Genomic DNA, 288,358 nt, shown 5'->3' with positions numbered 1-288,358 from the left:
TTGGTGCCATGGTTTAGTAGTCATGAGGTGTTGGGTGACAGGTTGGACTTGGTGATCTCTGAGGTCTTTTCCAACCTTATTGATTCTATGCTTCTATGAATAGCCAAGAGAAAAAACGACCCAAAGTATAGTTTATCACATCTTATATATTTATATAGTTTCTCACTTAAGAGTGAGTGAAATGCCTTTAAATCTGAAGTATCTCAGTTTAAACACATATTTTTGGAAGGCAGCTGGCTGCTTGTTATTTAATATTTCAAATAAACAAATGTATGCAGGATTTCAGTGAGCCCCTCTGCATGCCAAGCAACACCCATTACAACACTGCATTTTGAACACTGGCCTCTGCAGCAGGCCATCTGCAAGCCAGAAATAATTAACAGGTTGAAGAAACATCCACTGGTTGAAGTGGGTAATGTTCTTGGTTAGAAAATCCAACAGGAGAGAAGACAAAACTAGATCACAGAATCACCAAGGTTGGAAGAGATCTTAAAGATCATCAAGTCCAACCTGTCGCCACAGACCTCATGACTAAACCATGGCACCAAGTGCCACATCCAATCACTTCTTGAACACCTCCAGGGATGGTGACTTCACCATCTCCCTCAGCAGCACATTCCAATGGCCAACAACTCTCTCTCTGGAGCCTCAACTTCCCTGGCACAGCTTGAGACTGTGTCCTCTTGTTCTGGTGCTGGTTGCCTGGGAGAAGAGACCAACCCCCTCCTGGCTACAACCAGGTTGTTGTAGAGAGCAATAAGGTCTCCCCAGAGCCTCCTCTTCTCCAGGCTAAACAATCCCAGCTCCCTCAGCCTCTCCTTGTAGGTCTTGTGCTTGAGGCCTCTCCCCAGTCTCATTGCCCTTCTCTGGACACATTCAAGTGTCTCAATGTCCTTCTTAAACTGGGGAGCCCAGAACTTGACACAGGACTGAAGGTGTGTCCTAACCAGTGCTGAGTAGAGGGCAGAATGACTTCCCTGCTCCTGCTGGCCACACTATTCTTGATGCGTGCCAGGATGTGACAGATGAAGTGTTTGCACCACAAATAGGAGGGGCAATTCTAGCACTTGGGGAAGCAGGGAGCACACAGAAGAGGAATATTCTTTGCTTTTTGTGAGAATTGTCCCACCAGTTCATTCCTTTTGGATTCACTTGATCAGTATAAAATCACAGAATGGCTCAGGTTGGAAAGGACCTCAGAACTTCTCTTCCAATCTCTCCACCATGGGCAGGGATGCCTCTCAAGTAGACTTGGCTGTTTAAAGCCTCATCCAACCCGGCCTTCAACACTCCCAGGGAGGAGGCAGCCACAACCTCCCTGGGCAGCTTCATCCCCTTCCACCACAGGTGACACAGTGCTCAGCTGGGAATATCCACTGCATTTGCACAATACAAGTGCCTGGTAACTGGGTGGGTTGACTATTATTTGGGTGTTTTTTAAAGGATTCTGAGCTAGTTTGGGGGAATTGTTTTATTGTCCTCACCTTTGTAAACTGAACAGCTGAGTACTGAAAGAACTGATGCTGATAGGGAGTACTCAAAGAAACAATCTCCCTCTTTTTTTCCCATAGCCTGTTCAATTTAAATGCTAAATACTATAGGTTTTTATTTTAATTGGAATGTGATGATGTACTTAAGCTCAAACTAATCTCTTCAATCTTTTTTTCTCCCTGTGAACAAAACACTTCAGCCCCAAATTCATTTTTGGCAGCTGCAAAAATGCTTATGTTGTCTGTTCTCCATGCCAAGCCTGACATGTGAAAAGAGAGCTTTCCAGTAACGTTCTTTCCACAAAGAGAAGCTTCTGCTTCCCATGTTGGTTAGCACTTTATTTCTCAAATCCCCTGGGAGGTCTTGGCATTTCCTTGTCCTCTGTAGTAAAAAGACATTTAAAACCACCTATAGAACATTATTATTGTTATTAATTTGGGGGGGATGGAAAATATCCCTCCTCAGATCCCAGCCTCAATCCTGTGACAAATGCTAGAGGTTGCTTAGCAGCCTTAATAGGCTTTTGCAATCAAGCCGCCAACAAAGAAACAAATCTCGTTTGTGTGAGCTTCCTGCAGCATGAGGACAGCACAAAAGTATAAATTTGCTTGTGTTCAGTGAGCTAATGAGCTTTAAGGAGCTGGAAGTGACTTTACTTCTTCTTCTTCTTCAGTTCTTCAAGTATCTCTGCCTGCTGCTTATATTTAGCCTCCCAAGCGGTGTCTGAATCCGGCTCCTTCTGAATCAAAGTATTTTTACATCTTGTGAGATCACAGAAGTTGATTTGGTGGAGGGGAAGAGTTGTCATGTTCCCTCTTCTGTCTAAGCCCCTAATTCGAATTTTTTCTTCTCTGAGTGCTCATTTTATTTTAGGGGAAAAATTTATCATCTGAGATGATGAAAGCCACAATTTTCTCAGCAAGCTGTCAAGCAACACTTCTATTATCCTGTCATTTACACATGAATAAAATGTCTGTTAGAACTAATAACAAATTTGCCTTCATTTTAATGAGACTGGTGATTCTTTTTTTTTCCCTTTCTATCTGAAGGAAGGCCTCATCATACCATAGGAAACACAAACTGAGACAGCACTGAGTGTCATTCGAACCCATCTCCTCTTTACACGGGAAACCCATGGCTATCTGGCCCTCTTTATTGATACGTAGAAATTAGAGGAAATGGAGATCACAGAATGGCTCAGGTTGGAAGGGCCCTCAGAGGTCATCTACCTCCAACCTCCCCACCACAGGCAGGGACACCTCTCCACTAGACTCAGCTGTTCAAAGCCTCATCCATCTTGGCCTTGAACATCCCTGGGGAAGAGCCTCCCTGGGCAAGCCTATTCCAGAGTCTCACCAGCCTCATATAGAAGAACTTCTTAAGCTAGTGAAGAGACAATAGCAGAACCTCAACTCAGCATGTGGTCCTGCCACCAAAAGGATTGGGAATCCTCACTGTCATAGAATCTTAGAATGGCACAGGTTGGAAGGGGCCTCAGAGATCAGATGTCTACTCCAACCCCCCTGCTATGGCCAGTGGTCCCTCTCAACTAGACTCATCCAACCTGGCCTTGAACACCTCCAGGGACAAGGCAGCCACAACCTCTCTGGGCATCCTGTCCCAGAGTCTCACCACCCTCACACTGCAGAACTTCTTCCTAAGATGCAGTCTAACCCTGCTCTCCCTCAGCTTCAAACCATTCCCCCTTATCCTGTCTCTAGACATCCTCATGAAAAGTCCCTTTGCAGCCTTCCTGTGGGTTCCCTTCAGATATTGGAAGGCAGCTCTAAGACCCCCCAGAGTCTTCTGTTCTCCAGGCTGAACACTCCCAGCTCCCTCATCCTATCCTCATAGCAGAGATGCTCCAGCCCTTGACTCATCTTTGTGCCTCCTCTGGACTCACTCCAACAGCTCTGCAAAGAATTTCTTTGTCATCTCCCATCTAAATCTGCCCTCTTCCAGCTTCAATCCACTTCTTCGCATCCTAACACAACAAGCCCTTGTAAAAAGTATTGGTTTGGTGTGTTTTTTTCCTGAACTATTAATTGATTAAATGATCTAATTATGATGATTTAAGGGTGAGTGAGCCTGCTAACTCCTGTGGATTGCTGGGTGAACAAACAAGTTATATCTTAGGAGCTTCACTGGAAATGTATCATTTCTATTTGTTGGGTTTGCATTCTTGCTTGCTGTGAATATTCTTAATACAGGAGGGGGTTTGGGGTAATGTTTCCTTAAATGCTTGAGGGAGGGAGCCATGTGAGTGTGTTCAGTGTAAATACAGAAATACTTCTATTTCAGATTCTCATTTGGGAATGAGGTTAGTCAAAGGGAGCAGGGGGAGAGGGAGAGCGTGCAGCCATCTGGAGAAAAGATTAAGTGCTCTTTGATCACGAGCAGCAGGACTGAACTTCCCTCACTGTGTCCTGCAGCTCTGTCTTTAAAGTCCTAGAGATGAGAAACACACAGCTTCCTTTTTTGATCTTTTTTTTTTACTCTAGTAGCAACTTCATAGAATCAACCAGCTTGGAAAAGACCTCAGAGATCATCAAGTCCAACCTACACCTAACACCTCCTGATAACTAAACCGTGGCTCCAAGTGCCACATCCAACCTCTTTTGAACACCTCCAGGGATGGTGACTCCACCACCTCCCTGGGCAGCACATTCTACTGGGCAATAACTCTTTCTGTGAAGTACTTTCTCCTCACCTTGAACTTCTATCTGAAAGGTGGAGGACTAGGTTTGCAGGAAGGTCTAAAGCAGGGCTGCCTTGCTGAGGGTGCAGACCCCACAGCTGTGGGGATGTCTGGGGTTCATGGGCCCACAGCTGAAAGCATACCTGGGGAAACAGTGGTCCTAAGATATCCTGCTTCATCATGGAGTGTATGTAGAATAGAATCATAGAATGGATTGGATTGAAGGGACCTTCAAAAGTCACTTGCTTGTGTGTCTTTTTTTCTTTGCTAGAGACTGGGAGTCACCAGTAAGTAAGGCAGGAATTCTGTTTCTTGGCTGGGAGTCGTTTGTCGTCTTCTGCCAGGTCTTTGCTCTCTCCACCTCCTTTCTGGTCCTTTGTCTAGGCTGTAACTTTATCAGTAGCTCTTGCCTTGAAGAGCTATTTGGAGAGCAGCTTCTTGGGTTAGCTCTGGGCTGTAAATTGCGTGTTAATGATCCTCCTAACCTCTGCGACTCTGCACAACAATTCACCTGCACTTCTGACCTGCCACTGAAGGGGTTTTTGACCAGGAAAACTCCTGCTTTGTGGGGATGCATCTGTGGGGTTGCTTTGGATTTCTTTGGGGGGGGGGTGTGTGTTTCTTTTTTGTGTGTGGTGTTTTGTTGTTGTGTTTCTCTTTTGTGTTTGCTTTATTTTATCATCTGTGTAGTCTTTGTGGGGGTTTTTCTGGTGCTTTAGTGCAGCTTTTTTGTGTGTTTGTGGTTTTGGTTTGAATTTGTTTTGGTCTTGGCTTTTTTTGTGTGGCTTTTTTGGTGGGTTTTGGGGTTGGTTTTTGGCTTTTTGTGTGTTTTGAGGTTTTTTTTGTGTTTTTTTTTGTGTGTGTTTTGTTTAACCTCTGTGTTTTTGTGTGGGATGGGATTGGGGTGGTTTTCACCTGGCTTTTGTGTGTGGTGGTATTTTGGGTGCTTGGGTGTTTTGTTGGTCTGTTTGGGGTTGGGTTTGTGTGTGATATTTTCTTCTGTGTGTGCTTTTTAATCTTTTTTCTTTATAAACAGCCCTGGGGTGTGGTTTTTTTTTCCCCCCAGCTCCTGTCTTCTGTAGAGAAACAAATTCAAGCAGTCTGAGTTAAGCTTTATTACTAATTGGCTGAACTGCTTCTCATTCGTAGCTCAACAATGTGGAGCAAGTAGCACATCCTAGAATATAGACACCAATCCTTTCCCCCCCGCCCCCCCATTCAAGGACTGTTAATGCTACTCAATGTCTGTTTGCTCCTTGTGTTTAATTCGTGGTGCAAATACAGTTAGCAGCTAACATCCAAGACATAATTGCCCTAATCTTTGCTGTGTTGGTTGGTTTTTTTCCCTAAGATCTCAGATTTACAAATTCCCTTCAGATTTTGGCAGCAGTTTTGAGCTCTAGAAGCTCAAATAAACACTCAACATTATTCCAGAAGGGGGGAAAAAAAACAAGGCCACAGGGTGCTTTGCATTCCTCTGCTCTCTCCATCCTTGAGCCATTGCTGGTATCACAATTGTGTGTGCTTGTGTGTAGCAGGGAGGATAAATCTTATCCACCCCATATCTGGTGCAAAAGAACTTCTGCTGCTACTGAAAAGACTGGATTACCTTTTTTAATCCCTCATTTATACAGGCATGCTTGGATGGTCTTTGCTGGCTTGGAAAACATAAAACCTGCCACAGCTCTGCTTTAACAAGAAGAAATAAAAGTGTTATGTTGGATTGTGGAGGTGGAAAGATTTCCTATCTTAAACCTTCAGAAGTGAGAGAGCATTTCTTGGTTCCACGTAGTCAGCTCTTTCTTCTTGAGGGGCCATTCTTGGCTGACCATGAGATAAATACACCTAAACTGCTCCCTACCTGCAAAGAAGCTCCCAAAGTTAAGCTGCACAGATGACTGCTGATGGAGGCCTGAAGAAAAGTTGTCTGCTTGCTGGTTTGTCTTCTTTATTTACTTTTTTGTCACCCCTGGCAGCGTTGGTCAGCCTAACAATAATTCTGGGCCCCTCAGTTGAGGAAAGATGTGGACTTGCTGGAATGTGTCCAGAGAAGGGCAACAAAGCTGGGGAGGGGTTTGGAGCACAGCCCTGTGAGGAGAGGCTGAGGGAACTGGGGTTGCTTAGCCTGGAGAAGAGAAGGCTCAGGGGAGACCTTCTTGCTCTCTACAGCTACCTGAAGGGAGGTTGTAGCCAGGTGGGGGTTGGTCTCTTCTCCCAGGCAGCCAGCACCAGAACAGGACAGACTGAAGGACAGACTGAAGGACAGACTGAAGGACTGAAGGACAGACTGAAGGAGTTGGGGCTGTTCAGTCTGCAGAAGAGAAGGCTCCGAGGTGACCTAATTGTCGCCTTCCAGTATCTGAAAGGGGCCTACAGGAAGGCTGGGGAAGGACTTCTCAGGATCTCAGGTAGTGATAGGACTAGGGGGAATGGAATGAAGCTGGAGGTGGGGAGATTCAGGCTAGATGTGAGGAGGAGGTTCTTCACCATGAGAGTGGTGAAGCCCTGGAATGGGTTGTCCAGGGAGGTGGTTGAGGCCCCGTCCCTGGGGGTGTTTAAGAGCAGGCTGGATGAGGCTCTGTCCAGCCTGATCTAGTGTGGGGTGTCCCTGCCCATGGCAGGGGGGTTGGAACTAGATGATCCTTGTGGTCCCTTCCAACCCTGAATGAAACTATGAAACTATGAAACTAAGAACAAGAGGACACAGTCTCAAGCTGTGCCAGGGGAGGTTTAGGCTGGATGTTAGGAAGAAAATCTTCATAGAGAGAGTGATTGCCCATTGGAATGTGCTGCCTGGGAGGTGATGGAGTCACCATCACTGGAGGTGTTTAGGAAGAGACTGGATGGGGTGCTTGGTGCCAAGGTTTAGTTGATTAGATGGTGTTGGATGATGGGTTGGAAGTGATGATCTTGAAGGTCTCTTCCAATCTGGTTTATTCTAATATAGAATTTTCTAGTTATTATTGGTTTTTCCCTCCTGTGAGGTTCATCTTTTTTTTTTAATGGCCTTAGGTTATTACAGCCGAATCAGTGGTTTATTGCCTCCTGGTCCTGGTAAGTATCAGGATTAGCTCCAGAGTTTTCAGCAGCTTTGGGAACAGAATGGATGGGCAGATGATGCTCCCTGTGGTAGGACAAGGAGCAATGGATGTAAGCTGCAGCACAGGAGGTTCCACCTCAACACAAGGGGGAACTTCTTTACTGTGAGGGTCACAGAGCACTGGAACAGGCTCCCCAGAGAGGTTGTGGAGTCTCCTTCTCTGGAGACTTTCAAGGCCTGTCTGGATGTGTTCATCTGCGACTTGAGCTAGATTGTATGGTCCTGCTCTGGCAGGGAGTTTGGACTTGATCTCTTTGGGTCCCTTCCAACCCCTGACACCCTGTGATGATGCAGCAGGCAGGAATGTTGTGCTTCAGAGAAATACCTGAAACCAACACCCTTCCTACATAGATGCAAAGTATTTGCAGGACTTAAAGACCTTTTAATGAAACTCAGTGCTCTTTGTAAGGAAGTAAAGGCTGTTCCCTGCAATCCACAGTGTCTCACTATCTGATTTTTTAGTATCATTCAGGGTTGGAAGGGACCACAAGGATCATCTAGTTCCAACCCCCCTTTTGCAGAGGGCAAGACTCAAACTTTACATGAAATATAAAACTGTTCCATGCCTCACTTTTCTCTTTCTGTAGAGCACACTGGGAAACAAGCATGCCATCTGAGGCCCTTTTGGAAAGGTTACTAAGAAGTACAAACTGATCCAGTCCCTGGTGTACTGTCCTGGCTAGAAACAGAACAAAAATACCCTTCTTTCCCCCCCCACAACAACTGGCTGTGTAAACACAGGAGGTAATGGTCTGGTGTGGGCAAACAGAGAAATGAACCCAAACAACACTGCTGCACTTGGCAGCAGATGTGAAACAGTTTCTTACCTACCAAGTACCAGCCACAGTGCTCCACAATTGGTACAGAACCTCAAAGGCTATTCTGCTCCATCCTGTGGGGAATGTTGTGCTTGAAGGAGCTGCCTTAGCTGCTCCCTTTGTAAGGGTTGCCTGCCCTTTGCCAGACCTCTGTGCTGCTCTGGTCTGAGTCATTCTAAGAGGGGGCTGAGGGGAGACCTCATTGCTCTCTACAACTCCCTGAAAGGAGGCTGGAGCAAGGTGTGTGGTGATCTCTTCTACCTGGTCTCAAGTGGTAGAATGAGAAATGGCACCAAGGGAGCTTTAGGTTGTGCATTAGGAAAAGTTTCTTTCCTACAGGAGTGGCTGGGGATTGGAACAGGCTGCCCAAGGAGGTGGTGGGGTCACAATCTCTGAAGCTGTGGAAAAAAAACCATATAGACATGGCACTTTGGGACATGGTGGTGTGGGGCTGATGGTTGGACTTGCTGACCTTAGAGGTTTTTTCCAGCTTTAATGATTTTGATAGATGGAATTTTGAGTTCCTTGTTATTGAGCCTGGGAGCAGCTGTGCTGCTGGTGGGTTACTCTTCCAGCTTATCTTCTTCACTCAGCATGGTTAAAGCCCAGTACCAGGCTCTACTTAAAGGAGTCCTCCCCTGCTTCCAGCATGCTCTGATTTCCCAGTGCATTTGTATACATCATCTCTAGTTTTGAGTCCCTCTTTGTTAGGCTCATTTGATCATTCTCTTATCAGTTCTGTTCAGCTGACTTTTTTCTTTTTGAGGGAACCCTCTCCCCCATTCTTAGATAATTTGGGGAGCTGGTTTTTGACTTTCAAAGCATGTAGAAAACTTAGGGAGAAATTCAGTAGTTTGAAGGCCAGTCAGGGCCCTTGCAAGCCCTGCAGCTGGTTTGCAACCTCCTGAGAGTGCCTAACAAGCTTTGTAGGATATCATGGCACAGCAAAGTCAGGAGTGCACCTTGTTATGTTTAAGTAGAATAGAATTAACCAGGTTGGAAAAGACCTTTGATATTGAGTCCAACCCATCATCCAACACTATCTAATCAACTAAACCATGGCACCAAGCACCCCATCCAGTCTCCTCCTAAACACCTCCAGTGATGGTGACTCCACCACCTCCCTGGGCAGCACATCCCAATGGCCAATCTCTCTTTCTGTGACTAACTTCTTCCTAACATCCAGCCTAAACTTCCCCTGTGTCCTCTTGTTCTTCTGCTGGTTACCTGGGGGAAGAGACCAATCCCCACCTGTCTACAACCTCCCTTCAGGTAGTTGGAGAGAGCAATAAGGTCTCCTCTGAGCCTCCTCTTCTCCAGGCTAAGCAACCCCAACTCCCTCAACCTCTCCTCACAGGGCTGTGCTCCAAACCCCTCCCAGCTTTGTTGCCCTAAATGGCCTCAGGTCTTGGTGAGCCACTATGAGTTAAAACAGATGTCAAAATGGGTTAGAGAAAGTAAGAATTCTTTTTGCCTAGTTCAAATGGTTGCTTATTAGGTAGTAGTAGTAGATAAATTATCTGTGTTTAGCAGCAAGAATGAGCAAAGCTGTTGGAGCCAGGGCCTCAGTCTGTGCTGAGGCTTTTGGCTGAGGCAAATACTGCAAGTTGGAGATGCTTTCATGCCTTTTTCCAAGAAATCGCTAGCATATTTTCTAGGTCAGGTTAGTGGTGCCAAAGCCAGCAGAGAAACACTACAGTGTGGTGTGGTTAAAAAAAAACCTCAAACCCCTCACAAATCAACACATAGCTGCAACGCACTCATGAGGTCCTTTTCTCCCCAGCTAATGCTCCTGATTTCTTTTTAACTGACTGTGTGTGTCAGCATCACATAACTGATCTGACCTCCTGCTTTATGGTGTTTTGTGGTAGACAAGAGGAGTGTCTCAGATCTGTTCTTGACACCCCCCCCCCCCTTGTTTGGAGCACAGCCCTATGAGGAGAGGCTGAGGGAGCTGGGGTTGCTTATCCTGGAGAAGAGGAGGCTCAGGGCAGACCTTATTGCTGTCTACAACTACCTGAAGGGAGGTTGTAGCCAGGTGGGGGTTGGTCTCTTCTCCCAGGCAACCAGCACCAGAACTAGAGGACACAGTCTCAAGCTGCACCAGGGGAAGTTTAGGCTATATGTTAGGAAGAAATTCTTCATATATAGAGAGATTGCCCTTTGGAATGTGCTGCCCAGGAAGGTGATGGAGTCACCATCACTGGAGGTGTTTAGGAGGAGACTTGGAGTGCTTAGTGCCATGGTTTGGTTGATTAGATGGTGTTGGATGGTGGGTTGGACATGATGATCTTGAAGGTCTCTTCCAACTTGGTCTATTCTCTTCAGTAAGCTTTTCTTATTACAGAACCACGATGGTGGAGGTTGCAAGGGACCTGTGACCGTTTGAGGCTGTGCCTTGAGGCTGGAAATCATCTAGTTCAACCCGTCCTGCCTGTTCACACCCAAAGAGTTGAGAAAATGAAGTTTTCCCAAGTGTTTTGGTGGTGTTTGCACCTTCTCCTTGAAGCACTTAGTGGGTCAGGCAGTGAAAAGGTGAGTTTGATTTAGGAAAGAAAGGGTTAGTAGGAGAGGTGGAATTTAAACTGGGAAGCATGCTGTGGTAAGGAAGCACACTGACAGGTGAACATGTGAGCTACACTGAGATTCAAACCATGAAAAACCTCCTGCTATAGAACCACAGCATGGTAGGGGTTGGAAGGGACCTCTGGAGATCCTAAAGCAGCTTCACCTAGATCAGGTTGCCCAGGATCACAGTGTCCAACAGACTTGGAATCTTTCCAGAAGAGGACTAACTCCACAACCTCTCTGGGCAGCCTGGTCTAGTGCTCCGTCCTCCTTTGTGTTTCTCTTTTCCCCCTGCATAGCCTTCACCCTTTGGTGGTGTGGAGCATGGATGAAATGTGTTACAGATCTGCTCAGAGACAGGAGTGCCACAGTTTTTCTGTACAGGAGCACATGTTTATTTTCCAGGAGGGTAAACCCGAAGCCCTTTCTGTGTTTTGCTGATCCTGCCTCTTCCTCCTGCCCTTTCTCCAGCACAACTTACAACTTCCAGAGAGGCACAGCATGGGTGTGAGTCATTGCCAGGCAAGGACATGGCTTGCTTAGCCCTGGCTTGTCACACAAATATTTAGGGCATGCATTTCTGTATATTTTGTGGAGCTGAAATAATTCAGTGTTTATAGCTCCCAAAGCCATGCTTCAGTTCAGTGAAGTCTTGTGAACTGCGAGTTGAGAGGATGGAGAACATTTTAAGGGAGTCCTTTAAATGTCCTTTTGGTCAACAGCAAATATGGATTTACTCTTGTTCTTCCCCGCCCCCCCCACACCATTGGATACAACAAATAAAATTACTTTGTAAAGGGAGGTAAAGAATGAATCCCAAAGCAGTATGCAGCTTAGCAGCTGAGATAGAATAAAATAGAATTAACCAGGTTGGAAGAGACCTTTGAGATCATCAAGTCCAACCTATCATCCAACCCACCTAATTAAATAAACCATGGCACCAAGCACCCCATCCAGTCTCCTCCTGAACACCTCCAGTGATGGTGACTCCACCACCTCCCTGGGCAGCACATTCCAATGGGCAATCACTCCCTCTGTGTAGAATTTCTTTTTAACCTCCAGCCTAAGTCTCCCCTGGTGCAGCTGGAGACTGTGTCCTCTTGTTCTGGTGCTGGTTGCCTGGGAGAAGAGACCAACCCCACCTGGCTACAACCTCCCTTCACGTAGTTGTAGAGAGCAATAAGGTCTGCCCTGAGCCTCCTCTTCTCCATGCTAAGCACCCCCAGCACCCTCAGCCTCTCCTCATAGGGTTTGTGTTCCAAACCCCTCACCAACTTTGTTGCCCTTCTCTGGACACGCTCCAGCAACTCAACATCCTTCCTAAACTGAAGGATGAAGAGCCTGGAATTAGAAGCTGAGGCCCAGAACTAGGAACAGATTGTGTGTGCCCACATGGATGGGAACTTTTGCCTGTTTTCAGGTGATCTCCAAGGAATGAAGTCCAAACAGCTTCCATAGAGCTTCACAGCCTGCTTCTTCGTTCTTACTCCTCTTCTTCAGAGGCTGTTGCAGCTCTGCTGAATCCAGCAAGAATCTTTGCTACCAGGATGATTCTCACTTGATTGTTGCAAAAGAAAATGTCATTGTAAAAAAAAATGAAGCCAAAGAAAAACAGCCTTTCTTCCCCAGTGAAAAACAGAGTTCAGGAGTTATTTATTTTGGGGTTCATGGTTTTTTGCTCCTAGTCACCTGTTTTCTTCAAGTGAAGGAGGGGAGCATGGGCTGGCTGGGAAGAAATCCTGTGAATTAAGAGTTAGTCATAGGGATGAGTGAAATTTAAATAAGAAAAAGGCTTGCCTAGCAGCTAGTGAGGTCTCCTTAGAAGCAATGCCATTGAAACAGGAACATAATTATAGGTTAAGCACCTTGAAATAAGATTCATAGCCCTTTTCTTCTCTTGGTTGAGCAAATGTGATGTGAGGATTGTGAAGAGGAGTTAAAGTTAAATACCTTCTGAAAAAGCTTCAGTGAGCTGTTTCCTTCCTGGATGTTATACTTTAATAACAGTGTGCCTGCCATCTAGGAAGATGATATTCAGTGATGCTCCTCATACAGGCAGGAATGATGAATATTTGTGTTCCAATCATGAGCACCAAGGCAGAGATCTGAGATGTTTTGCAATATGCTACCTGAACTTGTCATTTTGGAAATGAGATGTCAGGTGGAGGACAAAAGCAAAAGCAAACCTAGTCATGTGTCTGTTGTGTGTGGAGGCACTCTTCTAAATCACAGAATCAATAAGGTTGGAAAAGACCTCAAAGATCATCAAGTCCAACCTGTCACCCAGATCTCTTGACTACTAAACCATGGCACCAAGTGCCACGTCCAATCCCCTCTTGAACACCTCCAGGGATGGTGACTCCACCACCTCCCTGGGCAGCACATCCCAATGGCTAGCAGCTCTCTCTGTGAAGAACTTCCCCTGGCATAGCTTATGACTGTGTCCTCTTGTTCTGTTGGTGGTTGCCTGGGAGAAGAGACCAATCCCCCCCTGGCTACAATCCCCCTTCAGGTAGTTGTAGACAGCAATAAGGTCTCCCAAAAGCCTCCTCTTCTCCAGGCTAAGCAATCCCAGTTCCCTTAGCCTCTCCTCATAGGGCTTGTGCTTGAGGCCCCTCACCAGCCTCATTGCCCTTCTCTGGACATGGTCAAGAGTCTCTTCCTTCTCTGAAGGAGTAGGAGCATGTAGCCTCAAGTCAGTGGTCATGGTGGTCTCGGAACTCATCCCCTTGTACTTGGAGATGGGAAGCAAATGCCGTCTGAAACTAAATTACTCCAGGAAGAGAGAAATCCTCTTCAGTCCTTGCAAGTGGTTAAACTCCTGCCACCAAAGAGCATTCAAGATAAATTTGTACTCAATTCTTAAATCTCTCTGCCTGCCCCTTTAAAGGAAAAGTAGCACCCAGACTCCTCTCTTCAACCTTTAGCCATGGCACATCAGGATGTGGTGTGAATCAGACTGGCACACTGCTCTATCACCTTGGATTCAAACGGGGCTGGAAAAAGCTTTCAGGGTTTGGAGACTTCTGTGAAGCTCTTTCAAATTTTCTCAGAAGTCAGCTTTTCTATCTGAAAAGAAAAGGCACTCACACTCCTTCAGATCCAGCTGCAGTTTGATGTGGCAGTGGAAATACCTTTTGTTCTCTCACTTCAAGTACCAGTGCTCCAGTCAGATCTGTGTGGCTGCCTGTCCGTGTGTGAGAGGAGAATGATGCCAACCACAGCCAAACGTTTCATGGAACTACAGTTAAGCTGATTTTGTTTTCACAGCTGAGCCCTGGCTCCAGAAGGGATATCAAGCACGAGAAGCTGGGAGTGTCACTGGGTTCCTTACTAGTAACAACTTTCTCATCATCACCTCAAATGCTCTGGGAGGGTGGTGGGAGGAAGCTTGCACTCTGCATCTGGTTTGGGAGAAAAAGAAGTCATTTCAGTTACTGTTGTTCTGGCACTAGTTCCAAACATTGATTAATTGGAAAGGAGCTCTCCCAAAACAACAAAATCCAGATACTTTTTGTATCTGGATCCAGGCTGAGGCATGTGGCAGATTTGTAATTGCTTGGCATCACAACTAGCTAGGAGCTCCCATTTTCATTCTCTCTTCCTAAAAACTAAATGGGAAAAAAAGGCAAAACCACCCCCCTACATTTCTGCCCTCTCCCCCCAAAAAACCCCTCACCAAACCCACAAAAGCAAACAAAAACCCCCAACAAACAACACAAACCCCAAACAAATAAACCCAACTACAAAACCCCACTCAAATAAAAACCCCAACAACAATAAACCCAAACAAAATCTACAAGAAACCCAAACCAAAACCCACACCAAAACAGAAAACCCAAGCCCCACAAGACATCAAACCTCTCCCCCCCCTCCTTAAACCCTGTCTTTTCTCAAGCAGTCTGCTCTGGTAAGTCACATCACAGATTCATATCCATGTTTGTAAAACTCAGCCTCTTCTATTCCCAGGAGCAAAAGGTAGGGTTAGTCACTTGCTCATCTTGTTTTTCCATACCCAGGCTGACTTTCTACATGTTTGTTTCCCCCCACCCATGTGGAGCTGTGCACTGTCTTCTTCATGTAATAGGATATTGAAGTCTCACAGAAGAGGTTAGGTGTTACTTGATCAGATCTTGGCTTTAAATGAAAAAGTGATGTCCACAGAATAGAATAGAATAGAATAGACCAGGTTGGAAAAGACCTTTGAGATCATTGAGTCCAACCTATCACCCAACAGCATCTAATCAACTCAACCATGGCACCAAGTGCCTCATCCAGGGATGGTGACTCCACCACCTCCCTGGGCAGCACATTCCAATGGTCAATCTCTCTTTCTACAAAGAACTTCTTCCTCACATCCAGCCTAAACCTCCCCTGGCACAGCTTGAGACTGTTTCCTCTTGTTCTGGTGCTGGTTGCCTGGGAGGAGAGACCAACCCCCACCTGGCTACAACCTCCCTTCAGGTAGTTGTAGAGAGCAAAAAGGTCTCCTTTTCTCCAGGCTAAGCAACCCCAGCTCCCTCAGCCTCTCCTCACAGGGCTGTGCTCCAAAACCCTCCCCAGCTTTGTTGCCCTTCTCTGGACACATTCCAGCAACTCAACATCTTTCCTAAACTGAGGGGCCCAGAACTGGACACAGGACTCAAGGTGTGGCCTAACCAGTGCTGAGTACAGGGGCACAACTTCCAAGGTAGCTGGTCAGTATCTAAAGGGTGGATGGCAAGAGGATGCAGCCACTCTCTTTTCAGGGGTTCCCAGCAATGGAACCAGGGGAAATGGGCACAAACTAGAATACAAAAAATTCCATCTGAACATGAGGAGGAACTTTACTTAGAGAGTGGCAGAGCACAGGAGCAGGCTGCCCAGAAAGGTTGTGGAATCTACTTCACTGGAGACCTTCAACAGCCTCCTCGAAACATTCCCATGCCACCTGATGTAGGAGAAGCTGTTTCAGCAGGGAGGTTGGACTGGAGGATCTCCAGAGGTCTCCTTGCAATTCCCTCCCTCATTCTGTGACTTTTTGAGCTGTTTCTAAGTGCACATCGCTGTGAGATAGGGCAGAATCCCAGGGAGGGAGGGTAGCAGAGTTGCTTTACCAGGCTGAGAAATTACTTCTCTTTGCTTCATGTACTTGTAGGCACAATAAAAACCGAGTCCTGCCTTTTTAACTAAGACAACTTGCACTTTGAAGTAGAGCATCTCTTTAGATGTTACACTCTCTTATTTACTGATTTCCCTCCTGCAAAGTCCCATTCACACACACATCCTTTGGGTATTTTGTGTGTGTTTTTATAGTGAGGTGAGCAAACCAGAATTGTCTGCTCAGCATCCTCAGCCATTATGATAAAAGGCCAGCGAGGACATTGTGCTTCTCTGCTCATAAACTTAAAAAGAAACATTTGCTTGACTGATTTTATTATTTCCTCCAACTTCTTCCAACTCCATTCTAAGTATGGATAAGTAACAACATAATTGTATCAAAGCTCAAGTAATCAAATGTGTAAGAACAATCTGAGACCCATATGCTCAATCTCAGTAATGCTTGCCATTAGAACTAACAATTTCCTTAACTCTGTGGCTCCCCTTCCTCTCTCCTCAGCCCAGATCTTATTATCTTTGCATCTATCACAGTCCAGATCTTATTTCACTTTTCTCTCTCTCTCAATAGTTACTCAAAATCCATTTCAGAAAGGAAGCTTTGCAGATTACTCTGGAGATTAACAACAAAAGTGTTATGGGAAGAACATTCTTCCTGCACACCTTTGTGAGGATGCAGGCTTGCAGGCAGCTGTTTTCAGCTGGGATACAGCAACATCATTGCCCCAAAGGTGTTTGGCTTGGGAAACATGCAGCACTTCCATGTTTAGCTTTGAAACCCTGAACTTCTAAAGACTTCTGTTGGATTGAGGAGGCTTCTGAGCAAGCAGAGATTGATTCTGACCCTGTGTGCAGCTCCTTGGTATGGGCTTTGTGCCACTCTCAGATGGTTTCTCTGCACAGGAAGGCAAAGGTCCCAGGCTCCCCAGGTATGCCACTTCTGATGCATGTAGGAAAGAAAATGTCCCTTGGCTGTCTTGGTTTTTTTCCTTCACTACTTGCTACACAAGAGAACTGGAGACTCTCATCTTGGGGAGCAACACATAGCCTCTAACACTGAGGATGAGAAAGAGAGAATGAAAGCTAAAGCTGCTCTGTGGTGCTTAGTGCTCTGCTTATCTTAACCCACGGTATGGGAAGAATGTGTATATGTTTGGGCATGAACATCTGATTAGATTAAGTGTCTAAAAACAGTCCACATGTTCAGCCTGACAATGGCTGTGAATTGTATCTGTGGCTGTAGTTCTTCAAGCTGTGCTTTTGTCTTGAAGATGATTTTTATCCAAGACTTAACTGCACTAGAGTGCATCTCTGACAGCTCTTGGCACGTGATGGAACCTATGAGGGAGTGAAAAATGACATACTCTTGATAGTAGCTCGAAAAAGAATAACCTTGCACCCTTAATCAGGGACTTTACAGCTTGTGTTGTGCAGAGACTGGCTGGCAAGGTCAGCCTCTAACCTTGGCTGAGGAAGGGGGGTTTCAGGGGTGTAGAAGGTGCAGAAGCAGCAGAAGAGACACAGAATATGTGACTACCAGGCAATCAAGTAAAGAGATGGTGATGATGAGGTGGAGAAAAGGGCCCAGTCCTGTGTGCTCTGCAATAAGAAGCAGTCTTGCCAGTGACAGCCTGAGACTCTGTTGAAGGAGGTCTTGTCAAGGCAAAGATAGGCAGAAAAAATGAAAGCAAGGAAGGGAAGGAAAGAAAAGGCAAGGCAGAGGAAAAATCCACATAGCAAAATTAATGCATGAAGTGTTTAAGAGGAGAGGAGTAAACAGAAGGGAGTGGGAGGAAGAGAAAAAGAAGGCAACATTCAAAATTTACAAGCAGCAGAACTATCGACGGTAATGATGCCTGGCTTGTGAGCAGCCACCATCCGGGGAAGGTACTGCAGCAGAGCAGAGATTGTGCAGCTGCAAACTGACTGAAGGGCTGGGAGGAAGGGATTCAGAAGGAATTCAGGAGGAAGGAAAGAATTCAGAAGGGATTAGGAAGGAAGGAAGGGATTCAGAAGGAAAGAAGGAATTCAGAAGGAATGAAGATTGTCTTTTATCTTTAGTTGTAAGGCTTGGATAGATGAGGAGATCTTCTCCTAGAAAAGTAATATAGACAGAAAATATGGAGACAAAGTAATCAAAGATTGGAATGGGCTGCCCAGGGAGGTGGTGGAGTCACCATCACTGGAGGTGTTTAGGAAGAAACTGGATGGGGTGCTTGGTGCCATGGTTTAGTCGATTAGAAGGTGTTGGGTGATAGGTTGGACTTGATGATCTCAAAGGTCTTTTCCAACCTAGTTAATCCTATCCTATCCTATCCTATCCTATCCTATCCTATCCTATCCTATCCTATCCTATCCTATCCTATCCTATCCTATCCTATCCTATCCTATCCTATCCTATCCTATCCTATCCTATATGAAGAACTTATTCAAGGCCATCTCAGAGACAACAGGCAAAGCTGAGAAGCTTGTTGTGCTGCACAGTGACTGAACTCCCAAAGCTGACAGAGGGCTGACATGCTTTCACCCAGTTTTGTGTTTTCTTTCTCTTCAAATTAATTCCAAATATCAGAAATGTTTTTTTCTGTCTTTAGTAACTGCATCTGCATGTCAACTTACTCAAGAAAGACATCAAGGTGCTGGAGTGGGTCCAGAGAAGGACAATGAAGCTGGTGAAGGGTCTGAAGAACAGGTCTGGTGAAGAGCAGCTGAGGGAACTGGGGGTGCTTAGTCTGGAAAGAGGAGGCTGAGAAGAGACCTTCTGGCTCTGTACAGCTTCTTAAATGAGGTTGGAGTGAGATGGGGGCTGGTCCCTTCTCCCAGGTAACAAGTATGAGAGGAAATGTCTCCAAGTTGCAGCAGGCAAGGTTTAGGTTGGTTATTAGAAGGAACTTCTTCATTGAAAGGGTTCTCAAAGACTGGAACAGGCTGCCCGTGGTTCAGTCCCCATACCTGGAGGTGTTTAAAAGAGGCAGAGATGTGGTTCTGAGGGACATGGCTTAGCACCAGCCTTAGCTGAATTGGAGAATGGTTGGACTCAATGGTCTTTTCAAGTTAAAACAATTCTATGGTTCTATGCTTCTACTTACTTACTTTGCTTCTGTTAATTAGTAGGCCATCTAAAATCATAGGAACATAAGTGTCAGGGTGGCCAAGTGGAGTGTCAGGATGGCCGAGTGGTCTAAGGCGCCAGACTCAAACCCACTCCTGACAGTGGCTTTTTGGCCTTCCAGTATCTGAAGGGGGCCTACAGGAAGGCTGGGGAAGGACTTCTCAGCACCTCAGGTAGTGATAGGACTAGGGGGAATGGAATGAAGCTGGAGGTGGGGAGGTTCAGGCTGGAGGTGAGGAGGAAGTTCTTCACCATGAGAGTGGTGAAACCCTGGAATGGGTTGTCCAGGGAGGTGGTCGAGGCCCCATCCCTGGGGGTGTTTAAGAGCAGGCTGGATGAGGCTCTGTCCAGCCTGATCTAGTGTGGGGTGTCCCTGCCCATGGCAGGGGGGTTGGAACTAGATGATCCTTGTGGTCCCTTCCAACCCTGAAGGAAACTATGAAACTATAAGCCTGGGAGGGTTCTGGAATGTTTAAGAAGCTTCTTCTACTTGCAGCAGTAATATAACCAATGTCTGTCCTAACTCACAGAAAATGTTCTTCACCACTCCTGCTCAAAGACCTAGCCTAAAAGAGCAGGCTGAAGCTGAAGCACACTTGGAAAGGAATGAAGAAAGACCAAATGCTTTCCCAGTGCTCTGTGTCTCCGCAATAACAGCAATTTGTTAAATGCAGCTCTCCAGAGGAAAGCTCCTCTGGGCTCAACTGCTCTGACTTAAGGGAATGGAAAAAACAAATATTCCTCCTGCCTGTAAATCTGATGGTGGGCTTTTCACCCATTGCATCGGGCTTTGTGCTGTGCTAATGAAATGCTGGTTGCCAGCCAGCAAAATGGATGCATCCCACTAATGCCAGATCAATTGGGCCTCCTCATTACCACAAAGGTAGCATTCATTCCTCTTAATTAATCAGCCACACCATCAGCACATCTTGGCTGTAGTCAGCTAGTGATTACAAATTGACTCTAGGGCTGCTGATCTCTCCCTTGGAGAAGAAACATTTTAAATCATCTTCTCGTTTGCTTGGGCAGTAGCTGAAATCATGCTCAGGCACTTATAAGCAGAGAGGAGACTTCATTTTCTTTGCAGTTTAGCCAAGATCTGGAGCTTCTCCAACAGCAATTAAGTAATTCCATCTTCTTTAGACTTGGAGGGGGGGAGGGAGGGGGGAGGGCAATTTTATCCCATTGTGAAAGGAAATGTTTCTGTGTCATTAGGAGGAGGCTCAGGGGAGACCTTTTTGCTGTCTACGACTACCTGAAGGGAGGATGTAGCCAGGTGGGGGTTGGTCTCTTCTCCCAGGCAACCAGCACCAGAACATGAGGACACAGTCTCAAGCTGCACCAGGGGAGGTTTAGGCTGGATGTTAGGAAGAAATTCTTCACAGAAAGAGAGATTGGCCATTGGAATGTGCTGCCCAGGGAGGTGGTGGAGTCACCATCACTGAAGGTGTTTAGGAGGAGACTTGGTGAGGTGCTTGGTGCCATGGTTTAGTTGATTAGATGCTGTTGGATGATAAGTTGGACTTGATGACCTTGAAGGTCTCTTCCAACCTGGTCTGGTCTATTCTACTCTATTCTATTCTATTCTATTCTATTCTATTCTATTCTATTCCATTCCATTCCATTCCATTCCATTCCATTCCATTCTTTGAGGGAGAGTTGCTGAAGCTCTCCAACTAAAGGTCTGCTGAAGGTCTCCAGCTAAAGTTGCTAAAAATCTTCAGGCCTGGGGTGGTTTTCACATGTTATGAAGCTGAAATAACAGATGAAGTTGGAAGTGAATCTCCTACCAGTTTGGTATCCTTCACTCTTTGCAGTGCCCTTTGAAGGGCTTTCCTGTGCTCACATTTCCTGACTGTTCATCACAGATATGGAGGTCCCACTTTCTCTTCCACTGCTTGCAGACAGCATTAGCAAGGTTGTTTAACTCAGTCTCTGCTCCCTGCTATGGGAAAAACCTCACAATACTGAATCTGCTGATAGTTTTCCCCTCTCTGTTGTCTCTTGTTGCTGCCACAGTTCAATTATCCCCTCCCAGAACTCCTGACCAATTTAAGAAACCTGATGCCAATGTGGAGATTTCCAAGTCCATAGCATCATAAAGATAAGCACTGATATTGCCAAGAGGAGCATCTCTGCCTCTCACTTATGCTTTTTGTGAAGTAGACAAAGTGGGATAATGATATTATGCTGAATGTGATTAATATGGTAATCACATTTGTCATCTCAGAAATGTTCTATCAGCTCTCCTGCTTCAGACAAGGGAACTCTCTTCTCACTTTGTTCAGTGCTTGATCTTTTTTGAGAAGAAAAAGGGCAATAAGTGTTGAAGGGGCTGGGTGTCCTGATTCAGTTTCAGTCTGGTGTAAATAAATATTATATTATATAGACTCATAGAATGCACTAGATTGGAAGGGACCTTGATAGTCCAACCTCCCTGCAGTCAGCAGGGCCATCCCCACCCAGATCAGGTTGCTCAGAGCCCCATCAAGCCTCAACTTGGATGTCTCCAGGGATGGGACCTCCACCACCTCCCCGGGGCAGGCTGTTAGAGTGTTCCACCACCCTCACAGTGAAGAACTTCTTCCTGATGTCCCACTGCCCTTCTCTAGTTTAAAACCGTTGTCCCTTGTCCCAGTGCTAGAAACCTTTGTAAAAAGTCCTTCCCCAGCTCTCCTGGAGGTCCCATTCAGGTACTGAAAGGCCATTATACAGGCTCCCTAGAGCCTTCTCTTCTCTGGGCTGAACAACCCCAACTCAGGCTGTCTTCACTGGGGATGTGCTCCAGCCCTCTGATCGTTTTTGTGGTCTCATCTGAACCCACTCCATCAGGTCCATCTTGTTCTTGTGTTGAAGGCTTCAGAGCTAGACACAGCACTCTGGGCAAGGTCTCATCAGAGCCAAGTAGAGGAGCAGAATCATCTCTCAATGTGCTGGCCAAACCTCATAGGACAGAACCTGTCATGCAGGGTGCACCACTGTGTTTTGTGCTGAGTCTGCTCACATAATCAGTGTGAGACTGCCCCAAACCTGTCTCCACGTTAACAAAATTAAGCCTGATTACAGCTAAATGCACAGGAAACTCCATGTTTCTTGGTGCTTAGACTGTGGTCAGTCAACCCAATATTTATAGGGCCCATCTTCCCCTTGATTTGAAGGGGCTGTTGGTGGCCCAGATCCAGCAAAGCACTTAAGCACATGCTTATGGTTTAATGGGCTCTGATGTCGTGCTGGATTAAAGGAGTATTGGAGCTATACAGTGCCATTGGTTTTTGGACAGCTGTCTTTATTAATGCCAGGACAGGCTTCTGCAGCAGTTAGAATAGAATAGAATTAACCAGGTTGGAAAAGACCTTTGAGATCATCAAGTCCAACCTATCACCCAACACCATCTAATCACCTAAACCATGGCACCAAGCACCCCATCCAAACAACCCCCACCTGGCTACAACCTCCCTTCAGGTAGTTGTAGAGAGCAAAAAGGTCTCCCCTGAGCCTCCTCTTCTCCAGGCTAAGTAACCCCAGTTCCCTCAGCCTCTCCTCATAGGGCTGTGCTCCAAAACCCTCCCCAGCTTTGTTGCCCTTCTCTGGACACATTCCAGCAACTCAACATCTTTCCTAAACTGAGGGGCCCAGAACTGGACACAGGACTCGAGGTGTGGCCTAACCAGTGCAGTATACAGGGGCAGAATGACCTCCCTGCTCCTGCTGACCACACTGTTCCTGATGCAGGCCAGGATGCCATTGGCCTTCTTGGCCACCTGGGCACACTGCTGGCTCATGTTCAGCCTATTATTGGCCAGTACCCGCAGGTCCCTTTCTGCCTGGCTGCTCTCCAGCCACTCTGACCCCAGCCTGTAGCACTGCATGGGGTTGTTGTGGCCAGTGTGTAGAACCTGGCACTTAGATGTGTTCAATCTCCTGCCCTTGCACTCTGCCCATCTGTCCAGCCTGTCAAGGTCCCTCTGCAGAGCTCTTCTATGCTCTAACAAATCCACACCTGCCCCCAGCTTGGTGTCATCTGCAAACTTACTGACACTAGGTGTTGACCATTGCCAGCACACAGACTCCAAAAGACAGCTCAATCTCATGGTGGAAGGATGTTTGGAGGATATAATTTCTGAGAGCTGCATGTGATGTGTTTAACTCCCCTGTTATGGATCACAGCAGGGAACTTCTTTGGGTGTATCTTTTTTCCTTCTTATACCCCGGTTCAATCTCCTAGCAGTTTAATTACTAAGGGAATAGCTTGTTCTGTGTCCCCTTGTGTGTGCTCAAATGCCTGGTGCAGCTCAGGGAGAGCTTCATGCAAAGAGAACCATCAGACAAACCCTTTGGAATCTGGAGCAAAGAGGCAGCAGTTTGCAGGCTGCCTGTACTTACTGTACCCCTGTGAAGAGGAAAAAAATGGGTGAGGAGCAGTAGTGAGAGATGGCTGCAGCTGAAAGCATCTGAGGTGGATCAAGCCAAGGCCAGGTGCTCTTCAAACAACTTGTCAGCAGCAGTGCTGTGCAAGGGCACAGCCATGCAGGTGCTTCACAGCCATGAACTTCAGAAAAGGGTTTTGTGAAACAAAGGCACAAGAGACTTTTGCCTACAGGCTTTAACTCACTTAACTTTTTAACTGGGCTCTAACCATGGCAACTCCAGGAGTAGAAAAAGAGTAACAGTTTTCTGGCATTCAGTTACACTGAAGGCTTAGGCTCTTATCTCCTGAGAGCAAAAAGCCTTCTGACCTTCCCATTACGAGACCAAATCTGAAAGGTACTGAGCAGGTATTTGTTTTCACTACAATCAACCTCTGAAAGCTGTGTACCATCAAGGACTTCTCAGAAAGGCTTCCTTCAGTAGAAGGTGTTAGAAGGACTGGCTTTTGACATCCCAATCAGGAGGAGTAGGAGTTTTGAGGTGAGAGACCAACTGATTAGAAAACAACAACACACCACTTTTGATGGCTTCAGTCTTGAATGTTACCACTGTCTAGAGACCAGTCTGTCCCTGATTTATTTGCCTTGTGATGGCAAAGGAAGTGTCATGTCCTGTGAGGAACCTGACCAGCAAATGAATGAGTGGGAACAGACTCTGGAAAGAGCTGTCCCCCATTCCCCTTTGGCTGGGAGAGTCTTGTCTGTGTCAGGTAGCCTGGGCATTGTGGAAACAGAAAGATAGGGAAAAAAATGATCCAAAGCACAGCAAATGCCAGCATGATGTCAGATTAGAACAGGACTAAGTCCTGTTGACAAGCCTGTAGGTGACATTCTGAGCCCTCAGCAATGACACATGAGAGGGGAAAGAAGGATGTTTGTCATAGAATCAATAAGGTTGGGAAAGACCTCAGAGATCATCAAGTCCAACCTACCACCCAACACCTCATGACAACTAAACCATGGCTTCAACTGCCACATCCAATCCCTTTTTGAACACCTCCAGGGATGGTGACTCCACCACCTCCCTGGGCAGCACATTTCAATGGCCAGTTACTCTTTGTGGGAAGAACTTTCTCTTCACCTAGAGCCTAAACTTCCCCTGGCACAGCTTGAGACTGTGTCCTCTTGTTCTGGTGCTGGTTTCCTGGGAGAAGAGATCAATGCCCACCTGGCTACATCCTCCCTTCAGGTAGTTGTAGACAGCAATAAAGTCTCCCCTGAGCCTCCTCTTCTCCAGGTTAAACACCCCCAGCTTCTTCAGCCTCTCCTCATAGGGCTGTGCTCAAGGCCTCTCCCCAGCCTTGCTGCCCCTCTATGGACACATTCAAGTGTCTCAATGTCCTTCTTAAATTGAGGAGCCCAGAACTGGACACAGTAATCAAGGTGTGGCCTAATAGAATCATAGAATCAATAAGGTTGGAAAAGACCTCAGAGATCATCAAGTCCAACCTAGGAGACAAGGAAAAGTGCAGGGGTAGCCTAACATAGGAACACTATGATTTTGTCCTGCCAGGGGCTGAAGAAAGTACATCTTGAATTTGCAGAGGGTTTTGAGTATTGATGGGTTTGAAGCTTCTGCAAGACAGAAGGGCAAGGAGGGAGAGGAGTGGTTGTAGCCAGGAGGGGGTTGGTCTCTTCTCCCAAGCAACCAGCTCCAGAACAAGAGGACACAGTCTCAAGCTGCACCAATGGATGTTTAGGCTGGAGGTGAGGAGAAAGTTCTTCACAGAGAGAGTTGTTGGCCCTTGGAATGTGCTGCCCAGGGAGGTGGTGGAGTCCCCATCCCTGGAGGTGCTCAAGAGGGGATTGAACGTGGCACTTGGTGCCATGATTTAGTCATGAGGTCTGTGGTGACAGGTTGGACTTGATGATCTTTGAGGTCTCTTCCAGCCTTGGTGATTCTGTGAGTGTGGGAGAGTGGTCCTTGGGGTTTAATTTGGGAAAAAACAGTTTAAATGCAGTAGACTGAGGAGAGAGAAAAAAAGGTTAAATATATATGGTCTTTCCAAGTTCCAAGCAAGGAGATGACAGACAAAGGCAAAACCTGAGGAGCAGGAGTTCAAAACTCAGAAGGAATTTTCCTCTCTTTTACATCCTGCTTTACAAGTGTGTATAAACATTTCCCTTTGACCAACTGGCTGCACCATGCTGCTGGATTGTTTTTCAGCATGTAGCCTTTAATTAAAAACAAGTTAGAAAGGTGTAAAGCTTCCAAGTTTCTGGAATGGAAACCATGCCAATATGAGTATAGGACTCTCTTAATTGAATTCTATTTTTTTGGGGGTGAGGAGCTTACTGAACTAGCTGATATAGTTTCAGCAGAGGATTGTGTTTCTTTTTGAAAGAGGATTTAATTCTTGAGCAGAGATCTGTGGATTGCCTCCGAAAAAAATGGAGCTTATTAAGATTTTTCTCATTAGGGAAAATCCTATAAAGGGAACTGTAAATGTATTCATGTTTGGTTTGCAATGAAAACAAAAGAGGGAAAGCTTTTTGTTGCAGCCAAAGGTTTTAATAAATGAGATGAAACTGATTGGCCAAAAAAAACAACAAGAGAGAAGAGAGAGAATTTCATGCAACAGCTGTTAGATGTTTTGTGTTTTCTAAGAGGTACTAAACTTTATCACAGGATCACCAAGGTTGGAAGCGATCTACAAAAATCATCAAGTCCAAGCTGTCACCACAGACCTCATGACTAAACCATGGCACCAAGTGCCACGTGCAATCCCCCCTTGAACACCTCCAGGGATGGTGACTCCACCACCTCCCCAGGCAGCACATTCCAATGGCCAGTTACTCTTTGCCCACAAAGAACTTTCTCCTCACCTTGAGCCTAAACTTCCCCTGGTGCAGCTTGAGACTTTGTCCTCTGGTTCTGGTGCTGGTTGCCTGAGAGAAGAGACCAACCTCCACCTGGCTACAACCTCCCTTCAGGTAGTTGTAGAGAGCAATGAGGTCTCCCCTGCGCCTCCTCTTCTCCAGGATAAGCAACCCCAGCTCCCTCAGCCTCTCCTCATAGGGCTTGTGTGCAAGGCCTCTCCCCAGCTTTGTTGCCCTTCTCTGGACACATTCAAGTCCTTCTCAATATCCTTCTTAAACTGAGGGGCTTCTTGCAGTGGTAGATATTATCCCTCCTGTGCCTCTTTGACATCTATCACCTCTCAAATGCCAATTTCACTTGGGAGGACAGGGTTAGTGAATTTCTCTAGTGCTAAAGACCAATGTTAAATAAAATTGCTGTGTGTTAGAAATTCCCTGCTGAAGGCACTGGGAGGGCAGTGCTCTGGCAGTCACCCTGCCTTGACTCCTTGAGAAGAGCCAGCTGCAGACTAGGAGACAATGTGTGTGGACAGAACTTATTTGCCAGGACTGCTAGTGAGCATTGATGGTCCTGGCTGCTGTGCCCTTGCTTTCCAAAGACAATGGGGAAAGTGGCCTTTTAACTCTTGTGCTTCTTACACACTCTTAATTTAAGCAGAGAACAAACATCCGCAAGAGCAACACTTCTCCTAAAAGGTGCACATTTTAGTGATGTGTAAATCACTAAAATAAAGATGAAGAGCAATAAAAAAGTTTATTTGAGTGCTGTAAGCCATCCTTAAGCAAATGTGAATGTGCATATGTCTGGGGCTAAACTCCTGGAGTTTACCTGTTACCTGACCATAGAATCAATAAGGTTGGGAAAGACCTCAAAGATCATCAAGTCCAACCTGTCACCCAACACCTCATGACTACTAAACCATGGCTTCAAGTGCCACATCCAATCCCTTTTTGAATGCCTCCAGGGACAGTGACTCCACCACCTCCCTGGGCAGCCCATTGTAATGGCCAACAGCTCTCTCTGTGAAGAACTTTCTCCTCACCTTGAGCCTAAACTTGCCCTGGCACAGTTTGAGACTGATGACTCCTCTCAATCAAGAAGAGGGATTAGGAAAAGGAGAGGATACCTTTGGGGGTAAAATGAAAATGGATTTAATGAAACACAACCTGATAGCAATGCAAACACAAAGTAGACAAAGTTTACTTTGGTCCAGCAAAGGTCCAGCAGTCACAATAAATAGGAAGAGGGTCCTTGGAAGCAGAAGGAAGAGGAGCAGGGTCAGAAGCAGCCCAGGGATGAAGCCATCCATCCTCAGCAAACTTTGCCCTGTGTAACGAGCACAACCTTCACGGTTTGTGATCAACCTGTGGCCAACTCAGGTTGGCTGCCCTGGCTGACTGGAAACTGCTAATGGCCAGCAGACTGTGGCTGGCCTAGGATTCTGTCCCAGGAAAGCAGAACAGCTGTCACTTGGTTTTTCTCATCACAGTCTTTCCTATCTTTACCCTGCAACAGGGAGCCTCCCCAAGGGCTGTGAACATGAAATAGTTGCATCTGTGGGTTAAATGGCAAAATATTCAGTGTTTGGTTGCAGAGCCTGCTTATACCTGAAGAACAGGTTCCATGGAAATAGGAGGGTAACAGAACAGGCTGACCAGGGGGGTTGTGGAGTCTCCCTCTCTGGAGATATTTAAGATCTGCCTGAAGGAGTTCCTGTGTAATCTGCTCTAGGTGATCCTGCTCTGGCAGGGGGGGGTTGGACTGGATGATCTCTCAAGGTCCCTTGCAGCCCCTAACATTCTGTGATCCTGTGAAGAGCTTTGTGTAGTATGAGCTACAGACTAACACGCAGTACCTGTTAATGAAGTCTCAGTGTGGTTGGTTTGTAGCTGGAAAAATCTGACCCTTTGCCATGGGCTGTAATAAAGTCCCTAAGATAGGACACTCAGTTTGCTGTGATAAGGCTGTTGAAGAGCTGATGAGAATCGTGTATGGAGCTGCTCTTTGAATGCAACCATGGAGCATTTCCACATAAACAAGCGCAGAAAGTTGAGTGCTGGTGGCTGCATTAGATCCCTCAGCTGGAGTGTGCTAATTGATGCCATTTTATCTGTTTTGAGAGAGCTCCTGAAAGTAAAGGCATTTTTTTCCTGGCTTCTTTCAGCCATGTCTCCAGCCACATCACACACTTGGCTCTTTCTGCTCATCTATCCAAGCTACAGGCTCTGAGATGAAGAAGTGGGAAAGCGTGCATCCTTCTCCAGTCATTCTTTGCCTGCTCTCAGGAAGAGCTGCTGTGGCTTTGTTCTTTCTCTCCAAGATCCATTCCCTGACAAAGATACTTCCAGTTAAGTTCCTTCCACCCATCCTGCTTCCTTCTTGCTGCCTGGCCTGCCCTTCCATTTAACCCCATGACCTTGTGTGTATCCTGCTCAAGTGTAATACTTCACTTTTTTGCCCATGTTTTTGTTCACTTCTAATACCTTTGGAGGTATAGCAAATCCTTTCTTTCCCTTTTCATCACAGACCAGAGCGATATTTTTAGTTTCCAAGGACTTTTATTCTTTTCTTACAACTTCCAGAGTTGAAAAGGCAGTTTTTCACCCTAGCTCGCATTGCCCTTGCTTGCTGGAAGGATCCTTGAGCTCAGGATTGAATTTCTGGCTTTGCTGTGGGTACTTTTGATAACCTCTGCTAGTAAACTTCTTTGCTGCTAGGTAGGGTTGAAGTCATCTTCCTGACAGGCAAAGAGAAGAGAGCAGCTGCTCTGTGGTGGTCCTAACAGGCTCCCATTGTATACTTCATGTGACAAATGGTGACACAAGCTGGATTAGGTCCCTTCCTCTTTTCCTCAATATTCCTCCTAAAAATACATGAATAAACAGAAATGGAGGCTTCTGGCCTCAGGTAGCACCAGGGGAGGTGTAGGTGGGACATTAGAAGAAAATTGGTGACTGAAAGGGTTCTCAAACACTGGAACAGGTTGCCCAAGGAGGTGATTGAATCCCCATCCTTAAAGGTGTTTAAAAGACACAGAGATGTGGTGCTAAGGGACATGGTTTACCACCAGCTTTGGTGTAGAGGTAGAGAATGGTTGGACTTGGTGACCTTGGAGGTCTTTCCCAACTGAAACTTTGATCCTGTGAAAAATGGGCCATTAACTTCCTCTCTTCTCAGCTTTGCTGGTTTGTTTTTTATATTTTGAGATGACTGGCGACTCTGGGCAGGGAGATTTTCCTTCATTGTGCTCATAAAGGACCTCACGTAGAATGAGATGCCAGTAAATCAATGCTGAGGAGCACAGCAGAGAAGATGTTCCTAAGGTTTCTTTCAGTTTACTACCTGTACCCTCCTGCATTCCTTCCACTTTGGTGTAACTGCTGAATTTCACAGTATCACCAAGGTTGGAAGAGAACTCAAAGATCATCGAGTCCAAACTGTCACCACAGACCTCATGACTAAACCATGGCACCAAGTGCCACTTCCAATCCCCTCTTGAACACCTCCAGGGATGGTGAGTCCACCACCTCCCTGGGCAGCACATTCCAATAGCTAATGACTCTCTCTGTGAAGAACTTTCTCCTCACCTCCAGCCTAAACTTCCCCTGGCACAGCTTGAGACTGTGTCCTCTTGTTCTGTTGCTGGTTGCCTGGGAGAAGAGACCAACCCCCTCCTGGCTACAGCCTCCCTTCAGGTAGTTGTAGACAGCAACTACCAATAGTGCTTCAATAGTGCTTCCTGCTCCCTGATCCACTAAAGGCAACATTTTGACAAAGAGACAGGTCTGTAGTGCAGGAAGAACTTCCACATTCATTTGAGATGGTTCCAAGAGCTGCAGCATGCTCTGCAGGATTACCTTTTGAACCACAATGCTGTCAGGTCAGAGATGGTGCTTTCAGTAAACCACTGGGAGTCAATGAAAAATTTCAGGTCTTCTGATCTGTTTGAGCAGTGACAATTCCTGAGTTCAGGTCAGGTTAGGCTTGCTCCAACCACTCTGCGCTTTTTCTGTACAAGATTCATGCAAGTATTCACAGGCCATTGCATCAACCTTTGGCAGTAAAATTCTCTCACTGTTTACAAGCCATTGTAAAACTGAGAGAAGCAAAGCTTGTGAGGATATGTTGACCTCTGATGTGATCATGTTGTTCCTACTGCAAGAAAAGTGTGGCTGTGGCACTTTGGGATATGGTCACCATCCCTGGAGGTGTTCAAAGAGGGACTGGATGTGGTGCTTGGAGCCATGGTTTAGTTGTCAGGAGGTGTTAGGTATTAGAAATAGGTTGGACTTTATGATCTTCATTGATGATCTGGATGAGGGCATTGAGTCTATCAGCAGTAAATTTGCTGATGACACCAAGCTGGGGACAGGAGTTGATCTGCTGGAGGGTAGAGAGGCTCTGCAGAGGGACCTCGACAGGCTGGACAGATGGGCAGAGTCCAACGGCATGAGATTTAACGCATCCAAGTGCCGGGTTCTGCACATTGGCCACAACAACCCCATGCAGTGCTACAGGCTGGGGTCAGAGTGGCTGGAGAGCAGCCAGGCAGAGAGGGACCTGGGGGTGCTGGTTGATGGTAGGCTGAACATGAGCCTGCAGTGTGCCCAGGCAGCCAAGAGGGCCAATGGCATCCTGGCCTGCATTAAGAACAGTGTGGCCAGCAGGAGCAGGGAGGTCATTCTGCCCCTGTACACTGCACTGGTTAGGCCACACCTCGAGTACTGTGTCCAGTTCTGGGCTCCTCAGTTTAGGAAGGATGTTGACTTGCTGGAACGAGTCCAGAGAAGGGCAACGAAGTTAGTGAGGGGCTTGGAACACAGCCCTGGGAGGAGAGACTGAGGGAGCTGGGGCTGCTTAGCCTGGAGAGGAGGAGACTCAGGGGTGACCTTATTGCTCTCTACAACTACCTGAAGGGGGGTTGTAAACAGGCAGAGGTTGGTCTCTTCTCCCAGGCAGCCAGCACCAGAACAAGAGGACACAGTCTCAGGCTGCACCAGGGGAAGTTCAGGCTGGAGGTCAGGAGGAAGTTTTACACGGAGAGAGTGATTGCCCACTGGAATGGGCTGCCTGGGGAGGTGGTGGAGTCGCCGTCACTGGAGGTGTTCAGGAGGAGACTTGACAGGGTGCTTGGTTACATGGGTTAGTTGATTGGGTGGTGTTGGGTGATAGGTTGGACGTGATGATCTTGAAGGTCTCTTCCAACCTGGTTTATTCTATTCTATCTCTGAGGCCTTACCAACCTGGTTGATTCTATGATTCTATGCTTCTATGGTTTAGTGGACATGGTGGTCTTAGTTTGATGGTTGGACTCAATGATCTTAGAGGTCTTTTCCAACAAAAACATGATTCTATGAATGCATTGAGTTGGAAGGGACCTCTAGCTAGTCCAATCCCCCTGCAGTCAGCAGGGCCATCCCCAGCTAGATCAGGTTGCTCAGGGACTCATCAAGCCTCACCTTGAATGTCTCCAGGGAAGGGGCTTTCATCACCTCCCTGAACCGTTCATGAGAATGACAATTACAGAGGAGAAGGCAACGTCTTCAGCTGTGTTGAAGTGTCTCAATCTGGGATTCTCAAGCAGTTAAAAAACTTCCAATGTTGTGTAAAATCCAACCCAGGTCTGCTGGCTTTGGCTCTTGCAGTGCTGCCATAGTCAGTCTTGGCCCACATGGTTAACTATAACAAAAAGGGGGCTGTGGAGTTAGAATGAAATGATAATGGATAGAGCAAACTTAGTTTTGGGAGCCAGTGCATAATTTCAGATCGTGACTGACTCATCTTGGTGTGGATTACTCATGTTTCTGTTAATGTAATTGGGGGTGGTTTGCAATTGAGACTGTTTGGCTGCTGTCAGCTTGGATGGAGGTGCTTATGAACCCTGTGTTAAGGGTGAGTGGGTGTCTGCCCCTGTTTCAGAAACATCTTAGTCTTGGAACTGAATTTGGAGCCGCACACCTAGAGAATCTTGCACTTACTGGTTTCAGCTGGACTCTTTCCAGTCATTTTCTCTTATTGTTATGGTCATCCATCACAATTATCTCAGTTCTAATAAACCTATTGCAACAAGCCCCTCAGTATTCAAGACCAGCCCTCAAAATCATTGTCATAGAGCATGTCATAAACGTGTATCCGAAGCGCTCCTGTTAACTGCTGGGGATATAATCAGATCCTGAGCACATGGGGGGAAAAAGTAATCGATCATGCTGCTAGGGAATAGTTTTAAGATACCTTCAAGATGATTGATCTCTTCCTTTGTTATTGCTAAAAAAAAAAAAAGAAAAGAGGGTTTCAAACCAAAAACCATCACAGCATGTAGCACAAAGAGACTGTCAAAGAAAATGTGTCCACATCTATAAAAGTTGCAACAGCAAGGCTCTCAAATTGAATATTGATCAGGAATTACTTCCATCAATGGCTCTTTTACAAGCTGCCTTGGTTGAGGAGAATGATTCTGGGGTGGGCTATTCATAACTTCAGACTGTGACCTAACTTCCTTGTGCTGGAGTCACTGCATGCTTGTGAAAACTCTCCTGATTCATTGCGGATGAGCAGAGCAGGCAGGGTGAGCTGCAGGACTCCCCACAGCTCTCTGCAGTAGGTGTTTGCATTTGCATGGGAGTATGGAACAGCATGGGAGGACTTGGTGAGTCCTGGGAGGTGATGAGCACACGGAAAGTGTTGAAGCAGAGGGCAAGGACTGTGTTTTACCCTAAGGCCAAACAGCAACTTGGAAAGAGACTTAGCCTGAAAATCTTTGTGTCATGTTTGTCGTGGTTAATCTCTTTTTGACCAGGTGTGTTGACAGAAAAGACTTAGCTGTGAAACTGCATTCAAAGGGATAGAGTTTTTCTTTTCCTCCCTCAAAATAAAACCTCAGAAAGATGTTACAAAACTTTATTGTCCCTCATTTATACCCAGGAAGCTTTAACACCTGTGCCAGTGACCATTTAATGTGAAAACTTAGACAATATGCTGCCATGTATATATATATATTTAACCGAAAGGAAGACTTGCTCCATTTCCTTATTTAGCTTTGCATTAACTGAATTCCTTCTCCAAGCTTGATCCATTCAGCATTGTCTGAGTGGTGAAGCCTTTTGAGAATCCTCAGTGTCAAGGTACTTTCCAAGACAATACAGGTTTAATTCCTTCCTTGTATTTCGGGCTTAGTGGAGCTGCTAGAATTTGTCTTTGTCTACCCAGTGAAGACAACCCCTAATTTCTTTACTCCAAAATAGATCTTGACTTCTCCTGGCATTTGGCACATGGGAACATCTCCCTACTATTACTGTCTGGTATTAACTTGTACGAGCTTCTCCCAGGAAGGGCTCATTGGGAACACTGAAACTTTCCGAACACGCACGACTTTCTCTCCTCAGTGTTGAAGTCCACCCACTCAGAGAGTGGGAGCCTCATAACACAGGTAATTGGAGCAGCAAGTGCTGCAAAACCAGGAGGAGGAATGCTTGGATGAAGGTTCTGGGACGTGCCAAAGTCTTTGAAAGCCTGAAGGAGACATGAGGATATAGAGTCATGGAATGAATCATAGACTGGTAGGGATTAGAAGGGACCTCCGGAGATCATCAGGTCCAACCCCCCTGCCGAAGCAGGATCACGCAGGGCAGGCCAAATGGGAACACATCTAGTCTTGAAAGTCCCCAGAGAAGACGACTCCACAACCTCTCTTGGCAGCCTGCTCCAGGGCTCCAGCACCATCACAAGAAAGAAGTTTCTCCTCATGTTGAGGTGGAACCTCCTGGGTTCCGGTTTGTCTCCATTGTCCCTCATCCTGTCACAGGATGCCACTTAAAAGAGACTGGCTCCTTCTTCTTGATACTAACTCTCCTGATGTCAACAGCATGAAGAACACATGGGTTCATCTTATGTTCACAGTATCCCTGTGTGGTCAGACTTCTCACATTAGTTAGGTGGATCTGGAGTGGATCTGAGCTAGGTGTATTTTGCCTTACCTTTCCTTAATGGAGGAATAGAAAAAGTGGCTGATTGGTGACCTGTCAAGTCCCACTTTTCATAGAATCTCAGAATGCCTTGAGTTGGAAGGGAGCTTAAAGAGCATTTAGTTCCAAATCCTGTGCCATGGGAAGGGATGCCTTCCACTAGACCAGGCTGCTCAAAGCCTCATCCAGCTTGGTCTTAAACACTTACATATAATATATCCAAATAATTCCACATTTCAAGCAGATCCCACTTGCTTGCTTTAAGCTCTCTGAGTTGCTGTGGCAGCCTTCTCTCTTTTCTTGTTTTCACTTCAGTAAGCGAAGAGCAGCTCTCGCAGCCCTCTCTTCCACAGCGTGTTTGTCAACATTCACAAACAACAAACTGCAACAAGGTTCTTCAGCAGACTTCACTATGATGCAAACACCACTTAGATATAATTTCATTTAATAGAATCGTAGAATCATAGAATCCATAAAGTTGGAAAAGACCTCAGAGATCATCAAGTCCAACCTGTCACCCAACAACATCTAATCAACTAAATCATGGCTCCAAGTGCCTCTTTTTAAACACTTCCAGTGATGGTGACTCCACCACCTCCTTGGGCAGCACATTCCAATGGACAATCTCTCTTTCTAGAAAGAACTTCCTAACATCCAGCCTAAACCTCCCCTGGTGCAGCTTCAGACTGTGTGCTCTTGTTCTGGTGCTGGTTGCCTGGGAGAAGAGACCAATTCCCTCCTGGCTACAACCTCTCTCCAGGGAGTTGTAGAGAGCAATAAGGTCTCCTCTGAGCCTCCTCTTCTCCAGGCTAAGCAACCCCAGCTCCCTCAGCCTCTCCTCACAGGGCTGTGCTCTAAACCCCTCCCCAGCTTTGTTGCCCTTCTCTGGACACCTTCCAGCAACTCAACATCCTTTCTAAACTGAGGGGCCCAGAACTGGACACAGGACTCAAGGTGTGGCCTAACCAGTGCTGAGTACAGGGGCACAATGACTTCCCTGCTCCTGCTGGCCACACTATTCCTGATGCAGGCCAGGATGTCATTTGCTTTCTTGGCCATCTGGGCACACTGTTCAGTCCAAATATTCCCAAGATGCTCAGTCCAAATACTCCCAAGATGTTAAGGAATCGTTGAAGTACCAGACAGACCTTGTATTTATATCGACTTGTGTTTATATCAGATCTTGCTATGAGAGCAATGCATAAATACATCTAAATAAGATGTATTTATGCATTTATGCTTGTCATCCTCCAAGCATTCTTCTGGAAGGAGTGAAAGGAACAAGAACAGGAAGAGTTTTTACTGTTTGTTGCATCAGTGCCCGTCAGAAGTGAAGAGCAAAGCAAGATAAAGTGCAGCTTCTCAATATTGCAGAGGCTGTTTTCCCATTTAGGCAATTTGAAGGTGCTGGCTAAATGATTGAGAGAAGGTGTCACTGAGCTTTGTTTTAAATGCTCTTGCTTTGCTCTGGACTAATCCACATCTTTGCTTTCTGATGGCTTTGGCTTTTTATCACAGAGGCAACAATCCTGAGCACAGGAGTTTCAGAACCTCTGTGTATTCCGTGCAGTGAGTCAGTTGGTGGGTTTAAATGTGGCAATACCCAGAAGATGAGATTCTGAGGACTGCCATTTAACAGTCTGGGAAGCACACTGCTCCAGTCAACCCATTAAAGATGCTCCCAGCCTATACTGGTTTGAGCAAGACTTTTCTATCCACTACTGCTTCAGCTTTCTCTTTGCACAACACTCAGACCTCTTATGAGTCTTTAAGACTTTCTGGCATATGCTCAGGTGGTTCAGCTTTTGCTACAAGACCAAATATTGTTTGAAGTGTTACCTTCAGTGGTTCACACCCCTCTGAGACCCCTCCATGGACAAGAAATACCCTGAACAATCTCCAAGCCCAACAACCTATTGCTTCCTCAGAATGTTAGGCAGATCTGAAAAGGGGCAGCAAGTAAAGGCTGTCTGCACCCTGGGGCTAATTCTGTCCTCCCTTTGACAGCCTCCTAGTTCATGCAGCTGGTTCTCTGGCTGAAATGACAGCTGTCTCTGCTGACAGTTTTCTGAGTCAAGGGAAAAAAAGACTGAAACAGCAATTTTCTTATGTCTTCTCCTTTAAAAGAGAGCCCACCTTGGAAAACTGTAATAATAAACCAGCACTGTGGCAGTTGCTCATGCCACTGGAATTTTTCCTGAGCTCTGGATACAGAGTGGATGAGGTTGCAGGATGGTGGATTGTCTCCACACAGCCCTGATTCCATCTGATATGTGAGGTAGGTACAGAACAAAAGAACTGACACAAGAGGAGTCACTGCAGCTTCCTTGTTTTCAAGTACTTGTTCTGCAGCCTAAGCTAGATTCCTTTGGCAGAGGGGCTTGGTGTTTTAGAGGATTTAATTGTTTTGGAAGCCATCCCTCACCTTGACTTAAGTAAGGGAGACACCTTTCATGGCACAGTTAAAAGTCAGAATGAGTGCCACTGCTCATTGCAACCAAGTCAGACTGAATTGAACAGAGTGATTACCATCATCTGAGAAGTTATGGTCAAGCTGGACTTAAGGAACAAACCCTGAATAGATCTGCATAGTGATATTTTAGAGCTCCCTGTGCTGGTAGAGGTGCTGAAGGATAACAGAAGATTGCTTTACAGAAGTGTGCTGTATTTGCTGAATAAAGAAAGAGGGACATGGCCTTAAGTCTAATCTTAGCTGTTAGTTTCTCGATTTTTGGTGGTTATAATTCTCTGCCTTGTTTTATCTGTCAAAGGTGAGATTAAATAAGCAGTCATCTGAGTGGGGCTTGTTGTTTCTGGTGGTATTTTAGCTGTGCCATCAGACTGTTAGGAAGCGCTGTTTTGCCAGGAAAGGTTGGAGTATCATAGTATCAGTCAGGATTGGAAGGGACCACAAGGATCATCTAGTTCCAACCCCCCTGCCATGGGCAGGGACACCCCACACTAGATCAGCCTGGCCAGAGCCTCATCCTGCCTGGTCTTAAATACCTCTGGGGACGAGGCCTTGACAAGCTCCCTGGACAACCCATTCCAGGGCTTCAACAATCTCATGGTGAACAACTTCTTTCTCATGTCCAGCCTGAATCTCCCCACCTCCAGCTTCATTCCATTCCCCCTAGTCCTATCACTACCTGAGATCCTGAGCAGTCCCTCCCCAGCCTTCTTGTAGCCCCCTTCAGATACTGGAAGGCCACAATTAGGTCACCTGGGAGCCTTCTCTTCTCCAGACTGAACAGCCCCAACTCCTTCAGTCTGTCCTCATAGGAGAGGTGCTCCAGCCCTCTGATCATCCTTGTGGCCCTTCTCTGGACACCTTCCAGCACCTCCACATCCCTCTTGTAATAGGGGCTCCAGAACTGGAGGCAGTACTCCAGATGGGGTCTCACCAGGGCTGAGTAGAAGGGGAGGATCACCTCCCTCAACCTGCTGGCCACACTTCTCCTGATGCAGCCCAGGATCTGATTGGCTTTGCGGGCTGCAAGTGCACACTGAGAGCTCCTGTTGAGCTTTTTGTCCACCAGCACCTCCAAGTCTCTTTCCTCAGGGCTGCTTTCCAGCCAGTCCCTGCCCAGCCTGGATTTGTGCCGGGGATTGCCTTGACCCAGCTGCAGGACCCTGCACTTGGTCTTGTTGAACCTCCTGAGGCTGGCTTGTGCCCACCTCTCCAGCCTGTCAAGGTCCCTCTGGATGGCCTCCCTTCCCTCCAGCTGTCTGCTGCACCACACAGCTTGGTGTCATCAGCAAACCTGCTGAGGGTGCACTCAATGCCACTGTCCATGGCACCCACAAAGATGTTGAACAAGACAGGTCCCAGGACTGATCCCTGAGGGACTCTGCTTGTCCCTGGCCTCCACTGGGACATGGAGCCATTGACAGCCACTCTTTGGGTGCGGCCATCAAGCCAGTTCCTTATCCATCTAGTGGTCACCCATCACACCCATGTGTCACCAGTTTGGAGACCAGGATGTGGTGTGGGACAGTGTCGAAGGCTTTGCTCAGGTCCAGGTAGGTGATCCTTTAGATCCCTTCCAACCTGGCTTTCTATGATTCTACAAATCTATGAGTCTGTTCTTTATCTGAACAACCACATTAATTTTATTGTAGAAGTAGTTTTTCAGCTAAATGTCTCTGTTGTTGTGGGTGGTGATACTCTACATGCACAGCTGTGTAACAGTGCAGGAACACCACAACATGGATCTTTTTTTGTGACCATGAGCTATATACACTACCCATATTCCAGCTAGGAGCAATTACACAGCCTTAGCATGGTATAGGTAGAAGCTTTATTTTGCCTGATGGAGGAATATTTTATATTGACATTGACAAGGTTGGAATGGGTTTGGAATGGTGTGTCCAGGGAGGTGGTTGGAATGGGTTTGGAATGGGTTGTCCAGGGAGGTGGTTGGGGCGCTGTCCCTGATGGTGTTTAAGCCCAGGCTGGATGAGGCTCTGGCCAGCCTGATCTAGTGTGGGGTGTCCCTGCCCATGACAGGGGGGTTGGAACTAGATGATCCTTGTGGTCCCTTCCAACCCTGACTGATACTATGAAACTATGATACTAAGGTTCTGGTGAAACCCAAAATGAGACCATGAATGTGATACTAAACCCAGCTATCGTCTACCTTGACTTCAGGAAGGCTTTGGATACCATCTCCCATAACATCCTCACAGGTAAACTCAAGAGATTAGATGATTGGCCCATGAGGTGGATTGGAAACTGGCTCAACTACAGAGCTCACAGGGTTGTGATCAGTGGTGCAGAATCCAGCTGGAAGCCTGTGCCCAGTGGTGTTCCTCAGGGATCAGTACTGGGTCCAGTTTTGTTCAATGTATCACAGTATCACAGTATCACAGTATAACTAAGGTTGGAAGAGACCTCGAGGATCATTGAGTCCAACCTATCAACACAGACCCCATGACTAAACCATGGCACCAAGTGCCACATCCAATCTCCTCTTGAACACCTCCAGGGTCGATGACTCCACCACCTCCCTGGGCAGCACATTCCAATGACGAATGACTCGCTCCGTGAAGAACTTTCTCCTCACCTCGAGTCTAAACCTCCCCTGGTGCAGCTTGAGATTGTGTCCCCTTGTTCTGGTGCTGGTTGCCTGGGAGAAGAGACCAACCCCTTCCTGGCTACAACCACCTTTCAGGTAGTTGTAGAGGGCAATGAGGTCTCTCCTGAGCCTCCTCTTCTCCAGGCTAAACAATCCCAGCTCCCTCAGCTTCTCCTCATAGGGCTTGTGTTCAAGGACTCTCACCAGTCTTCATCAGTAACCTGGATGAGGGAATTGAGTGGACCCTCAGCAAGTTCACTGATGGTACCAATCTGGGGGTGGTGGCTGACACCCTGCCAGGCTGTGCTGCCATCCAGTGAAGTCTGGCCAGGCTGAAGAACTGAGTGAAGGGGAAGTTCAATAAGGACAAGTGCAGAGTCCTGCGCCTGAGGAGGAATAACACCTGGCACCAGTACAGACTGGGGGGACAAGCTGGAACACAGGAGGTTCCACCCCAGCACAAGGAGACACTTCTTTCCTGTGAAGGTGCTGGAGCAGGCTGCCCAGCAAGGTTGTGGAGACTTGCAAGACTCATCTGGATGTGTTCCTGTGTGACCTGCCCTGGGCGATCCTGCTCTGGCACGGGAGTTGGATTGGATGATCTCTGTGATCTCTGGAGGTCCCTTCCTTCCCCTATCATTCTGTGATTCTGTGATCAGGTTCATGTTGTCCAGCACAGTCACCTTTCTAACATCTTACTCACATTAAGACATCAGAGGTGGCTCCAGAAGCTTCCTCACAGTGCTGCTACCCTCAGCATTGAATCCCTGCTGTGAAAACAGCTTCCTGCACTAATTTGGGGCTTTAAGGGCTTACAGTAATCTATGGAGCTGTAACTAATTGTTTAACACACCGAGATTGGCAAATTTGTCCAAGTAATGACTACATCCAATTATCTATTTCTGTTCTGCCTATGCTTCTTAAACAGAACATTATCCAGCGTTGCTTAATGCTCAGCTGAATGCAACCCATTCAGTGTTCACCCAGAGATGGCCTCTGCATGGATTCATCCAGAATGGATGTGCCACTGGTAGAAATTTACCCTGCTGCATGACAGGAGGACCATGAGGCAGCAATGTGCCCTTGTGGCCAAGAAGGCCAATGGCATCCTGGAGTGCATCAAGAAGAGTGTGGCCAGCAGGTCAAGGGACGTTCTCCTCCTGTACTCTGCCCTGATGAGGCCTCATCTGGAGTACTGGGTCCAGTTCTGGGGTCCCCAGTTCAAGAGGGATAGGGAACTGTTTGAAAGGGTACAGGAAAGGGCTATGAAGGTGATCAGGGGACTGGAACATCTCATGAGAAAAGGCAGAGGGACTTGGGGCTTTTTGGCCTGGAGAGGAGCAGGCTGAGAGGGAATCTTCTCAGTGCTTATCGATACTTAAAGGGTGGGTCTCAGGAGGATGGGGCCAGGCTTTTCAGTGGTGCCCACTGACAGGACAAGAGGTAATGGGCATGAACTTGAACACAGGAAGTTCCATTTAAACATGAGAAGGAACTTCTTTACTTTGAGTGTGGTAGAGCACTGAAACAGGCTGCTCAGCAAGGTGGTGGAGTTCTCTGTCACTGGAGTCATTCAAAACCCACCTGGACACATTCCTGTGCAACTTGCTGTAGGTGAGCCTGCTCTGACGGGGGGGGTAGGACTAGCTGATCTCCAGAGCTCCCTTCCAGCTCCTGTTATTCTGTGATTCTGTGTGTTCTACCTGTCTGACACTCATCCAGAGTGGCATTACTCAACACCTTGCATGTGGTGTGGGATGACGGAGAGCTTGAAAAGATGTTCTCCCAGTACCTCATGGTAATGGAGCAGAAAGGAGTGAAGTGATTTTGTTGAATCCTATATTTGCAAATGTGGGTGGAATCTCTGAATAATTTTGGCTGAAATGAAGCTTTTGCTCAATTTCCTCCTCTGCCTGGGGGAAGCAAACCCACGTCGCCCCTGGGAATACTTCAGGCAGAAAGGCTACCACTTCTTCTGGGGTAGGGTTTCCTCACACCCTAGTCTGCACCAAGCAGTGACATTATTTCAATAATCCCCAATTAAGTGGGCTGGGGAGAAGCAGCATGGGAGTGAATCAACAGCCCAGAGATTAGGGCAATCCTCTGGGAAACATCCAGCCAATTCCTCTCTAAAATGAGGAATTAAACCAGGGGCAGCCATTTAGTCACCTGGTCTCAGGAGTGAGGCACATCAGGTGACATCCACTGCACCTGGAGCTCACCATGAAGAAATAAGTCTGTATCAGGTAGTGCAAAATAGGTTTGGCATTGCTTCTGAAATCATTCATAGAAGGGTCTGGTTTCCAGTTTGATAAGAGATGGTGTACCCAAAAAACCCCAACAACCTTGCTATACTAAATTTTGCCTCAAATATGTTGTTATTAATATTTTAGCATAGAATCCCAAAAGGGTTCATGATGTTGAAACCTGTCTCAGACATTTCCCATCACTACATGACAGACTACTTCTCTGGGGTCTCCCTCTCTGGAGACTTTCAAGATCCATCTGGATGCACTCTTGTGAAATCTCTGCTAGATTCTATGGTTCTGCTCTGGCAGGGGGCTTGGACTTGATGATCTCCAGAGGTCCCTTCCAACCCCTAACATCCTGTGATCCTGTATGATCCTGTGACATTGAGGGTCTGGAGTGGGTCCAGAGAAGGGCAGAAAGCTGGTGAAGGGTCTGGAGAACAGGTCTGGAGAGGAGCAGCTGAGGGAACTGAGGTTGTTTAGCCTGGAGGAGGCTGAGAGAAGACCTCATTGCTCTCTACAAGTCCCCGAAAGGACTTGTAGCCAGGTGGGGGCTGGTCTCTTCTCCTTAGTATCAAGTCACTGAACAAGAGGAAATGGCCTCAAGTTGCACCAGGGAAGGTTTAGGTTGGATATTAGGAGCAATGTCTTTCCTGAAAGAGTGGTCAGGGGTTGGAACAGGCTGCCCAGAGAGGTGGTGGAGTCACCATTCCTGGAGGTGTTCAGGAAACACGTAGACGTGGCACCTGGGGACATGGTTTAATGGCCACGGTGGCATTGGGTTGATGGGTGGACTTGGTGATCTTCAAAGGCTTTTCCAACCTTACAGATTGTGTGATTCCAAGTGCCAGCAGTGCATGTTGCAGGATTAACCCAGCCCTTCTCAGACCCATCCCTGCCGTACTGAATCGCACGCAGAAGGGAAAGTGCCTCGTGAAAAACCACAGGGAGCAGCACGGGGATGGCTATAAAGCATCCTGAAAATGTCAAGCTTTATCACACAGGACATCATAAAAATAAATTGGCTGCCCAGATGCTTAGATCAGGCTTATTTGAAAAGAAATGCTGTTATCTAGATTTCCATATTGGATGGATCAGAACCAAACTGGAATGAGTTATGATGTTAGATAAGTATCTGGGGTGAGTGATTGGGGTTTTGTGTGTGTGTGTGTGTGTGTTCTAAATTTAATTGAATAACATTCATTCTTCTTGCAAAATCTTCCTTCAAACAAAAAAAAAAGGTATTTTTATGTTCACTTTAGCAGCCAAATGCTGTAGCTAACTCCTGAGCTTTATGCAGTAGATTTCAGAGTGTGGCAAGGCTCCGCAAGGTCAAAAATAATGAGTTGTGTCATACCCGCCCTTACAAAGAAGAACAGCTCTGTATTGCCTTAAAAGTCATGGCATGGAATTGTTTGGATGGGGGAAAACTACCTCCTGGGTTTTGGAGCTTTCTAGGGAAGTCTGAAATATGTGGACTCTAAAATATGTGCAAGAGAAGGGAAGGCTCAAGAGCCAAGTGCAAACAGGCATGCATGAATTCCTCCTTGTTTTGGAGCTCATTAGAGGAGTTTTTCAGTATGTGACATAGAAGATCCGGGACCAGCCCTTCAACCTCTCTCTGTCACCTCCATCAGTGTCCTCTGTGCTTGTTTTTTCTTGTATTTCCTTTCAGATGTTTGCCCTTTGTAATCCTCTACCTGTTAACCAACTCAAGGCACAAATGTATACCAGAGAGAAGAGAATGGAATGGAATGGAATGGAATGGAATGGAATGGAATGGAATGGAATGGAATGGAATGAAGTAGAGTAGAGTAGAGCAGAGCAGAGCAGAGCAGAATAGAATAGAATAGAATAGAATAGAATAGAATAGAATAGAATAGAATAGAATAGAATAGAATAGAATAGAATAGAATAGAATAGAATAGACCAGGTTGGAAGAGACCTTTGAGATCATTGAGTCCAACCTATCATCCAACACCATCTAATCAACTAAACCCTGGCACCAAGCACCCCATCCAGTCTCTTCCTAAATACCTTCACTGATGGTGACTCCACCACCTCCCTGGGCAGCACATTCCAATGGCCAATCACTCTCTCTATGAAGAATTTCTTCATAACATCCAGCCTAAACCTCCCCTGGCTCAGCTTGAGAATGTGTCCTCTTCTTCTGGTGCTGCTTGCCTGGGAGAAGAGACCCTACATCAAAGGACCTTTATATATGAGGGTCTTTTACATCTTAATTACAAAAAGGGTAGAGTCCCTTTCCTCCCTACTCATCACACACCTTTCAATCTATTCCCCAGAACTCTGAGGCTCTGTGTCTTCACCACAACTTGGCTGACCCCACAGAGTGACAGTGATTTCCCTCCTGCTGATGGCTGCCTCTAGCTTTGGGATCTACAACTCCCATTTTTAGCATCTCTTCTCAAGGCATTTTGCTGCAGCTTGAGAAACAATATCTCATTTGCTAACATTTGTGAAGCATTAGTGGATGGTTTGGCTGTGAAATGTCCTGGAACCTCGCACAGAAATCAGAGATATTTGTTTCTCTGGCCCTGGCAGTGCTAAATTACAAGCTGTTAGAAAATTGAACACATTAATTGAAAGACTGATTGCTTGAACAAACTACCTCCTACTGCTTTGCAGTAAGCAATTGGCTTTCTAGGATCCTGGTCTAGCTTTGGATTAGACATGGCCTGAAGCAGAGAAATTCCCTCACACTCTGGTTAATTTCACTAGTGCTAAACCACAGAATCACAGAATGGTGATGGTTGGAAAGGACCTCTGAAGATCATCTGTTTCAACCCCCTGCTACAGCAGGGTCACACAGAGTAAATCACACAAGAGGGACCAGTGATGGGACCCATGCTCTTTAATATCTTTATTGATGATCCGGGTGAGGGCATTGAGCCCATCATCAGTAAATTTGCTGATGACACCAACCTGGGGGCAGGTGTTGATCTATTAGAGGCTAGGAGAGCTCTGCAGAGGGACCTTGCCAGGCTGGACAGATGGGCAGAGTCCAAGGGCATGCCAGGTTCTATACATTTGCCACAACAACCCCATGCAGTGCTACAGGCTGGGGTCAGAGTGGCTGGAGAGCAGCCAGGCAGAGAGGGATCTGAGGGTACTGATTGACAGCTGGCTGAACATGAGCCAGCAGTGTGCCCAGGTAGCCAAAAAGGCCAATGGCATCCTGGCCTGTATCAGGAATAGTGTGGTGAGCAGAGAAGTCATTCTCCCCCTGTACACTGCACTGGTTAGGCCACACCTTGAGTCCTGTGTCCAGTTCTGGGCCCCTCAGTTTAGGAAAGATGTTGAGTTGCTGGAAGGTGTCCAGAGAAGGGCAACAAAGCTGGGGAGGGAATTGGAGCACAGCCCTGTGAGGAGAGGCTGAGGGAGCTGGGGTTGCTTAGCCTGGAGAAGAGGAGGCTCAAGGGAGACCTTCTTGCTGCCTACAACTACCTGAAGGGAGGCTGTAGCCAGGTCTCTTCTCCAAGTCAACCAGCACCAGAACAAGAGGACACAGTCTCAAGCTGCACCAGGGGAGGTTTAGGCTGGATGTTAGGAAGAAATTCTTCATAGAGAGAGTGATTGGCCCTTGAAATGTGCTGCCCAGGGAGGTGGTGGAGTCACCATCACTGGAGGTGTTTAGGAGGAGAATGGATGGGGCGTTGGTGCCATGGCTGAGTTGATTAGATGATGTTGGGTTAGAGGTTGGGCATGATGATCTCAAAGGTCTATTCTATTCTATTCTATTCTATTCTATTCTATTCTATTCTATTCTATTCTATTCTATTCTATTCTATTCTATTCTATTCCATTCCATTCCATTCCATTCCATTCCATTCCATCCAGGCAGGATTGGAATCTCTCCAGAGAAGGAGACTCTACAACCTCTAGGGGCAGCCTGCTCCTCCCCAGCACTTTCAAAGGAAAGAATTTTCTCCTTGTGTTTATGCAGAACCTCCTGTGTTCCAGTTGGTGTCCACTGCCCATTGTGCTATCCCTGGACACCCCTGAGAAGGTGGCTCCATCCTTCATTAATTAATCCAGTAATAAGAAATCTTCAGCTCTAACAGTAGAGAATAAAACTATATAAAGGTGATAGGATAATAGAAATGCAAACCTAGAACCTTCTGGTGGCCAAGCACAAAAATGAAAGCCTTCTTTTCCTCTGATCCCAGAGATGCAGTGTTAGATTAGTAAATTAGTCACAAAACTGAGCCAAAGCCCAGGCACCTGGACTATAAATCTTAGCTAGAGTCTTAAGAAAATTAACACCTGAGTGATGGTTTGCTACTCATTAACAAAAGTAGTAGGTTTGTAGTTTTTAGCCACATGTCAGGATGAGAAGTCAATGCCAAATTTATAAACAAGGATTTAATCTGATGTTCTGGAACAGTGTAGTGACAGCAGACCACTGAATAAAAGCCTAATCCTGGTATTAAACTTTAACAAAAGCACAACAAAGATGTTGGGAGATTTATTCGTGAAGCTCGTGGCACGAAGCTCGTTGCTGAAGAGGTCTGAAGCTTGCAGGAGCTTGGAACAAACCCAGGGATAAGTAATAATGGAGAGATTTCAGGGTCTGCAAAGGCAAAAATTCAACATTCAAATTCCCTAATTTACAGGGGAAATTACAAGTCCAGCAGAACCATCTTAAAACTAGTTAGCCTTGCTCTAGCCTCATGGAAATCCATGCTACTGTGAGGCTCTTCTCCCTCCTGTGCACCTTCCCTTTATCTGCCTAGGAAATTCCTGGGATGTAGACTGGCTTTGGTGGCTTGCACTATCCAGGCAACTTTGCAGTGGAGCTCAGCTCCTGCTTATGACTTTTGATGCTTTTACAGCACAGCTAATAATCTCCGAAGATGAAAAGGAGAAACATTTTGTATGCAAAAGGCCCTGAAGCGCACACTCCGTGGATTCCAATTAATTAAGGCTCACGGCCCCTTAAGAAGCAGGCAAACATCATGGCCCCTGTTTCCCAGCTGAAAGAACTGAGGATCAGAGGAATTATTGCATATTTCTGCCTTTACAGCTTTACTTACCCTGCCACTAGTCAGTTATTCCTCCAGTCCTCCTAATGTGTGAGGATCTTGGTCAGACAAGGACCGTGCAGGAGAGCTGTGAGTCCATGCAAGTGTCGTTGAAGCCTGCTTAGCTCAGATGTTACAGTGCTTGAATTGCTTGAAGTTTTAGACACCTTCAGTGCTTGTATTAGTAGCAGAGCAATGGGATTTCATGCTGTGGAGGATTCAGACATTGCTGGGCAAGCTGCAATTTATTTTATAATAAACTTGAGGCCAGGGGAGCTGTGAAAAACAAATATTGCGAAGATGTAAATCAGTTTGACAAGGAATTTTGTAACAAAGAGGAAAAGGTATTGACTTTAGCAGATTTGCTGATAAATTGCATCAAGGCAACAGGATAGAAGCTTGTTCCTCTCTGCAGCTTGTGGGAAATGTTCCATGTGACAGTAATTCACAGATACACAGGACCAGAGTCACAGAATGACTCAGGCTGGAATGGACCTCAGAGATCATCTACTCCAAGCTCCCTGCCATGGTCATAGATGACTCTCAACTAGAATCAGCTGATCAAGGCTTCATCCGACCTGGCCTTCAACACCCCCAGGGAGGAGGCATCCACAACCTCCCTGGGCAACCTATTCCAGAGTCTCACTGTCCTTGTACTGAAGAACTTCTTCCCAAGATCCAGCCTAACCCTACTCTCCCTCAGCTTCAAACCATTCCCCATTGTCCAGTCTCTAGACACCCTTATGAAAAGTCCCTCTGCAGCCTTCCTGTAGGACCCCTTCAGGTATTGGAAGGTAGCTCTAAGGTCCCCCTAGAGTCTTCTCTTCTCCAGACTGAACACCCCCATCTCCCTCAGCCTGTCCTCATAGCAGAGGTGCTCCAGCCCTTGGATCATCTTTGTGGCCCTGGAAACATGCATGTAAATGTAGAGCAAAACTGTGATTCTGTGACAGGTAGGAAAGGATTCTGTTGTGTGGTATCAGAAGTGTTCACCTTGGAGAGGAAATGCACACTAAAGGGCCAGATTTTGCCTAGGGTAGTGGTTTGTAGTAAAAAGGCTGTAAGAGTAGAAATGTTCCTGGCTCCCAGCACTGCAGTGAGTGGCAGATCCCTTAAAACCAGCCATCCAGTTACTGTGCTACAGATATCTCCCTCTCCATTTCTGTCTTTGGTAGATTGATTCCAATTGTCATCAAGCTGAACAGGAAAAGGATCAGGCCCCAGGTCTTGCATGGTCAGCAAACAAGCATCCTTGTTTTGATTGTTCAATGGACTGAGCTGGTGGGAGTGTTCCCCTTGTTAGACTTTTCCCCCTTGTCTCTCTACCTTCCTGCCCTTCCCTTAGGCCCTCCAACTTACAAAGCCTGCAAGTAAAATAAAACAAAGCTTGAAACTCTCAGCTTCCACACAGAATACCAGGGAGCAGCCAGCATAATACAAACTGAGTGGCAGGAATCACAAAACCCCCAGGTCCCCGAACCAGAAATCCTAAATTGAATTTATCAACTTCCCTAAGGATTAAAAGCTTTCTCTGCACGCTGCACTGCAACTTAAAGATTGAATTAACCACTTCCATCATGATGTTTTTGTACCACTAAAGTCAATCTGACTTCACAAAAAGAAAGCCACAATCGATACAAGAGTGCAGTTCCTTGGCCATGCAGCGAAGTGCTGTTTAAATTAAGGAGCCCTCAATATCTTCTAACTCCTGAAGTCAAATGATCCAATTGTGTCATCTCACCCAGCACTTAGGTTCTCAAGGAGGCATTAGGAACTGCTGGAGCTGCAGGAGGCAAGCTGCTTGATACCTTCCTAACTGTCCCCAAAGGAGCAAACACTTTGAATCATTTGAAGATTTCAGATGGGATCTGAACCAGCTCATCTTGTGGCTAGAGCCAAGGGATGAAAGGCAGGAGATAGTAATGGGAACCCAGAAGCTGACAGAAAGGGGAGTTTAATATTTAATTACCCTCTGGCTTTCCTAGGATTTTGGCCTTTCAGAAATGTTAAAAGCATCACACAGACTTTTTGCCTTGTGCTTTTAAATACTGAGAGGACCTCATTAATCATCCTGGGTAGGTTAGATGCTCAATCTCTTGCTGACCAGACCCATCTGTTTCCTCTTATGATTCACAGAAGCCTATAACCTGCTATCTGATTTCAGGTCCTTCTGGGAAAGAGACTGTTAGGTTTTTAACCTTGCTGTGTAAAGCCCTCCAGTCTCAATCTCCAATGTGCTTAAGAACATTTGAATAATTTTCCAGGCCTTGGGTATCAGAATGAATTTCTGAGAGTGACAGTTGTGTGGATGAGATTCTGCTTTAATGGGCTTATGCCTGTTATTAGAGCCCAAGCCTGGAGAGAAGTCCGACCTTGTAGAAAGAAAATTGCCCCTTTACATAACCAGAGTAAGGTGTAAACCAGAAAGCAGATATTTCCCAGTAGGTGAGAAAATTACAGGGGATCTAAAATAACAATGAGCAAACCCATGAAAAAATATTCAGCAGGTACTTTGAGGTCAAACCACTGCTCCCTTTCATCCCTGTTGCTCCCAACCAGCAGCAGCCCTCTTCTAATGCTTGCAGCAAGCTCTTGTTTCTTTGTGGCTGTTTCTAAGGTGGAAAAAAAATATGCTCTTTATGCACTGTCCCTTTCTTTTCATAATATCAGTGCTACACAGATTTGGATTTCCCCTCTACATACATGCTTGCATTCCTCTGTCCTTAACAGAAAGCATGAGTGCCATTTGGTCCTAGAGAAGCCACTGCTTGCTCATCTGACACATTGTTTTTTCCTTTGAGTTGTCATTTGGGTAAACAACTGCAAAGCCTTTAGTGAAGCTAGCTCTTAGCAGCCTCCTGCAGCTGTATGTTTGACATAAAAGGTCACAAGAGAAAAACACCACAGAAAACACTGATATCTTCATTTCCAAAAGCAACTGGATGGATTTCTACCCCTTTTCCTAAGCAATGGGCATGGATAATCTTTTACATGCACAGTTCAATACGGTCACAGAATCACCAAATCACCAAGGTTGGAAGAGACCTCAAAGATCATCAAGTCCAACCTGTCACCACAGACCTCATGACTACTAAACCATGGCACTAAGTGCCACATCCAATCCCCTCTTGAACACCTCCAGGGATGGGGACTCCACCACCTCCCTGGGCAGCACATTCCAATGGCCAACAACTCTCTCAGTGAAGAACTTTCTCCTCACCTTGAGCCTAAACTTCCCCTGGCATAGCTTGTGATTGTGTCCTCTTGTTCTGGTGCTGGTTGCCTGGGAGAAGAGGCCAACCCCCTCCAGGCTACAACCTCCCTTCAGGTAGTTGTAGACAGAAATAAGGTCTCCCCTGAGCCTCCTTTTCTCCAGGCTAAACAATCCCAGCTCCCTCAGCCTCTCATAGCCTTCTGCTCAGTAAGACCAACTGTTTTCCTTCTTTGGGAAGCTTCAGAAATGCTGGACAAACTCATCCCAAAGCCAGATATCCAGATGTATGTCTCAAACTGCTGCCTTTAAAAAAAAAAATATAATGATTTAATTGTATTTACTTCTGTGAGATATGCAACAGAAAATGAACTCTAAGAATTATCTTATCAAATACAGATGACAGAGAAATTAGATTCTAAATTTCATAGCTGGCTATGCAGTCAACCATTACAAACATCCACAGAAGATGAAAGAAAAAAAACATAATATCCTAGAATCATAGAATGGTTTGGGTTGGAAGGGCCCTTAAAGATCACTTAGTTCCAACCCCCTTGCCATGGGCAGGGACACCTTCCACTAGCCCAGGTTGCTCAAAGCCTCATCCAACTTGGCCTTGAACTCCTCCAGGGAGGGGACATCTACAACCTCCCTGCACAACCTGTTCCAGTGTCTCACCACCTTCACTGTAAAGAATTTCTTCCTAGTATCCAGCCCACCATCTTCCAGCTTCCAAAACCCTTCATGATCCCTAAATCCTTCATGATATTTCTTCTTTGCCTCCACCTTCTTTATGTGTATGTGTTCTTACTTGGTTCCATTGCCTCTTTCACCAGCACCAGAACAAGAGGACGCAGTCTCAAGCTGCACCAGGGGAGGTTTAGACTGGATGTTAGGAAGAAGTTCTTCATAGAAAGGGAAATTGGCCATTGGAATGTGCTGCCCAGGGAGGTGGTGGAGTCCCCATCCCTGGAGGTGTTTAGAAGGAGACTGGATGAGGTGCTTGGTGCCATGGTTTAGTTGATTAGATGGTGTTGGGTGATAGGTTGGACTCAATGATCTCAAAGGTCTCTTCCAACCTGGTTAATTCTATTCTGTTCTATTCTATTCTATTCTATTCTATTCTATTCTATTCTATTCTATTCTATTCTATTCTATTCTATTCTATTCTATTCTATTCTATTCTATTCTATTCCCATTCCCATTCCTATTCCTATTCCCTATTCTATTCTATTGTATTCTATTCTATTCTTTGACACAGAGACTCCCAAGCAGGACTAACTTGCTTATTGCCACCCACATCTGCCCTTAGCCACGATGAAATCTTATACACAGAAACTAATATGGACAGTAAAGGCCATTATGATAATCTGTTCTGACTCAAGTGCACAACACAGACCAAAGACTTTCACCAATCTGCACCAAGACTGAGACATTAGGGTATAATTTGTCTTTTAAGAAAGCACTCTAACTTGATTAGAAGTGCTATCACATCCCTTAATGGGTTGTTCCAACAGCTAGTTATCCTTGCTTAAAATTTCTCAAGTACATCAAGCTGCAGACTTTAAAATGTGACCCTCTCTGTTCTGCACTGAAGAGTCCAAATCCTTCCACAATTAGATACTTCCTGATTGTGATCCCAGCCTTTTAACTGTCTTTTAAATAGGCTAAATAGACTGTTCTGCCCTTCTGTTAAAGCTCCTTTTTCAGAACTAAGATCTTCTTGTAGCATTTTTCTTAGCTCTTTGCTGTTTGCCTTTTCTTTGAACTTGGGGCTGTTCAGCCTGGAGAAGAGAAAGCTCCAGCAAGACCTTAGAGCAGACTTCCAGTCTGAAGGGGGCCTGCACCATGTGTTCCAGAAGCTGAAGGTTGGCAATGTCATAATCAACTGAATACAGAATACAGAATTAACTAGGTCGGAACAGACCTTCAAGATCATCCAGTCCAACCTATCGCCCAACAACATCTAATCAACTAAACCATGGCACCAAGCACCCCATCCAGTCTCTTCTTAAACACTTCCAGTGGTCCAGATGGTGACTCCACCACCTCCCTGGGCAGCACATTCCAATGGCAAATCTCTCTTTCTGTGAAGAGTTTCTTCCTAACATCCAGCCTAAACCTCCCCTGGTGCAGCTTGAGACTGTGTTGTCTGGTTCTGGTACAGGTTGCCTGGGAGAAGAGACCAACTCTCACCTGGCTACAACCTCCCTTCAGGGAGTTGTAGACAGCAATAAGGTTTCCCCTGAGCCTCCTCTTCTCCAGCCTAAGCAACCCCAGCTTCCCTCAGCCTCTCCTCACAGGGCTGTGCTCCAAACCCCTCCCCAGCTTTGTTGCCCTTCTCTGGACATGTTCCAGCATCTCAACATCTTTCCTAAACTGAAGGGCCCAGAAGTGGACACAGGACTCAAGGTGTGGCCTAACCAGTGCTGAGTACAAGGCACAATGACTTCCCTGCTCCTGCTGATCACACTGTTCCTGATGCAGGCCAGGATGCCATTGGTTTTCTTGGCCACCTGGGCATACTGCTGGCTCATGTTCAGCCAGCTGTCAATCAGCACCCCCAGGTCCCCTTCTGCCTGGCTGCTTTCCAGCCACTCTGTCCCCAGCCTGTATTGCTGCATGGGGTTGTTGTGGCCAACATGTAAAACTCTGCACTTAGATGTGTTAAATCTCATGCTGAAAACAGACATTTGTAATCCAAGATACTGGGAAACCTCAACTAAGTGGTTATACCAAGTCCACCTGTAAAATGACCAGAAGGAAAAAGCTCCAGAGCTTGGAAGAACAGGGTCTGCTCCTCAGAGACAAAATGCCTGCATTCAGAAGCTGTTTATAGAAGTGCACAACTGCTGGTGAACCAGTATTGGAACCAAAAAGGTAGAGTGAGTCCAGTAGCTTATCCTGGCTTCAAAAAGACTTTAAAAGGATCTTTTATAAGCAGTGAATGCAATGATTCTGTGGTGCATGTGCCTTGGCCAGCTGCCAGACACCCACCCAGATGTTCTCTCATTCTCCCATCTCAACAGGGTAAAGGGAGATAATACCACAGAAAAAAAAAGTGATGGGTCAAGATAAAACCAGAGAGGTCACTCACCAGTTACCATCACAGGCAAAAAGACTTGACTTGGGACAAATTAAATTCATTCAAATAGATTTGGATATTGAGAAACAAAGACAAAAATAAAACATTTTCCCTCATCCCTCCTTTTTCTCAGGGTCAGCTTCACTCCTTAACTCTTGACTGTTCTAATTCTTCCACTCTGAGCAACACAAGGAGATGGAGAATGGATATTTAGAGTCACTCTATAACAGCTGCTCTCTGCTGCTCCTTCCTACTCACTCTCCTCCCCTGCTCCCAGCTTAGGCTCTCCATGGGCAACAACTTCCTTCAGGGCATAGCCACCTGCTCTGGTGTGGGGTTCTCCATGGGCTGCCGTGTAGATATCTGTTCTGATGTGGTCCCCTATGGGCTGCTGTGGGACAACCTGGGTCACCACAGTCTCTCCATGGGCTGCAGAGAAAGCTCTGCTCTGGCTGCCTGGAGCACCTCCTACCCCTCCTTCACTGATCTTGGTGCTTGCAGGACTGTTTCTCACACTTATTTTTACCTCTCTAACTGTGTGTCATTTTGCCTTTTCTTACACATGCTTTTCCCAAAGGCACCACCAGCTTGGCTGATGGGCTCCTCAGTCTTCAGTGTGGTAGATCCATTAGGAGCTGGCTGGAGCTGACCATCTCTGGCACATGGCAGGCCCTGTAGCCCCTCTGCCAACACCTTGCCATGGCCACTCGACACAGATTCAGTCCAGGTTTGTAGCTGCTCTACAAACAACTGAATGATCACGAAATGAAGGATTATTGGTGTGACTGAGTGAAAACATGGAAAGGATGAGTTACTGCCTTGTTAATCAAACAATACCAGGTGCAGGAGCTAAAAATAGAGCTGTAGCCTTAAATATATCTTTTTTTCCCCTGATAAACACTTTTCTTTCTCCTAGAAGAATTTTAACCACACTGTAAGCTAAGCTGAATCAGAGAATTGCAAGGTTCTGCCCAAATGTGAATACAAATTTCTGTGTAACAAGTTCTGTAGCTAGTAGCAAAAAAAAACTAAGCTTGGTAAAGCATTAAAAGTTGTATGATGACAGCCCCAAATATGTTTGTTCATGTACCTTATGTTTAGAGCTGCCTGAGCTACTCATAGGACTACGAGACTCTCTTTTTATTGCTATTTATGTTTAATGGGATGGAAACAGGAGGCTTCCATATAATTGGGACCTCATTGTTAGGCATCCTAGAAATAGAAAAGAATTCTTTGCTAAGGCAAAAAGGCTGGAAAGAGATTTAGGAGCACGTGTTCACAGACACCAGGGTAAAGTGATTAGGGTAACTGCCTGAAGGATTTTAGCACAAAGAGGCTTTTGTAATACATTATTAAGAAAGACCTACCAGGAATCTGAGTGCCTTCTCCGTGTGGGACTGTGTGTGAAAGTACAGCCTCTCAAGCCCAGAACTGTGGAATGACATCAGGAATGTTTTCCTCTCTGCTTAGCAAATAAATAAAGAACATCGGTAACACCGCCCTTGGTCACACTCCTGTTGATGACACAGTCTCAAGCTGTGCCAGGTTGAAGTTTAGGCTGGAGATGACGGGAAAGTTCTTCACAGAGAGAGTTGTTAGCCATTGGAATGAGCTGCCCAGGGAGGTGGTGGAGTCCCCATCCCTGGAGGTGTTCAAGAGGGGATTGGACATGGCACTTGGTGCCATGGTTTAGTAGTCATGAGGTGTTGGGTGACAGATTGGACTTGACGATCCTTGAGATTGTTTCCAACCTTGGTGATTCTGTGAGGAGCAGCTCCCTGTGCTCCTGTAGAAGACTACTTTGTCACAGTGAATGGTGAATAAAAGGTCCTTGATTTGTAGCACCTAAGATCCTCAGGTGTTTAACTCCACCCAGATGGTTTAAACCAACCCATAAACCAGACCATCACTCCGAGAAGTCTGCTTTTCCTAGCTGATCTGGTAGATCAGTGGCAGCTGATCCTAAGTACCACCAGTGGCTGCATTTGGAGGTTTGTGTTACTGTATTCTACCTAATGAGTTTTTTGGTTTAGAACAACAAAGATGAAGCCATTTTGCAGTATTTGCTTTTGTATGCTACAGGGTGAAGGCAGGAGACCTGACTTTCTCCTGAATGCTCACACAAATGCAGACACAAGGTCAGGTTTTACTTCTCAAGTATAAATTAAGAGGAGGAGGAAGAGGAGAACATAAGGCTTAGAACACTGAGCATGATAATGAGCAATCTGGATGCTGACCATGCTCACTGCCAACTGCTTTTGTGAGCATTATCAAATCAGAGGGAAAATGTGCTAAGGGGAATAAGGATGAATCAATGGATGGAAAACTGAGGGCAGTATAACACAGACTTTGATCCTACAGCAACTGAATTATTCAGATTCAAGATTGGAAAATGATCCATCTGCATAATTTCACTAGCAATCTCAAAAGCAGAGAACATTTCATTTCCTTCATTACCCCAGACAATGGATGGAAACAGCAGCAGAAAGACTATAAAGCATGATTAAAACCTAATAAATTATTACTTAATAAGGGCTTTTTTTTTTTCAATGTACACAGTTAATCCTGTTCTGGAGGTGGAGAGCAAAATACAGGGAGGGAACTGGTATTAGAGGTGAATATTCCCTGTGATGCAGAGGGAATATTCATTAAAGCAGCAGTAGAACAGATCCTTCCAGATGAGCCACCTGGTTGTGCCATCAGCCCACTGGTGAAACTTGGTGTGCAGGATCTGTTTGGATGAACAAGCTTTGCACGTGAAGCCTCTGCCATAAACATCCGCAGATGTCGGGCTTCATCTCCTGTGCCTGGAAGACCTGAAAGCAGCATGATGCTGAGGCCCCTCAGCAGATGTGCCCTTGTGTGATCTCACCTAACAGACACAGGAATTCATGTATTGTGAGGGTTCTTTTTTCGCTTGTCCTTCTTGCAGGACTTTCCTATGACACTTCCCTGAGCTCCTGCGTTTCTCTTTATCCTCTGCCACAACCTGGGCTGAGCCACAGGGGTGAGACTTACAACATGAACATTCCTCATTCTCCTTGTACATGAGCCAGCAGTGTGCTCAGGCAGCCAAGAAGGCCAAGAGCATCCTGGCCTGGATCAGGAACAGTGTGGCCAGCAGGACCAGGGAAAGGAATGTCCCACTGTACTCAGCACTGATGCGACACCTGGAGTACTGGGTTTAGTTTTGGGGTCCTCACTGCAAGAAATACATTGAGGTGCTGGAGTGTGTCTAGAGAAAGGCAACAACGCTGGTGGAATATCTGGAAAACAGGTGTGGTGAGGAGCAGCTGAAGGAACTGGGATTGTTCAGGCTGGTTAAGAGGGAGGCTGAGGGGAGACCTTTTCTGAGGAGACTGTGCAGCCTCTCTGTGCAGCCTGCTCCAGGGCTCCAGCAAACTCACAGCAAAGAATTTTCACCTTCAGTTCAGGTGAAATCTCTTGGGTTCCAGTTTGCACCCATTGCCCCTTGTCCTATCACTGGGCACCACTGAAAAGAGCCCAGCCCCATCCTCATGATCTCCACTCTGTAGCTACCGAGCAACATTGATCAGATCCCCTCTCAGGCTGCTCTTCTCCAGGCTAAAGAGCCCCAGGTCTCTCAGCATCTCCTTGTAAGAGAGATGTTCAAGTGCCCTCAGCACCTTCATGTCCTTCCATACTCTGCATGAGCTTTTTGACATTATATAATACATGGGGGAGAAAATGTCTTCATCTGAGAGTTCATTAACTGCACCAGAGTTCAGCACAGGACACGGCTTTGAGCAGTGTGATGCCCAAGTCCCTTCAGAGAACGAGCTGTAAATGGCTGATGCCATCTGCCCACCTCCACGAATGTTTCCACTGCATTGTAGGAAAGTTTCCTGGTGTCAAGTTTAAATCCATGGCTTTATTTGCCCACGGGGTTGTTTTGCTTACAGCCTCCTATCTAGGGTGTGACTGAAAGGTTTACTAAGAGCCAGATGTGTCAGCATGAATATAAATAGTACTTCAGGAGCATTTTGAACACAGCAGAAGTGCATCCTTAATTGAGTCTTGCTTAGTGGCCTGGGAATACTTTTCATGTAGGATTGATTATGCACTCCTGAGCTAGCAGGAAACTTGCATGTGAGAGCACCACTGAAAGTTCCAGCACATGAAAGGTCCAGATTTTAACAGAGGTGTGTCCTGCAGGCACCCCTTGGCATTGGCTTTGTTTAGAAAGGACTCATCTTGCAGAAAAGGAGTTTAGCTTCTAAGCATTTGCTGTGTTTAGAAATGCAAATATCTTTGTCTCTGGCATTTCTGATGGCTTGTCAGATTTGGACTGCTGTGTGTGAAAAATTATTCAGAGAAACCACCTCCTCCTTTTGTTGATATAATGTCCCCACATTCTCTCTCTTGTTCTAGTTTCCATTCCCTTTTGAGTCCTGCAGCCCTCCAGCTGAACCCAGCAGTATTTCAGGGACCTGCTCGCCTATTTGTTTACACCCCCCCAGTGCTCTGAAGCACCACTGCACACACTGCCCAGCCCTCAATCAACAGCTCTTTAATAACTATGGTCCATAAGGACATTTGGAAGTCTTGTGATACAGGCTAAGTCTAACCCTTACTCTGAGCTCCCTTCATGCCCTCTCAGCTAAAGGGGATTTTGCTCCATGAGTTGGGAAGTGGGTAGTGGTGTCCTCATATATCCTTGTGCTGTTTGTCCAGTGTTAAAAAACTGATCTCCCTTCTGCCCAGGACACCAAGTGGGATTGCAAACTGTCTCTTCTTTCATTGCCACCAGCTACTCGATGTGTTTTTACAATGACGTGGGTGACACCACACCTGTTCCAACTAGCCTGTGTACAGTGTGTCCCAACATAAGGAACAGTGGCCCCAGAGTGGGTCATCCTGTGAGTTATAGACTTGTAGACGGAATGGGTTGGGTTGGAAGAGACCTTAAAGCTCATCCAGCTCCAACCCCCTTGCCATGGGCAGGGACACCTTCCAACCTGGGCCTCATCCAACCTGGCCTTGAATACCTCCAGGGAGGGGGCATGATTGAGGATGTTTGCCCCATGCTGTGGAACATGGTCTGGATATTCCTGAGGTGCCACTGACACCCAGTGTTCCAGTTCACCTTTTTTAGTGTGATTTTATCCCTTTTCACTGGCTTTACTGAGCAACCATCTCACAGCACAGCAGCTGTGGCTGGTGAACTGAGGGACACTGCAGGGTCCCTCCTGGTGCGCACCCTCTTACTGTGCTGAGTGATGACACGAGGAGGCACAAAGAGATGTGTCCTTCCTCAGACAGACCAGGAAGCTTGTGTCCTTCAAAAGGCTTTGCTTTGTGACCCCAGGCCAAGAGCCTCTTTCCAGGAGTTCTCCTCAGTAGCTTAGGAATCACAGAATCAACCAGGTTGAAAGAGACCCCCAAGATCATCAAGTCCAGATGATCACTCAAGCCGATCTAATCAACTCGACCATGGCACTAAGTGCCTCACCCAGGCTTTTCTTAAACACTTGCAGGGAGGTGGAAGTGACATGAGAGACATGCTGGATGCTGCAGCTTGCTAGGTTGCTCTTGGAGTTTGGTCAGGCTTTTGTTGTTGGTTGGTTGTTTGCATGAAGGTTTTACAGGCTAGCACAAAAAAATACAGGGACATTTCACAGTATCACAGTATCACTTAGGTTGGAAAGGACCTCGAGGATCATCGAGTCCAACCTATCCACACAGACCCCATGACTAGACCATGGCACCAAGTGCCACGTCCAATCTCCTCTTGAACGCCTCCAGGGTCGATGACTCAACCACCTCCCTGGGCAACCCGTTCCAATGACGAATGACTCGCTTGGTGAAGAACTTCCTCCACACCTCGAGTCTAAACCTCCCCTGGTGCAGCTTGAGACTGTGTCCCCTTGTTCTGGTGCTGGTTGCCTGGGAGAAGAGACCAACCCCTTCCCGGCTACAACCACCTTTCAGGTAGTTGTAGAGGGCAATGAGGTCTCCCCTGAGCCTCCTCTTCTCCAGGCTAAACAATCCCAGCTCCCTCAGCCTCTCCTCACAGGGCTTGTGTTCAAGGCCTCTCACCAGCCATGTTGCCCTTCTCTGGACACGCTCAAGTGTTTCGATGTCCTTCTTAAACTGAGGAGCCCAGAACTGGACACAGTACTCAAGGTGCGGCCTAACCAAAGCAGAGTACAGGGGCACTATGACTTCCCTGCTCCTGCTGGCCACACTATTCCTAATGCAGGCCAGGATGCTATTGGCCCTCCTGGCCACCTGGGCACACTGTTGGCTCATATTCAGGCGGCTGTCAATCAGCACCCCCAGGTCCCTCTCTGTTTGGGAGCTCTCCAGCCACTCCGACCCCAGCCTATAGCTCTGCATGGGATTGCCGTAGCCAAAGTGCAGCACTTGGCACTTGGACTTGTTGAATGCCATCCCACTGGACTCTGCCCATCTGTCCAGTCGGTTGAGGTTCCTCTGCAGAGCCTTTCTACCCTCTGACTGACTAACATCTGCCCCTAACTTTGTGTCATTTAAGACACTGTGCAGTGAGAATGGAACTTCCTAGGTGCAGTTTATGATTAGTGTAGCTCCATAGAAACATCCCAGCAGGAAACTGGCCCCAAGGCCCTTTTAAAATACAAGAGTGTTCAGAAGCTTCTGGTGACAGAGAAAAGCCATTTAAAAGGAATAATTAAATAATAGCTGTCCTGAAGCCAACTAGAAATTGCCTTTGATATTGGAATCCCATCTGTGCCAATGAAGCTAAAAGAAAAAGAAATAAAAGTGTGATGACTACTGGTGGACCCCTAGATGAAATTTAATTAGCTTAGCTTGAGACATGCATTCACCACTGTAAATGAAGTTTAACTTTTCCCTCTCAACACTAGAATGGCAGTGGTGAGGCTGCACCTTGAGTGTTGGGCTCAAAGAAGGACATTGAGGGGCTGGAGCACATCCAGAGAAGGGAAACAAAGCTGGTGGAGGGTCTGGAGAACAGATCTGGTGAAGAGCAGCTGAGGGACCTGGGGTTTAGTTTGGAGAAGAGGAAGCTGAGTGGAGACCTCATTGCTCTCTACAACTCCCTTAAAGGAGGCTGGAGTGAGCTGGGGAAGAGGAAATGGCCTGAAATAGTGCCAGGGAAGGTTGAGGTTGGAGATGAGGAAAAATGTCTTTACTGCAGCAGTGGTCAGGCATTGGAAGAGGCTGCTCAGGGAAGCGATGGAGTCACCATCCCTGGAGGTGTGGAAACCTGTGGACATGGCATTTGGGGACATGGTTTAGTGGCCACGGAGGTTGATGGTTGGACTCGATGGTCTTAGAGGGCTTTTCCAACCAAAACAATTCTGTGGTTCCATATCCTGCCCAGAGAACAAGTTTTGGACTTCCCCTCACAATTTCGGTATTGTTAATACAGCTTGCAATTGCCTTTCTGTACACTAAGAAACAGCTTCCATATTCCTGTCAGAACAAGACAAAAGTGTTTGCACCACGTAGTAAATGTCAGTGCTTACTCTACCCAAGCAATAGTACTCTTTACTATTCACTAGAGTGAAGACAAGAAATCTGTAAATGTCAGTTCTAAACAAAATGTCTGAATCTGTGCCCTCTTGAATGTTTTGTCCTCCTCCTCTAGCTGTGACTTTCATGCCCTGAAAGGATTGCTGGAGTATTGGGTAAGAGGCATTCCCTCTTGAAGCTAACAACAAAACTGTAACTGCCACAGATTCCTTTGAAAAGTGACATTCTTTTCTTCATCATGATCTGCTCAGCTGCATTTTAGAGGGCAAAAATATCTGCTGCAGTAATAAGGATCTGCTTATTATCACATCTTAAAGAAAATACCTTCAGCCATGCAAATGATTCTGAAATCAGCTTGCTGATCTGGCTTTAGAACTGTCACAAAGTTCCCACGAAGAAATACACCATGGACCACCTCTGCTATGAGGATAATCCGAGGGAGCTGAGGTTGTTCAGCCTAGAGAAGACTCTGGAAGGACCTCAGAGCTGCCTTCCAACACCTGAAGGGATCCTAGAGGAAGGCTGCAGAGGGACTTTTCATAAGGGTGTCTAGAGACAGGCCAAGGGGGATTGGTTTGAAGCTGAGGGAGAGCAGGGTTAGACTGGATCTTAGGAAGAAGTTCTGCAGGGTGAGGGTTGTGAGACTCTGCAATAGGCTGTCCAGGGAGGTTGTGGATGACTCTTCCCTGGGGGTGTTTGAGGCCAGCTTGGAAGAGGTCTTGAGCAGCTGAGTCTAGTTGAGAGGTGTCCCTGCCCATGGTGAGGGGGTTGGAGTAGATGATCTCTGAGGTCCCTTCCAATCTGAGCCATTCTGTGATACAGTAGATGAGCCTGAGCAGCATTTACACTGATGGAATGTTTACAGTGATGGAATGTTTACACGGATGGAAATGTTTTACTGATAGAACGTATTATGCAAACAAAAAGTGTTGATGGAAGGGACTGAATACTAAAAGGTATTGTTTCATCACAACAAAAGATTCCCCGAAATGATTTGCAAAAGCTGCTAAACCATAACAAGAGAAATTGGTTACAATCCAAGCAAAGAGATTTAATGTAGTGCTCTTTGTTTGGGATCAGATGCAAGGAACCCTGATTTTCATAACAAGGAACTATGATTTTCAGTGCCTATTGTCTAAAGTTACTCCCTTTAGTCTGCCCTGGAGGTACCTAAATTCCAAGCCTGAGCTTTTGCCATGCTAAAGGAGAAGCCCTTTCTGAAAGCAACCAATGTTCACTGTCTGAGCCTGCAATGCTCAGCTACCTGAAGGATGGTTGTAGCCAGGAGGGGGTTGGTCTCTTCTCCCAAGCAACCAGCACCAAAACAAGAGGACACAGTCTCAAGCTGTGCCAGGGGAAGTTTAGGCTGGAGGTGAGGAGAAAGTTCTTCACAGAGGGAGTTGTTAGCCATTGGGATGTGCTGCCCAGGGAGGTGGTGGAGTCCCCATCCCTGGAGGTGTTCAAGAGGGGATTGGACGTGGCACTTGATGCCATGGTTTAGTAGTCATGAGGTGTTGGGTGACAGGTTGGACTTGATGATCTTTGAGGTCTCTTCCAACCTTATTGATTCTATGATTCTATGCTATGTTGTAGCCATGTGTCTGAGGAGTCTTTCCCTCTGAGCATTGTTGGCTTGTTTAGTTCATATTGGTCCAATCCAGTTTTTGACCAAAACATGACAAAATTTACTCTTATCAAAGAATCAAACCAGAGGAAGGAATGTGCCCATCAGGTACTGACATTGTCACTTCTCAGCTCAAATAGCATACATGTGTGCAAAGACATACAAAAATCTCTGCTAACAAGTGACTTTATCCCCAGAGACACTTACCCAAAGCAAGGAGTATTTTGCAGTATCATGGGTCTCTGGGTCAAAATGGCTGCAAGAAGGCAGCAGCAACTGGGAAGGGGAGCTGTGAATGATGAGAGTGAACCTGCTTCTGTTTCTGAGCTCTAGCATCAGTTAATTCAATTGCAGTGCAGTGCCTTCTGTGTGAAAGGAGCAGGAGTCTGCAAATGCCAGCTTGCAGTCATTTTACTGTAGGGTTTTTGTTTTGCACTAGCTGCACTTTTGCAGGAGGTTTGTGGAACAGGGGAGAAATAAAAAGCATGAAGGATGGAAAAGAGAAAGGGACATTAAAAAAAGTAAGAAAGATAATTAATGGGTATTAAAGAGGAGCAGTCAGGGGCCAATAAACCCAATATCCCATGATTAAGGAAGGCAATTCAGTTATGGAGTCAGTGCCCAGACAATTACATTCTTGCCAAGGAACCCTGAGGCTATTCATGGAACTGTTTACCTGAATATGTGTGTGATTGCTCCTTAAAAAACGAACAAAGATGGAGCTCTAAGCCAAGCCAAACTTTTAAAAGCACACAAGCAATTTGCATACACATAACATCAAGCTAAGGGGGCAATTGACACCTTTATCAATGCTGAATAAAGAGAGTTATCCTGATCTGCACCGTGTTCATCCCCAGTGCCATTACTTGCTTTAACTGTTTGAGCTGAATATTCAGCTAACATTTGAAGAAAGTGCTTGCCATTTGTTTTGAGCCTGGAGGGTTTAAAAATGGCTTATTTCTGATATTTTAATCTTGGGACATATGCAGTTCTCATTGTAGGATGTGCAAATGCTTGGGAAATAGCTGTAAAAATAACTTGAAAGAACAGAAACAGAGCACGCTGATTTAGAAGCCTCCTGAGTGCAGTTTTCTGGCTATCTGTAGACAAAATGTTGACATTTATCATTCCAGAGTTTTCTTTCCACATTCAGACAATCTGCTATTATTTGCATCCTGTGCTCAGGAACCATGCTTCTAGGCATTGAACCTCCACATAAGACACCCCAAAAACAGGAGGTGCCTCAGAAATATCAAAGGCTCACAAGAAGGGCTGTTCTCAGAGCCACAGCTCCCATAGAATGGTCTGGGTTGGAAGGGACCTCTGAAGGTCATCTAGTCCAACCCCCCCTGCAGCAAGCAGGAGCATCCTCAGCTACATCACAGTATCACAGTATCACAGTATAACTTAGGTTGGAAAGGACCTCGAGGATCATCGAGTCCAACCCCATGACTAGACCATGGCACCAAGTGCCACGTCCAATCTCTTCTTGAACACCTCCAGGGACGGTGACTCCACCACCTCCCTGGGCAGCACATTCCAATGACAAACGACTCACTCGGTGAAGAACTTTCTCCTCACCTCGAGTCTAAACCTCCCCTGGTGCAGCTTGAGACTGTGTCCCCTTGTCCTCGTGCTGGTTGCCTGGGAGAAGAGACCAACCCCCTCCCAGCCACAACCACCCCTCAGGTAGTTGTAGAGGGCAATGAGGTCACCTCTGAGCCTCCTCTTCTCCAGGCTTGCCAGAGAATGATGCCTCCTTCCCAAGGCTGTGCCATGGAGAGGGAGAGGTTGTGTACTGGAGTATTTGTGAATAATATGAATTTATGCTAAACAGGAATACATAAGGCACAAGTTTTCCTCTAAAAATTGTTCTGCCCTTTAGCTAGAATCATAGAATTGGTTAGTTTGGAAAAGGCCTTTCAGAGTTGGTTAGTTTGAAAAGACCTTTCAGATCATGGAGTCCCAGCCTTAAGCCAGCGCTGCCAAGTCCACCATTAAACCACATCCCTCAGCAGCAGATCTACGAGGCTTTAAAAAACCTCCAGGGTATGGGATGGGGACTCACCCACTTCCCTGAGCAGCCTGTTCCAGTGCTTCACAATCCTTTTGGTGAATAAATATTCCCTGATGTTCAATCTAAACCTCTATGGAGAGAGAGCATAGCCTTTCGGGGCAATCAAGATCATAGAATTGCAGAACATTAGGGGTTGGAAGGGACCTCCAGAGACCGAGTCCAACTCCCCTGACAGAGCAGGATCACCAAAGCAAGTCACACAGGAACACATCCAGGTGGGTTTTGAAAGCCTCCAGAGAAGGAGACTCCACAACCTGTCTGGGCAGCCTGCTCCAGGGCTCTGTCACCCTCCTTGTGTTCCCATGGAACCTCCTCTGCTCCAGCTTGCCCCCATTGCCCCTTGTCCTATCATTGGATATCACTGAGCAGAGCCTGGCTTCATCCTCCTGTCATTTGCCCTTCATATCTCCATAAATATTTGAACTCAGGACGTGTAAAACCTCAGGGGCAGGCAAGTGTATTGAGTTGATTAAGTTGTGCTTGATTAATCAAAGAACGAAATGGTTAAGTTCATCCAAAAGCTCTCCTGATTCTTTTTAACATGTTTATTCTTACTGTTTATTTTTTGCATTCCCCAAATAGAAAAGGAACAGCTATTCCTGTAGCCCTGTGACATATCTGCTCTGTTTGTTTCTCCTCTGAAAGAAAGGGAGTCGGGGGGTGGGGAAGTAATCTCTGTGATTAATTAATAGTTACTGTTGCCACAACAAAAATCTAGTCAAAACACACAAAAAAAGTTATGGCACTTTTAGGGAAAATTGTCACCTGAGGGCAGCCTCAGTCTGTGTGACCATCAGTTCTGCCAAGCAGGAGATGGCAGAACTAGGGATGAATGAACTGCTCTTGAACTCTTTCTCCAGGGACAGACTCCTTCTCCTTCCACAGATGCTGTGCATGACTACTTTAAAAATTTACTTCTACCTACTTTCTTCCCCTCCTCCCCCACCCCCTTTAATTCTATGTTTTTGGGACCATCCATCCCTTCCCCTTAGTTATGGAAGGTCTGGTTTTGATAGACATTGACTGGCATTTCTGAAGGTGGCAAATACTTAGAGGTCTTTTCCAAACAACATGATTCTGTGGTTCTGTGATCGGCTGGGTATCTGCCTACTCATCTCTGTAAGTGGGAGAATTAGGGTTGTGTAGACTTAGACTGAAGATCTTGAAGGTCTCTTCCAACCTGGTCTGGTTCTGTTCTATTCTATTCTATTCTATTCTATTCTATTCTATTCTATTCTATTCTATTCTATTCTATTCTATTCTATTCTATTCTATTCTATTCTATTCTATTCCATTCCATTCCATTCCATTCCATTCCATTCCATTCCATTCCATCCTATCCTATCCTATCCTATCCTATCCTATCCTATCCTATCCTATCCTACCCTACCCTACCCTACCCTACCCTACCCTATCCTATCCTAAAGATATTCCTGACAGTGAGGGTGGTGAGACATTGGAACAGGTTGCCCAGAGAGGTTTTGAATGCCCCCTCCCTGCAGATGTTCAAAGCCAGGCTGGATGAGGCCTGGTCTAGTAGGAGGTATCCCTGCCTATGACAGGGGTGTTGGAACTAGGTGATCTTTAAGGTCCCTTCCAACCCAAACCATTCTAGGATTCTATGAAACTGCATGACCCACCCATCAGAGGGAGACAAGCAAAGGTATCATAGTATCATAGTATCAGTCAGGGTTGGAAGGGACCACAAGGATCATCTAGTTTCAACCCCCCCACCATGGGAACCCCCCTGCCATGGGGACCCCCTGCCATGGGAACCCCCCTGCCATGGGGAGGTGATCAACAGCTAGTTTGTGCACCCTGGTAGGATTTGTGTGCAAGTTCTGTGGCAGTGCAATGTGTGCAGAGGTGGAAGAACTTTAAAGCAGGAGCAGAACGTTATACACTGATGCTTAGCAGGGGTCAGAGAATGAACAGTGGACTTGTAACTGGGAAGATCCACATAAAGTGGAAGATGTTTAAGATTCACCTGCCTAAATGACATGAATTTTGGGGCTTCCCATCAGCAGAAAGGGCATGGTAGTCCCTCCTTAATGCCTAAAGACATTGACAGGCTTAAGTGTAATAGTTATGAAGCATTTAGATACTGTGATAATGGAGCTCAGAGCTGAGTGCCCATAAACCCAGGGGCCTGAGCTGCCCAGGATCCAGGAGCCTGGAAGTCTCGGCTCTCTGGCACCTCATCCAACAGCCTGCTCAGGAGCCAGCCAGACAAGGCAGTAAGCACTTCAGGCCAGCAGAAACTGATTAAAGATCTCCTGGTTTCCATTATATATGGGGCAAACCAGACACATACTTTAAGGGAAGATCAGATTTCCTCAAAATGGGGTTTTTCTAACAGCAAAACATGCACCCAGGAGTCTTTAATCACTTCTATTGCTAATTGTGTGGTTAAAAGGATGCATCACGCTCCTCTGATGTACCAAGAGGCAAATCAAAAGTAGTGGCCTGATGGATTGACTAAAAGTCTCCCTTTAATCACCAACAGAAAGTGCTGCTGATGTAAACAAATCAATGCCTACCTTCATGAGGATGCATTTATAGACACTTCCAAAGGCTGCATTTATTGGTGATCAAACAGGATGGCTTGGGGTGTGTCAAGAACTTTTTTGCATCACTTCTGTTACTCTACTAGAGGTAGTTACACACAGCACCACACTGCATCGAAGCACCTCACAGGTAGTTTTCTGGGGAAGAGCCATTTACTCTTTGTTGAGAGACAAAAGATAAGGAATTGTACTCAGATTACAAGTGGGGACTGCTTTAAAGAATGCAAAAAGGGACAGGAAAGTCAAAGTGGAGAGTCCAAGTGCCAGGTGCGGCACTTTGGTCACAACAACCCCATGCAGTGCTACAGGCTGGGGCTGGAGTGGCTGGAGAGCAGACAGAAAGGGACCTGGGGGTACTGATTGACAGTTGCCTGAACATGAGCCAGCAGTGTGCCCAGGTGGCCAAGAAGACCTATGGCATCCTGGCCTGCATCAAAAATAGTGTGAGCAGGGAAGTCATTGTGCCCCTGTACTCAGCACTGGTTAAGCCACACCTTGAGTCCTGTGTCCAGTTCTGGGCCCCTCCATTTAAGAAGGACATTGAGACACTTGAACGTGTCCAGAGAAGGGCAACGAGGCTGGGGAGAGGCCTTGAGCACAGCCCTGTGAGGAGAGGCTGAGGGAGCTGGGGTTGCTTAGCCTGGAGAAGAGGAGGCTCAGGGGAGACCTTCTTGCTGTCTACAACTACCTGAAGGGAGGTTGTAGCCAGGAGGAGGTTGGTCTCTTCTCCCAGGCAATCAGTTCCAGAATGAGAGGACCAGGCTCAAGCAGTGCCAGGGGAAGTTTAGGCTGGAGGTGAGGAGAAAGTTCTTCACAGAGATAGTTGTTAGCCATTGGAATGTGCTGCCCAGGGAGGTGGTAGAGTCACCAACCCTGGAGGTGTTTAAGATGGGACTGGACATGACACTTGGTGCCATGGTTTAGCAGTCATGAGGTGTGGGTGACAGGTTGGACTTGATGATCTTTGAGATCTTTCCCAACCTTATTGATTCTATGATTCTATGAATGTGGATTCAATAGGTACACATCTCCACACTCTAATCTTTGTGGACACTTGGAAGTTGCTCCTTTCTGTAGACTTGGGGTCCTTGCAGACCCCACACTGCACCAAAATCTGAGAGGCACATCTGACCAAGTGGTCTCAGGCAGGGCATCCCCAGCAGACATGATTAAGCCTTTTCCTTAGTTCACCTGTGACTTCTTCTTTTAAAATCTAGCTGGAGTGGCAGGGATTTTTAGGATCTCTCATATTCTTCCCAGTGTTTGATGTGTTTGCTTTCCAGATAGAGAATGTCCTTGTGCAATGAGAGTGTTAGTCTGCTGAGAGATAAAAAGCTAGATCAAATAAAACATTCATGTACCCAAAGGAAAGGCATTTTAGCTGCATCACCTTTATAAATAGTCTGTTGGTGAAAGCACTCAGTGAGGAAGTGGGAGACCTCAGTATTAATTCCTCACTCCAACAGACTAGGTTGGAAGGGATGTTGTGCTGAAAGTATTCCACCACATGGGAAAGAATTGGAAATGTTGGGCCAAAGGCACAGAGAACAAAAGCAAGAGAAGTGATTTACATCCCAGAACCAGCCAGGTGATTATTTCTCTCACTCCTATCACTTATTAGACATCACACCCAAAGACTTACTCCTGGTGGCCTGCTTTTTAATTTATTAGAGGAGACTTAACAGAGTTAATGGAAGGAAATAAGAATCCTCATTCTTTTTCCCCTGCTGTCAACAGGGTGTACAGCTTTCTCTGTCAACAGAGAGCTATCAGAGCTATCAAGCAAAACCAATGACCACTGCTCAGCAAAGTGCTGAAGCACAACTAATTGATTCTGATGAAGCAGGCACAGCTATATTCGATTCGTGTGGTTTACATTCAGGACCTTTAATAAAGCTTTTCAGTTAAGAGAGTTGCATATAGAATCATAGAATGGTTTGGGTTGGAAGGGACCTCCAACCTTCAAGACCCCCATAGTCAGCAGAGACATCTTCCACTAGATCAGGTTGCTCAGAGTTTTGTCCAGCTTGACCTTGAATATCTCCAGGGATGGGGCCTCAGCTACCTCCCTGGGCAACCTGTTGCAGTGTTCCACCACCCTCATAGTGCAGAACCTGTTCCCAACATCCAATCCCAACCTCCTCTCATTTCAAACCATTGCCCCTTGTCCTGTCACTGCAGGCCTTTGGAAACAGTCCCTCTGCAGCCTTCTTGGAACCCCCTTCAGGTAATGGAAGGCTGCTCTAAGGTCTCCCCAGAGTCTTCTCTAGGCTGAACAACCCCAGCTCCCTCAGCATATCCTTGTAGGAGAGGTTCTCCAGCTCCTCAATCATCTTTGTGGCCTCCTCTGAACCCACTTCATCAGGCCCACGTCCTTCCTGTGTTGCATTAAGTGCTGCTTTAATTTTCAATAGATTTATCAGAGAAGTGTAGTTATAAAAAGTTTTACAGCAGAATGCAATTTGACAGAAAAGTCTGATGCTTTTTTTCTTTCCCTGGTGTAAACAGGATCATCAGTGTAGTTGATCAAAACCAAGCTCCAGTTCTGCATGAACTTATGTTCTCCAGAAGAAAAAAAGCAACAGTGTGTGGGCAGACTGGTGTCATGGTAAGATGTCAGGCTAGGACTAAAGCACCAGGTATCAATTTCTAGCATTTTCCATGCCTCTCCTCTTCTTCTTCTTCTTTTTGGTGGCAATCTTTCTCTACATTATCAAACGTTGTGCAGTTGTGTGCCAGAGGAGAGAGAAACTACTTTAAATGTCTCTGTCACACTCTAAGGGCTGCCACTTCAAACAAAGGCAATGTACCAATTGTAGGTATCAGCTAAACCTAGACCAAGCCATGATAGTCACTGTGAGTGGAATGAAGCTGGAGGTGGGGAGGTTCAGGCTATATGTGAGGTGGAGGTTCTTCACCATGAGAGTGGTGAAGCCCTGGAATGGGTTGTCCAGGGAGGTGGTCGAGGCCCCGTCCCTGGGGGTGTTTAAGAGCAGGCTGGATGAGGCTCTGGCCAGGCTGATCTAGTGTGGGGTGTCCCTGCCCGTGGCAGGGGGGTTGGAACTAGATGATCCTTGTGGTCCCTTCCAACCCTGAATGAAACTATGAAACTATGAAACTATGAAGATGCCCCAGCCTTTACCACTAAAACCAGATTGGACTTGATGATCTTTGAGGTCTCTCCCAACCTTGGTGATTCTGTGATCCTGAGGATTGGGCATCAGGTGTAACCATCTAAACACTCACTGAGCAATTTGCCACTCTTTGTTTCCTTGAGAAGCACTTTCACAGAATCCTAGAATGGTTTGGGTCAGAAGGGACCTTAATGATAATCTAGCTCCAACCCCCTGCCATGGAAGGGAGCTTGAAGACCATGTAGTTCCTACCCACCTGCCACTTTACAAGTCTTTCTTAGTTCAAAGTGACTGAGAAGCCACAAAATTAAAGGCAGCTCAGTTAACAGAATGGGATGTAAGGAAATGCCATGATCTGTGACCTTCACACTTCTAATTCCTCCTTTCTCACATGCCTTAAGTGTCAGATTCTTCCACTCCTGTCCTGAAATGGAGATGTGCAGGGTGCATAACATGAACTGATGCTTTTTGCTAAAACTGGACTATAGTCAGTGTACCATTATTGATGTTACATGATCTTTTGGGTCCAAGTGACAAACTGTATTCTAATTTCAAGGACAAAGGACAAATGTAAGCTTGATGTTGAACACTGAAGTGAGTAATTCCCTCTCCCTAGTTTCTCCTGTGTCACCTTTTGTATGGGCTAGCTGACCCACAGATTCATAGAATGGTTTAGGCTGGAAGAGACCTTAAAGATCATCCAGTTCCAACACCTCCCACCATGGGCAGGGACACCTCCTCCTAGCCCAGGTTGCTCAAGGCCTCATCCAACCTGGCCTTGAACACCTGCAGGGAGAGGTCATCCACAGCCTTCTAAGGCAGCCTATTCCAGTGCCTCACCACTCCCACTGTGAAGAATTTCTTCCTAATCTCTAGTCAAACCTGCCATCCTCCAGCTTTAATCCATTCCCTCTTGTCCTAGCACTCCCAGCCCTTGTCAAAAGTCTCTCCCAGCTCTCCCGTAGACCCCTTCAGGTACTGGAAAGCTGCTCTAAGTTCTCCCTGGAGCCTTCTCCAGGCTGAACAACCCCAACTCTCTCAGCCTGTCCCCATAAGGGAGGTTCTTCAGCCCTCTGATCATTTTCATGGCCTCCTCTGGATCCACTCCAGCAGCTTCATGTCCCTCTTATACTGAGGGTCCTAGAACTAAATGCAGTTCTCCAGGTGTGGTCTCAGCAGAGCAGAGGGGCAGAATCCCCTCCCTGTCCTGCTGCTCTCCCTGCTTTGGATGCAGCCCAGCACACAGCTGCCTTCTGGGCTGCCAGTGACCATTGCTGGCTCATGGGGAGTTTGTCATCAGCTGACACCCCCCAAGTCCTTCTCTTTCAGCCTGCTCTTGAGCCGCTCCTCACCCAGCCTGGATTTATGCTTGGATCTGGAAGGCAAATTAATATTGGCTCCTGTGCAAACACAAAAGGCAAATTCCTCCACTGTTCCTGTCTGCAGTGCAAAGTGGGTAAGTAAATTATGAATTCCCCCAGTGTTGAGGGTAGTCACTTCCTCGTGCACTGTCCCACCCTTCAAATCAGAGCTTTTCCTCTGAAGCTTCTCATTGCCGTCTGCTTACCAGCCAAATCACAATGAGCAACTATGAAAACAAACTCCCAGATAGCATCTGGCCTTCATTTTGCACAGCTTGTAGGTATTCTCTCCTCCTTGGCTGTAGTCATAGTTTAAGGTCAGAACATTCTCCTGAAATACGTGATACTGACACTGCCTGCAAAATCCTCACACTGCTCAGCTGCTGTTCTAACCAACACCAGCTTCCACAGAGCAAGAAGGAGACCACCAGCTTTCCTCTCTGAAAAGCAGATGCAATCAGACAATGCTCCTCACACAGCTAGCACTGCAAATGCACAGCAGGGTTTGTTGCTCTGGTCAGACAGTCAGAGACCCCTTGCCCCACACCATCTATGGGTCTGAACAGCAGTCAAAGCAGAGAGCACTTTCAGGTTCTGTAATCTTACACACACACAGCTCTGCTTACATTCCTCAGGCACATTTACTAAACAAGAGGCAATGTCTAAGGAAGCTCCTAGCAGCCTTGCCCGCACTGAGCAGTTCCCTCATTCACAAGTAAACTGCTGAAGTTTTCTGGGATTACTCAGAGAGGATGCTACAGCCCAGCTAGCAAAGCTGTTTGCATGTAGTCTTTCATCTCAGGGCCGCTCAGAAATTGCCAGTGCCCTTGGAACACCATGGCCCTTCTGAAGAGAGATCACACGGAACAACAAGGGCCCGATCCTTATTTTAGACAAGGATTTAAAGCTGTGATCCTGTGTCAAATCTCCTGCATGTAAGGCCTCTTTCATCTGCCTCAAGCCTTGAAGTGGCTAATTCTGTGGTTGTCACTCACGCAAAACTCCCACAGAAGAGGGCTGAGGGACAGCAGCACCCAGTTCCCGTCCTAGCTGAGTAATCCTGCTCAGTATTTCAATAACCAACCAACAGTGGTGCTGTTCATAAAGTCTGTTCTGGAAACAAAGCATTAACTTCTCACTTTAGAGTGACAGAACATTCATCTTCATGGTAAAACAGGGGAATGAAGAGTTAAAAATCAGGTGCTTTTTAAAATGGGATATGGCTTCATAGCAGCATTTGGCTTTCCCACAACGGCAGAGAGTGAGTGTTTCAAACCAGCTCATCAGATGTGATCAAAGACACAAATGGACACATTCAGAACACAAAACACCTTCTCCCTTTTTCTTCAGCAGAAGCTGCACTGCCTATTTTTACCCTGCCTATGCCATTAGCCAACTTAACAGTGGAAGCACAACCACAGGGCGAGTAGCAGAGCTGACAACGTTTTATGGAAAGTTAACACCACACATTTATGTTACAAACAAATTCCAGTCTTCAGCTAGTACAAGTAATAAGAGAACACTGTAATTAAAAAAATAAATCAGCCCCCATTTCACTTCCTTGAAGCATAATCAGTAAAAACAGGTTTTATAGAAATCCTCTGTATCCACTAATTTAAGAGGGAAATGCACTTAAAGGGAGCGTGCACTGCACATCTTTAGTGAGGAATATTACTGTTTATCTGGCTCAGGAGAAATGAGATCCTCCTGAGGCACTGAATCAGATGAGTAACTGTGATGGGAAATAAATTAAAAGCACAGACAAATGCCCTGGGTTTAAGTCAGCTGCTGCACAGAGATGCTCAGTGCCTACATCAATCCCTTTTAGACATTTGGAAAGGCAAAATAAAACCAGAAGCACGATTTCCTTTACGCTTATAATGACCACGGAATCATTTCATAGCAAAGAAATGACTTTTAAGGCACATCAGTCGTTCAATGTATACTTCACATCCACTACAACCTGTCAAACCTCGTTTGCACAGACTCCTTGGATTCTGCAAGGGAAAACAAAGGGCGAGGGTTGTGTTCACAGGCAAGGAATCTCATTTCACAAGCAGCGCAAGAGCGAAACTGCTGAGTGTCTGCAGACTGGGGAACCGCACTAAATGAGCACAAAGTAAAGAGACCTTCACCTCGGGAGGAACAGGTATCTCCAGCAGCTCAGAGGTAGTAGCTATGTACCATGTGTTGCTTTGGTTGCTCTGGCAAGTACAAAGTTTCTTCAGATTAAACAAACCTGAACTTTTTAGCTACATCATTACCTACAAATAACGCGAGCCTGTTTCAGCTCTTCTTGATGTAACTTTAACTAGAAATCTCCATTTTGCAAGAGAGAAAATGGCTTGTAATTCCCTCCTCTCAGTTGCTCTTTTTTACCTCTCATTTGCCTGGCTCAGGTGCACATTGCTACCAAATCATTTGTTATTTACAAAGGCATGCTCCTGAAAGCAAGTCTCAACATCCTTTTTTCGTGCCCAGATGTTTAAACAGAGCTCAAATCGTTTCACAGCTCCCAGCCTTATTTCAAGCAAGGAGCCAGTAAGTTACAGACTTGCAGAAAAGGTCTCAGATGTCTCTTTAGTGACATCAAGTAAAGTCCTAATGCACTTGGTGCAATCACCTAATCCTTACTTCAGCACTTGAGGGCCCCAAAGTTAAATTGCCTATTGAATTAACACTGGAATCTTAGCCAGTGACAAGCTCCTTTTCCAGGGTTAAGTGGAACAGATTTTTACCATGAAAAACAGATGACACAAAGTGACTGTTCTATCACTTCTCCTTATGCCATAGGGACTTAGAGAGAGGCTACAGACACCTTTCAGACAGAACAGGGGGAGTAATGAAAGGGATATCTAATGATTCTCAGGTATAAACTCAATTTAGCTGTTTCAAGAAGCCTGCTATAAGAGATTAGATTTCATCCTATTTTTCAAAGAGCTGTTTACTTCAGAAAGCTTTGTTTGAGGCAGGTGCCAAATCAGGCAGTTTATGGAAGGGGTGACAGCTATGAAATAGAGCAGCATTTATCCCTCAGAACACATACTTTGCAGGAGCTCAGCTGGAGAAGGGATGTAAATGCTCAGCTGAGTCTCATGCTCGGTGTGCATTCCGTGGTGAACGCACAGGCACCAGTCCCTGTCTCTCATTCTCTTCATTACAGTTTATGACATTTTATAAACCCAGGGGAAATGCAGTTTGCTTTAATAACTCTCCTAACTCTTCTCCCCTCTTCCCTCCCTCCTCCCCGACAAAAATCCCTTGGAATCATAAAATAGAAATGCAATCGGGGAAAGGGCAATAAAGCAACATCAATATTAAAGGCTTGGAACAGCTGCACCTCCTTTTGAGATTTGCTCACATACACCACTGGCAATCTGCAACACACCCTTCTCATTAAAAAAAAAGAAGTAAATATAAAGGATTTTGTTGCTCTGAGACTGTAAATAGGAGGGATTTAAAGAACCTTAGTGGTGTGGTGTTTGCTCGTCCTCTGAGAATCTGCATAGCAGGCTGCCTTCCACTGCCTGTCTGAGAGCAGCATCCAGCCCCTGAGCTAAGCCTACTGAGGCCGACCCAAAAAGAGAAGGGAAAGAGTCCCCCAGGGCACATGCAAGGTGAGCTGCTTGGTAATCTGATTGTGATGATGATGATGATTTTTTTACACTCAGAGAACGTTAGATGAGTTCACCAAAATGATACTTTTTTTCTCCCCCACTACCACTAACTGCTCTAGGATAGCACAGTTCTTCACTCACTGGTCTGAGGGGGATGGAGCAGGAATTTACTGCCTGGTGGTGACCCAGCAAAGGGAAGTAAGTTGATGGGGTGCATGTGTTCTTTTTCATAGTTCATGAAAACATGCAGGACTCACAGGTTTGCCCCACTGACAAATCAAAAGTCACAGCAAGATAAGGAAAATGTTTCCCAGCCAGCTCTAAACGCAGAGCCCCCTCCAAGGCAAAGGAACCCCTCAAGCTCTCTGTTCGACTTAAGCCCTGTGTAAAATCATCATTCAGAAGGTTTTAACAGTACAAAGGTTTATTTAGAAAAGAGTTTGGATTGTTCTTTAGGGGGTTTTTGGCAAACATTTAAATCCTTTCATAACTCAGAACACTTTCAGTACCTGGTACTTTGCACTTTCTTTCTCCACAGAAGCAGTACAAGCCAATGTCTTACTGGCACGAGCCCACCATGGGCCCCAGCTGCTCTATTTATAAATACTCAAATCTCCACCACCATTGCCACTTAATCTTTTCCTCCTGATGTTTCTGCTTGCTTTCCCACAAAATTCCAGAGCCCACAAAAGCTCATTGCCTCCCAGACTCGGTGTCTCACCTCCTCTGTGGACTCCCCATGCCCTCCATCAGGGTTCAAAGACAATCACTCCCCTGCTTGCTTTCCCTCCACGCTCCAGCACTGCTCCTCCAGCACCATGCCACCACCCTGTACCAGGGGTAATGCTCTCAGCCTCCCTAACGCTAACCCATACCCCACAGCATCACCCTGCCTCCACCATGGGGGCGAGCCCTCTTCCTTCTCTCTAAGCCCAAACCCCACGTTCACTTCCCTCCCTGCTTTTTCAGCATAGAGCCTTCTCCTTCTCTTTTAACAACACTGCTGCTCAAGTCAAATCCATCCCTCCAGCTCAATGCCGGAAGTTCTTCTTCTTCTTCTTAAACAGAATGTGTTTAAAGGACCTGCGGAAGTCCTGGTTGAAGATGGTGTAGATGACTGGGTTGAGGGAGCTATTGCAATACCCAATCCAGAAGAAGAACTTGAACAAAGTCTCAGGGACCTCACATGCCTCCCGGCAAATACCATAGAGGCTGTAGCTGAAGAAGAAAGGGAACCAGCAAACTACAAAGACCCCCATGACCACGGCCAGCACAAAAGTGAACCGTTTCTCCCGGGCCTGGGCGACTTTCTTACGACAGATGCTGCTACGCTTCCGGCGCCGGCGGTACGAGAAGAACTGCATGGAGCGACTGCTGGAGCGGGACAGACGGCTGCTAGAGTGCTTGGAGGAGAAGGAGTAGGAGAAGGATTGGCTTTTGCCACTCTTGCGGGGATGCTCCTCTCGGCTCCGCCTCCGTCTGCTCTCTGAGGTGCTGCTCTCCTCCAGCTCAATGTCCTCCAGCTCTGAGGCTTTGCGCCAGTGGTGCACAGAATAATGTCCATTCTCTCCCAGAGGCATCCTCAGGGACATGCAGCCGCCAGCAGTGCGGCTCAAGCCATTCTCAGTCTGGGAGGACCCCTCTGGCATGGTACGCTTCTCAGAGAGGGTCCTGGTCCTTAGTTTGGCCACACGGTAGATGCGGATATAGACCAACACCATGATGAGGCAGGGGGCAAAGAAAGAGCCAATACAAGAGGAAAGGATGTACCATGTCTCATCGTTGAGCTTGCACTGGGGAAAGACGTCTCCTTCAGGGTCTCGGTAGACGGAGATCAATGGTGGGAAGGAGATGACAGCTGAAATGAGCCAGACAGTGAGGATGATGGCCTTGATCCGCCGAGGGGTCCGTTTGAGGTTGTACTCCACCGCCTGTGTGACCGACCAATACCTGTCCAGGCTGATGGCACACAGGTGGACAATGGAGGAGGTGCAGAAGAGCACGTCCAGCGCCAGGTAAATGTTGCACCAAGCCTTGCCGAAGTACCAGTAATTCATAAGCTCGTTGGCTAGGGAGAAAGGCATGACCAGGGTAGCCACCAGGATGTCTGCGCTGGCCAGGGACACCAGGAAGAGATTCTGGGGGGCTCTCAGCGCCCGGCTGGTAAGCACAGCTATCACCACCAGCACGTTGCCCACGATGGTAAAGACGATGAGGAAGCCCACCACAGCTGCCAGGCTGGCCACGGCCGCCGGGGAGTACGGGGAGGGCGGCTGAAGGAGGGCAGAGGAGGACGGCGAGGAGGGGGGCAGCGCCAGGGACTCGTTGGGGGAGCCTAGGCTCGTGTTCACCATCAGCAGCAGATCCATGATGGGTGTGCGGGGCATCGGCGTCCTACAGAGCCCCGCGGAGCCCCTGCCCCGCCCCGCCACCGCCGCCCCGTCGCCGCCACCCCGCCGCCCTCATCGCCCCCCAGCCAATGGTCCCCTCCCCGGCGCCTCAAGGCAGGCCCGGGCAGCACCGCCCCGGAGCAGCGGGGAGCGCGGCACCGCTGCCTCCGCCCGGCCCCCGGTGAGGGGACAGAGGGGCACAGCTGGCTCCTGCCGCTCTCCCGGTCATGCCCGTCTCAAGGCAGCCCGGAGGCTCCGGAGAAGACACCGCCCGGCCAATAGCAGTCCACGGCAGGAGCTGGATCCTGGCAGAGAGTAGGGTCCGAGGTGGCAGCAGCAGGATCAGCAGCGGCGGCGGCATCAAATCCCATGGAGAGCGAGCGGCTCCCGGCGGCCCCGCTCCGGCGGCGCGGCAGCGCGCTCTCGGCGAAGTCGCGGCTGCCCGGCGGCTCCGTCCTAGTCGTGCATCGCGCTCCCAATCGGCAGCGTGCCCCGCCGCCGTGCGCATGCTCAGTCCCGCCAGGTGAAACCCGCCGCGCCCTCCTCCGCCGAACACCCCAGCGGCTCCAGAACCACCTCGAGCGCCGCCGCCGCTTCTCGCCTGCCGGCAGCCGCGCTGCCTTCTCCTCCCCGCCGCGGTGGCCTCCGGAATGCTCCCGGCCGATACTCGGTGGCCACGCAGTTGTTTCTCCTCGCTGCGGAGCGGTGGGAAAGGCCCCCCTTCCCGCCCCAGAGGTCGCCCCGGTGGGTAGATGTGAGGAGCGGCGCCGGGTCCAGTGCCCCCGGTGCGCGGAGCCGGAGCGGAGCGGACGCTGCCTGCGGCGCCGGGCTGCGGCGCTAGGGGGCGGCATTGCCCGCCCGGCCGCACCAGGCGGACCCCGTTACCGCCCTGAGGGGCGGCGGGAGCGGGGTTCGCGGTGTGTTTTGGGGATAAGCGGCAGCCGTGGGGCACGGACTTGGCGTGAGGGTCGGCACGGGTAAAGCTTGGTCACGCTGGAAGATGTGCGAGACAAGGACATTGAGGGGTTGGAGCGTGTCCGCAGAAGGGTAGCGAAGCTGAGAAAGGGTCTGGAGTACAGGGCTGGTGAGCGGCAGCTGGGGATGTTTAAGCTGGAGAAGAAGAGGATGCGGGGAGACCTTATTGCTCTCTACAGATCTGTGGAAGGTTAGAGCCAGGTGCGGGTTGGGCTCTCCCCACACGAACAAGAGAGGACGAAAGGAAATGGTCTTAAGCTGCACCGAGAGGGGTTTGGGTTGGGTATTAGGGAAGCTTTCTTTACTGCAAGAGTGGTCAGGTATTGGAACAGGCTGCCCAGGCAGGTGGTGGAGTTGCCATCCCCAGAGGTGGACCAACAAACGTGGACATGGCTTTTTAAGGGCATGGTTTAGTGGTAATGGTGGTGTTGGGTTGGTGGTTGGACTCAATGATCTTAAAAGTCTTTTCCAGCTGAAAAGAATCTAGAATTTCATGAGACTGACACCAGGGGAGTGCTGGTGTGAGAGGGAAGCAGGGGGAAAAGCCTTGGTAAGTATTTTGATGTAGTTGTGAAGGCAGAGAACCTTCAGTAATATGGGAAGGGAAGCACTAGGGAGACTTAGAGTAACAGCTCCACTGTTCAGACCTTTGGGCTCTCTGGAAGATGTGTAAGGGTTTGATTTTAGCAGTAGCCAGAAGTAACAGGTGCAGAAGGAGTGCTGCTGGCTGCCTCCCCTCCTTCCCAGCAGAGGCAGTCAGATCATAGAATCATTTGGTTTGGAAAGATCTCAAGGTCATCCAGCCCAACCATTACCTAACCCTTATCAAGTCTGGTGCCTAGGGTTTGCTTCTTCCAAGCAAGGAGGCCCCACTGGCCTCTTTGCTGCTGTGCTGCTTCTCTCCTGCCACGCTGCCAAGAGCCTTCAGTGCTTATTTACTAGCAGAGAAGCACAGCCATAACCAGAGGACTGGTTGTGCTCGTTTCAGATGAGCTAGAACATGAATTCACCCACTGCAGATTAATTCACTTTTAATCCAGAATAATGTGCTCCTTTGGTGCTGTGTGGTGGTGTTATTGCCTTGCATGGCACGGGTGCCTGGCCCATTGTGGTGCTGTAAAATACCCAGTGAAAGAGGTAGCCTTGCACAGCAGAACTTGGTGAGCACAGTGGTGCTGAAATCCACAGCCTGGCTGCTTTCCAGAGTTTCTGTGTAGTTTTGGAGCTGCCTAAACCCCTCCATCATCACCCTGCTGACTTCTAAAGAGAGGAACCTGGTGTTTTGCCTATGGGCATTCCCAGGTTCAGCAGCTGATTGAGCTGCTGCCTCCCTCCTATGCCCCATCTGGAACCATAAATGCAGTCCCCAGGTCTTGGGAGAGTTGCAGGCTGGTGCACTGCCAGGATCGTGTTGCTCCTAACAGGAAACTGAGTAGTGGAGGCACGTACACCCCAGAGACTTTTCTTTCTCACTCTGTAACATTTAAAATGATAAAACACTTGATACTGGAATGGTCCCTTGGGTTGATACAGAACAGCTTGGGGCTTTGAGGAATGATAAGGGATACTCTTGAGTCCGAGGAGCCTCAGATTCCAGCTCTGGCTCCTCTGTTCTCAGTCCGTTTGTGTAGGTACGTGGCCTGGATTGTGAAGGGTTGGGAGGGACTATGCTTAACCCTGATAGGAAAGAAAATTCCTCTGGAGATTGTGATCTAATTAATCTATTTAGTAAGCAGTTTGCTTTGAAGTTTTTTCTAATCTGAAAGCTAATTAATAAACACGTTGTGACTGCATCTAAAAGAGAAAGGACATCATCTTGAAACCATCCTTTGTCAGTAACAAAGTGCCAAGGGTCAGGGCTGGGCTGGCCACTGGACATGCTCTTGGTTAACCCCCTTCCTTTCCCATAGGGGAAGAGAAAGGGAATAAGGGACAGAGACTTCTGGGTTGGGAAAGAAAAAATAAGGCAGCTTTAATGAAAATAATAATGAAATCAAGTAGATACCAGTATGGAACTCAGCCCTGTGTTGCCAACCACATCACCGTCACCAGGGATGCTAGGAGCAGGCACTGGGGAAGTCCCAGACTGGTCTCAGCAGCAGAGGGGAGGTAGATTCAGGAGCTGGACTCTGGAACTGGATGCATGAAAGCAGGGATTGGGATCAAGGGCAGAATGGACAGAGTCCTCTCAGATTCTCATTGAAGAAAAGAGCTTGACCCTTATACTGACTGTGACATCCATGGGATGGAATCCCTTGCTGCTCATTAGGGTCACCTGTCCTGTCCACTTCTCCCCAGTGGTTTGACCTTGTTCTTTACAGTACCCCAAGGAGGTAACACATTCCAACAGCTAACAATTCTCTATGTGAAGAACTTTCTCCTCACCTCCAGCCTAAACCTCCCCTGGCACACCTTGAGACTGTGTCTTCTTGTTTTGGTGCTGGTTGCCTGGGAGAGGAGACCAACCCCCACCTGGCTGCAACCTCCCTTCAGGTAGTTGTGGAGAGCCGTGGAGTCTCCCTGAGTCTCCTCTTCTCTGGGTTGCGCAGCCCCAGCTCCCTCAGCCTCTCCTCACAGGGCTGTGCTCCAGACCTCTCCCCGGCCTCGTTGCCCTTCTCTGGACACCTTCAAGTGTCTCAATGTCCTTCTTAGATCAAGGGGCCCAGAGCTGGACACAGTACTCGGGGTGTGGCTTAACCAGTGCTGAGTACAGGGGCACAATGACTTCCCTGCTCCTGCTGGCCGCACTAGCATGATGTCTGTGGCCTGTAACTGGCAATGGCAGTGTGGACCTGGTCCTTAGGCATTAGTGTTGACCCTTCAGTGCTGGGTTGAAGGTTGGACTGGATGATCTTTGAGGTCTCTTCCAACCATATGTGATTCTGATTCTAAGGTACAAAGGATTTAGCAGTGGTCTTGGTCTGCACAGGAGCATGTATAAGCCAGAGCCTTTCTTCATGCTGATCCTCGAAGTATTTGCATTCTCACAGCTAGAAGCAGCCCCTGTCTGCAAAAATACCCTGTTAACTTCAGAGAGTGCAGTTCCTGAGCAGAGCCTGAGCTGAAAAGACAAAATCACTGAACAAAATTAGTTTTATTCTAGCTCAAAGCAGGATACAAACTCTAATAAGACTAAAATGAAGAAGCAGCAATCACCTAAACAACCCAAGTGTAAGATAAAGAACAAAATCAAATAGAAACCTGATGCCCCCTGAAGCCCTCCTAAACAGACAAACAATCTGATCAGAAGAGCTCTTCAACAAGCTTCCCAAACCATGGGAAGATCAAATAAGTGGAGGCTGAGGTTAGCAAAGTCCAAACAGGAAGTAAATGGCACATATTTTTAACAAGAAACTTGAGTAACCACTGGAGCAGCTTCCTAATACTTGTGGTCAGCTCTTCATAGCTGAGAGTTTCATGAACGGTGTCTATGAACTGGGAGGAGAAAGTGCAGGAACTTAAAGTCAACCTTGGATGTGACTGACACTTAGGCAGACAGCAAGAATGCGTGACCTAAATGCTTCCATCTGGGTTTAAAATCCAGGGCACACGAACTGCAAAACCACAGGAACACTGGGGCTTCAGGAGCTAACTCTCCACAAAGGGGCATGTTAGCCCCACCACCATCTCCTTCCCTTACTGTGAAGTCAGGCTGACTTAACTCTGTTTTGAAGTTGTGTGAGCTGCAACTCGAAATGAACTTTCAGCTAATGATTTAGGGCTTCAGATTAGAAGAGCTGAAGGTTTCTCATGACTTCTTTTGGCTCAAAACAAGGCAATGCAGAAGTTTCATAACAATGGGAATGAGCGGAGCAAATGTCTGAGCGGTGATTTGCCATTTCAAGGGAGGAAAGGTCAACTGGGATGTGAAAAAAGTAAAATAAAATGAAGTTGGAGCAAAATACAAACATTTGGTTGTGGTTTCTTTAGCACAGAGTTGGGCTGTGATTCAGTAAATAACCACTGAAGCCAGGGGAGCAACCTTTGGGTGCTCATGTGTGTAACTGAGATCCTGTTTGCCACATGCCTCCCCAGCTCAGGTATATAAAGGTGAATGAAGCAAGGGCATAGATGCCAGAAATCTACCCTCCTGAAAATCTGCTTAGTCTGCAGAGTATCAGGAGATCACAGAATGGTTTTGGTTGGAAAAGCCCTTTAAGGCCATGGAGTCCAGCCATTCTCTAACTCTACCAAGGTTGGTGCTAAATCATGTCCCTCAGCACCACATCTCTGCCTCTTTTCAGCACCTCTAGGGATGGGGATTCAACCACCTCCCTGGGCAGCCTGTTCCAGGCTTTGAGAACCCTTTCAGTGAAGAAGATTCTTCTAATGTCTAACCTAAACCTCCCTTAGTGCAACCTGAGGCCATTTCCTCTGAGGCCGTTTCCCTCATTACTAGGAGGAAAAGACCAAGCCCCACCTCGCTCCAGCCTCCTTTCAGGGAGTTGCAGAGAGCAATCAGGTCTCAGCCTCCTTTTCTCGAGGCTGCACAAGCCCAGTTCCCTCAGCTACTCCTCACCAGCCCTGTTCTTCAGACCCTTCAGCTTCATTGCCCTTCTCTGGACCTGCCCCAGCACCTCAAAGTCTTCCTTGTGATGAGAGCAATATCTCAGCTTTCTTTGTCCAGGGGGTGTTATTTAATTTTCAGTGGGAACTGAGTTCCTTACTTCCCTCTTGTGACTTCAAAAATGTGTCTTAGCTAAACATAAAGGTCTGTGGGACAGCCTGATGTAGTAAACATCTGGCAGATCTCTCTTTCAAACTGAGCTTTACATCAATAGGCAAGATTATGCAGCCTTATCAACCCTTCACAAAGCTGGCTGCTGACAAAACACACTGTACAGCTTTAAACTTTCTGGGGCATGATTTGCCTTCTGAATCTGCTCAGGGTGCCATGATCATCTGCAGTCTACTGCTAGTAGTTGAAGTGATAAGCTGCAGTACAAACCATGGGATAGCAAACTGGGCTAAGAGGTGAAGAAGAAAGAACCTGTCCTGGATTTAGAGAGAAAGAAACTAAATATGAGGAAAGTGAGTCCCTTTGGAAGGGAGTTCAGGTCCTTCAAAATGTAAATACTGTTTTCAAGGGAAAGACTCTGAAATTCTCTAACATTAAATGGACATTAACTTGTGAACTCCTGACAGAGGTCAGGGTAGGCTTTTAGTGTCCACAAATGGAGCCAAACTTCCAAAACATCCATGTGTTTTGAGGGACTGGAACATCTCTTCTGCAGAAAGACTGAGGAAATAGGGCCTTTTCAGTCTGGAAAAGAGAAGACTGAGGGGAGGAATCTCACCAATGCTGATCAATACTTAGAGGGTGGTTGTCAGGAGTTTGGGACCAGGCTATTTTCAGTGGTGTCCAGTGTCCCAGTTTGCTTGGAGCCCTGTTCCTGTTTCACCCACAGTTGGATTAAGACACAAAGGAGGTCAAATCTTGTTCCAACAGTTTATTACTGTTGAAAGAGAGGCCCAAGATAGGAAAGGAGGAGTGACAGAAAAGGTATAGAAGTATAAGCAAAGGTGTCTTTATAGACTGCAAGGAAAGTCACCACCATGAAGGGTCCAGCAGTGCCTTGTGGGTCTGGTGTTTCCAATGGGTTGGTGGGAGAGGTCCTTCCCTGTTGTTGCTTGGGGAGTGAGGCCCTCCTCTGTTGTTCCTGATGACTTGGTGGTGGGAGAGAGTTCCAGAGAGAGGATTTTTGTTTTCTAGGTCCCAGTGGTACATAGTGTTATTCCACATGTTCTGTCTGCTTTCTGTTAAGTCCTTTTTGTTTGTGTACCAGGATCAGGACAGCCATGCCTGCGCTGCAGAGTGCCATTGACTCAGCCCTTTGGAACCAAACCTGGGGCTACTGCAGAAGTGTTTGTTTGATCCTCCCTGTCACTGAAGAGTCATGAAAAATTGATCTGTGTCCCCTTTCTTGCCTTTTCCCTGTTTGTTCTGCTTCCATTCTCTGTACTCATTTAAGGCTGCTTCATTTCTTATTTATTAAGTCAGAAGTTTAAATAGCCTTCACAGCCACCTGTACTGTGAGCTGTGCCACTCACACTGGGTGAGTGCATTATGTTGCTAGACCTCTGCACTGTATTTGAGGCCTCTTCCTCTTGAGTTCAGCGTGGTTTTTAGTCATGCAGGACTTCTGCACAGTCATATGGATGAGAAGTATTTAGCTTATTGTGCTGAACTTATATCAAGCATGCATTTATTTGCATCCCCAATGAGGTTATGCAAGTTTGTAAAAGCTTCAGCTTCTAAATAGAGAAAATTCTGTGTAGGTCATTTATCATCTGTGACACTGCTTAACTCTAAGATATTAACTGTAAGGCCCTTTTGGCATGGGTGTAAGACAGCCCTTTTCATGACTTATTTTCATCTGATTTAGCTAGCAGACAGACTTTGGCTACAAGCCCTTAACATCTCTGTAATGGAATCCCTTCCAATGGGTTTGTGTCCAAGCTAACAGCAATCATCAAGACTATTAGGGAAGACATCCCCAAAATTGCAGCATGCCTTGAGGAACAAATCAGCCAGTGGTGAACATAAACTCTTCCAAATGGGAATGGTTGAACTCACAATGTGACACACAGCAGGAGTAGCAGCAGGCACTGCAGCCTGATATTTGTCTGTTACTCAAAGGAAATGCTGATTTCAGGTTCACAGGAAGTTCTCTGGAGCCACTTGAAACCCACCTGGACTCCATCCTGTGCAGCCTGCTCTAGGTGAACCTGTTCTAGCAGTGGGGTTGGACTCAATGATCTCCAGAGGTGCATTCCTCATCATCATTGGAGGTATTTAGGAAAAGACTGGATGGGCTGTTTGGTGCCATGGTTTAGTTGATTAGATGGTGTTTGGTAATAGGTTGGACTTGATGATCTCAAAGGTATCTTCCAACCTGGTTAATTCAATTCAATTCAATTCTATCCTATCCTATCCTATCCTATCCTATCCTATCCTATCCTATCCTATCCTATCCTATCCTATCCTATCCTATCCTATCCTATCCTATCCTACCCTACCCTATCCTATCCTAATTCTATTATATTCTACTCTATTCTGAATCCAAAGCCAGTCCTTGATCCTTGAGGCTACTGCAGCTATTGGAATTGAAGGCCAGTTCAGCACAATGTTTAGCACTCCCTTATTTGTATTCTGCTTGCTTGTCAGAGCTGTAGCAGATTCAGCTAACTCTGTAACAGTCTTTCAGTCTTGAAAATGCAAACACAGAACTCATACAAATTAACTTGAGGTTGTGCAAAGAGCAAATTCATACTGAAGGAGTTTTATGAATATTGTGCAGAAGCAAATTCAACTCAAACTCTTTCACTGACATCAGCAGTTATGAATCCTAAATTCCAGGTTCAGAGGTCAGTGCAGTTACAAACCCTACTTAGATTAGAGTTTTTGAAGTGTCCCAGCATTAGCACTGAATACCAACACACCTGCACTGTGCTTAGAAACACATCAGAGCCCTGCCACATTTGTCAGCAGTTCCTCCTCTTAAACAGCTTCACATTCCTCTCCAGACACATTTTGGTGTCCACAGGGAGACATGAGCTCTCTCTTGACCTTGTGCTCCTAGAGCTGGCTTCCCTGTAGGGAGCACTGCTGAGCTCTCAGGGGATGACACAGCCATAAGTAATGATGTTGCAGTGTGCCAAGATCGAGTGTAAGGACAAAGAGTTTCACTGTGGATCACACAGAACCGCAGAATGATAGGGATAGGGTTGGAAGGGGACCTCTGAAGATCGTCTGGGTCAACTCCTCTGCTAGAGCAGACAGGTACACATTCTTACTGCACCTAGAGGCTGAGAGCTGGAGTTGCTTAGCCTAGAGAAGAGGAGGCTCAGGGGAGACCTCATTGCTCTATACAACTACCTGAAGAGAGGTTGTAGGCAGGTGGGGGTTGGTCTCTTCTCCCAGGCACCCAGGAGCAGAACAGAGGACACAGTCTCAAGTTGTGCCAGGGGAGGTTTAGACTGGATGTTGGGAAGAAATTCTTCACAGAGAGAGAGATTGGCCATTGGAATGTGCTGCCCAGGGAGATGGTGGAGTCACCATCACTGGAGGTGTTTAGGAAGAGACTGGATGAGGCACTTGGTGCCATGGTTTAGTTGATTAGATGGTGCTGGATGATAGGTTGGACTCGATGATCTCAAAGGTCTTTTCCATCCTGGTTAGTTCTGTTCTATTCTATTCTATTCTATTCTATTCTATTCTATTCTATTCTATTCTATTCTATTCTATTCTATTCTATTCTATTTGTCCCAATTATTCTTCAACAGTTAAACTGTTCAAGAAAACAGCATAGGAAGGTTGGCCAGCATGCTGGACAGTGCAGGGACTATCCTATGAGGAAATACCAATGCATCAGAGAATTTTCTGTTCTGCTCTTTCTTCCCCCCCCCCCCCCCCCCCCCCCCCATCATTAATCATGAGCACCCCAGTCAGATGTTCTGATTCATGTTATTTATATTAGGCAATTCCAGCAGGTGCAAATCTTGGCTCATATCCACCACAGCTCCAGTTAGGTTGTAAGAAATAATTTACAAGAAAAGCTTTCTGAGGCACCTGTGAAAACACATTGATCCCTTACGGCATCATCATTACACACTTAGCTATTTATCTGTATTATCATTCTCCACCAATTAACTCATTGGCAAGTTGGCAATCTTGTTCCTTCTGCTACTTTCATCACAGAATCACAGAATGGTAAGGGTTGGAAGGGACCTCAAAAAATCATTGAATCCAACCCCCTGCCAGAGCAGGATCACCTAGGGCGGGTCACACAGGAACTCATGCAGGTGGGTTTTGAAAGCCTCCAGAGAAGGAGACTCTACAACCTCTCTGGGCAGTCTGTTTTAGTGCTCTGTCACCCTCACCATACAGAAGTGTCTCCCCTCCATGTTGAAGTGGAACCTCCTGTGTTCCAGCTTGAACCCATTGCCCCTTGTCCTATCCCTGGGCACCACTGAAAAGATCCTGGCACCTTGATCTTGACACCCACCCCTCAGACATTTACAGACATTGATAAGATTCCCTCTCAGCCTTCTCCTCTCCAAACTAATCAGCCCCAGGTCTCTCAAGTCTTTCTTCACAGCAGAAATGTTTTTGAGTCCTTTCATCATCCTTGTAGCTGTCTTTGGACTCTCTCCAGCAGGTCCCTGTCTCTCTTGAACTGGGGAGCCCAAAACTGGACACAGTATTCCAGGTGTGGTCTCACCAGGGCAGAATAGAGGGGGAAGAGAACCTCCCTAGTCCTGCTGTCCACACTGTTCTTGATGCACCCCAGGATGCTGTTGGCCCTTTTGGCCACGAGTGCACCTTACTGTCCCATGGAGAGCTTACTGTTCACTGGGACTCCAAGGTGTTTCTCCATGGAGCTGCTTTCCAGCATGTTATTCTGACACCTTTAACTGGGCAGAGACAACTTGAATTCCCTCCTGTCTTTGCAAAATGGAGTGAGATGTACAAGAGCTATTTTGCTGGCAGTCACTTTCAGGGTTTCTTTATAATGTGCCAAGGGAGTGGGTAAGGGGTTAAGCTCCCTCCACCAGGGAAGGCCCCATTACCTGGCATCCATGAAACATCTGGTGAATGACAGGGTGGAACAGGGGAGGTTTCTTCCTTATCTAAAGCAGTAACATGTCCTTAAAGGTGGCTTAGTGAGTAAGAAGTCTAATAAGTAAAAAGTCTATGAGTAAAATGCCTTAATGAGTAAAAAATCTTAATGAGCAAAATGTCTGTCTTCATGAGGACAAAATACTAAAAAATGCATTAAAAAAAGGAATCTAAGAAAGGGCTGAATTCCTAAAAAGGTAAGGAGGATAATTTCTCATCCTCAGAGCCATGCAAAGTGACTCTGTAAACCTGTGGCAATGGCAGCTTCTCTCTTGATGATTCTCCCCCTCTACTCAGCTCTGGTGAGACCCCACCTGGAGTACTGCATCCAGTTCTGGAGCCCCTATTACAAGAGGGATGTGGACATGCTGGAAGGTGTCCAGAGAAGGGCCACAAGGATGATCAGAGGGCTGGAGCACCTCTCCTATGAGGACAGACTGAAGGAGTTGGGGCTGTTCAGTCTGCAGAAGAGAAGGCTCCAAGGTGACCTAATTGTAGCCTTCCAGTATCTGAAGGGGACCTACAGGAAGGCTGGGGAAGGACTTGTCAAGGTATCAGGTAGTGATAAGAGTAGGGGGAATGGAATGAAGCTGGAGGTGGGGAGATTCAGGCTGGAGGTGAGGAGGAAGTTCTTCTCCATGAGAGTGGTGAAACCCTGGAATGGGTTGTCCAGGGAGGTGGTTGAGGCCCCGTCCCTGGAGGTGTTTAAGCCCAGGCTGGCTGAGGCTCTGGCCAGGCTGATCTAGTGTGGGGGATTGGAACTAGCTGATCCTTGTGGTCCCTTCCAACCCTGACTGATAATATGATTCTATGACTCATTTAAAATTGAAAGTAGTCCTCCTTTTGAGTGGCTACTTTCTGCTCTCAGTTGTCAGCTTCCCTCAGGAAGGCACCTGCAGCAAGCTCAGCAGTCTGCCCAAGCAGCCTCCAGGTAAACAGGCACTCACACAAGCTGGTGGTTTGGCTTTCATTTCAATCCAATGGGTTTGGGCAGAAGACCTGAGCAGGCTGCCCTCCCTCCTGTAGAGACAGCCGCAGCGGCAGGACCACACCGATGCTCTCTACTAAACTCATAACACATGCAGCTCCACACAGAAAACAAGCCTGTAATTAAATTGTTCAAAATGTGGAGATCAGTGTGTTTGGCCATCCCTTCAGACCTAATTACTTGCCAAAACACACTGTGTGCAGGGTGGGAATTAATATTAATTAGGAATCTTCTTGAGCTGCAGATTACAGCCGTTACAGACAGAGGAAATGATGATGAGATTTATGCAGCTCCCAGCTCAAAAGAAAGTAATAAAAGTGTAATGACAACAACAGAACCAAGTCTCAGTACATCAAGAGATGAGATACAGACATTTGTTCCAGGTTAGTGTCAGCCCAAACTGATTGCATTCCATAGGATTCATCCTACATCAGGTGACAGGAGAGAAAGGCCTTTTGTGTGCTTCCACATAGTAACAAACTGGTCAGGAATGGTGCTGAAAACACCCTGGGCCATTCTGTGTGTTCATCAGGGAATGGTTTGGGTTAGTAGGGACCTCCAAAGACCATCTAGTCCAATCTCCCTGCAGTCCCCAGGGACATCCTTCACTAGGTCAGATTGCTCAGAGCCTTGTCCAGCCTGACCTTGAGTATCTTTAGGGAAGGGGCCTCAACTACCTCCCTGGGCAACCTGTTACTGTGTTCCACCACCCTCATAGTACAGAACTTGTTCCTAACATCCACCCTAAATCTGCTCTTCTCTCATTTCAAACCATGGCCTCTCATCCTGTCACTGCAGGCCTTTGCAAACAGTCCCTCTGCAGCCTTCTTGTAGTCCCCTTCAGGTACTGGAAGGCTGCTATTAGGCCTCCCTAGAGCTTTGCCTTCTCTAGGTTGAACAACCCCTGTCCCCATAGCAGAGGTGCTTCATAAACCCTGATCATCTTCATGGCCCTCCTCTGGACCCACTCCATCCTGTCCATGTTCTTCATGTGTTGAGGGCTCCAGATCTGGACACAGAATTGCATGTGGTGTCTCAGCAGAGCAGAGCAGAGGGGCAGAATCCCCTCTCTCCATCTCTGGCCAAGCTCCTTTTGAAGCAGCCCAGACTGCCACTGGCCTTCTGGGCTGCAAGTGCCCATTGCTGCCCCATGTCCAGCTTCTCATCCACCAGAACTCCCAAGTTCTGGCCAAGCTACTTTTTGCTTTCAAACAGAAGACTTTTAGCAGGGGAGGTGACAATTCCCTTTCTTCCAGGGTAGGTATCAGTCTGTCTGGCAAGGGAGGAGCAGTGGGTTGGAGCCTCCCAAGGTAGGGGAGGAAATGGACTTAGACAGCACTGAATTCCCAGAGTCCCTTTCCAAAGGGTCAACAAACCCCACCCACCTCCAAAGCCCCAAACCTCAGGCTGTGTGCAGTTGGATGTGAAGGTGTGAATGGACATGCACTTGCAGGGAGAAGGAGGAATCCCAGTGAAGGAAGGTGGGGGAATAAAGTGCGGCAGTTTCCTGCTTCTGATTGAAGTTGAAAGTCCCTGGAAAAAAAATGAAGAGGGATTTTCTGCTTGATTTTGTCCAGTGAAATCTATCTAAAAAGCCTTTCAAAAAACATTTTAGCAGTTAAAATAAGGTAAAATAAGTTAAAATAAGGTAAAATAAGTTAACTGTTTCATCAGGTATTACACCAGAAATGACACTGAATCATGGAATCACAGAATGACGCGATAATCTTGAAGGTCTCTTCCAACCTGGTCTGGTCTGGTCTATTCTATTCTATTCTATTCTATTCTATTCTATTCTATTCTATTCTATTCTATTCTATTCTATTCTATTCTATTCTAATGCTTTGGGTTAGCAAGGAACTTAAAGATCATCTAGTTGCAACCCCCCTGCCATGGTGTCAAGGGACACCTTCCACCAGACCAAGTTGCTCAAGGCCTTGGCTCAAGGCCACTGATTCTGTCTTTGCACCTAAAACTGACCTCAGATCTAAACTGTGGTAACCTGGGGGGGAAAATATTTGATTTATTGATAATCATCCTCTAGCACTGCACACTTTAGTCAACTCCTTAATTGTAGAAGCCATTGCAAAAACAAAATGCCCCTTCCTCAGTACTTTATCACCTTAATATCTCCTAAAATCCCTGGCTTAGCCACCCCTAGGATAAATTGAAGGAACTGTGTGTCTGCAGTAAGCCTGCTGCCCACCAGCTCCAAGCAGAAATGCAGTGCTGACACTTTATTACCATTCCCTATATTACTCTCATCCAGGTTCTTCCCTGAAAGTACTTTGATGTAATCACATGGAAGGCATAAAGATGAATAAATCCATCAGACAAATTGTGCCTAATGGTTTAATGTGTCTCAGTTGATCTTTCAGGGTTTCTCTGAGTTGTGTTGTTTAGTGAGGAGATTTATTCAACTGCTGATCCTCCTATACAATTTCTTTTTCTGCCTCAAAGAGAGCTTTTATTGTTTTGCAGTCCAGACAGATTCAGTCTCAAGCTGCCCCAGGGGAAGTTTAGGCTTGAGGTGAGGAGAAAGTTCTTCCCAGAAAGAGTAACTGGCCACTGGGATGTGCTGCCCAAGGAGGTGGTGAAGTCACCATCCCTGGAGGTGTTCAAAAAAGGCTTGGATGTGGCACTTGGAGCTACAGTTTAGTTGTTATGAGGTGTTAGGTATTAGGTAACAGGTTGGACTTGATGGTCTGTGAGGTCTTTTCCAACCTGGTTGATTTTGTGATTCTGTGATTAAAGCTTTACTCTGCTATGAGGAGAGGCTGAGGGAGCTGGGGTTGCTTAGCCTGGAGAAGAGGAGTCTCAGGGCAGACCTTATTGCTCTCTACAACTACCTGAAGGGAGGTTGTAGCCAGGAGGGGGTTGGTCTCTTCTCCCAGACAACCAGCACCAGAACAAGAGGACACAGTCTCAAGCTGTGCCAGGGGAAGTTTAGGCTGGAGGTGAGGAGAAAGTTCTTCACTGAGAGAGTTGTTAGCTATTGGAATGTGCTGCCCAGGGAAGTGGTGGAGTCACCATCCCTGGAAGAGTTCAAGAGGGGACTGGATGTGCCATGGTCTAGTAGTCATGAGGTGTTGGGTGGCAGATTGGACTTGATGATCTTTGAGGTCTTTTCCAACCTTATTGATTCTATGATTCTATGATTTTTTTTTCCTCAGTGGATTAGAAAAGCGAAATCCAAGTGGCAGGGTAATAACTGCATCATAGCCTGGAGACGAAAAGTACTCCTCTTCCCTGGCAGTGTGGAAGCTGACTGGGGAAGATCAGTAGATGTTTTGCCAGCATTAGCGACCTTCCAGTCATTTGATGAGTCTGAGAGATTTGCTTGGTAATTATGGCTTTTCTCTGCTATCAGCTGTAACTCCTAAAACTGTGGGAATCAGCTTCCATCCAGATATTTTCGTTCCCTTTCAATCTGCCTCTTCTCAATGCTGTTCCTTATTTGTTTACTCAAATGATTTAGTTAAGATGTCAACTGGGAGTCAGATGGAACAATTTCCGGATGGTGCATTTTTGGGTTCATCCAATTTGGCCATTTCGGATGTTGCTTCACTTCAGCTTCAGATCTTAGATCTGCTGGACTTAAGGTTTGCATTTTCTGTAGCAACAGAAAACATATTTCCCACCCCCACCCACCCCCCCTTTATCATTTAACTCATCAGGCCCAGGAAGTTCTTAACAAATGTTGATCTCTGGGTTAGCCTTTGATAAATGAATTCAGATGCAACAAAGAGGCCTAAGTAAACAAATCACAAAGCTGGTCCAAAGGCTGGAGCACCTCTGCCATGAGGACAGGCTGAGTGAGCTGGGGGTGTTCAGCCTGGAGAATGCTCTGGGGGGACCTTAGAGCTGCCTTCCAGTACCAGAAGGGATCTTACAGGAAGGCTGCAGAGGGACTTTTCGTAAGGGTGTCTGGAGACAGGACAAGCGGGAATTGTTTGAAGCTGAGGGAGAGCAGGGCTAGACTGCATCTTAGGAAGAAGTTTTTCAGTGTAAGGGTGGTGAGACTCTGGAACAGGCTGCCCAGGGAGGCTGTGGATGCCTCCTCTCTGGGAATGTTGAAGGCCAGGTTGGATAAGGCCTTGAGCAGCTGAGTCTAGCTGCAAGGTGTCCCTGCCCATGGTGGGGAGGTTGTAGTAGATGATCTCTGAGGTCCCTTCCAACCTGAGCCATTCTGTGATTCTATGATCTCTTCATTGTTTCAAGTGAGTGAGGTGTTTCTGTAGGTGTGGCTGGATGTGCTTTGGCTCTCCCAGAAATGCTCATCAGTTTGGCTTATTCCCTGACACTTTAATCTTTGTACCTGCCATGGGCCTGACCATGCCTAATAAACACCCAATAATTTTTTGAGTGTTTCACTAGCATAGAATTTGCCACTGACAGTGAAAAAAAGCAGCTCTGTGGAGAAGGAACTTGGAGTCTGGGTGGACAGTAAGTTATCCATGGGACAGCAATGTGCCCTTGTGGCTAAGAAGGCCAATGGTATCCTGGAGTGCATTAAGAGTGTGGCCAGCAGGACAAAGGAGGTTCTCCTCCTCCTCTACACTGCCCTGGTGGGACCACACCTGGAGTATTCTGTCCAGTTCTGGGCTCCCCAGTTCAAGAGGGACAGGGATCTGCTGGAGAGTGTCCAACAGAGGCTACAAGGATGATGAAGGGACAGGAACATCTATGTGATGAAGAAAGGCTGAGAGCCCTGGTGCTGTTTAGCCTGGAGAAGACAAAGTGGAGATCTGATTAATGTTTATAAATATCTGAGGGGTGGGTGTCAAGAAGAAGGGGCCAGGCTCTTTTCAGTGGTGTTCTGTGATAGGATAAGGGGCAAGGAATACAAACTGGAACCCAGGAAGTTGCACCTTAACATGAGGAGAAACTTCTTTCTTGTGAGGGTGACAGAGCCCTGAAGCAGGCTGCCCAGAGAGGTTGTGGAGTCTCCTTCTCTGGAGACTTTCAAAACCCACCTGGATGCATTGCTGTGTGAGCTGTCCTGGGTGATCCTGCTTTGGCAGGGGGGTTGGACCCAAGGATCTTTCAAGGTGCCTTCTCACCCCTGCTATTCTGTGATTCTGTGAATTTCTAGACCTAACTGATACACAAACCAAAGCTCAGAAATCTCAAAGAATAATATAACACTTTGAAAATAAGACTGCTGAAGGTACACAGGGGTTCTCCAAGATAGCTGCCAGGAGCTTAGTTTCCTGATCATAATGTATGATTAGAGACATCTCTCATATTCTATCTGGGTTCCAAAGACCGCTTAATGTGCTCTAATAATCTGAGCTTTCCTCCTGAGTATGGCTTCTGAAAGCAGGCAGGTCCCAAATCAAAGCAGAAGCATGAATGTGTTTTCCATCTTTGTGACTGACCAATGATGCATTAACTGCAGGGGCACTGCCTCAGCCTGGCCATTTGGCAGGAGTGCCGTGGTGCTCGGTGGGGCGGAATGAGGCCTGGGGAAATGTTTGCTCAGAAATTAGTGAGTGTGCTGGGAATGCAAAGAATGTTTTGGGCAGGTGCTTAAGAAGGGAATCACATGGAATCACTGAATGGTAGAGGTTGGAAATGATCTCTGGAGATCATCCAGTTCAATCCCACTGCTAAAGCCAGAGCAAGTTGCCCAGGATCACAGTGTCCAGATGGGTTTTAAAAGTCTCCAGAGAAGGAGATTCCACAACCTCTCTGGGCAGCCTGGTCCAGAGCTCTAACACCCTCAAAGTGAAGTTTTTCCTGAAGTTCAAGTGAAACCTCCTGGGTTCCAGTTTGTGCCCATTGCCCCTCATCCTGTAGGTGGGCACCATTGAGAAAAGCCCAGCCCCATCCTCATGACCTCCGCCCTTTATCTCTTGCTGAGCATTGATCAGATCCCCTCTTATGCAGGGGCTAAAGAGCCCCAGGTCTCTCAGGGTCTCCTCCTCAGAGAGATGTTTCGTTCTCCTCAGCATCTTCATGACTCTCCATTGGACTCTCTTCAGTAGTTCCCTGTCCCACTCAAACTGAGGAGCTCAGAACTGGACACAATACTCCAGGTGTTGCCTCACTAGGGCAGAGTACAAGGGGAGGAGGACCTGCCAACCACCAGCACTTCTAAGTCCTTCTCTACAGAGTTGCTTTCCGGCAGGTCACCCCTCACCTGCATTGGGGCAGGGAGTTATCCCTCCCCAGGGGCAGGACTCTGCACTTAATCCTTGTTGAACTTCCTGAGGCTCTCTGCCCAACTCTCCATCCTGTTTAGGCTATGACTCGATAAGCATAATTTTAAAAGTTATAATCAGTTGTATTTTTCAGTGTCCATTCAGCTGAATCATGACCCTCTCATCATCATGTTTGTACTGCAAAACCAGGGAGGGAATCCACTGAAAGCCCCAAACCTCCAGCACAGACTGTTGATGAGGACATATTAGCCACATCTGCATGGGCTGATGCTGTCATGCTACTGGTGCCTGATCTCTTGAGTGTTTCAAAGGGACTATCTCCTGTTCAAAGCCAAATGTTTAGATAAATTCAGGATTGACCATGCCCAGCCAGTAAGTCTCAGTGGGCTGGCTCTGGTTCATGCCTTCTAGCTCCGAGCTCTTCCATCAACACTGTATGAGATTCTGCATCTGGTTCTGTACATGACACAGACTTGCAGAGCTGCCTCAGCCAAAAGGCCATTTCTGATGACCAAAAAAGTTCTAATAACCTCCCAAGATGGCATCCCCCAGTAAATCCTACTGCAGTTTATAGACAAAAGTTTGCAGCTGCCTCTCTTTGGCAGCTCATGTTGTCAGATGTAAACGTTTCTGTAGCTTCCATCACCTACACAGAGTGTCAGGAGGATTATTCCATCCAAGAAATCCTAGGCCAAATGGATTTGAGCTAAGGGAAGATGTGAGCCAAAATCTGTGACTGTCTAACACTGGATTTCTTTATTCTTTTTGTTCACAGGAGGCATTTGGAGTTGTTTGAGCTGAGTGAAATCTTCTTGGCATCACAAGGTTCTGTACTGAGTTGGCAAGACTGGATTGGATTTCAGTCTGTTAATTTAGTTTAAATCAAAGCCACAGGTGCCAATTAATCTTGGTTAACAAAAATTCATCCATTGATTCCCCCCCATCTCACCTCTTGTCCTTGCTGGAGACACAGTGTTTGATTTGCTTTTATGGACTAGGAATACTGACTTGCAATGATGATGAGTAGGTAGAGAGGTTCGGTGAGGGCAAGATGAATGCTGCAGAACATCCTGAGGACTAGAGCATGCTTGCTTCTATCTTCCTTTTAAAACCACTTCTAAGCCTTTTGATGTGCTTGAACATTTCTGTGGAACTTAGGGCAGAAAACAGTTTTGCATAGAGTTAGCCTTGTGTGTATCTGAAGGAGCGGGGCCTAGAGAATAATCCAAATCAGGGCATCATTTTTAATTACACTCTGCTATATAAAGTAGCCCTTGCTAGTGATCATTAATTTTCAGTGAAGTAAAACATTAAAGTAAAAATCTCAACTGCCCTTACAGCACTGGGGTTGTCTTTCAATTAAGGAAATATTTAAACCATTAGAATGAGAGCTCAACATGATGTGGAAGTTGAAACTGCAGTGTTAGACTCAAAACTGACTGCAGAAATATAAGCTCCCCTTCAACTCCAATGATGTAAATGATGTTGGCATTAGCCATTTGGGCTGGAAAAGATCTTTAAGATCATCCAGTCCAACCATTCTCTGACTCTACCACAGCTGCTGCTAAACCATGGCCCTCAGCACCACATCTCTGCCTCTTTGAAACACCACCAGGAATGAGGATTCAACCACCTCCCAGGGTAGCCTGTTCCAGGCTGTATTAAAAAGTTCACTAATTCTGACTTCTGTCAGAAGCACAAAGTTCCTCAGAGGGAATTCAGATTAGAGACCTGAATCTAGAACTTGCAGGTAGATGTCCTGGTCTTGGGGCTCTGCTTACTGTGTGACAAACCTTTCTCACAGAATCACAGAAGGGCAGGGGCTGGAAAGGACCTCCAGAGATCATCGAGTCCAAGCCCCTTGCCAGAGCAGTCTCAAGCTGCGCCAGGGGAAGTTTAGGCTGGAGGTGAGGAGAAAGTTCTTCACATAGAGAGTTGTTGGCCCATTGGAATGTGCTGCCCAGGGAGGTGGTGGAATCACCATCCCTGGAGGTGTTCAAGAAGGGATTGGATGTGGCACTTGGTGCCATGGTTTAGTAGTCATGAGGTGTTGGGTGAGAGGTTGGACTTGATGATCTTTGAGGTCTTTTCCAACATTATGATGCTATGATCTAGGGCAGGTCACACAGGACAACATCCAGGTGGGTTTTGAAAGTCTCCAGAGATGGAGACTCTACAACCTCTCTGGGGAGCCTGAGCAGAGCTCCAGCACCATCACCATACAGAAGTGTCTCTTCACATTGAGGTGGAACCTCCTGTGTTCCAGCTTGTACCTATTGTTCCTTGTCCTATCCCTGGGTACCACCAAAAAGAGCCTGACAGTTTCATCTTGATACCCACCCCTCAGATATTTATAGACACTGATAAGATCCCCTTTCAGCCTTCTCCTGTCCAGACTAAACAGCCTCCATTTTTCTTCATAGGAGAGGTGTCCCCAGTCATCCTCATAGCCTCCACTGGACTCTCTCCAGCAGATCCCTGTCTCTCCTGAACTGGGGAGCCCTAAACTGGACACAGTATTCCAGAGTATTTCATCCACAGTATTTCACCAGGGCAGAATAGAGGGGCAAGAGAACCTCCCTTGGCCTGCTGGCCTCGCCTTTCTTGATGCACTCTGAGATGCTGCTGGCCCTGTTGGTCACAAGTGCACATTGTTGTCCCATAGAGAACTTGCTGTCCACTGGGACTCCAAGGCCTTTCTCCAAGGAGCTGCTTTTCAGCAGGACCAGCCCTAGCCTGTCCTGGTGTGTGGTTTTGTTCCTCCCTCTTGGTCTTATTTGACTGGGAGAAGTTATAAACCAAGTCATACTTCTTCCTCTTGGAAGATGATGAAAAAGTGTTGAAGCCTGAATATTTCTGCTCAGACAATGCATCTTGCCCAGCTAGCACCAGCTGAAATTTCTTATATCTATTATTATTATCATTTATTCATAACCAAGCCTCAAAGTCTGATGTCACTGAGAGCTGGCATTGTCATGCTCATCCTAGAATCAGACAGATATATTTAGGTCAAGATATTGTTGCAGAACAGAGGATGCCTTCCAGATAATAACTTCTTTCAGATCCTGCATGGAGTTAGAAATTTCTAATCCATTTAAATGATCCTGCTCTGGTTTCAGGCAGGGGCCAGACATCATCTCCAACAGTAAACACTCTCCTGCTCTTTCCAATTCTATTCTCATGGGTTGCTATTGAAAGATTTTTCACCTGCCTTCTCCACCTGACATCAGTCCCAGGAGCAAACAATACCAGTGGTAATGATGATGAGCCAGCATCTGGTGTACTTCCCTGGGGTGTTATTAATGGAATCACAGAATGGCTCAGGTTGGAAGGCACCTCAGAGATCATTTCCTCCAACCTCCCCACCATGGGCAGGGACACCTCTCAACTAGACTCAGCTGCTCAAGGCCTGATCCAACCTGGCCTTGAACTCCCCAGGGAGGAGGCAGTCACAACCTCTCTGGGCAACCTGTTTCAAAGTCTTTCTCAGATGCATTCTAACTCTTCTCTCCCTCGGCTTCAAACTATCCCCCCTTGTGCTGTCTCTGACACCCTTATGAAAAGCTTCTCTCCAGCCTTGCTATAGGATCCCTTCAGGTGTTGGAAGGCAGCTCTAGAGTCCCCCTGGAGTATTCTCTTCTCCAGGCTGAACAACACCAGCTCCCTCAGCCTGTCCTCATAGCAGAGGTGTTCCAGCCCTTGGGTCTTCTTTGTGGCCTCCTCTGGACTCACTCCAACACTCTGTGTCCTTCTTATGCTGGGGACGCTGGACCTGGATGCAGTATTCAAGGTGTGATCTCACTAGAGCAGAACTGCAAAACATTTTCACAAGGAATCCTCCCACAACCATTTTCTGTCACTGTCTGCACTCTCCAATGACTGCTTCTAACCACTGTGGAATTCTGCTGGCCACAGTGTTCTCAGGAGAGGACAATGGTTGTTGTCCATCAGTGGCTTAACTGCTCCCAGGTTACCAAATCCTGGTTTTCATTAACAACTTCAGCTGAGCAAACAAAGCTGAAGTATCAGCCTGCAGAAGCCATCAAGTCTATCTCCTGCCTCCCAGAAGTTCTCAGAAATAATCCCAAATGGCTCTGAGATTGCTTCAGCCATTCCTTTAAAACCTGAATGAAATCCATCAGGGCCAGCAGTGATGAGAAGATGCAACATGGCCAGAGAGCAGCATTCTATGTTCTTCTTCCTGCTCTGTGCTGCTGTTTTGTTTCTCAGTGATATTGACCATTCAAATCCTTTGACCTTTTTAGGGGAGATCAATGCAGAAAAGTATTAACCATCTATGCCTTAGGGTGCCATTTGGCAATGAGTTTGCATTTCACAGCCACAACAGGAGAATGAGCACAACTTGGACATCTTCTGACCCACCAGCATGTCGACAAAGGAAGTGAAGAGACTCAGACTGCAACTGCCTTGCATTCACACTCCCTTGCAACCTGAATGCAATGAGATTATGTGAGCACAGTTCTGACCCAATTATTCAGTTGCTGCACATCCTTTATTCAGAAATTGCTCAGACAGCTTCCTTCTGAGTCAGTGAAAATGCTCCTATGGGCTATTGATCAGAAGAAACAATTAAAGCCTCTTTTAAATGCCAAATGTATTCACTTTAGACCTTGACAAACCAAACCCAACACCTCACAAAGACCTTGGTTTGTGCATTTGCCTTCATTAATGCTTTCACAATTAACCAAATTAAAATGAATTAATGCTTTTTACTGACTGAAAAAAACAAAAACAAAGAGGAAGCAAAAGGCTGGCAGGTCTGGCACACAGCTTGGCAGGTCTGTCTGTAAAGTTTGTGTTTCCTCTTACTGATGCTATTAATAGTTTGGGGCACACTGCAATTCAAATGAGAAATGCACATTTATTGGTGGAGTACTTCAACCCAGACAACCAGCACCAGAACAAGAGGACACAGTCTCAAGCTGCACCAGGCTGGATGTTAGGAAGAAGTTCTTCCCAGAAAGAGAGATTGGACATTGGAATGTGCTGCCCAGGGAGGTGGTGGAGTCACCATCCCTGGAGGTGTTCAAAAAGGTTGGGATGTGGCACTTGAAGCCATGGTTTAGTTGTCATGAGGTGTTTAGGTATTAGGTAATAGGTTGGACTTGATGATCTCTGAGGTCTTTTTCAACCTGGTTGATTCTGTGATTCTGTGATTCTATGAGATTATTTCTCTAGAGTAATATGGAATCACAGAATGGTAGGAGTTGGAAGGGACCTCTAGAGATTATCAAGTCCACTCCCCCTGCAAGAGTAGGTTCTCCTAGACCAGATTGCACAGGTAACTGCCATAAGCTTAAGTCTTTTTCAGCCACAGGGAACGTGGCCAGTGTCCAGCCATGAGTACTTGCTCATAGAATAAGGTGAGAGCTCATCACTAACTTCTTCTGGTGAACTGGACTCTCTGCCTCTGAGAAAATCACAGACTCACAGAACAGTAGGGGCTGGAAGTGACCTGAGAAAATCATCAAGTCCAATCCCCCTGGCAGAGCAGGATCACCTAGGGGAGGTCACACAGGAACACATCCAGATGGGTTTTGGAGGAGCTCCAAGAGCTCTGCCCTCCCACCTGCACAGTGAGAGTTGCAGCAGCCTGATGGACCACAGAGCAAACACAACAATGCTGCCTCCATGCCCCAAGCCAAACTCCACAGTTCACAACTCCCAAGGCTTTTGGACTGTGTGATCAATTCCTTTCCAGCCATCAAGGTGGCATCTGATATGGAATCCCCTGGTGATGCCATTTGGGAATTAAGGTTTATCTGGGCTTGAATTTAGAAATGGTGAGGGCAGAGTGGGGCTGTCAGCACACATCTCTCAGGCTGAAGCTTCCCATGGGAGCAGACCTTTCAGCTTGCCCTTTATAGGTAAATATTTACAAAGCCCATTAGCTCGTCCCCAGGTCTTTGGTCTGTGTCTTTCTTGTTAGGACGTTGATTTGCCATTAAATGCTTGCTTCCGAGCTGGCAGTGACTCAGAGGCATTGTCACTTCTGACACTTCACCCACCTCTTACTGCACTCATCCCTTCCTGAACAGGTATGAGGAGGACACGTTAGCATTCCAGTCATGCAGATCTTCTCAGCAGGCTTTGTTCCTCCCTGCCAGGCAGAATTTATGCTCATAAATGTATTCCAATTGCTGTTATTACACAGGTCACTAGCATGGGTGTATAGGAAATCAGGACATTACTTATCCCTGTGTGCCTTGATTAATTTTGCTCTTGACATCTGGATTTTATGCTAAATTAGTGCTCCTTTATCCCCTCCTCTTTCATTAATTGAAGACCTTCCTAGTTATCCTCCCTTGCTGCCTTCCTAAGCAGTGAGCCACAGTTTACCCAAAGTGTTCCCTTGCCTCTAAAGAGAGACAATTCTTCCACAAAATCTATCTTCCACAAAATTCCTCTGTTTAACTCATTCTTTTCCTCAACAGTTCACAGCTCTACCCACTTCTTCCTGCAGAGAACAGCAAAAGCTGGAGAAGGTTGTGGAGTCTCCTTCCCCAGTGACTTTCAAAACCCACCTGGATGTGGTCCTGTGTGATCTGCCCTGGGTGAGCCTACTCTGGCAGGGAGGCTGGACTGGATGTTCTCTGAGGGTCTTTTCCGACCCCTAACTTTCTGTGATTCTGTGAATGTGGTTCTTGCACATTCAGCATCCCTGCATGCTCTTTGTAAGTCATTTTCAGTCTGTGCATCCTGAACATGAGAAGGAACTTCTTTACTTTGAGGATGGCAGAGCACTGGAACAGGATGCCCAGAGAGGATGTGATGGGATTCATTACCAGCTGAGTATCAGGAGCCAAACTCCCTGGGACTGTGGGTGGCATACTCCAACAGTGAGTACTCTGTCCACAAATCCTGTGTCTAAATGAGTCTGGCAGTCATTTGGGGTGAAAAAAGAGGAGGTTTAGCATTACAGTGCGAGATCTACTGTCCTCAGCTTGAGCTGTGTATGTGACCCTTTGTCCTTGATTTCTCAAAGGACAAAGCTCAGAAGCATCTTTTCTTCTGGGCAGGTTGTCTTTGTGCTAATAAATCCAGGTCCTCTTTCTCTCAGTCTCTGGAATTCATGCCTGGGTGATGGATCGTCCTTGTTCTTCCTTGCTCCATTTTGTAGCTGTCACAGAAGGCCAGGCTGGGAGAGACCCCAAGGATTATCTGGTCCAGCCTTCCTAGGTAACAGTAGAGTGGAAATGAGCTGTCCAGCGCCTGAACATGCTGAGTCTTAAAACTGTCCAGTGGAGGGACCCAACTGCTTCCCTTGGGAGATGATTCCAATGTCCAGCTGCTCTCATAGAGAAACATTTTCTTTAGGAGTCCAGTTGGACTCTCCCCAGCAGTTGCTTGTCCCGATCACCCATTGTGTTTTCCATGTGGCTGCTTGCAAAAAGGGAGTCTCCATCCTCCTGGTAGCCACCCTTCGTGTACTGGTCCATAGCAATAAGGTCTCCCCTAAGCCTTCTCTTCTCCAGGCTGAACAAACCCAGCTCTCAGCCTTTCCTCACATGTCAGGGCTGCCAGGCCTCTGAGCATTCTCCTGGTTCTTCTCTGGACTCTTTCCAGACACAGACAGGTTATTTGTCTTTTACCCTATGCTTTTTATTTTATATGCAGATATATATATATATTCTATTCTTGTTCACTGGGAGGGTGCTGGAGCCCTGGAGCAGGCTGCCCAGAGGGGTTATGGACTCTCCTCCTCTGGAGACATTCAAAACCCACCGGATGCGTTCCTATGTGACCTGCCCTGGGTGATCCTGCTCTGGCAGGGCAGTTGGAGTCTCTCTCTGGAGGTCCCTTCCAACCCCTAATGTTCTGTGATAGTGGTGAGAGAGAGGCTCCAGGCTTCCAGCTGAGCTAATCCAGGGCTGTGAATGTAAACCAAGAATCAAATGAAGTTTGGTTGGAGTTTTTGTTTCATGAAGCATCCTTGTTTTCCTCTTAGCTTTGGAGTGTCAGGGAGAAGCTGCCTAACCTGTGGTTAGGAAACGCTGATGGCTTTGAGCTGCTGAGCCCTGAACACCCTCCCCTTTGTCAAAACTGATTCCACAACCACCCCTGTAGCTGCTGCCCTGGTAACAAAATGCAAGGTGATTCCTGTGGTGAATTTCAAGCAGATGCTTAAACAGCTCGTTGCAAAACTCTGCTCTGGCAAACACTGGCTACAGCACTGCAGAGACAGCTTCTCCATAACCATCAGGGCGCTGCTTTGGGCTGGTGACTGGGGCCCAGCAGCAGGGCTAGAAAAGCAGGTAATTAAGAACCAGTGTCTCAGAGGGGGACTCAGGTCAGGACTTGGGAAAGACAAACCAGTCCCTTGGGACTTCAGCACCAGCCAGACTGGTGAGGAACTGTAATGAGGAGTGGAATTAATGAATATGGATGGAATGATAGATTGGGGATGAGTGACAGAAATGTCTCGTGAAACTTGTCAGTGTTCTGAGGAGATGGAGCTCTGCTGCTGAGCCTGTCAATCCAGGGCACTGGGACTGCAGGAACAAGGTTGAAAAGGGCTTTTAGTAAAAACCACTGAAGAAGTTTTCCCCTCTCTTAACCCAAAGAACTTTTGTCTCTATCCTGTTGTAACCACACGATGTAGATGAACATTTGAGCAGGTTATTGGGAGCCTCAAGGAACATGTCCTGTGTGCCTGAAGGTGCTAAAGGCCAGGCTGGATGGGGCCTTGAGCAACCTGGCCTAGCAAGAGGTGTCCCTGCCCATGGCAGGGGGTTGTAACTAGATGATCTTTGAGGTTTCTTCCACCCCAATCCCCTCTGTGAATCTGTGTTCAGCATATTCACAAATGATAAAGGAAAAAAGGTCAATAGTGGGCGAATGAATTTTGCAGGGGATATGAAATTCAGCATACTGAAGTCTTGCAGCACAAGTCCTATGAGGAGAGGCTGAAGGGGCTGGGGTTGCTTAGCCTGGAGAAGAGGAGGCTCAGAGGAGACCTCATTGCTGTCTAAAGCTCTCTGAAGGGAGGTTGTAGTCAGGTGGGGGTTGGTCTATTCTCCCAGGCAACCAGCACCAGAACAAGAGGACACAATCTCAAGCTGTGCCAGGGGAGGTTTAGGCTGGATGTTAGGAAGAAGTTCTTCATAGAAAGAGAGATTGGCCATTGGAATGTGCTGCCCAGGGAGGTGGCGGAGTCACCATCACTGGAGGTGTTTGGGGTGCTTGGTGCCATGGTTTAGTTGATTAGATGATGTTGGGTGATAGGTTGGAGTCGATGATCTCAAAGGTCTGGTCTATTCTATTATATTCTATTCTATGATGCAGGAAATACACAGGGCTGAATGACTGGGTGAAGACCAGATGATATCCAGGGCTAACAAATGGAAATGAATCCACCTGAACGAACAAGAACCCTGATCTAGCTCTCTCTGTTTAGTGGCAGATATTCAAACACAGCATTTTTGCACACAAGTGAGACTTTGGGGTTGTTTGTGGCAGCTCTCTACCGAAGGTACTGGACATCTTTTGTCAGCAGAGTACTGCTGTGACACAGAGTTAAGTGCATGGCTCTAAGAAAGCCCACACAATAAAGACCCACCCAGGTGGGTATCTTAATTGTTGTTCAAAAAGGGTTTTTTGGGGGAAAAAGAAAGAAAAAGAGGAAGAAAAAAGAGCCAGGATTTCATTCCAGTGAATTAGGAGAGGATACAAAAGTCACCAGTGAAGTTTGCACTTTCTTTGTGGTTTTCTTCTTCAGCAAACCTTTCAAGCTGATTCAAAAGCTCATTTGGGGATGTAATTGCTTCAGTGCAGTGGTGTGCTGAGGAGCTGCAGTTAGGTTTACTGCAAAGCAATAAGCAATATTCCTGCTGAATATTCGTGGAAGGATTTGCCTTTCAATGTGTTTGTTGATTCTTCTCAAACTGCTTACTCACACACTTCCTACCAGCTCCACTGGGTGACCTAAAAATGCCATTATTTGATGACACATAAAAGCTACAAAACATTAGGTTTGGGTTAGCTCATTTTATCCACTTCAGGGGAAAAAAAAAAAGACTTTTCAACCCTGAAGTACAAAGTTTTCAGAGAGGGACACTGCACTCCATTACCCATGGTACCTAGCTCCTCATATTACCTTTTATGTTCTCCTCAACTGATCACTTGTGAACTTTCTTGCTCACTTTTCTATTGCTATTTGATCTCTCTGCCTATAGAGGTGTTACTGTGAGGAGGTATTCCAGCTTTAGGAGCTCTGAAGGCATCAAATATCTGCTGCTTTCCTGCCAATGAAGCTTTTTGGTTGAGTTTCTTTGTTCCTTGCCCCCCCCCCCCCCCCCCCCCCCCCCCCGCAACAAATACTGTTAGTGTGAGGTTCTTTTTTCTCTCTGTGGACAACATTTGGCACATCTTATCATAGTATCACAGTATCAGTCAGGGTTGGAAAGGACCACAAGGATCATCTAGTTCCAACCCCCCTGCCATGGGCAGGGACACCCCACACTACATCAGCCTGGCCAGAGCCTCATCCAGCCTGGGCTTAAACACTTCCAGGGACGGGCCCTCAACCACCTCCCTGGACAACCCATTCCAGGGCTTCACCACTCTCATGGTGAAGAACTTCTTCCTCACATCTAGCCTGAATCTCCCTGAAATATGTTTTAAAATGCCATTAGAGTTCATAAACCTCAAGTATTCTTCTTCCTCCAATCTGCAAAGGGGTTACAGTTTTATTTCTTTGGACCTTTGTCCTTATGACAATACTCTGGGAGTTGCTGCCTTGGTTATTGTCCTTGCTGCTGTAGTGAGTCCTGGGTCAAATCTGAGATTAAAAACTGCCCTAAAAATATTGCAGTGTCTTGGACCACCCTGGCTTTAAAAGCTCATGAGCAGAGTGTGATTTCCCAAGTAAAGGAATGACAACTGTGGAGCAAAAATGTGGGCTCTCCTGGGAGTCAAAGCACTTCAACCTGAGACCACCCTTCTCATGCCTGCACTCCCTCCTTCACTTGTTCAGCTCTTTCTAAGTGTGCAAGGTCAGAAGCCAGGCACTGGAGGTGCAGTGATTCACCATCGGGGTGGTCTGACCTGCCTGATACCATCTCCACATCATTTGTCAGCAGCAGGTCAGCACTACGGTGCAGGTGTCTTGGGTTCATGTCTCAGGTGTAACTCCAAGGGAGCCTCTTCCATCGACCAGGGCCCATCTAGCTTTGGTGGCCTCTGTTTTTGTGCATCCCTAACCCCTGCTCTGGTTCTACCCTGCCATCCCCCTCATGACACTTTCCCTTGTGCAGTCCCCATTTCCTTTTCCTTCCCTCCTCCAGAGCCCCTCTCTCCTCAGATCCCATCTGCACTTGTTTTGGCTCCTTTTTCCATTTCTCCTCATGGCCAGGACTCTTGTTCTCCCAGCACCAGCCCCACCTCCAAGAAAAATCCCTTTGTCCCTATGATGACTTGCCCTAGGATTGTTCTCTCCTCTCCTGACTTGCTTTCAGTGGGGTGCCTGGCCCAGGTTGTCCAGAGAGGTGGTAAATGCCCCATCCCTGCAGCCATTCCAGGTCAGGTTGGTTGGGGCTGTGAGCAACCTGTTCTAGTTGCAGATGCCTCTGCTGACTGCCAGGGTTTGGACTAGGTAACCCTTAAAGGTCCTTTTCAACCCTGGAGGTGTTTAGGAAGAGACTGGATGGGATGCTTGGTGCCATGGTTTAGTTGATTAGATGGTGTTGGATGATAGGTTGGACTCGATGATCTCAAAGGTCTCTTCCAACCTGGTTAATTCTATTCTGTTATGAATTCTTGGGATGGACAATTACACTCTGGTGACCTTTCTAGTGCTAGTGTCCCCTTCCTTTGAGAGACTGACCAAGTGGACAGATGCTGACCCTGAGCAGAGCCAGACCAGCACAGGAAAACCAGTCACAGAATCATGGAATTGTTTTGGTTGGCAAGGACTTTCAGGGCCACTGAGCCCATCTTTCAGCCTAACACACCTGTGACTGTTAAACCAGATTGCAAACTGCCATGTCCTCAACTCTCACTTTCTGTGTCACAGAAAATAAAACCCATGGTCAAAGTCCCCCCTCAGGCACTGCAGTAAGCATAGAGCAAATGAAATCCAAAGGATATCTTCAGCACATTTAGCTGCTGGCCTCTGGCTCCTCGCTGCTGCTGTGTGGAAGCTTTTTCAAAGGCTGCCATGCTGAGCACATTTGCCATGGGAATGTAAGGGTTTAACCTTTGCAGCAGGGGTGTCCTCATACCTCACCTGACACAGGCTGCAGGCTGCTGCTTTCTTTCATCTGCTCCTGTGCTGTAGCTGGTACCCTGTGGTCACCAATGGTGAGCCCAAGGAGGATGTCCTGTCAGGGATCAAGGATGCCTGCTCTAGGGACAAGTAGATCGATCAGTGGTAGCCTGGGGTGCATTAAGGGTGTAGCAGATTGAGGGAGGTTCTCCTCCCTCTCTGTGCTGCCCTGGTGAGGCAACACCTGCAATATTGTGTCCACTTCTATGTATTCAGTATTCAGTATTCCTAAGGTTGGAAGAGACCTCAAAGATCATCGAGTCCAACCTGCCACCACAGACCTCATGACTAGAGTAGGGAGGACACTACTGCCCACTGCAGGCTTGAACTCACGACCTTCCCATTAAGAGTGTTATACGCTACCAACTGAGCCACCAAGTCAAGAGGGACAGGGAACTACTGGAGAGAGTCCAGTGGAGGGCCATGAAGATACTGAGGGGACAGGAGCATCTCTCTGAAGAGGAGAGCCTGAGAGACCTGGGGCTGTTTAGCCTGGAATAGAGAAGCCTGAGAGGAGATCCTCTCAGTGCTGATCAATAGCTGAAAGGTGGAGGCCACAGGGCTGGGGTCATCTCTTTTCAGTGGTGCTCAGTGATAGGAAAAGGGGCAAACTAGATCCCAAGAGGTTTCACTTGAACTTAAGGAGAAACTTCTTTCCTGTAAGGGTGCTGAGGCACTGGACTTGGTTGCCCAGAGAGGTTGTGGAGCCTCATTCTGTGGAGGCTTTTAAGACACACCTGAACAACCTGATCTAGATGGTCTTCAGAGGACCCTTCCACCCCTCACTGCTCTGTGATTCCCTGGCATTAAGAAGTGGAGACCCAGGTAACCACTGACTGCTTCTGTGGGAGATGGGCAGCACAAAAGAATGAACCAGGACCCATTTGAAAGGGAAGAGGCAGGATCAGTTAGGAAGGAAAACGATTGTTATAGCAACAGACCATGGACCAATGCCAAGTGACAGCTATTGTGCTGAGCCTCCAAACCACCAGTATTCAAATAAACACTCTGAAATCGACAGGCACTCTGTTTGAAGCCTCTCTGACACACATGCAACTTCTGTTGGCTGGGTTAAAGCTCCAGATGTTGATTTATTTTGAATACCAGGCAAGTGGTGTCATAACAAGCTAATACAAAATGCCTCTCGTAGACACCTGAAGGTCTTGGAGAGCAAGGAAGCTTAGCTGAATAAAGCACACTTCCGCTTAGCAGTTTTAGAGTGGAAAATGGTAGATAGGGCTCCCTGGCCAAGGAGGCCATGAGAATATCACCTTTTCCTTTCTGTGCTCACCTAAATTGAAGGTAATAAGGTACTGAAAGCACATAGTGAAAATTCTGCTCCTGATGACAGCTCAGTGTTTTGCAACCTAGAGAAGAGCAGATTTAGATTGGATGTTAGGAACAAGTTGTGCATCATGAGGGTGGTGGAACACTGGGACAGGTTGGCCAGGGAGGTGGCTGGGGATATTCAGGGGCTCTGGGCAACTTGATTTAGTTGAGGATGCTCTTATTACTGCAGAGAGAGTTGGACTTGATGATCTTTGGAGATCCTTTCTAACCCAACCCATTCTGTAATTTGGGAGCCAGTTTGAAGAAGATGATGCAGACATTTTTGCTTCTCTAACTGAAGTGTCTGAAAAATGACAGGCTGAACATCCAATGGAGTTTCAGTTCTTTGGCCTTAGGCCGGCACACATCAAAGCTGTTATCAGTGCTTGTGAGAAGCTGCACAACTGAAGGGCCCAGAACTGGACACAGGACTCAAGGTGTGGCCTCACCAGTGCTGAGTACAGGGGGAGAATGACTTCCCTGCTCCTGCTGGCCACACTGTTCATGATATGTTCACCAGAGCTCTGCAGATTCATGCCATGATTCACTGAAGAGTCTCTCCTAACAAGGGGTTGGACTTGTGCCTCTCTTATTGTGTGAAGGCCAGTTTGAAAACAGCACTTTGGTTTGTGAAAGGCTCAAAGTCTCACATCTATCACTCATGCTTTATCTCCATTTTCACTATGTGGAGGCCACGACAGCATCAGGCTCATTTTTGCAAGGATGCTCAACTTTAGAGCAGCCTTTCCTCCGACACTGTGGGTTAGGGTTTTATTTGCCCTGCCTTCAGGGAGCTTGGTTCAGATAAGACCTTCATTATCACCATCACAAAAATATTTTCACCTGTCTTCATTCTGGATATCTCCCTCTTCATCCTTTCTAGCCCTCTATTCTGCATGCCAGCCCAACTGTAAAATTGAAAATATTTAAATGGAAACCATTCTCTGGTGTCACTATGACCATTCTTCTTCAGAAACCCAGCAGAGAAACCTGAAAGCTTATTTTACTGCTGCCAGCACTTGCATCAAAAAGGCTCTGCTGGTGGCTTTAGGAACAATATTCCAGGGTGCCAGCTGAGGGAGAATAAAGTAGTTGAGGGAGAGGTATGAAAATAAGTAAATAGATTCTTCTCAGAAAGCTGGAGACCTTTTGGAGCCAAATCTTTTTGAGGTTTTGGAATATTTAGCTAACTCCTGTTTAGTACAGAATCCTCGAATGGCTCAGGTTTGAAGGGACCTCAGAGATCATAGAATCAGTCAGGGTTGGAAGGGACCACAAGGATCATCTCGTTCCAACCCCCCTGCCATGGCCAGGGACACCCCACACTAGATCAGCCTGGCCAGAGCCTCATCCAGCCTGCTCTTAAACACCTCCAGGGATGGGGCCTCAACCACCTCCCTGGACAACCCATTCCAGGGCTTCACCACTCTCATGGGGAAGAACTTCCTCCTCACATCCAGCCTGAATCTCCCCACCTCCAGCTTCATTCCATTCCCCCTAGTCCTATCACTACCTGATATCCCGAGAAGTCCCTCCCCAGACTTCTTGTAGGCCCCCCTCAGATAGTGGAAAGCCACAATAAGGTCACCTCCTCCAACCTCCTCATCGTGGGCAGGAACAACTCTCAGCTAGACTCTGCTGCTCAAAGCCTCATACATCATGGCCTCAAACACCCCCAGGGAAGAGGCATCCTCAACCTCCCTGGGCAGCCTCTTCCAGAGTCTCACCACCCTTGTGCTGAAGAACTTCTTCCTAAGATCCAATCTAACCCTGCTCTCCCTCAGCTTCAAACCATTCCCCTTTGTCCTGTGTCTAGCCACCCTCGCAAAAAGTCCCTCTGCAGCCTTCCTGTAGGCTCCCTTCAGGTACTGGCAGTCAGCTCTAAGGTCCCCCTGGAGCCACTTATGCAATCTAGTGAAGTACAGGAGTTTTGTGGTTAGGGCCGAGCTGTTTGCTGCTGAGTACAGCTGTTAACAATGTCCTGTGCTTGAGCAATCCAACAACATCAGATCTTTTCTTTGTGTTTTCAGAAGTGCAGCAATTCTTCTGATCAGCTGCCACTTAGGAGAAATGTAAATAACACCCTCCCAGCCCAGTCCAGCAACCCAAATTTCACCCCACCAAAGAAGGCACAAAACAGTTGCTGTGGATCTTGTTTTCTGGGGCTTATCTCCCTCGTTTCTGCTGCCTTCTGATTTGCTGCTGAAGAGCTCCTGATGCTTTAGACCCAGGTGTCTAAGTGTGGCTTCCCTCTGCATCACAGTGTTAGAGGGGAGGAAATGTTCACTCATGCAAAGTTAAAATGGGTTCTCTCCATGGGTAGGTGATTTTTCAACCTGAGGGTGCTGCTTTTGTACGTGCAGGCAGTCAGCCAGCTGTGAGCCTGTGTCTTGCAAGTGCAGCTCAGATGGAAAATGTAAAGAAAGTGTCTCCCTTGTTGCTGGAATGCTAATTGCCCACAAATCCCTGTCACGAGCTGAGGCTGTGCTGGCCACTAAATAAATGATAGACACTCTTGGTTCACCCTTCTCCCTTCCAGAAGGGGAAGGGATTAGAGGAGAGAAATTCCCTTAGGTGTTGGGAAAAGAAAACTAAATGAGCTTTAATTAAACAGTAACAATTAAAAAAAAACAATGTTAAGACAATAATGAAATGAACACAAATCTGTACAAACCCAATGGTGAATTCTCCTGATGATGCTCAATGTACTGCTGCTGCTGCTGCAGGGCAGGCACTGGAGAAGTCCCAGACTACACTCAGTGGGAGATGGGAAGGATCTGGCTTCAGGAACTCGTGTTCTGGGATTGAACAGAGAAGAATGGGCAGAGTCATCCTTTGATGCCTGCATTGAAACTGAGAGCTTGACCCTTGTGATCCCTCAACTTTATTCTATGATGTCCATGGACTAGAATCCCTTGGGTTAGGAGACCAGCTTAGGAAGTATGTTTAGGAAGGATGGGTCAGTTTAGGAAGGATGTTGACTTGCTGGAGCATGTCCAGAGAAGGGCAACAAAGTTGGGGAGGGGTTTGGAACACAAGCCCTATGAGGAGAGACTGAGGGAGCTGGGGTTGCTTAGCCTGGAGAAGAGGAGACTCAGGGGTGACCTCATTGCTCTCTACAACTACTTGAAGGGAGGTTGTAGACAGGCAAAGGTTGGTCTCTTCTCCCAGGCAGCCAGTGCCAGAACAAGAGGACACAGTCTCAAGCTGTGCCAGGGGAGGTTTAGGCTGGAGGTGAGGAGGAAGTTCTACATAGAGAGAGTGATTGCCCATTGTAATGTGCTGCCCGAGGAGGTGGTGGAGTCACCATCACTGGAGGTGTTCAGGAGGAGACTTGACAGGGTGCTTGGTTGCATGGTTTAGTTTATTAGGTGGTGTTGGATGACAGGTTGGACACTATGATCTTGAAGGTCTCTTCCAACCTGGTTTGTTCTATTCTTGTATAGGTCCACTTCTCCCCACAAGGGTCACTTTGTTACCTTCTTAAAACACATTCCCTTACAGCACTCCAATGTGGTACCCAAGATTCAGCAGTGACCTTGGCTTCCATAGAAGCAGAAGGCCCATTCTGCACCCCTGTCCGTAGCAGTACCTCCTACCCTCAGTGTTAGCACTGCTGGAAGCAGCCACTCTGCAGAAATGCTGCCTTTTATCAGCAGCAGCACTTCCTGAAGTTGAGAATAAGCTGAAAAGTGAAATCACTGAGGAGGCTTGGCTCTGTTCTAGGGCAATCCTTAACCAGCTCAACTCCAGCATCTGATTTCTTGCCACTCCTAGCAAAATAAAGTTTTGCAGTCTACAGAATTTGATCCCAGGCTCTGGTATCCTCTCCCCAGTGTCTCTTTACATCTGAGAGCTCAGCATGTTAATAGAGGAGATGGCTTTCATGCAAACAAGATCCTTTCAGGCAAGAATCTGCTCTTCCCTGTCATTGTCTGACACTTCTCTGCTGTTTTTTTCCACCCCCCTCTGTTATCATCCCTTTGTCCCAAGAGTAAGTGGTATGATGCTACTGAAAGCTGCATAAACAGAGTGAAAACAAACAGCTCTTCTGCAGTGCATCTAATAAAGGTTCATCTGGAAAAGACCTACAGCATGTCGCTTTTTTAACCATTCATTTGTGCTGGAGATCAATGAAGAATGCTCTTGCTCCTCACAAGCATGGTACTGTGGGTTTGCTTCTCAAAGGGAAACATATTTTCTCTGTGCTAAAGAACATAATACTGTGTTTTACTAGGTTCTGTTGATGTTTGGAGCTACAGAACATTTCTGGCCCCTTTGCAGTTGGACTCCAAATAAGAAATCTGTCTCCTGAGGCTTGGTCATTCCAGAGCTGCATGCAAAATTAGTTCTCCAGCGAGGCATGACAGAAACTTAGATGTGGGGCAGTAACTGGGGTTATGATAATAATTTCATTCACTTCTTGGCAATCCTCTCTGACAGGCAGGACCTGGCTTTGAGTCCCAATAGCCTAAACTGGAAGAATAAAGAATAGAATTAACATGGTTGGAAAAGACCTTTGAGATCATAGAGTCCAACCTATCACCCAACACCATCTAATCAACTAAACCATGGCACTAAGTGCCTCATCTTCAAACACTTCCAGTGATGGTGACTCCACCACCTCCCTGGGCAGCACATTCTAGTGGCCAATCTCTCTTTCTGTGAAGAACTTCTTCCCAACATCCAGCCTAAACTTCCCCTGCTGCAGCCTGAGAATACACAACCAGCTTAAATAAACCCCCCAGAGGCACCCAAATGCAGCCTCAGCCTAGCCCAGAAGCACTGAAGGAGCTCTGTCCCACCATGGTCACTTCTGTCTGTCCTGTTAGGAAGGACCAAAGATCTTAATACTAATAGTAATAATAATAATGATAATGATAATGATAATAATAATAATAATAATAATAATAATAATAATAATAATAATACCAGGTTGGAAGAGACCTTCAAGATCATCGTGTCCAACCCATAAACCAATCCAACCCACCTAAACAACTAACCCATGGCACCAAGCACCCCATCAAGTCTCCTCCTGAACACCTCCAATGATGGTGACTCCACCACCTCCTCAAGGAGCCCATTCCAATGGGCAATCACTCTCTCTGTATAGAACTTCTTCCTAACATCCAACCTAAACCTCCCCTGGCACAGCATGAGACTGTGTCCTCTTGTTCTGGTACTGGCTGCCTGGGAGAAGAGACCATCATCCGCCTGTCTACAACCTCCCTTCAGGTAGTTGTAGAGAGCAATAAGGTCTCCCCTGAGTCTCCTCTTCTCCAGGCTAAGCAACCCCAGCTCCCTCAGTCTCTCCTCATAGGGCTTGTGTTCCAAACCCCTCACCAACTTAATTGCCCTTCTCTGGACTCATTTTTTCACTCCCATCTCTAACATCTAGTTTTAAATCCCTGCACAAATGGTCAGATTGCCTTGATCATCTTATATAATAAATAAATAATCAATACCAAGAAATGAACAATAATGACAATAATATCAATAATAACAAGAACCATGATGATGATTAAGAATTGCTTTTTCTTCCTATATATGAGGCTGCACAGAATAATGGCATTGTTTTGGTTGGAAAACACCTTGAAGATCTCCAAGTCCAACCATCAACCTAAGCCCGCCATGGCCACTACCCCATGTCCTGAAGTGCCACATCCACTCTCCTGAACAAAGGTAATGCAAATGGCTCAAACATCTGGAGATGAGCAACTGAGGAGCCAGCTGGCAGCTGTGCCAAAGCAGTAACCCCTTTCATGGGCACACAGGCAGGCAGTGGAACCTGCTGGCCCAGCATTCCCTCCCCGTTTGTCTATTTCTAATGGCGTTGGTAAAAAGGAGTATTTTATGCACACATTTATTCAAGAACAAACTTCCAAACTCCTTGAATGCTGAAATATACAAAGATATGTTTCTGGCCTCGAGAAAATGCTGTTTGTTGGGGTTTTTTTTGACCCATGCTAGGTGTCAGCCCTCCCTTCTTCTGTGGATGTGCTATAGAGCCAGCACTGAGATGCCGATGGTAATTGTCATGTTGCTGGGGATGAAAAACAATGACAGGAGCATACAAATTGCCATGCTGAGGCACAGGGTAGCTCAGTTCTGCTATTCATCTCTGACACAGGTCAGCATCAAATTTAGGGAGACACTTGAAAAGCAGCACTGTACAAATCTAGAAGTCATTTCCTGGCTGCTGCTGTCATCTGATATTTTATTTATGCCTGAAAACACGTGGGTAAATATTTCTTACATGTGTAGCTTATCTGTTTGGCTTGGCAGCACCTTTCTACTCATATAAATGTCTCATCTTTCTCCAAATCCTAATTATGCTCTTGGCTTTGGAGATGCTGGGTAGCAATTCTTCAGAGGAGCACTGCCCAAGTAATTGCTGTACAATGATCTAAAACGAACAGCAGGCAAAGGAGCCCATTGCAGGGCAGATGTTTCATGCAGAGCATGGCAGTAGGCATGATTGCCTTCTGGTTTTCATTCCTGTTCATCTTCAGCTCAGACATTTCCAGCCAGGGAGCATGCCTGATTGCATTACTCAAAACATCACAGAATTGTTTTAGTTGGAAAAGACTCCTAAGATTGTCCATTCCAAACATCAACCCAACACCACCACATCCACTAAACCACTTCCCAAAGGGCCATGGCCACATGTTTCTTGAGCACCTCCAGGTATGGTCACTCCACCACCTCCCAGGGCAGCCTGTTCCAATGCCTGACCGCTCTTGCACACTAATCCTCCCTTGGTGCAGCTTGAGAATGTTTCCTCTTGTTCTATCACTTGATACTAGAGAGATCAACCTACACCTGGTTCCCATCTCCTTTCAGGCAGTTGTAGAGAGCAATGAGATCTCCCCTTAGCCTCCTCTTCTTCTGACTAAACAACTCCAGGCCCCTCAACTGCAGCAAAGGATGCTAAGGGGGAACCTTAGAGCTGCCTTCCAATATCTGAAGGGATCCTAGAGGAAGGCTGCAGAGGGACTTTTCATAACGGTGTCTAGAGACAGGACAAGGGGGCATGGTTTGAAGCTGAGGGAGAGCAGGGTTAGACTGGATCTTAGGAAGAAGTTCTTCAGTATGAGGGTGTTGAGACTCTGAAACAGGGAGGTTGTGGAGGCCTCCTGCCTGGGGGTGTTGAAGGCCAGGTTGGATGAGGCCTTAAGCAGTTGAGTCTGGTTGGGAAGTGTCCCTGCCTGTGGCAGTGGGATTGGAGTAGATGATCTCTGAGATCCCTTCCAACCTGAGCCATTCTGTGATTCATGTTTAAGTGCAGAGCTGTGTATAGGTGAGATACAACAGAGAACTTGAGGGAGAAGCAGTGATGAGGGAGAACAGTTATCCTCAGATAATTCTTTCATGGTGAAAATGATTTATCTGTTTTTTTTTAATTGATTCCCTTCCCCATCAGTTTCTGTTTGGACATAAATAGATGCCTGGGAAAAGTAGTATGTTGACATTTGTGGAAATTTGGTTCTGTTTCCAACAGAACATCTTTCTTTGGCTGTTTTCTCTTTATGGGTAGAGAGTGGAACCACTGCAGCTTCCCCCAGCCTACCCTACCAGTTCCCTTAGCTGAACTCAGCTTGGGGAACAGGAACGAACTGAGGGTTTTAATGCCTGCTCAGGCATCAGTGGAAAGGCTGTTGAAGGATTCTTGGCAATTTCATGTGGGCTTTTCAGCAGTGACCTTTTATTCTGTTGGATATTGATATTTGGCTTTTGGTATTTGGATAGCTTCTCTTTCGAGACAAGAATCATAGACCCACGGAATCTGACAATGGTTTGGGTTGGAAAGAACCTTCAGGATCATTTACTTCCCAACCCCATGGCATGGGCAAGGACACCTCTTACCACACCAGCTTGTTCAAGGCCCCAGCCAACCTGCCTATGAACACTGCCAGACTTGGAGCCTCCACGGCTTCTCCAGGCAACCTGTTCCACTGCCTCGCCACCCTTCCCAGGGGATTTCTTCCTAATGTCTAATCTAAACCTAACTCCTTCCAGTTTGAAGCCATCACCCCTCATCCTGTCACTCCATGCCTTCCTAAAAAGCCCCTCTCCAGCTCCCCTGTAGCCACTTCAAACCCTGGAAGGCTGCTCTAAGGTCTCCATGGAGCCTGAAAAACCCCAACTCTTTCAGCCTGTCATGACAGCAGAGGGGCCCCAGCCCACTGATCATCTTTGTGGCCTCCTTGGCAATAATTTTCTGTCCTTCTTGTGCTGGGGGCTGCAGAGCTGGACACAGGACTTCAGGTGGGGTCTTGTGGACATGGAATAGCGGGTGAGAATCCCCTCCCTCAACCTGCTGGTCACACTTCTTTAGATGCAGGCCAGGATTCATCAGAACCAAGCCTGCTACTCCTTTATCCCACAGAACAATGGTAATGACAATAATTGATGTTCTATTGTCGCACTAATAGATGCCACATTGTCTCTAAGCCCCACAGGATTCAGAAGGCAGCAATTACAGCAGCTCTTGAGAGACTTTGCTGGTAGTAACAAGCAGCAGAAATATGGTTAAGGAAGCAAAAATCCTAGCAGCTGAATAAGGTTTATTTCAATTTGAGACTCCTCAGATCTGTTTCTGACTGGTTCCTGCTTCTGAGTTTCCTTTCATGCCTGTATGCATCCCCTCCTGATCTTTAAAGAAGCTGCACATGCATATGGAGCAGAAGAAAAGCCTCTGTTTGTCCCAGGAGGAAACAAAACCACAGGCCTTCCTGGAAAAGTGACACAATGACACCTTATTACAGTTTCTCAATTAATTACACAAATTCAGCACAAAGATTCTGGCAGGAGGAGAATAAGTGAAGTGTTGCCTCCAATTGATTATGCAATGGAAATGACTGGGAGGCATTCCCATTAAAATCAAGAAAAATCCCCCCAGGAGGCACCTTCTTGAGCTAGTCACCCCAGCACGTCTCCAGCACCCTTGCATAGCAGAGATTCATGACAACTTTTCTGCTGAGGCTTCACTTAATTGACAGAATTCTGTTGCCACCACTGAGAAATAATGTTGGGGGCTTCAGGATACAGAAGCAGTGACTGCTCCACATGAACCCCACCCCAGATTGCTTCCAAACTCTGCTCAAACAAAACCCCTCAGAGATGGCACCTGGTGTTCCTCACCCTGACTCAGAAGATGTCAAGGGCTCTTTAACTTCAGGAAACCAGTTGCTTTTGTAAGAGTGGTTTGCAACCTCAGGTTCCCTTTTCCTGAACTCCCAGCTCCACTGCTGTTTGCTGTTGCTAACGAGGAAGCCTTCCTTAACTCCTCGTTTTTCATACAGGCAACAAGAGCTGAGCCCATGAGAAAATCAGCTCTGCAAATTGGCACAGAACTCCATACCTGAAGGAGATCCCAGGAGAGATTGGGTACTAGGAAAAATTTCTTCCCAGCAAGGGTTCTCAGGCATAAGTACAGGCTGCCCAGGGAGGTGGTGGAATCACCTTCCCTAGAGGTGTTTAAAAGATGCATGGATGTGGTGCTGAGGGATGTGGTTTAATGGCAGTGGCTTAGCAGCAGTGGTGGGATTGAGAGCTCCAGGAGAGTGGCTGGACTTGATCATCTCAATGGTCTCTTCCAAGCTCAACAGTTCTATGTCCTCTGATTCTGCCATTTCAAACATGTGACAGTGCACACCCCAGGGCAGCCCAGCTGAGGAATCAACCCACCCCTTCAGATACCTGCCAAAAATTAGGAATGCCCTTGGAAAGAAGCAGCTCTGCCTCATGAGGAATTCTAACATTTCACTGATCCACGGCTGGGGGAAACTTGGAATGAAAACACAAGAATGTTTAGAGAGAAAAAGCTCTGAAGATCAGAGCTGCAGCCTGGGAAATACCAAAAGCAGTGAACTTGACACTGATCTGTGCCTTCCCAAGCAGCTGCCTCAGGACAGAAAAGAAACTTGAAAAGAAAAGAAAAAAGGGAGGGGGGGGGGTGGGGGGAAGAGTTCCTTGTTGATTTTGTAAACCAGAACTTATTCCAAAGAACTTGAGGTATCAAATTAGATTCCAAATGACCTGTGGGTTGTGTACAGAAGAGATGAGTGGTAGAGATACGGTGCTTCCAGGAAGCATAATGCTCAGTGCTACATCAGCTGAATTCCTGGGCACCAGATCTGATCACATCTGTGAATTAGAATTTGGGAATAACTTAATCACAAAAGGCCTATGGAAAGGTTCCATCAAATCATAGAATCACAGAATGGCTCAGGTTGGAAGGCACCACCTTCCAGCCTCCCCACCGTGGGCAGGGACCACCTCTCCACTAGATTCGGCTGCTCAAGGCCTCATCCAAACTAGCCTTGAACACTCCCAGGGAGGAGGTAGCCACAACTGAAGAGCTTCTTCCTGGAATGAAAAGTTGGAAACTTCAGACCAAACTTCCTTAAGGAAAGGGCTACCAAATACACATTCATGTATCTCTGTACACACAGGCTGTGAACAGGAGCACTCACAAGAGTAAAAATGAACTTTCACAGTATTGCTAAGGTTGGAAGAGACTTCGAGGATCATCGAGTCCAACCTGTCACCACAGACCTCATGACTAGACCATGGCACCAAGTGCCACGTCCAATCTCCTCCTGAACACCTCCAGGGATGGTGACTCCACCACCTCCCTGGGCAGCCCATTCCAATGACTAATGACTCTCTTGGTGAAGAACTTTCTCCTCACCTCGAGCCTAAACTTCCCCTGGTGCAGTTTGAGACTGTGTCTTTGCCAGGCTCTTTCAAGGTCTTTTCCAGCCCCCTAATGTTCTGTGATTCTGTGAAGTTGAGTAAATCCCAAAGCTGAGAGCTTCCTTGCCTCCCAGAGACTGGCTGTTCCACACACATGCTTCCCTCCACAGAAGACTAAGGGCGTTTCTTCCTCTGCTGTATCAAACTTTCAGGTGAGCTGAAGCCCAAATTTACAAGGAACAAACAATTATTGGAAAAGTTTGTGGAATTCTACAAGCTGCTTTTTTCAGACATAAACTATTGCCAGACAGCTATGAGTAATAGGTTCATCCCTAGCAGCAAAGGCTGCTGATAAATAATACCCACTGCTCTGGTAGGAAGGGGAAGCTACTGGTGTGAGTTAAATCCTGAACTTTTGAAGGCTGTGGAATATCTCAGATGAAACCAAAGCTGGGTGCAGGAATCAGCATGACAGGCTGAGGGCTGCTACCTCTCCAAACTTCCTTTCCAAGAGCTAAAGGCTAAGAAGATGCACTGTTTGTACAGCCTGCTGGTGGGATCAGCATTAGTCACTTGCACACTGAGTTTTGGTGTTCCTCCAAGAGCTCAGGGGTGCTCCCAGATGTTCCTCTTGCTTTATGATTCAGGCACAGAGACCCCCTCCCACAGACTTCCTGCCTCTTTGCTCTCCTGTACCATGGAAACATGATGTTGCTGGGGGTTGTGAGCTGTGCAGGAGTGCAGACCTTGCTTTGGATCCTCCTCGGGGTTACTGAGCCCCGTCAGGCATGGTGTGGAGGCTCACATTTCTCTTTTGGAAAAGTACACTTTAAAGAAGTAGCTTTTGCCAATCTGACTGGTTTGTGTCTTAGTGGGGTGACTCCAGTATTTTTATCCCATGCCATCTGTTAAATGGAAGTAACAAAAATATTAACTCTCTCTTAAACGTGTTTTGAGATAATAGGTTTCTAACAGGCACACTTCATAGAATGGTCCAGGCTGGAAGGGACCTCCAAAGCTCATCCAGTCCAACCTCCCTGGAGGCTGGGGTCAGAGTGGCTGGAGAGCAGCCAGCCAGAAAGGGACCTGGGGGTACTGGTCGATAGTAGGCTGAACATGAGCCAGCAGTGTGCCCATGTGGCCAAGAAGGCCAATGGCTTCCTGACCTGGATCAAGAATAGTGTGGCCAGCAGGAGCAGGGGGGTCATTCTGCCCTGTACTCAGCACTGGTCAGGCCACACCTTGACTCCTGTGTCCAGTTCTGGGCCCTTCAGTTTAGGAAAGATGTTGAGTTGCTGGAAGGTGTCCAGAGAAGAGCAACAAAGCTGGGCACACTGCTGGCTCATGTTCATCCAGCTGTCAACCAATACCCCTAGGTCCCTTTCTGTTTGACTGCTCTCCAGCCACTCTGACCGCAGCCTGTGGCATTGCATGGGGTTCTTGTAACCAAAGTGCAGGACCCATCACTTGGACTTGTTGAATGCCATCATGTTGGACTCTGCCCATGTGTCTAGCTGGTCAAGGTCCCTCTGGAGAGCCCATCTACCCTCTAACTGATCAACACCTGCTCCCATGGAGAGTCAGTTGTAGGAGTGGGGAAAGAAAGGCGGGAGGAGAGGAATGAAGGGAGAAAAACTAAGTAAAATTACACACACACAAAAGAGCTTGTGTTTTCCAGTCAAAATAAAGCTGTGCTTTATTCCAGCACAGTCACTGTGGAGAGTGAGAAAGGGAGAGAATAATGCACAATAATTTGGTACTATCAGGAGAATTGCCAACAGGATTTGCGAGCTTCAGCATCCTGACTGTCAGAAACCCAAGGAGAGGAAGCAGTGTGCTTGCTTTTTGATGTGCCTCATTTTGTGGAGGCTCTGCTTAACCTATCATTTACCAATGCAAATGGATCTGATTTCATTGCTAAGGCTTTGAGAGGTGCAAATTATACCCTCTGTATTAAATCTAACTGAACATAATATAGAAGAGTGTAAATCAAAGTTAATTGGCGTAGTATTCCATATAAGAGAGTGACAAGAGACTTCTTCAGCTGTGGCAAAGATAAAGTGTGATTGATGGCAGAAATTAATAACTGAGGGAAGTCAGATAGAGTCTGAGGAGCAGTTCTGAGAGTGCTCAGACGAGGCTAACACCTGGGGAAATTGTTTCCACAGCTCCTGCTTGAGAAGCACAAAGTCGTGGGATAAATGAACAAATGCCTTGGAAGGCTCTCAGAGGCAATCAGAGCCAAACTCCACCACCTTTCAAAAGAGGGTGCCCATGTCCTCTGTGCCTTCAGGGCAATGGCTGTGGAGATCACAGAATCACAGAATCACCAAGGTTAGAAGAGACCTCAAAGATCATCAAGTCCAACCTGTCACCACAGACCTCATGACTAATCCATGGCACCCAGTGCCATCTCTAATCCCTTCTTGAACACCTCCAGGGATGGTGACTCCACCATCTCCCTGGGCAGCACATTCCAATGGCTAACAACTCTCTCAGTGAAGAACTTTCTCCTCACCTGGAGCCTAAACTTTCCCTGGTGCAGTTTGAGACTGTGTCCTCTTGTTCTGGTGCTAGTGACTGCAGCTGGCTCTGCTCTGGTGCACAACAGCCACTGTGCAGCCAACTGCATCAGTGCAGCAAAGAGGGATGCAGAAACTGCTTCTGAAGCAGAGATTTGATAATGTAAAGAATCCTGCCCTGAAACCAGACTCCTGCCTACCTGCAGCTCTTGAGAATCACAGACATTTCCATGGGCAAAGACCTTTAATATCATCAGCCCAGCACCACCATTTATACGTGTCCCAAAGTGCCATGTCTTCAGGGAGGAAAGGCTCACCCAGTTTATGAAAGCTCATCTTACCAAGCCAACTCGACCTGGAATTCTTCACTTGTAAGCCAAGTGAAGCCAGATTTGGCTGTTATTGCCTTGTTTAAATTCAGCCTGTTTCTGCTGGGGGCTGCGTTTCCTTTGCTCCATTCAATTTGCTGTCCCTGTCAAAAGACTGCACTTCACCACTAAATGGACAAGACAGGGTTAAACTTCCCTCAGTGCAAACCCAGGTTTTCCTTTGGCAGAGCAGATCCTTAAGTGTTACCTGCCTTGCTCTTGAGCCTGGGGGATCAACCTCCCTTGCCAGGAGTGGAACAAGTTTCGAGTGTAAAGGTCTTCTGAGGTTTATACCCAGTTTCTCTTTCACTTGAAGAAATCCCATACTGAAAAGCAAGCCTAGATCATCACTCCATTTTACCTTATCTCACACTTGAAAGCCAAAGTTTCCTGATTCTCTTGGAAAAGTCTAATTTAGGCAGCATTCATGTGCTGATGGCACCTGGATTCCCCAAGCCCAGGCTATTGTGCCAGTTTATAATCAAAGCAGGCAGAGGCAGAAGCTTCTTTTGAAGCTGGAAAAATCCAAGCAAACATTTGTGTACAGAGAGAATAGAATAGAATAGAATAGAATAGAATAGAATAGAATAGAATAGAATAGAATAGAATAGAATAGACCAGACCAGGTTGGAAAAGACCTTTGAGATCATCAAGTTCAACCTATCACTTAACACCATCTAATCAAGTAAACCATGGCACCAAGCACCCCATCCAGTCTCTTCCTAAACACCTCCAGTGATGGGGACTCCACCACCTCCCTGGGCAGCACATTCCAATGGCCAATCTCTCTTTCTGGGAAGAACTTCTTCCTAACATCCAGCCTAAAACTCCCCTGGCTTCTTCATGTCACCTGCACCTACAGCAAGCACACTTCTGAGGAACAGTCAGAAAGTTACAGAACACCTGATACTATTTACTCCAACTTGCAGCACAACCTTCAGTGATGCTCAGGTGTGCAGCTGCAGCTGGGCTCTTCCCACTAGCCTGAGGTTCAAGAAAGACTTTCAGTCATTCCTGCCCCATTCCCAAAGCAGAATGTGTCCTTCAATGCCAGTAAAGCTCCAGTTATGTTGAACCTGCCACTTTTCAAGGATAATAGACAATTTTAGCTCAGGCCCATGGGGATATTATATGGATTTCCTTTTGATTTGCAGACTCCTTTTTCTTTAAGTCAGTGATGGTCAATAGAGCTGAAATACTCAGCACATTTTAAGCCTTGAATAAGCATGGTTCTAACAGGTGACAGGAAAGAAAAGACTGCAGTCATTACAGTGCCCTTCAGCTATGCTGGCTGCACTCAGATATCCCAGTGGAAAGTCGACAAATGCCCTGTGTGCAGCCCTCTGTTTTCTTTTTTCCTCCCACCTCCTGTAAGATGATCTTTTAGCTGTGTTCAGCACAAAGCTAGCACTCTGCTTCCTGTGCTTGGAAATGCAGAATCACAGAATGTTAGGGGTTGGAAGGGACCTCCAGAGATCATCCAGTCCAAGCCCCCGTGCCAGAGCAGGATCACCCAGGGCAGGCCACATAGAAATGCATCCAGGAGGGTCTTGAAATTCTCCAGAGAAGGACACTACTTCTCTGGGCAGGCTGCTCCAGGGCTCTGCCACCATCATCTTAAAGTGTCTCCTCATGTTGAGATGAACCTCCTGTACTTGTACCCATTGTTCCTGTCACTGAGGACCACCACAAAGTACCTGGCACCTTCATCCTGACACCCACCCCTCAGATATTTATAGACATTGATAAGATTCCCTCTCAGCCTTCTCCTCTCCAGACTAATCAGCCCCAGGGCTCTCAAATCTTTCTTCACAGCAGAAGTGTTTTCAGGTCCCTTCATCATCCTAGTAGCTCTCCACTGAACTCTCCCCAGCAGATCCCTGTCTCTCTCAAACTGGGAAGCCCAACTCTGGACACAGTATTCCAGGTGTGGTCTCAGCAGGGCAGTGTAGAGAGGGAGAACCTCCCTAGACCTGCTGGACACAGTTCTCTTGATGCACCCCAGGATGTTGCCCCTCTTGACCACAAGGGCACATAGCTGTCCCATGGAGAACTTACTGCCCACTAGGGCTCCAAGGTTTTTCTCCATGGAGCTGCTTTCCAGCAGGGCAAACCCTAGTCTGTCTTCGTGGTGTTCCTCCCCAGATGCAGGACTCTGCACTTGTCCTTGCTGAACCTCATGATGTTCCCTTTCACCCAGCTCTCCAGCCTGAATGATTTCTTTTCTAACTGCAGGCAAAAGTGATGTGCATGTGCAGACTGCACTCAGTGCCTGGATGTCTGTAGCAGGCAGACAATCCAGGTCCTACAGTGAGGGTTATCATTTCAGCTCAGTAATGCACTCTCTGCTCCATATTAATGTTACTCATTGGCACAACCCCTGCATGCACCCAGGCCTTGACAACAGAAGGAAAAAACCTCTTCCTCAAGGAGATTAGAGACTGATCAGAGTGATGATCTGAAGGAAGGGTTGACAGGTAGGAAGCAATCCAAGGCTTTGAAGTGAGATCTTCAGAGTTAACTAACATCACCTGGGGCCTTTAGTGGGTCAGAAACATGATCAAATAGTGTCTGGTACTTCAACTTCTGCAGATGTCATCTGGTGGCCACCATATGTCATCCATGAGAGGTGATGGGATTATAAACAAGGAGATGAAGAAGAGCCTGGAGATCCTCCCCTGTTGTTTGAACTGCATGGAGCCAGGTGAGAAGAAGAAAATGCCTTACAGGTCTTCTAAGGGAGGCCACTGTCCTGCCACTGTCCTGCAGGGATGGTTCAGGCAAGCTTCCCCACTGCTGGGTCTTTCCCCTGAGCCTCATGACAGAAGCTGGGAAAGCATGTCAAGAATAAACTCACAGAACTACAGAGCAGTATAGGTTGGGAAGGACCCCTGCAGCTCCTCCAGTCCAACATCTTGCACAAAGCAGAGCTCACTTCAAAATTAGACCAAGGGCCTGGCCACCTTGAGCCTGGAAAACCCGCAAGGACAGGAGCTGCAGAGCCTCTCAGGGCACGTAGTCTTTTGGGTTTCCCCCCATACATCCATCAAAGTCTGCTTGCGCCATTGTGCACCGTTGAGAAGAGCCTCTCTCCTTCTTATAGCCCCTCACTAGTGAGGTGCCACATCCCCCCACTGCTCCCCTCAGCCTTCCCTTCAACAGGATGGACAATCGCAGAGCCCTCGATCTCTCTTCACACATCACGTGCTCAAGCTTCCCAGACCTCTCAGGGGCCTTCTGCTGGACTTGCTCCACCTTCTCAAGCCCCCTCTTATATGGGAAAGCCCAAAAGTATTTCAGAAGTGTCCTGCAAAGCTCTGAGCAGAATGGTTCAGTCATTTGCCTTCACCTGTGGCAAGGTAGGCTGAGCTGGGGTGTGAAGCAGTGCTGACAGGGATGCTGCTAAGAAGAACAAATAGGCAGATGGAAACCTGGGTTGGCACTAACAGCTGAGAGCTGTGGCAGCTTCAGTAAGACACAAAAGAGCCTTCAGATGTTTAGGTGTTTATTCAAAGCAGCCCCATAAAACTCATGAAGTTCTCCCATCCCTAAATAATAAGAGTAGCTTCAAGATGTTCCTGTTTTGCTCCATCTGTTCTTATTTCCTTGGGAATTTGTTTCACTGAGAGAAAAATCATGATCTTTTTGCTTTTTCATGAGCACCACTGACACATTGCTATGGAAACTGGAAGTTCAGTTTAGTGTTCAAACTTCAGGAAGAAGATGCAGGTACAGTGGAGCCCATTCTGATTTCTTTGCATGAGTTCTTCTTTTATTTACTGCTGTCTCTGGCTCATTGTGGCTTTCATCTGCACTGAGACTGTTCAGCAGAGGTTGGCCTGTTGTCACCTAGTTCATCAAGATGGAAAGTGGGTACTCATTCTGCCCCTGTACTCAGCACTGGGTAGGCCACACCTTGAGTAATGTGTCCAGTTCTGGGCTCCACAGTTTAGGAAAGATGTTGAGATGCTGGAACGTGTCCAGGGAAGGGCAACAAAGCTGGGGAGGGGTCTGGAGCACAGCCCTGTGAGGAGAGGCTGAGGGAGCTGGGGTTGCTTAGCCTGGAGAAGAGGAGGCTCAGGGGAGACCTTCTTGCTCTCTACAACTCCCTGAAAGGAGGTTGTAGACAGGTGGGGGTTGTTCTCTTCTCTCAGGCAACCAGCACCAGAACAAGAGGACAGTCTCAAGCTGTGCCAGGGGAGGTTTCAGCTGGATGTTAGGAAGAAGTTCTTCACAGAAAGAGAGATTGGCCATTGGAATGTGCTGCCCAGGGAGGTGGTGGAGTCACCATCATTGGAGGTGTTTAGAAAGAGACTGGATGAGGTGCTTTTTGCCATGGTTTAGTTGATTAGATGGCATTGGGTGATAGGTTGGACTCCATGATCTTGCAGGACTTTTCCAACCTGGTTAATTCTATTCTATTCTACCCTATCCTATCCTATCCTATCCTATCCTATCCTATCCTATCCTATCCTATCCTACCCTATCCTATCCTATCCTATCCTACCCTACCCTACCCTATCCTATCCTATCCTATCCTATCCTATCCTATCCTATCCTATCCTATCCTACCCTACCCTACCCTATCCTATCCTATCCTATCCTACCCTACCCTACCCTATCCTATCCTATCCTATCCTATCCTATCCTATCCTACCCTACCCTATCCTATCCTATCCTATCCTATCCTATCCTATCCTATCCTATCCTACCCTACCCTACCCTATCCTATCCTAATTCTATTCTATTCTATGTATGCACAGGCTTCAGACTTCCCAGTGCCTGGGAGCAAGTGATCTTGATTGCCTCCAGTTTTGATGGTCCCATCTGAGAAAATAAATTATCTCAATGTATTCTGAGGATCCTGCCCACCAGGCAACCTATTAGCTGCCCCTGAATGGTACTTACAGAGAGTCTGGATGAAGAGCCCTCCTTGGCCTGAGTGCTCATCCTACCACCAGTCTCATGGAACTGCTGAAATGAAATTGTGTCTGGAGAAAGAACCTGCCATATATTAAAAGCTTTCTGTCACTAAAATCAAGTGAGCTTCTTAACCAAACAGACTCAGGCTCTGGCTTCCCCAGAATAAAACACATGAGGAGACCAGAGAAGACCTCCTGTGGAAGCAGCTTTTGCCCAAAGCAAGTGGCCAGCCTTAAGTTACCCAACACATGTGCTGTAAGGATCAGTGTAAGTCCTGCAGCTGGGGAGGGATAACCCTGCGCAAGTACAGACTGAGGACTGACCTGCTGGAAAGCAGCTCCATGGAGAAGGAACTTGGAGTCCTGGTGGACAAGAAGTTATCCATGGGATAACATGCCCATATGGCTGAGAAAACCAATGGTCTCCTGGGGTGCATCAGGAAGAGCGTGGCCAGCCAGTCAAAGGAGGTTCTCCTCCCCCTCTACTCTGCCCTGGTGAGCCAACACCTGCAGTATTGTGTCCCTTTCTGGGCTTCGCAGTTCATGAGAGACAGGGAACCACTAGAGAGTCCAGTGGAGGGCCACAAGGATGCTGAGGGGACTGGAGCACTTCTCTGAAGAGAAGAGCCTGAGAGAGCTGGAGCTCTTTAGCCTGAAGAAAGAGATCTGATCAATAGCTAAAGGATGGAGGTCATGAGGATGGGGCTAGGCTCTTTTCAGTGGTGCCCAGTGATAGGACAAGGGACAATGGGGACAAACTGTAACCCAGGAAGATTCACTCAAACTTAAGCAGAAACTTCCTTGGTGTGAGGGTGCTGGAGCCCTGGAGCAGGCTCCTTTTCTGGAGACTTTTAAAACCCACCTGTGCAACCTGCTCTAGGAAACCCTGCTTTGGCAGGGGAAATTGGACTAGATGGTCTCCAGAGGTCCCTTCCAACCCCTACCAGTCTGTGATTCTGTGCCAATTGCAAATTAGGTATTTTCCACATTATTGAGTGCTTGTTAAGTCTGCATTTCCATCACTCCTCTGGTGCAGTATCAGCTGCCACAGAGTTGTCAAACATCAACTTTCCCCAAGTATTTTAAAGACTCTAATCTGCCTGCAAGGACACTCAGTGCCAAAACAGCCTGGCTCTCTAGTTGGCAAACATGTCAATTCCTGTATTAATGTGCTACAGGGTTAATTATTCCCATCACACCACTGACAATTCTTCCTCTTTCTCTTCCATGTGCACTGCTGCTACACAGAACACTTGTTCTTGTGACACAAACCTCACAGCAGCAACTTCTGCCTCCCCACCACCACCTCCTACTTCTTCTTTTTTCCTGTTGTTTTAGGTTGATTTGGGGTTTGGTTTTGTTTTTTCTCCAGGTGATAGCAGCAGTTGCTTTGTCTTCCTCAGGGACACTGCAAGTCAGCAGGGAAGAAAACAGCAAAGAGAGAAAGGTCTGCTCCTGGGCAGAGGCAGATGGGGAGATGGAGGTGCTCATCTTCTGGGTGACTGGAAAGTGCTGGCTGTATTTAAAATGCATTCATTCTCCATCCATTTATTCATAATTCAGATTTCTTGGATGAAGAAGAATGGGAGTGACTTGCCATTATGTAAACCATTTCTCAGAAGCACCATTTGCTATTGAAAGAGTGAAAAAAACAAGAGTGGTGGCAGCCACTGTGAAATACAATCTGTGCTTCAATGAATTATTTAGACTAGAAACAACTGCTCCAGGGTGGAAGAATATTATTGTTTGACTTTAAATCTCATTGTCATCAGTGAGTGTACTGTAAGTGGAGAAGTAAAATTAAGCTGAGAAGTGGTTGAACCCAAATAATTTGTATCCTTGCTTATAAACATCATAATACAATCCAGAGAACAGCACTGATCCAACCCACCATGAACTGCAGGAATAAAGGAGCACAGCATCAGGAAAGCAGAGAGAAGCTGTACTCCTTGTGATCACAGAATTGGTTGGGTTGAAGGAGACCTTAAAATCCTCTAGTTCCAAGCCCCCTGCCATGGGCAGGGACACCTCCTACAGACCAGCTTGCTCAAGGCCTCATCCAACCTGCCTTTGCACACTGCCAGGCTTGGAGCCTCCACAGCTTCTCTGGGCAACCTTTTCCAGTGCCTCAGCACCCTCATGAGAAGGAATTCATACCTCATGTCTCATCTCAGTCCAACTTCTTCCACTTTGAAGCCATCATCCCTCATCCTGTCACTCCTTGCTTTCCTAAAAAGCCCCTCTCCTGCACTCCCCTTCAGATCCTGGGAGGCTGCTCTAGGGTCTGTCTGGAGCCTTCTTTTCTCCAGGCTGAACAACCCCAGCTCCCTCAGCCTCTCTTCATAGCAGAGGTGTTCCAACCCTTGGATAACTTCTTTGGCCTCCCCTGCACCTGCTCCATCAAGTCCTTGTCCTTCCTGTGCTGAGGGCTCCAGAGCTGGGCACAAGACAACTTCAGCTCTTGCTTACTTAAAAAAGAATGTGTTGGTTTGGGGTTTCTTTTAATTCAAACTGTTAAACTGTGTGCAGAGATTGAAGCTGGACCTGGACTCCTTGCCCTCACCATCACATTGATACTCCAGCCATGTACTGCTGTGTTACCATGTGAGCAGTTCTCACAGGCCTTGCCTGAAGACTAAGCCCTGCCAACTTCATCACATTGTGGTCTCACTCTAAAGCAAAAGCTCTTCCATTTTGAAAGGCCAGAAATCTTCCTGCTTGTTTCAGGGATGACTTTGCCTTAGTTGCTGTTCCCTATCATACCAATGATGGAGCAGGATGGCTCGTCAGGATGGAACAAAATGCCACCAGAGAAACAGAAGGGCTGTGCTTGAATCTGGAACACTTCTCTCCAACTGGAAAATAAATACAAATAATAATCAGAGAGATGCAGGCAAATTGTTGCCTATCCACAGCAGCTAAATTGCTGTGTATCTCCTCCCACGAGCAGTCCTTATGACATAGACGTTCCCAGTGCCTTCCTGGTGAAGCTGTTGGAGAAGAAAACATGCAGCAATGGGTTCAAGCATGTGATTTAGAAAGCCTCAGGTCTAATCTTCCTGTTTGCCACAAAGACACTTTCAACCACACAATTCTCCTCTAGGGGAAGTAAACACATCACATCCTCATGTCAGCTACCTGCAGATCACTGAAGCCTGTTGCAGCAGCAGTACCAGTTGGAGTAGGGTTGACACAACAGCACCAAGATGTTGGCAACTTCAGCTCATTTCTGTGTCAGAACCCCTAGGAGCCACCTAGCCATAAGCTCTGGTTATATTCTCATGTCCTAGCGGTCCCTGTAGCAATTGATGTAATTTCAGTGCAGATAAATGGTCGTTTGTCTACTAACAAGAAGGTCCAGAGAAGGGCAATGAAGCTAGTGAAGAGAACAGGTCTGGTGAGGAGCAGCTGAGGGAACTGGGGTAGTTCAGTCTGGAGAAGAGGAGGCTGAGGGGAGACCTCATTGCTCTCTACAACTCCCTGAAAGGAGGTTGGAGTGAGGTGGGGGTTGGTCTCTTCTCCCTAGGATCAGCTGACAGGATGAGAGGCAATGGCCTGAAACTGTGCCAGGGGAGGGTTAGGTTGGAGAATAGGAAAAAATTCTGCTCTTCAAGAGTGGTCAGGCATTGGAAAAGGCTGCCCAGGGAGGTGGTGGAGTCACCATCCCTGGAGGTGTTCAAGAAATGTGTGGACCTGGCACCTGGGGACATGGTTTAGTGGCCATGGTGGTGTTGAGCTGACAGTTGGACTCAGTGATCTCTTCCAACCAAAACAGTTCTATGGTTCTAACAAAGCAGAGATGAGGCCTTAAGTTTGAGATCTAATGATGCAATTTCCCTTGCAAAAACAGGGGGGCTCCAGCTGCAGGAGAACCCTAATAGTGTGACTTTAACAGCACATCCAATTTAAAATACAAGTTTTAGAGACACAGGTCACATCTTGCAGTGGAGCTGGGGAAAAAAAAAGGCCAGGCTTTGGAGTGCAAATTCTCTTTTGCATCCAGACCAGGTTGGAAAGTTCAAAGCTAAAGGCAGACTGAGAACAACTGCTCTGAATTTAATTAGCAGTGTTAACCAGTCTGACCACGGGACAGAAAAGGTTATGGGGATCTACAGAGTCCAAGGAGAGGTGATAAGGTGGCTTGCCCCTGAGAAGAAAAGAGAGGCAGGCTGCTCAGTACCTGCAGAACACTGAAGAATTAGTGAGCAGGTGGGATAAAAATGGTCCAAAAAAGAGGAATTCTCTAATTCACTTCACTACTCACTCTTTTTACACCATAGTGATGATTGCTCTTTCCCTAGCTACTGTTGGGTCACCTAATGACATTCCCCTCTCTGTCTCTGCACTGATCAATGGTAAATTAAAGTAGATTTAGAGACAAAGGTTAAAATCCTTTCACAGTAATGCAGTGAGAGCCAACATCCTTTTACACCCATCAGATGTGAAATCCAGGGCACACAATCCAGGGACACAATCCAGGGACACAATCCAGGGCACACAATGGTTTTCAGCTGAAAACCTCTGTTTGTGCTGCCTCTGGTGAAGACTGAATCATAAAGGTTGGAAAAGGCCTCTAAGATCAAGTCCAACCATGAACCCAGCACTAACGTGACCACGAAACCGTGTCCCAAAGTGGTTTAGTAGCTGGAGCAGAGGTTTCATTAAAGTCATGTTGCACATTGAAGGCTAAAATGTGTCCACTGTGAGGTATGAAGAGAAAGATTCTGACCTGAGCCACAAGGTGGGAATAATTTCATTGGAATCAGTGACAAGTGCATCAGGGAAAATGAGCTCAGAGTCTTACCCAACATCTGGTTTAACACATTACAGGCCAGCTTCTGCCGTTCTTGCTGGTGTTAAATCAGCCTTTGCAGAGTGAGGTGCTGGAGAAAATGGCCCTTTAAAGTACACTCATTTCTGTGCTGATGGTCATAAGAGGATGAAGCACCCAAATGAAAATCTGGAAGTTATGGCATTCCACTTCTCCTCAGAAAGTGGCAAGGCACTTATCTGAAGTGCTCAGATGGCAAATCAGCTTTCCCCAGCCTTTCTGTTTCAGCCACTGATTGCAGCTCTAAGCCCTTGATAAACACCCTGGGATGGGACATTAGCCTCATTTGACTTTCTAATTTGAATTTTTATAGGGTGCTGCTGGTTTGAAAAATAACCCAGTTGTAGTTTTATTACCAGGAATAAACAAGAACCTGCAGTTTCCTTCCCTCTTGAGTGGCTAGGTAATAAATACTCATTTGAAATTAAAGGTAAATAATACAAATGTATGGTGCTCCACAGCCTAGGCTGCGTGGAGCCAACCCTCCTTGGAATTCCAGCTGCTAGCATGGTCCTGCAAGTACATGTTGCTGAGCAGAGAGTAAGCAGAGCCCCTCAGTTCTACTGCTGCTGAGATGCTGGGAAGCTGGGGGCATATCTGCATGGCTATTAAAAGAGAGTTTTCCAATTACAGCTTTGGAGAGCTGAATCTGTGGAGACCCACAAAGATGATCCAAGGGCTGGAGCACCTCTGCTGTGAGGACAGGCTGAGGGAGCTGGGGTTCTTCAGCCTGGAGAAGAGAAGACTCCAGCAGGACAGGGCAGGAAGCTTCCAATATCCAAAGTGATGCTACAGGAAAACTGGAGAGGGACAAGTGGGAATGGTTTGAAGCTGAGGGAGAGTGGGGTTAGACTGGATCTTAGGAAGATCTTCAGGGTAGTGAGGCTCTGGAATAGGCTGCTCAGGGAGGCTGTGGAGTCCCCTATGCTGCACTGGTTAGGCCACACCTTGAGTACTGTGTCCGTTTCTGGGCCCCTCAGTTTAGGAAGGAGGTTGACTTGCTGGAATGTGTCCAAGAAGGGCAACAAAGCTGGGGAGGGGTTTGGAATACAAGCCCTATGAGGAGAGGCTGAGGGAGCTGGGGTTGCTTAGCCTGGAGAAGAGGAGACTCAGGGGTGACCTTATTGCTCTCTACAACTACCTGAAGGGAGGTTGTAGACAGGCAGAGGTTGGTCTCTTCTCCCAGGCAACCAGCACCAGAACAAGAGGACACAGTCTCAGGCTGCGCCAGGGGAGGTTTAGGCTGGATGTTAGGAAGAAGTTCTATACAGAGAGAGTGATTGGCCATTGGAATGTGCTGCCCAGGGAGGTGGTGGAGTCACCATCACTGGAGGTGTTCAGGAGGAGACTTGATGGGGTGCTTGATGCCATGGTTTAGTTGTTTAGGTGGGTTTGAAGGTCTCTTCCAACCTGGTTTATTCTACTCTATTCTATTAGGTCCCCTCACAGCCTTCTCTTTTCCAGGCTGAACAACCCCAACTCCCTCAGCCTGTCCTCATAGCAGAGGTGCTCCAGCCCCCTCATCATCTTTATGGCTCTCCTGTGGACCAGCTCCATCTTGTTCATGTCCTTTCTGTGTTGATTGCTGCAGATCTGGACACAACACTACAGGTGAGGTCTCAGCAGAGCAGAGCAGAATGGCAGAATCCCCTCTCTCCATCTCTGGCTGTGCTGCTTTTGATGCATCCCAGGCTGCCATTGGCTTTCTGGGCTTCAAGTGCCCATTGCCTGTCCCTGTATGGGTCTAGGTGAAAAGCACTTCTGGGGAAGCAGAAAGTTTCTCCCAGAATAAAGAGTGAGATGTTCTCCAGGCTGTGCTCTGGAGCAGGGATTAGTCACTTGCCAAGATAATTGGCCTGATTCTCCGCCGTGCTACTCCAGCTGCACACCTTCCTGTGCCTCCCCATTGGAGCAGAGCTTCAAACTGCAGTCACATACTGGTGAATCAGGCCTGGGAAGATAAGAAAATAAGAAAAGGAGGTGTGGTGGGAGGTTAATTTCCCTCCTACGGTATTTCACGGCAGTGAAAGCAACAAAACTACCTCCTTTTTATCAATCTCATCTTTTTTTTTTAACTGCAAGGGGTGCAGTACAGCTCTCAGCTCCCCATGGACAGCAGAAGTGCTGGTGTTCAACCAACGCTGTTCAAGAAATACTTGTAAATATCTAAAGGGTGGAGGTCGTGAGGATGGGGCTGGGCTCTTCACAGTGGTGCCCAGTGATAGGACAGGGGACACTGGGCGCAAAGTAGAACACAGGAGAACAGAATAGAATTAACCAGGTTGGAAAAGACCTTTGAGATCATCGAGTCCAACCTATCGCCCAACACCATCTGATCAACTAAACCATGGCACCAAGTGTCCCGCCCAGCCTCTTCTTAAACACCTCCAGTGATGGGGACTCCACCACCTCCCTGGGCAGCACATTCCAATGGTCAATCTCTCTTTCTGTGAAGAACTTCTTCCTAGCATCCAGCCTAAGCCTCCCCTGACACAGCTTGAGACTGTATCTTCATGTTCTGGTGCTGGTTACCTGGGAGTTGAGACTAACCCCCACCTGGCTACAACCTCCCTTCAAGTAGTTGTAGACAGCAAGAAGGTCACCCCTGAACCTCCTCTTCTCCAGGCTAAACAACCCCAGCTCCCTCAGCCTCTCCTCACAGGGCTGTGCTCCAGACCCCTCCCCAGCTTTGTTGCCCTTCACTGGACACCTTCCAGCAACTCAACGTCTTTCCTAAACTGAGGGTCCCAGAACTGGACACAGGTTTAACCTAAGTTCAAGGAGAAACTTCCTTCCTGTGAGAGTGGTAGAGCACTGGCCCAGGCTGCCCAGAGAGCTTGTGGAGTCCTTCTCTGGAGAATTTCAAGACCCACTTAGATGCATTTCTGTGTGGCCTGCCCTGGGTGATCCTGCTCTGTCAGGGAGCTTGGACTGGATGATCTCTGGAGGCCTCTTCCAACCTCTAACATTCTGTGATTCTGCATTTCCAAGTTTAAGAGGTTTAACTTAAGTTCAAGGAGGAATTTCTTTACTGTGGGGGTGGTAGAGCACTGGCCCAGGCCACCCAGAGAGGTTGTGGGGTCTGCTTCTGTGGAGACATTCAAAACCCAACTGGACACATTCCTGTTCAATGTGATTTAGGGGAACCTGCTTTAGCAGCGTGGTTGGATTAGATGACCTCCAGAGGTCCCTTCCCACCCCTTCTGTGACTCTGTAACAGCTGCTTGTAAAAAAGTCCCTGGCTTGTGCCACAGCCGCTTTCTTCTGACTCCTTTCCAATGCCTGTTATAACTGTCTGCAGAGATGGGTAAAACATCGGGAAATGCAACCAGGAAATATGCAAAAGGAATAAAGGGAAAACTAAAAAAAAAAAGAGGGGAAAATAAGAGAAGAAAGATAGGAAAAATAATATTCAGTGAAAGCACATTCTTCAAAGCAGCCACAATGAAAAACTTCAGCCCCACAGTGTGCTGAACACACACAGCATGAAAGAATTTTTCTTCTTCTTCCAAAGCTGACTTGACAGCAATGCTATTGGAGGAGTGCAGCTCTGAGCTGCTCTTCCAGGGAGTGACAAATGAGATCTCAGCTGTTGTTTATTTCTACTAATACTGAAGGAACAAAAAACCCCAACCCACAACAAGTTAATTAAGACAAGCTCTTGCCTCAGTCTGCTTGGTTTATTACTTTTCTCCCTTAATTCTGTCCTTTATGACCAATCTGTGGCAATGTGACAGTAAACAGCTTACATTAAAGTAAGAAGTCTCTAGCAAACTACCTACTTATGCTAATCTATGATGGGTTCCTGAAGAGCTTGTCCTTGATTCCAGACACATCAAATGGAGATCATGATCAGAAGGCTTTTATTCTTAGCCTGTTAGGTCAGAAGAAATGGGTTTAGATGTTAGCAGACCTATTTGATGTTATTCAGGGGATTAGAACATCTCTACATGTCCAGCACATTGTGTTAAATAATGCCCTAACCCAAGCCTCATTTTCTCTGCTGCACTGTCAGGTTATCCTGGCTTAGTAACAAGGAATGAGTATGAACCTGATGAAAAAAAGCTGCATAATGGTTTGATTGTGGATAATTGAGTTTCCTGAATCTGCCCTCAGATGCTAAAGTGCAGCTCTGTCTCGTTTGCAAGAGTGAGACACATACATCTGAGCAAAAATCAGGACTTGCTCTTTAATTCCTGCACAAATCTGCTTAGCACATTAACATCATTATTCTATTACCCTCCTATTACTCTTTGCTGGGCCAATGTTCCCTGACACGGCTGTCCCCTAAAAGGCTTGGTTTTCCTCACATAAAAAGGAGTCCAGACTCAAGATGCAGTTTTGACCTTTGCTTTAGTTCTGTGTTTTGCAGGAGAAAAGGTAATGGTGGCAGCAAGCCCAGCAGCAAAAGGGTGAACTCTCTGGGATTTGCCTCCCAGCAAGGAAGCAAACCTGTTCCTTTGCTTGTAAGTAGCAGCCAGGTTTGTCATGGTTGTGTTTCATGCTATCTGAGAGCAGGCCCCCAGGATGCTTTATGAACACACTTTGAAAGTGGTCACTGCCTCAGAGAATTTTGCTTTGAGATGAAGAAATAGGAGCAGAGCCATCCGCAAGCAGAGCCCAGGAATGCTGTTACAGCATCACAGAGTGGCAGGGGTTGGAAGAGACCTGTGGAGATCACCTAGTCCACCCCCTGCTGCTAAAGCAGGTTCTCCTAGATCAGGTTGCACAGGAACATGCCCAGGTGGGTTTTGAGTGACTCCAGAGAAGGAGATTCCACAATCTCTCTGGGCAGCCTGGTTCACTGCTGTTCAGGATGTCTCCTCCTTAAGGACTACCTGTCAGCTCTCATTGTACTGTGTTGCACAGATGCCTAATTACCCCCTCTCAGCCTGGTAGAATTCAGAAGTTGCTGAGCTTCTTTGACTGTACTCCTCAGGGGACAACTCTTGGAAGTGAGGACAGGGATGTTACTATGGAGACAAGCAGAGTCAGCATTCCTTCATGTCCCACTCCAGCAGTGACATTTCTGGATCTCTATAGTAACAGTGGAGTTTCTTGGTCTACCTGCTGCACATCTGCAGGGTGAAAGAAGAGCCCTCAAGGATCAATATGCAAGGAGTGCTTCAGGTGACTGCAGTTAGCTTGCAGAGGCACCCAGATTAAGGGTTGCATTCCTTTCTGCACCCCAAAATAAGGAATATAAAGTGGCAATGGAGTTCCAGTCAAAGACAGAAGTTATGGTTGAGGAAAAGAAGGATTGACAAAATTAAGTCATGCACATTACAGACTTCAGGCTTGTCTCTGCCCTTTCTTTTTCTCTTACATTGTGTGCTTTTACAGTGTGAGTCTGTGCTTAAGGAGCTGAGTGTGAGTTACACCAGGCATATCCTGAACTGTGATTCTTGGGAGGGGGGAATGGTAAAGGAACTCAAAGGCTTAAATAAGTTCTAGCAGTTATTGGAAGCTTCCTCCCAGGTGAAGAGGCTGAGTGTCTGTAACTGCAGCTGGGAACTACAGCTGCTGCTCAGTCTATTGCTTGGAAAGCCCTAAGATGCTTCCTGCAATTACAGGTAATTAGAAAGCTCCTGGTGAATACAAATGCTTGGTGTAAAGGAAGTTTGTGTGGAGCACCCAAAGCTGAAAGGTTGTGTTGCCAGCTGGCAGATCTATCGTTTGCATAATCTAGGTAACCCTAGAGCAAGCTGGAGTTCAGTGGAACAGGCATCATATCTTCTGGGTCCTTCTTTAGTTCTGTGGTAGAATCCATGTGGGGACAGTGCAGAAGGGAACAGAAAATGAGCTGGTGTCCTCATCATAAGAAGGACACAGAGCTGTTGGAGAGAGCCCAGAGGAGGACACAAAGATGATCCAAGAGCTGGAGCACCTCTGCTATGAGGACAGGCTGAGGGAGATGGGGGTGTTCAGCCTGGAGAAGACTCCAAGAGGACCTTAGAGCTGCCTTTCAATAGCTGAAGGGATCCTAGAAGAAGGCTGCAGAGGGACTTTTCATGAGGGTGTCTAGAGACAGGACAAGGAGGAATGGTTTGAAGCTGAGGGAGAGCAGGGTTAGACTGGATCTTAGGAAAAAGTTCTTCAGTACAAGGGTGGTGAGAATCTGGAACAGGTTGCCCAGGAAGGTTGTGGCTGCCTCCTCACTGGGGGTGTTCCAGGCCAGGTTGGATGAGGCTTTGAGCAGCCAAGTCTAGTTGAGAGAGATCACTGGCCACAGCAGGGGGGGTGGAGTATATATCTGATCTCTGAGGTCCCTTCCAACCTGTGCCATTCTAGGATTCTATGACAGTGAGTATTCCCAATCCTTTTGGTGGCAGGACCACATGCTGAGTTAAGGTTCTGCTACTGTCTCTTTACTACCATTTTTGTACCTCTACTTCAGAAAAGTCCATATCTTACTAGCACCAGTTTTAATGGGGGCAGCCTCTCACCTCGGTTTACTTCCCATTCACCACCCCAAACAGCTGAGCAAAATTTGCCAAATCAGATTTTGCTGTGTGATTGAAAAGAAGTGGGACAGATAATGCTAAGAACCAAGATCTGAAGAGAACTTCTGAGCAGCTGCTCAGTGTGTGCACAAAGATGCTGAGATTGCTCACAGAGTATGCAAATGAACAGGGCAGTACCAACAAGCCGCACTGCACTCATGCAGCAAGTGGAACAGTAAAGCAAATCACAGGGCCAGAGGCTGAACTGCAAAGTGCAATTAAAAAGGAAAAACATCCAACAAAGCAGAAAAATCAGGCAAAAAGACATGAGTAGAGTGACAAGCAGGACCAGGGAAGAGACTGACCCCATGTGCTCAGCACTGGTGAGGCCACAAAGTCAAGTATGGGGTTCAGTTTTGGGCCCCTCACTACATGAAAGATTTTGAGGGGTTAGAGCAGGTCCAGAGAAGGGCAACAAAGCTGGTGAAGGGTCTGGAGTACAGGTCTGGCTAGGAGCAGCTGAGGGAACTGGGGATGTTCAGCCTGGAGAAAAGGAAGCTCTCTACAGCTCCCTGAAAGAAGGTTGAAGCCAGGTAGGGATTGGTCTCTTCTCCCTAGTAACAAGTGACAGGACAAGAAGAAACGGCCTCAGGTTTCACCAGGAGAGGTTTAGGTTGGACATTAGAAGAAAATTCCTGGCTGAAAGAGTTCTCAAAGACTGGAACAGGCTGCCCAGGGAGCTGGTTGAATCCCCATCCCTGGAGGTGTTTCTAAGAGGCAGAGATGTGGTGCTGAGGGCCATGGTTTAGCACCAGCCTTGGTAGAGTTAGAGAATGGTTGGATTCAATGATCTTAGAGGTCTTTTCCAACCAAAACCAATCTGTGATCTTCTATGACAAGAAGCACACAGAAGTACAAGGGCAGTACTGTCTGCATTGTGAGCTGAGAACATGATCCACATCCAAGAGGATTTGAGTTAGAGATGTTCTTATCAAACATTCATCAAAGGCTACGAGACATGAGGGCACCAACTGTGCTTCCTTGGACAGAGCAGGATGCTTTCAGATGCAGTGAGGCACTTGGCAAGGGTGAGAGCTACAGCACAACCAGAATTAGCAAAGCCTGCCTAGTTACACACAGGGATCAGGAGGAGCAGAGAGCAGGGGTCTTGCTTCTTTGTACTAAAAAAACCACAAAACCACCAGCATGGTTGTTCAAGTGTTGTCAGATGGTTTATGGTCACCTAGTGGATAATACAAACAAGGCCTGAAAGGAGAAAGCAATAAAAGGACTGCAGCCTGGGGGCTCTGTTTGTGTCCCTTGGCTGATAAAATTGCCAAGTGACAAGAAATAGCCCACAACAAGCAGAGAAATTTATTGAAGGTCCAAGTTAATAATTACAGTGGTGCCCTGTGCCTACAGCTCTGGGATAGGTTGAGGAGCCCCTGTGGCTTGCTGTACCTGCTGAGCCAGACTACAGAAATCCACACCCTGCAGATACATCCAGGATTTTATTCAATCAGACACTCAAAGAATGAAGATCTGTGACTCCAGATTGAGGACTTCACAAGAATCTGATTTCTACTTGAGACTGCAGGCAGTGAGTTGGGTTTCCACCTTTGAAGATCTCTGGAAAGTGGGAAGGGAAGGGAAGGGAAGGGAAGGGAAGGGAAGGGAAGGGAAGGGAAGGGAAGGGAAGGGAAGGGAAGGGAAGGGAAGGGAAGGGAAGGGAAGGGAAGGGAAGGGAAGGGAAGGGAAGGGAAGGGAAGGGAAGGGAAGGGAAGGGAAGGGAAGGGAAGGGAAGGGAAGGGAAGGGAAGGGAAGGGAAGGGAAGGGAAGGGAAGGGAAGGGAAGGGAAGGGAAGGGAAGGGAAGGGAAGGGAAGAAGAGAAGGGAAGGGCAGGGAAGAAGAGAAGGGAAGGGGAGGGAAGAAGAGAAGGGAAGGGGAGGGAAGAAGAGAAGGGAAGAGAAAGGAAGAGAATTAACCAGGTTGGAAAAGACCTTCAAGATCATCAAGTCCAACCCATCACCCAACACTATCTAGTCAACTAAACCATGGCACCAAGTGTCATTTTTCAGCTTTTCTGGCTGAAAAAGAAATCTGGAAAGATTTCTGTCTGGAAAGTGTCCAGAGAAGGGCCAGGAGAATGCTCAGAGGCCTGGCAGCCCTGCCATGTGAGGAAGGGCTGATAGCTGGGTTTGTTCAGCCTGGAGAAGAGAAGGCTTAGGGGAGACCTTCTTGCCATGGACCTGTACACAAAGGGTGGCTACCAGGAGGATGGAGACTCCCTTTTTGCAAGCAGCCACATGGAAAACACAATGGGTGATGGGGACAAGCAGCTGCTGAGGAGATTCCAAGTGGACTCCTGAAGAAAATGTTTCTCCATGAGAACAGCTGGACATTGGAATCATCTCCCAAGGGAAGCAGTTGGGTCCCTCCACTGGACAGTTTTAAGACACAGCATGTTCAGGTGCTGGACAGCTCATTTCCACTCTCCTGTTACCTAGAAAGGCTGGACCAGATGATCCTTGGGGTCCCTTCCAACCTGGCATTGTGTGATTCTGTCCCTCATAAGGATATTTTTCTCACACACAGAGAATCACAGAATGGTGAGGGCTGGCAGAGACCTCCGAGATCATCTGTTCCAACCCTCCTGCTAGAGCACTTCAAAGTGCACCACCTTATTTTCATCTAAGATGTACTTTTTAACTTACCCCTTTCTGAGCTGATGTTAGTATCATTGCATCCCCCAATTTCATTTCAGCTCCTTAGGCTCTGCAACTCCTATTTTTCACCATTTGTTTCAAAAAAGAAGCATTTTTCAGCCTCTCCCTTAACTCGATTAGCATCTCATTTTCCCCTGACAGCACAGTGTGCCTTATCATCATGATTTTCACTTGTGATCTACTTAAGGACTCAAAGCAGTTCATTCTTTTATCCCCCCTCTCCTCGCTGAAGCGCTCCTCTTTGCAAAAGCCCAGATTCATGAGGCCTAATTTAGGAGCTTAGTCACTTCTAGGGAGTGATCCAGCCCACCTCACACCTGAACTGACCCTTCACAGCACCTTGATCTGTGGAGGGAGCCTAAAGTGATTGGGTTGAGGGTGTAGGTGTATCAGTTCTGTGTGTAGACCACAGGCTTCTGCTTCTAGTACCAAAACCTTAATGCTTTGCTCTTTGTTCTTCATGACAGTTAATTTCCTTTGTCTCCAGTGACAGTTAATTCCATTTGCCTTTTCTTTCCCACCCCACAAATTACACCCCAAATAGCATGCTGCTCAACATGCAGGTTTGGAAACCTAGCATCAGCTGTTCAGCTTTGACATTCTGGTATGCAATATCAGACTAGAGAAGACAGAAGCTTGTGATATGTGACATTAAAGAAGGATATTGAGATACTTTAATGTGTCCAGAGAAGGGCAACGAGGCTGGAGAGAGGTCTCAAGCACAGCCCTGTGAGGAGAGGCTGAGAGAGCTGGGCTTGCTTAGCTTGGAGAAGAGGAGGTTCAGGGGAGACCTTATTGCTGTCTACAACTACCTGAAGGGAGGTTGTAGCCAGGTGGAGGTTAGTCTCTTTTCCCAGGCAACCCGCACCAGAACAAGAGGACACAGTCTCAAGCTGTGCCAGGGGAAGTTTAGGCTCAAGGTGAGGAGAGAGTTCTTCCCTAAAAGAGTTGTTAGCCATTGGAATGTGCTGCCCAGGGAGGTGATGGAGTCACCATCCCTGGAGGTGTTCAAGAGGGGGTTGGATGTGGCACTTGGTGCCATGGTTTAGTAGTCATGAAGTGTTGGGTGACAGGTTCCCTTCTGTCCTCTAACAGATCAACATCTGCTTCCAACTTGGTGTCCTCTGCAAATTTACTGATGATGGACTCAATCCCCTCATCCAGATCTTCAACAAAGAAATTGAACTGGAGTTGTTTGAGGATAAAGAATTTCCAAGGTAATACAAAGTCAAATTAGAAGATCAGCTACTCATATCCTGGTAGCTAACTATCAAGTGCTGCAATTCTAATTAAATCCTTTGTGGCTATTTATCAGCCAGTCTAATATGATTTGCTGGACTGTTTCCTTCAATAATTTAAATCAGCTTTTTGTGGACGTGTTGTGTGCATTTCTGAAATGCTAATATTTCTGTGCCTTAATAAAATGAGTCAACAAAACACCGGTGGAAGTCCTGCAGGTTTGGTTTCTGCAGGAATGAGTCCTGTGTCCAGTTCTGGGCCCCTCAGTTTAAGAAGGACATTGAGACTCTTGAACGTGTCCAGAGAAGGGCAACAAGGCTGGGGAGAGGCCTTGAGCACAGCCCTATGAGGAGAGGCTGAGGGAGCTGGGGTTGCTTAGCCTGGAGAAGAGGAGGCTCAGGGGAGACCTTATTGCTGTCTACAACTCCCTGAAGGGAGGTTGTAGCCAGGAGGGGGTTGGTCTCTTCTCCCAGGCAACCAGCACCAGAACAAGAGGACACAGTCTCAAGCTGCCCCAGGGGAAGTTTAGGCTCGAGGTGAGGAGAAAGTTCTTCCCAGAGAGAGAGTTGCTTGTCATTGGAATGTGCTGCCCAGGGAGGTGGTGGAGTCACCATCCCTGGAGGTGTTCAAGAGGGGATTGGACGTGACACCTGGTGCCATGGTCTAGTCATGAGGTCTGTGGTGGCAGGTTGGACTTGATGATCTTTGGGGTCTCTTCCAAGTTTGGTGATTCTGTGATTCTGCATGCAGAGCTATCAAACAAGTGGAACAACTGCTAATGTGTTTAGCTGGAAAAACAGCTACAGAAAGCAGATCAGGCAGGCAGTAGGTGAACGATCTTTAATGGACTGGTTCTTGGCTTCATTTTTTCAGTTCAAAGAACAATTGATAGAATGAGAGGAAATGGCCTGAATTTGTGCCAGGGGAGGTCTAGGTTGGAGATTAGGGAAAAAAAATGTTTGCTGCAAGATTGTTCAGGCACTGGAACAGGCTGCCCAGGGAGGTGGTGGAGTCACCATCACTGGAGGTGTTTAGGAGGAGACTGGATGGAGTGCTTGGTGCCATGATTTAGTTGATTAGATGGTGTTGGATGATAGGTTGGACTTGATGATCTTGAAGGTCTTTTCAACCTGTTCTGGTCTATTCTATTCTATTCTATTCTATTCTATTCTATTCTATTCTATTCTATTCTATTCTATTCATTGGATTAAAACCAGCACTTGGGATGACTTCTTTTTGGTAGTGGTTTAGGAATATTTTGAATCCTTAAACTAAATATGGTCATTAGAAGTACAAATCCTGTTAGAAGCTGTTTAAATGCAGATTATCCAAGCTTGTTTCCATGGGCACCTTTTAGAGTTCTTTATTTAATAGACTAGAAAAGACCACAAGCAGTGATTTAGACCCAAATATTTACATGGACAGATCTTCACTACAGATCTAGCTGTCCCAGAGGCTCCTAAATATAAAAGAGATTGCCAGGCACCAGAGCAGAACAAAACCAGCAGGAAAAGAGAGCTTGTAGCATGAACTGCAATTAAATAAATTTGTTGTAGTAGAGAGAATGGAAGTATAAAACAAATCCCCTGCAGTTCCTGGAGAGGACAGCAAAAAATAACCCTCAGATGAGTATCATTAAATGTTGTGATTCTATAATCAAAATTGCCCTGGATCTTGCTTCCTTGCAAGCAGAACTGGAAGAGCTACAGCTTCCAATGGTTGGTACAGACTCTACCTCCAGTTTCCAAGCAAAGTTTTCTCTGGCAGCACGAATAGAATAAAATTGGTTTGAGTGTGAGGTGGCTGCACTGCAATTCTTTCATCTAGGCAACAAGGAAAAGTTGAATGCTCTTCATTTTAAATATTCCCATCTGAAAAGAGCAGTTTAGACCTTTGGCTGGGATACATTGGTGTAGCCACATGAAATAGATTCACAGAATCAACCACGTTAGAAAAGACCTCAGAGATCATCAAGCCCAACCTAACACCTAACACCTCATGACAACTAAACCATGACTTCAAGTGCCACATCCTCTTGAACACCTCCAGCGATGGTGACTCCACCACCTCCCTGGGCAGCACATTCCAATGGCCAATTACTCTTTCTGGGAAGAACTTTCTCCTCACCTTGAGCCTAAACTTCCCCTGGTGCAGCTTGAGACTGTGCCCTCTTGTTCTGCTACTGCCTGGGAGAAGAGCCCAATCCCCACCTGGCTACAACCTCCTTTCAGGAAGCTGTAGAGAGCCATAAGGTCTCCCCTGAGCCTCCTCTTCTCCAGGCTAAACAACCCCAGTTCCCTGAGCTGTTCCTCACCAGCCCTGTTCTCCAGACCCTTCACCAGCTTCATTGTTCCTTCCCTGGACACAGAGTGAAGTGATGCAGAGAGGGATTCCTTTAAGGAAACAAACCAAATCCATTTGATAATGCCTTGTTTCATGGTATTTAGTTTCTTATCATCATTAGTTTTCATTTCCTTGAAGTGTTTATCTTCCTGCTGAGGCTGAATATTCTAAAGAGGGATTAGAAGTCCAGAGTTATGCAAAGGCTTTGCAGTGACAGGGGAAGCAGCAAGGATGAAGCCAACCCTGCAGCTGACTCAGCAGGCAGTGCACAAGCAGCCTGCTGCTGTCGGCATGTGGTTGCTCAGCAGTTCACACTGAAGAGCATGCCCTGCACCACACCAGATATGCTCCACACCACACACTGCTGCACACAGCTCCATGCTTTGGCATTAGGTAAATCCATGTGGACTTGAAAGACATGCCAATGCACAGGAGAAACAGAACCACAGCACTGAGCTGGTTGGACGAGACCTCAAGGATCATCCAGCCCAACCCTCGACCCAGCATTCCTGCAAAGTCAATGACTTTGATGCAGAAGTATTCATTTTGCTTAGGAACTCTGCAAGCAGCAGTCTCAGTGAAGGGTAATTTTACATGGATTTGGGTGTGGAACTGACATGGATTTTTGGTGGTTTCCTGTCTAACAGGGGATGAAAACATTCAGCAGACTTAGAATTGTAGGATTGGTTTGGTTCAAAAAGGCCTTCCAGGCCACCCAGTCCAACCATTCTCTAGCCCTGCCAAGGCTGCTGCTAAACCATGGCCCTCAGCACCACATCTCTGGAGTGGATGATCTCTAAGGTCCCTTCCAACCTGAGCCATTCCATGATTCTATGGTGAATTGGTGTCATGGTCTAGTCATGAGGTCTGTGGTGATGGGTTGGGCTTGATGATCTTTGGTGTCTCTTCCAACCTTGGTGATACTGTGATAGTGTGAAATGAATGGAAGCTACTGCTGCACTGAACTATCCAGCCAGCCTCCCACCACATGCACACCCCACATCTGGAATAAAAGTGCACTGGGAAATGAGGAATTGCCTGGGCAGCCTTGGTTTGCTCTGCATGCATCTGCTTTGTTTCATGCCATGGGACTTGTTGTTCCCTTTGAGGATGAGAGCAGGGATGGTACCCAGTGGGCCAGCAGCTCATTGCCCAGTGGGTGGCCTTGGGCTTGGTCTATCACACACAATTCAAGTGCTGTTTGCATTGAGAATGATTTGAGATCCTGTGCCCTTTTCTATAGTATTCATCATTGCAGTGCCTAGCTGCCTTGCCAGCACCAGGTAACTCATCTGTCACTGTAACCACTCTGAGGTGAAATACATTAATTGTGGAGGTAAAGAGCTGACAAAGAGGCACTGAGTACAACCACCCCCTGCAATGTTGGGAGCTCACTTGCAGAAGCTGTAACCCTTCCTAGAGGAAATACATACCAATTGTATTTTCTCCATCTGATTGCCAAAGGTGCCTGTTAAATTCAGTTTCCATTGGTGCAGCTAGATTAGGCTATCTGTTTCACAGACCAAACTCACAAGGAGGTCTGATTTGGATCACTACATGCTTCTTCTGACCCACTTTTCTCATCTCCAACAGAGATAAGCTTCGGCACAGGCTCAGCTCCTCACAGCGGGCAATGCACTATAAAACATGAGACACTGCATCCACTATTTACTTCCAGAGACAAGATTTTCTTTTCCCCTATCAACTTCAGCATGAACAAGATGCTCTTTATTTTATTAGAGGGAGCAAAATTATAACACCACTTCTTTTTGGGTTTTGTTTGTTTGCTTGCTAGGTAAAAATGGAATGTGCTTTTTAAATGTTTTGCCAGCAGTGTGATAATAACCAAAGCAAAACCTGCCAGCCCTTGGAAGAGGCCAAAGCAATAAGGATGGATTGCTTTATAAAAGAAAAACAGATTACCAGTGCTTTAATGTCATGCTGGGTCCATTCAAGAGTGAGCTCAGTTTCTGATTATGCAGCAGAAAGAAATCTGGAAAAGGCAGCCTGCAGGCTAAGGAGCCAGACCCCCAAATGTTGATTTCATAGAATCAATAAGGCTGGAAAAGACCTCAAAGATCATCAAGTCCAACCTGTCACTCAACACCTCATGACTACTAAACTATGGCACCAAGTGCCACATCCAATCCCCTCTTGAACACCTCCAGGGATGGTGACTCCACCACCTCCCTGGGCAGCACATTCCAATGGCTCACAACTCTCTCTGGGAAGACCTTTCTCCTCACCTCCAGCCTAAACTTCCCCTGGCACAGCTTGAGACTGTGTCCTCTTGTTCTGGTGCTGGCCACCTGGGAGAAGAAACCAACTCCTTCCTGGCTACAGCCTCCTTCAGGTAGTTGTAGATAGCAATAAAGTTTCCCCTGAGCCTCCTCTTCTCCAGGCTAAACACCCCCAGCTCCCTCAGCCTCTTCTCACAGGGCTGTGCTTGAGGCCTCTCCCCAGCCTCATTGCCCTTCTCTGGACATGTTCAAGAGTCTCAATGTCCTTCTGAAATTGAGGGGCCCGGAACTGGACACAGGACTCAAGGTGTGGCCTAACCAGTGCTGAGCACAGGGCACAATGACTTCCCTGCTCCTGCTGGCCATGCTATTTCTGAGGCAGGCCAGGATGCCATTGGCCTTCTTGGCCACCTGGACACACTGCTGGCTCATGTTCAGGCAGCTGTCAATCTACCCCTAGGTCCCTTTCTGTTTGGCTGCCCTCAAGCCACTCCAACCCCAGCCTGTAGTGCTTGCTAGTCTCCACTACTTTCATAGTACTAAGCAGGTTTCTGCCACAGAAGGTTCAAATGGAGAGTCCCAACAAATACACAACACAGACCTCCAAGTGTCTGTCTTGAATCAGCACCTTTTTCTGCTCTGAGAAGGTGACACACTGGGCAGAAATCAATTAAGTCCTTGGTACAACTTAATCTGAGAATCTTGAATGTTTGAAGGAATGAGTGGCTCAATAGATGGCAAGAGGTTACCTAAGCTGTTTTGGAGCTGGACTGGACTCCCAACAATGGAAGGACTGAGTGGGCAGGCATTGGAATAGGTTGCCCAGGGAGGTAGTGGAGTCACTGTTTCTGGAGGTGTTCAAGAAATGTGTGGGCATGGCATTTTGGGACATGGTTTAAAGGCTGTGGGGCTGTTAGGAAGAAGTTCCCCACAAAAAGAGTGATTTGCCATTGGAATGGGCTGCCCAGGGAGATGGTGGAGTCACCATCACTGGCTGGGGTGCTTGTTGCCATGGTTTATTTCATTAGACGGTGTTGGGTGATAGGTTGGACTTGATGATCTCAAAGGTCTTTACCAACCTGCTTAATTCTAGTCTATTCTATTGCACTCAATGATCTTGGAGATCTTTTCCAACCTAAACAATTCTATGAATCTATGATTCTACTTTAAACTCTCTATTCAAACCAGTCAGAATATTAAAGGGCAGTACATTTTGAATGTGAAGTCTCAGAGAAACTCAGAATTCAGCCAATTCAAACTGAGAGGTCAAAGTCCAATTCAGCAGCAGAGTAGAGAGGATAATGTAGGACCTCAAACTGTCCATTATGCTGCGTGCCTTGAAATGTCACACACAGCAACAGCTTCCCTTCAGAATCACCACAAGCATCTGCTGAAAGCAGCATTGCAGATCTGCTGAGTTCCTTTGGAGCTCAGGGAAAGACCATTAACTGGCCCAGTACTTTCACAGAGTCCTAGAATGGCTCAGGTTGGAAGGGACCTCAGAGATCACCTCCTCCAACCTCTCCACCATGGGCATGGACGCCTCTCAACTAGACTCAGCTGTTCAAGGCCTCATCCAACCTGGCCTTGAGCACCTTGAGGGAGGAGGCAGCCACAACCTCCCTGGGCAAACTGTAAGATCACAGAAGATCACAGAATCACCAAGGTTGGAAAAGACCTCAAAGCTCATCAAGTCCAACCTATCCACAGACCTCATGACTAAACCATGGCACCAAGTGGCACATCCAATCCCCTCTTGAACTGTTCCAGAACCTCATGACCCTCATACTGAAGAACTTCCTCCTAAGATCCAGGGATCTCAAGAGCAGAGTAAAAGGGCAGAACCACCTCATCCTCAATGCTGGAGCCCTGGAGCAGGCTGCCCAGAGAGTTTGTGGTGACTACTTCTCTGGAGACATTCAAAACCCTCCTGGATGCATTCCTGTGTGACCTGCCCTTGGTGATCCTGCTCTGGCAGGGGGGTTGGACTGGATGATCTTTCAAGGTGCCTTCCAACCGCTACCATCCTGTGATGCCACACAAACACTGAAGTCAAGCAGTGTGACACCAGCAGTCCTATACTTGAAGTTTGTCCTGAGGCTGAATTCTGCACATTGCAGGATTTTGGCACTGACTTTCAGTTTGCAAAGCAAAAATAAATTCCAAGTCCCCATGTTTTATCCAAACCATATGGCTTAACTCAAAAAAAAAAAGAGTTCTTCAGCTTGGCAAGGTTTGCTTGGAGAAGCAAACGTGATGTGAATAGCTGAAATCCTTCTGCAGTTGGAATGTGGTCTTGGAGGTGGCCCTGGCTGATACTGAAAACAAACTATATTTGATTTCAAGTGATAATCACGTGATTTCATTCCAGTCTGCACTGCAAGAGATGAAGTTAGGTGTAAGTTTAGCAACACCCAAATGGAGATTAATACAGCCCCAAAGAGAGATGGAACAAAAATAGAAATGGGGAGATTCAGATTGGATGTTAGGAAGAGGTTCTTCCCCATGAGGGTGGTGAGACACTGGCACAGGTTGCCCAGGGAGGTTATAGAAGCCTCATCCCTGGAGGTTTTTAAGGCCAGGCTGGATGTGGCTGTGAGCAACCTGATCTGGTGTGAGGTGTCCTGGCCATGGCAGGGCGGCTGGAACTTGATGATCTTTGAGGTCCCTTCCAACCCTAATAATTCTATGATTCTATGTTAGTTAAACTGTAGGATTCAGTGGAACCTCTCCAATGCCTCTCTAGAAAATCTGCCAAAACTAATCACAGAGTTACAAAATGGTTTGGGTTGAAACAGATCTCTGAAGCTCATCTAGTCCAACTCCCCCTTCAGTCACCAGGAACATCCTCTGCTAGAACAGGTTGCTCGAGCCTAACCTTGAATATAGAATAGAGTAGACCAGACCAGAAGAGACCTTTGAGATCATCAAGTCCAACCTATCATCCAACACCATCTAATCAACTAAACCATGGCACCAAGCACCCCATCCAGTCTCTTCCGAAACACCTCCAGTGATGGTGACTCCACCACCTCCCTGGGCAGCCCATTCCAAAAGCCAGTAACTCTTTCTATGAAGAACTTCTTCCTAACATCCAGCCTAAAAGCCTAAAAACAATTCTCCAGAGATGGGCCCTCAACTGCCTCCCTGGGCAACCTCTTCTAGTGTTCCACCATCCTCATGGTGCAGAATTTGTTCCTAACATCCAACCTAAATCTGCTCTTCTCTCATTTCAAACCATTGCCTCTCATCCTGTCACTGCAGGCCTTTGGAAACAGTCCCTCTGCAGCCTGCTTGTAGCCTCCTTCAGGTACTGGAAAGTTGCTCTAAGGGCTCCCTGAGGCCTTTTCTTCTCCAGGCTGTCCAACCCCAGCTCCCTCAGCCTGTCCTTATAGCATTGTGGGACACAAGATGCTTTCAAGAATCTTTCCTTACATAATTGAGATAAAAAGCTGTTGAAAAGGAAAGCAGGAGACATCACACATAAAAATTCAGGCAAGATACACCTTCTATTGACAATGGCATAAATCAGGATGCTAAAAACTTCAGACCAGTAGGAAGGAAAGCAATCTGGCTCATTTCATTGTACCTGCATTTTGGTAATCTCTGCTGTTATCAGAATTGATGTACCAGGAAAATGACTTTGTCTACTGGGGGGTCTCAGAGGTGGGAGGAGCAGGGTGGGGTTGGGTTGGGTGGGGTTTGGTTTGGGGCTGCCTGTTGTGGTTCCAAGACAATCTGGTGGCATCGCATTTGAAGCAGCAGTGAAGTCTGTCCCAGCTGGCTGTCCTGGGCACACAGCTCTTGTGTGGAGAGAGCTCACATGCTGTTAGGATCACACTTTGCCTTTGCAGATCCCATAACAGGTCCCACAGCTGCCTGTGTAATACCAAGAGGCAAAGCTTATTTGAGGTCATTACAGCGCCAGCAGCCCCTGGCATGTCACGCTTCAGGCTTTGTGCTCTGGATCATAGTGGAATTTGTACTTAGCAGTGGTGTCCTAGAAAGAAGATTTGGCTTGGAAGAGCTGAGAATTGAGGCTGTGAGAGCTACCCAGCACTCACCAGCTTACATGGGAACAGAGAATTACACAGGGGTTAGCCTCTCTCTGTCCTTGTAAGCTGCTTGTGCTTCAGAGGGCAAAACCTGCCAATGTTGGCTTGCACTCAAGTGAGCTTTGTTTGTCCAAAATGGCCCTCTGGCTGAACAGGACTCAGGGTCAGTTTGGCTGTGCTGCTGAGCTACAGGAGCTAGGAAGCCCCTCCCTTGGAGTGTGTGCTTGCTGTGTTGAAATGAGGACTCAGAGCGGGGTGTGAGCTTTCAGAAGGAGCAGTATGGAAACTTTGGCATCCTCCTGTACCCTTTCTTGCTCTATTACACAGAATCACATAGAATTACTGAGGCTGGAATAGACATCTGAGATCATCAAGCCTATCCTACGACCTAACTCCACCACATTGACCAGACCTCATTTTTTCTCTCCAGAACATCTCTCTCAAGAGCCCATCCTCATGTGCCAGCGATTCTGGCTCATTCTGAGCACTGGATGTGTCACCCACATAAAACTGAGCTGTGAAGACAGCTGTAGCTGATGAAGTTCTTAGGAATGGAAGAGTTTTCATAAAGAGAGCAGAATGTTTCCCAGAAAACATTCCCATTTCACTTGCTTTCTGGAAGCATCCCTTAGATTTGCAAGCAACAAGAAGTTAAAAGTTGCAGTTCTTTATTTGGAGACTGCATGGTCAACCTTATCACCTTTCTCTGACACAATAAAGTTTGAAGATCACTCAAAGAGTTAAAAAGTCCCAAGAGTATGGAAGTCTGGCAGGAATAGTAGTGAAAACACTTAAAAAATGGTAGGCAGTGACTTCCCTAGCATCAAACAGAGGGTTAAACTGAGCTGTTGAACACCACCTGTGCTTTCTGACTTGTTCTGAGTACCTGTAGTATCTTGACTCCTCTAGATTAACTCTTTGCCTTAGGTGGCTGTGTACAGCACAGGTTCACTAGGTTCCTGCCTCAGACCTGCCTGCATGAAGCCTGCTTTGGAAGAATCCCAAAACCATTCAGGTTGGAAAAGACCTTCAAGATCACTGAGTCTACCATAACCCTACTCTACCAATTCTACCACTGAGCTATATCCACAAGCACTACATCTATACAGCTTTTAAACATAGGCAGTGATGTTGACTCCACCACCTCCCTAGGAAGCCTGTTCCTGTAGCTGACCACCCTTTCAGTAAAGACATTTTCCCCCATACCCATCCTGAACCTCCCCTGGTGCAACTTAAGACCATTTCTTCTAGTCCTGTCACTTGGTACTAGGGAAAAGAGACCAACTCCTACCTGACTCCAACCTCCTTTCAGAAAGCTGTAGAGAACAAAGAGGTCTCCCCTCAGCCTTCTTTGCTTCAGACTAAACAACCCCAGCTCCCTCAGATGCTCTTCACCAGCCCTGTTCTCTAGACCTTTCACCAGCTTCATTGCCCTTCTCTGGACCTGCTCCAGCACTTCAATGTCCTTCTTGTACTGAGGTACCCAAAACTGAACAGAATACTCAACACTTCCAAGGAAGCATCATGATCCTGAGCACTCTCTCCCAGCTTCTGCTCCATTTGCAGTCTCAACCACACTGAAAGTGCATAGCTCTTGAGTATGTTTGGTGCTACAGGCAGAAGTTCTTCAATATGAACATTGCACTATCTTCTTTTAGGGTTCCCTCTCCCTTTTTTTCTGAGTCCAGTTGAATATATTTGATAACACATCTGTTGATGGAGAATCATAGAATTGCTTTGGTTGGAAAAGGCCCCTAAGATCATTGAATCCAACCATCAACCCAACACCACCATGGCCAGTAAACCATGTCCCAAAGAGCCATGGCCACATGTTTCTTGAGCACCTCCAGGGATGGTGATTCCACCACATCCCTTGGGCAACCTATTCTGGTGCCTGACTAAAGAAAGAACAAAACCTTTCACAGGCAAGAGAGAGAAGTACAGAGATCTGAATGGTGCTGTTAGGCCAGGCATGCAAAAATCAATCTGTTTTCCAGTGCTTAAGTTGATGCTGTTCTACAGAAGGCTTTGCTTGGAGAGCACAGCACCACTTAGCATTTCACAGGGGTTTGGTGGTGGTGTGGCTGGGAGGCAGAGACAACCACCAAGATCCTTTTCAGAGCTAACAGCCAGAGCCTGGGCTGAGTGTGCTCCTCACAGCACAGTGAAGCTGGGAAACTGCCAACAGCCCTGTGTGAAACACAAAGGATTAGAAGCAGGTGACTGCCATGCAGCTACAGCAGAAAGCCTCTGTATGCAAAGAAGCAAAAATAGTTTCTGCCCTAAGGAAAAATGAAAGGAGCTTTAAAGAAGATGGAAGTGTAAACACTACTGAGATAGGTGAGAAACCTTCAAAAACTGAAATGTGAGGAAGAGAAGGCTGATAAATAGAATCCTAGAATGGTTTGGGTTAGAAGGGACCTCCAAAGGTCATCCAGTTAGACCTCCCCTTGCAGTCAGCAGGGACATCCTCCTCTAGATGAGGTTGCTCAAAGCCCCATCAAGGCTGACTTGGAATGTCTCCAGGGATGAGGCTTCCACCACCTCTCTGGGCAACCTCCTCCTGTGTTTCACCACCCTCACAGTAAAGAACTTCCTCCTAATGTCCATTTTAAATCTACCCTGCTCTATTTTAAACCCATTCCCCCTTGTCCTGTCACTTCAAGCCCTTGTGAATAGTCCCTCCCCAGCATTCCTTTAGTCCTCTTCAGGTTCTGAAAGTTGCTCTAAGGTCATCCTGGAGCCTTCTCTTCTCCAGGCTGAAGAGCCCCAACTCTCCCAGCCTGTCCCCACAGCAGAGGTGCTGCAGCCCTCTGATCATTTTTGTGGCCTACTCCGGACCCACTTCATCAGGTCCATCTCCTTCTTGTGTGGCAGGTTCCATAGCTGGACACAGTGCTGCAAGTGAGAACTCACCAGAGCAGAGGGGCAGAATCCCCTCTCTCCATCTCTGGCCATGCTGCTTTTGATGCAGCTCAAGCTGCCATTGGCCTTCTGGGCTGCAAGTGCCCATTGCTGGCTCACATTCAGCCTACAGCCATAGACTTTGCACTTGGACTGAATTTTCCAAAGTCAAACACTGTTTTACCAGCCATGGCACCAAGACAGAAGCATAGACTAGGATAGAATTAGCCAGGTTGGAAGAGACCTTTGAGATCATCAAGTCCAGCTCATCACCCAACACCATCTAACCAAATAAACCATGGCACCAAGCACCCCATCCGGTCTCTTCTTAAACACCTCCAGTGATGGTGACTCCACCACCTCCCTGGGCAGCACATTCCAGTGGCCAATCTCTCTTTCTGTGAAGAACTTCTTCCTAACATCCAGCCTAAAACTCCCCTGGTGCTGCTGTAGACAGCAATAACGTGAAGGGAGGTTGTAGCCAGGTGGGGGTTGGTCTCTTCTCCCAGGCAACCAGCCCCAGAACAAGAGGACACAGTCTCAAGCTGCACCAGGGGAGGTTTAGTCTGGATGTTAGGAAGAAGTTCATAATGTGGTTGCTTCCTTCTGCAGGTCACCTTGCTAAGCACCACAGCCATGAAAATGGCAGAAAGAAAGGAGCTGCAGAAATGTTGGACAGGGTCTGTGTTGGTTTTGAGTAGCCCTGCAAGAACTGAACTTATTCTGTTCCTTTCATGGGATGCTTGTTTCTGATACTTACAGCTGAACATCTGCTCTATAATCTCTGGAGAGAGCTGTGCAGAATAAATTCACTGTCATTAAATACAGAGCAGTGGTGATCTGTTCTAGTCCCCAGTTCAGAACATAGCTGTTATTTAAGGGATTTAAATGTTTCTCTTCATGGCTAATTGATCATGATCCATGTGACAGCCCCTCCTCTCCAAACAGGAAATATCTCCAAGGGATTCTTTGTCTTAGTTAAAGCCTGTGTCTTCATCTCAAAAGCTGGTTGTTCTCAGCTAGGTGGTGGTTCTGATGGATCACAGGATTTTAGGGGCTGGAAGGGACCTCTGAAGGTCATGGAGTCCAACCCCCCTGCCAGAGCAGGACCACAGAATCTAGCTCAGGTCGCACATGAACACATCCAGATGGGTCTTGAAAGTCTCCTGAGGAGACTCCACAACCTCTCTGGGCAGCTTGTCCTCCCTGTGACCCTCACAGTGAAGAAGTTCCTCCTCATGTTGAGGTGAAACCTCCTGTGCTGGAGTTCATATCCACTGCCCTTTGTCCTGTCACAGGGTGCAACTGAGCAGAGCCTGTCCCCTGGAGATCAAGGTAAGGTGGAACCAGGATTAAAACACAGCTCAAATCCAGACTGCCCTGAAACCCAGAAAGCTGATGGCAGGTATCATCCACCCTGCCATAAACCCAGGAGGAGCCAAACTGCCCTAATCCCATTTGAGGAGAGAAAGTATACACTCACTGGAGAATCTGGGTTATGCCACCTTCATGACACACAAGGGGGACAGATACAGAGATGACTTCTGGTGGGAGACCATGTGAGATATCCAAGATGCCTGTGTTAGCAGGGGGGTTGGTCTAGATGACCTCCAGAAGCTCTTTCTACCCTTCACCATCCTGTGATTCTATGATTTGCTTGCTGCACAGCTTCCAAGCTTGCTCTGGGGAAACTAGTTAGCAACTTCATTTACCAGTTAGCAACTTCATTTAGCAGTTACAGCCTCTTTACCAATTCCCTGGTGACAAAGCACTTCTCAGCCTGTCGTGCCATTACTCAAGGCTGCTTTGCACAGCATGCTCCTGCTTGTACCCAGTGCTTTGCCATGGCCTCCTTCTGTGGCTGCCTCACTCAGCTCCTGCCTCCTCAGGAGCCAGCCTGTCAAAGCTGGCAGGCTTTGCTTTTATCCATTATTCAAAAGGATACCAGGCACAACAAGAGCTTTTAAATTGCTTTGGTCCTGCCTCTCTCAAAGCCTGCTCCTGCTCCTCACCCCTGTGCTCCACATCTTCTGGGGAGCTCTGCTTGCTGCTGTGATTAGAATAAGCTGGGAATCTCGTGGTGTTGATCACATCAGCGAAGCCTGCTGGGAGCTAGCAGCTTCACAAGATCCACACAACAAAAACACCACCACCACAAAAAGCAGCTAAGATTTGTAGAGATGACTGAGGCCAGCCTGGTTTTCATTAAATTTTAATGGGGATGAAGGTCATAGCTCAAGACCCAGCCCTGAGCTTGTGCCTAGGAGAAAGGATGCAGGCTGAAAACGCTCTGATTCTGTTGTTGCTTTTCCTCTTTCTTATCAGTGACTGCATTCTCTGGCATGATAAATCACTATTTGGGTTTGGAACTCTCTTTTCTTTAATCTTTATTTGTGAGCCAGGACTGGTTTGTACTGAGGAGGAATTAGTTTCTGAACTGTTCTTCTTTTTAAAAAGTAACTGCGCAAGAACTGGGGGAAAAAAAAAAAAATAAGGCATAAAGTTGGAACAGGAAACAAGCACAAAGGTGGCAAGTTGGTTCCAGACAATCACAGAGTGGCTCAGGGTGGAAGGGACCTCAGAGGTCATCTACTCCAACCTCCCTGCCATGGGCAGGGACACCTCTCAACTGGGCTCAGCTGCTCAAGGCCTCATCCAACCTGGCTTTGAGCACCCCCAGGGAGGAGGCAGCCACAACCTGCCTGGGCAAACTGTTCCAGAGTCTCACCAACCTTGTACTGAAGAACTTCCTAAGATCCAGTCTAACCCTGCTCTCCCTCAGCATCAAACCATTCCTCCTTGTCCTGTTTCTAGACACCCTTGTCAATAGTTCCTCCCCTGTAGGATCCCTTCAGGTACTGGAAGGCAGCTCTAAGGTCTCTCTGGAGTCTTCTCTTCTCCAGGCTGAACTCTCCCAGCTCCCTCAGCGTATCCTAAGAGCAAAGGTGCTCCACCCTTGGATCATCTTTGTGGCCCTCCTCTGGGCTCACTCCGACAGCTCTGTGTCCTTCTCATGCTGGGGACACCAGAACTGGAGGCAGTATTCAAGGTGGGGTCTCAGCAGAGCAAAGTAAAGGGGCAGCATCCCCCCTATTGTCCTGCTGGCCACACTCCTCTTAATGCAGCCCAGGACATGGACTCATTGTAAAGAACTTCTTCCTTACATCTAAAACTTCTTCTTTATGCCTGAACTAAACTTCTAATCAGTGTTTCCCTGCTCTACTGAAGCTGCTTCCTGGCTGACCCACAGAACCCAGAGGCTAATTCTTTTATTTTAGACATTTTTTAGAGCCCATAAACTGCAGTGGCCACGCTCAGCCTTCCTGAAAGGACTTGAAGTGTTGAAAAAAAGGTCAGAGACAGCTCCAAACCGGTGGCTGATATCTTAATAGCAGCTTTTCTCCTGCCATCTTCGCATTGTGTCAGTGCTTGTCACATCAGGCACCCAATTAACAAGTCCTGAGGAAACAGACAGGGCAGAATTGACGCTAAATTAAACATTTTGTTTGTTTTGCCTCATTTTATCCCTTTCCTTGTGAAAATCAATTTGACACTTTGTCAGTCCCTTAACTCCCATTTACTCCTTTCTTTGTTTTTCAGGAATCTCAATCTTTTTATTATATGCTTGGAAATTTTCCTTCACATCATTATTGCTCTTCCCCCTCTCCCCACCCCAGATCTTTAGCTTCTGCACTCCCAGCAGCTGTGGATCCCCCAGGCACAATTTGAGGGATGTCTTGGTGGGTACTTTGTGAATTAATTGCAAACATAAACACCAAACCCAACCTAGCACACCAAACCCAACACACAGTATCACACTGTATCACTTAGGTTGGAAAGGACCTCGAGGATCATCGAGTCCAACCTATCAACACAGACCCCATGACTAGACCATGGCACCAAGTGCCACGTCCAATCTCCCCTTGAACGCCTCCAGGGTCGATGACTCAACCACCTCCCTGGGCAACCCGTTCCAATGCCGAATGACTCGCTCGGTGAAGAACTTCCTCCTCACCTCGAGTCTAAACCTCCCCTGGCGCAGCTTGAGACTGTGTCCCCTCATTCTGGTGCTGGTTGCCTGGAAGAAGAGGCCAACCCCTTCCTGGCTACAACCACCCTTCAGGTAGTTGTAGAGGGCAATGAGGTCACCCCTGAGCCTCCTCTTCTCCAGGCTAAACAACCCCAGCTCCCTCAGCCTCTCCTCATAGGGCTTGTGTTCAAGGCCTCTCCCCAGCCTTGTTGCCCTTCTCTGGACACGTTCAAGTGTCTCAATGTCCTTCTTAAATTGAGGGGCCCAGAACTGGACACAGTACTCAAGGTGTGGCCTAACCAGAGCAGAGTACAGGGGCACTATGACCTCCCTGCTCCTGCTGGCCACACTATTCCTAATGCAGGCCAGAATGCTATTGGCCCTCCTGGCCACCTGAGCACACTGCTGGCTCATATTCAGGCAGCTGTCAATCAGCACCCCCAGGTCCCTCTCTGTTTGGGAGCTCTCAGCCACTCTGACCCCAGCCTATAGCTCTGCATGGGATTGCCGTAGCCAAAGTGCAGCACTCGGCACTTGGACTTGTTGAAAGCCATCCCATTGGACTCTGCCCATCTGTCCAGTCGGTCGAGGTCCCTCTGCAGAGCCTTTCTATCCTCTAACTGACTAACATCTGCCCCTAACTTGGTGTCATCTGCAAACTTGCTGATGACTGACTCTACCCCTTCATCCAGATCATCAACGAATATGTTGAAGAGGACAGGGCCCAGCACTGATCCCTGGGGGACACCACTGGTGACTGGCCTCCAGCTGGATGTGGCACCGTTCACTACCACTCTCTGGGCCCGGCCCTCCAGCCAGTTCCTAACCCAGCACAGAGTGTAATGGTCCAATCCACGGGCTGACAGCTTAGTCAGCACACCAAACCCAACCTAGCACACCAAACCACCCAACCTACCACCAACCCAACCCCAAAACAAAAATAAAGACCCAACTAGAAACAAACAAAATCCCCATCTCCCCCCCAAAATACACCAAATAAAACCCACCAAAACCCCCAAATCAATAACCCCAAACCATAAAACCTCAAGTGAAATCATAAAAACCCCAACCCAAACAACCAACCAAAAAACCACCCAAACAACCCTCCCCTCCACCAGCAAAGAACACTTTAAAGGGAAGGGATTGAGGCTTATCAGTCCTCAGCCAGCTAGAGGCATTTGTTCACCTTCCCACCAGATGAAGATGGAGAAAAGAGCAGTGCAGAAGGAGCTCCACTTGCCATCAGCTGCTTGCTCCCCAGTCAGACAACATTCCCAAGTGTGCTTAGCCATCTGCAGCAGCTTTGCTTCTGCAGGTGTAGCCTTTGTTTTTCAACTGGTGGTGTATAAAGTTGGCTGGCTCACAAGAGCCAGGCCAAAATGCCATGGCCACAGGTGCTGCCTGGTTTTGCCTCAGTTCTGAGGGGCACCCTTTGTCCTCTGGGAACCCTCTGATGAAGTTTGGCATGTCCCTGAAGTTACTTCCTCATGCTTTGCTGTCCTTTGAAGTCTTTCAGCCATAGCCATTCCTGCAAGTTAAAAGCCTTCGAGTTCAACAGCTGACATTTGCCTCAGATCCGGAGCTTAGTGCTTGCAAGCAACCAATTTCTACCAGAAGGGAAGAGCCCAGGTGGACACTCAGATATTGAAGCTTTTCTCCTTTCTGCCTGCAGCTTTGTTTTGTACTGCCTGAGTGTAGATGCCAACCCCATCACCTCCAGCTTTCAATGACCCTGGTGCAGACAACCAATCACAGACCCACAGAGCATGTTGGGGCTGTTCTGAGTGACTCCTTAGCCAGCAGCTCTCAGCTTGCTTGCTTGCCTGATAAAACCTTGCTGTTATCTGGTATCCTGGACATGCTTTCCAAACTCCTGCCTCAAGGTTTGGAAATGAACAAACACAGAGCTTCTCCTTTGGTCCTGGGGCGTTATCCACATCTCAGCAGGATCTCTAATGGATTTTTCCACACCATTTAATGTCGTGCAAGATGTAACAGCAGATTGTGTCATTTCTCAAAAGCAATTAAAGCTAAAGACAGGATTTGGGGGAAGCTGCCTGCCACTTCATCAGGAAGCAACACACTTCCTTGGCCAAAGTCTGGCACTCCTGCTCTAAAAAGTAATTCTTGGAATCCAAGGAAATGTTTGTAGAGCAGCTCCTCTAAATGGTAGATGTTACATGGGTGGATGGATGAAAACAGATCCTGGGGCTCCTCTATTTGGCATTACAAGCTGTGGGCATAACCAGGTCTCATATACAAAGGAACATCTAATCCAGTCACTTTGGCTTGTGGATTGGCTCATGCAAGGTGCCAACACAGCTCCTAAGGCTGCCATGTAGCCATCACAGCTGGACACCAAGCAGAGAATCCAAAGCTCCTCTGAAACTACCCATGGAGACAAACCCTGTGTCCTCTAGGTTTCCTGGGAGAAGTGGTGTGGACCAGAGCTCACTCTAAGAACCACAGAACAGTGGGGGTTGGAAGGGACCTCTGGAGATCATCTAGTCCACATTTCCCTGGCTAAAGCAGGTTCTCCTAGATGAGGTTGTACAGGAACACATTCAGGTGAGACTCTCTGGACAGCCTGGCCCAGGGCTCCAGCACCCTCAAAGTGAAATTTTTTCTTCAGTTCAGGTGCAGCCTGCTATGTTCTGGCTTGTGCCCAAGGACCCTTGTCCTATCACTGGGTACCACTGAGAAGAGCCCAGCCCCATCCTCACGACCTCCACCCACTAAATATTTACAAGCATTTATAAGATCCACTTCAATGTTCTCTTTTCCAGACTAAAAAGCCTCAGTTCTCTCAGCACTCTCCTGCCCCCCTCCTTGACAGGCTATCACTAATGTTTTGCTGGCAGCAAGGTGCTGGCTGGGATGGTCAAACCAACCAGGAAGACAGAGGAAGGCAAGGCTGGGGCCAAGCTCCAGAGCACAAAGACTAGCCAGGAGGGGAGAAGAAGACAATATCAGGGGCTGCCTGGAGATCACTGCTTAAAGCCCTCCAAAAGCTTCCATGGAGTATCTTAAAACAGAGATATGAACTGCATCCACATGCTGAGTCAGGGCTCTCATTCCCAGACAGACACTGTTGGTCTCACTGGAGGTAAAATGCCATTTTAGGCCATTTTCAATAGCTTTTACTCACCTAATGCCTTCTCATCTCCTGCTTCTTTATGCTTTTACCTATGCCAAAGCTGAAATATTTTGTTGAAGTTGAATGGAAATCAGCTCACAGTTTCTGATGTGAGTTTCAAACATAAGCAATTTTGCAAACCTAAGTATACATATTTAGGGGGAAAAAAAAACAACCAGCTTAGAGGCTGGTTCAAAAGTGTTCCTGCCCTGGAGACCTTTACAAGCTTATGAAAATCAAGAGCTCAACAAAGGGCAGAACCATCAGGGCTCATTTTGCACATTTCATTAGATCTAAAGAACAAGGCAAATGTGTGGTGAGGAGGCACAGGGCAGGGTGGGAGGTCTGGCTCATAGCCCTACAGTTCTGTGCATTTGCAATGCAGATTTTTTGCCTATGCAGTAAAGTTGCTGTTGCAGTTGATCAAGAGAAGGTTTAATATATATATATATATGAACTGAACAGTTTAGGAATGACTTAGTTTCGCAGCTTGCAATGGGTTCCAGTCTACAGAGCAAGAAACCTCATCTTGGATGTCTGTGGTAGGTCTAGAAGGGAGAGCAACCTTCCTAATTTAAAGCAGAAAACAACCTTTTAAAGTGAAGGAACTGCAAAGAAAGTTCCTCAGACATGGAGCCTTCCCTAAGTGAGACTCTCTTTCTACCTGGTGTAAAGCAGAGGATCAGGTACTCCATGGGAAAGGCACTGAGTCAGGATCAGCCGGGCAATGCTTCAGCACTCTCTTTTCTGTGCACCTGCCCAGTCTTCAGATAGGTCACTTAAACTCAGATTCCCAGATTGCATTGGGTTAGAAGGGACTCTCCAAGGTCATCTTGTCCAACCCTCTCACCCCGTGCAGGCAGCACAGGCATCCCCAACTAGTTCAGGCTGCTCAGAGCCACATCAAACCTGACCTCGAATGTCTCCAGGGATGAGGCAGCAACTACATCCCCAGGCACCCTGTTCCAGTGTCTCACCCCTCTCATTGTGAATAAATTCCTCCTGATGTCCAGCCTAAATCTCCCCTGCTCCAGTTTCAAATCATTGCCCCTCATCCTATCACCACAGACCCTTCTAAACAGCCCCTCCCCAGCCTTCTTGTAGGTCTCCTTCAGATATTGAAATGCAGCTCTAAGGTCTCCCTGAAGCCTTCTCTTCTCCAGGCTGAACAGCCCCAGCTCTCTCAACCTGTCCCCACAGGAGAGGCTCTCCAGCCTTCTGATCATCTTCGTGGCCTCCTTTGCACCCTCTCCAGCAGTTCCATGTCCTTATGCCAGGGGCACCAGAACTGGAGGCAGGGCTGCAGGTGGGGTCTCAGCAGAGCAGAGGGGCAGAATCCCCTCCCTGTCCTGCTGCTCTCCCTGCTTTGGAAGCAGCCTAGCACACAGCAGCCTTATGGGCTGCCAGCAACCATTGCTGGCTCAGGTTGAGTTTGTCACCAACTGACACCCCCAAGTCCCTCTTTGCCCACCCTGTTCATGGCACTCTGATTGCTGTCACTCACTGGGGCTGTTCAAACAGCCCACACTGGGCTGCCAGGTGCTGCCTGGGGCTATGTGCCAGCCCCTGCCTGCTATTACCAGAGATGCCCTCCAATTTTCAATCTGTATTTGACACACCATAAGCTAGGAGGTAAGACTTCCAGATGACACCATCAGCAGCTGAACTGAGAGCCTTGATTTCTATCACCACCCTAACAGCCCTGTTGACATGATTCTGCAGTACCCCCATAGCAAAATCAGTTTCCCCAGATTCACAATCAACTCAAAGCAGTCAGCTGAAACAAATGCCATGTGGCTGCCACAAACAAACTGTATTCAGTGTATTCAGTATCTTAATCTACAACCAGGTCAGCATAACCTGGACTGAAAGGTGAATTTTGAAACACATTTTCCCTGCTTCTCCCCTCCCACCCTCACCTGAGCCTACTTCCTATCTCAAATTCCTTGTGGAAAGCTGTCCAGAAGCTCACAAACATTTGCCACCAAACTGCTCCAGAACAAAACCAGCAATACCTTTAGAGCCGGCAGGATAACTGTCCTTGAGAAGGGAGCACTCAGGAGCTCTGAGGGCATCTGCATGTGAGGATTTCAGTCTGGGATAATTTGCATCCAGGGCGTGGAAACCTCATTGCTGCCCTTGAATTAACCACCTCACCTCTTGGTAAAGCATGGTTGTATGCACTAAGCTTCACAAAAAACTGCCTCTGACCTTAGGTATCTTCAAAGAGCCATAAAATGCTCTGAAAGGTAAGAATTAAATCCACTACTTGAAAAAAAATAGAAGACACTGACCTTATAGCCTGGCATTGCTCTCACTCTGTCCTGCTGTATTTCTCTGCTCCTTCTGTGCCAACAACTCCTCTTGGCTGTTCCACCAGGACTGAGCCTGCCACCACCACACCTGCCAACCCCCAAAGTGCTAATTATTCCTTCTGTTTGCCTACCCCTCTCCCTCTTGTTATCTAATTGATTGGTGTAATTAAATGAAAATAAGAGCAACTGTTTCTAACTTGTGGTTAGCTGAGTTTGTTTCTTCTTTGTCAGATACCATGAGAGCATCCTGTGCCAGAAAGCTTCTTATTTGTGCAGCAGGCTGCTTAATAATCCCTGTTAAACAGCTACAACACGAACCAGCTGTTACTAGACATTTGTAAGGCAGCTTTCTGAGCCAACTGAGCCAATTCATTCCTGTGAAAATAAAGTGGGATCTACTGAATATCATCTTGGTTAGATGAAGATGGATAGAATCTTGTTGGACTCTATCTACTTGAAAAAAAAAAAAAAAAGACACATTTCTATTGTCCTAAAGGAGAAAGTTTGGCAAAGTGTCACACACTGAGCCAAAACTCATTGCAGGGAATTTCTGCTGTGTTAGAAATCATAGTATCATAGTATCAGTCAGGGTTGGAAGGGACCACAAGGATCATCTAGTTCCAACTCCCCTGCCATGGGCAGGGACACCCCACACTAGATCAGCCTGGCCAGAGCCTCATCCAGCCTGGGCTTAAACACCTCCAGGGACGGGGCCTCGACCACCTCCCTGGACAACCCATTCCTGGTTTTCACCACTCTCATGGTGAAGAACCTCCTCCTCACCTCCAGCCTGAATCTCCCCACCTCCAGCTTCATTCCATTCCCCCTAGTCCTATCACTACCTGAGATCCTGAGAATTCCCTCCCCAGCCTTCTTCTAGGCCCCCTTCAGATCCTGGAAGGCCACAATTAGGTCACCTCGGAGCCTTCTCTTCTGCAGACTGAACAGCCCCAACTCCTTCAGTCTGTCCTCATAGGAGAGGTGCTCCAGCCCTCTGCTCATCCTCGTGGCCCTTCTCTGGACACCTTCCAGCACCTCCACATCCCTCTTGTAATAGGGGCTCCAGAACCTCCAGAATCCTGCTAATTCATTTTGTTGGAGTCAAGGCTCTGCTCAAACCCAGAGCCAACTGGTATTTCTTTAGTTTTCTTTTTCCTATTTGCTTGTTTTAGCTGTGGGGCTTCCTTTAACTTAACAGAATATAGTATATACTATATATATATATAATATTATATATACCAAATATGTGCTACATATAGCATAGCTACTATATATAGTATTTACAGGAATAGAATAGAATAGAATAGAATAGAATAGAATAGAATAGAATAGAATAGACCAGACCAGGTTGGAAGAGCCCTTCAAGATCATCACATCCAACCCATCATCCAACACCATCTAACACCATCTAATCTAAACCATGGCAACAAGCACACCATCAAGTCTCCTCCTAAACACCTCCAATGATGGTGACACTACCACCTCCCTGGGCAGCACATTCCAATGGGCAATCACTCTCTCTGTGAAGAATTTCTTCCTAACTTCCAGCCTAAAACTCCCCTGGCACAGTTTGAGACTGTGTCCTCTTCTGGTGCTGGTTGCCTGGGAGAAGAGACCAACCCCCACCTGGCTACAACCTCCCTTCAGGTAGCTGTAGAGAGCAATAAGGTCTCCCCTGAGCCTCCTCTTCTCCAGGCTAAGCAACCCCAGCTCTCTCAGCCTCTCCTCACAGGGCTTGTGCTCCAAACCTCTCACCAACTTTGTTGCCCTTCTCTGGACACATTCCAGCAACTCAATGTGGATGGACACTAAGCCTAATTGGATGGATTATTAAGGGTTATTGGTATGGAAGCGATAAGGATAAATGAAACATGCATATGAAAAATAAAAGGGGTTAATTGTAGACTAGGTTCATAGAATCATAGAATAGGTTGGATTGGAAGGGACCTCCAAAGGTCATCTGGTGCAACCCCTCTGCAGTCAGCAGGGACATCCTCCTCTAGATCAGGGTGCTCAGAGCCTTGTTGAGTCTGACCTTGCCTGTCTTTAAGAAATACCTTGATGATTCAGACTACTCCATAGGTCTCTGCTAGACTTTCCCTCTTTGATCCCTCCTCCTCTTTTCCGTTCTCCACATTTGCTATATTTAATCTCTGATTAGATGTAGATGCTGGGAATCAGGTAGAGGTCACCTTGAGTTTGCACAGCACCTAGTTCAGATGAGTCCTATTCTTAGTGGCAGAGTTATTACTGGATGTCATTAGATCACCCTCAAAATAGCACTCCAAGGAATCAGTTCAGGGGTCCCAAGACCCTGCCACAATTAGTTGGGCTCCTGGAGAAGCACTGAGTAAAATAAGTGCAAAGAAGCCTTTGGAGATGCACACTGGAGACTATGAATATGTTCTCTGCTGCATTTCAGAGACAGAAGCCTAAACATATGGAGCAGGTAAGCTGAACTTCTGTTACTTAGCATTTACAGAATGAACAACAAGGAAAACACTGTGAAGATGTGTGAAGGAGAGAGCTGAACCTTCTCCATCACATTCGTCAGCACAGGAGTCGTTCAAGAGAATTGAACTTGGTTAGTGCTGAAGAAGACACAAGGTGTGCTGCCTTTCTTTACTGGAAGTTTCAGCTGAGTGGAAAGAAAAAACCCAACCCCAAAACAAAACACTTTCAGGTAGGGAAATTATTCCTAGGTGTGGGTGTAGATAGAAAAATAAGGGTAGAGTTTAAGATTAAGCAAGGAGTAGGAGGAAATGTCTGTAGAGGGGAAAGTAGAATTTTACATCCTTCAAGCACAAAGCTAAAAGGCAGCTGAAAGGCACCTGAAATACCATCAGAAACAACAGCAGCAAAGAGAATGCAAAGGTATGGAGCATGCCTTGATCATTTGTCAATAGGAGTCAAATGCAATTTCATATTTTACTGCCCAAAATATTGATTCTATTTTCTTAGGCCAATGAAAAAACAAATATTCCATTAACCTCAAATAAATCTTACCTTTTTTATTATTATTATTGTTGTATTTTGTTGTTGGAGGCTTTATAAGAAAATCATTAAACTGCAGAAATGGAGGAGGAGGAGCCAGCACCAACAGCCCAGAATATTTTCCACAGCTTTCAGGGTGTCTCAAGCTGAGCCAAGGGAAGTTTAGGCTTGAGGTGAAGAGAAAGTTCTTCACTGAGAGAGTTGTTAGCCATTGGAATGTGCTGCCCAGGGAGGTGATGGAGTGACCATCCCTGGAGGTGTTCAAGAGGGGATTAGATGTGGCACTTGGTGCCATGGTTTAGTAGTCCTGAGGTGCTGGGTGACAGGTTGGACTTGATGATCTTTGAGGTCTTTTCCAACCTTGGTGATTCTATGATTCCATGATGTGTGTGGTCTAAATTAGTTTTCTGCCTCTAAGGCTCAAAAAGCTCAAACCTCCACCTCCTGCCTCCCAAGAGAAAGACCTCAGGAGCCTCAAAAATGGAGCAGTTCCAGCAGGAACCTAAGGGAAACCTACAGCAAACCTCTTTTCAGCAAGTGATGGGACTGTTCCTGAGGAATTGGGAGACCTTCCCACCACTCCAACTATCTGGGCAGCACAATATCTCTGAACTGGGTAAAACGTGGTGCTGTGAGGTGAACTTTCAGGTGCAACCTCACATCAGCACAGCTGAGGAAACCAAAGGCAACCCAGCAGGATAATTCACCTGCCACCATTTTTACTCATAGGTACTGTGACCGTTTGAGGCGGTGCCTTTAACAAAGGGACACCATGGCCGAAGGAGAAACAGGAGGAGGAGAAGGCTGGGCCCTCGACAGGTACCCACAGCAGAAACTCATCTAACCCTGCAGTGGGATGTCAGATGGAGACAGCAGGGAGCATGGGAGTGGGAAGCAGGCTGCCCAGGAGGAAGGTCCTGGCACATCACCTACTCCCATCTCCTCTTCTGGTCAGGGATTACTCTGACAGGGACTCATCTGTGCACTTGGCGCTGCTGCTCTTCACTCGTCCAGCTCCTGCCGTTGTAGGGCCTCCTTCTACCCTGCTCCTATTGCTTCCATTGCTTTCTAATATCTACCAAGCTGGTCCCTGAGATTGACCAAGCTCTAGACCAAGCCTTTTCTGGCTGTCCTCCAAAGTACCAAAACCCAGGATGCTTCCCAGAGGGGTATCTGAGCCGTTTTCCACTGCAGCCAGATGAAGGAGGGATGGGCAGGAAAAACAGGAGGTGTGGTGGAGCCTGTGGAAGAGATGGAATTGTCTTGGGAAACTGAGAGCAAAACAAAGCAGTTGTGCTGCCCACTGGGTGCTTTACCTCTGATGTCTAATAAAATGAGACTCGACAGACTTTGCCAGCCTTGTCATCAGGCTGAGAGACCTGGGGCTGGTTAGGCTGCAGAAGAGCAGCCTGAGAGAGGATCTTCTCAGCCTAATCTATATCTAAAGGGTGGAGGTCATGAGGATGGGGCTGGGCTCTTTTCAGTGATGCCCAGTGACAGGGCAAGGGGCAATGGGTACAAACAAGAACACAGAAGGTTTCACTTGAACTTAAGGAAATATTTCTTTGGTATGAGGATGCCAGAGCCCTGGACCAGGCTGCCCAGAGAGGTTGTGGAGTGTCTTTCTCTGGAGAGCTGCTGAACTCACCTTGATGTGATCCTGTGCAACCTGATCTAGAAAATTTGTTTTAGCAGGGAGGTTGGACTAGATGATCTCCAGAGGTGCTTTCCAGCCCCAATTCCTACCATCTATGATTCCATGATCAGTAGCTATCCTGATTTTCACTCTCAAGTCAGTCACTGTGACATTGTCCACATCACATGCTCACACACACTGGCTCAGCCTCTTGGTTGCACTAATGCAGACCCATATGATGATTTCCAAGATTAAGATTAAAATCATTCTAATTTACCCTACTATCCACCTCACAGTCATCCTTCCAGGACTCTGTCTCTCTCCAGAGAGACCAGGCGTTGCCAACCAGTCCATCACACTGCAGTGTTCACTTTGCAGAGCCAAAGGAAGCGCAAAGACCTGGAAGCTGACATCTTCCTGCGCTAGCTTCACCTTCAAAGCAATCATTGCAGAACACTTTCCCTCAGAACTACAGCATGAACTGTGCAGAGAAAGGTCATGAATGAAGGACTGTTTCCAGTGTTGGCAGGCCAAAATGTTTTTTTAAGTGCAGCGCTAAACTGCTTGGTGATAACAGACAGCTGCGTGCAGTAACCTTCCCTCTGTACATCACACAGCAGCACAAACCTGCCAAAGGATTCAGAAGGAATTATTTGCAACATTCATGATCACACTCACTCACAAACACGCCACAGAACGAGCCCAGGCTGGCAGTTTAATAGCTTTAGCTCTGATTACTCTTCCCATAAAACCCTCAGAGAAGCAGGAGTGCCTGCCTTTGGCTGACAGACACCCCCCCCCCCCCCCCCCCCCCAGCTACTTCAAAGACAACCAACACTTTAAAACAATAAAGATGTTTTTTTTTATTGTTCCCTGCAGTAAAAGCATGACAGACTAAATAACAATGCTAGCATAAATTCAAGGAAAGCCTCTTTGCCTCTCTCTCTCTCTAGCAGAGGCTCTGACAGGAATCGTTGTCCTCAGGCATTAGCTCAGTGCAGTATTCATAGCAACCTCCAGAGCAATTCGTATTTCAAAGTAAAACCCACCCATGATAAGAGAAATTGGAGGTACTTTTCCAGTTTTAAAGGTGTTTCTTCTTTCAAAAGTGCTTGGCATAGGCTTTTCAAAACAGCTTGCTACTCTCCGAGCATTCTCCACTCCACGCAGACATCACAGCTGTGGGTAAGGCACTTGCCCTGTCATGCAGCTTTCCTGTATTCTAGAACTGAAGCTCTGACCCCTGTCCCTTCCTGAGCTGTTGTTACTTAGAACCATAGAATTGTTTTTGTTGGAGAAGACCTCTACGGTCATCAAATCCAAACATCAGACTAACACCACCATGGCCACTAAACCATGTCCCAAAGTGCCATGTCCGCACCATTTTTGAGCACCTCCAGGGACGGTGACTCCACCACCTCCCTGGGCAGCCTGTTTCAATCCCTGACCACTCTTGCAGCAAAGAAATTTTTCCTTATCTCCAATCTGTGACCCCTGGCACAATTTCAGGCCATTTCCTCTCATCCTATCACCTGATACTATGGAGAGGAGACCAACCCCCACCTCACTACATCCTCCTTTCATGTAGTTGGGGTCTATCACTTCCTTTCCATGGAGCATCTTATCTTCCTCCATGCCCAGGCAGAAGGTGATAACTCCCACTAAGCTGAACTTCCAAGTAAGTCCCCATTGCTTCTTAGAAGAGATGGATACTTACAACCTGCAGAAGAGATGGACACCTACAGCCTCCTTTCAGGTAGTTGTAGACAGCAAGGTCTCTCCAGTTTAATATTTCTGTTAATGTCTCAAGCTGCACCAGGGGAAGTTTAGGCCAGAGGTGAGGAGAAAGTTCTTCACAGAAAGAGTTGTTAGCCATTGGAATGTGCTACCCAGGGAGGTGGTGGAGTCACCCTCCCTGAAGGTGACTGGCAAAAGGGACTGGATGTGGCACTTGGTGCCATAGTTTAATAGTCATGAGGTGCTGGGTGACAGGTTAGACTTGGTGATCTCTGAGGTCTTTTCCAACCTTATTGATTCTATGATCCTCTGGACTCTTGCACATCCTCTCAAACAGGGCTGGCCTTGAGCGTGTGGGAGAAACAGGTTAGCAGGCTCTAGTTTAATGTAAGCTTGGTAACTTTGAATGAATCATCTGAAACCAACGATGGCCAATTGTGACAAGCATTTGTTCAAGCAAAAGAAATCAAGTTGATGCATATGATGTGAGTCAGTGAAAAATGCCTCTTCAGGAACATTAAATAGAGACCTGACAGGGGTGCTGGCATTCAGATTAGGGTCAAATCAAACTCTGGGGCAGACAAGCAGGTGAGATTAAGCTCTGAGTTGAGTAAGAGCTAAGAAAAGTTGAAGGCTGAAGTCCTGAGCAGGAGAGCTGTGAAACCTTTGGAAATGTTTGTGTATCTTAACGTGCAGTGCCCTTGGTGTGGCCTTTTAACACTTTGAGCCTTTTTGGTCTGTCTTGTTCAAGACATGCTTCTTGGACATGCTTCTAGGACTTCTTTTTCTCCTGATTTCCATAGCAGACATCCATCTGGATCAGAAAGGCAAAGCCAGAACTCATTCTTGCTGAAGCTTGAATCTTCCACATCCCTACAAAGTGATTTTTAAACCACTTTTCTAGCAACTTGGCTCACTTCACTTAAAGCCATGCTTTAGTTAGTCATGAGGTGTTGGGTGACAGGTTGGACTTGATGATCTCTGAGGTCTTTTCCAACCTTATTGATTCTATGATTCTATATAAAATGGATGGGAAAAAAAACACCCAACCCCAAACATATTAGGGCAGCTTTGTGGTAGAAGAAGAGCTAGAGGAGGTGACACTGGGTCACACAGTGATTATGAGTTCTTGAGGTACTCAGTCTTTGGGAAGTGTCTACCTATGATCTGGGAGAGAATCAGCAGCAATGACTAATGGATCCACTTTCAAGCACCCAAAGAGGTAGACTGAAAGAGAGAAGACAAGAAAAGTGAGAAGTTGTTTGGGAACACAAACAAATAAACAAGCAAACCCTTTGATGAGAAAAGGATGTTTGGTATCTAAACATTTTTACTGGTGAGGATTGTAAGATGTTCTTATCTGTGTGTCTTAGGTTCAGCTAAATTGCCACAGTATTGTGGATTCCTAGCTTCCTATTGACTGTACTATGTTGTGTTTAATTTGTGAGTGATTGACCTGTGCTGAGGGGAGGATTTGGTCAGTGGAAAGATTTTGCTTAATGCTCTTGGCTACTAATACAGGCAAAAGGTAAAGAGACCAAACAGGGATGTGAAGAGGGAAGCAATTGCTCAGCTTTCTGTATTTCCTCCCTAATTCAGAGATAAAATAGTGCTGGGCTTAGTCCTCAGCAGATTACAGAGGAACAGGGACACTAAAGGTCTTGTTTTGAGTGCAAGACAAGAATTGCAGCAGTTTTATTTGTAGCTTCTAACCACGAGCTCCAGTGGCAGGAGAGTTCTCTTTGGTGCTAATGCAGCAGCACTGATAGGTGAGGACTCTGAAGGTGCTCAGTAAATTATTCTGCTATGCATTGAGCCAGGCATCAGCCAATGCAGAGATAAAATGGGGCTTTGCCAAGTGGACAAGACCATACAATCTCTGACTTGCATATTTATGTATTTTCTTTTCCTTCAAAGGGAAAAGGGCTGTAACAAAATGCAGTTATTGGCTAAAGGGACCTTATCTCAGCTGTATGCTTGTCCCCTACAGCACTAATGCTGGGTACAATTAACCTCATCCCAGATATCCCACACTGAAATTGTCACCAGAAGCAATCCTGAAATTTGAGGCTATTCTGCTATATAATGAGACCAGAACAAAACCCATCATGTACATAGCACTTTGCTAAATGACTGACTGAATCAGTCAATGACTTGAAACCCTTTGATAGCCAGCCTCAAACCTAGTTTTGGCACCAACCCATCTTTTCAGTACAATGGGCTGTAATTAGGGGCACCTAAAGTGTATTTTGGGCACAGGTTTACCAGAGCATCCTGCTGTTTCTCTTTCACAACCATGTGTTAAACTGACAATTAGCACAGTCCCCTCTGATGCTAAACTCCACAGCTTGGTCAGATGTTACCACCTGACAGTGAAGATGATGAGGCTGAAGAAATGCCTGCACGTGGCCACAGAGGCCAGATGGAAGGACCTGAGGAATTTGGCACTCTTGATGCTGACCTACATTAGGGAGGGTTGAGACCAAATGGCCTCAGGCTACGACTGGCTAGGTTTAGACTGGACATTAGGCAAATTTTTTTCACAGAAAGACTGTTCAGGCATTGCAATCAGCTGCCCACAGAGGTGGTGGAGTCACCAACCTTTAGGTGGTTTGGATGCGGTGCTTGGGGATATGGTTTAGGGGCGAACTCTGTAGGGTAGGGTTCTGGATTAGACTTGGTGACCCTGAGGGTCTTTTCCAACCTGAATGTTTCTGTGACTCTGTGATCCCTTTGTTAAGGAGACATATGAGCTGACAATGTGACAGTCAAAGCTCCAATATGCTCAAATAACCTTCCACAGTTTGCAAGCCCTTTTCAAAAGGCTGAGAAGAATTTGGTCTGATACATAACAGGACCTGACAACTGCATTGCCACTACTTTTACTACAGTCCTGGCAGCACATGGAGTTGTCTGGTTTTCTTTTTGCTGAGCTTTCAAACCAGCCTTTGGATTCCAGAGAGGAATATTGAATCAGGAAGTACCAAAGAGCAATTAAATGAGAAGTATTAATTTTGAACAGCCTAACACAGCACAAGACTGCAGGTCATTAGCAATCCCCCAAAGTATTTGCTACTCAATCCTGATGGTGCAATTCCAAATTTAGGAACTATCTATGTTCAACTCCACCTAATCCCTGCAGTATAAAACACTCCAAACAATTGCCAGCATGTAGATTTACACAACAGAAGTTAGCCTGCCTCTAATAGCTGTGCCAACAGAAGTGATAAAGAGTATCTGGAAACCCAAGCGTTCAACAGCCTCAGGAATGATCTGTTTCATTGATTATCCTACAGATTGCAGCTGCAGGCTTAGGCTATACATCCTTCCTGCAAACAAGGACTGAAGGCCTTGACTAGGGGATGTCTGGATGCACAGAAATCCTGTCTGCTTGCACTCAGGCATTAGCAGACATAAGCTCTAAATTCTCCATGGGTATGTTAATGCTTTGAGACTCCAGCACTGAGGATTACCATTCTAATAGCTGGGATCAGAAGCCCCAAATGTTGGAGAGCTTAGAGTTGAAAGCACAATTACCAGCAGAGAAATCCAGAAACAAATGGTGTAATGGGACCCATCTGACATACTCAGCATTATTCATGCCAGGGCTACTCAAGTACCAAGGTTAAAAGTACTCAGCAATCAGGATCTGGGTAATCTCCTAGTACTTAGTTACCCACTTTGAGGTCTTGGAAAAGACTTCAAAGATCACCAAGTCCAATCTGTCACCCAACACCTCATTACTACCAAACCATAGCACCAAGTGCCACATCCAATCCCCTCTTGAACACCTCCAGGGATGATGACTCCACCACCTCCCTGGGCAGCACATTCCAATGGCTAACAACTCTCTCTAGGAAGAACTTTCTCCTCACCTCAAGCCTAAACTTCCCCTGATGCAGCTTGAAACTGTGTCCAGGTGCTCCAAGTCCCTGATCATCTTCATGGCCCTCCTCTGGACCTGCTCCAACAAGTGCATGTCCTTCCTCTGTTGAGGTCTCCAGATCTGGACACAGCACTGCAGCAGAGGTCTCACCAGAGCACAGGAGAGGGGCAGAATCACTTTTCTCCATCTCTGGCCATGCTGCTTTTGATGCATCCCAGGCTGCTCTTGGCCTTCTGGGCTGCACATCCCCATTGCTGGTTCATGTCCAGTTTCTTCTCCACCAGAACTCCCAAGTCCTTTTCCTCAGGGCTGATTTCTACCACCTCATCCTCCAGCCTGGACTCATAAGGAGGATTGTTCCAACCCAGGTGCAGGACCCTGCACTTGGTGGTGTTGAACCACATGAGGTTCTCCCAGGCCCACCTCTCCAGCTTGTCCAGGTCCTTCTGGATGACAGCCTGTCCCTCTGCCCATTTTAATGAAGGTTGTTCTCCCTGATATTCTTCTACCTCTGAAATTTTAGAATAAACCTTTATTTAGAATAAACCAAACCAGGTTGGAAGAGACCTTCAAGATCATCGCGTCCAACCCATCAACCCATCCAACCCACCCAAACAACTAAACCATGGCACCAAGCACCCCATCAAGTCTCCTCCTGAACACCTCCAGTGATGGTGACTCCACCACCTCCTTGGGCAGCACATTCTAATGGGCAATCACTCTTTCTGTACAGAACTTCTTCCTAATAGCCAATCTAAACCTCCCCTGGCGCAGCCTGAGACTGTGTCCTCTTGTTCTGGTACTGGGTGCCTGGGAGAAGAGACCATCATCAGCCTGTCTACAACCTCCCTTCAGGTAGTTGTAGAGAGTGATAAGGTCACCCCTGAGTCTCCTCTTCTCCAGGCTAAGCAGCCCCAGCTCCCTCAGTCTTTCCTCATAGGGCATGTGTTCCAAACCCCTCACCAACTTTGTTGCTCTTCTCTGGACTCGTTCCAGCAAGTCAACCTCCTTCCTAAACTGAGGGGCCCAGAACTGGACACAGGACTCGAGGTGTGGCCTAACCAGTGCAGTATACAGGGGCAGAATGACCTCCCTGCTCCTGCTGGCCACACTGTTCCTGATGCAGGCCAGGATGCCATTGGCCCTCTTGGCTGCCTGGGCACACTGCAGGCTCATGTTCAGCCTACCATCAACCAGCACCCCCAGGTCCCTCTCTACCTGGCTGCTCTCCAGCCACTCTGACCCCAGCCTGTAGCTCTGCATGGGGCTGTTGTGGCCAATGTGCAGAACCCAGCACTTGGATGTGTTCAATCTCATGCCCTTGGCCTCTGCCCATCTGTCCAGCCTGTCAAGGTCCCTCTGCAGAGCCTCTCTACCCTCCAGCAGATCAACTCCTGCCCCCAGCTTGGTGTCGTCAGCAAATTTACTGATGATGGACTCAATGCCCTCATCCAGATCATCAATAAAGATGTTAAAGTGGTTAAGAAGTGCAATTGTTTGTGACTAAGAAGTGCAATCCCCAGTACCACTTGGCCCCCATCACCCAGGCTCAGGCCCGCGATGTCAATCTCTACAACTAAGTGCAGTAATTGATGATTTCAGTTGAGTTTTAACATCTCCTCAGCACCTCCATAATATGCTGATCCAATTTCCTCAAAGCAATTTGCCATTAGAGTATTATTATCTACATTTTTTTAAACAGCAGGGTAACAATTTAGACCAAAAAAAAGAAAAAAAAAAAGAGAGGTGTTTTGAAAACAAGGGAGAAAGCTCTTTGACAGTGTTGAAACATCTTGTTTTGACATTTTTCAGCACGGGAAAGTAGGAGCAGTAGTTTGCTAAAGCAGGAGCAGTGTGAAACGATTCTGCACAACTCCAGAATCTCTATTTTGATCGTTTCAAAGCTCTGTTTACAGTAGCTGTTATTTATACCAGATTTCTGCAGGGAGGGAAGCAGCTCACTAGGAAATTAAAGTGTATTGATGTGGACATTGAAACAAGAATAAATTGCTAGCTGTGGCCTGTCATTTTCTTATTCAGTTTTCCAAGTGGAATTAGCTCCAGCCTGCGTGCAGCAGCATCTTCAAGTCCCAGGAACGACGATTCGCTTTGCCACACTCCCATTCCTGGACCAATTTCACCCCATGGGATGCCTGTTTGAGTTCAGCAAGATCTTTCTGCTCGGAGGACCACCCAGTCAGTTGAAATCCTGCCAGTTCAGTGGCACTGCTAATCTCCAGCTTGCCTTGGAAGGCAGAATATTTTCTTCAGCAAACACACCACGAGGAGAAAAGATAAGGCCCTGGAGTGGAATTACAGGAAAGAAGGCACTGACATCAAGGCTTGGAGTTGCTGGTTGCCTGTGTGGCCAACAACCCCAAATGCCAAATTATGACTCAGAGGAGACTTTAATCCAGGTTTTGTGAGCAGTGTTAAGAAGGAAGGTAAAGACTCAGGTCATTTGGAGTGTGTAAGTAGAGTAGATAAAACAAGGGCTGACAGGAGGGAAAGCAACTGTCCAAAGCATGTAGGCTAGAGGGTTCTTCTTTCCTTTAGTCCTCTAGCTCCCCTTAGTTCCTTTTCTTGCTGAATTCTTCCTGCTATAGCTGATGGCTGTACCAAATCATGAATGGGCTGTGCAATTTAGGCCATGTGGGAAGTAAGACTTAGGGTCAGGCTTAAATTGTACACACCAGTATCAGCAAATAAATTACACTATCAGCTGAAACTTAATTAGCAACAAGATCTGGTACAAAGGAGCTGTTTGCCCTTGTGGATACAACACTGTTCAAATTATAGCTCACAGTAAACAAAAGATCTCAAGGCTATGCTAAAGTGTTGTTGGTTGATGAGATAATGTTACAGAATAGAATCAGAGAATCCTTAAGACTGGAAAAGTCCTCTTAAGATCACAGAATCGCAGAATCAACCAGGTTGGAAGAGACCTCCAGGATCATCCAGTCCAACCTACCACCCACCCCATCCAATCAACTAAGCCATGTCTTTTCTTGAAGATCTCCAGGGATGGCAACTCCACCACCTCCCTGGGCAGCACGTTCCAAAGGCAAATCACTCTCTTTGTCAAGAACCTCTTCCTAATATCCAGCCTGAACCTCCCCTGGCACAGCTTGAGACTGTGTCCTCTTGTTCTGGTGATGCTTGCCTGGGAGAAGAGACCAACCCCACCTAGCTACAATCTCCCTTCAGGTAGTTGTAGAGAGCAATAAGGTCTCCCCTTGCCTCCTCTTCTCCAGGCTAAGCAACCCCAGCTCCCTCAGCCTCTCCTCATAAGGCTTGTGTTCCAGTCCCCTCACCAGTTTCATCACCCTTCTCTGGACACGTTCCAGTACCTCAGCATCTCTCTTGAGACCATCAAGTCAAACACCACCATGGCCACTAAATCATGTCCTGAAGTGCCTTGTCTACATGTTTCTTGAACACCTCCTGACTCCACCACCTCTCTGGGCAGCCTGTTTCAATCCCTGACCACTCTTGCAGCAATGAAACTTTTTCCTGATATCCAACCTAAGCCTCCCCTGGTGCAACTTGATGCTGTTTCCTCTCATCCAACAAAAAAATAATGATTTGATAATGAAGATAAAGAGAACAAATATATGTGTTACCAAAATGAAGAACTGAAATAACTACCCAGTTTCTGATGTTGATAAAGCAATTTCCACACTTGGAAGATTTCTTGTCGTAGTTTAAATCCGGCCAGCAACTAAGAAAATCACAGATGCTCACTCACTCCCCATGAAGGAGAGAATCAGAGAGTGAACATGAGAAAGCTTGTAGGTAGAGATAAGGACAGGTTAATATGCAGAGCTACAGGCTGGGGTCAGAGTGGCTGGAGAGCTCCCAAACAGAGAGGGACCTGGGGGTGCTGATCGACAGCTGCCTGAACATGAGCCAGCAGTGTGCCCAGGTGGCCAAGAGGGCCAATGGCATCCTGGCCTGCATTAGGAATGGTGTGGCCAGCAGGAGCAGGGAAGTCATTGTGCCCCTGTACTCTGCATTGGTTAGGCCACACCTTGACTCCTGTTTCCAGTTCTGGGCCCCTCAGTTTAAGAAGGACATCGAAACACTTGAACGTGTCCAGAGAAGGGCAACAAGGCTGGGGAGAGGCCTTGAGCACAGCCCTGTGAGGAGAGGCTGAGGGAGCTGGGGTTGTTTAGCCTGGAGAAGAGGAGGCTCAGGGGAGACCTCATTGCCCTCTACAACTACCTAAAAGGTGGTTGTAGCCAGGAAAGGGTTGCTCTCTTCTTCCAGGCAACCAGCACCAGAACAAGAGGACACAGTCTCAAGCTGTGCCAGGGGAGGTTTAGACTCGAGGTGAGGAGAAAGTTCTTCACTGAGCGAGTCATTCGTCATTGGAATGTGCTGCCCAGGGAGGTGGTGGAGTCACCGTGCCTGTAGGTGTTCAAGAGGGGATTGGACGTGGCACTTGGTGCCATGGTCTAGTCATGAGGTCTGTGTTGATAGGTTGGACTCAATGATCCTCGAGGTCCTTTCCAACCTAAGTTATACTGCGATACTGTAATAAGTAAAGCAAAAGCTATGCACACAAGCAAAGCAAACCAAGGAATTAATTCACCACTTCCCATCAGCAGGCAGGTGTTCAGCCAGCTCCAGGGAACAGGGCTCCCTCACACATGAAGGTGAGCTGGCAAGACGAACGTCATCACTCCAAATGTCTCCTTCCTTCCTTCCAGTTCCCCAAACTTTATATGCTGAGCATGACCTCATATGGTCTGGAATATACCTTGGGTCAGCTCTCCCAGCTGTGTCCAATCCCAACTTCTTGTGCACTTCCAGCCTACCTGCTGGGTGGTGTGAGGAGAAGAAAAGGCTTTGACTGTCTAAGCTCTGTTCAGCAGTAACAAAACCAAGAGAGCCCTGTGCTAGCTACTGTGAAGGAAAATTAACTCCACCTGAAGGGAGGTTGTAGCCAGGTGGGGGTTGGTCTATTCTCCCAGGCAAGCAGCACCAGAACAAGAGGACACAGTCTCAAGCTGCACCAGGGGAGGCTTAGGCTGGATGTTAGGAAGAAGTTCTTCACAGAAAGAGAGATTGGCCATTGGGATGTGCTGCCCAGGGAGGTGGTGGAGTCACCATCACTGGAGGTGTTTAAGAAGAGACTGGAAGGGGTGCTTGGTGCCATGGTTTAGTTTATCAGATGCTGTTGGGTGATAGGTTGGACTGGATGATGTCAAAGGTCTTTTCCAACCTGGTTAATTCTATTCTATTCTTTTTGCTACCCACAGTGACTTGTTTGTTTCGCTGACACCAAAACTAAGCTGGCAGAGATGCAGAAGCACCACTGCAGTTTCAGAAGGAGCAAGGGAGGGCCTTTTTGCATTGAGGTGACAAAACACTCAGCAGAAATACTTTGTCAAGTGTCTATTAATGATTCTCTGCCTTTCAAAGGTAGGCAGAGGTGTCTCCATCTTTTCTGCAACATATTCATCTTCACTGACATATAAATAATAGTGCAAAGCTAATCCCATTGTGTCATTGTGATTGAAAGTGACACAAAATCTGTGAGGCAGTAAATGTAAGTTAAGAGCACCAGGTATGTAGACATTGCTGAAATGTTTGGATATGTGATGGGAGGAGAGCATAAAGTAACTCTTAATATCAGTACTAACCGCAGAGGGAGCAGAACTGAGCTCACAGATGCAAAACTCTGGAAGTCAAACATGTAATATGAGGGAAGTCAACTTTTTGCACAGGGATGCCTGGGCATCTGTTATAGAATAGAATAGAGTAGAGTAGAGTAGAGTAGAGTAGAGTAGAGTAGAGTAGAGTAGAGTAGAGTAGAGTAGACCAGATTGGAAGAGACCTTTGAAATCATCACATCCAACCTATCATCCAACACCACCTAATCAACTAAACCATGCAACCAAGCACCCTATCAAGTCTCCTCCTAAACACCTCCAGGAATGGTGACTCCACCACCTCCTGGGCAGCACATTCCAATGGGCAAGCACTCTCTCTGTGTAGATCTTCTTCCTAACCTCTAGCCTAAACCTCCCCTGGTGCAGCTTGAGACTGTGTCCTCTTGTTCAGGTGCTGGCTGCCTGGGAGAAGAAACCAAGTCCCACCTGGCTACAACCTCCCTTCAGGTAGTTGTAGAGAGCAATAAGGTCTCCCCTGAGCCACCTCCTCTTGATGAAAAAAGTCCAGAAAGACCTTTACAAAGTTCCTGCAGTAACCATTACAAGATCAAAGTCCTGGTTTTGGACATCTTGAAGCCTTTCTTAAGTTTCTTTATACATGTAGATAGGTCATTAGCATCCCAAAATAAAAGGAGACCAACTCAAGCAACAGGCAGTTGCTTCATTGCATGTTGCAACCATGCTGTGATTCCTTTTCCTGTCTTATTACTCATGTTCCCTCTCCTTGTTATTTTCCCAGCTGAAAGGAACTTCATTCAAACAGGCAGCGGAATCTTAAGGTGGGACTCAAGTGACTTCATAAGCAGCAGAAATAATTTGCACTGAAAGCAAGGAGCTGAAAATTGTTCCTGCAGTCTTCACGGTGAATACTTTTCAATCATCCCACCACTCAAGGTCAATTCATAAAATGACTTTGCAGACACACAGACAGGCTCTATCTGCAGTGTGTGTTATTTGAGGCAGATAATGTGACTCACACCACCTGTTAAGACTGAGTCAGACACGACCCCTTTATCAGTGGTGGACATTTCCAAGAAGGTTCCTTTGGCAGATTTTGAGGTCATTCACATCCCCCCTGCCTAATGAGTCATTTGAACTCATTAAAAAGAATAATGTTATCTCTTCTTATATTTACATTCTCAAATATATTCTTTGGCTCACTGAAGACACATGGCTCTCTGGCTAATGAAGTGCTGCCACACAGAATCATCAAGTCAAAGAATGGTCCAGGCTGGAAGGGACCTCCAAAGGTCATCCGGTCCAACCTCCAGTCAGAAGGGACATCCCCAGCTAGATCAGGATGCCCAGGGCCTCATCAAGCCTTACCTTGAATATCTCCAGGGATGGGGCCTCAACCACCTCCCTGGGCAACCTTCATCCTCTTAGTAAAGAACTTGTTCCTCACATCCAGTCTAAATCTGCTCTTCTCCAGCTTAAAGCCATTGTCCCCTTGTCCTGTCACAGACCCTCCCCATCCTTCTTGTGGGCCCCCCTTCAGGTTGGAGGGGGCTGCTATTAGGTCTCCCTGAAACCTTGTCTTCTCCAAGCTGAACAGCCCCAGCACCCTCAGCTTGTCCTTGCAGCAGAGTTGCTCTAACCCCCTGATCATTTTCATGGCCTTCCTCTGGACCTGATCCATCAGGTCCATAACCCTCCTATATTGAGGGCTCCAGCCCTGCACACAGTACCTGGTCAGTTATGCTGGAAATAGGACATACAGAGGTGGTCAAGTAGATGACATGATTTATCCATCAAAGCCAAGCAGTCTTACCAAACTGTGGCCACAGCGAAAGAAAGATCTCAGTGTGCTTGTGAAAAACGCTGCTAGAGCAGGCTCCACTTGCTGCTAGAGAGGAAAGAGGAGCTCTCTGTTGAACAGAGATGAATATTTCTGTGTTTATGTAATTACACAGAAGCATACACATCTACTTGTGCATAACCATTTCTGTCTATCCAGATACATTATCGCAGAGCCGGAGTTAAAAGCATACTCAACATTGATAATATCAATGACAGCTCATTAAAAAGAGTGTGGATGCTCCTTCACTGTACTCAGACTGAGATTTATATCTGATTCTCTCATGCTCATAGAATCAGGGAATTGTGTTGGTTGGAAAAGCCTTTTAAGATGATCCAGTCCAGCCAGTCGCTAACTCTGCCAAGGCTGGTGCTAAACCGTGCCCCTCAGCACCACATCTCTGCCTCTTTGAAATGCTTCCAGGGATGGGGATCCAACCACCTCCCTGGGCAGCCTGTTCCAGTGGTTGAGAGCCCTTTCAGTGAAGAAGTTTCTTCTAATGTCTAACCAAAGCCTCCCCTGGTGCAGCTTGAGGCCGTTTCACAGAACTGCAGAATCAACCAGGTTGGAAAAGACCTCAGAGATCATCAAGTCCCACCTATTACCTAATACCTAACACCTCCTGACAACTAAACCATGGCCTCAAGTGCCACATCCAATCCTTTTGTGAACACATCCAGGGACAGTGACTCCACCACCTCCCTGGGCAGCACATTCCAATGGCCAATTACTCTTTCTAGGAAGAACTTTCTCCTCACTTAAACTTCCCCTGGCACAGCTTGGGGAACTTGTCCCAAGCATCTGTGGGACCAGACTGCTGCAGTCAGTTCTACAGTCCTAGATCTGTGAAACTAAAACCTGACTAAGCACATAACCAGCTTACAGAGAAAAAAAGTGGGGAGATTACAGCAATATTCTGCATGCAGGGAACCTATTATCAGGCTCAAAGCATCCTGCTGCTTCCACAATTGTCAAGTCATTGGTTGAGCACCAGGAGCACCAAAAGCAAGAGGAGAGATGAGATCAGGGTAAAACCCTCCAAAACCAGCTGTGCTCTCTGCCTAAAGGAAAAGCTGACTTTAAAAAACATCTGCTGGGAAAAAAAAAAAAAGGCAACTAGAAGATATGCATACATATTTTAAATGCTGGTTGGACTCTAAAAGCCAGTGCAGAACACCTGCAGGCTGGCTAGACCGCTCTAATTAGCCACTCTCTGCATTTTTCCTCATAGCAGCAACTTCAGCCTTATTGCAAGAGACAGCTCTATAAAAGCAATGGGGTAGGAAATCATCTCCACAGCAAAAAGGACCTCACAGTGGTGACAACTGATGGACCTCAGAAACTTTCCAACAATAAACCCATTGCATCACAGTAGAAAATATTCTGCTCTGAAGCACCCCTGAATTCCCCACTGCAGCTGTTGGAATAACCTAGGCATGTTATTTTTGGCAAAGCTCAATGTTAACTCAGCTATTGTCTCTTCCTAATTGCTGATTTCACGAGGTGGGTTTGCTACAGTAAGGACAAGGATGATCTTGGAGCACAGCTAAACTTCCATGCAGGAATGACAAAGCTAGCCATGATCTGCCAGCCCTTGGTGAAGTACCACCATTTGGGAAGCTCAGGTTAGGAACTCAGCTCCTCCACACAGCAACAAATTCTCCAGCTAGTGTTTGTGTTTTACTGCACACCAGCACAAGGCATTCCCTTTCCTATTGGAGTATTAAGAGAAAAGATGCTGTGGAAGGCCTCAGGTCCTAACAGAAGTTATGCTGCCCTGTTCTTCTTCATCCCTAGCCAAATCAGGTGTCCTATGCTACACATACTCTTACACTCTTATTTCAACATCACTTCATACCTAAAGGGCTTCTTTATAAATAGCATTAAGGAACAGATAAAAGGGTACAGAGGTACTAAAACAGAATGGGAGGTAAATGTTACTGCTGCATTGACTACCCAGTCTCATGTTCCACTGCTCCTGGGAAAGATCTGCATTGGCCAGAGTGAAGGCTGGTAGGGGAGCCAGCTTCCCTTCATTCCTTCCTTCCCTCCTTTTCTTTCCTTCTTCCCCTCCTTTTCCTTCCTTCCTTCCCTCCTTTTCATTCCATCCTTCCTTCCCTCCTTTTCCATCCTTCCTTCCCTCCTTTTCATTCCTTCCTTCCCTCCTTTTCCATCCTTCCTTCCCTCCTTTTCCATCCTTCCTTCCCTCCTTTTCATTCCTTCCTTCCTTCCCTCCTTTTCCATCCTTCCTTCCCTCCTTTTCATTCCTTCCTTCCCTCCTTTTCCATCCTTCCTTCCCTCCTTTTCCATCCTTCCTTCCCTCCTTTTCATTCCTTCCTTCCTTCCCTCCTTTTCCATCCTTCCTTCCCTCATTTTCCATCCTTCCTTCTCTCCTTTTCCATCCTTCCATCCTGTCCTGTAAATCTCTCTCCCAGCTGTACGGCCTTTGAAGGAGGCCTATGGCAGGAACCGACACTGTGAATCTTCCTGTGCTGCTCCATGTTGGGTTTGTGCCTGGCAGGGATTTGTTAGTGGGGCAGAAGGCTACCAGTGTGGCTCCTGTAAGAAGATCCAAGAAGCTCCCCCAGCTCCAAGTGAAACAAGGTGGCTCACTGTTTGAACTGCTTTTGGATTGTCCATCTGCTGAAAGGTTCTTGATAGTCAGTCAGTGAAAAACTGAGGAGCTCTGAGACGGAGCAGTACTTTGGATACCACCTCTGGGATATTTATTCTACCATTAGACCAAATTATCTGATTCCTAGGGCAGCTCCCAACGTGTGAGCATCCCTTTACACAGCTAAGACCTTGACCTAGACAGACAATCTATGCATGAAAGTGATCGCCTTGTTCTTTTACTTCAAAAGGGGTTTCAAAGGTATTTCAAAGTATTAAGGTTAGAGTGAGCTGATGTGGAAAAAGGAAAATGTGGCAAATGCTGCCAAGTTTCTTCAGGGATTTTTCACTCTACTTTTTTTCTCCACCTCTGCACTCTCCAGTGAAAGAAAACGTTGTCATTATCTTTCCTCTGCAATGGAAATGAGGCAAGGTGTTTGCTTCTCAGTTCTGCTCTGCCACCCTGCTTAAAGGATCAGTTGCTGACTGACTTCTCCTTAAATGGTGCAGCAGACACTTTGAAGTCCCTCCTAGATTTTGAGTCTACTTGGCTGTGCTGGAGCGTGGCCAAAGAAGGGCAATGAAGCTGGTGAAGGGTCTGGAAAGGAGCAGCTGAGGTAACTGGAGATGTTTAGTCTGGAGAAGAGGAGGCTGAAGGGAGACCTCATTTGCTCTCTACAGCTCCCTGAAAGGAGGCTGGAGTGAGCTTGAGGAAGAGCATGGATCTGTTGGAGAGGGTTCAGAGGAGGCCACAAACATCATCAGACCACTGCAGCACCTCTCCTGTGACAACAGGTTGGGAGAGCTGGGGCTGTTTAGCCTGGAGAAGACTCCAGGGAGATCTTATAGAAGCCTTCCAAGTACCTGAAGGGGGCCTCCAGGAAAGCTGGAGAGGGACTTTTTATAAGCACCTGTAGTGACAGGACAAGGAGCAATGGTTTGAAACTAAACCAGGGCAGATTTAGATTGGACATTAAGATATGAGAGTGGTGAGACACTAGAACAGATTGCCCAGAGAAGCTGCGGATGCTTCATCCCTGAAAGAGTTTAAGACCAGGCTGGATATGCTGAGCAATTTGGTGTAGTAAGAGGTGTCCCTGCCCATGGCAAGTGGTTGGAGCTACATGACCTTTAAGGTCCCTTCCAACTCAAGCCATTCTGGGCTTCTATGATTACTGGAGGCACTTCTTGCAGGATGTACTGTCGGCAGTTGCTAGTCACAAAAGGAGAAAGGATTTCTCCCCCACAGCAGGAGGTGTGATTGCTCAGTGACTCTGAGCAGATTCCAGCGAGTCAAGCCCTGAAGCTGCAGCATATGCTGTTCAACCACGAGTCTGCTTTCTCCCCATCCAGCCAATTGTGCCTGCAGACCTCAGGAACCTGCCACCCAAAAGCCTGCTGTCTCATTTATTGAATTTATCTGAAGGATGAGCAACTGAGGAGACACCTGTCAGCTCCAGGCAGTCTGGGTGGGAGGCTGGCTGTCCTCAGAGAGGCTATGAATGATGGTGATGGAGCTAAATTTGGTGAGGTAAATTCTTCTGATGTGACAAATAATCATGTGTGAGGTATGGATTGTTGGCTCTTAACTGGGAGTGACAACAAAACGTGGTGGGAGTGTTGTGATAGAGATGCACTGAGCCAGGTACCTGAAAACTCAGCCATGTCAGCTGGAGTAGAGGCAGCACTCCAAAGGCAAAGCACCAGTTGTAACTCTTTGTGTACAGAAGCATTCTTGTCACCTTTTGTAGCACAGCATCACAGGATGATGGGGGTTGGAAGGGACGGACCTCTGGAGATCATCTAGTCAAACTTCCCTGCCAGTGCAGGTTCACCCAGAGCAGGCTGCTCAGGATGGTTTCCAGATGGGTTTTGAATTACTCCAGAGACAGACTCCACTACTTTCCTGGACAGCCTGTTCCAATGCTCTACCATTCTCAAAGTAAAGAAGTTCCTCCTCATGTTTAGATGGCCCTTCTTGTGCTCAAGTTTGTGCCAGTTACCTCTTGTCTTGTCACAGGGCAGCACTGCAAAAACCCTGGCCCCATCCTCCTGACACCTACCCTGTAAGTATTTAGAATCATTGATGAGATCCCCCCTCCATCTTCTCCTCTCTAAGCTAAAAAGCCCCAAGTCCCTCAACCTGTCTTCATAAGAGAGATGTTCTAACCACCTAATAATCTCTGTAGCTTGTTGCTGTACCTTCTCAAGCAGCTCCCTGTCCTTCTTTAACCAAGGAGCTTCACCAGGGCAGTGTAGAGGGGGAGGAGAATTTATAGCTCTGTTTTGTCTTATCACCATCACCAAAGTTGAAACAGAGACAGTCTGAAGGCAGGAGATAGACAGAGACCAGCTATCTTTAGCCCAGAGGTGGGACAGCCTTTCATCTAGGACTGTCTGCTGTTGCTGTGATGAGTGGCAGACTTCCTCTTGCCTTAGCATTTACAAGGTAAGGCTCATTTACCCTGATGCTCAAGCAACAGCAAATGGAGATCTTCATAGCAAAAACATTTCCATACATAAACCAGGAAATTTGTGCCATTACCTTGGATTCCTGATGGCTTTGCTGATGCCTCTCTGAGCATTGTGCTGCCCAGTGCATGCTCTGCCCAGTCCAGTCCCACACAGGAGACTGTTGGAATCCATCCAGAGAAGGGCAACAAAGCTGGGGAGGGGTTTGGAGCATAAGCCCTATGAGGAGAGGCTGAGGGAGCTGGGGTTGCTTAGCCTGGAGAAGAGGAGGCTCAGGGGAGACCTTATTACTCTCTACAACTACCTGAAGGGAGGTTGCAGTCAGGACCGGGTTGGTCTCTTCTCTCAGGCGACCAGCACCAGAACAAGAGGACACAGTCTCAAGCTGTGCCAGGGGAGGTTTAGGCTGGATGTTAGGAAGAAATTCTTCATAGACAGAATGATTGGCCATTGGAATGTGCTGCCCAGGGAGGTGGTGGAGTCACCATCACTGGAGTTGTTTAGGAAGAGACTGGATGGGGTGCTTGGTGCCATGGTTTAGTTGATTAGACAGTGTTGGGTGATAGGTTGGACTCAATGATCTTAAAGGTCTTTTCCAACCTGGTTAATTCAATTCTATTCTATGGAGGGATGAGATGCTGCCAGTGTTATGGCTTAGCATCTTTCTTACTTTTTGGTGAGGCTTAAGGAGTTAAAAACAACTTCTGGATTGCTTTTACAGCATGCAGCTCTTCCAGTCTGGCTCACATACTACCTCTGGCTACCCTGAATAAACTCTGAGGTTTATTTGTGCTTCAGTGTAAGGTGGTTTAGTATGTTCTGCTCAGCTCTTCTCATCCTCTTCTGCTATAATTCTCTCTCAGCACCTCAACTTCTTTGCTGTTGTTTAAAGTGCAGTCTGCACAGCGTGATCCTGTTCAGCATCGTTCCTCAGGCAGGCTGTGAAAAACTCAGCCCTCAGAAGCTCTCTTAATTCATGATGCAGCTGCCTTCTCTATGATGCTGCCTCTTTCTGGAGCAAATGTGCTGATCTTGTGACTTACAGCCAGTTCCTTAAAAAAAGCCCAACAAACAACCAACCACTAAGCAATTTCCTAAATTTACCTTTATAAGACTTTGTGTTCTTCACCTCTTCTAGTAAAAATGATGTAGCCTTTTATTCCTGCCTCCTTCCTGAGGAGAAATGTCAGTGTGCAAATATGAACTGTCTAACAAAGGGGGAGCTCCTCCTCCTCAGCTGGGATAGCAGGAAGGGCTCTCTCCAGATATTCAGCTTCATTAAAATTGTAGGAATTTCATTTCAACCTTTTCCATGGTTCAGTCATGAGGTCTATGGTGACAGGTTGGACCTGATGATCTTTGAGGTCTCTTCCAACCTTGGTGATTCTTTGTGATTCTTTTATATTCTACTAACATTCACCATCAGTTCTAAAACTCTCTAGCAGGACAGCCATATCCACACACAGGTCTCCTATTTCCTTAGGAAACCAGGCTAAGGACACAGTTCCTGAGCAGGGCAGATGAAAGAATTACAGAATAGCTCAGGTTGAAAGGGACCTCAGAGATCATCTACTCCAACCCCCCTGACATGGGCAGGGAGAGAAGAGTAGGAAATGAAGTAACAGGGAGGAGAGCAGAGCCAAGTATAAAACTGTGTGATTTTATTGTTTTTTCCTGTATTTTCCCTTGGTCAGTTGAGCTTTTTCTCCCCCTTAGTACATATCTGTTATAAATGAGAGTCCATGCCACCTACTCTGCGTTATGAGCAGCAGCCCCAGCACACAACCCCAGTGACTGGGGGATTTTAACAGGAGACAGACTGCTGAAGAAAAGCCAGACATCTTTAAGAACCATTTTCTCTCCCCCAATGACAGCATTCAAAGAAAGACCTCGGCACTTTTGACCTACAGTGGCACGAGTTCTCACCAAGGAGACTGAACAAGCTGCAGTATCCTTCAGGAGAGCCAACTACTTCACGCTATGGAAAGACAAAGAGCCCCACACCAAACTTGATTTTCTCTCCTTTCTGTTACTCAGGGAACCACTCCTGCCCTGGAGTTTCCCATCTTCCCATCTCCACTCCTACTTCCTACATGGAGATTATGAAAAACAGTCTCATTTTTTGTGTTCTTGTCTGGCACAGCTATAACATCCCACAGCAAGCAACCTCCTATATGCTATCTGCCTTCTCTCCTCCCTTCTACTTCTTCATCAAAATACCTTCAGGCCCCTCAGCCCCTTAACAATCATCTGTAAAAGAGAACTTACAGAGTCTGCAGTGAAAACTGGCAAAATGGAATTAAGCAGCTTCCAGTGGTAGCCCAGCTGGACTTCTCCCTGGTTTGCAATCAGGCTGCACACCAGGCAACCCTCCCTTTGAGCAGGGGTGACTCTGAAGGTCTGAGATCCCTTACCAGAAAATCAGAGTGGCAGTGACAAGCATCCTTATGCAAACCTCACATCTCCTCCCTTCCCTCCTAGGATTACAGCTGCCTTTGATATGATCTTCATGCTCTTCCTGAAGCCCAGTGCCTCAAATCACCACAAACACTGGACACCAGAGATGTTCTGAGACTTCTGTTCTGAACTCACAAACTGGGTTAGATGTCCTGTGAAGTTTCTGTCAAAGCCCAAAGCACCCAAGGCACAGCAGCAACTGTCTGTTTGACTGCTTGTGTTAGGGTATGCTGTGACTGCACAAAGGTAAATGCAGTGACACAGCACCCAGTCTGAAGAGAGCTTTCATTAAGGTGGGTTGCCTAGGTTTGTGGTACCTACCAGCTGGCCACCTGAATGGCCAGTCACACCAGAACCATACAGGAACCATACATCATGATACTTCTAGTACAACAATCCTCAGTTTCCTATTCTATGTCCAGTTCTGGAGCCCCTATTACAAGAGGGATGTGGAGGTGCTGGAAGGTGTCCAGAGAAGGGCCACGAGGATGAGCAGAGGGCTGGAGCACCTCTCCTGTGAGGACAGACTGAAGGAGTTGGGGCTGTTCAGTCTGCAGAAGAGAAGGCTCTGAGGTGACCTCATTGTGGCCTTCCAGTATCTGAAGGGGGCCTACAGGAAGGCTGGGGAGGGACTTCTCAGGATCTCAGGTAGTGATAGGACTAGGGGGAATGGAATGAAGCTGGAGGTGGGGAGATTCAGGGTGGAGGTGAGGAGGAAGTTCTTCACCATGAGAGTGGTGAAGCCCTGGAATGGGTTGTCCAGGGAGGTGGTCGAGGCCCTGTCCCTGGAGGTGTTTAAGCTCAGGCTGGATGAGGCTCTGGCCAGGCTGATCTAGTGTGGGGTGTCCCTGCCCATGGCAGTGGGGTTGGAACTAGGTGATCCTTGTGGTCCCTTCCAACCCTGACTGATACTATGATACTATTCACTTGCCAGCACTGGCATGGAGTGAAAGCAAGCCACTGCCCAGGGCTCCAGCCACAGGCAAGCACTTTGATGAAGCAGCCCAGCAGCAGGCTGTCCTCCCTCGGTACCACTGCATTTTAATGGAGACCCACAGCTGAAGGAAGTCTGGCTAAGACAGACACAACCCCCCTTATGAAATCCATGAGGGACAGGGTAGAAGCATGCCTACAGGGACTATAAAGGCAAGGCAGTCCCCCACACTTGCCAGCCTGCAGAACAGCTGGATACATTTGAGATCTGAACATGCAAGTGAGCATCAGAGAGCTGCTGGTGCTGATAACTGACCCTCTCCTCTGGGAAGTCACAGCTGTGTCTGTAGCTTTAGAATATAAACCTGAAAGAAAAATTGCTTGATGTTTTTATCTTTTATTTTCTTTTTTTAAACCAAAGCTGAAGTCTGTAATAATCTAACCACTGGAACTGATCTCACAGCAGGCCTGCAACACACACAAACCCTGACACTGCAAACCCACTCATTGTCCTCTGCTTTGTGCTCGGAAGAATAAAAGCCACCTAATGGCCTCCCATATTCCTTTCTTCAGCAAAACCCTGGCTGCTGGAACATAGTAAAATCAAGCAGCTGCATTCTAAATGCCAACAGCTGCAGAAGCTCCTTGCAGAAACCATGCTACTCGCTTCATGAAGGGTTGCTTGGGAAGGAGATTTGCTAGCCAGACAAGCTAGAACAGAAAGGGAAACATTTTCCTTCCTGCTGCTGTTTTTAAATCCCTCTCCCCCATCCTTTCATTGCTCAGCTTGTTTTTCCATGTTAAACATATGGTAATAGTACTGATGTAAAATCTATAGACAGCTTCTCAAGTCCTCCCTAGTCTGGGAAAACCTTCATAGAATCATAGAATCAGTAAGGTTGGAAAAGACCTCAGAGATCATCAAGTCCAACCTCACCCAACACCTCATGACTACTAAACCATGGCACCAAGTGCCACATCCAATCCCCTCTTAAAGACTCCCAGGGATGGTGACTCCACCACCTCCCTGGGCAGCACACTCCAATGGCCAATTACTCTTTCTGGGAAGACCTTTCTCCTGACCTCCAGCCTAAACTTCCCCTGGTGCAGCTTGAGACTGTGTCCTCTTATTCTGATGCTGGTTGCCTGGGAGAAGAGACCAACCCCCACCTGGCTACAACCTCCCTTCAGGTAGTTGTAGAGAGCAATAAGGTCTCCCCTGAGCCTTCTCTTCTCCAGGCTAAACAACCCCAGCTCCCTCAGCCTCTCCTCATAGGCTTTGTGCTCAAGGCCTCTCCCCAGCCTTGTTGCCCTTCTCTGGACACGTTCAAGTGTCTCAATGTCCTTCTTAAACTGAGGGGCCCAGAATTGGACACAGGACTCAAGGTGTGGCCTAACCAGGGCTGAGTGCAGGGGCAGAATGACTTCCTTACTCCTGCTGGCCACACTAAGATTTATGGGGTTAAAAACCTGTTATCGTTTAAGGAGAAGCCAGAATGCCACTTTTCCTTCAGAAGTGTTCTGCCTGTCTTCAGTGATATTGCCACTAGCAGGAAATGTAGTCTTGCAACAACTTTTCCAATTCCTCCAAACACCTCTAGTCCATTAATCCACTTTATATCACCTAAAAGTGTCATACTCTTTAGGTGCCTTGCCAGTGCTCATCTTCCTTATGGCCTTGTTTGCAACATTCTTCATTTTGATCAATGGTCACATTCAGAAAAGGGTTTGGGGAAAAAAAAATCATCTCAGCATGCAAATAGGAATTCTGACCACTGGTTCTCTCAAGAGAGTCTCCAATTACTTGGTAGGTAAAAGAGATTAATAAAGACCATGCCAGGAGGAGATTTGTCTTCTGTCAGCCAAAGGAAGGAAAACATTCTGGATGTATAAAAGTACAAATCTGATTAAAAAACAGGTATAGAATAGAATTAACACGGCTGGAAAAGACCTTTGAGATCATTGAGTCCAACCTATCATCCAACACCATCTGATCAACTAAACCATGGCACCAAGCACCCCACCCAGTCTCTTCCTAAACACCTCCAGTGATGGTGACTCCACCACCTCCCTGGGCAGCACATTCCAATGGCCAATCACTCTTTCTGTGAACAATTTCTTCCTAATTTCCAGCCTAAACCTCCCCTGGCACAGCTTGAGTTTGTGTCCTCTTGTTCTGTTGGTGGTTGCCTGGGAGAAGAGACCAACCCCCACCTGGCTACAACCTCCCTTCAGGGAGTTGTACACAGCAGGTCCTAACCGCTATTTGTCTCCCATTTATTCTCCACCTTTACCTCTACCTATCATGGAGTCGTAGAATTGGTTTGGCTATAAGAGACCTTTAAGATCATCAGAACCAACCATTCTCTCACTCCACCAAGACTAAGCCATGTCCCTCACAGTATTGCCAAGGTTGGAAGAGACCTCGAGGATCACCGAGTCCAACCTGTCACCACAGACCCATGACTAGACCACGGCACCAAGTGCATGGTCTCAGCATGACATCTCTGCCTCTTTGAAACACCACCAGGGATGGGGACTCAACCACCTCCCTGGGCAGCCTGTTCCATGCATGACATCATCTCAAGACTGGAAGTTATCAATGAGCACAGCTGCTGCTGTGCTTTTTGTGTACCCTAGAGCGAAGTTTCTGTGCAATGTTAGGTTCAGAGCCGTAATGCAACTTCAGAAGCCAAAACTCCTGTGCTAATGGGAACGGCAGGGAAGAGACATTTGTACATAAAGACAGAATCTGAGCTTCAGAATCACATCAGGCTCAATTACAGCATTTACCTAGCAGTGATGTCTGCTGGGTTGTAGCAGATAATAGTGCAAGTCTGCCAAAAAAGACACCATTTAAATATGCTCCTCCCCAAGTGCTGTTCCCCACAATCTCACTTTCTGCCTGTCAGGACTTGTAATTGTCACATTTGTTAACTGCAGAAGATACAGAAATCATAGAACATTCAGCTCTGAAAGCAGTCATGAAAATAATAGCACGACTTGATAATGCCCAGATCGTTTTGTGGAAGAAAAGGCTCAGGTAGAATGCAATGATTAAGGGAAGAGTTTAGATCTGGAGGCAGCTATTCACTCTAATTTAAGGTTCAATGAATAAACAGATGGTATTTCTACCCCAGCCAGTACCTGGGGTGTAACAACACAGAGACTATGCAAGAGACTTGCCTTGCCCAGGTGTTAAATACCCACTTTTCTGAATCTTTTGTCCTCCATCCATGAATAAAGAGAATCATTTCATTGTGCTGCTGCAATCTCCTGCAAGTTTTCATCACCAGGGGAACTGAAAAGTAGTAACCTAAGGGTGACCCTCATACACATCAGCTGATGTTTCGACGAAGCATCATCAAACTGATACCACGGAGCATCTCCCCCCCAGGCCCTTACTCACTGCTCTGACAGACCTCCAGAAGCAGGAAGATTCTGGTGACAAAGCACTGAATCTCTGCACCCAAGCTATAAGAATGGAAGGATTAAATGTGCTTGATGAAGGCACATCAGACTTGTCTGCTTCCAGAGCACACACCGACCATCTCCAGCCAATCTTTCATCCTCTGATCAGAGACACTCCTGCACTTTCTGCTTCAGTCTGCTTCATTAAGGCCATCTCTATATTCTCCTCCTTGGCTTTATTTCTCCCAAATGCTGTAAAATTTAGTCTTTGCAAGCCTCTGTCCAATTAGAGTATAAAAATACCAAGGATGGCACAGGAATTCTGCTCCTAAAGAAAGCAACATCTTGAAATGTCAGCCACTTGTCCCCCCACAGTTGCTATGAGAACATCAAAACCTCTTCCCCAAGTCCATCCTCCTGGCCAAGGCATCACCATTTAATGAAGGGCACTTTTTGTTTGTTAGAACTCAGCAGGGCTAAACACTTTTTAAATTCTTCTAATAAAGGCCTGACAAGTGGTTGAATGAGATAGTCAAAGGTGAGGGAACATGGACAGGAGAGAGGAGGATATGCAGAGAGGTTGTCTCTTCTGCTCTGGTTTTGCCTCCCTTGGTACACAGCACTGCTCATGACTGTGATGCCTTCTCAGTTCCAGCTGTCACAGAGCCATCAGCATCTTCGTGCTGAATATGAATTTCCAGCAAAACCACTCACTCATCTCAACTCCATGTAGTCCTCGTGTCACTGAAGGGCTGCATAAAACATCTCCTTTAATACTTGTGAATTAAGTGCTGCTTGTGGAGCATTTTTCCCACAGAGAAGATGTGAATTGTGTTACCTTAGCAACAAAAGCCGTTTAATTTAATGTGTGTGTGTGTGCTTGCATTCACTTCTTTCTGCTGATGCTTTACAGGAATGAAGATATACTAAGAGATATTCCCAGTTTCTCAAGCTGGGATTTTAGATTACATGAGTAAGAGTCATGGAGGTTAACACAATCATGAGTGGGTCACACTGCTGTTCATCTCCAACTCAGCCAAGCAGGAGGTTGACCAGGGAGGTTGCGGATGCTCTCTCTGTGGAGGTGCTCAAGGCCAAGTTGGATGAGACCTTGAGCAACGCGGGCTAGTAGGAGGTGTCCCTGCCAACAGCAAGGGGTTGGAATGAGATGATCTTTAAGGTCCATTCCAACCCAAACCAACAACAAAGTTGGTGAGGGGTTTGGAACACAAGCCCTATGAGGAAAGACTGAGGGAGCTGGGGTTGCTCAGCCTGGAGAAGAGGAGACTCAGGGGTGACCTTATCACTCTCTGCAACTACCTGAAGGGAGGTTGTAGACAGGCAGATGATGTTCTCTTCTCCCAGGCAGCCAGTACCAGAACAAGAGGACACAGTCTCAGGCTGCACCAGGGGAGGTTCAGGTTGGATATTAGGAAGAAGTTCTATACAGAGAGAGTGATTGCCCATTGGAATGGGCTGCCCGGGGAGGTGGTGGAGTCGCCATCGTTGGAGGTGTTCAGGAGGAGACTTGCTGGGGTGCTTGGTGCCATGGGTTAGCTGTTTGGGTGGGTTGGATTGGTTGATGGGTTGGACACGATGATCTTGAAGGTCTATTCCAACCTGGTTTGGTTTATTCTAAATAAAGGTTTATTTTTATTCTAAATTCTATGAATCCAGATAAACTGAGATGACCAGAGGTTGCCATATGCAGTTTGCCCTTCCTTATGACTCCTAGATTATCTCTGTTGCAGGTAAGGGTAGTTCTGTGCTGGATCACTTTGCCACAAGCTATACTGACCACTTATCTAGTGGCCCTAAAATGCCACTTCCAACTCTACTGTATTGCAGAATCTGTGAAATTAATTGAATTAAAAAGCTGTGTAAATGAACATTTCTGTTTGGAAGTTGGATTAGAAATAAAGGAAGTACATTTAGTCTGGAGGAAAGGAGGCTGAGGGGAGTCTACAATTCCCTGAAAGGAGGTTGGAGTGAGGTGGAGGTTGGTCTCTTCTCCCACGTAAGAAGTGACAGGACAGGAGGAAGCAGCCTCAAGTTGCACCAGGGGAGGTTTAGGCTGGAGATTAGGAAGAATTTATTTGCTGCAAGGGTGGTCAGGAATTGGAACAGGCTGCCCAGGGAGGTAGTGGAGTCACCACCCCCAGAGATGTTCACAAAACCATGTGGACATGGCATTCTGGGACATGGTTTAGTGGCCATGGCCAGACCAGACACCACTCCACAAGTTTTAGAAGTGGGACAGCTAGGACTGTGATGCTTTCCTGTGCTGACTTTGATTCCAGCTAGCTCCCTAGCAGCTCTGGAGGGAATTTCTATTGGACAAAATCGCTATGGGGTGATCCCTGGGTTTTCCCCCTTTTTCTCCCAAGAGATGCTTCATTATCTTCAGGGAATTATTGTTCTTTTATTGGTTTCAGGCAGCAATGAGAAGAAAGAAATGCAGTACTTTGATGTGTGCACAGGAACAAAGGACAATACAGCCAGCACACAGACAAAAGCCAACAATGCTCCAGTCACTGTCTCCAAACCATTTAATTGCATTTTACACTAGGTTGCTATCACCTAATTTTGGGGCTGACTTGAAGCATCTGAAACAATAGAGCAGAATTTGGTGCTCTGTTCATTTGGTTTTTAATCCACTTTAAAGAGAGGACCAAAATGGTCTCAAGCATGAGCAACCAAGAGGGATGTTGACTTTTGGCTGGAGCTGGCTGGCAGGGAAAGAAGTGGGGTTCAGGCAGGACACTCTTTCTGTGAATCTGCAAATCATCAGCTGAATACAGCAAGGCTGGAATTATGCTTCCTAACTCAAATTGGTCAGACAAAAGAAAAAAAAAGATGAATTCTGCTTGGCAACAGCATTCTAACCTGTGACTGATGGATTGTGACACTCAGCAGGACCATGATCCATTGCACTGCAGTCGAGATGACAAGACACATAAACAAGCAGACATAAGAACTGTCCTCTGGCTCTCAAGAGGTTGAATACCAAAGCACTGCCTCAAAGGAAGATCCCATCTCTTCTTTCCCCAGTGTGTGAGATGGTATTTGGATTTTTGTCTGTTGGTTTGTTGAGGTCTGCTGGGGTTGAAGTGGAGTTTGTGTTGTTAAAGATGAGGACATGTGAAGAAAAGAAAATAAGCAAAATCCTGCTCGGTAGAGCAGTTGGATGTACATCATGGATGCACATAACTGGAATGTCTTGCTCCAGGAGGCATTGGAATTACAGAATAGATGGAATTGGAAGGGATCTCTGGAAATCATCTAGTCCAATTCCCCTGCTAATACAGGTACACCCAGAGCAGGCTGCACAGGACCAGAAGCAGCAGAGCTGACTGGAGTTGTTGCTCAATTCTAAGATCTTGAGCATGGGATCCTTCGTTTTCACAGGTGCACAGGCCAAACACCCAAGTCCCCCCATGCATCTACTGCCCCAGAAATCCATATTGTCCCTCTGATGATAGATGACACAGCCAGCAAAACCCAGAGCAAAGTAATAGCTCTTTTTCAGCTCCAACAAGAACCAGTAGCATCAGCAAGTTCTTAATGCCCTACTGACTCTGCTTCTGCATGATGCAATGCAGGTGGTGCAGTGAAAAAGAGAGGAGTGAGAAGTGCAACATAAAATGTAGCTCTGAAGAATGTCATCATATTGAAACACATCTGTTCAGCTCCAGAGACAAGCTGTGCTAGCTGCAGATTAATCTAAACCAAGCCTTGAGAAGGTACACTACATCCTGGACTAGAACAAGGCAGGGATTAAAGCATCTGGCAGTAGGGGCTTGAGTTTGGACTAATTTTGACTCACAGTAGAAAGAGTAAAGCAGAACAAGTATGCTTTTAAAGGCTCCCCAGTTCAAGAGAGACAGGGGAACTACTGGTGAAAGTCCAATGGAGGGACACAAAGGTGCTGAGAGGCCTGGAGCATCTCTCTGAGGAGGAGAGCCTGAGAGACCTGGGGCTGTTTAGCCTGGAGAAGGAGATCTGATCAATCAGGTGAATGTGGATCAGTTCTCTCAAGTAACTAGCAATAATATGAGAGGAGAAGACCTTAAGTTGTGCCAGAGGAGGTTAGACATGTTAGACAAATTTCTTTGCTGCAAGAGTGGTCATGGATTGGAAGAGGCTGCCCAGGGAGGTGGTGGAGTCCCCATCCCTGGAGGTGTTCAAGAAACCTGTGGACATGGCACTTGGGGACATAGTTTAGTGGACATGGGGTTGTTAGGTTGATGGTTGGACTCAATGATCTCTGAGGTCTTTTCCAACCTCATGATTCCATGAAAAAAACACAACAAACAAATGAGCCAACCAAAGTTTCAGAGCTTCAGCCAGGGATGTTATTTAGGACTGGAAAGGGAAAAAAATAAATCCTTTAAAGTAAGTATTTAATTAAAAATTGTCCAGACAGGGTATCTTACACTTCCCTCTAAGGACTCTGGCTGCTTTCAGAGCACAACAGCAGAGTGACAGCTTTCCCCTGGAGTGATGTCTGTTCTTTTTGCCTCTGCTCCCAGACTGGGTAATTGGGAATTGACATTATTATTATTATTATTTAAATCCTCTGTCATTAATGACAAAAGAAAGACAGAGTATATGTGTGCCACTGGGTTGGTTGGGTTTTCTTTTCCTCAGAGAGTAATATCATCAGGTAAGAGTTGGGGCAAATATTGTAGACTTTTTTTATTCCCTGCTCTTTCCAGAACCAGAACAAACACGCTGCTCCTGCCCTGGATAACATCCTGCCCCTAAAAACTGTTCCCTTTCACTGTGCAGGGCAAATGAAGGGACACCTCAGCTCTCCCACAGCCCCTTTGACTGCCCAGGAAAAATGCATCTTCAGGAAGGGATCTTTCATAGTCATCAGTTTCAAAGCTACCAGAGAGCTAGAGATGCTCATTCCTAGAGTGTAATGATTTGAATGATGATTCTCAGCCTTTTAATTGAACAGCCAGATGACTTCCCCAGTTCCTAACAACTTTTTAGGAACATGTTCTAGGTTTTCTCACTAAGACAAGTAAAAATTTAGGGGGAAAACAATCTAGGCAACTCCAGAAGGAATAAATCAATCAATCAATCTAGGTTCTATGCTGTATCTATCTATCTACATATATATGATGCTATTAGTTGCTAGGTGACAGCATTTTTACCTGTCCTGTCAGAGTACTTGCACACTACTTACAGCCAAGAATATGACTGTTTCAGGATCTCATCAATTCTCTGTTAGGTGCACATGTGTGAAAAGGAAGTGAAAGAATAAGTCAAATTAAAAGGAAAATGATATAATAACTTAAAGAGAAGTTTAGTCATCTTTGGGAAGAAATTCCTTACAGTGAGGGTGGTGAGACACTGGAACAGTGCCCAGGGAGGCAGTGGATGCTCCCTCCCTGCAGGTGTTCAAGGCCAGGTTGGGTGAGGTCTTGAGCAACCTGGGCTAGGGTAAGGTGTCCCTGACCACAGCAGGGAGTTAGAACTCAATGATCTTCAAGGCCCTTTCCAACCTAAACCGTTCTATGAACCTATGAAAGAAAACCATGCTTGAGAAGGAAGCCAACACTGCAAACAGTAGTAAGAAGTGACACCATTTAGGAGAAGCTGTTAAAGTCAGATATGCAGCTGGGAAATTATAAGATGAGACTAAACCAGCCATTGGAATGGGGCTGCCCAGGGAGGTGGTGGAGTCACCATCCCTGGGGGTCTTTAAGAGGGGATTGGAAGTGGCACTTGGTGCCATGGTTTAGTAGTCAGGAGGTGTTGGGTGACAGGTTGGACTTGATGATCTTTGAGGTCTTTTCCAACCTCATTGATTCCATGATTCTAACAAGTCATGCATATCAGGGGAGAACTAGAAGAAAAGCTAAATCTGCTTGATAGCCATCATGCCCACAGGTAAATTGCTCTTGCAGTGTGAGATGAGAGCAGAAAAGCAACATTTCAGGTCTCACACACGAGGGTAAACATCACTGAGTTGGATGCTTTGCAGCTTCCCACTGCAGCAGCCGGTGAAACACAGGGCAGACTCGCAAGGACTGCATCTACTGAAACAAAAAGCAGCTGGAGGAATCCTGGAATAGTGCAGAGCAATGGTGCCATGGATACCAAGATGGATTTATGCAAACAGGTTAAAAATCATTGCTTATACCTTGATTAAGGGATTACTGAAGAGAGACAGAGGGAAATGCCAATATATTAAAGCAGAGGGTTGGACGGGAATCAAAATCTGGGGAGATTTTTTACTGCTTCCAGAGGATTCTCTTGACTCTGAAAGCAAAAGCAAATAGTTTAGACATGCAAAAAAATCAACTAAACCCCTCACATTTTTTATTAATGGACATAAAAATTAAATAGGAAATGAATATTTAAAGGGTTTTTGCTTTGATGAATTATGTACAACCCCAAACACCTCGCAGTTACGATCAGCCGAGCCACACAGAGCCAGAAAAAAGAGGGGGCCTGGGAAACCAGAAGAGCAATTTCCATACAAAATAACAACTGTGCAGTGGGAATTGTTTTCCAGGCTTTAACCTCACTTTGTGACACTGGCCATGAAGTCGCTAAAAAGAAGTAGGACAGAAACCAAAGCCAGTATCCTCCTCCCCACTGTCAAGTGACAGAACACTGCATGAGCCAGCAGTGTGCCCAGGTGGCCAAGAAGGCCAATGGCATCCTGGCATGCATCAAGAACAGTGTGGCCAGCAGAAGCAGGGAAGTCATTGTGACCCTGTACTCAGCACTGGTTAGGTCACACCTGGAGTCCGGTGTCCAGTTCTGGGCCCCTCAGTTTAAGAAGGACATTGAGACTCTTGAATGTGTCCAGAGAAGGGCAACAAGGCTGGGGAGAGGCTTTGAGCACAGCCCTGTGAGGAGAGGCTGAGGGAGCTGGGGTTGCTTAGCCTGGAGAAGAGGAGGCTCAGGGGAGACATTATTGCTCTCTACAACAACCTGAAGGGAGGTTGTAGCCAGGAGGGGGTTGGTCTCTTCTCCCAGGCAACCAGCACCAGAACAAGAGGACACAGTCTCAAGCTGCACATGGGGAAATACAGGCTGGAGGTCAGGAGAAAGTTCTTCACAGAGACAGCTGTTGGCTATTGGAATGGGCTGCCCAGGGAGGTGGTGGAGTCACCATCCCTGGAGGTGTTCAAGAGGGGATTGGATGTGGCACTTGGTGCCATGGTTTAGCAGTCATGAGGTCTGTGGTGCCAGGTTGGACTTGATGATCTTTGAGGTCTTTTCCAACCTTATTGATTCTATGGAGCCTTGAGCAGCCAAGTCTGGTTAAGAGCTGCCCCCTGTCCATGGCAAGGTGGTTGGAGTAGATGATCTCCGAGGTCCCTTCCAACCTGAGCCATTCTAGGATTCTCTGCAAGTTCTTTTCCAACCAAACCAACTCTATGCTTCTATAATTTGGCAGTGTGATCCTTCACACTGCTGTGCCAGGGGAGGTTTAGGTTGGATATTAGGAAGCACTTCCTCACAGAAAGGCTGATGAGGCACTGGGATGGACTGCCCAGGGAGGTGGTGGAGTCACCATCACTGGAGGTCTTTAAGAAAAGATTGGATGTGGCACTGGGTGGCATGGCTTAGCTGATGTGGTGGTGTTAGGTCATAGTCTGGACTTGATCTCAGAGGTCTTTTCTAGCCTCAATAACTCTGTGATTCATCACGGTGGGGACCAAAGGGCACAGCTTCCCTGTTCTGCGCTCACAGCTGGCCTGGCTGTTATACCTGCTTGCAGAGAAGTCACCAATGTGGTGGCAGGCAAATAACAATAATTGGAATTCCCTGGCTCTCCCAAGTGAGCACAAATCAAACTGTGAAGCAGGTGTGAAGCCTCATCTAAAATAGTATAGAACATTAGTGCCTGATTGCTCTCTTAATCACCCTTGTTCTGTACAGAGCATCTTTCTTAGTCATTCTTTTCCCCTATCCATAACAACCCCCATGTAATTATGCTGCTTTAACATGAGACTATTTTGGATTAAGGAAGCTCCTCCTCTGCTCTTAGTGACAATTAAGTCTCCTCTCTACAAGAAATTGGTTACTTTTTCCCCCAACAACAGAGCTGTCCTCCACTGTGACATCAAAGATGCTGTTTGATTAGTTCAATGGTGATGGTTTGCAGCAATCACTGTGTGATGACTATCTACCTCTTTGGTTTTTTTTGACACCATACTTTCAATGATTTATTTTCTTTCCTCTTTCTCCATATATGGGGTTTGAGAACTCCTTGCTAGGCTTTAAGCCTCAGTCTCAGTAAAATAATAGAAATTGCACCAAGTTTCTGTGTGTGACACAAACCTCAGATCTGTTTATCTTCACTATCACTTGCCATCTATAGAATCATGGAATTGCTTTGGTTGGAAAAGACCTTCAGGATCATCCAGTCCAGCCATTCTCTACCAAGGCTGGGGCTAAACCATGTCTCTCAGCACCACATCTCTGTCTCTTTTCAACACCTCTAGGGTTGGGATTTCAACAACCTCCCTGGGCAGCCTGTTCCAGTGTTTGAGAACCCTTTCAGTGGAGAGGTTTCTTCTAATATCCAACCTAAACTTCCCCTAGTGCAGCCTGAGGCTATTTCCTCTCATCCTGTCACCTGTTGCTAGGAAGAAGAGACCAACCCACACCTGGCTCCAGTCTCCTTTCAGGGAGTTGTAGAGAGTGATGAACATGGATCCCACTCAAATGTCTACCTTTAGGGTTTTTTCACCATACTTGAATGCAATTCATCACTCTGTAGATCTCTTAAGGCTCACAAAACCTCATCTGTCTTTGGCTGCATAGTGGCCAAGGCAAAAGAGGCTCCAAGTGGACACACATGCAATCTGGGTATGATTAGCATCATGCCAATAATAAGAAGCCCCCCCTCAAAGCACCAGCAAGGAAATTAATGAATCAATCAGTGATGCCTAAGCTTCTCCTGTCCTTGGAAAACATGGGTACCTGTGGAAAAAATCAGAGATGCTGCAAAGTCTGTGTGCAGAGTATCCAAAAGGGGGAGTAATCTGCAGGTGGAGATCCTGCTGTCTCTGAAGTGCTTTTATGGAACCAAAAGATGGACCACATGCTTGCAGAAAATGAAGAAGAATGCATTTACCACTCACAGAGGAAATTATCTGCATTGTAAGAAGTACACAATGACAAGCCATGAGGACAGTTTTCCCATGGCTCATAAAAGCCTCATTACAGAATCACAGAAGGGTAGGATTTGGAAGGGACCTCTGGAGATTATTAAGTCCACTCCCTGCCAAGCCAGGTGCACCCAGAGAAAGCAACACAGGTACACGTCCGGGTAGGTTTTGAAGGACTCCCAAGATGGAGACTCCACCACCTCTCTGGGCAGCCTGTTCCAGGGCTCTATCCTTACATCCTCTTAACTCATCATGGTTAACCCTCATATTTATAAACCAAAGCAATTTCATGTAGATGCTTTCTTTTCTTTCATCATTGCTTTTCCACGTTCTTTGTGAGCTCTTCTCCTGGCATAAATGCTTTAGATAAGTTTCAGAATGATACCCCTGTAATTCTGAGCTCTCCTCCACCTATTATCAAGATCTACAAGCAGCAGCTTGGGGAATGTTAGAAATATACTAAATAAAAGGGAAGATTTCAAAGGCAAAGGCAAAGGCATGAACAGAACTGTTGTGTCTGGCACTGCTTGTACTCGAGATTGTACCTGGGGACTGGTTTTGAATCAAATGTATCTTGATTTCTCTTCCCTCTTTGCAATTGGTGATCCCAAGTATATCTACCCAAATCAAAACTTAATAAGTGTGGGAACTGAGAGCAAAAGTATCTATTCATAGCAAATTCACTGACACCACTGTGCCAGTCCCAGCCCATCCACAGTGTGTGATTAAAAAGAAGGGCAGAGAATCAATGCAAATCGCTGCAGACAGCAATAAGCCATCAGAGGCAGTGCTGGCCAGGAGCCCAACGACTCCTTTTGTTAGCTAGCAAAAATGTCACCACATAAGTTTTTAATTAAGATTAGAAAACTATTACCCTCTGTAATTTATAGCTCCAGGTACATTGCCCAGCATGTGGCAACATTCCTCTGAGAGCAAAGGAGAATTTCTGCTCTTTATCTGGGCTTTTTCCCTTCGAGTGGCACATTGCTCACTCTGCTACCCCTCTGGTGAATCCTTTTTACACAGCTCACTTTAAAGGATGTGATAACTTCCCCCTTCTTCTCTGAGTACCTGCTTCATGTAATCCAGAACCCCCTCATGCCTCAGCAAAGAAACAGAGTCACAGATGCACAGATTACATTGGCTTGGGAGGCGTCCTCAAAGTCCTCACTGGTCATTTCTTTCCTTACCTTTCCAAAGCAACACTTGATTCTTTTTGGTTTTCCCCTCAGAGATATTTCTGCAGCACTGAGTACCATAATCTGGGAGCATGTCATGAGCCATAATGAGTTAGCCTAGCATCATCCAGGGAGATAGAATAGAGTAGAGTAGAGTAGAGTAGAATAGAGTAGAGTAAAATAGAGTAGAGTAGAATAGAGTAGAGTAGAATAGAATAGACCAGGCCAGGTTGGAAGAGACCTGTGAGATCATCAAGTCCAACCTATCACCCAACACCATGTAATCAACTAAACCATGGCACCGAGCACCCCATCCAGTCTCTTCCTAAACACCTCCAGTGATGGTGACTCCACCACCTCCCTGGACAGCACATTCCAATGGTCAAGTACTATTTCTATGGATAACTGGACCTGAGCAAAGCCTTTGACACTGTCCCACACCACATCCTGGTCTCCAAACTGGTGACACATGGGTTTGATGGGTGGACCACTAGATGGATAAGGAACTGGCTTGATGGTCGCACCCAAAGAGTGGCTGTCAATGGCTCCATGTCCCAGTGGAGGCCAGTGACAAGTGGAGTCCCTCAGGGATCAGTCCTGGGACCTGTCTTATTCAACATCTTTGTGGGTGACATGGACAGTGGCATTGAGTGCACCCTCAGCAAGTTTGCTGATGACACCAAGCTGTGTGGTGCAGCAGACAGCTGGAGGGAAGGGAGGCCATCCAGAGGGACCTTGACAGGCTGGAGAGGTGGGCTCAGGCCAACCTCATGAAGTTCAATAAGAGCAAGTGCAGGGTCCTGCATCTGGGTCGAGGCAATCCCAGGCACAAATACAGGCTGGGCAGTGACTGGCTGGAAAGTAGCCCTGAGGAGAGAGACTTGGGGGTGCTGGTGGACAAAAAGCTCAACATGAGCTCTCAGTGTGCACTTGCAGCCCGCAAAGCCAATCAGATCCTGGGCTGCATCAGGAGAAGTGTGGCTAGCAGGTCGAGGGAGGTGATCCTCCCCCTCTACTCAGCCCTGGTGAGACCCCACCTGGAGTACTGTGTCCAGTTCTGGAGCCCCTATTACAAGAGGGATGTGGAGGTGCTGGAACGTGTCCAGAGAAGGGCCACGAGGATGATCAGAGGGCTGGAGCACCTCTCCTATGAGGACAGACTGAAGGAGTTGGGGCTGTTCAGTCTGCAGAAGAGAAGGCTCCGAGGAGACCTAATTGTCGCCTTCCAGTATCTGAAGGGGGCCTACAGGAAGGCTGGGGAAGGACTTCTCAGGATCTCAGGTAGTGATAGGACTAGGGGGAATGGAATGAAGCTGGAGGTGGGGAGATTCAGGCTGGATGTGAGGAGGAGGTTCTTCACCATGAGAGTGGTGAAACCCTGGAATGGGTTGTCCAGGGAGGTGGTCGAGGCCCCGTCCCTGGAGGTGTTTAAGCCCAGGCTGGATGAGGCTCTGGCCAGCCTGATCTAGTGTGGGGTGTCCCTGCCCATGGCAGGGGGGTTGGAACTAGATGATCCTTGTGGTCCCTTCCAACCCTGAATGAAACTATGAAACTATGAAACTTCTTCCTAACATCTAGATTAAACCCCCCCAGCACAGCTTGAGACTGTGTCCTCTTGTTCTGGTGCTGGTTGCCTAAGAGAAGAGACCAACCCCCACCTGGCTACAACCTCCCTTCAGTGAGTTGTAGAAAGCAAGAAGGTCTCCCCTGAGTCTCCTCTTCTTCAGGCTAAGCAACCCCAGCTCCCTCAGCCTCTCCTCACAGGGCTGTGCTCCAAACCCCTCCCCAGCTTTGTTGCCCTTCTCTGGACACCTTCCAGCAAGTCAACATCTTTCCTAAACTGAGAGGCCCAGAAGTTGACACAGGACTCAAGGTGTGGCCTAACCAGTGCTGAGTACAGGGGCAGAACGACCTCCCTGCTCCCGCTGCAGACTTCGAACTGCCTCAGCAACTAATCTCCTTTTCCCACTCCCAACAAAGTGACCATGACTATGAAAAAAAACCCAATCAGGTAATTAGACAGCAGCAGGTCAGGATTGTGTAGCATTTTGTTAAAGAGGAAATAAAAAGGCAAATAAAGAAATAAAATCTATAATATCCAGCTCTTTGCTGTTCTGCAGTGAAGTGCATAACATTTGCAGTGCATGAGACAGCTACTGTCATGTTCTCAATATACACCTCTGGAAATTCTCCAGCCTTCACCAGTCAGAGTAGATATTCACATTAAAATCCATTCATTTAGTCCATTAAAGGCCATTAGAAACTCAGAGGAGGCTGGACCATCCATAACCTCAGCCCTGAGAGAACTCTTCTTAATGGGAAATCCTCACATTTCAGTGCAAACCTCAGTCCCACCAGAGCAGCTTTCAACTGCTGACACACCAGAGTTATTTGGAAATGTTCATTTTGTGGCTCATCTTTATGCTTTTAAAAATTAACCTGACGTGGAGGAAAAGTGTTTGGCTCCAGTGTGAGTTTGCAGGTGAACTACAGCAACTTGAGGGCAAGTCACTACAAATAACATCTTCCTTGGCTCACCTCTGAGTAACTCTCTCCCTGGCCTATTTTGACAGACTCATCAGCAAGGAAATCAGCTGGCACTGTACCTATTTGTGAATGCAAGGCTGACAGGTCTAGATTATACAGATTTTCCAGGGCTTCAGTGCCTATTTCCTGCTTAAAACTGAACAAATGACCAAAACATCTTATTTCTTCTTGTTCTCTGCCTTTTAATACTCTCTGCCTATTTCTTCTGGTGCTTCCCTGCCAGGTAGCCTCATCTGTGAAGAAAATTGTTTGTTACAGTCCCACAGTTAGAGTCTGTAGATCTCATTTGATACTATCCTGGGTTTGGCTAGGATAGAGTTAACTTTCTTTGCAGTAGCTGGTACAGGGCTGTAGTTTGGATGCTGCTAACACATTGATGTTTTAGTTGCTGCCGACCAGTGCTTACACCAAGTCAAGGGCTTTTCATCTTCCCATACTGCCCTGCTAGGGAGGAGGCTAGGGGTTGGCAGAAGAAGCTTGGAGGGGACACAGCCAGGATGGCTGATCCCAGCTGCCTAAAGGCATATTCCATGCTGAATAAAACTGGGGGGGTAGATGGTGGGCTGCTGCTTAGGTATCAGTGAATTGGTGGTGAGCAGCTGCATTGTGCATCAGTTGGTTTGTCTAGTCTTTTATGACTACCTTTAGGGCCACAAGGATGATCAGAGGGCTGGAGCACCTCTCCTATGAGGATAGACTGAAAGAGCTGGGGCTGTTCAGTCTGGAGAAAAGAAGGCTCCAAGGAAACCTTACTGTGGCTTTCCAGTACCTGAAGGGAGCCTACAAGAGAGCTGGGGAGGGACTTTTTAGGGTGTCAGGTAAGAATAGGACTAGGGGGAACAGGGCAAAACTAGAAATGGGTAGATTCAGATTGGATGTTAGGAAGAAGTTCTTCCCCATGAGGGTGGTGAGACACTAGAACAGGTTGCCCAGGGAGGTGGTGGAAACCTCATCCCTGGAGGTTTTCAAAGCCAGGCTGGATGTGGCTCTCAGCAACCTGATCTAGTGTGAGGTGCTCCTGTCTATGGCAGGGGGGTTGGAACTGGATGATCCTTGAGGTCCCTTCCAACCCTAACAATTCTGATTCTATGATTATTTTCCCTCCCTTTTCTGTCCTATAAAACTGCCTTTATCTCAACCCAGGAGTTCTACCTGTTTTCTCAATCTCTTCCCCCATCCCACTGGGGGATGGGGTGAGTGAGTGGCTCCCTGGGGTTTAGCTGCCTGTTGGGTTAAACCACAACAAAGACTCAAACCAATATTTATCTATCAAAGACACACAGGAACAGCTCATCCAAAACAAAGCTTCTGCTTGTGCTGCCTTTGAGAGCACCAGGCTGCAGAGCAGTGCTAAGGCAAACAGCAGTGCAGTGTCAGCGCAGGTGACTACAAATACCAGCAGGCAGTTTGTAAAGAATGTAGAAAGGCTCTGTTCAAAGCCTTGAATCCACCTGAGCAGTAGTCTGGGTCACATGTACTACATAATCAGTTTGGTGTTTCTTTCTCTTCTCCTACTCCCTGTGTTAGCTCTTTTTAGCCACCTAAAAATCACTTAAACTCTCCCACTTATCAGTGCTTACAGGAGAGCTTGCTGAGAAGTTTCCTGCCAAGAGAATTTGTCAAGTTAAGAGATCTCCCCAGCTTCAGTCACACACAGATCTTCTGGCTGGCTATGGGAAGTAGAAACCTTGCTGCTTACAGATGGCAGAAGAGAAAAGATACACAGCCATTCCTGCCCTGCCTCTGCAGCTGCAGGGTCCCAGCACCGCTCAGCTAGAGATTGCCTTAGCAACTGGAGAGAAACCTAAAATACCACATGATACTGGAGAGAAAGCTAAAATAATCTGTGCAGTCTTGCTACAAATCTAACTGAGATCTTGTGAAGCCTAGCAGTTGTGACCTGTCCTAAGGCATCCTGCTTTGGCGGGGGGGTGGAGTTGCACCCGGTCTCCAGAGGTCCCTTCCAACCCTGCTTAAAACTGAACAAATGAGAAAAACATCTTATTGCTTGTTGTTCTCTGCCTTTTGGTACATATTCTCTGCCTATTTCTTCTGGTGCTTCCCTGCCAGGTAGCCTCATCTGTGAAGAAAATTGTTTTACAGTTGTGCAGCTGGTTTTGTTTTCACAGTCAGAGTCTAGATCTCATTCAATAGTATCCTGGGTTTTGGCTAGAACAGAGTTAATTTTATTCCCAGTAGCTGGCACAGGGCTGTGGTTTGGATGCTAACACCTTGATGTTTGTATGATCTAAAAGCACGTGAATCTGTGCTTCTATGGAGCAAAATTGGAGCTCTTTCCTCGTACTTACTTTCTAAGAAGTATTTCTGCTTTGCCTAGCAGTAGAGGACTCCACCTGGAGCTTGAACAATCATTAGTTTGATATCAGCCCACAAAAGAAAGGTTAGAACAGTGTCACCTTATAGGTTTCACCTCCAAAAAGCCTCTTCCTGCCAAAGCAGAACCGGGTTTTTCCCTGCTGAGTAAACGACAGGAAAGGAGGATGGCATTTGACAAGAGCAAGGGCAGAGACAGGTCAGCCAGCCATGTACATGTCTGTGGTTAAGTACAGCTTCCCTGCAAACAAAAGAAGGTTGATTTTGGCAACACTTACAGAAGAGCTGATTCCACTTCTCCACTTCCTTTCCCTGACCAAAGCAAAGACTTCTGTCTTGTGATGCCTGCCTGTCTTTGCTACGGACCACACTTGAGGTGAGCTGTGAGTAAGCCCCAGGATTTCTAGTGCAGTTTCAAAGTGTGATACAGCTTTCCTTGAACAGTCAGAAGAAACTGAAGAGAGAAAGATGAAATCAGGAAGGCAGCAGCTGCTGGCTTGCTGGCTGCTCAACATCTGCTGTCATCAACTCAAAAGTACCCACATCTGATATGTGTGCAGGGACAGCCTGCTAACATTCATTTGAATTCAGGACTCTTATCTTACTTCTCTTCTTTCTCATCTCTAGCTCCACATTAAAAAGTATGAAGCACTTTTGACTAATTATTTGCCAAAGCATAAAAATTACATAGAATAAACCAGGTTGGAAGAGACCTTCAAGATCATCACGTCCAACCCATCAACCAATCCAACCCACCTAAATAACTAACCCATGGCACCAAGCACCCCATCAAGTCTCCTCCTGAACACCTCCAGTGATGGCGAGTCCACCACCTCCCCAGGCAGCCCATTCCAATGGGCAATCACTCTCTCTGTATAGAACTACTTCCTAATATCTAACCTGAACCTCCCCTGGTGCAACCTGAGACTGTGTCCTCTTGTTCTGGTACTGGCTGCCTGGGAGAAGAGACCATCATCCACCTGTCTACAACCTCCCTTCAGGCAGTTGTAGAGAGTGATAAGGTCACCCCTGAGTCTCCTCTTCTCCAGGCTGAGCAACCCCAGCTCCCTCAGCCTCTCCTCATAGGGCTTGTGTTCTAAACCCCTCACCAACTTCGTTGCCCTTCTCTGGACTCGTTCCAGCAAGTCAACCTCCTTCCTAAACTGTCCCAAGCAGCATTTGCAGAAATGGGGAGCTCAGAGTAGCTTCCAGATGAGACCTTAAAGCGTGTGAAAAGGGTGCCTTCAGGCTTTTCCTCTGGGTTTTTGTCTTAACTACCTAGATAATGACATAAAAACCTGAAGGATGCTGTTCATACATATTAATGAACTACATTTTTCCTGCCTCTGGAAAGCCAGTAATGTAAAACCCCTGAAATAGCACTGAGGTTAAACTGAGAGGAGAGAGGGGGTCCTGATCCTCCTGAACATTAGCACACACAGTAAGGACTCTCTTCAATACAGTATTCTAATTTACACCCCATTCTCATTTATACAGTATGCTAATTTAGACAGTACTCTAATTTTCAGTTTAAGCATGGATCCCTGTCTAGACATGTACTAAATCTCTGCAGCAGTGGTTAGTAATGTGTGGGGAGTAAATTCTACAGCCCAGCTTTCAGACTGGCCATTTTCCTGCTTTATTGAAGTACTGGGAAGTAGAGAGGAACACAGAGTAAATGTGAAATACAGTGCAGCAGGAGGAAAGAGCTCTGGCAGCTTTATTGATTCCCTGGGTTTTTTTTTCTGATCCTTTTATCATCCACTCTTGGGCAGTCCAGTCAAAGGTGCTTAAATTTGTGGCTAGCAATACTATAGATTTCTAAAGTTTACACTGGAACTGCAAACCCAATTTGCTGCTTCCTCCTTGTGCCATCTGCTTTTTTCCACCCCTCTCTTTCATTTGTAGAGCACAATTGCTAGCATAGACTAGAATCATAGAATCATTAAGGTTGGGAACAAAACCCTCTAAGATCATCCAGTCCAGCCATCAACTCAACACCACCATGCCAACTAAGCCATGTCCTCAAGTGCAATATCCACACATTCCTTGAACACCTCCAGGAAGGGTGACCCTACCACCTCCCTGGGCAGCCTCTTCCAGTGCCAGACCACTCTTGCAGCAAAGAAATTTTTTCTCATGCCTACAATGTTGTTCACCACAAAAATGAAGCTGGTAACAGCTGGTGTATCTGGGGGCACTGATGAACAACACAAGAGTTCCCTCCCTTGGTGCATTAATGAACAATACAGGAGTTCCCTCTCTTGCATTGGTCTGAGGTCTACCAAGTCCAGCAACCAAACTCTAGCAACCCTAATAAACATGGCATCCAATCTGGGGTGTCTTGGGAAGGGGGAAGAAGTAGGGGGAATATTAGCTGCAGCAGGAGGGATACTCAGGCAATCCTGAGAGAGCAAGGCCAGCACTGCATCATGTCAGTGTTGTCTTGGTAGGAGACAAACTAGATCCAAATTGGCTACTCACACATTTTGCTGCCTGAGGCTCACATTAATCTGCCTGCCCTTTTACACAGTCCTTGCCCTCATAACCCTGCAATACAACAGTGTCACTTTTTCCATGATCTGGGAGCTAAAGAGCTATTTCAGGGTCAACTCCACCTCTGCCAGCATTAATGTAATACTGAGAGGTCTCTCAAAGCCCTCCCACACTTGGGCACAGACAACCTGTCAGGTTCAGTTTGCCTTGACCTGGGCTGTGGACTAAAACTGATGACAAATCTTTCCACATCTTTTCATTTCTCTGGAAACCTGGGAGAAAATGAAGATGACAGAGAGAAGTTGATTGGCCTCTCCTTGTACCTCCTCCACAAAATTGCCTTTTAAGTTCAAGTCCCTTAAGCTTAGAGAAAAATCACTGAAATACCCAAGATGATGATGGGGGTCAAAAGTGGGAGGTGAAACTTTTGTTCATGCCACTGAAGCCCAAGTGGCAAACGACCTCGTGGAGGGCAGTGTGAGGGAGAGAAGGTGAGTTTGGGGGGAGAACACACTGCAAGTCATGACTTCTGTGAAACCCAAGCATTTCTGAGGAGGGAACCACAGAGATTTTTGTGAGCTTAAGACTGTATCCCCTCTGACTGATCCCATCTCTGCGCAGTACATTTGTTCAAGCTAGAGAGCTCTTAAACCTCAGGCTGAGTTGATGGGGGGATTTTGTACAGTCAGAGATGCTTAACGCAGCAGCACTGTGGGGCTCTCCCTGTTGATGGTCTTTGTGGACGATTCAAACAGTCTTGTTCCTACAAAAGCTTCTTAGGAAAACTGTTTGTCTTTGAAGAGCCTCAGTAGGGAGGCCATTCTGCCCCTGTACACTGCACTGGTTAGGCCACACCTCGAGTCCTGTGTCCAGTTCTGAGCCCCTCAGTTTAGGAAGGAGGTTGACTTGCTGGAATGAGTCCAGAGAAGGACAACGAAGTTGGTGAGGGGTTTGGAACACAAGCCCTATGAGGAGAGGCTGAGGGAGCTGGGGTTGCTCAGCCTGGAGAAGAGGAGACTCAGGGGTGACCTTATTACTCTCTACAACTACCTGAAGGGAGGTTGTAGACAGGCGGATGATGGTCTCTTCTCCCAGGCAGCCAGTACCAGAACAAGAGGACACAGTCTCAGGCTGTGCCAGGGGAGGTTTAGGTTGGATGTTAGGAAGAAGTTCTATTCAGAAAGAGTGATTGCCCACTGGAATGGGCTGCCTGGGGAGGTGGTGGAGTCGCCGTCTTTGGAGGTGTTCAGGAGGAGACTTGCTGGGGTGCTTGGTGCCATGGGTTAGCTGTCTGGGTGGGTTGGATTGTTTGATGGGTTGGACGTGATGATCTTGAAGGTCTCTTCCAACCTCGTTTGGTTTATTCTAAATAAATTACATTAAGTTTATTCTAGATGTTGGACAACAGAGTCCCAGCCAGCTGTCAAATTCTTCTGGATGTTTATGCCCTTTTTAACCTGCAGGTTACCACCACAAAAGGCAACTTGCCCAGGAAGGCAGGGATCAGCTTCACCCACTTCAGGGAAAGTTAAAAACCCTACAGAAGAAGTCAAAGGGGTTTGAGCTACTGCTATTAGCAAGGCCAGGAGGAGAAAATTGCTCTCTGAGCAGCCTGATCTATTTGGGGATGTCCAGTAGGGCTAGATGACCTTTCAAGGTCCCTTCCACCTCAGTGCCTTTTGTGATTCTATGAAAATTAAACATACCTGAGAAGAGGAGAGGATGCCAGGCTGTAAACTTGTATCACTTTGACCATCACTTCCAGCAGCTTGATGTAAAGGTCAAGAAGTTCATGCAGCTAGCTTTGCACCAAAGCAGGTTTTGAGCGAGCTCCCCATGTTCTGCAGCTGAACTGTGGGGCAGTAAGAGAGGGAAGGTTTTTATCTAGGGTCATTCCTGCTACTCCTCTGCAGTGACTGTGCATTTTAATGACTGCTCTTTGACAAACAGCAATTAGCATGCTGAAGAGCTTGACAGACACCTTCGTCTGTCTGCAGGAAAGGATGGAGTGATGAGCAAGTTGAAATCTCCCAGACAAGATGGAGAGACAAGGGTGAAAAAGGAGGAATTGAAAAAGGCACCACAGCCATGAACCCCCTGAAAGGCAGCCAGGGGCAGGGGGGATCTCAACACCCCACACAAATGCATCTGCTCCTCTGTTTCCTTATTCCATATCTGTCAGGTTGGCTTCTCAGCCTGTCTGGAAGCTCAGATTGAAGAAGTCCAGGAGCACTCTATTAATGCAGCAATGGGGCAGTAGTGCTGGAGTCTCCACTGCCAGGAGCTGCTGGTGGTGTCACTGCACTGCCAGACCCCTGCTCCTTCCTCACCCTTATTTTCTGTATGGCTTTTTCACTTCTGCAAGTGAAGTGAAATCTGAAGTGCAGGTGCTCAATGCTGCTTTAGTGCTTTCAGCTCTATTTCAGCAAAGCACAGCAACACTTTCCAAACCCCAGGAAACCCAAAAAAATCACCACCTAGGACCCTCATCTGATGCTTTCTTGGCACCTCAGGGAATCACCTCAGACTTAAAAGCCTTCCTGGAAGATGTGTTTACTGTGATTTTTCTTTGTGGTGTTTTTCTGTTTAAAGAAGCTCTTTCTGCTGTCCCTGGAGCTCTCTGCTTTCTCCAGACTTCCCAGCATAAAGAGACAACCTATCTCCTGTTACCTTCCTTGCAGTGAAGCACCTGGGACATGTGCTAGCAAGTTAATGTGTTTCCATCAGTTGTAAGGCTCAGAAATCCCACAGGGTGATAGCTACAGACTCCTGATGCAACCAGAACTGCAGAATGCTATGTCCATAATAATCTCTAGTGAAAAAAACTTGTGTTCTAAATGCTCCAATGAGCATACAACAAATATGTGCCCAGCTTTACCTGGATGGGTTGCCCTAAAGGGTGTACCCTCACTAGTGTTTTAATTCAGACCAGGAGGATCACAGAATCATAAAATCATAGAACTCTGGAGGTTGGAAGAGACCTTTGAGAGCATCAAGTCCAACCACTTTCCTCAAGCTTACAATCCCACCACTGCTGCTGAGCCACCACCACTAAACCATGCCCCTCAGCACCATATCCACACATTGCTTGAACACCACCAGGGATGGGGACTCCACCACCTCCCTGGGCAGCCTCTTCCTGAGAGCCCTTTCTGGGAAGAATTTTTTTTCTGATATCTAACCCAATCCTCTGTGGCACAATGTGAGGCCATTTCCCCTTGTTCTGACGGGAGTGAGCCCCACCTCCCTCCAGACTCTTAAGGTAGAATAGAATAGAATAGAATAGACCAGACCAGGTTGGAAGAGACCTTCAAGATCATCGCGTCCAACCTATCATCCAACACCAACTAATCAACTAACCCATGTAACCAAGCACCCTGTCAAGTCTCCTCCTGAACACCTCCAGTGACGGCGACTCCACCACCTCCCCGGGCAGTCCATTCCAATGGGCAATCACTCTCTCTGTGTAAAACTTCCTCCTGACCTCCAGCCTGAACTTCCCCTGGCGCAGCCTGAGACTGTGCCCTCTTGTTCTGGTGCTGGCTGCCTGGGAGAAGAGACCAACCTCTGCCTGTTTACAACCCCCCTTCAGGTAGTTCTAGAGGGCAATGAGGTCTCCCCTCAGTCTCTTCTTCTGCAGAGTAAACAATCCCAGCTCCCTCAGTCATTCCTCATAAAATTTGTGCTTAAAGACCTTCAACAGCTTGGTTGCTCTCTCTGGAAGATTTACTTCATCTGCTCTCCTTGGCAGCTGAAATAAACCTGCCAAGTGTCCCCAGTTCCTATGCTTTGATTCATGTGGTGGAGAGGGTTTTAACAAGGCGGACCTCATGGAGGTCCAGCTGCAGAACTGGTCCCAGCCACATCTCCATTCCTGTGCATGGACACTTTGATCACCTTCACATTCCCAAAGCCTCCAGACTGCAACACAAGGAATTCGTATCTCCAGGTGGAGTTTTGGTGGAAGGAGGCTTGGACGGAGATGAGCACCAGGAATGAGCTATGCTGTGTTCTCTGTCTAGTTTGTCATGGTGAAAAGGAGACTTAAAGGCCTGCCCTGCATTTCTTGGTTCTCAGGATATCAGTATTGCTGTGCACAAATTCCCAGGGTCAGGAAAGAGAAACCCAGCACTTAAACACTTGCACTCTCTGCTCTGCTCTCTGTCACTTCCTATTCTGTGGCAGATTTGTCAGACCTGCCCACAGCTCTCCATTTATCTTCAGCAAGCCTTGCAAATACTGGGAGGGGGGGAATAATATTGTTACAGAAATAGAAATAGGAAGAAAAAATTCAGCAGCTGGAAAGCAGCACACACACATGCAAGGCTAAGGCAGTGCTGGAGCTGACAGCACTGTAATTATTATGCAGGGCAGTGTTGATTTGATTTTCTGTAGTGATAGATGTTCTTTTGATCTTGTTTTGTTTTGTTTGAGGGGTAACTCTTTCAGACCTAAATTCTCACAAGAGAGGCACCTGAATATTGTTTTCATGTATAAGATGTATCTCCATGTATCCTTTTCATGTAGGGGTTTTTTAATGCCATTAAAAAAAAAATATCATTACACTTATTTGGGCTACTGGTGGAACATGATAGAACTAAGATCAATGTTATCAAAGCCTTTTCCTTCACACATCCTCTTCTCAGCTGGGCCAGGCCACAGCTGTTCTTTCTTTTGCTCTCAGCCTGGAACATGCAGATTAAGATAAGTAGGTAAAATTGCAAGTGGCAGCCTGTGTTATCTTCCATATATTCTCTTGCAGGAATATAATCTCTGTTTCCTGCTGTTTTCTGGAGGGCCAGAACAAATTTCCACAAGAGGAATGGCTTACAGAGTCATGCAAGGCACTGAGACCTTTAAAGCTCATCTAGTCCAACCCCAATGCAGTCAGAATAAGTTCTTTATTAGAATAGAATAAACCAAACCAGGTTGGAAGAGACCTTCAAGATCATCGTGTCCAACCCATCAACCAATCCAACCCACCCAAACAGCTAACCCATGGCACCAAGCACCCCATCAAGTCTCCTCCTGAACACCTTCAATGACGGCAACTCCACCACCTCCCCAGGCAGCCCATTCCAATGGGCAATCACTCTCTCTGTATAGAACTTCTTCCTAACATCCAACCTGAACCTCCCCTGGCACAGCCTGAGACTGTGTCCTCTTGTTCTGGTACTGGGTGCCTGGGAGAAGAGACCATCATCTGCCTGTCTACAACCTCCCTTCAGGTAGTTGTAGAGAGTGATAAGGTCACCCCTGAGTCTCCTCCTCTCCAGGCTGAGCAACCCCAGCTCCCTCAGTCTCTCCTCATAGGGCTTGTGTTCCAAACCCCTCACCAACTTTGTTGCCCTTCTCTGGACTCATTCCAGCAAGTCAACATCCTTCCTAAACTGAGGGGCTCAGAACTGGACACAGGACTCGAGGTGTGGCCTAACCAGTGCAGTGTACAGGGGCAGAATGACCTCCCTGCTCCTGCTGGCCACACTGTTCCTGATGCAGGCCAGGATGCCATTGGCCCTCTTGGCTGCCTGGGCACACTGCAGGCTCATGTTCAGCCTACCATCGACCAGTACCCCCAGGTCCCTCTCTGCCTGGCTACTCTCCAGCCACTCTGACCCCAGCCTGTAGCACTGCATGGGGACATCCCCAACCAGATCAGAGTGCTCAGAGCCTCATCAAACCTGACCTTGAATGTCTCCAGGCATGGGAGCCTCCACCACCTCCCTGGGCAAGCTGTTCCAGTCTTTACAACCTGATGGGCCTGTGCTGCATGATACTTAGGTTTAAACCTCATGTTTACCTCATGGAATTGCACTTAAGTCAGTCTCTTCAAGGTATTAGCCCACATAAGTGCTAAAATGCCAGTCAGGATGCAGGCGTTAACGGGGAGCTAAACAAGAGTGAAGGGCCCAAAATAAAACCCAGCCCTGGAGACTACCTTCAATTTCAGACAAAAAAACAAAAAAAAAGACTAAGATTTAAATAAATAAATAAACAAACAATACAAAATTATCACAGATGTGGTTTCCTCCAAACAGCTGCACCCTTAAGCAAGCCATCCATGAGGTGCTTTAAGATCTGCAGCATTTCAACTGCCTTTCCTCCTAGATGAGACAGGATAACAAATTCAGTTCTCTACACCACTGCAGTCCCAAGCAATTTATTGGCTTATGTGGGTTTCACACCAGTACTGCAGAGTTGAAATTCACTTAACAACCTGAGGGGCCTCCAGTCTTCTTTTCCTGTTTAAGTGGACATCATAATCAGAACCCTGCATCACAGTTTGCCTTTGAGCTGTTTGAAAAGGTGAATGACTGAGAAGTAGCAGGGCACTGAGTGCCACCTTAAAGGAACTAACCTGTGAGCAATTCAGGCATCATTCCTTTACAAGAAAGGCATTATGGAATCAATTCCTTGGGGCAGTCAGTCACTGAAGCAGCCAAGCACCATAAATCAGCTCTGAAATTCAGACATTCAGAAGAAGTTCTTTACCATGAGAGTGGTGGAACACTGGAACGGGATGCTGGTGGAGGCTGATTTCCTTCTAACTGGACATGGACCCCCAGTTTAAGAAGGACATCGAGACACTTGAATGTGTCCAGAGAAGGGCAACAAGGCTGGGGAGAGGCCTTGAGCACAGCCCTGTGAGGAGATGCTGGGATTGTTTAGCCTGGAGAAGAGGAGGCTCAAGGGTGACCTCATTGCTCTCTACAACTACCTTAAAGGTGATTGTAGCCAGGAAGGGGTTGGTCTCTTCTCCCAGGCAACCAGCATCAGAACAAGAGGACACAGTCTCAAGCTGCGCCAGGGGAAGTTTAGGCTCCAGGTGAGAAGAAAGTTCTTCATGGAGAGAGCCGTTCATCATTGGAATGTGCTGCCCAGGGAGAGGGTGGAGTCACCATCCCTGGAGGTGTTCAAGAGGGGATTGGACGTGGCACTTGGTACCATGGTCTAGTCATGAGGTCTGTGGTGACAGGTTGGACTCGATCTTTGAGGTCTCTTCCAACCTTAGTGATACTGTGATGGACTGAAAGACATTGGAAATTCTGCTCATGCAGTGGTTTACCCTACTAGCCCCAGAGAACCACTTGCACCATAGCAAGAGCAATTTTCAGTCCTCCTAGCTCCAAAAATTCTCCCGAAGTCTGTTTGCATAATTTGTTTGGGTTTGTTCATCTTGAAAACAGAAGGTGCTGTGGACATGTCTCTTTCAGACAAACTCTAGGCCAGCTTAAAATCCAGACAAGCTCTATTGAAGCTTTACTCAGGGTTTAGTCCCTGATCACATTCAGTTGAAAAGATGGAGGGCTAGAGGGGAGGGCTAGAGGGGAGGGCTAGAGGGGAGGGCTAGAGGGGAGGGCTAGAGGGGAGGGCTAGAGGGGAGGGCTAGAGGGGAGGGCTAGAGGGGAGGGCTAGAGGGGAGGGCTAGAGGCGAGGGCTAGAGGCGAGGGCTAGAGGCGAGGGCTAGAGGCGAGGGCTAGAGGCGAGGGCTAGAGGCGAGGGCTAGAGGCGAGGGCTAGAGGCGAGGGCTAGAGGCGAGGGCTAGAGGCGAGGGCTAGAGGCGAGGGCTAGAGGCGAGGGCTAGAGGCGAGGGCTAGAGGCGAGGGCTAGAGGCGAGGGCTAGAGGCGAGGGCTAGAGGCGAGGGCTAGAGGCGAGGGCTAGAGGCGAGGGCTAGAGGCGAGGGCTAGAGGCGAGGGCTAGAGGCGAGGGCTAGAGGCGAGGGCTAGAGGCGAGGGCCCCAAGGAAGAGAACACAAATCCTGTCGCTTTAGTAAAGATGCATCATTCCTCTTGCCCTTGCACAGCCTGGAAGCCCATTGCTGCTTGCACCTTTTCCCGCCCAATCCTCTTTTCCTACTCTCTTTCTCCATCACACAGTCCTCATTTCTAAGTATGTCTGGGAATGGCCTGCTTCACCCTGCCTGTTGTTGAAAGATTGGTGTCTTCAGCTTCCCCTGGTGCTTTTTCACAAGCATATTTTCCTCACTGGACAGCTTGTCCAGCACAAGGGTTTTTCCTCAGAGGTCACTGCCCTTTTAAGACTGCCACCACACAGCACTTTTATCAAGAGGAAGGCAGCACATACACCTCATCTCACCATGCTCATAAAGCTCTTCCTAGAGCTGACATATTAATAAAAGAATTGCCATGAAAAGTGATATTCTAAATTACCTTCCCTTCCCTCCACCCATGCACTCCTACAAGTATTGTCAGGTTGGAGGAAGGGGCAGGATTGCTGCCAAACAAGATTTCCATGCTAACAATTGTGAGAAAGAGCCTTACAGTGATGTCACAGGATCTAAAAATCCCTCACATCTGCTTTCCCCACCTCTCCCCTGGCTGTCCCCAGGGTGCTCTGCCAAGTGCTGGCTGCCAGATGAAGTGTGGCACCAGGGTATCAGAGGTATGATGGAGATTCACCTCTCTGGGAGTTGGATGATTGCTCCTCATTGAGCTTTGGGATGTGACAAATAAAATGGTGATGACCAAGCCTTACCTGAGAGGACCCTGCTGCCTGGTGCACAGAGGCTGGCAAAAGCCTTTTTTGTTAACTGCTGGGTTAGATCAGAGAGGCACAAAAGGAAATAAGCAGTCACGGCTCAAGGGCTAAAGAAACACCTGATAAATTGTTCTAATTATTTGCTGTGACAGTCAGCAGAGAGCAGCTTAAACGCAGAAGCCTTTCTGGGGCTGGGAAGAAGGCACAGGCTGGAGCAAGTCCTGTTCACTGAGTCACAGAAATCAGTAAGGTTGGAGAAGACCTCTGCAATCACTCAGTCCAACTGTCAGCCACCATGTCCACATGTGTCTGGAACACCTCCTGGGATGGTGACTGCACCACCTCCCTGGGCAGCCTGTTCCAATCCCTGACCACCCTTGCAGCAAAGAATTTTGTCCTGCTATGCAACCTAAACCTTCCCCTGGAGCAATCTGAGGACATTTCCTCTTGTCCTATCACTTGATCTTTGAGAGAGGAGACCAACACCTACCTGGCTCCAACCTCCTTTAAGGTCACCATAGAAATAAGGTCTCCCCTCAGCCTCCTTGTCTCCAGGCTGAACACCCCCAGTTCCCTCAGCTGCTACTCTTCTCCCAGGCAACCAGCACCAGAACAAGAGGACACAGTCTCAAGCTGCACCAGGGGAGGTTCAGGCTGGATGTTAGAAGTTCTTCATAGAAAGAGTGATTGGAGTCACCATCACTGGAGGTGTTTAGGAAGAGACTGGATGGGGTGCTTGGTGCCATGGTTTAGTTGATTAGATAGTGTTGGATGATAGGTTGGATGTGATGATCTCAAAGGTCTCTTCCAACCTGATTAATTCTCTTCTATTCTACTCTACTCACCACCCCTGTCCTCCATCATCTTTGTTGCCCATCTCTGTACACACTTCAGCACCTCAATGTCTCCTGCATACCACAGCACTCAGAACTGAACCCAGCACTCAACTGTGGCCTCACCAGTGCTGAGTACAGGAGCAGGATCACTGCCCTACTCCTACTGGACACACCATTGGTGACAGAGGTAGAGATGCTGTTGGCCTTCTTGGCCAGCTGGACACATTGCTGAATCACTGAATCTCCCCCAGCTGGGAGGAAAAACGAGCAGACCCCAGAGGGCCAGGCAGAAGAGATTGCTTTTTGCTTCCTCTGAGATGGAAAGCAGGCACACAGCCAGGCATGTTCTCCCTGCCACCCCAAGAACTTCACCTCCCTTTCTGCCATGTGCTCAGCTCCAGGCTCAGACCCCCTCCCTGCTGTCTCCCCTGTTTGTGTGTTCATGAAAGAACTAAAAAAAAACATGTTTCTGAACTGAACTTACCTCTGTCTCATTGCCTTCCTGTCCTGGAGGGTGCTGCCAACACTTCTTTCTCCTCTATGTATGCTAAAAACAACCCAAAACCAAACCCAGAGTCATCCCCATGGGAGACGCAGGAGCAGGTCTGGGGAAGGGATTTCCATTTTCATAGTGATGCCGAATTCAGCTACCAGGGCAGACTCAGACTTTAAACTGGGATCTGCCTTTTGCAGGAAGTTTTGGGTTTGGTTTTTTTGGTGTTTTTGTTTAATACTAACTTTAAAGGAATGAAAAAAAGCTCTCTTTCCCCTGCCAACTGAAGAGCTTTTAAATATGGAGCTTCCTGGAGACTACAGTCACCTGCCACAAATTTCAGTGTTTTGGAAATGCACTCTTGCAAGTTTCTGAATCAATCCCTTCCTGAAAGCAATATTTTGAGATTAAATCAAACCCCAAGCACAACCACTCAGAGGGGGTTTGAAACATTAAAACATTACCACCTTATGTTTTCAGGAGACCACTTTATGTTGGTTTTTTTTCCCCTTTGGATTTTTGGGTTTGAATAGGGAAAATGTCAGCTTTTGGCTTCCATTTCAGACAGGGTAATCAGCACATTAATTACTCTTTGTTTGCAAATGCTGGGGAAATTATTTCCTCCCTGGGCTTCCTGAGGAAGTTCTTCACATTTTAGGGTAATTGCAAAGGAAATATTGCTTTTGCAAGCTGCCCAGATTGCTCACAGATAGGAGCAGTAAACTATGTTCGGCAACAAGATGGCTCTGAGTGATGTCTCTCCCTGCTTCCACTGCAAGAGGAAGAAAGAATTGTCTCTGACTCCACAGCCCTCTGGAATAGAATAGAATAGAATAGAATAGAATAGAATAGAATAGAATAGAATAGAATAGAATAGAATAGAATAGAATAGAATAGAATAGAATAGACCAGACCAAGTTGGAAGAGACCTCAGAGATCATTGAGTCCAATCTATCACCCAACACCATCTAATGAACTAAACCACGGCACCAAGCGCCTCATCCAGTCTCTTCCTAAACACCTCCAGTGATGGCAACTCCACCACTTCCCTGGGCAGCACATTCCAATGGCAAATCACTCTCTCTATGAAGAACTTCTTCCCAACAGCCAGCCTAAACTTACCCTGGTGCAGCTCGAGACTGTGTCCTCTTGTTCTGTTGCTGGTTGCCGGGGAGAAGAGACCAACCCCCACCTGGCTACAACCTCCCTTCAGGTAGCTGAAGACAGCAAGAAGGTCTCCCCTGAGCCTCCTCTCCTCCAGGCTAGTCAACCCCAGCTCCCTCAGCCTCTCCTCACAGGGCTGTGCTCCAAACCCCCCCCCCCCCCAGCTTGGTTGCCCTTCTCTGGACACATTCCAGCATCTCAACATCTTTCCTAAACTGATGAGCCCAGAACAGGACACAGTACTCAAGGTGTGGCCTAACCAGTGCTGAGTACAGCAGCACAATGACCTCCCTGCTCCTGCTGGCCACACTATTCCTGATGCAGGCCAGAATGCCATTTGCCTTCTTGGCCACCTGGGCACACTGCTGGCTCATGTTCAGCCTACTATCAACCAGCACCCCAGGTCCCTTTCTGGCTGGCTGCTCTCCAGCCACTCTGACCCCAGCCTGTAGCACTGCAGGGGGCCAGCCTGCAGCACTGCGTTCCCACGGAGTACTACCAAGTGAATTAAATTTTGATCTGCAAGGTATGATTTGCTGCAGGTTTTGCCACATTAGCTTCAGATAAACACAAATTATTTATGTCTGTGTTTTACACACCCTGCCATGTAGATGATTATACATCTACTTGTCATGATACACACATCTCCACTGCTTACACAGCAAATACTTTCCAGCCCCTGCAATTACAGCACCATGGAACACTCAGAGGTCTCCATTTTTATGGTGGATTGACAGCAGGACTGATTGCACAGAATTAACAGAGAAATCAGTCTGCTGCCTTAGAGGTTTTTACACTTGTGCAGTGCAGAAAATGAGTCCATACAGAGCACCTAAAGAGCCTGGTCAAGGAAAGCAGTTTGGGATTGCTGAAGAAAGAGTGGTATTTATTTGGATTGACAGAGATAGAGCAGTCCCTGGCAGCCTTCTGGGCTGATGGAGACCTGCTCTGTTTGAACATCACTGCATTTTGAGGTGAGGCAAACTTAAACAGCAGACCTTCACAGAAACAGCAGCTGAGCCTGCTGGTATAGCATGCTCTGACCCGCTGCTGGGGTGAGATGGAATTCACTGCCTTGTATTATGCACATAGAATGCTGGGGGTTGGAAGGGGCCTCTGGGTATCATCTAGCCCAGCAACCCTGCTGCTTCTCCTAGATCAGGTTGTCCTGAATCACAATGTCCAGGAGGGTTTTGAATGTCTCCAGAGAAGGATACTCCACAACTTGTTTAGGAAGCCTGCTCCAGCACCCTCAAATTAAAGAAGTTCCTCCTAAAGTTCAAGTGAACCCTCCTGTGTTCTAGTTTGTGCCCATGGCCCCTTGTCCTATCACTGGCCACCACTGAGAAGAGCCCAGCCTGATCCTCATGACCTCCACCCATTAGCTATTGATCACCACAGATCTTCTGCAGGCTGAACAGCCCCAGGTTTCTCAGCCTCTCCTTGTAAAAGAAATGTTCCAGTCACCTCAGCATCTTCATGACCCTCTGTTAGACTTTCTTCTGTAGTTCCTGCCTCTCTTGAACTGGGGAGCCCAGAACTAGACACAATACCCCAGATTTAGCCTCACCAGGGCAGAGTGAATGGGGAAGAGAACCTCTCTCAAGGTTCTCCTTTCCCTCCAACCTCCACCCCCCTCTTTTCCTTTTTATCTATTACAAGTTTTATTTCCAGTGATAGTGGATCTTGGGCAAGCAAAGCTGGCAAGGCAAAAAGAGCTAATGAAACTTCCCCAGGTTAACACAAGACTGTTTGGATTGCTTCAGCATTTGTTTTATAACAGGGCTGAAGCAAACATCAAGCTAAACAGAGAGATTCCTGCCTGAGGAGGCATGTGAACATCAACTAATAACAACAATAATTACATCCAGCTGGAATTCAAATTCCCTTCAGAGCTCCATCAGTGCTGTTCAGTAAGTGAGGTGGAGTCACAGCTTTCATCTTCCTCAGTTAGGCAGCAAACACCAGCGCAGCCTCGGGAGGATGTGTGGTTAGCGATGCCCCTTGAGGACAGCAGCTCCCCACAATGCTCTTGCAAGATTCATGTTTGCAACAAAGATTTTAAGCTTTTAATTTCTGGTCTCCTTTAAATTACCTGATTCTTCAAATTCCCTGTACAGCTCCCTCATGGAGAGCTACATATTAGGAATGCAAAACAATCTTAATTAGCTGTTATGTTAATATTCTCATAGCCCTTTGTAGTCACTGCAAAACTCCCCTGTTTGAAAAAGGGAGCTCCATGCGTATTTTTCTTCCCCCCTAATGCAGCAAGAAAAGCTGTGTGAAAGTAACTAGGAGCTCTCCAGATAGAAGCAGTTATAATTACCTATTAATTTGGGCTTTCTTCCCAAGCCTATGAAAATTCCTCTGAGTGCACGGCAAGCATCTGAGTGTAGAAAAGCTTTAGCTTTCCTAGAGAAAAAGATGCTGCTAAGCATCTCCCCACGCTCAGCAAGGTGAGGAGATGGACAGTCTTCCAAAGCATCCCACTACTCATTCTCCAGCTAGCCTTGACAGGCAGAGAACAGGGTTGGAGGAAAGAGCCAAACATAATAAACATAATCTAGAGCTTTCTTAGATGCCATCTGACCCACCACTGACAAGAAGAAAGTTGGAGAAGGGTGGATCTGGATTGGAGATCAGGAAGAAATTGTTTCCAGTGAGGGTGGTGAGACACTGGAACAGATTGCCCAGGGAGGTTGTGGATGTTCCCTCCCTGGAGGTGTTCAAGGCTAGGTTGGATGAGGCCTTGAGCAACCTGGGCTGGTGGGAGGTGTCCTTACCCATGACTGAGGGGTTGGAACTTGATGATCTTTAAAGTCCCTTCCAACTCCTACCATGCTATGATGTTTTGTCTTTTATTTATTGGTTGTTCTGATTAATTTAGGCAATTGCAGTTCAGTTAAAACACATTGATTTTTATGTATTGTTATGCTTCAGGCTGTCTGCAATCCAGTCCAGCTAGGTTTCTCCAATCTGAAAAGTTAAAATGAGGCTACGGGATGGGAACCACAGAATGCATTGTGCTGGAAGGGTTCTTTAAAGGTCATCTTGTCCAACCCCCCCTGCAGTCAGCAGGGACATCCCCAACCAGATCAGGTTGCTCAAAGCCCCATCAAACCTGACCTTGAATGTCTCCAGGCATGCAGCCTCCACCACCTCCCCGGGCAACCTGCTTCAGTGTCTCACCACCCTCACAGTCAAGAATTTCTCTCTAATATCCAATCTAAATCGACCCTGCTCTAGTTTCAAACCATTGCATTAAACCCAACAGAACTGAAGGCCATCATGAAAATTTTATGAGCAATGCACTTTTAATTGGATGGAAGGGTCAAAAAAAAAAACCAAATGGGGAGGCCAACCCCAGGTAATTTTCTCTTTCACATTTTTGTCATGTTGTAAAGCTGAAACTATAACAGCAGCTTCAAACATTTGGTAAGAGCTGTTTAATAAACAGAGAGAAATCTTCAAACATTTTGTAGCTGTTCTTGTTCAATAGAAAGAAAGAAACCTCCAACACTGCAGCCATTTCGCTTAAACTCTTGAAATCCTTGGCTCTGTGAATAAATTTTCCAGCAATGCACATATTTTCTGCATTAACTTTAGACTCTTGGCTCTAATAATAGTGCATACCATAATATCAAGCTCCTGAAGCTGGAAGAGCAGACACAGAGGCAAAATTGCAGGACACAGAGCCTTTGACTCCAGTCAGTTTTTCCACAAGTCTGCTTGCATGGTGAGGTTTCATTTTTATCCAGTCCAATCATTCTCCAACCCTACCAATGCTGGTGCTAAACCATGGCCCTCAGCATCACATCTCTGTCTCTGAAACACCTCCAGGGATGGGGATCCAACCACCTCCCTGGACAGCCTGTTTCAGTCTTTGAAAAGCCTTTCAGTGAAGAAGTTGCTTCTAGGATCCAGCCTAAACCTGGTTCAACCGGGGGCCATTTGCTCTTACCCTAGAATGGGTCCTGATGTCTACCCCACAGCACACCTCTCTAGGGCACTGAGACAGGATGGGTGAGAGGAGCAAGGTGTGACTGAGCAGGGTGTTGGGTGGCAAGCTGGGAGATGGAGCCATGGGAACCCACTGAGCAGCTTCAAAGGAAGCTCCTAATTAAAGCTCCCCAGAAAACATCTGAAAAGGCCCCAAATCCCACTGCATTTGTCATACAACCAGGAACTGCTCCTCTGCAGGGAAACAATCGCAACATGCAGCAAGAGTGTCCAGAGAAGGGCAACAAAGCTGGGGAGGGGTCTGGAGCACAAGCCCTATGAGGAGAGGCTGAGGGAGCTGGGGTTGCTTAGCCTGGAGAAGAGGAGGCTCAGGGGAGACCTTATTGCTCTCTACAACTACCTGAAGGTAGGCTGTAGACAGGTGGGGGTTGGTGTCTTCTCTTAGGCAACCAGCACCAGAACAAGAGGACACAGTCTCAAGCTGCATCAGGGGATGTTTAGGCTGGATATTAGGAAGAAGTTCTTCACAGAAAGAGAGATTGGCCATTGGAATGTGCTGCCCAGGGAGGTGGTGGAGTCACCATCCCTGGAAGTGTTTAAAAAGAGATTGGATGAGGCACTTGGTGCCGTGGTTTAGTTGATTAGATAGTGTTGTGTGAGAGGCTGGACTTGATGATCTCAAAGGTCTCTTCCAACCTGGTTAATTCTATTCTAAGAGCAGTGCTCTTGGGTTCCTCCCTTTCAGTTCACACACAACAGCAGACAGGGAGAAGATTAACTTCTTAGTCCCCTCCTTTTCCTCAAGATCAGAAGCAATCCACAGGAATGATTTCAACGCTTAATGAACACCTTACTGCAGGAGAAAGAAAGAGAAGTTTGGAAGATTTCTTGCCTCCAGTAGACAGAAAACATTCACAGATACTAAGGGATCTAGGGAAGAAATTCCTCATGAGAGCCACTGGCTAAACTGAAGCCAGGCTCAAAACCAGCTGAGATACCTTCAAGCACAGATTTTTAACACTAGGTTCACTTTCTGCCTTTGGATCAACACCAAATGCCTTTCTGGAGAGTATACTTCAGGTAAACACAAGTCAATGGTTCAATAAGGGACACATGAGGAGAAAGTCCGTGCCCAGATAAGATGAACTAAAAGTCCCTTCTGATCTGCTAAATCTATTACTTATCACAAATATCACAGAAATATTGAATATTCATCATTCCACATTTTGAAGGTGATCTTGTTTCCATGGCAACTTGTAGGCAAGCCAACAGCTGGGTCACCACCTTTCTGGGGTGCTGTCTGTTTTCCCTCTGAGCACTGTCAGCCTGCCCCTACTTCAGTTCCACCAATTCTGCAAATCACTTAGTTTAAAATAAATAAATAAATAAATAAATGAAGAGCAATCCATATTTAAGCCCAGCCTAGCAAATCTTCTGTTTGCATAAAACAGAAGCAGGCCTTTGCATTTTCCTTCCTTCCTTGGGGTGATTATTTTCTCTTTTGTGATTCATAAATTCCAGCAGATGCAGAGGGGAGGTAAAGGGAAAAAGAAAAGTTACATAAAAAGCTTTTTAGGGTAATTATGTCTTCAGCTGGAAATTTTGACATGTGTGATCTCTCCCTTTGATCACTGCTATTAATATCTTTGTAGCAGATGTGACTTGCTGAGAGTTAACTAATTGATAGGGAGGGGGGGAAAAAAAAAAGACCTGCTTGGAGTTGCAAGAGTTTTCCTCTCTTTGTTTCAGCTGAAGTGACAAGCTTGCATTGCACAGGAGCATTACCTTTCCAGTTAATAGAATGCTCCATAGGCAGTGGTAAAAATATGACTGTGACTAGCCAAGAAAAAAAAGAAAGATTAATGACTCTTATCTAGGATTTAGGTGTTTGTTTATGGTGTACAGGTATTTGCATTGACAAAGTGCCTGCAGCTTCAGCACCTTTCAGCATCCTGATGCTTTAAGAGAGGAAGAGCTGCAAGGTAGCACTCCCAATGGCAGAAAGCTGGTGAGCTAAAGAAATAGAGAATGAAAGTGCACAGTGAAAAGATGTTGAGTTGCTGGAAGGTGTCCAGAGAAGGGCAACAAAGCTGGGGAGGGGTCTGGAGCACAAGCCCTATGAGGAGAGGCTGAGGGAGCTGGGGTTGCTTAGCCTGGAGAAGAGGAGGCTCAGGGGAGACCTCATTGCTGTCTACAACTACCTGAAGGGAGGTTGTAGCCAGGTGTGGGTTGGTCTCTTCTCCTGGGAGGCCAGAACCAGAACAAGAGGACACAGCCTCAAGGTGCACCAGGGGAGGTTTAGGCTGGATGTTAGGAATAAGTTCTTCACAGAAAGAGAGATTTGCCATTGAAATGTGCTGCCCAGGGAAGTGGTGGAGTCACCATCCCTGGAGGTGTTTAGGAAGAGACTGGATGGGGTGCTTGGTGCCGTGGTTTAGTTGATCAGATGATGTTGGGTGATAGGTTGGACTTGATCTCCAAGTTCTTTTCCAACCTGGTTAATTCTATTATAGTCTATCTGTACTGAGAGACAGGAAAGTGACACAGAGGAAGATTCAACCCTTCCAGCTGCACATTGAGAACTGCAGGGTTAGAAATCCAAGAGCCTTTAGTGTGGAGCACCTACTGAGAGAAGCTGTACTGCCTTTGACTGTCCCGTTCTCTCTCCATGGACTATACAAGCAGCCTAGAATGCTAGGTTTCTCAAACAATTCAGAATTAGGTGGAATCAATCTACCTCAGAAGAGAGAGGTTGGAACTAGATGATCATAGAGGTCCCTTCCAACCCAAACCATTCTATGACTCTCTGACCAAGGGACTTGCCCAGTATCAGTCAGTCCTTGGCTGAAGTCCTGCCCAGACATCATTTTGCTCCAAATTACGGTCCAGACTAACCTGCTGTCAGAAATCCTTCCTCCTTCTGTTTGTACTTATCTTCCACATCCAACCTGCAGTTGTCTGGCGTAATATCACCTCTTCTGATGCAAGATTTTTGTGGTGCACTGTCTGTTCCAGGCAACTACTTAGCTTTTGGGTCACTTCATTGAGAAGCAGCATTGTAGGAAATTCTTTTTAAGAAGATGACATTATACAAGTGCCAGCACTCACTTTGTTTAGAGAACAAATTAAGCTCTTATTTGCCCTTTCCATACATAAATTAAACTATGCCTTTTATGGCCTTCAAACCTTGAGACTCACAGATGAGCCCTGCTCCTGATAAAATGCAGTGTGTATTCAGCAGACATTTTGCCATCACATGAAATACACCACACCCTGGGTGCTTCAAATACCCATCTTGACAACTAGAACATTCCCTGACTAACTTTGACAAGCAGTCTTCTTCCTCTGACCATGCTAGTGGAAAAGCCTCTATGAAGATGACCTTCCCATGAATGCCATGTTCCTCTCTACAGCTCTGCACCATGGTTTTATCCTTTCTTGCAGATAAGGAGGAACAGATTTGTATTTCCTACTGTTCATCCTCCACTTTCACAGGGGGGTTAGACTAGATGATCTCCAGAGGTCCCTTCCAACCCCCCCCCACCATTCTGTGATTCTGTGATTCAATTCTTGTCTGTTTCAAAGTAGGATTTCCTAGATCAGGTTGCCCAGGATCACATCCAGGTGGGTTTGTGTGATGGTTTAACCCACCCACATTAACAAAAGCTCAGCTATCTCAGTCAGGGAAGCAAATCAAAGCTGTATTATACAAGCAACAACTACACTCTACCATGGAATGCAACGAATATGTACAAATATACAGTACTTACAATATTACACAGGTATTTACAGAGAGCAAACAGCATGGAAATCCTCCTTGCCCAGGAGGAAACTGCCTCACTCTCCCCCTCCTAACCTCTCCCTCCCCAGTACAGTGCAATTAGCAAGTACACAACTACTATCTCTCCAGAGAAGGAGACTCCACAACCTCTCTGGGCAGCCTGCTCCAGCACCCTTTAAATTCAAGCGAAATTTCATGTGTTCCAGTCTGTACCCATGTCCTATTAAGGGGAGGAGACTACTGCCTCATTCCAGCACATAAGCCCACATACTCCTAAGCACTCTAACATGCACAGAAATAGAGAACAAAAATGATTTATCACCACCAGAACTGCCAGAGTATGTGAACTGGGTAGCTGTAACATGGCATATCCTTTAGCTAGCACAAGGTTTTATTACTTTTTATGATTATTTCTTTTTTATGATTGAAATAGCAGCTTCTTCCTAGAAGTTATGCACCATGGATTCAGTTACTTATTTTTCACAGCCAGGAGAATTACTCTCTTCCTTTACTCCCACCCCTCCCAAAGCTGACAGTAGAAAAGATGGAATTAGAAATGAGAGTTCAAGGAGGGGGGGAAAAAAAAAGATAGTGTGTGTTTCTTAGGGTGAGGCAAGGATATGGCTGTTGTCAGTGATGCATCAAAGACAGGCCTCTGCTATCAAAGGTCACAGGATCACAGAATTGATGGGAGGGAAAAGACCTTTCAGATCCTTGAGTCTAACCATTCTCTCACTCTGTCAACTCTGGTGCTAAGCCACATCCCTCAGCATCGCATCTCTGCCTCTTTTCATCACCTCCAGGGATGGGGATTCAACCACCTTCCTGGGCAGCCTATCCCAGTGTTTGAGAACCTTTTCAGTGAAGAACTTTCTTCTAATGTCCAACCTAAAGCTGCCCTGGTGCAACTTGAGGCCATTCCCTCTTGTCCTGTCACTTGGTACTAGGGAGAATAAACCAATCCCCACCTCACTCCTACCTCCTGTCAGGGAGTTGTAGAGAGCAATGGGGTCTCCTCTCAGCCTCCTCTTCTCCAGACCAAGCAACCCCATTTCCCTCAGCTGGTCCTCACCAGACCTGTTCTCCAGACCCTCCACCAGCTCAGTTGTCCTTCTATAGACACCCCAATGTCTCTTTTATACTGCAGCACATAAAACTGAACCCAGTGTTTTCCACAAATATAGACTGGCAAACCTATGCCTCACCTGCACTAAAGCTCAACTCATTCCTTAAGGACCCATCACTACACAGCACCAGTAGGGAACAGTCTGCCTTTCCCCCCTCCCTGTAATCGCTGCCTTGGTGCTGCTTAGCAATGCTTCTACTTTGGTAAGAGAGCAATCACTCTCATTAGATGTCAGAGCCAGACAGCAGAGTGCTTCTGTTTGAAGGACAGCATGCAGAACAATGATTTAGAGTCTGAGAGCTAGAGAGAGCACTCCTGTGGAAATTCAGCAACTGACAGCTGTTAGAACATCATTAAACACGCACAAGAGCTCTGGCCCTTCTTGCAAAGTTCATTGCTGTACACAAAATTGGCTCCCACAAAGAAGGAACTGAAAGGAGAGGCTGCCTGCTGCAGCAGGGTTTGCTCAGCCTGATCTCCTGTGAGAGTGCTGGACTGAAAACGAAGGTGGCAGTGATGACCTTCCAGGAGCATCATCCAATTAATCTCAGCAGCAGAGACTTTTAAATGCCATCCAAATCTCATGCATAGGGGCATGCCAAAAATGTTTTGTGCTGCTTCATGAGCTAACTCTGCTGTACAGGCAGTGACTGCTGTCTCACAAGAGTGAGAGAGCTCTGTCCTTATGCCTTGGGAAACAAGCAATTATTAATCAAGTGTGAAATTTTATTGACAAGCCAGTGATGAGAAAGATGTTCATGCACAGAGTTCCAGTCACCAGAGCTGATTGAACTGTCTAGTTTGGTCTTCTGTACATCTAGTGAACCTAGCAAAAGATGGATTGCAAGTCTAGAAAGAGGAAAGATTACTTACACAAGACTGCCTCTCTGATAGGAAGTAGGAGTAGAGCAGTGTTTGAGAGACTTCCTATGAGGAGAAACTAGGAGTGACTGCAGAAAAAAGAATATGGGATAAAAAAAAACCACCCTAAAGAGAGAAGACTAGGAGAGGATGTTTAAGGAAAACAGGACCCAGCCTTACCAGAGGCTAAGGAGAGATGGGAACAGGGAGGAGAGGCTGCCATGATCAGAGAACCGCAGAATCATTAAGTTGGAAAAGACCTCCAAAAGGAAGTCCAACCATCAACCCAGCACCACCATGGCCACTAACCATGTCCTGATGGGCCATGTCTACACGCTTATTTAACACTTCCAGCTCATTAACAAGTCCCTTATCATGAGCTTCTACCTACAACCCACAAAACATCTTCCTCTATAGAAAGAAGCAAACTCAGTCCATATGTGCACCTGATGGAGACAAACAAGCAAGTTCTGTTCTAGCAGCAAGCAATCAGGGTGAGGACTAGTTGACAGATGGTGAAGGACTTGACACAGCTGACTCCAATTCAGCTTCCTGAAGGGTTTGAAAGAGCCCCACGGTCTGACAGTGCAGTGATGAACAAGCTCCAGATGAAGAAAGCTGGAGCAGTGTTATCTCTTACCCCAGCGGAGACATCTGCTCAGCTTCCAGTCCTTGCTCACTTCTAGGGGTGGATTGAAACAGGACATTTGCTAAAACCTCTTTATTTCCACTCAAGGGAAATAACTATGAGTAGGGTTCCCTTAGAAAGGAGAAATGAAAACAAAACTTGACCCCTCAACAAGCCACAGTGCTTCCTGAGGACAACCTAGAATCACTGAAGGCTTTGTTCTCAACCTGAGCGGTCTAAAATCACTCCTACCTATTAAGCATGGATGCAGCACAAGAAGCCTCCTTTTTTTCCACACCATTCCCATGTAAATTGAAGAAAATTTTTTATCACCAAGCTAAAAATGCTGTGTCATTATCAAAAAGCACTAAAGAGATAAAATACTGAGGTGCATGAAGTACAAACTTTAGCATTGTAGGGTTAGCCCACTCCAAGCTCAAACAACTAACACACTCAACTATCTAACATGGAATTACCTAGTCCCTAATTCTTATTAGAAATAGTTAGACCTGTTAACCTGATTTAAAGGTTTATTGTATTTTTGTCTATCAGAGAGAACAGAAATAATTCAGGCCAATGTCTTTGATAATCTGAGGTCACTCACAACTAAGATTTAAGTAATCTTGAAAGAGATAAGATCTTTCATTACAAGTATGAAGCGACTGGACAGATGGGCAGAGTCCAACAAGATGACATTAGCAAATCCAGGTGCTGGGTGCTGCACTTTGGCCACAACAACCCCATGCAGTGCTACAGGCTGGGGTCAGAGTGGCTGAGAGCTGCCAAACAGAAAGGGAGCTGGGGGTACTGATTGCCAGTAGGCTGAACGTGAGCCAGCAGTGTGCCCAGGTGGCCAAGAAGGCCAATGGCATCCTGGCCTAGATCAGGAACAGTGCAGCCAGCAGGAGCAGGGAAGTCATTGTGCTGCTGTACTCAGCACTGGTTAGGCCACACCTTGAGTCCTGTGTCCAGTTCTGGGCCCCTCAGTTTAAGAAGGACACCACCACATCAGCTAAACCATGCCACATCCAATCTTTTCTTAAAGACCTCCAGTGATGGTGACTCCACCACCTCCCTGGGCAGCACATACCAGTGCTTACTCAGCCTGTCTGTGAGGAAGTGCTTCCTCATATCCAACCTAAACCTCCCCGGCACAGCTTCATGCCATGCCCTCTTGTCCTGTTGAGTTGCCTGGGAGAAGAGCCTGACATGCACCTGACTACAACTTCCTTTTAAGTAGTTGTAGAGAGTGATAAGGTACCCTCTAAGTCTCTTCTTCTCCAGGTTGAACACCCCCAGCTCCTTCAGCCGTTCCTCATGTGACTTTCCCTCTAGCCCCCTCACCAGCCTCATGGCTCTCCTCTGGACCGACTCCATGGTCAATTCCATGGGGAAGAGACACAAGGTGGGGGTTTGCCACAGACTATGAGCTTCCTGTCTGTAAGTGCTAATGAATGAGGCAGGGGTAGGTGTTATCAGTCAGTCATGAGCTGACTGTGAGCTATCAGCATAATGAAGATGACAATGGTAATTCTAGATTATATCAGACAAAGTGTTTTCCATAGAGATAGGGAGTGATTAATGTCACTTCACAAGGGGCTGGGAAAACTTCATTTGTCACACTAGGCACAAGCCTGGCAAAGTGATGCTGAAGAAAGCTGAACTGAACTAAGGCAAGAAAAGAAGTTAAGATGATCAGAGGACCAGGCAGCTAACTACTGAGAGCAGAGTTTGTTTAACCTTACAAAACCACAGCTGTGAGGGGTTACCTCTCTGCCAACACATCAATGAAGTAAAGACCAGGCAAGAAAGTTATTTAAGCTTAAGGATCACGATGGAGGAAAATGATGAGCCTAAACTGATCATGAATAAATCTAAACTGGAAATAAGAAGCAGCTTTCTAAACCATTAGAAGAAACCAAACTTGGTTTCCATTGGATTTTTGGCTAATGGCAGATTGGGCCTTGAGGCACCTTGGCCTGGGAATGCCACTTGTAGTTCTGCTGCTCATTTATTTCTTTGAAAAATCTTGGGTTAAATGCTGCCACACCTTCACCAGAGGCTACAAGGAGCTCTGTAAGAGGAGGAGGAAGGAGCTAGGGAATTCTGAGCTTGGAACTGACCAAGGCACTCATCAATCTTTGTTGTCCTCTAACAGCCAATACCTCTGCCTGCCTGGGCAGCTGCCTCCAAGCAGGTCAGTTCAATCTCTCTCTTGCTTAAAGGCCTGCACACTTGTCTAATTTCCAGCCTTCAGATGGGAACAGCATGCTAGTGAGAGCCAGCCTGAAGCATTGATGCTCTTCCCTTTCAGAAGTCACCTCCTCCCTTGTGCTAGCAGTGGGAGTTGTCTGCCCCTGGTACTTGAGCTGCACAGCTAGCAGAAGGCTATGCTTTTCTGCTTGTTTCCTTGCTTGGTTGTTTTTTCTGGGCTAATGTTTCAGCTCCTATCATAGAATCAACAAGGTTGGAAGAGACCTCACAGATCATCAAGTCCAACCTGACACCACATGACCTCATGACTCCTAGACCATGGCAGGAAGTGCCACGTCCAATCCCCTCTTGAACACCTCCAGGGACGGTGACTCCACCACCTCCCTGGGCAGCACATTCCAATGGCTAACAACTCTCCCTGTGAAGAACTTTCTCCTCACCTCCAGCCTAAACCTCACCTCCAGCCTAAACTTCCCCTGGCACAGCTTGAGACTGTGTCGTCTTGTTCTGGTGCTGGTTGCCTGGTTCATACTGGGATCAGCTGAAACCCAGTGCTGGATGGGGGAAATCATGTCCAGGCTAGAGAAGGAAGGGCAAAACAAAACCACCACTTTCCCAGGTGCTCCAACTTAAACTGCATCTCACTGCACCCAAATGGTGCTGCAGTGCCAACCTGCTTTCTGTCCCACTTCTGCCTCCCTGAAACATTGCTGAAAATTCTTCCTGATGGTCTTTTAAAAGGGATCAAATATCTGGAAAGAAAAAAAGTACAGCCTACAACCTGAGTACAGACCATGGATTCACTCAGTATGAGACTGATTGCTTCAAACCTGCCTGGTTCTAGGCTCCAGAAGAGCAAGGAGGGACAGGAATGATGCAAGGAGCAATTTCTGCACCTTCCTCCCTGTCATCAGCTGATAAATAGCCAGGACTCTTTCCTGCCTTTCCTAGGAACATCTCCTGCTCAGGACTGCCATCCTAGATGGTTTGGGAACTTTTTACATCTGCACAGGTTGGTGCCAGGACCCTTTTGATTACTGGAGCATCATTCCCAGAGGGCCAGAACTCAAACTTCAGCCCCAGAATTTAAGTGACAGTGATGCCCATTTCAAGGCACTATATGGATATCAAGAGTAGTTTAAGCTACCTGCCATCAGAGAGTGCCCTTGATGTTACTCACTCTTGGTTCACAGGTCCTTTTTTCCAACCACTGACCTCTTTGGGGGGCAGCATAATCATGCCTTCAATGACACCCTTGGGAGCTGAGGTTCCCCCACCATCACAGCAAGCATAAAAATACTAGAGCCCAGGGTGTCAGATGTTTGTCTTTTGGCAGCTGGCAACACTCGTGTGTTGATTTAGAAAGTCTAGAGTTCAGATTTTAGCTTCCAGGTCTGGGCTAAAGGGGAAAATTAAAAAGTGATGAGGAAGTGGCTGTACTCTGACAGTGCTTCTTCTTCACAGCAGTGAGCACAGCAGGGCCCCTCCAGGCACAAGTGACAGAAAGCAGTCACTTCTCAGAACCCTGGAGCAAACTGCAAAGCTTAATGTCAAGACATAACATTAACCCTTCAAGCTGCACATACTCCTCAGCCAACAGTCAAAAGTTACCCTTCCCTCTCTAGAGACAATGTCTGAATGAATTGGTGATTTCACCAAATTCCTGACATTCCTTGGCAAAGGACTATTCAGATCCCTCTTAGTTCAGGTGGTCACTGCAGAGATACAGTGGCTGACTTACACAATACACCAGGTTGGAAAAGACCTTTGAGATCATCAAGTCCAGCTTATCACCCAACATCATCAAATCAACTAAACCATGGCACCAAGCACCCCATCCAGTCTTTTTTTAAACACTTTCAGTAATCATGACTCCACCACCTCCCTGGGCAGCACATCCCAATGGCCAATCTCTCTTTCTGTGAAGAACTTCTTCCTAACATCCAGCTTAAACCTCCCCTGGCACAGCTTGAGACTGTGTCCTCTTGTTCTGGTGCTGCTTGCCTGGGAGAAGAGAGTTTTAGACAGCAAGAAGGTCTCCCCTGAGCCTCCTCTTCTCCAGGCTAAGCAACCCCAGCTCCCTCAGCCTCTCCTCATAGGGCTATGCTCCAAATCCCTCCCCATCTTCATTGCCCTTCTCTGGACACCTTCCAGCAAGCCAGTATCTTTCCTAAACTGAGAGGCCCAGAACTGGACACAGGACTCAAGGTGTGGCCTAACCAGTGCAGAGTACAGGGACACAATGACCTCCCTGTTCCTGCTGGCCACACTGTTCCTGATACAGACCAGGATGCCATTTGCCTTCTTGGCCACCTGGGCACACTGCTGGCTCATGTTTAGCCTACTATCAACCAGTACCCCCAGGTCCCTTTCTGGCTGGCTGTTAGAAATTGCAGCATGAGTGTAAGGCTCTTTGGTGGACTAGGTTTAACCAGTTTGACTTCTCTTACAGTTATAAATGCAGCATTCACATGCCATATTTATTTCCAAGAAGAAAATTGGAGAAATCTGTTCTCCTTAAGTAATAAATACAGCCTTGGGAGGAAAATAAATTAATAAATCCTAGATTAGGTTGAAGATTTAACAAGTTGGAAAAAAAAGACAACAGGAAAACAACTTGGGGAAATGCACACAGTTTTCTTTTAGAACTGGCAGAAATATTTTGGCTACCTTCAAATTATTTTCTTCCCAAATTCTATTGGGTTTGTAAAATGTAGAAGTAATTAAGTGATGCTACCTTGCAGGTTAGAATAGAATCACAGAACTGTCAGGATTGGAAGGGACCTCAAGGATCATTTAGTTTCAACTCCCCTGCCATGGGCAGGGACACCTCACACTGGGTCAGGTTGCTCACAGCCACATCCAGCCTGGCCTTAATAACCTCCAGCGATGAGGCTTCTATCACCTCCCTGGGCAACCTGTGCCACTGTCTCACCACCCTCATGGGGAAGAACTTCTTCCTAGCATCCAATCTCAATCTACCCCTTTCTACTTTTGCTCCCTGAGGCTTATCCTCAATTTAAGGGGATTTTGCCCCTTTAGCTTTTATTTCAGGTGGCAACCACTGAAAGGTCATGAACCACCCAGCCTACAGCCCAGAAGACTGACTTTGCTCGATCCAGGATTAATCTACCACTCCTTAAAGAGCAGAGAGATGACTGAGTCATTGCATTGTCTGCACTGACAGAAGAGAGCCTGGAGGGATTGTTGTTGCATTTGAGAGAAGTGACATGATCTTAAAGGTCTTTTCCAACCAAAACAATATTCTGATTCTCTGATTAACATGAGGAAAGAACAACTGGGAGGGTAAAGCCTGGTCAAGTGGAAGGAACCAGAGCTGCTCAGAACTCTCCTGGAATTAAAAGATAAAATACATTAGAGTTTTCTTCTGTTTTCTTTACACCTGTAGACCTCAGAAGTACTCTAATCAGGCAATTAACATAGAACCATTTTGGTTGGAAAGGGTCATGGAGTCCAACCATTATCTAACTCTACAGAATCTGGTGCCAAACCATCATTTGAGGGGTAGACTAATTCAAACAATGCCAGGGCTGGCTGCCCAACAAACAACTGCAAACCTTGCAGCTGATCTTTGATCCACTATAGAATGGTTAGTGTTAGAAGGGACCTTCAAGATCATCTAGACCAAAGACCCCTGCCATGTGCAGGGATGCTTTCCACCAGGCCATGTCTCTAGAGCTCAGGCACTTCATTCTTCCAGAGCAAATAAGTAGAATTATTTAACCACCCCATTTTTCCCCCCTCATAGCTATCCCTTTTCTAATTCCATTTATCAGACAACCTCATGCTAGAATTAACAAATGGCATATTTTCTTTTCCTCACTCCTGAGCTCTGCTGCTTTGACTTCTTGGTGTCAGCAGATGTTGATGGAGTACAGGAAGGAATGAGAGGCTGGAATTTCAGTCCTGCAGTTCAAACAGATGGCCTTGAGGCGAGGCAGCCAAGACAGCAAGCTATGAGCACCTAGTAGAGGAACACCCAGTTGTGCAAAAACTTTCAGTCCTAGATTCATGGTACAACATGATCAGTATCACCATGACTTGGAAAGCAAACCAGGCGCCAGTTTGCAAGCCCACCACAGCCATTCAGTGGTCTGGTTGCACTACCTGCAGTACAGTGCTTTAATGGTATGTTCCTTCAGCCAGGCAGCCCACTGAAGGGCTCTGTGAAAGGAGTCAGCAGCTTTCTGCAGGCTGGCTGAAATTCAAGCATAGAAGTGACCTAGTTGCATAAACCTGGTCTACAGCTTGAGAAGTGTGCAGAAGTGACACTCAGTGATGTGACTGCCACATAACCTGTCCAAGTGAGTCAGCAGACTGAAAGCTGGCTTTCAAGTCTGTAAAGTCATTTGTAATGGCACTCAAAACAAAAACCCCAACAAACCTGTTTTGATATATTATATAACATTAGGGAAACTGTCTACCAGCCTCTGCTTCTCCAAGGGTTTGAGGAGCACAGCTAGCAGATATATTCACTGTCTTTCAGATTAATTGTACCCTTCTCCAAGGCGATTTTTCTTGGCCAAACATTTGCCAAGTTCAGAAAAGCCCAAACTGTGACCCTGCCTTTGTATTGCATGATCTCTCCAGCCTCCTATAGAATACTGAGAACCAATCAATGTTAGGATGGAGATTCAACCTGAAGCGAACGAGTGCCTCGATTTCATGGACTTTTTCTGCTCACACCTGCAGTCAGATTGCATGGCTCAGCTGGGGGATACAAATGATTCAAACTCTTTTGTTTTGCCCTGGACCTGGAGCTCATTTCAGAGGACCCAGGATAGGACAGATTGGGAAGTACAGAGAGCAAGGTGCCAGGGTTGATAGTCATGTTGCTATCTCATCAAGGAACTTGTGTAAAGCCAACTTCCATTAGACATCCAGCAAAGAGCACTGCTACTGATTGCTCTGTGCAGCCTGCACTCAGTTTAGCACCTGCTGCTACAAAAGGCAAATATTTTATGTCCACCATCTGCACTGGAAGTGAAAAGGTTCTAAGTGGACACCTTCCTGGACATACCTGCTGGAAACCAGAGTGTTTTTCCTCTGACATGTATTTTCACTTTGAAGGCACACAAACTCAAGAGCAAGGGGAGGGTTTGGATCAGAACCTGTGATAATGCTCTTATTTTGAATCATCTGACAGTTTATAGCCTTGGGGGTGGGGGATTACCATAAATGATGAGAAAAATATACACATTTCTGAATAACTGGTTCATCTCTTGTATTAGGAACTGGCTGGAGGGCCGAGCCCAGAGAGTGGTGGTGAATGGTGTCACAGCCAGCTGGCGGCCAGTCAGTAGTGGAGTCACCCAGGGATCAGTGCTGGGCCCTGTGCTCTTTAACATCTTTATTGATGATCTGGATGAGGGCATTGAGCCCATCATCAGTAAGTTTGCAGATGACACCAAGCTGGGGGCAGGAGTTGATCTGCTGGAGGGTAGAGAGGCTCTGCAGAGGGACCTCGACAGGCTGGACAGATGGGCAGAGTCCAATGGCATGAGATTGAACACATCCAAGTGCCAGGTTCTGCACATCTGCCACAACAACCCCATGCAGTGCTACAGGCTAGGGTCAGAGTGGCTGGAGAGCAGCCAGGCAGAGAGGGACCTGGGGGTACTGGTCGATAGTAGGCTGAACATGAGCCTGCAGTGTGCCCAGGCAGCCAAGAGGGCCAATGGCATCCTGGCCTGCATCAAGAACAGTGTGGCCAGCAGGAGCAGGGAGGTCATTCTCCCCCTGTACGCTGCAATGGTTAGGCCACACCTCGAGTACTGTGTCCAGTTCTGGGCCCCTCAGGTTAGGCAGGAGGTTGACTTGCTGGAACGAGTCCAACCCAAACCAACAACAAAGTTGGTGAGGGGTTTGGAACACAGCCCTGTGAGGAGAGGCTGAGGGAGCTGGGGATGCTTAGCCTGGAGAAGAGGAGGCTCAGGGATGACCTTATTGCTCTCTACAACTACCTGAAGGGAGGCTGTAGCCAGGTGGGGATTGGTCTCTTCTCCCAAGCAGCCAGTACCAGAACAAGAGGACACAGTCTCAAGCTGTGCCAGGGGAGGTTTAGGTTGGATGTTAGGAAGAAGTTCTATGCAGAGAGAGTGATTGCCCATTGGAATGTGCTGCCCAGGGAGGTGGTGGAGTCACCATCATTGGAGGTGTTCAGGAGGAGACTTGATGGGGTGCTTGGTGCCATGGGTTAGTTGTTTAGGTGGGTTGGATTGGTTGATGGGTTGGATGTGGTGATCTTGAAGGTCTCTTCCAACCTCATCTATTCTATTCTATTAGTAGACTGCACAGCCTAATGCCCTTGGATTTTAGTCTAAGGCATCCTTTCAATCCAAAAGTTCCTGAACAGATAGAAAGGACTTTCCCCCCCTCCTCCCTTTTTGTCATATAAACAAGCTGAAGAAGCCAAAGTTTCCAGATATTTTTTTCTTTCTTTCCAGTGAGAGCCTGTCTCAGTTACAAAAGAAACAGGAACTCTGTGGTAAGGTCACCATGTACAAGCATCCCAGATGCTAAAATAACTTCTGACACTGAGGAAGGCGAGAAACACTGTGAGGTGGAACCCTCTGAAGATCAGTTCTTGCCCAGCAGGTATTCCAATAAGAGTAGGTAATGAGAAGCAAGGGTGAGGAGAGATGTCTGAAGGCAAACATCTCAGAGAGGAGTGATTCATAAATACCTGCTCGTGGTGTCCAAATGAATTCCTCTATTTCATAGCCCTTCAGATTTGAACTGGTTGTGCCTGTACATTTATGCTTTACAACATAAATGTTGCAAATAGAAATGCTTGACCAGCCCCCCACCCCCCATCCCCAGTGCTGTGGTGAGTTTTGCAGACAGAAATCATAGTATCATAGTATCATTCAGGGTTGGAAGGGACCACAAGGATCATCTAGTTCCAAACCCCCTGCCATGGGCAGGGACACCCCACACTAGATCAGACTGCATTGGGTTAGAAGGAATTGTAAAGGTCACTTAGTCCAGAGAAAGATGGTGGCACTGGCTCAGGGTTTCCCCTAACCGCCCCATTCCATATCCCTATTAATTCTATATCAAGAAGTAAAGCTTGCACTAATGTTGTGATATGTGACACATACCTCTTAAATATTTACATTTGAACTGTTTGTGCCTGTACATTTATGCTTTACAACATAAATGTTGCAAATATAAATGTTTGACCAGCCCCCCACCCCCCATCCCCACTGCTGTGGTGAGTTTTGCAGACAGAAATCAGACTGCATTGGGTTAGAAGGAATTGTAAAGGTCACCTAGTCCAGAGAAAGATGGTGGCACTGGTTCAGGGTTTCCCCTAACCACCCCATTCCATATCCCTATTAATTCTCTATCAAGAAGTAAAGCTTGCACTAATGCTGTGGTATGTGACACATACCTCCTAAATATTCACTTACATCAAGATGAGTTCAAATGATTTCTCTGGAATAACTTGTCAGCTGCTCTTGCAATTCTTAAGTGACCCAATTGAAAAGAACATTTTGGCTATAAATAACCCCTTTAAACATATTAGAACTCAGATCAGGCAGTTTTAAGAAGGCAGAATATATAAAACTAAGCAAGGCAGTAGATTAAACAGTAGATTAAATAGTCAGTGCTATTATTACTGATATCTGAATCCCTAACAAACAGCAGAGTTGCTAGGTTGACGTATAATCTAACATTTAAGTCACCAGAAATAACTCAGCCTGAGCAAAATTTGCTGCAAAGGTCTTAGTGGAGATGTTTTCTTCCCACCATGCACCATGGAAAGTTCTTTCTATGAAATGAAAAAAAACCAACAAACCTCTATTTCCTGTCTCTCATGCAGATGGCTTCTCTACAACGAACAGAATAGAACAGAATAGAACAGAATAGAACAGAATAGAACAGAATAGAACAGAATAGAACAGAATAGAACAGAATAGAACAGAATAGAACAGAATAGAACAGAATAGAACAGAATAGAACAGAATAGAACAGAATAGAACAGAATAGAACAGAATAGAACAGAATAGAACAGAATAGAACAGAATAGAACAGAATAGAACAGAATAGAACAGAGCAGTTTGGAAAAGACCTTTGAGATCATCAAGTCCAACCTATCATCCAACACCATCTAATCAACTAAACCATGGCACCAAGCACCCCATCCAGTCTCTTCCTAAACACCTCCAGTGATGGTGACTCCACCACCCTCCTGGGCAGCACATTCCAGTGGCAAATAACTCTATGAAGAAATTCTTCCCAACAGCCAGCCTAAACCTCCCCTGGTGCAGCTTGAGACTGTGTCCTCTTGTTCTGGTACTGGCTGTCTGGGAGAAGAGACCAACCCCCACCTGGCTACAACCTCCCTTCAGGGAGTTGTAGACAGCAATAAGATCTCCCCTGAGTCTCCTCTTCTCCAGGCTAAGCAACCCCAGCTCCCTCAGCCTCTCCTCACAGGGCTGTGCTCCAAACCCCTCCCCAGCTTTGTTGCCCTTCTCTGGACACCTTCCAGCAACTCAACATCTTTCCTAAACTGAGGGGCTCAGAACTGGACACAGGACTCAAGGTGTGGCCTAACCAGTGCTGAGTACAGGGCAGAATGACCTCCCTGCTCCTGCTGGCCACACTGTTCCTGATGCAGACCAGGATGCCATTGGCCTTCTTGGCCAGCTGGGCACACTGCAGGCTCATGTTCAGCCTACTCTCAACCAGTACCCCCAGGTCCCTCTCTGCCTGACTGCTCTCCAGCCACTCTGACCCCAGCCTGTAGCACTGCATGGGGTTGCTGTGGCCAATGTGTAGAACCTGGCACTTAACTGCAAGGCTCTCTTCAAACCCAATCTTTTAAAGGTGTATCTCCTGCCTCAGTCTTTGGCTTGTCAGAACCCCCACAAAGCCTGGAGGTGTCCTGTGTGTTACTGGCAAATTTAAGGTTTTTTCCAGGTCAGCTACACAGCTTCCTCAGCCTGACTATGGGTCATCGGATTTGAAAGATTTGGAAGTCATTAAGGTTCCTTCATCCTCATTGCTGCAAAGAGCATCAGTGAAGAGTTAAACCAGAAAAGTTCCTTGAGCTCAGGTATTTCTCAGTTTAGTCACAAACATTCCCTTAAAATCAGATCTTGCAGTGCTTTCCATGCAAAACACAAGGAGCTGGCATACATGTTCATGGAGAAATTGAGCAGGTGAGCGCGGATCAGTTCTTCTACGTGATAGGACAAGAGGAAATCAGGATCTCAGGTAGTGATAGGACTAGGGGGAATGGAATGAAGCTGGAGGTGGGGAGATTCAGGCTAGATGTGAGGGGGAGGTTCTTCACCATGAGAGTGGTGAAACCCTGGAATGGGTTGTCCAGGGAGGTGGTCGAGGCCCCATCCCTGGAGGTGTTTAAGAGCAGGCTGGCTGAGGCTCTGTCCAGCCTGATCTAATGTGGGGTGTCCCTGCCCATGGCAGGGGGGTTGGAACTAGATGATCCTTGTGGTCCCTTCCAACCCTGAATGAAACTATGAAACGGCCCCAAGTTACACAGGGGAGGATTAGGTTGGAGGTTAGGAAAAATTTCTTTGCTGCAGAAGTGGTCAGAGATTGGAACAGGCTGCCCAAGGAGGCAGTGGAGTCATTATCCCTGGAGGTGTTGAAGAAATGTGTAGACATGGCGCTTGGGGACAGGGTTTAGTGGGCATGGTGGAGATGGATTGATGCTTGGACTTGCTCTTAAAGGGCTTTTCCAAGCTTAGTTATGCTATGAACTTACCAAATTTCATTTTCCTTTACCAGCTGGGCAGGACAGAGGGGTTGTGACAGACTACAATGGGCAAAACCTACTTAGATCAAAAACTGATCATCTACTTACAGATGTAATCATGAAGTTCTGCATCCTCCCCAGCTTTGAAATGGGCAGGACATTCCAGAACTTGTTTTCTATCATTGTTTGTCCCCTCTGCTGTGTGTGAGGCTCTCATCAGGAGGACTGAATAGTTCACACCATGTTGTTACTCCTGATAGCTCACATTGCTCAGATGTGCTACTGAGCTCCTCTGCTGCCAATCTCCATGGCATGTCTTAGGACAGATCTGCCTGTGCCTGTCAGAAGGCACACAGGGCCACAAGAACAAGGAGCCACAGAGGAATTATTTGTGTAGGCTACACTTTGGGTTTCTTACTGATGAAAGAAACAATACTGAACAAAGCATTAAACAATGCTGGTTTGCTGGTTTGTTGTTTTGTTTGTTGGTGGTTGTTTGTTTTTCTCCTCTTGCAAAAGCTGGAAAATTAATTTCCTTTAAAAGCCATTTTTTTTGCTCACTGCTGAGCTAGAAGCCAACCCTGCTCCCTGAAGATATTGGTTCATCCCCTCTGCCTTCCCCACCGCAGGAGGATTAAACTATTTCTCAGTGCAGCGAGCCAAATCATTTTGTTCAGCCAATGCAGCTCCTCTCTGGGCAGGGGAGCATTACAGATTTACAGTTTTCATTACCTAAGGCTGGAACTGTTAATGAGGTTTGTGTTGGCTGCAGGGGGTTGAGGGAAGGCAGCAGCGCTCCACTTGCGTGGCTGGGCTGAAAGGACCTCTTGGAGAAGACACAGGGTGTGACTCCAGACCCATGCACACTCTATAAATGGTTATCTAATTTGCTTGACATGAGCAATTCTCTCCTGATTCACAGCCCCTGGGGAAGCCTTGGGGCTCTTTCCTACAGCTTCACATCCTGACCCTGGTTGCACTGGTGGTTCGCCCTAGCAGCCAGCTCTTAATCCTGACTTTAGGATATGGCCACGGACCTCAACCCTGCAGACCCTCTCACGTGCACTAATTGCACTAGTGTCCCCTTAAACTGTAGCAGCCTTTTCCCTGTCTTTTTTCTATTTTTTAATTACCTAAGGAGAAGGAAGGAATCCCTTTAACAGCAATAAAACTGCTCTGAGAAGTGAGACGTCCCTTCCCAGCCTGGCTCCTCTCTTCATTCCCAGGAGATCTCTCTAGCCAGACAGCTGGGAGATGAGCTCAGTGAGAAGCATTCGGTGTCCTTCCTGCTGAAGCTGTGCCACCGTGGGAAAATAGCTCCCAAGGGCTGGAGGGGGAAGTGCAAGAGAAACCAACACACATGGCCCTCTGGAGCTGCAGGGATCTCCCTGTCCTGGTAGCTCTGCAAATCTGCAGCTCCCCATGGATCAGCTGCTGCAGAAACAGAGCTCCTCTGGGCTTCAGATGTCTTGGGGTCACAGAGAAATTCCAGCAGCTTCTTTTTGAGTAAAGATGAATGTGTCCTGTTGAGAGAGTGTGCCAAACTCCTCTGGCACGTAGGGATATTGCTACAGCCTCATCCTTTTAGAGCTGGTGCTGAAGAAGATCCTAGGCAGCTTGGAGGTCATGGGCTGCCCCTCTCATGTGGATGGGTGTATCCACTGCTACCAGTGACCCAAACACACCAGGGGGTTACAGATGCTTAGTATCTAGGACAAAAAGGAGCCTGAAAAGACAAAGTGTTTCCCCCTAGGTAGGAAAGAGTTACTTGTTTGGATGCAGAGCAGCAGCACAGCGCTGTTCAAAGGCCACATTACACAGCTGAACACAACCTCTAGGCTGTTGATGTAAGCACTAAGAAAAGATGAACAGCTTTATGAAATAATTACATTGGACAGGTGTTAGCCAAACCCATCCAACAATACACTGTATTGAGTGTGTCTAATTACAACTTAAATGGAATAACAGTGCTGTCCCCCTTTCAGCTTCCTAAAACACCACAGGTCTTAAGCTAATAACATATTTACTGTTAGTTCCTGTGCCTGAACAGAACAAAAGTGGCCACAATTCTTATTTTAGAACACACAGAAAAGAGTCCTTTTTACTAAAGAGGATATTCCTGAGTGCCAGAAAAGGAGCCAGCTTCTTCTACTGCATAGTGTAATATACTGCCCAAACTTTGAGTTCTTGCCTCACTAGACACAAGGCTCTTCTGGAGCCAAAGATCAGCACATGGAGCATTTAGATTAAAGCAACCTAAAAGCATTCACAGCATCACAGAATGGTAGGGGTTGGAAGGGACCTCTGAAGACTGAGTCCAACCCTCCTGCCAGAGCAGGATCACCTAAAGCAGACCACAAGGGAACAGATCCAGGTGAGCCTTGAAAGTTGCCAGAGAAGGCGATTCGACAACCACTGTGGGCAGCCTGTTCCAGGGCTCTGCCACCCTCACAGTACAAAATCCCCTCCTCATGTTCAAGCTTATGCCCATTACCTCTTGTCCTGTCACTGGGCACTAATGAGAAGAGTCTGGCCCCTTCTTCCTGATACCCACCCCTTACATATCTGTAATTCAATAAATCAATTCAACAGCCCAAAGCAGCAGCAAGCTGCGGGCATGGGGACACCACCAGGAATAGCAGAGGGTACAGCAAGCACTTGGGAATCCAGGTTTTCTTTATTTATCCATCTCTAACCTCAAACTCCTGTGTAGCTGTAAAGTTTGTCCTTCACAGGCTTTGAACTGTGAAGGGTTTTGCAAGCTGTTAATATTTTAATCTGATGAGTAAGCTACTCAGAGAATTCAGAGCACAAAACATTGAAAACCTCCAATCAGCTGGGTTTAGGGAGATTTAGGTTGGGTGGGGGTTTTTTTTCATATACAACTAAGCCTAAAGAAAATACAATATTTAATTTGTGCAAGTTAGCTGTGCAGCAAATGTGCTCTTGAGCAAGGCATTGACTGGGCTGAAATGCTTTGAAGTGAGTTTTACTTCAAAGTGGGTAACAGCCAGGCTGTGATCAAGAGGAAAACATGGTTAGATGTGAAGACAGAGCAGATAGAAAACAGGTCTTTAGGAAATATGTTTTAAGAACACTGGATCACAGGATGCCAGGGGTTGGAAGGGACCCAAAGAGATCATCAACTCCAACCCCTCTGCCAGAGCAGGACCATACAATCTATCTCAGGTCACAGAGGAACACATCCAGACAGGCCTTGAAAGTCTCCAGAGAAGATGACTGCATAATCTCTCTGGGCAGCCTGTTCCAGTGCTCTGTGACCCTTACAGTAAAGAAGTTCTCCCTTGTGCTGAGGTAGAACCTCCTGTGCTGCAGCTTACATCCATTGCTCCTTGTCCTATCGCAGGGAGCAAGTGAGCAGAGCCTGTCCCCTCTCTCCTGACCCCCAGCCCTCAGATATTTATAAACATCTATTAAATCCCCTCTAAGTCTTCTCTTTTCCAGACTAAAAAGCCTCAGGTCTCTCAGCCTCTCCTCACCAGGCAGTGCTCCAGTCCCCTAATCACAGCTCTCCACTGGACCCTCTCCAGCAGATCCCAAACTACTCTGGAGCATTGTGATTTACCACAGGAAGAGCTGGTTTATGGTGAGTAGGGCATTACACCCCAAATCCTCAGAGTTACATTTTCCATAGCCAAAGCACCACACTGTGCCTAGCTCTGCTGAACTTCACACACACACAAATCACCCAGATTGGTTACACTGAAAATCAAGCAGGATGTCACTAGGGTTTCAATGGCTTGGGAGAGTGAGGCTGAGTGTTGCTTGGAAGTACCCTCGTGCGATTAGTACTTTGTTTGGCTTTTCACTGATGTGTTTCCTCTCCCTCAGAGTGGAAATAAATTGGGTGAGATGCAATTTTTATTCACAGAATAGGCTTGTGCTTGCTTGCTGAAAGCTCATATCTGGGTTAATTTAAAATCTCCCTCTGGGTTACACTTTGAAATGAGCATTTAATGAAGACAAATATATTCACCCACCCAGAAAAAAACAATACCTTTTAATTGCTGTATCTTTGATATTCCTGTTTTCCAGCAGCATTCCAAGGGCAGCAAGAGTGCCAGCAATGCAGCAGACATTGGTATTTCATGCAAAAGTAGGTGGTTAACACTGTTCAGTGCCTGATTAATCAGTCCCCTTTGAAGGCAAGGCAAACATGTCTCTGGGCTACAAGAGATGTTGGCTGAAACCTGAAGAGGGAGTGTGGTCTCATAACCACATGTACTCAGCTGCCAACAGGGCTGCACACCTGAGCTGCATCAAAATCCACCCAGAGCCTGTGTCTGTGTGCATTGGCATTTCTCTGGGCTTTTATCAAGGAATGGCTCAGGTTGGAAGGAACCTCAAAGGTCATCTACTCCAACCTCCCCACCATGTCCAGGGACAGCTCTCAACTAGACTTGGTTGCTCAAGGCTTCACCCAACCTGTCCTTCAACACTCCCAGGAAGGAGGCCTCCACAACCTCCCTGTGCAGCCTATTCCAGAGTCTCACCACCCTCACACTGAAGAACTTCTTCTTAAGATCCAGCCCAACCCTGCTCTCCCTCAGCATCAAACCATTCCCCCTTGTTTTGTCTCCAGACACCCTTATGAAAAGTCCCTCTCCAGCCTTCCTCTAGGATCCCTTCAGGTATTGGAGAAGCAGCTCTAAGGTCCCCCCAGAGTCTTCTCTTCCCAGGCTGAACAACCTCAATCCCCTCAGTCTATCCTCATAGCTGAGATTCTCCAGCCCCTGGATCACCTTTGTGGCCTCCTCTGGACTCACTCCAACAGCTCTGTGCCCTTCTCATGCTGGGGACCCAGAAGTGGACAGAGTATTCAAGGTGGGGTCTCAGCAGAGCAGAATAGAGGGGCAGAATCCCCTCTCTTGCCCTGCTGGCCACACTCCTCTTGATGCAGCCTAGGATATAATTTGTATACATAAATAAGAAACAAGAAGTAGAACCAAGTAAAACTTGCATGCTCCTGCCAAGGGAAAACTCCTCCTGGTAGAAGAGAGATGGCAACTTTAAAATGCTTTCAGCCTATTTCTCTAGTGGGTGTTTTTAATTTTATTTTTACTTCACATCTTAACTCCACAGCTCAGCTACAAGCTAGAGGTCTAAATGGCAGGAAACAAGCCTAAAATCCCCTGTGCCTTATCTAATTTCACCCCAGTCCCTCTGCAAATCAGGGCTATTTGTTCCAGCACCAGTAGGGAAAAGAAACACAGCCCTTCTGCAGGCCAACTGCACCTCTGCTAAAGCTCTTCAAGCCAGTTCTCTGATGGAAAGGGTTTCATTAATTACAACACACACTCTTGACACCAGCTCTGGAACAAGCCATCAATTTGTACATGAACCATCACCCTGTCTGCATCTGCTCCTTCCACAGCCTGTGCCTTTCTGCTCTTGCTGAAATCTCTCACTACCACACAGGCCCCAAGTCACAATGATGTTGTCACGTAAATGGTTTCTCCTGTCCTTGCTAAATGAAGGGAATACAAACAGCCAAATATGTTCACTTGCTGGAATGCTGAAAAACCAGCACAACAGCAGCACCTTGTTGTCTTTTTCAGGCAAGACATTCACATAACCCCAAAACAACCGTGGCTTCAACTAGTCTACAGCTACCATTAACTGGGTTGATTCTGCTGAAGTAAACCAGTTTCATATTGGACCAAACCCTGAACAACAATAATTTAGTCCAAAAAACTTTGTCTGCAGCCCAAGCCCTCACAGCTCCTTTTTTCCCCCCTCTGTCCTCCCATCATATTAACCATGGCACTAGAACATCACTAAGGCATGGAGTAATAGGATGGGAGGCAAAGGTTTGAAACCACAGTAGGATAGATTTAGACTGGACATGAAGAAGCAGCTTTTTACTGAGGATGATGGAACAGGTTACCCAGGGAAGTGGTGGAGGCCCCATTCCTAGAGACATTCAAGGTTAGGCTTGATGGGACTCCAAGCAACAAGATCTAGTTGTGGATGTCCCTGCTGACTGACCTCTAGATGTCTCTTCCAACCCAATGCTTTCTTTGATTCTATGAACAAAGAAAGATAATAAACACATCCCTTTGGGGGAGCAGTGCAGCCTTACCAAGTGAGAAGAATCATAGAACTGTTAGGGTTGGAAGGGACCTCAAGGATCATCCAGTTCCAGAACCAGGATCAGCCTGCACCAGCACAAGAGGACACAGTCTCAAGCTGCACCAGGGGAGGTTTAAGCTGGATGGTAGGAAGACGTTCTTCACAGAAAGAGAGATTGGCCATTGGAATGTGCTGCCCAGGGAGGTGGTGGAGTCACCATCACTGGAGGTGTTTAGGAAGAGACTGGATGGTGTGCTTGGTGCCATGGTTTAGTTGATTAGATGGTGTTGGGTGATAGGTTGGACTCGATGATCTCAAAGGTATCTAACAACCTGGTTAATTCTATTCTAACAGTTATTATTCTGCATTCCCAACGCACCCTGTGCCTACTAGGCCTCATAGTGTCATAGTATCAGTCAGGGTTGGAAGGGACCACAAGGATCATCTAGTTCCAACCCCCCTGCCATGGGTAGGGACACCCCACACTAGATCAGGCTAGCCAGAGCCTCATCCAGCCTGGGCTTAAACACCTCCAGGGACGGGGTCTTGACCACCTCCCTCGACAACCCATTCCAGGGTTTCACCACTCTCATGGTGAAGAACCTCCTCCTCACATCCAGCCTGCATCTCTCCACCTCCAGCTTCATTCCATTCCCCCTAGTCCTATCACTACCTGAGATCCTGAGAAGTCATAAAGCTGGAAAAGTCAAAAGCAAGGCTACAGTTGCTAGTCTGACGTGCCACAAATCACATTTCAACCAATAACTCAACCACAGTTTCCTTCAGCAAGGGGAAAAAAAAGGCAGCTCAGCAAAAGGTCTCTGTGAAGTTAAAATTTGCATTAATTTCAGCATTAAACTTGCAACTTTTCAGTCAGCACTTTGTTATATGTACCTAGAGCATGAATACCCATAAATATTTTAAACCAAAATAGACTGAATTTAAAACAAGAGCATTACAAGTATTTTCACTAAAGCAATAGCCCCGTGCCTGCACAGGCACACAGACACTGAAGGATGTGCTCTTCTAAATACCATGGTTGTGTCAGTCTGGGTACCACCTACAAGAACTCTTTCTGGACAGAAAAATGAGTTGGGGAATGAAATAACAATATCAGCCATGAAAAAAAGAGGCAACCCTTTCTACACCACTGCAAGCAAAACCAGCAAGCAAACCTCCTGCTGGGAACAAAGCTGTCTGCTTGATAACGTGCTTGATTCTTGCCAAGTTGTGTGCAAAGAGGCTCTGTGCCATTAGCTAACACAAATGCAGGTTCAAAGGGATCTTTGAAGTGACAAACCTAAAATGACAGGGGATGGAAAAGCAAACTGTGCACCCAGCAAGGCAGAGCTCTCTTTAATGAGGAGTGTACCTGGAACACACACCAGAGCATGAATATTGGCTATAAGACCCATTGTCCAAACAGCTCTCAGTGAGCTGTTAGTGAATTACCTGTGCAGGGATAGCATCATAGAATTGTTAGGATTGGAAGGGACCTCAAGGATCATCTAGTTCCAGCCTCTCTGCCATGGGCAGGGACACCTCACACTAGATCAGTTTGCTCAGAGCCACATCCAGCCTGGCCTTAAAAACCTCCAGCAATGAGGCTTCCACCACCTCCCTGGGCAATCTGTTCCAGTGTCTCACTACCCTCATGGGGAAGAACTTCTTCCTAACATCCAGTCTGAATCTACCCATTTCAATGTGTTCTCCATTCCCCCTAGTCATATCTCCAAAGGTGCTAAAATCTCATTATAGGGCTCCTGACATGGAGATGCTGAAGTCCAGGACTTGCAGAGTCAAAGCCCTCAAACCACACAGACTGTTACAGCTCTGGGGTGACAGTGGTGCTGTGATGATTGGCATCATTAGAGGGTTTGGCTCCTCGGTTTTCTTGGGACATCTCACACATACAGGTAACACTGGGGCTTGGATCAGCAGGTGCAGATCCACAACAGGTGGAATACTAGAGCCACAGGGATAAAGGCTGAGTGGACAGCAGTAACTGATGGGATGAGAGAAGGACAGGAAGAACAAGTCTGGTGAGGAGCAGCTGAGGGAACTGGGATTGTTTCATCTGGAGAAGAGGCTGAGGGGAGATCTCATTGCACTCTACAACTCTCTGAAAAAGCTCATCTTCAGCCTACTATCAACCATTATTTAGGTATGCAGAGAAGTTTTAAGCTGAGATGATATTGAATGGAAGCCGATTGCACCCTGAGCTTTCTTAGGCAGTGACTTCCCTCCTCTCTGCTGCCAAGAGCTAAGCTCCAGCAGGATTCTAACATTAAGGTGTTTTCTCAAGAGCTGATCTATCTGGGCCTCTTAAACCAGATCTGAGCTTACACAGGATTTTCCTAAAACCTGTGATACACAGCTAGGGGAGGTTAGGAACAGAGTTTAATGCACAGGTGGAGGTAAAAAAAGAAATTAAGAATAATCTCATTGCTTCAAGGAAAGGCTCCAAGGCCTGAGGCCAGAAATGTCAGCATCTCCTGGGCCAGGCAGCAAGATCTGAGCAAGTGCTCTGAGGGTTTCAGTGACATATGACCCATGTCTCTGTGACTAGTGTGACAATGACCTAGCCTGGTCCCTCTGTGGATTTAGTCCTACACATCCAAACAGTTGTGTGAACCTGAGCTTTGATCTGCATCCTCCTTTTATCCACTCAAGAGCACTTTGTGTGCTGTTTCATGCAGCCTACAAGGACCAGTGTCAGTTATTGTTCTATCCTTTCTGCTTTGGGCACTTTAAACTCAGACATTGAAGAACAAGAAGCTACCAAGGGCACACAGTATACACCTGAGACCTGGGAGCCAACATCTGAATCAAGTGGATTAACAGTCAGCAAAAGCATTCAAAACTCTCCTTGAAATCTCCTACTGAAGCATCTAAAATGAGGCAAATTCAGTGCCTTGCTTTAAAAGAACTTTCAAGGCAACTGGGATTTGAAGGTGACCTAGTTTGACTTTGAATAACAAGAAGTGAGGGCAGAACAATAAAAAGATAGTGCTTAATACTACACAAATTTACAAAACCAATTTGTTCCATTTCATTAAGGGAGAATGTAAACAGCAGCAAACAGGGAGCAGGAGGTCTCATTTCTGTTTTCTGACAGCACAGGAGCTAAAGAGCATTCAGTTATAACTTAGAATTGCCAGGGTTGGAAGGGACCTCAAGGATCACCTAGTTCCAACCCCCCTGCCATGGGCAGGGACACCACCTCACACTAGATCAGGTTGCTCAGAGCCACATCCAGCCTGGCTTTAAAACCCTCCAGGGATGAGGCTTCTACCACCTCCCTGGGCAACTTCTTCCAGTGTCTCACCAACATGCAGCAATGCAGCTGCTCAGACCCACAGGACCCATTGTCCCAGGAACTCACCATGATCAAAAGCAGAGGCTGGCTGAGCATTTTCTAGGGGAGCAGTTTTGTTTCACCAGAGAATGGCTACTGGATGAAAACTAAATTAGAGCTGCAGAAACCTGCTTTGACAGAACTGGTTTCTGCCATCTGAGATGGGAATACTGGTGGATAACAAAGAAAGAAACAGCATTACTTTATCTGCTGTCCCACCAAAACAGCCTGCTGGGCACTGCACCTCTTTGGCATGTAGAGCATGTTCAAAACTTCCCTGCCACTGTAGAACTTTAATTTCTTTCCTCCCTTTCTTAAGCAAGCAGTGAATGCAATGAGCTGCGAGCTCATTCTGGCTGACCCAGCAGGAAGCCTGAAATTACAGAAAATAGCAACCAAAGTGGGGAGCAACAGGTTTGGAGGGAGGAAGGAATCGAGCCACAACTTGGCATTCAAGTGCACACGGCAGCTACAAAGCAGGGAGAGCTTTCCTCCCCACAAAATGCCCAGAAAATTTGTGAGCATAAATTGATTTTTAAATTGTCCTTTTACTTTCCTCCTCCCCCTCCCCCCTCAGCCTTCCACTCAGCACTCAACAACTCTGAGAAGGAATTAGCCAGCAGAACAGGTACTGGAGCCATCAGAAAACATGTTGCCTATGTTTATACTCTGTCTGTAATCATCAGCCTTCCTTTTTAATTGTTTGCTAGTCACAGAATGGCTCAGGTTGGAAAATACCTCAGAGATCATCTACTCCAAGCTCCCCAGGGCAGGGACACCTCTCAACTAGACTCAGCTGCTCAAGCCCTCATCCAGCCTGGGCTTCAGCACCCCCAGGCAGGAGACAGCCACAACCTTCCTGAGCAGCCTGTTCCAGAGTCTCACCACCCTTGTACTGAAGAACTATTTCCTAAGATCCAGTCTAACCCTGCTCTCCCTCAGCTTCAAACCATTCCTCCTTGTGCTGTCTCTAGACATCCTGATGAAAAGTCCCTCTGCAGCCTTCCTGTAGGATCTAAGATCCCCCCTGGGGAGTCTTCTCTTCTCCAGGCTGAACAACCTTTGCTCCCTCAGCCTACTCTCATAGCAGAGGTGTCATGGCCAAGCTCTGCTGCACCAACATAAAATGAGTAACTTCTCCTTGTGATCCTGAGTGGCTCACAAGACTTCCTGGGCAATATTTCTGCTCCAGAGATATGCTGAATTCCTGAAGAATGATGAAAAGTTCTGATTGTACAGGAGCATAACTGCACTTTTCTATGATGTACTCCAAGTGTCATGTGTTAAACAGAATAAACAAGCAGATAATTGCTAGGTAGGGCTAAAGTAGGCCTAAAAATTGCATTATGTTCTGAAAATTGTGACAAGGGATGAGGGGAAAAAAAATTAAATATACATTTTAGCTCAATCATCTTCACAGGCTGGCTTGGAAAGATGAAAACCTGAAATCACAGCTCTAAATCTTGGGGACTGCATGTCTCAAATGCTTTGGGCTAAATGGGCAAATGTGGGTGTGAAAAATAATGCTTTAAACACTGTTTTGTAGGTGAGCAGCTCAGTGCTTCTCCAGGCAATCACTCACATGCTCTTCCCTGTGGCAGCTGCTGTTAGTGCTCTTCAACCAGGTTTGCACTGCCTAAACCAAAACCAAGTGTCCTTACTAGCCCCAGGTGAGTTCCTGCCACTCCATTTAAATTGAAGGGAATCTCCCCAGAATAGGAAGTTCAGCAGCTCTTCCTCATGTTCAACAACAAACTGGCTTTTGTAGAGGAACTAATGATGGGAAGTCCAGCAGGAAGCTCAGGAGTACATGAGGAACTGATTTGAACCATGTCCTGCAGGGTTTTCCTGTCAAAAGTCTCTCTGCTATGTTGCACTTCCCAGCCATAAAAGGACAGGATTATTTTCTCATAATTATCAGAAGAAAACTACTACTTTGACACCAGAAGCACAAGCCCTATGAGGAGAGGCTGAGGGAGCTGGGGTTGTTTAGCCTGGAGAAGAGGAGGCTCAGGGGAAACCTTCCTGCTGTCTGCAACTACCTGAAGGGTGGTTGTAGCCAGGAGGGAGTTGGTCTCTTCTCCCAAGCAACCAGCACCAGAACAAGAGGACACAGTCTCAAGCTGTACCAGGGGAAGTTTAGGGTGGAGGTGAGGAGAAAGTTCTTCCCAGAGAGAGTTGTTAGCCATTGGAATGTGCTGCCCAGGGAGGTGGTGGAGTCACCATCCCTGGAGGTGTTCAAGAGGGGACTGAACGTGGTACTCGGTGCCATGGTTTAGTCATGAGGTCTGTGGTGACAGGTTGAACTTGATGATCTTTGAGGTCTCTTCCAACCTTGGTGATTCTGTGAAAGTACAGGCAAAGTCCTCCTAGAGGTCTTTGCCAACATTAATCATTCTATTATTCTACAAAAGATGTGCAACCACCTCAAGTGGTGAAGCACCACAGCTGGCTCACAGAGCTCCCACAGCCCTGGAGTCCCTGATGCCTTCACATTCTCTTGAATCCCCAAGCACACAACCCTGCAAAGTGTAGCAGTGCAATGCATTCCCCAGTCCTGTCAAATTCCACCATGGCTGGCTGCACTAACAAACACTCACAGAGCCAAATACTCACACCCCTAATCCCTCCTTACACTCCTGGTTTGCATTCTTCTCTCCAGTGTCTCATTTTGCACGTTCTCACCACCCTTATAAATTTTCATCCGTGTCTCTTCTTTCTTACTTAAAATGCAAACATCTGGATTAAATCAGCTGAATTCACCCTGTCAGCCTTGCATATGCTCAACAGCTTTTCAGACAGAGCTCCCAGCCTCTCTGTGTTTTCAGAACTCCAGCATTAAGAAAACATGAACTCCCAGCTGATAGATTCCACTGTCTGGTCATGTTCCTTTGACTGATTTGTGCTGAAATGTAAATATAATCACTGCTGTGGTTTGTTAACAAGCTGCAAATTCACAAATAAACACAGATCTGTACAGGCTGCAGAGCCTTCATCTTTTAGCAACAACAAATGGAACTCAATTCAGTTTCAACCTGAGTTCTCACCAGGTCTGAGGCAGTCAGATGAGACTTCACAGAATCAGAGAATAGCTTGATTTGGAAGGGAACTTAAAGATCATCTAGTTCCAACCATCCTGCTGTGGACAAGGACACCTTCCACTAGACCAAGTTGCTCAAAACCTCATCCAGCCTGGTCTTAAACAGTTCCAGGGATGAGGCATCCACAACTTCTCCAGACAGCCTGTTCCAGTGTCTCACCACCCCCATGGCAAAAAGTTTCTTCACAATGTTCAATCTAGAGCTACCCTGGTCTGGTTTAAAACTATTGCCCCTCATCCTGTCACTGCAAATCCACATAAGATGTTGCTCCTCAGCTCTCCTGTAGCTCCTGGAAAGCTGCTCTAAGGTCCCAGAGCCTCCACTTCTCCAGGCTGAACAGCCCCAACTCCCTCAGCCTGTCCTTACAGCAGAGCTGCTCCATCCCTCTGATCATCTTCATGGCCCTCCTCTTGACCCTTTCCATCAGGCCTATGCCTTTCTTGTGTTGGGGGTTCCAGAGCTGGACACAGTACTCCAGGTAGGGGTCTCACGGGAGCAGAAGGATATTCTGAGACTCCAGCACTAGAAATCCTGGTGAGTCATATCCCTGCTTAGCACAGAAAACTTTCCCCAGCTGCAAGACCAGCCCAGCTCCACCACAGATTTGATTCTATTTTGGTTTTTTTTTTACACCTTGGTGTGTTGACTAATAAACCACATTTCTAACTTGCTTTCTGAATCATGCTTTACTGACATCTCCTCAGCAGGGCACCTACAGGGCACTGCCAGAGCAAACAAGCTGTGTCACAAACAATTATGTGGCAAGCATCTCCAGAGCACAAAGAAATGTGGAAGCTACATGTGGGATAAAAGCTTAATGGAAACAAAATGCAGGAAAATTCCTTGCTAACCACACTGAGAACTGCAGCCAGCCTTCAGATCAGCAAGAAAAAAAAACACCCCACCAAGCCTGCTGAGCATCTTTATCAGATAAGGTGTTACCCTCCTCCAACAGCACCCTGCAAAAGGAATTCTGTGCCAAAGGGGGCATGAAAGCAAAGCCTGATTAACATCAGCTCCTGCCCAGAGGATTCAGGTGGAAAACAATAAATTGCTATAGCCTCACAAAACTCAAATGTGCCTTGGTTGTTACGTCCCCTCTCCAACTCATTTCCTCAACAGCCCTCCACAACACCTTGGTATTTTGCTATGTCTCACAGCAACATTTTTTAGGGCCCCTCTACACTTCAGGGGTATATAGAATCATAGGATCGATGAGGTTGGAAAAGGTCTCAATGATCATCATTCCAACCTGTCACCCAACACCTCATGACTACTAAACCATGGCACCAAGTGCCACATCCAAGCCCTTTTTGAACACCTCCCTGGGCAGCACATTCCAATGGCTAACAACTCTCTCTGTGAGGAATCATAGAGCCATTAAGGTTGGAAAAGACCTCTAAGATCATCCAATCCAACTGTCAGCTCAACACCACTTTGCCCATGAAACCATATCACAAAGCTCCACATCTACCTGTTTTTTGAACACATCCAGGCATGGTGACTCCACCACTTCCCTGGGCAGCCTGACTGCTCTTGCAGCAAAGAAATATTTCCTAACCTCCAACCTAAACCTCCCCTGGTGCAGCTTGAGGCCATTTCCTCTCATTCTATCACTTGTAACTTGGGAGAAGAGACTAACTTGAGAGAAGAGACTGACCCCTACTTGGCTCCAGCCTTTCAGAAAGTTGTAGAGAGTGATGAGGTCTCTCCTCAGCCTTCTTTTCTAACTAAGCAATGCCAGTTTCCTCAGCTGCTCCCCATAAGATTTGTTCTCCAGACCCTTCACCAGCTTTGCTACCCTTCTCTAGGTCTGTTCTTGCAACTCAATGTCCTTCTTGAAGTGAGAAACCCAAAACTGAACCCAATGTTTGAGGCAACAGAGTGGAGCTGCTTCACATCTAGCCAGGCTGCACAAAAACAACCAGCAAGGGATGCAACAACAAAATGCGTCCTGCTTGAAATGGGGCCCTGTTTTATGCTCCCCTTCCAAGCTGATGGGACATGTGGCTGTAGAGAGGCCTTGAAATAGTATCCACTACAATTATAATTCAAATAGAGAAGAGAAGCAGGGCTGCAATTGAAATGGCATTGTTTCCAGGGCTTGTTTATCACTCTTCTCTGAAAACAAGTGGTGTCCATCCTTGGTGCCTGGAAGCCTTCTGCTAGTATACAGAAGTATTTAGTATTACAAGTATGGAAAACATTTTCCCTCAAACTATTTCTGATCTTCAGACTAAGAAAAACCTTTAGGGACATTTTGTTTGGATACACAGCAGAAGATGACAGCCATCAGGTATCAAAAGCTTAGTAACTATTTGGAGAAGGACTTTTCATAAGGTTGTCCAGCAATAGGACAAGGAGGAATGGCTTGAAGCTAAGGGAGAGCAGGGTTAGACTGGATCTTAGGTAGAAGTTCTTCAGTATGAGAACTGTGTGACTCTGGAAAAGGTTGCCCAGGGAGGTTGTGGCTGCCTCCTCCTCCTCCCTGGGAGTGTTGAAGGTAGGTTGAATAAGGCCTCGAGCAGCTGAGTCTAGTTGGAGGTTGGAGTAGATGATCATTGAGGTTCCTTCCAACTTAAGCCATCCTAGGATTCTATTTATTCTCAACACCTAAAAATATTCTTCCCATACTCTCCACTTGCCAAAATGTATTTTCAAGGGCCTCTAAGATGACTGAGTGAATTTTTCCCCCTCTTTCTAGAATCATAGCTTTCAGCTGGCATAGACACTGAAATAACCCCAAAGAAGCTTTTGACAAACCCGAAGTTTTTAATGAGCTAACCAATGCTTCAGGCTGTTAAGAGATGCCATTTTTATCCCACCTCAGAATTACTGGAAATTAATTATTTACCTTTCAAGTGGCTTTCAGCTAGCAAACAGAAGTCATTTTCAACATGCTAATACAAGGTGCTCCCAAAAACCTTCAAAACTTTTAACAAGTTTGCCTCTAAAAAGTCACAGAGCTGGGGATCCTCCTCCAGCCACCTCTGGTTTCATTTGATTATTGCCAGGGAAAAAAAATAATAAATGACTCTGGTTATAAAATGTCAGGGAAGTGGCATCTTCAGGGATGAGAAGCAATTAAATGTTCAAGCAAAACAATAAAGTGGAGGAAAGTGCTCAAAAAGCCAAAAGCCACCGGGCAGGCAGAGAACATTTGGCAAATGAACAAAGATATTAGAAGTCAGTAAAAGGATGGAAACTTCTGGGGACTCAACGTGAAGTTATTGGTCGCCTTTGTGAAAAGAGTAAGTGGAGAAGAAAGCAGGATATAGCTACCATTGGCAGCATGAAGAAAGGTGTGAGGAGAGGTTAAGAGATGTGCAGCTGATAAGATGTAGAAAAGGGATTTAAAGACTGGAAAGGAAAAATAGAAAGCACCAGAGGAAGGTGGCTTGGTTTGATTTCTCTGTAGGAATGATAATGTTCACTGCACTTACTGGCTTGAGCACAGGAGACAGCAGCAGTCCAAACATCTCTGCAACACTTAAGGCTGTTACCACCAAATTCCCAAATGACTATATTTTTAGCAAATTACTAATTTCATGAATCCAGGCTATCAAATACACCTAGGCTATTGCAAAGTACTTCACAGTTTTCAGTGCACACCGGAAGAAGGAGATTAGCATTTGTTAAACTCAAAACAAAGCGGTAGGTTGGGGACTAACCTGTTGGAGAGCAGCTCTGGTGAAAAAGTCCTGGGGTCCTAGTGGGCAGAAGGATGGCTGTGAGCTAGCAATGTGTCCATGGGGCCAAAAAGGGCAAAGGTATCCTGGGATGTAATTAATAGGTTGATAGCAGAGCTCACCTGTGGAAGGTGTACTCAGGTGATGCGCTCTGCTTGGTAACAGAACTCCAGGAGCAGGTGAGCAGGTTGAGAAGCATCAGGGAGTATGAGTCAGAGGCACACCGGTGGAGGCACTCCCTGCTTTCCCCTAAACAGGCTCAGCCACCAGTTAGAGTTCACAGTGAGGGTGAGGTCCCTGCTCAATGCAGCAGGTCTCTCACACACACACACACACACACACACACACACACACACGGCTTCCCTCACAGTTCTGTGGTTCTGATTCTGAGAGGGGTTCTCCTTCCCCTCTACTCTGCCTTGGTGAGGCCATATCTGGAATACTGTGACCGATTCTGTGCCACTCAGTTCAAGAAGGGCCTCAGGGAACTGTTTAAAAGGGTTCAGCACTAAACCACAAGGATGCTGAAGGTGGTGGAACATCTCCCTGCTGAGGGCAGGCTGAGGGAGCTTGGGCTCTTGAGCTTGGAGCAGAGGAGCCTGAGGAGTGACCTCATTCATGTTGATAAAGATGTGAAGGGCAGGGTTGGGAGAATGGAGCTAAGCTCTGCTCAGAGATGTCCAGTGGTGGGACAAGGGGCAATGGGTGCGAACTGGAGCAGAGGAGGTTCCATGGGAACATAAGGAAAAACTTTTTCCTGTGAGAGTGCTGGAGCCCTGGAGCAGGCTGCCCAGAGAGATTGTGGAGTCTCCTTCTCAAGACATTCAAAACCTGCCCAGATGCATTTCTGTGTGACTTGCCCTGGGTGATCCTGCTCTGGCAGGGGGTTTGGACTGGATGATCTCTGGAGGTCCCTTCCAACACCCTAACATTCTGTGATTCAAATCTCAGAGCGTAGAGGTTTATAGCAATAGTGTGACCGTTTGAGGCGGTGCCTTTAACAAAGGGACTCCATGGCCGAATGTTTTATAGACAAGAGAGGTCTAAACTAATTTCACAGCCAAAAGAAGACCAAATCCATGGATTTTAAAGCAAACATTTCTCTAACACCACGGGGGAGAGGAATCAGCCACATTCAGGTAACATTTTACTCTCCAGGAACGCAAAGCTGAACGTGTAGATGAATTTCACACCCTCAAAAGAAGCTGAATCAAATCCAGCCTGCTGAAATTTTTGCATCAGATATTAAGCAGGCAAGAGAAGGAAGAAATTAAAATAAGCTCTAAAAATAAGCCTGGAGTTGCTGGGATGAAGATTCTTTGCTCTCTCTCTAATTTGCTCTGATGGTTTCTTATGTACCACTGGCTCTTCTCGTTTGAAAGTATATTCAAGTCTTAAAAACACTTTTGAAGATGCATAACGAGCTCTGTGATTTGCATAAAGTAAATTGTGTCTAGAAATGTCTCTTCCACTCTTGTTAATGTAACAGAAAGAGGCTTCTCTTCAGCTGCATTTCTCCTCTCCATTCTCTCTGAAGGATGAAGGCTTCCCTTTGATCATTTTACATCAACCTTTTCCCAGTCTGTGCTCACGTTACACTCGAACACTTTGGTTGTAGCTGTCCTCTCCCCATAGCAACATTAGATTCAATTTCCTTCATTCTGACATCAGTTTGAAAACAAATAAATAAATTGTGGAGATCTGTAGCTGCTGTATTTAACAGGAAATACTTGGCTCATCCTTTCCCTCCAGCCTGTGTCACACTGGATAGGCAGCAGCTATGAAGTCTTCCTCAGCAACAAGACTTGTGTGCTTTGTACCATGATACCTTCTAGCAAGACAGCTGCCTTTAATCTGTTTGCTCAGCATGTGGGGCAGGAAAATAAGTTTGGTTTGTTGCTTGTTTTCCCTTTTCCACTTGGGTGTCACAATAGTGAAAGAGATGGAAATGCCCTTTCTTTAATATTAAACCCAACGCTGCTGCCTGCCTTCAGCTGCGGCCACGAAACAGAAAGCTGTGAACGTGGGAGGTGACCTGGGGTGGGGAGTGACTTTAACACCAAGAACCTCATTAAGTGTCCTCCTCAGCTAATTTGTTGCAAATTGGCTGGTTCCTCTTGTGAGCAGGCAGGGTGCTTCCTGGCACAGAGGGAGACGAGGCTGGATGACCTGGAGGGCAGCACGCTTCAGCTGACTCATTGTTTAGTGCATGCGTGAGTCAGGAACTCCGGCTCTGAGTACCGGCTCTGACACTCAGCCTCCCTCGGGAGAAAGGCCAGCACTGCCAGAGTACTGCAGCCAAACTCCTGCAGAGCTAAGGCATGTGGGAGCTCAACAACTGCCTGTTACTCTCACTGAAGAGTAAAAATAGTCAGGAAGTCATGAGAGCATCATTTGGTGGGGTTGGCCTGTTCTCCCAAGGTGACAAGATGAGAGGAAGTGGCCTCAAGTTGCACCAAGGGAGGTTTAGCTGGGATATTAAAAGAAACTTCTTCACTGAAAGGGCTCTCAAAGCCTGGAACAGGCTGCCCAGGGAGATGGTTGAATCCCCATCCCTGGAGGTGTTTTAGAATCATTTAAAATAAACCAAACCAGGATGGAAGAGACCTTCAAGACCATCGTGTCCAACCCATCAACCAATCCAACCCACCCAAACAGCTAACCCATGGCACCAAGCACCCCATCAAGTCTCTTTCTGAACACCTCCATTGACGGCGACTCTACCACCTCCCTGGGCAGCCCATTCCAATGGGCAATCTCTCTCTCTGTGTAGAACTTCTTCCTAATATCCAATCTGAACCTCCCCTGGCGCAGCCTGAGACTGTGTCCTCTTGTTCTGGTACTGGCTGCCTGGGAGAAGAGACCAACCTCTGCCTGTCTACAACCTCCCTTCAGGTAGTTGTAGAGAGTGATAAGGTCACCCCTGAGTCTCCTCTTCTCCAGGCTGAGCAACCCCAGCTCCCTCAGTCTTTCCTCATAGGGCTTGTGCTCCAAACCCCTCACCAACTTTGTTGCTCTTCTCTGGACTCGTTCCAGCAAGTCAACCTCCTTCCTAAACTGAGGGGCCCAGAACTGGACACAGGACACAAGGTGTGGCCTAACCAGTGCAGTATACAGGGACAGAATGACCTCCTTGCTCCTGCTGGCCACACTGTTCCTGATGCAGGCCAGGATGCCATTGGCCCTCTTGGCCACCTGGGCACACTGCAGGCTCATGTTCAGCCTGCCATCGACCAGTACCCCCAGGTCCCTCTCTGCCTGGCTGCTCTCCAGCCACTCTGCCCCCAGCCTGTAGCTCTGCATGGGGTTGTTGTGGCCAATGTGCAGAACCCGGCATTTGGATGTGTTCAATCTCATGCCTCTCTACCCTCCAGCAGATCAACTCCTGAGGCAGAAATGTGGTGCTGAGGGACATAGTTTGGCACTGAAGTTGGCAGAGTCAGAGAGTGGTTGGGCTGGATGATCTCAAAGGTCTTCTCCAGCCTAAATGATTTTAGGCTGGACTTCAGTCACCTTCCTCCTTAATGCAGTGTCTGAGTGCTCATGGCACACACTCTCAAGCTCTCCATTACTGCAATTGCATTATTAAAATAATTAGATTTCTTAACTTTCAGGCTTTCATACTGTTACTTTACCCTAGGATGAGATTTCTAGATCAGTGAAATCTTAAAAGCTCATTAATATCATTATAGCACAACCCTGAAGAGGGGAGGAGAGAAAATACAACACTGGGGGGAGGCGGGGGGGGGGGGGGGGAATGGGGGAAAAAGTTTAAAAAGAGATACTGTTTTGACTGCTTTGTCGCTGGCAACTGCTAGGTCCATGCTGCTATCTCACCACTCTCTTGTCTTGCTGGTGAGGAGATGACAAGGTCTAGAACGTCCCCAGCGTGTGAGGATGGCATATTTCCTGCACAAAACACTTTGCTTTCTTTTTCATGATCTCAATTAGCATTTTGCATCCTTTAAGCCCCTGATCTGGGAGCAATTGGCACTGTGCTCTTTGCTCTCTGCAGTGGCCTCTGTTTACCCCTCCTTTTCTCATCCACATCACACCCCACCAGTTCCCCCCCCCCCACACCCCCTTTCTGTTTCACTTTAATGCTCTTTCCCATTTTAATATCCCTTTATTTCAGCTCATCCTTCTCTGCCTGTCATCAAGCTTTCCCTTGTTCTCATGCACAGAGGCATGCTAAAGGCACCCTGATCTGAAATGTCATCTATAATCTTGGGTTTCATTTCAAGCACTTCATGAATTCTTCCAAAATTTGGAAGGCCCTGGTCTGCTTTCAGTTTGCTAACACAACTCTAATTACCTTCCCAGCAGTCATTCCAGATTTACAAAGGGCATGGAGCACCCCCACCCCAGAATTTTGCACTAAAGCTGTACTGTGGGAAGAGCAACCAAGCTGGTGAATGGCTTTGAACAAAAGTCTGATGAGGAACAGCTGAGGGAACTGGGGTTGTTTTTAGCCTTCAGAAGAGGAGGCTGAGGGAAGACCTCATTGCTCTCTACAACTCCCTGAAAGGAGGTTGGAATGGGGGGATGGGGGAGGTGGGGTTGTTTGATGTCTTCTCACATGCAACAAGTGACAAGACAACAGGGAATAGCCTCAAGTTGTGCTAAGGAAGGTTCAGGTTGGATAGTAGGAAAAATTTCTTCACAGAAGGGTTTTCAGGCATTGGAACAGGCTGCTCAAGGTGGGGTGGTAGAGTCACTATCCCTGGAGGTGTTCAAAGAACAACCAGATGTGGAACTTCAGGACATGGTCTAGTGGCCACAGAGATGTTGAGTAGAAGGTTGGATAAGATGATCTTAGAGGTCTTTTCCAACCTTAATGATTCTAGTCTCCCCAAGCTGAGGGAGCTGGGGCTGCTTAGCCTGGAGAAGAGGAGGCTCAGGGGAGACCTTATTGCTCTCTACAACTACCTGAAGGGAGGTTGTAGCCAGGTGGGGGTTGGTCTTTTCTCCCAGGTAACCAGCACAGAACAAGAGGACACAGTCTCAAGCTGTGCCAGGGGAGTTTTAGGCTGGAAGAGACAGAGAGGTTGGCCATTGGAATGTGCTGCCCAGGGAGGTGGTGGAGTCACCATCACTGGAGGTGTTTAGGAAGAGACTGGATCACAGTATCACAGTATCACAGTATCACTTAGGTTGGAAAGGACCTCGAGGATCATCGAGTCCAACCTATCAACACAGACCCCATGACTAGACCATGGCACCAAGTGCCACATCCAATCTCCCCTTGAACGCCTCCAGGGTCGATGACTCAACCACCTCCCTGGGCAACCCGTTCCAATGACGAATGACTCGCTTGGTGAAGAACTTCCTCCTCACCTCGAGTCTGAACCTCCCCTGGTGCAGCTTGAGACTGTGTCCCCTTGTTCTGGTGCTGGTTGCCTGGGAGAAGAGGCCAACCCCCTCCTGGCTACAACCACCTTTCAGGTAGTTGTAGAGGGCAATGAGGTCACCCCTGAGCCTCCTCTTCTCCAGGCTAAACAATCCCAGCTCCCTCAGCCTCTCCTCATAGGGCTTGTGTTCAAGGCCTCTCCCCAGCCTTGTTGCCCTTCTCTGGACACGCTCAAGTGTTTCAATGTCCTTCTTAAACTGAGGGGCCCAGAACTGGACACAGTACTCAAGGTGCGGCCTAACCAAAGCAGAGTACAGGGCACTATGACCTCCCTGCTCCTGCTGGCCACACTATTCCTAATGCAGGCCAGGATGCTATTGGCCCTCCTGGCCACCTGGGCACACTGCTGGCTCATATTCAGGCAGCTGTCAATCAGCACCCCCAGGTCCCTCTCTGTTTGGGAGCTCTCAGCCACTCCGACCCCAGCCTATAGCTCTGCATGGGATTGCCGTAGCCAAAGTGCAGCACTCGGCACTTGGACTTGTTGAAAGCCATCCCATTGGACTCTGCCCATCTGTCTGTCTGATGGGGTGCTTGGTGCCATGGTTTAGTTGATTAGCTGGTGTTGGGTGATAGGTTGGACTCGATGATCTTGAAGGTCTCTTCCAACCTGGTTTATTCTATTCTATTCTATTCTATTCTATTCTATTCTATTCTATTCTATTCTATTCTATTCTACTAACCACTACACACAGAAAGCAAGAGCTAGTTTCTAATCACGACAGCAGAAGCAAAGCAAGGGAAGTTCAAACTAAAGCAAAATGAGGTGTTCAAGAAGCCATAAGGATCAGTGCTTAATAGGAGCATGGCCTCCCAAAAGCCTGCTCCCCATCCTTCCCAAGCCAGCCCTCCTTCACATTGACTCTGATTTAAGCTTCAGCCCATATACACCAGAGAGAAGTTTTACTGTCTCAGCTCTTCCTCCTGCCATGATTCAGTCACTATTGTTCCTTCGATGCTGGAACTCTTGCTGAGTTATTGTGGCAGCCATCAGGCCATGCTGCAATAATTTGGTGTCTGGAGGAGTAAATTAGGGAGAAAAACCTCAAAACAGTCTTTAATGCATGTCCTGTGTTATATATTGATAGTCAGAGAGAAAACAAGACCAATAAAAAGTCTGGACTGTGGAAAAGTACTCAAAATCCTCCCACACTGTGGATTTCCACAGCAAGAGTAAGGTGAAAGACTGCTCTAAGTCACTCTCATCAGGATGTGGAAAGCAGAAGGAGATTTATTTTCAGAGAAAGGTTCTGGACAACCCAAAGTAGGAGGACAAGCCTTCTGCTGTAACAAGACAGTCCCAACATTCACCAGCTCTGCTCAGACGGTGTGTGAAGACTGGGGCTGCACTGACAGGCTAGGACTTTACTCTTTTGGACCAGAAAAGCTCTTCTGGCAGCTGCTTGTCCAAGATGATTTCCCTCTGCCTCCTACAGCATTGCAATGTGCCTCTCCAGTCTTGGAGGCTCATGGAAGAAATCAGTGCAACAGCCTCTCAAAAGGAACGGAACGGAACGGAACAGAATGGAACAGAACAGAACAGAAGAGAACAGAACAGAATAGGATAGAATAGACCAGGTTGGAAGAGACCTTTGAGATCATCAAGTCCAACCTCTCACACAACACTATCTAATCAACTAAACCATGGCACCAAGCACCCTATCAAGTCTCCTCCTAAAAACCTCCAGTGATGGTGACTCCACCACCTCCCCAAGAAGGCCATTCCAATGGGCAATCACTCTCTCTGTGAAGAATTTCTTCCGAACATCCAGTCTGAACCTCCCCTGGCACAGCTTGAGACTGTGTCCTCTTGTTCTGGTGCTGGTTGCCTGGGAGATGAGACCAACCCCCACCTGTCTACATCCTCCCTTCAGGTAGTTGTAGAGAGCAATAAGGTCTCCCCTGAGCCTCCTCTTCTCCAGGCTAAGCAACCCCAACTCCCTCAGCTAGGATAGGATAGGATAGCATAGGATAGGATAGGATAGGATAGGATAGGATAGGATAGGATAGGATAGGATAGGATAGGATGGGATAGGATAGGATAGCATAGCATAGCATAGCATAGCATAGCATAGGATATAGGGTAGGGTAGGGTAGGGTAGGGTAGGGTAGGGTAGGGTAGGGTAGGGTAGGGTAGGGTAGGGTAGGGTAGGGTAGGGTAGGGTAGGGTAGGGTAGGGTAGGGTAGAATTAACCAGGTTGGAAAAGACCTTCGAGATCATCGAGTCCAACCTATCACCCAACACCATCTTATCAACTTGTCCTCATCCTATAGGATTTTTGAGTTCACTCCATGTAAAACTGGCCTGTACAATATTTTTAGGGATACTTGGGGCTTTTAAAAAAACATTTGCTTCTATCAAGCTATTTGAATATTCTGTTGCTGGGATGGGATCTAAGTGGCATTTCTCGCAGCTGCAAAAACACCACCACGAATAAAGCACCTCAATGGGATGTTTTCTTCTTCTCCTCCCCCACCTCAGTGCAGATTTGTGATTTACAAACCAGAAATCATCCTATTTCTAATGCAAATGAAGTTACCTCGTTTCCCTCTCCATCACTGCACAATCAAATAAGTGGCAAAGGAAATTACTGCAATTCCCTGAACTTGTTTTGCTAAGCACAGAAACTTCTGACTGCATCTCGTGTGAGGCAGTAATTAAGCTCCTAACTTATTTACTTCTTCTGTTGCTGCTGCATCATCTGAGGCACAGTCGTTTGGCAGGAATCCCACATAGTCTTCTATTCTAGGGTGTATAACATCCTGAGCTATTCTAGCTGCTCACAGTTTAATTTGGAGATTAACCATAGGCACAGCTGGGATTAGGCACAGTGGCCTTACACTACCTGGCATCAAGTGGTTGTAGAAACATCCCCCTGTGAAAAATCTCCTGGGAAAACAGAAGTGTTATTCATGAGGAACTTAAATCAGGGCTCTCTTCCAGAGGGATTTGAAGTAGAAGCAAAGTGAAAGAGGCAATGGCTGGAGGAAAACTGCCTTTGTTTTACACAGATCTCAAACAGGGATTGAAGTAAAAGTGGATTTTGCAGTTCCACAGCCTCTCAGGATTTCCTGGAAGAGTTCAAGGTGGATATTGCCAAGTGGGGAGAGAATCAGATGTCTGGCTGAGGGTGACTGTCGTGACCAGCCACGTAGTCTGAGGAGGAACGGCAGTAAAGGACAAGAAGCAAAAGTCACTGGGTCACAGCCACCCACCTGTACACCAAGCACAGATCCTCCCAAGGGCCATTCAATATTAAAGTTATGCAACAATCAGGCCAGAAATGTGATGCCATCGAGTTTCAGTGGGTGAGTGAACCTTTGATAGCAAAAGCTTCTCATTTTCTCTATTATCTTGCTGTTCTGCCAATTTTCTTTCCATCCATGGACTGCTTTCAAGCAGAGACTCTGCCTGCAGATTCTGCACAGACACCCAATACCTGGCAGGATAAAAAAAACCCAAACATAAATCAATCTGCAGCAACAATTCCAGATGTGGAGACATTCCCTTGTGTTTTCCACAACTACTTACACTTGCTTTCTCCTGCAAGCACCAATCTCTTGGTTGATTCAAAATTCACTTTTGTCTTTAAATAAAGGCAGCTAGAACAAGTGTTTTCCAGACTTGCCCAGCCATGTCTCGTTGACTTGTTCTAATTCCAAAGGCTAGAGGTGAATTTTTGGGTTTTAGTGTCATATTAATTGGGGGTTTCTGCCTTAAATCCGTGCTTGGGTGTTATTGTGGTAGGAGAATCACAATTGAAGACTCATAGTATCATAGTATCAGTCAGGGTTGGAAGGGACCACAAGGATCAGCTAGTTCCAGCCCCCCTGCCATGGGCAGGGACACCCCACACTAGATCAGCCTGGCCAGAGCCTCATCCAGCCTGGTCCTAAACACCTGCTACATAAAATGCTGCTAACCAGCATAAAACCATAAGAATCTTTAAGATGCAGCTTATTACTTAGTAGCTTGCTTAGTTACTTTGCTCCCAGGAGAGATGTTCTAGACAATTTCAGGAAGAATTCTTTCATTGTTTAGCTATTAATTGCCAAATGTATGATAGCTGCTAGTTAGGGGGTAAAAATGCTGTGATGATAAAGCATCCCCAAGCTGAAGTCCAGGGGTATGAGTGAAAATGCCATGAGTGAAATGGAAGTAAAGCATCTGAAAGAGGAGCTATAGAAGCATGGATGTGAGATTTTCAGACCTCAGTTAAAACAAGAGCTCCTCATCTGGAGCAGGTCCAGAGGAAGCCACAAAAATGATCAGGGGGTTTGGAGCACCTCTGCTGTGAGGATGGGATGAGGGAGCTGGGGTTGTTCAGCCTGGGGAGGAGAAGGCTCTAAACAGAGATAACAGCAGCCTGCCAGTCCCTGAAGGGGGCTGCAAGAAGGCTGCAGAGGGACTGTTTCCAAAGGCCTGCAGTGAAACGAGGGTCAATGGTTTGAAATGAGACAAGAGCAGATTTAGACTGACTGTTAGGAACAAGTTCTGCCCCATGAGGGCAGTGGAACTCTGGAATAGGGAGGACAGGCAAGTGTGAAGCAGCTTGGCCAGAGAGGCAGCTCCTGTCCTGCAGAGGCTTTTCCAAACCCAGGTGGGTAAATTCCTGAGAGTCTTGTTCTACCCTCCCAGCTGACTCAGCTTTGAGATGGAATCTACTTCCAGTTTGAATTCTCCTAAGAGCCTGCATTTCAGCAGCACCTACGGGACCCCATTTAGCTTCCTCCTAGATGTCACATTTCCCACACGAGGAGATCCATGCCTATCAGTGGCCTGTTACTTAACACAGCTAAAGACAGAGTCAGACACTGATTCACTTACTCCAGGACAGGTCTGCTACCCATCACTCCTGCAGCAAAAAGGAGCACAGACCAGACCCATCTCTTCATATTCATTTTTCTTGCCTTGTGGGACCTGCACATGACACAAAGAGGTTTTATCTGCCTGTCTCCGTGTTTTGAATGGCTTTATCCTGTTGCATCTAAACATCATCAGGAAGCCTCTTGTACCCTCCACAGATTATTGTTGTCTCTTTAACAATGTAGTGCAATCTGAGATGCTTTTAAATAACCTGCCTTGCCCTGCCAAGGCTGTGATCTTTGCCTTGCTGAGACAAGTGTTACAATGGCCAGTTAATTATAATGGAAGGGAACTGATTGCTTTCTTTGCCAGCAGTGAATGACAAAGGTTTCCATTCATTTGCTGCTGCCTGCTCTGCTCTTGCCACTGATGTACGTAAAACACTCAGATAAGGACACAGAGAAACCTGCTATTTCACTAGCATCAGGGCAGGAGAAATGTGCTGCAATCCTCCTGTGCTGGAGGCAGGCTTGCACTTAACACTGGAACAGTTACAGACCTGCCTGGGGGCACCTTGGTTGTGAGATTACTGAGTTGGTTCCAGCACAATTCACAGCATCACAAAATCACAGAATGGTAGGGTTGGAAGGGATCTCCAGAGATCTTCCAGTCCAACCCCCCCCCGGCCAGAGCAGAATCACCTAGGGCAGGTCACACAGGAACACATCAAGCAGGTTTTGAACTAACATGAAGTAGAAAATAATGCAAGCAGGTCATCCTCACAGGCACAGGTTATCAAAGAGCCTCTGCACTTCTAGATGGACCAATTCCAAGGAAATTCTAACTGTGGGGCAAGGGTTGGAGGCTGGAAGAGAGATGTCCTGAAAAGCCAAGCCAGAAAAGTGTGATTCCTAGACAACTCCCTGGGTTATTCACTTGAGATGGGAAAATGCATAACAGACTCACAGAAACATTCAGGTTGGAAAAGACTCTCAGGATCACTAAATCCAACCCAGAACCCTACTCTAAAAGGTTAATTCCTGAACCATATCCCCAAGCACCACATCCAAACTACCTTTAAACACAACCAGGCTTGGTGACTCAACCACCTCCCTGGGCAGCACATTCTATTGCCTGGCTACTATTTGCATGAGAAAATTCTTCCTAATGCCCAGTCTAAACCTACCCAGTTGCAGCTTCAGGCCATTCCTCCTATTCTATCACTAATTACCTGTGAGAAGAGACCAGCACCACCAGCCTCTCTACAACCTCCTTTCAGGTAGTTGTAGAGAGCAATGAGGTCTCCCCTCAGCCTCCTCTTTTCCCTCAGCCTCCTCTTTTTCAAACTAAACAACCCCAGCTGCTTCAGTTAGAATAGAATAGAATTAATGAGGTTGGAAGAGACCTTTGAGATCATCAAGTCCAACCTATCCCCCAACACCATCTAATCAACTAAACCATGGCACCAAGTGCCTCATCCAGAGGGATGCGTGTGAAGGAGAAGGTGGGCAATGAATTCTGGGTTCTGCAATGATAATAATTGAATATAAGAGTTGAAAATAAGTAGATTTCAAGGTTTAGCCTTTTTGTAAGAGCTTTTGTCTCTGGAGTCAGTTTTGGATGAACTGTCAGAGTCTTCAGTGGCATAAAAATCTTTAGTAGGCTGATAATAAGCTTTTATTAAAGTTCTTCATTTTGGTTAAGAAAATAACTTCTGCAGTGTGGTGTCAGCCACCAAGCTTCTTTCAGTAGGTTCACCATGTCACTGGAAGTTTGGGATTGCATTTCTTCCCCTTACTGCTGGCTGTGAGAAAGGTGAAACCGCAGGAGCCTGTGAAAAATATACCAGCATTTTCTTACCATTGCCTACAGAAATATTTTTTGCTGAATCCAAGCAGGCTGAAGTCAAAACTCCCAGCAAAAACCGTGAAATAAAACTCAGTGGAGTGGATATAGATCCATGCTTGGCATTGGGTTTTTTTTTTTCCCCTCTTTCCTTTTATATTCTCCTTCTTTCTTGTCTTTTGCCCAGCTTCTCTAAGCCCAGCTTCCAGGCTTAGTACTTTGCATGTCTTGCTTCCACTCCTCGCTATGTTAAGCACTGGAGAACTGTGCACCAAAGTATTGGGTTTGCCCAAATGGTCAGCCAGATGCCAACCAGAGCACAAGAGGCTGGGAAAATAACTTCTGGCAGGAGTGCTGGACAGAGGAACAATCTGCAGAGGAACAGAGAGGCACACTCTGAGGACTGGACAACTATAAAGTTCTCCAGCCTGAGCAAGCAGGGAACATAGATAATCAGGGTGCTCACTGGGCTAATAAACATCTTGTTTTGTATGTGATGAGTGGCATTCCTCACAAAATGGTCATTATCAGGCTTTAATAGGTTCATACAGGTTGCAAAGCCCAGAACTAATGAGGCATTTCTTCTCAGGGAGTACCTTGCTAAGAAAATACTTTGTTTTTCTTCTTCTTCTTCTTCTTTTCTTTCCTTTTATTTTTTTTTTAAACAATGAATCATCTGAATTAATTAATGGCAAATGACTTCATTTCTGCGAGGATGTTCTGTGCTTTCACCCTGGATCCTGCCACTGTAGTCTACACAGAGGTGATGGAATGGCTTAATAACTGTGGCCCATCAAACAGCAGGTCTGCTGTGGGAGCAGCACAGCCCCGTGTCCCTCTGTGCAGGCTGTCCTGCCTGCAGCTTCCATGCAAGAACTGAGAAGTTAAGGCCAATGCCCTGACATGGGAAGGATAGGACAGGGGGGAAAAAAGCTTAATTAAATGTTCAGGCTGGATGTAGGGCTTGGCTTAGCCTGAAGAAATAAATTGTTTGAACTGCTGTACTCTGTAAAGACACAGGAGCCAGAAGCATCCAGAACAGAATGAGATAGTGGCTCTTAGCAGCTTTCCTTTGCAAGGAGAGCACTCAGATGGAGAGCTGAGGAGGATGGAGAGCTGAGGAGGATGGAGAGCAGAGGAGGATGGAGAGCAGAGGAGGATGGAGAGCAGAGGAGGATGGAGAGCAGAGGAGACTATTTCAGTTGGAAGGGACTTAAAATGATCATCTAGTCCAACAAAAATGCCCTGTAAAAGAAAATCTGCAGATACCACTTCATAATTTGATATCCACTCTCCAAACTGCCTTAGAAGCCAGTAAATGATGATACAAACACCACACAGCTGCCAGATGGGTAACTCACTTGCTGCACTAAAAGATATTATGAACTCCATAGGGCTGAGGTTCATCACCTGGAAGAAAACAGCCAAGTGGTTTCTGATTCACTCTTCAACCCAGTGGGTTGGAAAGGTCCCTAATAGTTAATATTGAGAAAGTCCCCTAAGGAAACTATAAAAGAAGGCAAATAAGGAAGCTTTTTTCCCAGAACAGAATAGTGAACTCACTTATCCACTTCCCATCTTATAAAATGAAGCTAAAAATATATACTCAGAGCTGGACTATAACATTCTGCAGCACTGACTCCACCAGAGGACATAAGACTCTCTCATGTCCCTTTCTTCAGAGCTGTCCCTAGAATGGTTTCTCCAACATAATCACTCTCTGGTCTTTCAGAGTGGCACTTCTAAGTCTCTGGTGACTGCATACCCCTGGGACAATCACAAGCCTTTGCAAGATGGCAGTTCCTGAATAATTAGCTGCCTGGACATTTGCTGTGTCTTCTCCTGTGCTATGCAGCCAGGAACTCCACCCCAAGGCAGGTAGCATGGCATCGCCTGCTCCTCAGGGATGGCAAATTAAGGGGTTTGATTTCTACCCCAGTGTTAACCCTGCCCTGGCTCACTGGCTCCAGAGGGACACCCAGAGGAGGAGCAGGGTAGCTGATTGTTCTTGTCACTGCCCACACAGTGCTGTGGTCTGCAGAGGGTAACCAGTTCTTGGTTCCAGAAGATGGTGTCCATACCTCAAGTTTTCAGTCTCAAAAGCTTACCTATTGAAACATTCTGTCAACTTACATTTCACAACGTCTGAGCTAGAGAGCTGTCCAATTACACACTCTGCCAAGGGGGGAAAAAACCCAAGAATCATAGAATCAATAAGGTTGGAAGAGACCGCAAAGATCATCTACTGAAGCTTGGTTCCCCATGCACATCCCAGTCCCTCAGTCCCTGGCATTCACATCTTGCTTCATTTGCATCTGAAACATCATTATATTCAGAGCAAGATCACACAGGGCATGAATTCATCCCACATTAACCTTCCAGTCCCAGAAAGGTCATCAGTCCACATACTGGGAGCAGCTTTAAACACGCTGCTGCTTCAGCATCTCCGTGTCAGGTTTCTTTTGACCTCATGGAGGCTCCCCAGGGACCTGGGAGTCTGTCAGCATGAGCTTCTCTGTCGAACATCTCAGCATGGCTGTAATTATGAAGCCATTTACTTAGGACAGTTGTTGTTGTTGGGGTGGGGTTTTTTTTGACAGACACTTTCTAATTTATAGATGCCTTGAAGATAATTGCTTCATTTCCTTAAAAGTTAAATCTGAGGGGGGAGGACACACAAACTGGGCTGCAGCAAGTGGTCACATTTCAGTGTAATGAAAAGAGATGGGGCCACGTTTTAGAAGTAAACAAACTATGGAGCTCTAATGAGTATGGGCCACTTAGGCTGATTGAAAAATGAATGAATATTGGTCACATTAGTGTGGGCAAAAGTGGCTTTCCTCTTGAAAAATAATCATGTTTTTTTCTGTCCAGCTGGGGAGCTTGCATTGTTTCCTTTGGTCAAAAGATGAAAAGGATACAAAGGTAGATCTATGCATTTAATTTAGGCTATTTTTTCTTTTTCAATGGAAACATTACCATTTGGAAACAATGCCAAAGATGGCAGGGATGCAATATTTGGATACTTGAATGTTCTCCTCCCATTTTTCCTAGCCTAAACTATTTACCGAGTTGCATTGGAACTAGAAAACTCAGCTTAGTTCTCCCCCTACAGCTCAGGTTTTAACTGAATGCATTCCACTAGGGGGGAGAAACCCAACATAAATCTCATTCTGCCTCTGCTGGGAGTATAAAGGACCCATTTTAAATCTGTTGTATTCACAACCAAGCATTTTCATCAGTTATACAACCAGACTGCATTTTGCTTTGAAAGATGTCACAAAGTACACGGCATCAAGTGACCAGGCTATCCTGAGAAATCAAAAAGCAATAATGGACTGTCCTCCTCAAGTGGGCAGGAGGAAAGTTATTATCTCTGTTTGCCCTTTTGTTACCATCATTTTTCCATCATACATTTTTCCATTCCAAGCAGCTTAGAGAGAGAATATTTTATCTCGAGGCTTCTCTTTTTCTACACCCTGGGTAACGGCAGAATAAGATTATGTCCTGCTTCCAGAGCTCACAGAACAGATGAGCCACAGTGGAAGGAGAAATTGCACAGATGGACTAAGAGATAGGACAGGTCAGTGGCTGAGAGAGGAGTCCTAGTGCCTCCTGACTTGCCAGCCTGCCATCCCATACCTTTCTGCAGGCTATCTTCTTCCTTGTTTATCAGCACTGGGACTGGAGGATTTCAGATTGAAATCCAGGTAGCTTGGCTCTATAATAGCTATAAAGAAAGAGACATTAACCAGGACACTACACAAGCAAATCCACTTATATAGGCAATGGGCACACTGCTGCTCTGCTGTTCCAGTGCTTTTTAATGACCATGTGATGCAGCATCTCACAGCTGCCTCAGGAGTTCACAGAATCACAGAATGGTTTGGGTTGGAAGGAACTTTAAAGATCAACCAGTTTCAATCCCCCTACCTTGGGCAGGGACACCTTCCACTAGCCCAGGTTGCTCAAGGCCCCATCCAGCCTGGCCTTCAACAACTGCAGGGAGGGGACATGCACAATCTCCCTGGGCAACCTGTTCCAGTGTCTCCCCACCCTCACTGTAAACAACTCCTTTCTAATCTCCAGTCTAAATCTCCCCTCTTCAAGCTCCTCATTTTGAAGGGAGTTAAAGCTGAAATTAATTAGTTTAAATACAGAGGAACCAGAAATTAGTTCAAAAGATCCTCTCAGCAGACATACCTGAAAACACTGGGAAAGATCCTAAATAGCTGCAAGCAGAATGTGAACTTTGTGGTGTTGTTTGTATAATGATGATAGTTACCTTACATTTACAGTCTGGCTTCCCAAACCAAGACTCATTTAAAATGCCAGAGAGGATCTGAAATGTCTTGGTTTAATATCAAGAGAAAATGAGCACTGGGAGGTCACTGGAGGTAGAGAGCTGTGGCAGTGTGCTGTCCTCCAGAATATGTTACTTGAAATTATCAGACAAGCCTTGTCACTTCAGAATTGAATGCCCAGGTAGCAGGGATGCAAACAAAGGAAGCATGCTAAAAGCCAGGCTATGGAGCAGGAGCAGAACATCACTGAGGCAAGCTGCCATCCTCTTCTACCCACTGGGAGATCTTAATACCATCTAACCATCCCTTCATCTCTGGATGGTAGCAGAAGCAATGCCACCACCTTCAAGCAGCACTCCAGAGGTTGCTGGGTTTAGACAGCACAGCTTTGATCTCGCACTACAGGACACAGAGCAGCGTAAAGCCTGACTCAGGAGGCAGGAGTGAAAACAAAGCTGAAGAAAACCCCACAACAACAAAATCTAATCTGACCTTTCCAACCCACTGGCCACAGTCACCTGAAAATATATTTCTTGATCAATGTACCACCCCCCAAGCACAGAAGGCTGGAATTTTCTCCAAGTAGGATGAAGATGGCAGGATTTGCCAAATAGATGAACTGGCAGATGTCTGGAAGGGGGAAAAGAAAATAAACGATTGCAGTAATTAAACCAGTATCATAATAAATATACACTCATTAGCCTAAGTGGTTTTCATTCTGAAATGTCCTACATTTCTGTGCTTTTCTTTGCTGTCTTGCAATTCTTTACTATCTTTATCTAAAGCAAAACAATACTTTCATTCTATCTCTGCCAGACAATTAAGGCTGCTTTCTGACGGCTTCTCTGTAAGGCCCCCCATGTGTCAGTACCACTGGCTTGGGAAACAAGCACATTGACTGCAAATGTCTTCAAAACCTGCCAGGGAAGGCTCTGAAGTCCTAATTTGTATCTTCTGGGGTATCTGTGATCTTTCTGAATTGAATGGGGCAAGGCAGATGGAGCAAGCCTGGAGAGCACTGCAGGCCTCATGGGGTTAGAACTGTGGTTTAGAAACTGTAGGTCTAACAATAAAGACTTAAACCTTGTTGGGTTAGAATTATGGTTTTGAAACTGTAGGTCTAACAATAAAGACTTAAAACACCAATGAATATATTTCATGTTTGTCACCACAGAAAAAACTGAAACCACAACCAGAGCTGGATTGCAAGTCCCTGCTGAGTGGACACAGCCTATGAAAGTTGCATAGCCTCCAAGACTTGCAGCAACTGAGGGGAAAAGGACATCCTGAAACCAAATAGCTTCAACTTGCATCTTCACACAGGCTCATGAAGCTTCTCAGGTTGCTCATGTGTTATTGAGCAGCAACATTCTCTCTGAAGAAGGAAATGTAAATTAAACAGCAGCTGCCCAACTAATTTAACCAGTCACTAAAGCTGTTTATCAGACTTACAAAGCAACAACACTCATCTTTGCTTGGCCACACACCATCACACTTTAAAAACTCCAGCTTGGCCAGGAGGCCAGGACCCTGTGCCATGGATATTGTCCTTCTCCTAAGCTGTCAAGTGTATGCAGTGCTCATGCTGTAGAACCAGAAAACACCTGAGCTGCTTGCATTAGCCCTGAAGATCCTCTCCTGGTTCACAAATGAGGCTTCCAGTTCAGTCAAATAAAGCACAGTTGTGAAACGTTCATTTGTAAGAAACCAGTCCTGTGCCCATCACACTGACAGCTACAGAAATTAGAAGCTAGATGTAGATCACCCTCTCTACCCTGTGCAGCCCCCTCATCCCCCCCCAAAAAAACCACTTCAAATATGGCTTAACACTCAGATATAAAAGGTGCTTATTGTGATTAACACCCTCCTTTGTCTTGCAGCAGAATTGATGATTCTGCTCACATTTGAACTAACACATGCAATATTTTACAAGCTTATTTTTCCCACAAGGAACAAGGACAGGTTTTTCTATCACTTCCTCCCAGGTGACTCCCCTGGCATAGAATCATTAAGGTTGGAAAGGACCTCCAAGATCAAATCCAACCATCAACCTAACACCCCCCATGCCCACTAAACCATGTCCTGAAGTGCCACATCTACTTGGTTTTCAAGCATATCCAGGGAGGGTGAATCCACCACTTCCCTGGGCAGCCTGCTTCAATGCCTCATCACTTTTTCAGCAAAGGAATTCTCCCTAATAGCCAGTCTAAACCTCCCCTGGCACAACCTGAGTCCACTTCTTCTTCTCCTACTGCTTGTTACTTGGGAGAAGAGACCAACAACCCCATGCAGTGCTACAGGCTGGGGTCAGAATGCCTGGAGAGCAGCCAAACAGAAAGGGACTGGGGGGGTGCTGATTGACAGTCAGCTGAACATGGACCAGCAGTGTGCCCAGGTGGCCAAGAAGGCCAATGGCATCCTGGCTGGCATCAGGAATAGTGTGGCCAGCAGGAGCAGGGAAGTCATTCTGTCCCTGTACTTGGGACTGGTTAGGTCACACATTGAGTCCTGTGTCCAGTTCTGGGCCCTTCAGTTTAAGAAGGAAATTGAGACTCTTGAACATGTCCAGAGAAGGGCAACAAGGCTGGGGAGAGGCCTTGAGCACAGCCCTATGAGGAGAGGCTGAGGGAGCTGGGGTTGCTTAGCCTGGAGAAGAGGAGGCTCAGGGGAGACCTTATTGCTCTCTACAACTACCTGAAAGGATGTTGTAGCCAGGAGGGGGTTGGTCTCTTCTCCCAGGCAACCAGCACTAGAACAAGAGGACACAGTCTCAAGCTGCACCAGGGGAAGTTTAGGCTGGAGGTGAGAAGAAAGTTCTTCACTGAGAGAGTTGTTAACCATTGGAATGTGCTGCCCAGGGAGGTGGTGGAGTCACCATCCCTGGAGGTGCTCAAGAGGGGATTGAATGTGGCACTTGGTGCCATGGTTTAGTCATGAGGTCTGTGGTGACAGGTTGGACTTGATGATCCTTGAGGTCTCTTCCAACCTTGGTGATTCTGTGAACACCCACCTCACTACAATCTCCTTTCAGGGCGTAGTAAAAGGCACACTTCATTTTTGTCTACCAGTGTGAGGGGAGGAAAACAGAAGAATCAGACTCACAATTTCCTCATTATTGTTAGATTTATTATCTCCTTGCCTCTGAATATTTCTACTTGGCTTATACCCATCATTGCCTTCTATCTATTATTGCTACTCTATCACCTCTGCAGGAAGACAAATAGAAAGGAATTCAGCAATGCCCTCCCTGGCTGTTCACATCAAGCTGTAATAACTTGTTCTAGCTTTTGCTCAATATTTCCATTAAGAGTGTAGGTTCTTGGGCGCAGGTCACTCATAGAAAGGAAAGTTAAAGTTTATTACAACATGAAATGGTGAATTATTTTCTGCTGGAAGTCAGGGCACATAAAACATTAAATAATAAAAAAAAAGAAAGAAAGTTTTCCCACTCTAAGTGCCAAAGCACTCTGTTAACCTGCTGCAGCGTTGTAGCCATTTCAGAAGGTCAGAGGCTTCTTTAGGAACTTTCTACCACAGTGCACTGGCAGCCTCCCACCACCCAATGCAGCCCAGCCCTCTCTGAAGTCAAGCAGAGCAACAGCAATTTCTGCAAAACACTTGGGGCTCTCCATTATGAGCACTACTGCTTTTTATCTCTCTGATTTCCTTATTGCCTGCTCCGTTTTACCAGTACAGCCAGGGAGATGCTGTCAGTGCAGAATGTCTCTCTCATACTAAATAGAAAGAATTTGTCATTTCAGTCAGCTCTTGTGCCTTGTTATTTCTGTGCTGAGGGAGTAACAACCATTTCTCCATATGGCCAAAGTAGCTCTTTAATAGAGATTGCCTGAGCAGAGAGCTTTGTCTTTGTTACTGGGATTATAGAGCCTGTGAGCTTTGGTTTGTCTTTTGGTTTCATGCCAAGAACTTTAAAGTCAGAGTGAAATACCACAGATAAAAACCTAAAATATTAACTGGCTCCCACAAGCCTTCCACTCAAATAGAGATGCATTTGCAACAGTCAATGTCATCAAGTCAAATCAATCTGTGTATGATGAGAGCAGCTGATCAAATGCTCCTCAAAGTAAGGCCTAATAGGGGAATTATTAGGTTACTTTTACAAAGTGCTGTCAGCCAGGACTCTGGGGTCCCTGCTGCTCTAAAATGTGACTGCAAATGTTTCATGAGCTGGTACCTGGCCATACAACAAGCAGAGCTTTGCAGCTTGCTGCCAACACTTACTTGGGTAGACCAGAAAGAAGAAATCAGGATTGTCTCCTTGCAGAGCTGACACCTGAATCCCCTTGTAGCTCACATGGCTGTAGGATGGGCTAATAAATGCCAGATCTTGGTGGTACCAAGCTGTTGTGCAGCTGCTCCTCATTCACTCAAGGCTGGGTTTCTGCAGGTCCTGTGAAAGAGAGGAAAGAGGGAAGGCAGAAAGTGGAAGCTTCCTGGAAAAAAAGGGCACTTTAAGAAGGATTATGGGCTTGGCAAGAGGACACATCTCAGCACTTGGACCAAGCCCTGCTCCTGCTGAGAACAAGAATGCCAGCAAGAACAGCCCTGGGATCCCACTGATTCTGATTGCTGAAACATGATGCTTTGGCTTCCCAGCTCTGCCCCTGTCAATAATGCTGTCTGAGTAAGACAGATGGGAATTCCAGAAACACAGTTCCATTATGGATCTTTGTCTCTTACTTATTTTATTTCATTCAGAAGTTTTTCTACATTATTTAAAGGGCACCTGTCTGCAGTTTAAGAGTGAATAATCCAATAACACAACTGCAGAGCAATCTGAATTGATTGGAATGTGGAGGAAGGCTGTTCTAGTTACTAGAAATGATGTTGTTTCTCAACTGGCACACATACATCACTGCCTCCTGCCTGCTTCTCACATTGCACTTGCACTTCATGAGTAATATTTGCATGAAATCATCTTGGACCTAGTAGCCTTGGTGATGTGATGGGGCTCAGCAGTGTGCCCAGGTGGCCAAGAAGGCCAATGGCATCCTGGCTTGCATCAGAAATAGTGTGGCCAGCAGGAGCAGGGAAGTCATTGTGCCTTTACTCAGCACTGGTTAGCCCACGCCTTAAGTACTGTCCAGTTCTGGGCCCCTCAGTTAAGCAGGATATTGAGACTCTTGAACATGTCCACAAAAGGCTAACATGGCTGGGGAGAGGTCTCAAGCACAAGCCCTGTGAGGAGAGGCTGAGGGAGCTGGGGCTGCTTAGCCTGCAGAAGAGGAGGCTCAGGGCAGACCTTCTTGCTGTCTACAACTACCTGAAGGGAGGTTGTAGCCAGGACGGAGTTGGTCTCTTCTCCCAGGCAACCAGCATCAGAACAAGAGGACACAGTCTCAAGCAGTGCCAGGGGACATTTAGGCTGGATGTTAGGAAGAAGTTCTTCACAGAAAGACAGATTGGCCATTGGGGTGTGCTGCCCAGGGAGGTGGTGGAGTCACCATCCCTGGAGGTGTTCAAAAAAAGGATTGGATGTGGCACTTGAAGCCATGGTCTAGTTCATCATAAGGTGTTGGGTGACAGGTTGGACTTGATGATCTCTGAGGTCTTTTCCAATCTTGTTGATTCTATGATTCTATTTTCTAGGTTTTCAATGGAGAAAAGGAAAGTTGGTCACTGCTCCAGTAATTTAGAGCCAAAATGGAGTAAGAGGAATGAGACACAAATGCCCTTGGCACAGATGGATGGATATAGATAAGGAATGAGAAACAACACCACCCCTGGACACAACAGTCAGTAGGAAAGATGACAGCCTTTGTCTGCCAGTGGTCCAAACATCAGTGGGTTTCAGGAATAAAGTTGAGATGCTTTCATGAAAGATCCCTGGAAATTGCTTAAATAGGTGGTGGTTTAATTTACTTAGCTCACCAGCAGCTCAGTACAAGTGATGAGTTCTCAATACCATGTTAAAAATACAGATAAGGAAGCTACTGGGTTGGTAAATGCAGGAGAAGCATTTTGCAAAACTCATGGGAGAAAGTCAAGGTTTATCATAGTATCATAGTAGTATCATAGTATCAGTCAGGGTTGGAAGGGACCACAAGGATCATCTAGTTCCAACCCCCCTGCCATGGGCAGGGACACCCCACACTAGATCAGGCTGGCCAGAGCCTCATCCAGCTTGGTCTTAAACACCTCCATGGACAGAGCCTCAACCACCTCCCTGCACAGCCCATTCCAGGGCTTCACCACTCTCATGGGGAAGAACTTCCTCCTCACATCCAGCCTGCAAATCCAGCTGGGGGGAGCTTCATGTTAAAAACTGCTTAGGGGGAAGGAGAGATCCAAGCAAGCTGTTGCCACAGCCCTGTTCACCACAAGCTCCAGGAAGGCTGGTAGGTTTTGCTTTGTTGGTGAGAGTCTGTAGCCTGTGCTTGTGTAAATGAACAAAAAACAGAAATGGGGGGACACTTCTCTGAAACACCAGAAGGCTGCATTTCATCAACTAAAACCTTGCTTAATTAGCAGATGAAAGAGATAAATGAGCCACATGAAAAATAAATAAATGAACCGGGGGATTACACACTCTGAGAGTTGCAGATTTTGGCTAATTGAAAGAAAAACTCTGGTGGACACAGAGGGAGTGAACTCGCCTACACCGGTGGCATGAAAGCAAGAACGTGAGGGAACTCACAGCCCTACTGCCTGACATTTTGCTTTCTGAAAGATTCTTAATGCCACAGGAGGTAATGACATTTTAAAGGACTTGAAGGCAAAAAGCTAGACAGCAGCTTCTAGAAACAGCTGAATGAGAGGTTTTGTGGGTGATGTGTGAATTCTGTCCCTCTAGATCTGTGTATTAACCTGAAATAGAAATCACAGAGCTGAATGGATCCTAGAGAAACAAGCTCCTGAAGGGGCTAATCAAAGGTGGATGTGAAAGGCTGCCATTAGGCTGGATGTTAGGAAGAAGTTCTTCATAGAAAGAGTTATTGGCCATTGGAATGGGCTGCCCAGGGAGGTGGTGGAGTCCCCATCACTGGAGGTGTTTAGGAAGAGACTGGATGGGGTGCTTGGTGCTATGGTTCAGTTGATTAGATGGTGTTGGATGATAGGTTGGATTCGATGATCTCAAAGGTCTCTTCCAAACTGGTTAATTCTATTCTATTCATTTCATTTCCTTCACTAGCTAGCCTTGTCATGAGGCACTAAGTGAATTTGCTCTGAGTGCCTGCTACGAATCTTCTGGCTGTTCTAGGACTGGAAAATGGAGTAAGCTAATAGTCAGAGAAAGGGAACTTTGAGTCTGTGATAAGACAGGCTCCAGAGGTACTAAATCCTTGTACTAAAAACTGTGTTTCTTTTAACTGGGGACTGAAGTGGAAAAGTTTGAGATCACAAAAACATATAAACACAGAATGGCTCAGATTGGAAGGAACCTCAGAGCTCATCTACTCCAACCTCCCTGCCATGGACAGCAATGCCTCTCAACTAGACTCAGCTGCTCAAGCCCTCCTCTAGCCTGGCTTTGAACACCCCCAGGGAGGAAGCATCCAAAACCTTCCTGAGCAGCCTGTTCCAGAGTCTCACCACCCTTATACTAAAGAACTTCTTCCTCAGATCCAGTCTAACCCAGCTCTCCCTCAGCTTCAAACCATTCCCCCTCATCCTGTTGCTAGACATCCTTATGAAAAGCCCCTCTGTAGCCTTCCTGTACTGCTGATGATCTCAAACATGCACTAAGAAAACCAGCCAGCAATTGATAGCTGCCTCTAGGCAGAGACCAATAATCAACAAATCACTTTGTATTGAAAGCAAGGCCGAGGATATATTCCTATACAATCCAAAACCAGACCATGAGCTCCTGCTTGCTCTGACCTAGTTTCCTTCTTTACATAATGTTTTGACCTGGCCACTTCACAGGCTTCAGTCCCTAGATGAGTTTGTCTGGTATGACTCACACCGAATTTCCATGGTTAGAGCAAGTTTACATGCTGATGTTGACACTCCTGGCCCCCCAGATCACACATTCCCATTTTAAGACCTTCTTGCTGAAGCTATTACTGCAGCTGAAAGAGAAAGACTTCACCACGCAATGATGATCCTGAAGAAAAACATGTCACCTGATATCCCCTTGTGGAAAAGGGAGATTTCAGATGAATATAGCTTCTCTAAGACATGTTACCTAGGAGAAAAGCAGTGGGGAGATTTACCTTCAAAAGAAGAGCAGAAAAATTACTGTAATAATTAAAGAAAAGAGAGAGAGAGAGAGAGAAAAGAAAAAAGAAAAAAAAAGAAGCAAACAGAGGAAAATTTAGCTCCTGAAATGTTTTCTCTTTCACTTTCCTGTGAAAGCTTTCTGCTGGGGAAAAGATTCCATAGTATCACACAGTATCACAGCATAACTTAGGTTGGAAAGGACCTCGAGGATCATCGAGTCCAACCTATCAACACAGACCCCATGACTAGACCATGGCACCAAGTGCCACGTCCAATCCCCTCTTGAACACCTCCAGGGACGATGACTCCACCACCTCCCTGGGCAGCCTGTTCCAATGACAAATGACTCGCTCGGTGAAGAACTTTCTCCTCACCTCGAGTCTAAACCTCCCCTGGCACAGCTTGAGACTGTGTCCCCTTGTTCTGGTGCTGGTTGCCTGGGAGAAGAGACCAATCCCTTCCTGGCTACAACCACCTTTCAGGTAGTTGTAGAGGGCAATGAGGTCATCCCTGAGCCTCCTCTTCTCCAGGCCAAACAACCCCATCTCCCTCAGCCTCTCCTCATAGGGCTTGTGTTCAAGGCCTCTCCCCAGCCTTGTTGCCCTTCTCTGGACACGTTCAAGTGTTTTGATGTCCTTCTTAAACTGAGGGGCCCAGAACTGGACACAGGACTCAAGGTGCAGCCTAACTAAAGCAGAGTACAGGGGCACAATGACTTCCCTGCTCCTGCTGGCCACACTATTCCTAATGCAGGCCAGGATGCCATTGGCCCTCTTGGCCACCTGGGCACACTGCTGGCTCATATTCAGGCAGCGGTCAATCACCCCCAGGTCCCCCTCTCTTTGGGAGCTCTCAGCCACTCCGACCCCAGCCTGTAGCTCTGCATGGGATTGCCGTAGCCAAAGTGCAGCACTCGGCACTTGGACTTGTTGAATGCCATCCCATCGGACTCTGCCCATCTGTCCAGTCAGTCGAGGTCCCTCTGCAGAGCCTTTCTACCCTCTAACATCTGCCCCTAACTTGGTGTCATCTGCAAACTTGCTGATGACTGACTCGACCCCCTCATCCAGATCATCAATGAAGATGTTGAAGTGTACGGGGCCCAGCATGGAGTGTCCCTAGTTTAAGGGCTTGCAGTGTTTGGAGGTGAAATTTGTGACATTTGGAAAGGAAAAGACAAAAAAGAAAGGAAAAAAATAAACAAAAAAGCAACATAAGAAAAGGAAAAAGAGAGAGAAGTGAAAACTTCCCTGATTTGGAAATGCAAATTCCATCTCCTGTGCATTAATTATTAGCAATTGCGTGTCTGTCTTGGGGCTGCAGTGGTCTCAAGTGGGATGCTAATCCCACACCTGCAGTTACGTGCCAGGACAAGTAAAAGTCATCAGACCAAACCAACAAACTAGATGTCCCACCTTGTCCAGGCAGAAGTGGAAGCTTTGGTAAAGGTGGTATGTCCTCTTCCCAAGAAGGTCTGGTAAATTAGGTCTCACCTCCACTCCAGCTAGGTCTGAATTTCCAAAGTGATCAGGCAGCTGGTAACCACAAACCCAGCACCCACCACCATCATCTGGGGAAAGCGCCTTCTTCTTTAGGAAGAAATTCTTCCCCTTGAGGTTGGTGACACACTTCAACAGGTTGCCCAAAGACATTGTGAAGGCTCCAAGCCTGGCAGCGTTCAAAGTCAGGATGGATGGGGCCCTGAGCAACCTGGTCTAGCAGGAGGTGTTCTGTCCATGGCAGGAGGGTTGGAACTGGGTGATCTTGAAGGTCCCTTCCAACCCAACCTATTCTATGAATGGGCTGCCCAGGGAGGTGGTGGAGTCACCATCATTGGAGGTGTTTAGGAGGAGACTGGATGGGGGTGCTTGGTGCTATGGTTTAATTGATAGGTGGTGTTGGATGATAGGTTGGACATGGTGATCTTGAAGGTCTCTTCCAACCTGGTCTGGTCTGGTCTGGTCTGGTCTATTCTATTCTATCCTATCCTATCCTATCCTATCCTATCCTATCCTATCCTATCCTATCCTATCCTATCCTATCCTAATTCCCCTACAGGGAGTGACCTCAAAGGACAGGATTAGCTCATGGCACAGAACTGCCCCTTTAGTAGCTTCCTAGGTGGACAAGTCTCTGCAGCAAAGAGTGGCTGCAGTTTCTGTTACAGCTTTTCTAACCACCTTTGCACTCAAAAAACCCCAAACCTAGGTGTCATGGCTATTATTTTACTTCAAGATGAGTCTAAATGTGGCCCTAAATCAAGCAGCCATCACTCTATACCCTCAATATGGCTTCCATTGCTCATCCCTACCTTGCTAACATTAGAGATGCCACCTGCAGATTGCTATTTCCACATAAAACATTTGATATCAACGTAGGATTGAATGTAGGAAGGAAGAGTGGCACAAGAGATATGCAGAACATGCCTGGCACAGACGCAGATCTGCATAACAAAGAGCTTTGTGCCTCTGCTGAGAAGCGAATTCCATGAAGCTCACACAACGTTAACCCTGCCTGTGCTGACATTTGGTTTCAAGCCTACCTGGCAGTAGATAAGTGACTTTTGGGGAAGCAGGAATCTTGTGAGTCTCACAGCTGATTTCTGGGGGTGGCGGGCTGTGAGACGCTGCTGAGCTACAGCAGGGTAGAGAACATGCACCTCTTACCAGCCATGAAGCAGAAAATACAGGGCATTCCAGCATGATTTTTCTAGTTGATTAGCAAACTTGTTTGATAAAAAATGTGCAACTCAATAGGATAAAGAAAAAAAAACCAAGAAAAGAACATTGGGGAATGTCTGATAGCAAACATTAGCTGCAAAGGAGTTTCAAAAAGGAGAATTTGGCAACTGGCAGATGATTAGTCAGTCCCTGCTATCACCACTGCTCTGAAAGGAGCTTCTTTCAGAGCCTGCAGATTAAAGACTAAAATACCTCTACAGCATGGCTTGCCTAGATGCTATACCAGCATCATGGAATCAATCATAGGATGGGCAGGGGTTGGAATGAACCTCTACCCTATGAGGAGAGGCTGAGGGAGCTGGGGTTGCTTAGCCTGCAGAAGAGGAGGCTCAGGGGAGACCTTATTGCTGTCTACAACTCCTATCGAGAGTAGTCAGGCATTGGAATGTGCTGCTCAGGGAGGTGGTTGAGTCACCAACCCTGGATGTGTTTAAAGGTTGTTTGGTGATGGTGGTGGTGCTTGGGGATATGGTTTAGGGGTGAACTTTGTAGAGCAGGGATCTCGGTTGGACTTGGTGATCCTGAGGGCCTTCGCCAACCTGAATGTCTCATCAGAATCATCAGAACTACTTGAGCCACCTGCACTGCTTTGGGAGCCAAGGCTGCAGGGCAAGGCTTTCTTAGCTCCTCCACACTGCATTTCTCCGCCTTATCTACAAGTTCTTAAGGCACCTACCAACAAGCAGTGCTTTGCAGCCGTACCCCTCACTGACTCTTCATCTTTACCTAAGCACTGCCGTGTCTCTTCCAGTATCCTCTGATCACAGGTTTCCAATTAAAGCCTCCACACACCCTGAATTAGGGATTTACTTAAAAAAAACCCCTCTGTTCTATTGCCTCTATCTTATTTATCCATACCCCAGAGCATGCTTAGCATCACTTCTACTTGGCAACTGTGTGTACCTTTTTAAGATTAGTATCAAAAAACCAAACAGCTGAGGCAGGAGAATGTGCTGGCAAGATTAAATATGATTAATTTGGAACTAATGGGACACTGTCACAGACTTTAGGCATACTTCACAT

The 288,358-nt window shown here is 46.8% G+C and overlaps 1 protein-coding gene across 1 annotated transcript; it reads right to left on the bottom strand.

Moving 5' to 3' along the window:
* Positions 1–71,953: 71,953 nt before the first annotated feature.
* Positions 71,954–77,055, bottom strand: ADRA2C (adrenoceptor alpha 2C). Its single transcript, XM_068149648.1, has one exon. It carries the CDS (start codon positions 77,026–77,028, stop codon positions 75,673–75,675), a length of 1,356 nt encoding a protein of 451 aa, XP_068005749.1. The 5' UTR covers positions 77,029–77,055; the 3' UTR covers positions 71,954–75,672.
* Between the last annotated feature and the right edge of the window lie 211,303 nt (positions 77,056–288,358).

Source organism: Melanerpes formicivorus, unplaced genomic scaffold, assembly GCF_026170545.1.
Source record: "Melanerpes formicivorus ecotype bairdi unplaced genomic scaffold, bMelFor1.0.p_v2 SCAF_18, whole genome shotgun sequence".
Taxonomy (NCBI): domain Eukaryota; kingdom Metazoa; phylum Chordata; class Aves; order Piciformes; family Picidae; genus Melanerpes; species Melanerpes formicivorus.
Note: the sequence above shows the minus strand (reverse complement) of the source record. Positions and strands in the feature narration are given on the sequence as shown.

Coding starts and splice junctions, on each gene's coding strand:
- ADRA2C (XM_068149648.1), bottom strand. CDS start 77,028: ATGCCCCGCACACCCATCATGGATCTGCTGCTGATGGTGAACACGAGC.